This window comes from Notolabrus celidotus, chromosome 13, assembly GCF_009762535.1.
Source record: "Notolabrus celidotus isolate fNotCel1 chromosome 13, fNotCel1.pri, whole genome shotgun sequence".
Classification (NCBI taxonomy): domain Eukaryota; kingdom Metazoa; phylum Chordata; class Actinopteri; order Labriformes; family Labridae; genus Notolabrus; species Notolabrus celidotus.
This window is the reverse complement of record NC_048284.1, coordinates 11,197,321-11,463,816: the sequence shown is the minus strand read 5'-3', so window position 1 is coordinate 11,463,816 and position 266,496 is coordinate 11,197,321. Positions and strand designations below refer to the sequence as shown.

The 266,496-nt window shown below is 40.6% G+C and overlaps 8 protein-coding genes, 2 long non-coding RNA genes and 3 other non-coding genes across 16 annotated transcripts in view; 4 read left to right on the top strand and 9 right to left on the bottom strand.

Moving 5' to 3' along the window:
- The first annotated feature begins 6,024 nt into the window (after positions 1–6,024).
- Positions 6,025–59,929, top strand: fndc1 (fibronectin type III domain containing 1). Its single transcript, XM_034699476.1, has 22 exons — positions 6,025–6,445; positions 15,319–15,513; positions 16,907–16,975; positions 25,274–25,519; positions 25,715–25,813; positions 26,014–26,131; positions 26,236–26,423; positions 27,028–27,135; positions 28,687–28,875; positions 28,962–31,400; positions 31,585–31,700; positions 32,928–33,039; positions 33,159–33,524; positions 35,535–35,603; positions 36,613–36,762; positions 43,509–43,745; positions 49,124–49,232; positions 54,135–54,214; positions 54,506–54,535; positions 56,149–56,310; positions 56,416–56,538; positions 59,025–59,929. Exons 1-22 carry the CDS (start codon positions 6,373–6,375, stop codon positions 59,138–59,140), a joined length of 5,394 nt encoding a protein of 1,797 aa, XP_034555367.1. The 5' UTR covers positions 6,025–6,372; the 3' UTR covers positions 59,141–59,929.
- Positions 59,930–67,720: 7,791 nt separating this feature from the next.
- On the top strand, positions 67,721–83,128 carry LOC117824493. Its single transcript, XR_004633600.1, has 3 exons — positions 67,721–67,841; positions 70,740–70,856; positions 82,642–83,128. It is a non-coding gene; the product is annotated as an uncharacterized LOC117824493 (long non-coding RNA).
- Positions 83,129–89,636: 6,508 nt separating this feature from the next.
- On the bottom strand, positions 89,637–93,752 carry sod2 (superoxide dismutase 2, mitochondrial). Its single transcript, XM_034699821.1, has 5 exons — positions 93,623–93,752; positions 92,264–92,469; positions 91,861–91,977; positions 90,385–90,564; positions 89,637–90,294 (listed from the first exon to the last, which is right to left on the bottom strand). Exons 1-5 carry the CDS (start codon positions 93,667–93,669, stop codon positions 90,149–90,151), a joined length of 696 nt encoding a protein of 231 aa, XP_034555712.1. The 5' UTR covers positions 93,670–93,752; the 3' UTR covers positions 89,637–90,148.
- A 2,105-nt stretch (positions 93,753–95,857) lies between these two features.
- wtap (WT1 associated protein) lies at positions 95,858–105,641 on the top strand. 2 transcript variants are annotated; one of them, XM_034699319.1, is made up of 8 exons: positions 95,858–96,076; positions 97,861–97,898; positions 97,996–98,051; positions 98,130–98,188; positions 98,357–98,484; positions 100,872–101,050; positions 104,181–104,335; positions 104,442–105,641. In XM_034699319.1, exons 2-8 carry the CDS (start codon positions 97,869–97,871, stop codon positions 105,098–105,100), a joined length of 1,266 nt encoding a protein of 421 aa, XP_034555210.1. In that variant the 5' UTR covers positions 95,858–96,076; positions 97,861–97,868; the 3' UTR covers positions 105,101–105,641. The 2 variants fall into 2 exon arrangements, with proteins under 2 accessions (XP_034555210.1, XP_034555211.1); XM_034699320.1 differs by lacking the exon at positions 95,858–96,076 and adding an exon at positions 96,234–96,321.
- Positions 105,642–107,369: 1,728 nt separating this feature from the next.
- acat2 (acetyl-CoA acetyltransferase 2) lies at positions 107,370–111,693 on the top strand. Its single transcript, XM_034699056.1, has 9 exons — positions 107,370–107,521; positions 109,193–109,327; positions 109,435–109,616; positions 109,772–109,889; positions 109,992–110,135; positions 110,220–110,342; positions 110,431–110,585; positions 110,670–110,780; positions 110,869–111,693. Exons 1-9 carry the CDS (start codon positions 107,473–107,475, stop codon positions 111,037–111,039), a joined length of 1,188 nt encoding a protein of 395 aa, XP_034554947.1. The 5' UTR covers positions 107,370–107,472; the 3' UTR covers positions 111,040–111,693.
- Positions 111,694–111,749: 56 nt separating this feature from the next.
- On the bottom strand, positions 111,750–117,098 carry tcp1 (t-complex 1). Its single transcript, XM_034699055.1, has 13 exons — positions 117,039–117,098; positions 116,723–116,858; positions 116,168–116,253; positions 115,934–116,062; positions 114,656–114,753; positions 114,437–114,547; positions 114,105–114,286; positions 113,651–113,777; positions 113,213–113,388; positions 112,964–113,087; positions 112,571–112,763; positions 112,291–112,454; positions 111,750–112,164 (listed from the first exon to the last, which is right to left on the bottom strand). Exons 1-13 carry the CDS (start codon positions 117,069–117,071, stop codon positions 111,951–111,953), a joined length of 1,773 nt encoding a protein of 590 aa, XP_034554946.1. The 5' UTR covers positions 117,072–117,098; the 3' UTR covers positions 111,750–111,950.
- Positions 116,355–116,490, bottom strand: LOC117824740. The gene has a single exon (XR_004633670.1). It is a non-coding gene; the product is annotated as a small nucleolar RNA SNORA29 (small nucleolar RNA).
- Positions 117,099–119,686: 2,588 nt separating the features above from the next.
- Positions 119,687–213,985, bottom strand: LOC117824178 (pleckstrin homology domain-containing family G member 1). Its single transcript, XM_034699591.1, has 17 exons — positions 213,747–213,985; positions 151,697–152,268; positions 145,250–145,350; positions 142,765–142,834; positions 131,472–131,518; positions 128,791–128,941; positions 128,241–128,372; positions 126,918–127,100; positions 126,733–126,828; positions 126,281–126,367; positions 125,824–125,857; positions 125,558–125,650; positions 125,400–125,461; positions 125,117–125,302; positions 124,881–125,000; positions 122,986–124,783; positions 119,687–122,648 (listed from the first exon to the last, which is right to left on the bottom strand). The coding sequence occupies exons 1-17, from the start codon at positions 213,823–213,825 to the stop codon at positions 121,639–121,641; spliced, it is 4,821 nt and encodes a 1,606-aa protein (XP_034555482.1). The 5' UTR covers positions 213,826–213,985; the 3' UTR covers positions 119,687–121,638.
- A 6,199-nt stretch (positions 213,986–220,184) lies between these two features.
- LOC117824444 lies at positions 220,185–222,161 on the bottom strand. Its single transcript, XR_004633591.1, has 3 exons — positions 222,069–222,161; positions 221,719–221,873; positions 220,185–220,971 (listed from the first exon to the last, which is right to left on the bottom strand). It is a non-coding gene; the product is annotated as an uncharacterized LOC117824444 (long non-coding RNA).
- Positions 222,162–230,626: 8,465 nt separating this feature from the next.
- Positions 230,627–230,699, bottom strand: trnaa-agc. Its single transcript has one exon. It is a non-coding gene; the product is annotated as a tRNA-Ala (tRNA).
- A 403-nt stretch (positions 230,700–231,102) lies between these two features.
- Positions 231,103–231,190, bottom strand: trnay-gua. Its single transcript is given in 2 exon segments — positions 231,103–231,138; positions 231,154–231,190. It is a non-coding gene; the product is annotated as a tRNA-Tyr (tRNA).
- A 3,762-nt stretch (positions 231,191–234,952) lies between these two features.
- On the bottom strand, positions 234,953–257,414 carry tmem214 (transmembrane protein 214). Its single transcript, XM_034699819.1, has 17 exons — positions 257,158–257,414; positions 248,129–248,322; positions 247,535–247,685; positions 246,958–247,092; positions 244,442–244,524; positions 244,156–244,261; positions 243,128–243,209; positions 241,449–241,550; positions 241,181–241,322; positions 240,718–240,809; positions 240,534–240,582; positions 240,271–240,378; positions 238,189–238,306; positions 237,968–238,064; positions 237,258–237,426; positions 236,959–237,110; positions 234,953–236,354 (listed from the first exon to the last, which is right to left on the bottom strand). The coding sequence occupies exons 1-17, from the start codon at positions 257,306–257,308 to the stop codon at positions 236,228–236,230; spliced, it is 2,058 nt and encodes a 685-aa protein (XP_034555710.1). The 5' UTR covers positions 257,309–257,414; the 3' UTR covers positions 234,953–236,227.
- A 3,729-nt stretch (positions 257,415–261,143) lies between these two features.
- Positions 261,144–266,496, bottom strand: part of LOC117824488 (microtubule-associated protein RP/EB family member 3-like) — a 12,369-nt gene continuing 7,016 nt past the window's right edge. For 2 of the 3 annotated variants that reach the window (XM_034699993.1, XM_034699994.1), the window contains 5 exons: positions 265,016–265,172; positions 264,854–264,916; positions 263,762–263,895; positions 262,961–263,107; positions 261,144–262,690 (listed from right to left, as the gene is read on the bottom strand). In XM_034699993.1, the coding sequence (XP_034555884.1) occupies positions 262,622–262,690; positions 262,961–263,107; positions 263,762–263,895; positions 264,854–264,916; positions 265,016–265,172 (570 nt within the window). In that variant the 3' untranslated portion in view covers positions 261,144–262,621. The remainder of the gene's footprint in view (positions 262,691–262,960; positions 263,108–263,761; positions 263,896–264,853; positions 264,917–265,015; positions 265,173–266,496) is intronic. The other variant, XM_034699995.1, reaches the window with a different exon arrangement.

The following is a 266,496-nucleotide window of genomic DNA, read 5'->3' as shown; positions in this document are numbered from 1 at the left end:
AGTTATCTTATCTACTCTTGATTTTCATTGCCCTTCATATAAAACTAACTCCATTGAGAGATTCAATTTTAGTCTTTGGGACAGATGCTGAAAAAAACTCTGTTGCCAGGCAACCCCTTTCCCCCCCTCACTATGGGGTGAGGCTGAAAACTGCTGGATTACCCAGTTAAAGAAAATGAAAAGCCAATTATTTGGATTATGTCAAACATTTATCAGTTGAGGCCTTTTTTATAAAGATGTGTTCCTTTTAATTGATCTTAATGTTAGAAATACAGAAATTATGTTTTGGACAGCTGGTTAGACGAAGGAAGTAATCTAAAGATGTCACTGTAGAAAATGATGAGCAGCATTTCTCATTATCATTTTTAAAGCTGTTGGTAGGAATTGTGTAAAAAAAAAAAGTTCCTTTTTTTCTGCTGGGTTTGGAGAAAAGGTAATAATGCCCATCAGTACTCATCGATAAGTGAAGTAATTTGAGACTATTGGGAAATCTCTTCGTTTTCCAATCCCTATGTATCAAGAAATGTTATTATTCCCCTGGTTCCCGTTATGATGGATCAATCACAGCTAATCTCCAATCCTCTGTCCTGATTGGTTAAGGGGCGGCCCCTACTACGTCCTCCGATTGGTTAATGAGTCCGGCACTATCATTTATTTTTTATTTATTATTATTTAAAAGAACCATGCATATTAATTAACACTTCTGTAAATATGCCACAATTAGCCGAAAGGCTAGTTTACATCCGTAGTCCCTTGCCAGATGTTAAAAAGGCTCTCTAAAAGATCAAGATTAAACAAAGATAAAATAGAGTAAAATATGATCAAAATAAGAAGTAGAGGAGAAACCAATACACAAACAAACAAACAAACAAACCAACAAAAAAGAGAAGAAAAGAAAAGAAAAGTACAAATAGCACCATATGATTAAAAATGACTAAAAGCTACATAAGGACATGATATGACCGTCTTTGAGAAAGTGTCAATGGACATAAAAAACATGGAGCAAGACAATCAGGAAACAGCAATAAGGAAATGTTAAAGAAGACACATGCAGACACAACAGGACAACATTTAACAGTGCTGTCCACATTTGCATCAGGCAGTGACTATCAATCATTGAACTAGCTGCATGCAATTCAAATGATGCGCACACCGATCTATGTTGGGGGGCTAAGAGGAAATCTGGTTGGGAGGGATAGTGTTGACATTCAAAGTCCCTCTCTCTGAAGAGATGTTTACTCTATGACTAACAACAGCAGCTTTAAGTTCATGTCGTAAAGTATTAATTTGAAATGTTTGGAGATAAAATTTATATGGAAAATAATCATGATTAAAGTCATAGAGTGAGGATTACTGAGGCCAGGGGTCAAATGAGTAGGTGGTCTGGTTACAAACAACAGTAACCAATGCTTGGCCTGCTGAGTGACACACTGTAATGCATGTATCTGTTACAAAGAAAGACCAGCAGGTAGGCAGCTGTGCCAAGAGCTTTCAAAACAGAGTCCAGGGAAGTGTTGTGGCCTGAGGAGGGTTTTCCAGGACGAGAATGGAGGATAATTTGCAGGTTTGCCAGATGTTTGATGACAAAATGGTCAAAGACCAATACCTCTCTAAAGCACAGTTGAATACAATATTTTATTTGATATTTGAATCATTTGCATGAAATCTTTAAAAGCTGATTTTTTTGAGGATTTGTCTCTGAAGAAATTAAGCAGATCTGAGTGAGACACCAAGTTTCATGGTACATAACAAGAATTATAAACAATCCTCTCTAACCATAGCTGCACTGATAGCAGAATTCCTCCGACAGCAATATACAATTATAAGGTCCTCCACATCCCTGCACACACAGACATACATAAGCCATCAGCACAGCTTATTGGAACTGCCAAGATGTGGGACAGACTGTCAGGGAGGACTCAAAACATCTGCTGAAAGTGGACCCACACAAAAGTCAAATATACTGCGAGACAGTGAGGTGAAGCCTGACACTTTGGCATGTGTCGCTTTAGATTTGCTTAAATGGAATCAAATGAGAAGAAACTTGAAGATCATATAAAATGATTCAATTTAATTCTTTATTTAGATAGGGTTGACAACATAGTAGCAATGCCAATCACTTTAATATGATGCAATTTATCAGCACCATAAACTGCATATCTGTTACAGACTGTTCGACACCTTCCCAAAACAGTTTAAATAAAGAACAAACAATATATCCTTCATATTAATATAATTAGTTGCAGGACTTTGCATTGGGTATAATTAGTCCTAGTTTGTTGTATCAAAAAGACTTACAGCCAAGCATAAAGTCACAAACCAACTAGGACCCCAAATTTTCCCTTGAAGCTGGTACTTCTGTTTACTGAACCAACCTATTTTTGGTTTCTCTCTGAGGCAGCTAATTGGATTTTTTTCTTCTTTCTCTCAAATCTCCCGAAAAACTGTAGACATATAAAGAGCTGGCTGAGATAGCCCTCATCCTTGTGCATAAGATTCAAGCACCAATGAAAAACCAGTAAAAGACTGTGTTCATGTTCTGGATAAAGGTGGCTAGATGTTGATGACCTCCTCTCTTACATCCTTATGTAACACTTCAGGTACACAAAAGGCAAAAGGAATGAATACTGCTGATAGAATAGGAGCACAGCTCTCACATTGCTTTAACACCGAGCGTATAAACTAATGATGACATCCAGTCCGAGTTGATGCAGTATTACAGGAGAGATGGTCTATGTTACCACACACATCTTGTCATCTCTGCCCGGGATAAAAACAACACAAATAACCTCAGGCAAGAGTGTAACAAGGCAGGGCACCTTGTACCTGGTGGACTGAGCATGCTAACCTGGACGTCTCTTCTCTCTGAGTGTGTGTGTAAGTTTGTGAAATACTTGCTGTGTGTGTGCACAATCTTGCTGGCTTGCAGGGAGTGAAAGAAATAGACAACAATCTGCTTCAATAAGTATTTTTGAAGAAGGAGGGGCTTAGAAATGAATTACTTTATGCTGACTCATGCACTATGTTTAAAGCTGCTGCGGTAGCACACATGAGCCTGAGTTTGTGTGTGTTGTCTTAGCAAGACACAGTAAAACAAAAGAAAAAGGAAGGCCTCAGCACCAGTGTGAGTTTAATAAGTTTTAGTTTCACAGGAGGAGACCTAATAAAAAGGCAGCTTCTTGATTGCTCTTTTGAACTTAGAGGACGACACAGCTGGTGATTTTCTGAACAGTTCGGAGCAGTCTTGACCTTTTTTATTCAGACACATCACATTTCAGAGAGTGGTTTAACTGAGCAGCTATGTGTGAGGAATATCTAGTTATAATAATTAATGCCTCATTTCCCATTTCCTCAGAGCCTGGTTTTATAGTGTCTTTTTAATTCATTCATGAACAAAGGAAGATTGAAACTTTTTTTTACAGTGTAGTAAAAGGCCTTGGCCAACAGAGAGAGCTGTTGGTCTACAGTCAAAATGATGTAAACAAGTAAATAAAGCTGTCTTCACAAGTTTTTTGATGAGTTCATTTGGACAGACAGATTAGCAGATAGATTATTTATAATGAAAAGCCTGTTAGCTTATTCCGTCTAATTCAGATCTGAGTAAAAGAGATCATTTTTATTATTAATGAGAATAAAAACCACTGAGCCGAAGACACTATGTGAAAGCAGGATGGATTCATTAATTGGCCATCTGTCATATTGCTGCTGGTCTAGCAAGATGTTGGCTGTTATGGAGAAGAGGTCAAGAGGTTTTACAGCAAATCCCAGAGGAGACATGAGGAGTTCTCACACATGAAATATTGTAGACGTGTCCAGTGAGGCCGAAAATACTTAGACAGTAACCACGGAAAACGGTATTAACCCCTTATCTTAGATGTTGTGTTTAAATATGGACATTAATTAGTTGATCTGGACAATGTGTGAATTGTACTAGAGCATATGTTCACACAAAAACAAGCATAATTGAAAATATGCAATGAGTAAGTCTTACCTAAAACATTAAACTACATTCAGATAGTTTCAGATAAAGCTAAGAGCCACCTGCTTATTGTTATGGAAAGCATTAGTACCATAATAAAATCTTACCTCACTTTAACACCTGTAGGCTACACTTGACAGACAAACCTGGACATGTGCTCCCTCTAGTGGTTAAATAACATCTTTGGAAATGAAATGAAATTGTCTCCACAAATTAGATCATTTGTTTGAGTCTTGGCCAACAGACTGGTCTCTCACACCTGGTGGAGCAGTGGTATCATGGAAATGTTTAATCATGCACTGGATCAGTTCTGCAGCAGGTGGAACAGAGCTTTTATTACAGAGGTTAAGATAAGTGAAGCAATGAAACCTGCCATGAAAGTAAAGTTTAATGTACTTCTTTAAAATGACAAAATCAGGAAGAATGGATGGATGTTCGTGGATTGTGATTTTGCGAGTCAGAATTTTTCTGGCACTTTTAAGTTTGTTTCAATCAAGCCTTTTATAATGCACTAGATACCATTAATAACTTTCCTTGAGGAGGGGGGTAAAATTCCAACAAAGACATAGCGTTAAATTCTGTAATTCGAGCATATTTTATGATGGCTGAAGAGCAAAATCTCCTATCTGAAAATTCACTTTTTTGAGAAAAAACCCAACAGCATTTTTAGTTTTCTTGCAGAATTATTTTTGTTAAGGCTACCCAAAACATAATAGTCCTACACTGTTTTGTGTATCAACAATACAAACTTGGTATTAGTGATTTGCAATGTGCAGATAGGAGGTCCCCCGCCCTCTTATTCCTGGATCATTTTACAGATAGGAGCTTTTGCGCTTTGGCACTATCAGGTGTTCCATTTCTAGTAAGGAGTAGCTTTAACATACAGGACACACACCACAGTATGCTGAGGTGATCTTGTCATCTGAGCTCTGTTAGCATCAATTGTCATTGCTAACATCTGGTGCATTAGCGTATCAATGACAGTATTTGTCAATTAAAGCTGCTGTTTGACTCATAACCGATCGAAGGACGTAGTAGGGGTCGCCCCTTAACCAATCAGGACAGAACATTGGAGATTAGCTATGATTGGTCCGTCTTAACGGGAACGAGGGGAATAATAACATTGCTTGATACAAAGGCATTGGAAAATGCTGAGATTACGCAATAGTCTCAAAATACTCCACTTACCGATGAGTACAGTTGGGCATTATGACCTTTTCTCCAAACCCAGCAGAAAAAAACGTTTTATACACCATTCCTACCGACAGCAGCTTTAACTAAAAGAAACCGAATTTTCTTGAAAAAATGCCAAACTTCGCCTCACTTAGGATCAAACCACTAACAAACTTAAAATCACTGTTACCAATAAAACCCATCCAAACACGTCAAAAAAACACAAGCAATATAAGAACACCTGCATGTTTGGAACATTACCACCAAACCTATCAACTAGTGGTGGGCGTATTGATATAATAATATAATAATGATACATTTTATTTAGAGGCGCCTTTCTCGGCACTCAAGGACACTGCACATATATATACATATACAAATTAACATTAAAGAAAACAAAATCAAAATCAAAATGAAAACAATATAAACTGACAAAGTGGTAAGAAAATAGAAACAACAAAAAGTGACAGTGCAATTGGCGTCAGACAGAGTAGGCGGTTTTAAACAGATGTGTTTTGAGTTGTGATTTGAAATGGGGGAAAGAATGATGAATTCAATATATCGATTTTCACACACTACTCATTTGAGTATCGATTACTCTAATGAAATATCGATACTAATTAACAAATGCGAAATAAAAGCGTATGTGTCACTTCTGATTCTTTTAGGGTAACTTACTCCAAAGTGTTGTACTGAAGAGGCTGTTTTAAGCTTTCTCCTCAGAGAATTTAAATAAAGGATGTTATTTATCTATTTTGAGTTATCTTTCAAGCATTGCATTGTATACTTTCTTTAGGTTTGGTGGAACATTACCACCAAACCTATTAATGTACACATCCAGTCAAGCCCAAGGACCGACGGGTAATCAGAAATGACCAGTCGTCGCTGCATATACTGACGCTTTGGCACTCCGTTTTATAGTCTGAAATGTTTATGTCAGTTTTGAAAAATTCGAAGCATTTGAGTAAGCCACCTCTTTAAAATGCTCGTTATTGTGTTGTTCAGGTTTTGAAGTTGTTGCTGCCTTGCTATCAGCTTTGAACGTGTTTTTGCTGACACAGAGAAGCAGTGAGTTCACGCTGGACAGCGGCTGTCCCAGTCGGAAGAGAGAGGAGGGGGGAGAGGGAGGCAGGGACGGAGAGGGCTGGTGCGTCCCTGCCCTCTGTCTGCATCCAGCTGCCGCGTCGCTCCACAGCAGCAGTAAACGCACCACAGTCACTATGGCTCTAGCCGCAAGCAGGACGCTCTTGGCGCTTTTCGTCACGTTTTGCGCACCAGGATGCGGATGGACAGGTAAAAGATTTGTTTACTTCTTTTCGAGCAGGTTGGCGTTTGGCTGTGTAACTTTTTCATTTCTCCTGTTGTAGTTGAATGGATAGCATGAAGTTAGAGTGTTGGGACACTTGTTGTATGTGTGCATTTCAAATGCATTATTATAGTGCTCCTTTTTTCAGAATCGTTTGATTCTGCAAGGGAAACACGTGATTGTGTATTTGCCTGTTGCACGCAAGCATTCACTTTTCCAAATCTCCAGTTGCTGCAGTTTGCACTTTTCATTTAATGAGAAATAAATTGTTATTTCTAATGCATTACAAACTTAATTTAGAGTTTCTCCTTTGATTTATCATCTGCAGCTGTGGAGGGGTTAAGGTGAGAAATCACAGAAAATACAGACCCTTCACAGTTTTTTCAGCCTTTGATAATATATGGGGGGAAAGTATGATGCCATGGTCTCTGAGTCGCAGTCATGGAACAAGTCCTTACAGCAGGCGCAACCTGCACAGGCTGTGATCAGTAATTAAAAGATGATGACAAACTGCAGGCTAGATCAGAATACTAGAGAAAACAGTGTGGTGCTTTTTTTTTGGAGCCTCGTTATTCCATATTTGTGACTTCTCTGGCTGACTTTGGTGATAAATGACCTGCCTGGAAAGCTTAGTTTCATTTGGGAAAAGAAGTAGTGCTTGTGAGTTTAAGTTTTCTTTCAGTCACTTTCTTTGGACAGATTTAATTTCAGAGTCTTCTCAATCATCAGCTATTGGACAGGGATAGATGAAATACTCCTCTGAAAGTAAAACCATTTAAAGAGAATCAAAATGCTTTTACACGCAAGAAAGTCGTACTCTGTTTCCACTGCACTGTGCAAACCCCAGAACACAGATTTTAAAGTTTCTTCAGGACTATTTGTAAAATCTGACTTCAAGGAAAGGAGCCCACATCAGGACAGTAAAACTATCCAAATATTAAAAGTGCTATAAAGCTTGGGGAGTTTTGGAGGGCCATATAACCAAACTCCTTTCCTTCAGATTACTCACCCCACTTAAATTGTCACTTGATCTGTAAGTGTCTATATGCCTCCTTCTCAACTGTTAGCACTTAGTGCATGACATCATTGCTCTTTCAGAATACAGCCAGCTGCTTTTTGTTGTGGTCTTTTCCTCAGAGTCCTTTCCTTTTCCATCTCTTTAGGAAGTATTTTTAGAGCAATCTTGTCACTCTTTTCTGCAAACACCCTGCTCCTTATTCACTCACCTACATACACAAACACCTGGAAGATATTTAACACAACGACATTTCACTGCTGCTGCTCCACTGAGCAGTTTTGGAGCTAAGTGCTTTCCTCTCGGGCATCCTGACAGAAGTTGTTAAGAGAGAGGAGGGTGTTACTCATCGACTTTCTCCACTCAAATGTCATCAGCTTGTCAGTCCCAAATTTGTCAGAACAGGGGATGAAATTGGGCCTGTGGGAATATCCGGACAGGTAGGAGGGAGCAAATAGAAGAGTAAAAACATGGAATATTTGGATAGTAAAGAATCTCAGCCTCTTTCATGCAGCTACAGTCTTTCGTCTCCTGGAAAGTGTCAAGTGTAGAGAGTAATTAGGATGGAGAGTGAAGGGAGAGAGGGACCCATGACCTTGCAGGCCAGTGGATTTACATCTCTTCTCTTAACACGATAGAGCTCTGCAGGAGGACTCCATGACTGATCTCCAACAAAACATTCAGAACCAAGAAATTTATCACTTTTTTTGCAGTGGAAAAATAAAACAGATACTCAAAGGTGCCATAAAAAACTAATATTTTCCACAATGTTTGATCACCAGACCTAGCTTGACCCTGAACACCTGCAACTTGGCGGCCAGTCAAATCTGACAGCGATGGCATGTCTCATGTCATGATGTCATATCTAGGCGCCGTTCCAGTTGTTTAAACAAGAACCACCTGGGCCATGAACACCTGTGACAGCACAGTGGATGTTAGCATACTAAGAGGGTTGCAGGAAGATGTAGCATAAACCAACAGTTCAAGATGTCAATCTTCATCTGCCAGGGGATATTTGAACCTTTCAGGAAGTCTCTTGGCTCAAGAGGACGGCTTGTGAACACCATTAGTGAAGTGCAGAATGCATTTTGAGAAAGTAATTTTTACTGGCTAGCTTTACGTTGTGGACACCACTGCACGTAACATCTTGTATCTAAGTATGCAGCCCTGCCAAACAAACAAAAAGACAATCTGGGTAGTCGCTTTGAATAAAAATGCATTTTTAGCTGTTCAACCATGTGAGGGTTGACAGAAATAAATGCTTCTGCTCCGACCATTTGAAGACTGATACGCCGCTGGGACAGACTGAAGTCAAAGGGTAACAGCCGTCAATAGTCATGGTAATAATCTGGAGAGTCAGCTTTATGACAGAGTTCATTAGTGCAGGGAGTTTACTGGAGGTGAGAGGTTAGACTGACAGAGGTGCTACCAAGAATTTTGTGGCCCAAGGCAAGATTTTACTCCGACCCTTCACTAAGACAAATATGTTTAAAGAAGCAACTCAAAACTTCTATTAAGTGTTTTCAAGTCGCAAACATTTAAGTTTAAATGGTGAGGAAAAACACAGAATCTCATTGCTTAATATGTTTCCCAAATTACACACTATTACTTTAAATGTTAGGTCAGTGATAAAAAAAACAACTTTAAAGCTCCTGTGAGACATTTTTTTTCTGTTTATGGAAGAGACTGAAAAAAATACAGAAGCCTCTTTATGGTCTACCACACAGCTGGAGCAAACAAGACTATAACCACACAAGGTACACTGCTTTGATGTTGTTATTATTATGCCTGTAAACATTGCCACTAAGAAGGTGTCATACGAGCTGATTAACAGCATGCTGCTAAAACAGCCTTTGTATATATACTGAGTAATGTCAAACAAAGGATGGATGCGATCTGATACTAATGCATGTACAGGAATCAGCAGAGACATACAAGAGGCGTTTTTCCACCCCAGGAACTTTACCCCGGAACAAGGGACTTTACCCCTGAACTACATGCGTTTCGACCAGAGAAACCAGGGTCTAGATTTAGCTAAGGGGTAGATAATCTCCCCCATGAAAACCCCCTGCTTGGGGGGGTAGAACTTTTCAAAGGTCCTGGGACTTTAACTTGAATGTAACTGTGTTTGTGGAGTTTACATAGTTGTTGAAACACAAAGGGAGTTCCTGGGAATGCATACTAGTTTAGTTTTTTATTAAGATTTCAAAACAATTATTTAATATAATTTCGTTCCTCAATACGTCACTGGCCTGATTTGCAAAATCTACCTGGGACTTAAGCCCGCTGTTGAAACACAGACAACAATGGGGGCACAGGAACCTTTTAGTTCAAGGTAAAGTAGTTCTGGGGGCTAAAAGAACTCTTGGTCGAAATGCACCTAAGGGCCCACTTTGTCCACAAGGGGGTGCCAAAATTAATACAACCCCAAAGTTCTTTACAGGAGCTTTAATTCTAAGAAAAGACTCATATTCTTGTAACTAAACATGAAAAAAGCATTATCCTCCAAGTGCACTCTTACTTTGAAGTTATGTCGACCTAATCATAAACAACGTTTTTTTTCCTCCAAATTCATACAGTGGAATTTATTTGTGGGGTTTAAAACATAAAGCAACTTATCTGTGTAAAGTGATGATCCACAGACCATGCTCTGATAGAGTCCATCTGACAATAGCTTTTGTAGCAAGTATTGTCAATAAAAATCTGTTACCAGTAAGGTCTGTGAATATCAATGATTTTGGAAAAGAGAACTTAGCTGCTGGATATTTTCTTTGCTGTAAGTGTAACAAATTAGATTTGTTTCAATCTGATTTTATTTGGCTGTTAACAGATATCTCAGATAGAGATATTTGGGCAAAAGAAACAAAAACTATCAGCATGACTGAAAAGAGAGAAGTGATAATTGTTTATTCAGTAATTTGGGTAACCCAGTCCTATAATTTGTTTACATGGTTTGATGAATTTGATCCAAATTGCAAATCAGAAATACAGCTGAATCTGACCTTTGAGACTGAATTTGTTCCTCCTCTATCTAACAGTCTGTTGCACTACAAGCAGGACTGCAAAACTGTCTTAACCTGCTCATCAAAGGTCAGGTAGCCATCAAAAATACCTCCTCAGTTTTCTGGCTTCTGTTACCGCATTAGGTTAAATCAAACTGATCTTTCTCGTGTTTGGCAAAATATCCACAATTTGACTCCACTGAGAGTTTCTGAGGGAGTTAATGCACCTGGCATCATTGTGTCTCAATGGTAGATACTAAAACTGGATGTTGCCAGCAAGGTATGAAATTAACCATGATGTGAGTTATTTATGTCAGCTGTGAAAATGTCGTATTTGAAAATAGGACTGGGGCCAACTTTGAAGATACCGACCCACTCTTCTATGTGATGAGTAAATTAATATCGCCTGTAAGAAAATTCTCATGTAATCCACTTATTTCTTATATAGAAGCAAACAGAGAGGGCCTGGTGAGGAAACACCATACATATATATCTGAGGTTTCATTCATCCAGGGCAAATGCTTGTTTGGCTCAAATGATACAACAAGAACACTTAAGATTAGTATGTGGAAACTTTTACGTCACTTGCCCGGAGTGCCAGACCTAAATGACCCCAAAAGGTAGTTCAGTTTTTGTTTGCTAGCTTGTTTTATTTCCAATAGAGCAAATTGTTCAATTAGCTAAATACCCACAGATGTATGTGAGTGCCTTAGCATCACCTCATCTTTGATAAGCCTCTTCTCCTCTTTTGACCCTTTTTCACATTCCATCTTTTAAATGCACAATCCTCAGAGTCTGTGGGAGGACCATTATTAAGGGTTTAATGCTCATTTGGGGTTAGAGGCAGGTCAGATCTTTGTTGTCAGGTGAGAAGGTGCTCTAGTAAAAGTGGAGCACATCACAGGTACACGAGGGCATGTATTTTCTAGAGCAGTTTTACAGGAGTCCTCTGACCTGAAAGCTCTTACATACATGTAATTGTTGTACCAAACTGCACATGCACATGCACATATACGTGTAAATGTCCATTTGTTGCTTTGTATCCACCACAAACACTTTAAAACACTCATTCACGTATTCACACGAATATTCGTATCAATAAAAGCACAATGACCCTCAGGTCATACCTTCATTCTTCGCATACTTATACTTTCCACTGTCTAACTCAATTATAACCTGTCTGTCTGTCTTTCCATTCCACATTCACAAATTAAGCATAGATAAAGTTACATAATTGCTCAGGTTTCGCCTGGCAACGCCCTGAAAAGAGTTGCTCTCCGTAGGATTATGATGTTACAGTTACTCAGTTGTGTCTCAAACTGTTTATTCTGGGATTGCAGTCATGCATCTGCTGTGCTCTTAGAGGGAGTCTTGATTTAATCAAAAATATCTGGTTTGCCCTTGGATCATAAATTTCCAAAGGGGTCCAAATCCCAGTATGATGTCTGGACAAAAGGAACAGATCCTTTCCTACGTATTTCATAGCCTTAATGGAGGCCGCGTGGAAGTGATTGAAGTGTGTCCAGACTGTGTCAGTGGAGTCTGTCATGAGCAGCTGATAAAACTGACTCCCTTGCAACCCCTTATTAATGAGGAAATAATGAGGAGACACTGTGTTTTGTTATTTTGCTGAGTTTGGAGGAACACTTCACACTTCTTTCACACTGGGGCATGATGTGCTCCTAAGTCTCCTTAGTCTCTAGAAACAGCAACAGAACTGTCTTTCAGCACATACTTAAAAGCTGAGAATCAACACGACAGCCCTCCCAAGAGCCATGAGCATCTGCAAACTGCAGCATACAATGCCTGAGATGCAATTATTTCTAAATGTGAAAAAAGTGTGTGCAGATCCAGCTGGGTGCACACCTGTCCTACAGACAAGACTTTAAAGTAATGAAGTGATTTTGTGACCACGCTAAACTGAAAGTGCTGCTGTAAACCTTTGGGGAGCGCAGGCAGTCATAAGGACCAGCTGTTTATGACATGGACAGGCAATACTGACAATATATATGACGGCACTGGAAGATAATAAAACTTGCACTACTTTTTTGAAGCACTGCATATCCTTTCTGCTCAGCCAAAGCTCACGCGCAGTTGGATCTTGACATTTTAAACTGCCACAGTTAATATCTCTATGTTAACAATTTTTGAATGAGTTATGACCACTGTAAACAAAGATTGACATACGCCTCCACCTCCTCTTGCTGAGCAAAAGTGATGCCAAATATAACCACTGCAACAGGTACTGACATCTTACACTGGCAAGATCATTTGTAGCCACAGTCTGCACAGTAGAGATGCAGTTTTGACGTCTTGTCCTTTGCCCTAACCAAACACATATTTAGCTTACAGATTAAACAACAACAATCCATCAGGTTGGTACAGATCACAGTGTAACAGTTTCTTAAGTCTGTTTGAAGCAGGCACTCATGGTCATGAAAAGTTCAACGACTGTTATTTTAACGTTTACAACAGAGCTGTAAATCATGATGTCGTACCTCTTTCTATGGCATGAACTAAGTGATTTAAAATAAACTTTTCAGAAAAAGTGATATTTTATAAGGATGCACCGATCCTACTTTTTGGGTCCCAATACCAATACTGATATGTGGGCTTTGGTATCTGCCGATACCGATACTGAGCCGATCCAACCCGGTATTGATTTAACAATCTCTATTCCTTACTAACTTTGAAAACCACATTAAAATGAACATTTTTAAATTGACAGTATCATTATTCAAGAGATTATAAATGTGTACCAGCAGTTTAATCTTCATAACCAACAGATATTACAGTTCAAAAGTAAACCTTAGCAATGGATAAGATGAATTAAATATTCTGTATAAAAAACGGCATCAAATGAGAAAATAAAAAATACTATTATTTCAATATTTAATTATTTCAAGGATCTGGAACAGTTAAATCCAATAACCGTTTTTTCACACTTTGAATCCATTAATAGAGGGTTTCTTGCTTCTTTGCAGTAGGCTACAGCCGACGTAAACTTCCTCCTTTTGGCTTCTATTATATTTTTCAGCGCGACTGCCATTCGTCGAAACATTACCGCTGCACGTGTTGCAAGTTTCCGGTGCCGTTGTTAGCAAAAGAAGCGTGACATGCAGAGTCTCTGTAGAGTCTCCATCATGCTCTGCCAGGCAAAAATGCACAGACCGGCTGGTGCTGATGACGTAACATTGCTGTTGTAAATCACAGAAAAGCATAGGACTGAGATGAATAGATCTGCCATATGGATCGGCACTATATATCGGCCCCTTGTCACTGATATCTGATCTAGCTTTTTGAGACCTATCTAGTCGATATCCGATACCAGGATCGGATCAATGCATCCCTAATATTTGACGAGATATCAGCAAAACAAGAACTAACTAAAATACAAAAATAAACATGTTTGAAAAGAATGTAGTTTGACAGAATTCCAATCCGACTACATGGAGGAGGCAGGCTTTATGACTTATACTGGAGCCGGTAAGCGGAGGGTGCTCTAAATCATTTGACTCCACTTTTGGGGTGCTGTCATGTCAGCTATCGTCTTACACCATCTCTGATTGTGAACACAGTCTGCAGTTTACCTCAGTTGTTCTTACCATCTTAGTGTCTTTTAGTTTGTTGTTTTGGTTTTAGTCTTCACAACTTTCCACCTTTTGTCCACTCTTGTCAGCTTTATTTGATGCTGCTGCCAACAGTTGTTTTAAGCTAAGAAAGCTCCAACAGACCTGGTATAAGCTATTTGAAAACACAGATATGACAGCGTGATTTTAGCTTAAGTGCCAAGTGTTTCCCATGGTAGTTGGAGGAAACCAAAAACAGAGTTAGAAAGAGACTAAATATTGGACCTACATTCATAAGGCCGACAGAAACAGAGGTACACTTGAATGTTGATGTTAGGAAACTTTTACATACATTTTCACAACTAAGGGAACATAGCACTTAATCAAGCAGTAAACTTGTGACTGTATAAAGTGAAACAGGGATGACGTCGTTGAAGTCTAACCTTAAGTTAGTTAATATTGCCCTTCCTCTGACAGCTCAAAACAGCTAAGAATACACAATCTGGGGACTTTATGAATCATTTTTATGGAAAGTTCAGGCTTGTTAACAGGTATTAGACCAGTTCTTTCTGGGCGTCAGACTTTTTTATAAAGCCACCCTTTCCCATGTTGAGTCAGTTGGGGACCTGGCGTTAGTGTAAGCTCTCAGGCATGAAGCCATTTATGCTTGATGAATCAAGCCGGCAGTCTTTAACATCTCAAATGGTTGTTTATTATTTCCCATGTATGTACTCCTCCCTGGGGCCTTTTGCAGCTTTTTTCCCTCCATGCAAGATAATTCCACAGTGTTACAAATGATCTTAAAGTCATGTTCTGTGCTTTACTTTATTAGCTGGGTGTGATGTTGGCCTCTTCTATAAATGTGTCTCCACACCTACATTGTGGTAGGCAAACTGAAAGAAGAGCATAGAGGCAGTTGCTATCCAAAACAGTGTTGTTACTATTTTCTTGTTTTGCTTTGAGTAAATCCAGCCAAGAGGGAGACTCAAGATTGCTTATTGTCATGAGCTGTTAGCATCCAAGCAAATACTGGTTTATTTATGTAATCAAGTTTATGCTTCATCAGAAAGAGAGCAATGCTAATGGCCAAGTATAATACATTCTGAAGCAAACTTTGTGATGGCACTGTAGCAGAGTTGTGTTACAGTAGGCTTGCATACTGCAGTAATGTTAGAGGGCAACAGATGATGAAGAGATAATGAATCAAGGCAAATATGACTGTAAAAAAATACTTCACACAAACATGTTTCATCTTGATTTCATTTGTTTTGCAGCTGAGAAGCCCCTGCGGCCAAACAATGGGAAACAGACATCTGTGGACAGGGGCCTCAAGGAGAGCTGGGAGCCTTCTATCCATCTGGATGGACGACCTGTGGACCGCTTCGTGATCAGCTCCAGTAAACCGACAAGGCCTCACCGTCTTCCTAAAGTGGGGAGGGACAGTCGCTCGCATCTTCTGGAGGATGTTGGTAAGGCAGAGAGAACAGACAGTAAGTTAATATCAGTGACAGATGAGGTTGGGAGCAGTTAGGATCAAATGGTTGTGAGTCGTTGAGAATATTTGAGATTGAATGACGTAAACAGATCACGTCGGAGTTAATAAGTTTGTCTGAGGGGCCTTGGGAGCGCTCATAGCATTGCTAGACAAATAAGTAACTCGGAGGAAGATAAATGAATCAATGGAGAGCAAGAAAAAGAGATTTGGCTTAAAATATGGCGTGAGCTTTCAGATCTTGGAGTTCTGCACTTTCTCAAGGCAAGAGCCAAGAACGAGGAGGGGATGTGCAAAGCTGTGTTCGAAGCAGAGACGCCAAGAGGTGAGGTGCGTGTATAATTGTTTTTTAGCAGTCGCCGATTAGTTCATCATTGGACAGGCTGTGTCGTAAGTTTGCCAGAAAGAAAGGAAGGAAGAGCATTGAGGGAATCAGTGTGCAGGACCGGCAATGTTCATCCCAGCTCAGCAGACTGTGGTTATTTAAAGCTTTAGAGGACATTATTTTAGGATCTTACAGCTTCTTAGGTTATTCCTTATCCCGCCTTGTAAAACTTTAGACAAGTCTTTATGTTTCTATATACATAGAGTTTGCAGTGTTGATACAGTCTAGCCTGCTTTTGTCATTATTCCATTTTCCTTTGTCCTTGGCTTCTTAGAGCCATACTTCATCAGCAGCTTAAAGTCTGCAGCCAAGCCCGTCTTTTCCACATCCAAACCCAGCCCCAGCTTCTATAAACCAATCCCCTGTGTTGTGGTCACTTGTTGTGTGCATGTGTGCGCGCAAACATGTGTGTTTGGTGGTGATTGTGGTGGAGGATAGGGTGGTGCCAAGTGTTGAGGTCATACATTGTCTTGTATGGTGTGTCAGCATTTATGCTCACATTGATGTTTGTGTGTTATGCAACTGTGTCTGTGTCTGTGTCTGTGTGTGCGTGTGCTACCCAGAATATGTTGTGGTGTTCTTGTGGTCTTGCCAGCCCCGGTGCGGTTTGCCTGAACTCTTTGGCAGAGAAGCTGAGTCTCACAGATGCCCTCTCCCTCTCAAAATATTTCTTGCAGGGCATGTGCTGTTCTCTCTGCAGCTCCAGAGCAGCATCATTCATCATAAATAACGCCACGCTGTTGTACCTCACAGCTTTAATGTGTCTGGCCAGCTGCTGTAAAAGCAACAAAGAGTTATACTGACAGTAAAGAAAAAGGGAGAGATTGAAAAAAGATATCCTCTGTTCTCATCAAGAATGAGGAAACAGATCATACACATTTTAAAATTGCCCTTATCCATAAATAAAAAAGAAGAAGACCTCTAAGCTTCCTGCTTCCTCGATTCTACGATCAACATAATGAAACCAGGTATCTTTTATTTTCAGACCCTGATTGGATTAACCTGGATGGCTTTGCGGTGTTGAGCGGCGGACCTGTCACCAACTCATCAGCAGGTAAACCTGATCTCAAAGCATCATTTCCATCAACACATGGGAGTGGTGTGTCTATCCACAGCCATGCTTGTAACACTATCTGGTGAAATTCCTTTAAGTGTTTTACCCTAATGATCTCCTGTCAACATTGATATGAAAGAAACCACAGAATCTATTGTACTGATGCTTTATCCTAGGGGAAGATTTTTCATTTTCATGCATTCCTACACTCCTCTGTCCTGATAGGATTAGTGGGAAAGACACTCATTTGTCTCAGTCTTATGCATCGCTATCTGTGAAAGTATGTGTTTCTCACAGGTGATCCAAATTTAACGTCTGTTTTACAGTTTTGTTGCCTTTAATGTTGCACACTATGTTTCTTATTGCATACTTGCTGTCAATGCTTTCAAAAGACCTTAAAATGAAAGGAAATAAGCAGCAGACCAAATGGCTTATAACTAGACCTCGACAGTGAGTGATAATATAATGGCTGCACACTCAAAAAAAGCAACATGGTTGTCTGTTTTATAAGTACAACATGCATTTTCTGTTATATTATTTCATGTTTAGTGGTTAAACATTTTTAATTCATGTAGTTTTAACACGACATTCAAAATCCTTAAAACTACAAGATTGCTTTATGTCCACACAACCTAAAGGTTTAGGTAGGAATCCCATCTGCAATATCTCTCCAGAGCAGAAGTGGCAGTAACGTGCAATATCTATGGTGGAGAAATGTATTAACCAGTAAGCACTTATTTTAAAGGCTGCCAAGTCAAGATCCATATTTTCTGTTTGACATTGTTTGCCTTCTCTGGGGAATAGAGTTCTATTCCAACAAACCCAGTCTGTTTTTTGGTCTTTTTCCAAACTTGACACCAACTGGGGGTAGACTAAGTCGGCACGTTTAAACTGCGAAATGTAAACATTCTTGATATGTCAAAAATGTCTTATTTTCTCAATAATTACTATTTGAGAGTTTATTTTCACGTGATAAAAAGGTTTGTCTCACAGTTCAAATCATTTCTGATGATTGGACATACAGGCTGCACAGTGGTGCAGTGGATAGCGTTGTTGCCTCAAAGTTAGAAGGTTCTGGGTTCGAGTCAGGGGCCTTTCTGTGTGGAGTTTGCATGTTCTCCTTTGGGTTCTCTCCGGGTACTCCGGCTTCCTCCCACAGTCCAAAAACATGCTCACGAGGTTAATTGGTCTCTCTAAATTGACGGTAGGTGTGTGTGTGTGCGTGAATAGTTGTCTGCCTTCCGCCTGAAGTCAGCTCCCCATAACTATGTTCACTCAACATATTTACGCCTAGTTGGATCAACAAAATTGTGTCTCACTAAATGAAAGCATTTTAATTAGGTGGAAATTCTTTTCATAACTTTATTACGTTCACCCAACAAATCATTTCTTTGAGTGTACAGTCAAGTCAAGATCTGTCATTTTATTAAAGATTATCAGCCAATGTTTCGTTGAATGATAAGTAATGTGTTGTCTTTCGATTTTGACCTGATGGTCAGACAACTTAAAGTATTGGGTCTTTGAGCAGACTGACTTAATGATACACTGAATAAGAGAAAAGCAAACATTATTCAAGAGTGGATCATATGCAGAGTACTTTCTTTCTTATTGAAATCTTAAATCTCAAGAGAAAGATTGATCTCTCGTGTTTTCAATTGAAGGCAAGCGCACTTAGAATTACATAAGCTCAAGACTAGACTTGTAATAAGCTACATCTCTGTTGTTTGTTTATTTCTGTGCAGTGTCATGGGCATTTGGACGTGTTAGCATATTTTATAAAAACACTGTCTAGCCTCAGGGTTAACAGAAATAGACATGCACATCTCTGTGTTCCTATAGCTGCAAAAACAGTTTTGTCTCTAAACTGCTTGATTTGGCATGTCTCTGCCATGGAAAGGAAAATAAAGAAAAAACATTCAAATTCCAAAATAAAAGGATCAGGTCCAGTAGATGAACACAGGATGTTCTTGCTTTAAAGCTACAGTGCAAACCACAGAACCACCATGCCATTTTAAAGTTTTACTTGTGTTTGATTGAAACAGGGCTGCAGAGAAGACAAACTTCATAGTTTTTTGTTGAATCTAACCACAGTAAATAGAGCCAAATAACCACTGAGGACTGGCAAAGTAACGATAGAGGCAAAAGAAGAAATATTTCAGAAGAAAGAAGGAAAACGAAGACATTGCATGATATGAAGCACTGTTAGGCAGTTGCTAATAACTGTTACAAATTATGTTGGCATAACCGTGGCTAACATTATCCAGGGAGCTACCATTTCAAGTTTAAATCACTTTTATGTTCAATACTGTAACGTTTTTCTAGGACGCCAGTTAACATAATACTATTAAAACAACAACACAAATGTTTAACATTTCAGGCTTATCTTAGTTATCATTCCAATCCATTCTATGACCGACGAAAAATAACAAAAACTATATTAATAGTCATCAACATATCAAAATTCAAGATTCAAAATAGGGTGTGTCTTTCAGATATTTCTGCTAAGCTTATACAATTAATTAAAGGTGACATATCACGCTTTTTTCATCAATATGTATTGGGCTACGAGGTCCCCAAAACATGTCTTTAAAGTTTATGCTCAAAAAAACACTTTGAAATCAGATTTTGGCATGCCTGAAAAGCCCTCTTCTTCAGTCCTCCTCAGAAAACTCTGTTTTCCCTCTGACCACGCCCCCTGAGGAAGTGGATGTGCCTCGGCTGTCCAGCACGTTGATCTAATGTTTACATGTTGGCTGAATATACACGGCTGCCCAGAGATCGCGTTACTTCAACCCTCTGAATCTGACCCAGAATCTGATCCTGACGGAGAGGCGCCTGTAGCAGGACCTTTCTGAAGGATTGGTCATAGATTTAGTGTTTCTTGTTGTTTTATTTGTCAGTATGTAGACGTGTGTCTTGGTACACAGCTACGAACATGTAGCTATGTGGCTATGCTAACTAGCGCTAGCACTTATCCATGATAAATAAAAATCATCCACTAGATCTTCAAATCTGCAGACGTGGGGAGTAAAACCGACCTTTGTGTTTATTAAGACAGCCTACAACTAGCATGCCTCCCTCCTAAGCTCCTTGTTAGCACACATGTGTGCAGGTAATGAAAAACGGAGGGGGGATTCAGTATTATTTTATACAGTCTATGGTCTGAACAAGCTCCGAGCTCTGACTCCGTGTCAGACCGGATATTGTTGTGACGTAACAAAAACACGGAAGTCTGAAACGGCTCGTTTTAGACACATTTACAGAAAGGTGGAGAAATCAAAACGGGGCAGAATGGATTTTTTTCATTCTCGGGGGGTTTGTAGACATGCCAGGGACACATATTTCAGGTAGAGAACTATTAAAATGTCAATTTTGCATGATATGTCACCTTTAAAAAAAGTGTTCAGGCACAACATAGGAAATAAGATATTGACAGTATGAAGCAATACTCTACATGGCTGTTTTTCTTAATTGGTGTTTGTTTTTTGACAAATGTCAAATAAATAATTGAACTGTATTTTATTTGTGTGATTATTACTATGATTTGGTAATATTTAACTAAAACAATGGGTAATATTTACATAATTAATTTAGGTCTTATAACTTAATAGAACTCAGTAATTACAATGACCAAACAGAATAAAATTATACAATCTAATAAATTATTTCATGGCTGTAAATATTACAGATAACTAATATTTACATAATATTAATAAGTATATAAAAATGATAACATCAGAATAATTAAGTAATGCTTACTCAATGTCTTCACAAATGTTACAATAAGTATTAAGTAGATTTTATTTGATAAAGGGAGGTCAGTTTTACTTGATATTGCAGCAGTAAAATGTACTTAAAAATTGTGAGTGCGAATTGTTATGAGGATTTTTTTTAAGTTAATCTTAAGAGTTATTTTTTTCAGTGCATTTAAAGCTATATGTGAAAGTGTAGCAACTCTTGCTAGCAGAGTCAACGCTAAGTAACCAATGCTGCTTGCTTTTAGCTATAATTACCCTGGAGGAGAGTAAACCAGCTAACTCTGTCTTTGAAGCTAAACTGATTGAACACCCCCACAATACACATCTTGTTAACAGTTGTACATAAAACAGCAATTATAAATATTAGAAACTGTTTCTAACTAGTCATATTATGCAATTTTAAAATGCTAATATTAGCCCAAGTTATCCTGTTAGACAAACAGGAAAGTGAAAGTTTGAAGTAATTCACTTTTAATTTTTAGCCTTCTGTCATTAAATCAAGAAGCTAACTTGCCAAGCTTACATTTAAGGCTATTTGATTCCACTGCAAAGCTGATAGCACTGAACTTTTAATTTCTTTTAACAAACTGAGTTTTAATGAAGTTTCCTAACTAATTTTACTTTCTTTCTTTCTTGATCTTAGATTTTAAAATATTTTATGTTTTCATGCTTATGTTTGTTCAATGTCAGATTTTAAATTGGATATTTTCTGACAAGGTATGACGTTATGGAATGAACCTGATTTTGGATCTACAATTAAATGTTGGGCATACAGGCACCCTGCAGGGGTGTCAAGAGGTCTGAGCCAGCTTCGGGCTGCGACTAAACACAGAAAAGACTCAATGTGTGAGTCTCAATCCTTGGGAAGAAGTTCTGAGATGAATCGAATTATTAAAGTGTTCATTTCGGTTAAGACAAGATCAGTTGTGATTCTGTGTCTGGCGGGACAGCAAGACTCTGCAAGTTACGGACTTCAGAGCAGCGGAGGGGGCTGATTATTTATAATAATCCCTCCTAATTTAAATAAACAATGTGACCCAACACTGTTTACTATGTACGTTAAGTTACATAAGTACACAGAGAGAGAGAGAGTAGATCAAACATAACTGGCCGCATATAAAATTGTAATGTTTGATGTGTTTGCTGTGTGTTTTTGTTGATTGTTACTGTTCTGGTTTTTGTTTTTAACTCTGTAAAGCACTTTGAATTGCTCTTTGTATGAATGGTGCTTTATAAATAAACTTGCCTTGCTTGCTAATCAGTGAAACAAGGCAAAGATGTTGGCTTTTCATTTTTGCTATTTGGGGTTTGACATTTGCCTAACTCTGCCTTTAGGGGCTGAAATAATTATTTTTGTCCATTTGGAAAGCTCTGCCATTGAGGATTGTTTATAACAATGAAACTGTGGCTAAACAGAGATATGCAGATCACTGTGAGACAGGTTTACCAGTTTATGTTTCAAAGTTTAGATTTTCTGGTGATGAAATGATAAAGTAAATGGATAAGAGTCTTGTTTTTTTCTGGCTTTCGAGAGGGGAATGAGTAAGCTATAGTCACATTCTTCAACATCAGCCTGAGCACGCTGAGGTGGGTCTCGGCTGTAGCACTGGTATGTCAGTCTGTCTGGAGGCCGGCCTCATAGCACCTCAGACCATCGAGCTTCCAGGAAAAAAACTGAAAGGATCTGGCAGTGAGAGTTTTGTGTAGTCAATGGTTTAGTGGTCCGCGGCATGGTGACCTGGGCCAAACTATGCACTGTGACGCTTTTCCAGAGAGAAAAAAGAGAAGAAAGAAAATAAGTAAAAGGAGAAGTCAGCTGATTAAAACCAAATGTTTTTTTTAAGTCGTCTAGTGCTTTGAGACTGAATCAAACAGGTACACTGATATGAAACAGAAGATCAGAAAATATTTTTATAAAGTGTAACCCAAACTGAGGCAGAAAGAAAACTTAAGATACCCTGCCACAATCCTAATCAATGTGTTCTGTCAGTTTGTACTTCAGTCTAGGATTTAAAATTGTTCAGTGTTTTCATATGTTATGCCTACAACGGAGTATAAGGACTGCCTTATAGAAAAAATAATAGATTTTGAGATTAAAGTAATGCATTTAAAAGAATAAGGTTGTACATTTATGAGAATAAAGTAAACATTTTAGTCTAGGGTTAATCTGTATGTTATTATGAAGGGACAGATCATAAGAGCAGCCTGCAGCCACCTGAACTGAAATATGGTACTTGGAGCATCTTTTGAAATTACACTATAGTATAGGTTTCTCAAATAACTCAAGACCCAATGTTTCAGCCCCACAGTAACAGGATTTTAAATCAATTGTGCAAGAAACTATCCGTTTTTTGGGGTGCTGGTTGCCTAGCAGTCTAAGCGCCCCACGTTTAGAGGCTACAGTCATCGTTGCAGAGGTCGCTGGTTAGACTCCCAGCCGGTCGACCATTTACTGCATGTCTTCCCCCGCTCTCTACTCCCCACATTTCCTGTCTCTCTTCAGCTGTCCTATCCATTAAAGGCGAAAAAGCCCAAAAATAAAACTTAAAAAAAAAAAAGGAAACCATCTGTTTTGAATAGGGGCAGGCTAATAGGCAGCCTGTACACGCTTCTGCAACCGCTGTTTGTCCTCAGCTCTTGAGTCTAACTTCTAAAGATGATCCACATTCTTCATTTTAATTTTAATTTGGGAAACTGGAAACTTCTTTCTCATAAAACTTTATCTTCCTAAGATTAAAACTTTATTCTCATATTTTTTTTTATTTCAATCCTGTAAATTTTGCAACTTTTTTCTTTTATGAATTTATTCTAGTAAATTTACAACTTTATCCTCAAAATAAAAAAAGAATTGGGGCGCTGGTGACCTAGCAGTCTAAGCGTCTCACACAGAGGCTACAGTCATTGTCGCAGGGGTCGCCGGTTCGATTCCCGGCCAGTCGACCATTTCCTGCATGTCCTCCCCTGATCTCTTCTCCCCACATTTCATGTCTTTCTTCAGCTGTCCTATCTAATAAAGGTGAAAAAGGGCCAAAAATATATATAATTTTTAATTTAAAAAATTTAAATAAAAATAACTTTATGTTTGCATATTTCTTTTTTTTCTGTAATCTAGTTTTAATAATTTAGAAAAATCTCAATTTTGAGAATCTGTGGTTAAAAAGTAAGCATGAATATGTCACAAAGTGTTAGGCAGACACCATACAGTGTGCCTGTGTACTAACAAGCAAACAACTCCAACTACTTTTGACATCATGTTGTTGATATCAAGTGGGATGAAACAAGAAAAAAGCTGGTGGGTTAATGTTAGGTCTAATTGTATGTGCATGTTTATTTGTGAATCCTGTCAAAATTGATTTTGATGTTATAATTTGACTTATAAACATAAAACAGTTTCTTCCTATCGCACTTTGAATCAGACACGGACAGAATGTCATCACAATGGCACAGAGAGAAGAAGACAAAAAGAAAGATTATCCAAGAAACTTGAACAGGTGCAGAAAAATCTTGGAGAGAAGTTTGTGAAAACAAGAAAAGCTGAAAGAAAAATCAACAACTGAAAGAGCGGTTGTTGCACTTCCAAACAACTTATTCTCTAGATCCAAAGTTAAGAAATGTGCTCAGCTGTGCTGGCAGGAAGGAGGGGAGGGATAGAAACTTAAAGACAAGAATGGAGTGATTCAAGTCTCCATGTCTTGTTGACACAAACCTCCTCCTTCTCACCAGAATCGTTTCTAGTGTGTTTGACCTCTCATTCACATCGTCTTTGCTGCACATGAAGTGTCATAGTGAAGAGATATTAGCACCAAAAGCCTCTCTATCTCCCTCTCAGGTCGAGCCTAAACACAACATTTTGGATGTGGTGGCTCAAACTACCTTTTCTTTTGTTAGGGGAAGCCCTCCATAACAGTGTTTTTGTCTTTCTTATTGTTTTGATTTTTGTCAGATCCACTTTATTACATCAGTTGAAATGTCAGTCCTCAACCAGCTGTGCATGTCGCTATGCTGACGGGAAACAGGCAGATACTTTTCATCTGACAGTGATTATGAGAAAAGGATAAAGGAGGGATCTGAGGAGGAAAGGGAAAAGAAAATGAAAGAGTGGGAGGAGGTTGTTTTTTTCACTTTGTTGCTCTCACTCAGGTTGATTTTCTGGCTGTTTGAAAAAAAAAAAAAAGTCTGAGTTGTCCTCGATGGAGTCACCACCAGGGAGGGGTAACAGCAGGAAGCAGGACATTGGAACGAATGACACGAGACATGGTCCTGTTCCACGGCATCTGCATTCTGTGACAACTGGGCATGTTTCCTTTCGTTGTTGGATGAAAGTGACATGTAATTGTGTGTTTATCACTGAGCAGATGTGAGTTGAGTGAAGCAATTGTGGTCAATGATTTTCCGTGGCAGATGCTTTCAACAAAGCTCAAAAGGGAAATCAAGCTCTGAGCACAGATTATGAATGAACTCTGGTGTCATGAAGGTCAGATGAACGCCACTCACTCTTACTGCACTCTGACTGTTCCTCTCCATTCACATCCATCAACAGGTCCACCCAGGTCTCCACAAGCTGCCTCCAGAAATCAGCCCCCTGTACAGCGAGCCACCAGGGTGGACAGGAAAGTTAATCCGTTGAGCTTGTCTACTACCAGGACACACAGGAGGGCCCCACAGTCCTCCTCGGGTCCCAGGCAACCTGAGAGAGCTTTAGCAGGAGCTCCTCCACTTGAAAGAAGACGGCAACACTACACCAAGCCTCAGTCTGACCAGAGAAACCGAAACACACAGAAACTAAGTAAGAGGACACATATTCTATATTCTGAACCACAGGACAAAGGGACAATGCTTTAAATTCTTGTAAAACCTGATGCTGAAAATGACTGTCAGTTTCCAAACTACATTTTAAGATCCTGTTTTGTGATTTTCCTTTTTTCTTTTTAAAATGTAAGTGTAAACCCTGGCCGTTCCTGGTATCCCTTTCTATTCATAGCATCTGAGTCCGTTCATGTGGTGTCACTGCAGGCACACAAAGCCGTGGGCCAGAGCGCACCTGCCAACAGAGCATTCACAACCAAAACCACCACACCAGGTACCTGCAGGTTTACAAAAAATCACAGCAAAATAACCTTTATTTTTCTGTGGATTGCAAATGTTTGAAAAGAGCCAATCAAAAATCATTGAAGCAGGAAACATTTGGTGTAATGTTAGTCAAAATGAGAAAAACAAAGTCATGCTCAATGATCTTAAGAGTGATTTAGAGATGTCTTTTTGTGTGTCTGTGTTGTCCAGAGCCACCAGAGTATGAGGCCCGGGACATCAGTGTCAGGGTTATGTCCCCTCAGTCAGTCCTCATCTCCTGGATTGACCCTGCTGTTGAGATGGGAAAGGTTGAACCTGGGTTATCAAGGTGGGAACTGTTTCAGTGTGTGTACCTGTAAAGACAAAGTGAAAGCACAAGAAAAAACACAAACCCTCTCTACAATGAAACATTCTTATTTTCTCTTCACTCAGATCCTATACAGTTAGGTACAGAGAAAAGGGTGAATCTGCACGCTGGGAGTACAAAGACAGCACCCAGAGGAGAATGATGATAGACACCCTGTCTGCTGACAGTATGTATGAGTTCTCAGTCAGAATCTCCCAGGGAGAAAATCATGGGAAATGGAGTGTCTCAGTTTTTCAGAGGACCCCAGAGTCAGGTAAGCACACACTGCCTGTCGAGCACTGTTTGTAGAATATGGATTTATATGTAGCCACGCAGTTTAAGGAAAAGTGATGAATAGTGATTTCTATTTCATGTGAACAGCTATAGAAAGCCAAGCCCTAAGTTTTACTCAAGATATGAAAAGACAAGTTATTCATGAAGAGAAGATTTCAGTCTTGCATAACCATGTCTGTTGGCTATTTGCAAAATCTCCTCATACCACACTTCATCATATTCATTTCCTAATACTCCCAATTGATACGTGATTCTAGTTTTGGCTGCAGCCCTGTCATGATATCAGCTTTTATACCATGTCACAGCAGCTCCTGAGCTGGGGTTCATTGGAATGTCAGTATTTACTGCCTGGCTCACAGCTAACATTTCCATCCGCACTTTCATACATGATCTCCAGGGCAGGTTCCTGACAATGTATGGCAGCAATACTTCCCTCAGTTGAAGTGTCCTGGCACCAATGTCCTCCTTGTTTTTACAAGCTTTTAGCAGCAATTTCCTCACCCTGTTCCCTCTGTGCTGCTTCTGGTTTCTGCTGCCTCTCCTTTCACTCACTATTCATTCACTGGTGTTCGCTTTTCTTCTAGCTCCATCTGGGCCACCCGAGAATTTTGAAGTCAAGCCACTACGCGGAAAAGGAACTGCTGTAATAGCAACATGGGATCCACCTGAAGAAACCAATGGGAGGTTAAGAGGTCAGGTCAAGAGGGCTAGTTGAAAAAACATATATTAACATAAAAATCTCTTTATACTCCTGGTGTTTGGAAATTCCCCAAAAGGGGAGATGTGGGATTTATGCATGTTTTATGTATTGACAGTGCCCACCATGTCTATTTCCTAGTGGCCTTGAATTTGGGTTCAAATTTTGGTCCTCTAATGCTGATGCACATGGAATCATCCAAAACAATTACTACTTGGATAGGTAATTAAAATGTGTCTGGGTAATGTGCAGAGTTTGGTGGTCACTTTTGAATGTCAAAAGTCAGCTGGGTGAGATTTTTTATAAGAAGACACTAACTAACAGTCCCATATAGTTATATTTTAACTGTTTACAATAAGTCTTATGTGTCTTTAAAGCAAGGTTTTGAATTCAACTGCAAAAAAACATAAATCACAAATTTAGCCTCTGTGAAGGATCTGCAGGCTCTCAGTTCCAAACATCATTATCCATGCAGTGATCTGACTGATCAGGAAAGCAAAGATTACAAATGAGGCACTGTCCTGATTGGTTGCCTGAATGTTGTCTGAGAGGGAAGAATGCAGACAGGTACAGACAAATGCAGAGGCAGAAAAACACCAAGCACTCCAGATGCAGAATCACATTAGGAGTGGGGCTCTGCATGCGTGCCGATGTAAATCACTCCTGTCTTTACGTCGCCCCAGGAGCCAGTTCAAGTCACTATGTAGATGCTTAGTTTTCCCAGTAGGAGGGCTGGCTAAAAAAACAACATCCACATTCTGACACAGGACTTCCACCAGATCCGTGTCCGGTCCATCTGCAGTCCGGCGCCGTGCTCTCTCATCCGTCAACACCCACTGGTTGCGTTTTCAGAACACAGCACGGAGCAGGACTGCCGGACAGCTGGAGTCATGTGACCGAGGTTTTCCAACGGCAATCACTGAATCAAGGATTCTCCTCCTCCTCTCCTCATCCATGTTGTCTTTATCGGCCTCTGAAAACCTCTGACCTGTTGACTCCAGGCCTGCCTCCGCGCCATCTGCTCTTTGCTGAATTGATGCGTTATGCTCTGGCATCCGGCAAAAATAGAAGTCTTGTGTATCTGATCCGTTGCGTTCCGACCTGCCAGAACAGAGACGCAGCCGGAACGCAATGGAGCGGATCCAGTGGGGGTTAACACATTGACCAGAATAGAAACCTATCAGATCCGGTTCCGTGACCGATCGGAGACGGATCTGGTGGAATTTGGCCTTTAGGGTTGTAAGGCTGGAGAATGAATATGCATATGCATATGCAAGGAAAAACATGTTTTTCATTAGGGAGGACAAGAATCGCAAAGACCGCACCACAGGGGGTGCCAGACTTGACAAAAACTAAAAGTTCCTCAAAAGAGCTTAAAACTGTTACATACCCATTTTTAATAAGCTTGTAAAAAAGGTCTAAATGTTTTGTAAGACTCTTAATATTTTCTATTTTCAAAGAGCCCTAGTTATCACTTTTCTCCTATATAATAACATTGTACTTTTTTTTGACAATTGACAGTTGTTTACGCTCTATCTCCACACAGAGTACATCATGTCTTACGCTCCCGCTATGAAGCCATTCGGAATGAAAACTTTGACTTACCGTGGAAGCATCACCTCAGCCACCGTAGATGGCCTCACACCGGGAGACCGTTACATCTTCAAGATTAGAGCCACCAACAGGAGAGGACAGGGACCACAGAGCAAGGCCTTAGCTGTTGTAATGCCAGGATGTAAGAAAGTTTAATCATCTACAGTAATCGTTTACATGTGTATGCTTTAAAATTAGATTCATGGCATTCTTTTTGTCTACTTCCAGCTAGCAGTGCTGCGTCATCGCCATCAAAAACCAAGGACAGCAGCAGGACTAGCCACACTCCTTCCAGACAAGATACTGACCATGAGGAATCTGACCTCCAGTCGACTGAGGTCCCAGAGGAACCAACAACACCTTCACGGCCTCGCCCTGCTGCACCTGTCAGCAGGCGTGTGAGGCCACTTTCTCAGACACGCTCATATCACAGCATCTTCTCCTCCGTGAGGGGCTCAGTCAGAAACCCAGCAAACAGAGGGTCGTCCCGAGGAAGAGCTCAAAATAGAGAAGAAGAGGAGGAGGAGAAGGAGGAAGAGAACATACCCACAACACCGCCTCCAGAAGAAGAGACAACAACCACGGAGGTGGTCGTAGAGACAAAAGAACCTGATAACGATGTTTCTCCTGAATCTGAGGATGACGTTGGATATGATGAAGAGCTCCAAACCACTGAGACCCCTAGCCTCAAAGTTGTTACACCCTCCCCAACTAAACCAGCTTCTTCTCGTCAAAAAGCCTCACCAAGACGGCCCATTAAGATCAGGGTCCATCAAAAACCCGGATCTAAAGATACTTCATCATCTTCTTCTGATTCATCCTCCTCTTCCTCCGCTTCCTCTGCAGATTCCTCCTCAAGTTCTTCTGTCCCTACTTCCTCTTCTGGTTCATCATCCTCGTCTTCTTCCTCCTCCTCACGTATACAAGAGTCGGCAGCCAGTAGAAAGGACTTAGAGGCTTCCACATACCCAGAAGGCAAAAACACCTTCGATAAGCAAAGCACAACACATACAAAACCCTCCACTCCAGTTGTTAAAGACACCCATTCACAGCAGACAGAAGGTACATCAGTTAGTAGAGGCTCAGCTTCATCAGGGCGCGCCAATGGGTCTGGATTTGGCTCTAGATATGGGTATAGTCGAAGACATCCAGGGACTTTGCTTCGAGGGAATTCAACTAGATTGCTAAATGGTTACAAACCTGCTATCACCTCACAGTCAAATGTACCAAACAGAACTCCAAACCAAGAAACATCACAGTCCACAACACCAGAGAGGACTCAAAACCACCAGACATCACATACTGTCAATTCAGCAACATCTCGATCCCCTTCAGGAAGTGGCAACCAGAACCAGGCCACATCAGATACACAAGACAAGCAAGGTTCTTCTCATTCAGCCTCACACAACACACAGAGTTCCCACTCATTACCTGAACAAGACACAAGGATCAGGGAGGGTCATGATGACAGTACTAACAAAAACACAGATGTAGAAGTCACTAAAGTTGAGGAACCTACTTCAAGCTCTAAACCACAACCAGTGGAGGAGGAGGGAAGGGATGCAGAGGGAAGGGAGGAGAACAAACCGGTGGCTCCTCGTACCAGAATCAGCCCCTCATTTGCTGAAAGATTCCCTTGGCTAGCCACTCGTTACCCAGGCAGGTTTGGTTCAGGGACAAGAGTGTCATCTCCCAGGCAGGATGGTAGGAGCCCTGTGACTAGGACTTCTTCCTCTACGGGGGTTGGCAGATCCACTAGGGTTTCAGGGGCCACAGGTGCCGCAGGGGTGTCAACCATACAGGAGACTAGTGTGGATCTGAGGAATCCTTCCACTGGTGACTCCCTAAAGAACGGGGTCGCAGAGGGCCCTGTGAAGCCGTCTATTACAAATCAAAATACAGCATCCAGTGATGATAGATACCCAACTACCTCATCCTCTTCTTCATCTTCTTCATCAAACCCAGATTCCCATCAGTCTTCAAGAGGACACAGAGACTCAAGTGAGCCCATTCATCAAGGAACCACTTATGACAGTGATAAGGATCAGGATAAGGCGTACCTAAATGAGGGGAACAGAGAAATCAGTGGAACAGCTGATAAAACTGCTGACACTATACCAGCCCAGAAGAATCCTGCTGTAACTTCCGCAGACCCTCACAGAACTGTAGAGGACAATGAGAGTACAGGTACAAGGGAAACTTCCTCCAGAACGAGAACCAGCTCAGCATCTGGAGCAAACCCAGCTTATCGCCGTCCAGGTTTTGGGGCAAACGGGAGGGTGCGCTCTCCTCTGTTTACCAACAGGCAGTTTGGTGGATCAAGGCTTCCCATCAGACCACAGCCAGCACAGAACTCAAGGGTTGGGTCTTCAACATCTGATTCCACATCATCATCATCATCATCATCATCATCATCTGGCTCCTCTGCTTCCTCAAATGTGCCACAGCCGGTTTTGACTTCAGACCGTGACAGCGGCACTCTCGCGTCTGTGACAAGAACAGGGGGATTAACGGGGGGCAACTCTCAGTCCACGTCTTCATCTTCAGCATCGTCATCAGCATCATCAAGAGACAGCTTAAGGGGCCAGGGGGGAAGGTCACGATATCCCACCATCAGAGGGAAACCAACCAATGGTGGACAACTGAAGCCTGCTTATAATGGAAACGGTAGGGTAAACTGGTAAACTACATTTGATTGCGAGGTATTGTCACTTCAAGCTACTGTATAACTAAAAAGGAGCAAGGGTTTGCTTATAGAGAAAGCAGAGTTGTTGGTGATAAATAGATGTGTGATACTGCAATTAATAAGTTATCACATAATAAAACCATTCTTAAAACGTGTGATTGACAGGAAAAAATGGACGACCCAACCTGACAGCAACAGGTGACAAAGAGTCCACTCCCTCTCATGGAACCAGTAAAGCTGTTGGTCAAAGATTTATCACTGGACCTGATGGAAATAAATGGGTAACTACAATAAGTCAGCTGATTGTAACCACTGTTGTTATGTAGCAAGGTAAAGTTGAGCTTTGGCATGTATGCCATGAATGCATCATGAAATAAGATATAAATTATAATAATAACAATTCATTTTATTTATAGGCGCCTTTCCGGACACCCAAGGTGTCGCAATAATAAAAGCAACACTCAACAGTAAATAAATACATACAGTAGAATAAAGGATGCAGTACTAGAAAAATGAAAGGGGGGAGGGGAAGTCATTCCAGTCCCAAAGAGACAGATTAGAGTGCGTATGCTTGGTGGAAAAGGTGAGTTTTTAGGCAGGATTTGAAGGTGGTGGGAGAGGTGGGATTTTGTACGTCTAGGGGGAGAGAGTTCCAGAGGCTGGGAGCCAAGCGGCTGAAGGCTCTCGAACCCATGGTGGTCAAGCGAGCAGGTGGGAGGGTGCGTTGGATGGAAGAGGAGGACCTGAGACTACGGATGGGTATTTTTGTATGGAGGAGGGCAATGAGGTACTGAGGAGCTAAGTCGTTGATGGTCTTGTAAGTGAGGAACAGAAGCTTGAAAATGATGTGGTATTTAATGGGAAGCCAGTGGAGCTGCTGCAGGACAGGTGTGATTTCGCTGGTGGAGGGAGTTCTGGTGATGATGCGGGCAGCAGAGTTTTGAACCAGTTGAAGTTTATGGATGGATTTGTCAGGTAAACCAAAAAGAAGGGAGTTGCAGTAATCCAGGCAGGAGGTAACCAGGGTGTGAACCAGAATGGATGTACTGTTGGGGGAGAGAGAAGGACGCAGGCGAGAGATGTTACGGAGATGGAAGTATGCTGATGTGGGACTGGAAATACAGTGTGCTGTCGAGGATGACACCCAGACTCTTAACATGGGGGGAGGGGGAGACGGAGGAGTTGTCGATGAGGATGGAGAGATATATATTGTATAGCAATTTCATAGAGCAGGTTAATATTTTGTTGCAATTAGCACCGATATCAGTGGTGTGGTAGTAGCTACTTTATGATGATACAGCTAAGAGGTTAGCTTTGCCTTATGGTGCTTCAATCTCAAGGTAAAAACAAGACTCCGGGCATTTGCCGTATCTGTCCAAGAAATAGTTTAGCACATAACCGTTTCTATTAAAACTACGCATTTGACTCATTTCGAATAGCTGAATGAAATTGACCTCACTGAATGTAAGAATATGGATTGCCATATTGATCTGGCTTTCTCTCCTCAGGTTGTGGATTTGGAGCAGGGCATTCTTATGAACCAAGATGGACAAGTTCTCCAGGACTCAAACGGCAAACCTCGGAGAGTTGTGCTTGGGGAGGATGGACAAACAATATTTGGTGACATGTTTCAGCCAATCTTACATGACATAATGATATAAATGTTTTAAGATATTTTCCTGCTCAAGACAAAGTCATGTTTATTCTGTTTCCCCCTCATCTGTTTTTGGTACCATCAGACCTCATGGGCAGTCCTCTGGTAAACCAGGAAGGCATGGCTCTGTTTGGCCATGGCCGAGACAGCCGGCCAGTGGTCAACCCCAAAGACAAAGTCCTCATGGTTGGAGGGAAACCTGTTGTTGGTTTGGACCAACCCCACCACAGGACCACCACTACCACCATCGCCACCACCACCACCACCACCACCACCACCACCACCATGGCTCCAACCACCACACCCGAGCCCACCACCACAGAATGGTTCATGGAAGAATCTACATCTGTCCCACCATATCCAACCTGTCCACCTGGAACCTTCTCCAAAACAGATGAATATGGGTATCCATTATTGGACCCAGAGGGAATACTGGACTGTTATCCAGAAGGTGAGTCACTGAAAAGAAACAGCACTTGAAATTCACCATGACAGGCTGGAACAGCGTTTTGAAAGAATGATTCAAAGGCAGATTTTTGAACTAGAGATAAAACAAAATAGTGCATTGCCTCCTTTTGCTTTCCCAAAGCACTAAAGTTAAGTTCACTGAAATGTTTAGGAGCCAGAGTAATGAGCATTAAGGAGCATGACTTCATGAAATCTAATAGCTGTATTGTTTGACATATCTATCAGGCTAAGGGCCTGGCTGTTTCCTGTGTGTACCCACAGATCCTATAACTCCTAAACTGCGTGTATTTGAGCTGTGTGATCTGATTTCTATGTTGATGTGTGTTTGACTGAGAGACCACAGGAACCACATGCAAGTCTCAACATCCAGAGCCTTATGATTAAATTACGGCTGGTTCAAACTCACTGCTGGCTGTCGATTGAATACACTTAAAAACATGAGAATACATGTCAGGACATTTGAAAAGAGGTTTGGGTTTTCGCTTAAAAAATAAATATACCAACACAGTAAGGTATATTACAACGGCGTATTAGGGCCACTTAAAGGTGACATATCATGCAAAATCGACTTTTTAATGGTTCTCTACTTGAAACATGTGTCCCTGGCATGTCTACAAACCCCCTGAAAATGAAAAAAAATCCATTCTGCCCCTGTTCTGATTTCTCCACCTTTCTGTAAATGTGTGTGAAACGAGCCGTTTCAGTTTTCAGTGTTTTTCATACGTCACAACGCCATCCAGTCTGTAACGGAAGTCAGAGCTCGGAGCTTGTTCAGCCCATAGACTGTATAAAATACAACTCAACCCCTCCTCCGTATTTCATTCCCTGCACACATGTGTGCTAACAAGGAGCTTAGGAGGGAGGCATGCTAGTTGTAGGCTGTCTTAATAAACACAAAGGTCGGTTTTATTCCCCACGTCTGCAGATTTGAAGATCTAGTGGATGATTTTTATTTTTCATGGAAAAGTGCTAGCGCTAGTTAGCATAGCCACATAGCTACATGTTTGTAGCTGTGTACCAAGACACACGTCGACATACTGACAAATAAAACAACAAGAAACACTAAATCTATGACCAATCCTTCAGAAAGGTCCTGCTGCAGGCGCCTCTCCGTCAGGATCAGATTCTGGATCAAATTCAGAGGTTGAAGTAACACGGGTCTGTGAGCAGCCGTGTCTATGCAGTCAACATGTAAACATTAGATCAACGTGCTGGACAGTAGAGGCCACATCCACTTCCTGAGGGGGCATGGTCAGAGAGCTCATTCTCATTTAAAGGCACAGACACAGAAAACAGCCTGTTCTGAGCAGGGCTGAAAAAGAAGGGTTTCCAGGCATGCCAAAATCTGATTTCAAAGTGTTTTTTTGAGCATTAAAGACATTTTTTCTGGGACCTGTTAGACCAATATATTTTGATGAAAAAGAGCATAATATGTCACCTTTAAGTATTTTTTCAAAAACTACGACTTTGTAATCTCAGAAATTTTGAGTTATTTCTCGAAAAACCACGACTTTAAAAACTCGAAAATTTTGGGTTTCATTTCACATAGATTTGTGACTTTATAAACTCGCCATTGTTAAGTTTTTTTTGTTAAAAATGTACTAATTCTAATTTATTTATTTTCTTTCTTAGTGGCCCAAATAAGTCGTCGTAGTATATAACACATAATCAAGACTAAATTAAAAATAGATATATAATTTAAGTAATTATTAACACATATAAGTACCTCTGACACAAACAAATCTAGCTCTGTGGGAACAGATTTGACTTGGTCAGAGCAGAATCAAGTCCTTTATGCTGTTATTTGTGTTGTGTTATGAACTCTTTTGTATTATTGTTTCAGACTCTTATCATGTCTCATAGTGCTAAAATCTAAACTATGTGTTTATATTAGTGTTTGTCTTTATGGATGCGTGGGTGTTCAAGTCATTTTGTGTATGCAAAGCTCAGCAGTGTGAGACTGATGCTCCAGCTTGTTCTACTTCTCTGACAGAGGAATCCTCAGGAATGGAAATGGACCACATGGTTACAGTGATGCCTGATGCTTTAGCTCTTGAGAAAGGTATTGGCTGAGTTTGGCTTCGGACCGACCTACCGCCACTGGGCTGGGATAGACTAGACCGCACTGCATGCTGATGTTTGTTGTTTGTTTGGTGAACTGTTGTTTGTTTATTGTCTGTTTATGTGTTTGTGGATGTGTTTGCTTGCTCTTCCTGTCTCTTCCGGTGGTCTTTGCTTTGTTTCTCTTCTCATTAGTTTGTTTAACTTGTTTTTGGTTCACTGCTGTGTTTTTCTGGACGTTTTCTATTATGGGCTGTTTTTAATCCTTTTTCTTCCAAAATATTTTAACCATGGTGCATGTGAACTGCATTACTAAGCCGAAGAGAATGCTGTGGGTTATGATTTATTCCTCTGTGTTTGCTGTTCTTATCAATGCTTTCTAAACTAACAGATGAGCTGTGGATTCTGCCAAACACTAGCTTTGGACTAACTTTGTCCGACGTGAGACTTTGCACTTCGAAAAACTACAATTAATGGATCTCTAAAGGAATCTCTTGCATGTGAGCAGCGATTTGAATTCTCTTCTGTACTTGTTTTGTTCCAGGAAAGATATTACAATATTTTCTTAGCACTTCCCTGCCGTGGCTCAAAGCTGGTTGCATGTGTGTGAACCATGATGTAATGCTTTGGTTCACTGATGCAGCACGGGGGGAAAAAAGCTGTGTTGAAAGAGGATGGAGCTAATTGAATTTCATCCACTGAATCCCCCTCACATTTGTCAACCTAGGAGACTTGTGAAAAAGTCGCTGTCTTCAAACACCCCCCATATTGGAAAGATGGTTAGCAAAACATCAGGAAAGACCGCAGCTTTGGGTGTTCAGGGAAAACAGGGTTGAGCTCACACATCTGCCCGGAGATATTTAAATCAATTTGGCACCTTATCATGAGGCCGAACAAATGCTGCCAATTACAAAGGATTTATGAAACACTGCGGCTTGTGAATAATTTATGGATGTGAATAATAAAATCTTTGTTGATCAAAAGCTCACTGATACGTCTGTTGTTGCCAGATGAGTTATTTGTCCAGACCACCAGGCCACCAACGACTACTACAACACCAAGAACCAGCACAACAGAGGAGCCGACAGCGCTGGACACTCGACCCAGGAACAGAGGCCCCTCATCGGAGTTTGACCTCAGCGGGAAGAAGCGTTTCACAGGTACTGAAAGGCAGAAATAAGTACGTGTGCATCAACATGTGCTAATGTGGATCAACCCTGGCAAAGTGTCCTCCACTCGTCACTGTGTGAGGTGTTGCATAATATCTCACATAGCTTAGCCTTGAGTTCATTTTGCAGTTGTAAACTTGCCTGTTGGATGTGAAGAAAAAAAACTTAAGCCCACTCACAGAGATATAAACTCAAGCTGTTTTCACACATGCACACATTTATTTACCAGAATTAACTCGTAAATTAATCAGATTAGTGTCATACATTTATGAGGATAAAGTTGTAACCTTACAAGAATTAAGTGGTAGTTTTATGAGAAGAATTATAGGTTAACCCTCCTGTTGTGTGTGTTTCTCTGGAACAGCAATAATTTTCATGGTTCAATTTGACCCGATGTATATTTAATTATCCAAAAGTGTCTGAACCCCAAAAAATCCCAATACACATTTGTTTTAATCTATTTTTTACTCCATTACTAACCATTTAAATCAAGATTTGGTCCATTGGTGTTCTTTAATCCTCAAAGATCATGGTTCAATGACGATAACTCACTTGTTTTTCATTAAAATCCGTGATAAAACTTTTTTTAATGTACATTGGAAAGCCCTAAATATAAATACAATAGTTTTACATGACATCATTTTTTGTTTATTTTATTTAAAAGAATATATTTTTATAAAATGATGTTGATAAATTAACATGACACCTCTTCTGTCACATGCTGCCCAGATTTTTATGCTGCATTTAGCTGGTTTGGAAGGCATATATTGCCTAAAGTAGACTTTAAAAGGGGTCAATTTGACCCGCAACATAACAGGAGGGTTAATCCATAATGTACGTATAAATAAAAAATGGGAGAGTGATATTGGAAGGACATCCTGCACTAAAACAAGGAATGTGTAGCATCTTGTGAAGTTATTCTCAACAGCTGAGGACAAACAGTGGTTGCAGAAGCATGCACAGGGTAACTGTGGTCCTGATGTGCCAAAAGATTGAGTTATACTTAAGTATAACTTGACAAGATGCTCCATGTTGCTCATTTTAGTCCTCTTCTGATCTTCCTAGTCAAAATAACATATAAACTAACCATAGCCTAAAATTAGAGCTTTTATCATAAATTATGAGTTCATTCTCAGAAATCTGTGACTTTATTCTTGTAAATTTACAACTTTATTCTTGCAACAATTTGACTTTCATCTCGAAATCTTAAATAGTTTTTCCTTAATGTGGCCCAGGTCCTCCGTCTTACATGTGTGAATGCTAACAGCTGGAGTTTCATCCATGGTTTAATGCAGATTTGTCCTGTCAGCCCCTCATAGTACTGTAGATAGAAGAGAAAACTTTAATTTAAAAGGATGTGGAAAATTGTCTTCAGCTTTATAAGAACAGCACACAATGACATGAATTACAAACAATACAAGGTTCAAAAACAAGAGATTAAAATAGCCAAGTAGTTGGTGTAAGCCTATGTGAGGGAGCAGGGGGAAATATTCAGGGATGATTCACCATGAGGGAGCTAGCAGCCAAGATTTACAACGTTAATATTGTGCTGTGTGTAAGTGTGACACAGGATGAATCAAAACAGCCTAGGTTGAAGAGGGACAATCATTTTCAAGATGTGAACAGCGAAGATGTCTGCACATCTATTTGTTTACATGCAACGTTGATATAAATGCAAATCTCTCAGACTCAGTTGCTTCATCAGGTTGTAAATAGTCACTGTGGCTTTCTTGGCCTGCCTTTGTTGTCATGTCCTGCACCATGCCAATCACCCTCACTCGTCTGACATGGACGACTAAAGTTATACCTCCCTCTAATGTAAGAAGACCTTTTAAACACTGATGCTCCTTACAAGTAGCAAGATAATGCTCTTGTATTTAGGTGTCTTTTGCAGACATAAGCTTTTTTGTGGTATCTCAGATCTAATATCAGATTGAAAACACTAATTTGTGAATGTCACTCAAATACTGGTCTAGCTGTTGACTCCACATCAGAACAGGCAATGCATCAGAGTAAAGTAAGACTTGCAAGTCAGTTATTTCACTCCACTATTGCAGAAATTAACAAAAAAAAGAGAAGTAAAACCCAGCTAGGACAACAACATATCCTTAAAAATTGATTTTTTTAAAAAAAGATACATTTAGCTTCAAAAACTTCAAAGACTTGCATTGTTGCCGTTTTATGACATAGTCAAAAGGGGGAAATTCCACTATGGGTCGTCTGATCGCTCCGAATCATGCCAATTCAGTGTATCTAATCTCAGTGTGTATCGCAGATCTAATATCAGATTGAATGTAACATTACTATAATGCATGGATGCCTTTATTTCACACTTAACCCCTCTGATATCTGAAGTATGAAAAACTCCTTTCACTCAGCACAACCAGGTTATGTGTTTCTGTGAGCTAAGTTTGGTGTACATATATAAGATAGATAAGTACATTCTTACTCAAACACATAATAAATTCTCAGGCATCCACTGCTAAGACAGTCAAAGAGCATGAGTGATCATGCATGCTTGCAGTCATGTATTTTTGTGGCCTTGTTCTTCAGAGTGTGTGTGTGCATGTGTGTGGTGGAGGTCTCTCGGTGCAGTAAATAATGACAAGCTGAAGGGAGTTGTGTTTTGGTTCATGGAGGGGTAATAAAATTGGACCTCTATCTTGGCTGTGTCAGCAATACCTCATAAATACATGACCCCTTCAGACATTACAATAATCATTTGCCAAAAAAAGAAAAATTCTTCAATGTTTGCTGTGAATGTCATTTTTTCCACTCATCCATTTCATAATATAGGCGCTCTTGCAACTACATGCAAACTGCATGTGCTAAAGCAAAGCGCTCAAATGTGGACATATGAAATAAATCAATGCATACACTTTTTATGGCTATATAAATCACTTTGTGGAGAGTTGGAATCTTTAGTAGCTCATTCAGTTGGTGCCTTCTAATCATAATTCCATCATTACATCAAAGTTCACTGAGGACACATTGTTCATGGTCTGCAGATTTGATCCCAGTAAACATCAGCCCCCTGCTGTATTTTTACTGTTCTTGCATACTTGGGCCTCTCTCTCAAAGCGCATCACCTCATCCTGGTTGCACAAACAGGTTGCAAAATTCTCTGAGTATAAATGAAAATAGCAAATCCTCGACTTCCCCGTCTACAAAATGACATAAAATCAGAGGTCTTTTCAGGACTGCTTTGTCTAATGGCTGTACCTTATTTTTTGTAAGTGTAGGCTTTTAAAATAGGCATGGTGAAGAAGCCGTAACCAAAAACTTTAAAAATAATAATAATAATAATTCATAGGATTTATATAGCACTTTTCTGAATACTCAAAGTCGCTTTACATAGAATAAAAGTAAAAATAGAACAGGTAAATAAAACAAAACAGGGACAGAGGTGAGGCGGGGATAGAGGTCATGTGTTGTATGCTTTTTTGAACAGGTAGGTCTTGGGGTGGTTTTTGAATTGGAGTGAGTCAGAGTTGCGGATGTGTGGAGGGAGAGAGTTCCAGGGAGTTGGGGCAGCGATGGCAAAGGTTCTGCCCCCCGAAGGTGCTGTGCTTGGACTTGGTGATAGGGGACAGGAGATTGGCATCAGATGATCTGAGGCGGCGAGATGGGGAGTGACGTTTGAGGAAGTCGGTCAGGTATGAGGGGGCGAGGTTATTGAGGGCTTTGTAGGTGATGAGCAGGATCTTGAAGTGGATTCGGTGCTGAATAGGGAGCCAGTGGAGGTGCTGAAGGATGGGTGTGATGTTGGCTCTGGAGCGGGAGTGGGTGAGTAACCGGTCAGCAGAGTTCTGGACATACTGAAGTTTTTTTAGGTCGGTGGAGGGGAGGCCGTAAAGAATGATGCTGCAATAGTCAAGTCGGGAGGTTATGAAGGCGTGGATGAGGGTTTAAGAGGAGGAGAGAGAAGATCTGAGCCGTGCAATGTTGCAGAGGTGAAAAAAGGATATTTTGGTGACGTTCCTGATGTGTGGTTTGAAGGAAAGGGTGGGTCTACTGGGGAGGGTGTGACTCTGTGGTTGTCGATACTTAGTGAGAAGTTCTGGGTGGAGGGGAGGGGGGATTTGGGGCCAATGAGAATGATTTCAGATTTATTGCAGTTGAGTTTGAGGAAGACCAGTGGTAGTACTTCATTCTTTGGTATTAGAAGATTTGATAGTTCAAACAAAGTCATGCTATTGAGCAAAGGATTTCGTATGAATCACTAGGCGGTATACCTAATAGGTTAAATTAACAACTTTTTTTGTGATCAAATTTTTATTGTAATTTCTGCAGTTACATACAAACGTAGATTAACGAGGAACAAACAGAATAATAACTAAAACAAACAAAACAACACGTCCAGAAGAAGGAAGAAAATTCATATGTTGTGGTAATGTGGTGAAGTTATGTCAATGTAGGTGTGTGTATGTGGGTATGTAAGAGAAATTGTGTGAGGGGGATTGCTCAGTTCAGCAAGTTCTTAAGATCGTCCACTGTAGCACACCATAGCTGAGTTATGTCCTCTTTGGCTCCATGGATGCGAGCTGTGGACAGTTCTAAATACACAATATCAATAAACGTTATTAACCATTGTTTAAGAGTAAGCAGTAAGGGCTGTTTCCATCTAGCGGCAACTAACTTCTTAGCAGCCATCAAGCCAGTTAAAAACCCACGCTTCTGAGCTCTATGGAGCTTCAGCTGATGTAAGTCATTTAAAATCAAGGCGGAAGGAGACAATGGGATAAACACATGTAACAACAGGGACATATTTACCTTAACCATTTTCCAAAAGTGGCCACACCAGGGCATTCCCAAATCATATGGTAAAAAGTACTAGTTACACCTAATGGACACAATGTGCAATCTGGGTCGGGCTTCAGTTTCATGCTGAGGTTAAATCAACAACTATAGAAGAATATAAAAGTAGCACAAGTCAGCAGTATTTATGAAGTTCACTTCAGTGAAATAGAGGGACTTACAAGAGACATATTATTAACACAGTGATTGAAACAGAACAAACAGTAATGTGCTCTTCTGTCTTAACTATGGATCAAGTTCAAAACGCTGGATGATTCACTTCCCATAATGCAACTTGAGCCAAAACATGTGACCGGTGAACCTTGACTAATCTTCAGACTTAACAAGGCTCTATCTACAGCAACATTAAACTGATATGAAATATAAAACCGCTGCAGCGTGCTTCAAATAATGAATAGACTCTGGCCACTCAGGAAAACAAGTTATTCATTAGTTTCAGTGAGAGTCTGTTTCTAGACTCAGGATGTGGAATAAACATTAAATCAAGACTTCACTGTCATTTACAGGCAGAATACAATTTCATCACGTTGATCAGTGTGAGAAACGTTTTATAAAGCATGATTTATTGCTGTGCATTTTTCAGTGCAGTGTTAGGACTATTGATATTATCAGCTCCAGAAGCAACAGGACACCATGTTTCTTTGTAAACAATGACTACCTTGTGATCACGCGCCTCTCATCTGAAAGCTATTATTCTCTCTGAGACCAAAAACAGGCGAGAGCACGAAAGCGGTGGAAATCATAAAAAGTTTAGGGTGCTGACCTCAGCACAGAGAGAAAGCTGTGTTGGCTTGACGCGGAGACATCCTCTTTCCTATTTACTGCTTTCATATATTTTAGATCTACCTCAACTGTCTGCCAGTCAACTGACATGCTTTGCATGAACTGTCTGACAAAGACTTCCCTCCGTCTCCTTCTCTGATGATGGTTCCGTTTGAATGAATCACCCTGGAGCAGATGTGGGACATGAAGTATTAACTAATAACTTCTAGCAGTCGCTTCAATCTGCTTTACAGTATCTGCCAGATGGATGGAGTTTACCACATTGGATTAGAAAATGAGAACCAGGAAGTTTGGACTATTAGGATGCTAATTTATGCCTTACTAGACTGATGTAACAGCTGACTTTATGTGTCCCAACTAGACTTGATCCACGTCAGGCTCACACTTGCCACGTTTTGTCCATGTTTTTGATTTGTTTTCTTCTGTTTTCATGACAAGCAGAAGAAGTCTGGGTCTCTGTAGGGAGGTGCTTGCATTACTGAAAAAATCAGCACATGAAACATCTGGATCGTCTGTTTGCATGAGCCTACACAGATCCTGTACATGTGACATGCAGCCTCGGCAGACTCAATATAAATCTGATCACCTTGAGACAGATCATGTTGTTGTGTGTTCCAGTGTGGGATACATAAGCCATAAGACAGTGTTCACACGAACAGTAGGAGCTTGTAACAGCCTAAAGCCAGGCATGCCTCACAGCCTGTGTGTTGATGGGCCGATACTGACACGTGCTAGACTTCTGGCCTGCGTACAGGACCAGTCATCTGGGGAGGTGGGAGCCACTCCAGGCTCCAGTGGCTCCCTCCAAATCACAGACAGACTAGGAATTGTGGGAAATCTAAAATATTCACAGCTGTAGGTCCAGCTGGCATTTCTAGAGTCACTGAAAACAAACAAAAAGCTTTAGAGGGAAGGAAAGGAAACAAAGAAAAAAAAAGGGACGTTCAAAAGAGTGACCGGGCTTGAGTTATTATTCTACAAATTGTGTTTTACATACAATGTTTGTCCATCTAAGATCAGGGATTTTTCAATAAATAAAGCAGCTTAAACATGTAATATTGAACCCGCCTATGTTAGTAAAGAATGATGTAAGAGACATAAACTGATTCCTTCCCCTCCATTTGTCCTGTTTTCAGCTCCCTATGTGAACTACATCGTGAAAGACCCAGGCGCTCCTTGCTCCTTGACGGAGGCTCTTGAGTTTCTTCAGGTCGACGTCCTCCAAAGCCTGATGGAGAAGGACGGCCCGACAGCCAATCAGAACCAGCCTCCCAAAAACAAGCCTCATAACTTCACTATAGTTGCCATGGAGGGCTGCCATTCTTTTATCATCTTGGACTGGGCCCGGCCACTGAAGGACGACATGGTGTCAGGTAAACATCTCTCCAGATCCTCGAGTCGAACTGATATTTAGAAGATAGAAGAAGAAGAAGAATGTTGTGTATCATATTTGAGATGTTTGCTTTGACTTTCAGGGAATCAAAACTTAAACTAACAAAATACAGAAGGTTTATGTTTTGTTACATTTCTAACCTACATTGGTGCTCTCCTGAGCTGGGAATAGGGACGGGATTGATAAGATTTTATTGATACCAATGCCATTATCGATTCTGCTTATTGATCCAATTCTTAATTTATTCCCTTATAAATTCTTATGCATTTTCCACAGCCTGAATGCTTCCTGCTATTGTTAACACAGGAGAGGACATACCTACCCTCACCTCTCTGCTGAGACCTGAAAGAACCATGGACTGTATAAAATATGGACGTAGTATCCGTGACGTCACCCATCTGTTCCTGAGCACTGTTTTGAAGCCAATCAAAGGTGGCAGCCATATTGGAAATGCGGAACTCAACCAGGCGTAGTGTGACATAAAGAGGCGGAGTTTGAGCCTCCTAGCCAACAGCTATGTGTTCCCATCCGGGAGTCAAGTCAGTCATGTCCTTATTTGGGCAAAAACTCGTAATCTTAATATCTTCTGAACCGTCGCGTTAGAAAAAAATTCACCCCCTTTACAGTGTGTGCCGATAGAGAAATTAGCTACGTAGAACCAAGCCGTTTTTTTTAACCAGGCTGTAAACATGTTAATTAATGCTGCAAAGATCGTCTTTTAAGAATTGGTGTCTATGTGGTTTCCGGTGTATCTGCAGCCAGCCTCAAGTGGATTCTTGATGAATTGCAGTTTATAACACTTCCGCATGGGCTTCATAGTTTGAGACCGGAGGTTGCCGCTTGGAAAGAACTCATTGAGCGGCGGTCTGGTTCACAGAGCGACCTTGTTAACTGCCAACTTTACCAGGAATGTGTCTTTGGATGTCGTAGTTACAACAGCTATTGAAAACTCTCTCACGAATGCCTCTCAGTTTTTATTAGAGAGGTAGTCATGAGTATATTTTGTCATTATATTGAAAGAATAAACTTACATTTATCTGTTTTTCAATAGACAGCTGTTGTGAGATTCAGCTGAAAATTACTAGATAACAGGGTCACTCTTCCATCCAGCATAGAGCACCAAGCACACGACACTTCTGATGTTTAATGGTGTGCTGCGTCAACAATTGTTTCAGCATGCTGCTGATGTTTCCAACCTTGCATTAAATGACACAGCCACAGACACATGCGCTGTCAGCATCATTTTTGGCAAAATTAAGCCACACATTGAACCACTTCTGGGCCTTTCCAGAACTGCCCATTACACCCTCTCAGTACAAACATCCCTTCTGTTTGCACATTCAAGGGTGGGCCACACCAAGTGTCGTCCAAAACCTCTGATTGTGGCGTGAGAGTTGGTTGTCAGACCCTCGAGCAGCCAGTCTGTAGTGATGCTGGCTTACTGACCAGGTGTAACTCAGTTTATCGTTAGTCATGGGATACGCTCTGTAAATTAATGTTCCATTTTGTAGTCCACATGGACAGACTTACATCAGGGTTTATTTGCTGGATTCAATTTGAATCAATAGGATATGGTTGTCCTCCATAAATCATTTTTGTACATCAGCCAATGGTAAAATGTTTTTACAATATTCAGCTTTCTCCAAATGTGCTGCATTCCCACTCTGGTTTTCACCTCTCATTTAGAGACGCTTATACGGATGGATGAAGCTCACCTCGTGTTATTTATGGTATCTGGTATAAACCTTTATTTACACTAGAAGAAAAAAACACACAAAGTAAAACCACAAAAGATATATTGTGGATCTGTGTCATCAATCTATCATCCGTTAGCGGTTCAGATCATGCATTTATCCTGCTACCAGCATCCCTCCTGACTGAGACGTGAAGAACTCACTCCAGCTGTTTATTGTGAATAAATCACTTTAAAGAAACACTGTAATGAAAACATGGAGAGGTCTCCTCAGCACGCACAGAGCTCTTCAGGCAAATGCAGATTCCTGTTGCCTAGAAAGTGACACATGGGGATTGAAGCTAACGGAGGAGACTGACACTAACAGCGCACTGTATGAGACATAATAGACGTGGCTGGGTTTTCTTTGGCAGGAAGACACAAGCTCCTGGTCATGCTGAGGGCTCGTGTGTCCTCTGATGTGTAAAACAGATAGTTAGTTTCTTCCTCCCGCTTGATGTTTCCTCCCTGTTATCACTTCAGTGTGTATTGGAATTCAATACTTTTCCCCTTTTTCACCATTTTCTCCTAATTCAAGAGTTTTGTCTGACTCTGTTTGTCTTGGATGGCTTGCTGCATTCCAGAAACAACTTTATTTTACGTGTTTCATATTGAAATAGAGTTTCCATGCAGTTATGGATGACACTGAAGGTAGGCTGCCCAAAACTCTGTGAGCATTATATGTGAATTTTCCTCATAAACTGTGGATTGCAGTCTTGCGAAAGCATCCTCTGTAAATAGAACAGACATGGTGATATCCATTCGCACATGCAGGTACAGTTCACACATGCAGATACAATCATAACGCACTGTTTTAGTTATCAGTGCGTGTTTGCACAACCCCCGTCTTACGAGTTATGGGTCACGGCTTTCAAAACAAGTGGATGGAAACAGCTGCTTGCACACGGGCTCTAGAGATGAGTGACATTTGTATGAGTTTTTACTACAACCATACTTCTGGTTCTTTTTACTTTGATGCATTAAGGATCTTTCTCTTAAAGGATTTGTGCTATACAAACACATTATTCACTGAGTATAAGAAGTGGTGCATTGAGCTAAAAGGACCAACTCTGAAGGAAACATTTTGATGTACACAGAAGAAAAAATAGAGCACAGAAGCAGATGTGAAAGGCAGGAATCTAAGCACTACTGTGTCAAGATCTGTATAAAAGTTTAGAATGGAGAAGGAATGAAAAACCAGAAGAAGAAAAATAAAGTAGCTAGTATTTCCCTTCTCTTCTGTCAGCAGCCAGCTGTGTTGGTGAGGCTCCAGTCAAAATAGAAACTCAAACTCTAAAGTCCAATAGAAACAGTTTGTAGTTTGATGTGCGGCAGAGCTGGTCTCTATAGGTTTTTAGGAGAATCATGGAAAGCCGCGTGACCCGGGGATCCTTACAGGATAAGTCTTTGTGACAGGAAGAGGAAGAAACAGACTGAGAGACCGGCATGTTGGAGAATAGTCAGTGTGAGTAGCAGTGTTTTTAAATGTGACACTAACTCAAAGAAGGATTTCACAGTTGAATGTTGAAAGAAGAAAGTTTTACACGCTACTGCAGTGCTGGTAGCTGGGTTTGTTATCTTTGGACTGAGCTAAGGTAGTTGTTACCCCTTGATTCCACTGTTTGCATTGAGCGAGGTTAGAGAAGATGGTGGTAATTATAATCTTATTTTACGCCTGACAAAAAGTGTCAACGGATTCCTTTTACTTTCAGTTCAACCTCAATGCAAGGGAGTGTCCAGAGCATGGCCATGGGGTGGCTCGCCCAAATTCCTTTGTTGATATCTGATACCCCTTTTACACAAAGTTAGTTCCAGGGCTGGTTCGGAGCCAGTGCCTAATCTGGATCCAGTCCTTTGTGTTTTGGCCCCCCAGGAACTGGCCCTAAACCAGAATAAACGGTTCCAGAGTACCCACTCCTTGCTGGGCTAGAAGAAGGAACAGCTTACATCAGGAGCTGGGAGCAGGGTTATCATGATGTGGCTCTCTAATGGCCAAGGACCAGCCAAGAACTAGCACCAGGGACACTTTAAAGGCAAAAGGGGATGAGTGCCTTTATCTGGTGCTACCTCCAGATCCTTAACTGGGATTTGCTGTTTGCTAATAAGCTTTATCTAAGACAGTATGGTGGTATTTATTTTTCTCATCTGCATTTAGGTGAAAAACATTGTGGGCCTGACTGGAGAGCTGGCCAGGGGGTGGAATGCCCCCCCCCCCCCCTTGAAGTCTGAAGTTGAAGTGATTTTTTTTTCTAGAGCTCATCGGCTTTGCCATTTTATAGGTTAACCAAGAGTTTGGCTGAGTCGGCTTTTCTAATATGGTGCCCTCTATCGTTGGGCTTTAAAATAGATCTTTAGAAACCAATGGGTTACGTCACTGAACCTATGTCCATGCTTTATACAGTCAATGGTATGAATGGTTATTCAAAGCCATTTATGTGTGTGTGTGTGTGTGTGTGTGTGTGTGTGTGTGTGTGTGTGTGTGTGTGTGTGTGTGTGTGTGTGTGTGTGTGTGTGTGTGTGTGTGTGTGTGCGCACAATCTACATGCCACTCTTGCTTAAGTCATTGCCCCTGTTGGACTGCCCCAGTCAAAGGAAAGATTGGTCACACCCTTGCATCAACTTATATTCCACTTTTATTTCGTTAAGCTGTTTTCACACATGCACCAAACTCCTAAAAACTTCCTGAAATTGTCAGGGTGAGCTTCATGTGTGCTCACAAACAGCTATGATTTTCATATCAACTTTATCCAGATTTTTTCTTGCTGATAAAATGTATGCAAGAAGTCAGAATGAGTCTGGGATTAATTTATATTATATTTTAATTATCACGCACTTTACATTTGCAACAAATCTCAAAGTGCTACAGGGCATAATAAAAGGACAGTAAGAATAAGGGTTAAAAAACCAACAGTAAAATGCAGACACTTGTTAAAGACACTGTAGTTGAATAAAAACGAGTAAAAGCAGCAGGGAAGGTCAGATAAAAACTATGGATAAAACCAGGGAAATAAAAACTAAGGAAATGCCCTCTGAAACAGAAACGTTTTTAGTCCCTTTGTAAAAGAGTCGGTGGTCTGTGATGCTCTCAGGTGGTCAGGGAGAGCCTTCCACAGTTGCGGGGCAGAGGAGGAAAAGGCCCAGATTATTGAGGGATTATTTGAATAATCGTCGAATAGATGCCAATTCGATTCGATTAGTGTATAGTAGTTTGGCTTGAAATGCCCATCCCTAATTTCTATCATGCGACATGTGCAAACCTTAAATTAAGAGTGACATGTTACAGGGTGAAAAAGAATGTCAGAGGTTGAAGAAGGAGAATGACTTTCATGACAAGGACAGCAAAGATGTCTGCAGTGATATAAATGTAAAACCTGTCATCATAGAGTAGGTCTTCTGTACATTCTTATGATGCCCCCCTCTCGTTCTACTGGGAAGACTTCACTCTGTGAGGGACATAATGAAGAACCGACTCTGGAAAGTTTGGAGGGCAGAGCTTGTGAACATTTCTGGAGTGCATGTGTAAAGGAAGCCTTATTTTAAACCTTGTGTTTGTATCGTGGGTCCAATAAGAGTTTGTTTTTACCTCCTCACAGCTTCCTCCTCTTGTTTTGTGTTTTTCCCTGCAGGATACATGGTCTACAGTGCTTCATATGACGATGTCCTCAACAACAGATGGTCCTCCAGACTCTCCAGTGGGACACACCTGCCTGTTGAGAACCTCAAACCCAACTCTAGGTAACACAGAACACGTGCAGTGTGTTTATACACCGCCCTGTATGTAAGCAAACAGTACACAGATTTAGAGAGAGTTTGATGTGACCACGTGGACTTCACTTTCAGGTTCACTGATTCACAGAATCCTCTCACACATGGAAGTCTTAGAAAACAAACACTTTCAAACATTTTCATTGTGTGTGTTTATGATCAGGTTGCTGTCTTGGTTACAGGTGCTTGGCTGTGGATTGATGGTGTTTATATCATCTCTTTATCGCATAATGCACAGAATACACATCTTGTCATGATGTTTGTGTATGAGATCATATTTACATGTTGCTCTTGGTCTTATTCCATGTCTATGTGCAATTGCAACACGAACCCAGGCTGCCTGTGATCAGAGCTGATTGTGAGTTGGATGCTGATACTGCAGTGTTTGTGTAAGAGAGAGGAGGACGCTCAGAGTGAACTCAATCTGTTTGGCTGAATGGAGGCAAGTTTTAAGAAACGTGTTGGACTCGGCATCGAGATGTGACACGCTGTGAAACACGCTGTGTTGAGAGTCTGGAAAATTCAGTGGAACGAAAATACCGCACACATCCCCTCATCACACACACAGATACGGTCACCTCCGTCTGTTTCAGTTATTAGAGAGTGTTTCCACAATCCCGTCTTAATATGGGTCATGCTTTTCAAAGTGAATGCATAGAAACAGCTCTGAACATGTGGGCCCAGGAGAGGGAGACAGATGGGGTCGTTCCTAGAAAATGTACAGTGCAATCACATTTTGAGGACTCTGAACAGCCACGTGTGTTTACTTAATGATAAGTCAGTATATGAAAAAAGTTACATTGTATGAATTGTCTTCTGTCATGTGCTTGATGAAGCTCTGGCACGCTCTGGAAGAGAGATGAATAAATGGCAGACACAAAGGTGAAAGTACAGCTATGCTTTATGTCAAACAACACTGTGTCAGCCAAAGTTCTTATGTGAAACGTGTCATCCTTTCAAACACAGGCTTTTTCTTTATGTATCTTTAATGTGGGTGGACCAAGCATGGCAAAATTGGGCTGTAGTGTACAGTGACATACTCAACCTCTCTTTATTTCTTTGACACCCCATAAATCTGTAGAGAAAATAACTGAGATGAGAGATGAAAAGTACTTTAGTGCTTCTGTGACTGTCCAAAACGTCCTGGTGTGGCCGTTCCCCATCTGGTACTCCATAAAAATCATATTTATTCATCTCTTTAGCGAGTAATCTAACCGTTATTTAAGGTAAAAACAGCTCCAGATGTTTGCACACATAAGGAATCAGAGCATCTTTCCTCCTGGTGGAAATATGAAACCTGCTTGAGGTGTTTTGAGCGGTGATGGGTCGAAAGGAAAGCAAACACCTGCAGCTGGACACAAACTTCAGAGCTACGGCGTGCATGGGTAAAGTTTTCCAGGAGTCTGCAAAGAGGGTTTTCCTACCTCCCTGGCAACAAGTTTTTATCCACTGTAGTGCGTCTTCCTTGGTTACGGTTGGCATGGGGATGATTTATGGGATACTGTTGGTATTTCCCATGCTGCAGGCTCTTTCTGGTTGCCAGAAACACAGAGTTACAACAGACCTCAGCACACAAGTACATGTATGAACACTCACAGGTGGACACATTTCCTTTGATCCACAAGTTTTCCTGCTAATAAGACTGAAAAAAGGAGTACAGAACACTTTAAAACTCTGGCATGTCCTCCTTCTAGATGATACAATTCTGGATTTCTGTCACAATATTCAGAAACTCCTCTGTCTTACTTTTAATTTTGAAGCAAATATTACTAAAGATCCTGTGAGGAGATTTTTATGAAACTAGCTGAAGTTAAAACTGATGCCTTTATATGACCATCAAAAGCAAACCAGACCAGGAAGATAAAGTTTTATTATTTCTGAGCCGGTCTTTGAAATGCCTGTTGTTGCTGCTCCTGAGTCAGTGTTGGAAGAGGTGAATTACAACATGCTGCAGAGTCACACTTGATTTGCATTTCCCACAGCCAAGACTCACAGTGAGTTATTATGGATTTGACTGCTGAAAAACTGCAAGGGGAGAAACTACTTACAGGTGTACAAGACTAGATTAGTAGAGATGTTAGATGTGCCACTTTGTCCACAGGGGGCGCCAAAGTCATCACAAACCAAAAGTTTCACACAGGAGCTTAAATACGGTAAATTCAGCCCTTTGAAAATCTGATTGCCTTCCTCAGAACAAGACATTTGATATCAGGCTCCAGGATACAATACTTGCTCCTTTTTTCTTCTATATTCATATGGGCAAAATATTAAACCATTAGATAAAAAAAAAACAGTCATCATTTGTTCCAGTCCTAGTATCCCCTAGAGACCTGTTTCTTCAGTCTGTCTCATTGACTGTATAAATAATGGACGTAGTATCTGTGACGTCACCCATCTGTTCCTGAGCGCTGTTTTGAAGCCAATCAGGCAGTCATATTGGAATTGCAGAACTCAACCAGGCAGAGTGTGACATAAAGAGGCGGAGTTTGAGCCTCCTAGCCAACAGCTATGTGTTCCCATCCGGGAGTCAAGTCAGTCATGTCCTTATTTGGGCAAAAACTTGTAATCTTAATATCTTCAGAACCGTCGTATTAGAAAAAATTCAACCCCTGTACAGTGTGAGCTGATAGACAGATTAGCTACGTAGAGCCAAGCCATTTTTTGAACCAGGCTGTAAACACATTTATTAATGCTGCAAAGATCGTCTTTTTTGAATTGGTGTGTATGTGTTTTCCGGTGTTTCTACCAGCCTCAAACAGATTCTCGATGTATTGCAGTTTATAACACTTCCGCATGGGCTTCATAGTTTGAGACCGGAGGTTGCCGCTTGGTCTGTCTTGGAAGATGAATCTTGATTTGATCAAACGAACACTAAAGGTCCTTTCACACTTGCACTGCACTTCTGAACATTTCCAGACATTGTCATAGAAAGGGTTCATTTGTGAAAGCACATGACTGATTAAGTTCACCCCGACTTTATGATAACTTTTGTCCTGCCACCTACCAATAAAAAATCTGCTTAAAGTCTGGGAGAGCCCATGTGTGCAGAGTTTTCAGTGTTGAGCAATCATTCTCGTAACTGTTCACCACTGATGCCTGTATATTTTGTTTTTACATTGCATTTGTATTGAAAAGTCCTTACACAGGGTATGTTATTGAAATAAACACAAGATACTTGTGACCCAATGACATGCTCGCCTCACTGACACGCTTACATAACCTGCCAATGGCCAACCCAAACAGCATCGCCGACTTCAACAGACCCAGGCTTCATTTAAGCAAGTATTGATGATGCTGTTACTATCTACCCTACCACTTGGTTCCTTATGACTCCCACACCCCGACTTCGGAACTAGATGGGCAGCAACTGCAATTCATCAATGGGGTCATCAAGTTGGCACCTCTCTTCACTGGTGTTTCATCCAGTCAGGCCCAAAACACCTTGTGGAGGCTCAACAGTCAGCTCCACCATCCCAGAACCTCCCCCCTCCATGCTTGCTCCATCATGTGAAGCAAAAAAGAAAAAGCTCTAAGGGGAGAGGAGAAGAAATGGGGCGAGAAGCCTGTCTGGGCTAAAGCTGAGCCCTGCAAGGTTCGGCTGTACGCTCTACCTCCCCCTACTCCTCTATTATAACCAGGGAAGAGAGAAAATAGAGAAAGGAGTCTGTAGAGAGAAGTTTGAAAGGGAAGAGGGAAGGCAGATTTAGAAGCAGTCACCATTATAGAAGACTCCTCACTCCTTCCTCTCTATTTCCATATGTCCCCCGCTGTGAGCTACATGTTTAAAAGGCAATCCTGGAAAATATCAGGTCCTGCATGTCCTGAAATAATCTTAGTTGATGTGTGAGAGGGGCTCAAGAGACATTGTGCAGCTTTGTTGTGAAGTTAAAAAACCCCGTGTTTTGAATCTTAGGATAGTTTTCAGTTTATAGCGGTGTTGTCAAAGCTAACTATTTTCCTCCAGCTGAATCATTATGACTCTGAGGAGTGAGTGATAAGGCTGGGATACACTTTGTGCTGCTGGTATGCTGATTGTCATTAAAAGAGGGGACAATAAGGCAGCATTAATTTATGTGGCACCCTGTGGTTTATTCTCTATTCTGTCTCACATTCTCTTTTTCTTCCTCGTCTGATTTCTTCTCCATTTTCTTCTTGGATTACATCATCTCTCAGCGGCTGCCTCGCTGTCCCCTCTCTCCCTCTCTCCCTCTCTGTGTCTCTTTGGTGATATATATTCTGGTCACTGTTTTCACGTGGCTGTGGTGATTGGATCCAGGCCTCGTGGCTGCAAGTGGTGAAAGTTTTGGGCTTGAAACTGAGAGACCATGAACTTACTGTATGTGACCTTGCAGAACGGAGGAAAGCACACACTGATGCACGGCTAAGCACACGCCTTCTACAATGGAAATCTGAAACTTTCAGTTCTGTTGAGCTGTTGTTTTTATTTTGATAGGATTTTGTTATTCCTTAGCAATGAGCTCACTGCATGACTCCATTCTGCCATTTTTCTTTCAACAAATATCCATCTTTCTTTCCATATCCCTCGTTCCTTCACTCTTATCCCTCCTATCTTAGCTCCTATCTCCACTCGTCTAGATGTCTTTTTTCCACTCCTGCCCTTTCCTCCGCTCTCCCTTCCTCCTTCTCCCTTCAACATGAGCCAAATAGCCATTTTATTGTGCTGCGCTCACTTTGGATTCCTACCAATATAAAACAGACTACTAAATCAGCCTGACTAAAGCATGCCCAGTCATCTGCTTCCATCATTAACATTTTCCTCACCTTCCCCCAGTCAAAACAAAAAAGGCCGAATGACACGTTCACTACTTAATCTCTCCTTAAATCCTTACATTGTGGTTTGTTTTTATTCAGGTACTACTTCAAGGTGCAGGCCAAGAATGTGTTTGGTTTGGGACCAGTCAGCGAAACACTCACCTATGTCACTGAATCAGGTGTGTATCTTGGATAAACACTGAAACGCACCATTGACAACAGTTGTAACCCTCAGTGAAGTTTTTTCAAGCCTCATTGAAGTCAACAAAAATGTCATTGTTCATTAATCACAAAGCAAGCCATTACAAATTTAAACCCAGTCTTGCACACGTAGCAGACCACCAGATGTGTAGCGATATTTGTGTTGTGGGTCAGACGCTCTTAAAATGAGGCTGATACATTAGACATTTGTTGCTGTCTCTGTGCTTTTTCCTCCCTGGTGAAATGACCGCATTCTTTCTTTCTTCCAGATGATCCTCTTCTCATCGAAAGGCCACCTGGTAAGTTCCTATCCGGACTGCACACCTCTGATTTCAGGTCAACTCGTCCTTCTGAAGCTGCACTGGAGATTTAGAGAGGGGACGATCATTCGGTTGAACAACATGACAGGATATAACGCCACTTTCTGACCCCTTCACCTTTTCCCCATCTGTAGCACTCGTTTGATTGCTACTGTGTATGGACAGATACTCCAAGTGGTTATTACAGAGATGACTAAGCCTGGATGATAAGTTGGTGAATATTAGCTTATTGCAGAAAACATTTAATCTTGCATATTTTGGATGAGAAGGGTTGTGAAAATTTGAACAGAAAGCTTAAAAAACTGGTATATGTTTAGTCGTTAATGGAGGTTGTATTTGATTTTGATTTAGATTTGATGTCTTTATTTCGAACATGTAAAAGTAAAATAGAAAAAAAACCTACAAGTAAAAAAGAAGAAATAGTTATACAAAAGAAACAAAATCAATCGGTTCCATTTGCAAGCACTGAAACATTTTACTTTACATGTGCGAAAAGGAGTAGGAAGAAGTTGAACTTATCTAATCCTACCCTTTTATTCACTATTATCTGGCATTGAATTGCATTGTGTGCATTCCCACAAGTCAAATCTTCATATTTACACTGACAATCAAAAGTAAACCCCTCGTGATTATCAACACCTGTCTTCCTCCTTGTACCTCATGAAAATCATTTCTTTATACCTCTTCTTGAACTGGATTATGTTCTGACAATGCTGTAGCTCCACAGTTTTACACCACAGATTGAAATACAACAACTTCTCCTTGTGAAATACAACAGCTTCTCACCATCTTTAATCTTAACTTCCCTCTTAAGTTATAACCACACTTTTCTTTCAAAGAACAATCTTTGAATACTAGCAGGAGATTTTTCCTTGCCTTATACACAATTTGTGCAGTTTTTAAATCTACAAGGTCAAATAATTTCAATATTTTGGATTTGTGGAACACTGAATTTGTGTGTTCACGGAAATCAACATTGATCTGATGGCTCTTTTCTGTGGTACTGACAGTGGTTGTAGTGAGCTTTCATAGGTGTTTCCCCAAACCTCAGAACAGTAAATGAGATGTATAACCACATTTGTACCCAACAGCCCAGCTCAGTTTAGTTTTTTCACATTCAAGTTTCTTCTCATTTCTTATTTTATTTCTCCTCTGTTGAGACCTAAGACTCAAAGGTAGAGTTAAACCTGCTTGGCTGCCATTATTTTTGAGTGCTATCCACTGTTGAAAGGGGAAACAAATCCAGGGTTTAAATACAAAGGTAAAAGTCTGAATGTATCATAATAAATTAAAACAAGCGAGGCTTTCCCACTCTGCATATGTACATCTCACCTGCTGGATGGAGGCCTGAGTGTAATGGTCATGTTTTCAAACCCTTTGAAGCCGTTAGATGAATCTCAAGCTAGCTATTGGCTACCCTCAGAGTAACTGGTGGAAAAAACAGCCATTGAACTTTTTTAATTAACTTTTTTCAGCTATTTTGGGTTTCATAAGAAAGGACAGCTGAAGAGATACGTAAAATGTGGGAATTATTTTCATTTTACAGTCTCTAAAATGATGCATCTTCTCCCTCATTCCCTCCTTCTCCTCAGGTGGTGAACCAATCTGGGTCCCTTTTACTTTCAAGTACAACTCCGCCCACAGCAGCTGTAAGGGCAGCCAGTACGTCAAGCGAACATGGTACAGGAAGTTTGTGGGCGTGGTTTTGTGTAACTCTCTGCGATACAAGATCTTCATGGGAGAAGGTCTCAGAGGTAACACATGGCTTAACCTCTTATTTGAATCAGTAGTAACCATTGCTTTTTTATGCACTATCAGCTAACCCTTTATTCTATATCATGTCCCTTTTCCCTCCACAGAGCCTTTTTACAGTATAGGAGACACATTTGGCCAGGGAGAAGACCACTGCCAGTTCGTGGACTCCTACAGGGACGGTCGGACAGGCCCGGCCTACCTTTCAAACAATCTGCCCTCAGCACAAGGTAAACACATTGTGCACACATTTGTGGCCCTGGTTAAGGCCTAACCTCTTGTCATATTTTCCATGCAGTCCATTTCCTTGACTCTTAAGGGGACCAGCTGTATTGATCTTATCTTTAAAGACCCAGGGTTACACATAAATAAAAACATGTTGAGGACCCAATGGGGGTTTGCAGTTTTTAGACAAAATCTTAGAATCTGAATCTGTTTGTTCTTGCAGACCTTTATCTTTACTATACCTGCAGCCTGTTGCACCAGCTGTGCGTAAGTTCAAACATAGACTAGTTTGAACCTTATTTCTCATTTAGGATGGAGTTTACACTCTACTAACGTTTTGGGTGTTGCACCAGCTAAGATGGTTCCAACGTTAGCCTAAGTTACATCTTAATTCTTACACTTGGCTCCTAGCAGGTGTAAAGTCCTCCAGGACCACGCTAGGAGGGTCGTTTTGAAAGGTGGGATTATTTGGAGGATGAGGAGATACACAGGGTTCTCCCAGCTATATTATGACTGCAATGTGATATCCATGAGAGATTACATCCTTTGGGAAAATATGATGACCAGGATTTGTACTCTAGAATATTAACTTATGTTGTAGTTGATCATTTTACCACTCAATATCACTGTTATTATACACACCGTAGATTAAGGATTTAGGCTATAGTTATCACCTTACTATAACACTTTATCAAGACTTACGTACCTTCTGTTGTTTTTCCATGACAATAGCGGCAGCTGGCAGAAGTTTGTTTAAACTGTTGGTCAGTTCTGAGACGATTAGGCACGAAAGAAAATGTAACATCCCCTGCATCAAAATTGGTGCTTTCCTTTGATTGGCTGCTGGAAGTGTAAACGTCATATCTGCAACAATGTTTTGGTTAGTTTGGACGTTACGGTCTACTAGTTGAGATGAACCTTACTTCTCCGTGGTGCAACCAAACAACGACACAACTTAAGTTACAAACTAACTAGTTTCAACGTTTGGTTTAGTGAGGACTTTATACCCTAACTTAGGACACAACTTGACAACAGCTGGTGCAACAGGCTGCAGACCTTTATAGAGCAATACCATAACATCCATAAAATAACTGGTTTCAGGTCATATCCTGTACTGTGAACAATATTACTCACTGGTTGTTGGCTTTCTTGTACAATCAAAGTAACATTTGTACTATCTGTTTATGTATTAGATTAAGTAAACACATTCTGTTGTTAGTGTGTTGATATTTAAAATAATGAACACACCCATTGCATTATATAATCCAACCTTCTATTCCCTGTGCTGTTTATACATCACAAACCCGATCATTTAAAGCTCATGTGAGCAACTTTTGGTTTGGGTTGATTTTGGCGCCCCCTCTGGCCAAAACTGAACATCTTATCTCCTTGCTGATTTTGTCATGTACTTGTCCAAGCAGTGTCTCATTCCGCTTTTTAAAGAGTCAAATATATCACACATCAAAAATGTTTGCTTTGGAAAATGTAAAAAGGTCAGTGTCTGCAGTAGGCTTATCATCACTTTGTCTGACACCTACCCTGCAACAGTAGTTTCAGGCATTAATGGTATCAATAATGAAATAGTCAGTCTTGTTTAGGGGTGGGAATTGATATGATTTTATCAATGTCAATGCCAGTGTCGATTCTGCTTATCAATCCAATTCCTTATCAATTCTCCTAACGATTCCTGAGTATTTTTTTGAGGGGGAAAAAAGTAGTTCTACACAGCCTTCCATAACAAAAGGAACCATTTTATTTTTCCAAAATTATGTCTGCACAAGACTGAACATGAACATATTCAACTTAAACATACTGAACAATAGGTTGACCTCATTCTCTGCCGCGTGAGTCCGGACATGTCCCCGCAAGCCTGGATGAAAAGACTTTGAATTTGGAGAGGAAAATCGCTTTTCGCCTGGAGTTATTTTACCCGCTCTCTGTGCCTCATTTTGGGCCGCCTGAGTCCAGACGTGGCCCCTGGAGCCTGTAGGAAAATACTTTGAATTTGGAGAGGAAAAACACTATCCTCTCCATGTTTCCTCATGGTTGAAGGAGTTCTGTGTCGCAGAGTGTGTGACGTAATGCAACGTACTGTGACATGACGTGACGTCGTGGTGGGAAATGAATCGTTAAGAAGAATCGGTAACATTTGAGGTGCACAATTCAGATGGAATTGATCAATTGGAACCGGTTCTAAGTTGGATCCGGTTTTTGATTCTCACCCTTAGTCTAGTTGCTGATGGTCTTGGTTGCTTTTATAAGTCATAAAGAGATATCCATATCAATCAGTCTGTTTCATAACTAGCTAAAAATCTCTTATAGGAGCTTACAGATAAAAGAGACTCTGAAGAATCATCGTAACTCAAGCAAAGGATTTCTGACAAGGGCTAAATTATTATTATACACACCCTTGCTGCCTTTATATTGAATTTGTGAGTATTTGTTCATTTTCATACGTGGCTATTAACTTTACCATTTCTTTCTTCTGCAGGATTTTACCGTGCATACAGGCAGGAGCCAGTTACATTTGGAGTCATTGGCCGGCGCACACCCCATCCATTCGTGGGCTGGTATGAATGCGGGGTGCCGATCCCTGGGAAGTGGTAAAGCTGCAGAAGAAGGTTACAACGTTACTGAGGGCAACTCTTCTGCATACTGCTGCAGGCTCTTACCTTAACTGGTACTGCCCTTTAAAACAGACTGTTGCCTGCCTCATTGAAAGGACACCACTACGAATTTATTACTGCTTCACAGAAAGAGAATATAGTACTTTTAAATAACTCAATGTATATCATTAAGATGCACTTTTTATATAAAGCAGTCTGTATATGAGGGGATAAAAGAAGCATGTGTGCTCTTGCTTAGTTTTAATCATGTCTTAACATGTCCTTGTACTGTTACCAACTACCCCAAAGACAGGTCGTCACCCAGTGTTATTTATCTCATCAATAATGCACACACATTCAAATCAGTGACATTGGACCAAAGCACAAGCTGCAAAGCAAACTATTAGAATGAGCACTCAATGCGTGTATAGGTCTGTTAATGTTCAGTCCTGAGATTTGTATTTCTTCATGTAACAGCTTCTGACAGCTACTTTTTGTTTGTTTATTTGTGATCAGAAACTATCATACTGTTTGTTTATTTTTATACACCCTCTTGTGTATTCACCAGAATCCATTCTAAATTACTGTGTATGTTTTGAATGTATGCGGACAAAGAATAAAAGACAAAGTATTTGCTCAGGAACTGTGAGAGATTGAATAAAGGTGCTGTGGAAACCACAGCAATCCAGAATCATGAATCATATCGTAGTCTACTGCTGCCACATTCTTTTCAAGCGAAACCTTCCACATGTGACGTCTGCCTACTTAATCAACCTCATGGAAGATTTGAGCAACACAGAACATTCTGTAAGCCAGTTGGATCAGCAAATGTTAAAATATGATGAGAACTCAAAAAACACCTGATGAATCAGGTGAGGGGAGAGAGTGAAAATTGCTGTCATCATGTGAGCCAATCAAAACAAAGCCTTCTGCTACGTTCTGTATTTAATGAGGATTTTGAAGATGTAAAGACTATGAATATAAAAATGTATCCTTAATTGCAAATTCTGCATTTTTGGCTACTCCACACTCATTCCTGATCAATGTACCATCAACTCCTTTATGTTACTTTGCAAATACAGGTGTCACTTTCTGGTCACAGATTTGAGTAATCTGATTGGATAAGAGGCTATCTGTGAGTGCTGATATACAATATGACATCACCGGGGATTCTTCTTTTGTGTATCACTCCACCTCTGTTGTTCTGAATGTTCTCAATGCACATTACAGAGAACAGTCTATGGCTGTTTTCAAAACCGCCTACTATACTAGCAGTACGTACTGATTTGACCAAAATTCAGTATGTAGTAAGCAGTTTGGGAACAAGAGCAAAATCTGCAGTATGCCAAAACTCCCCGGATGTCTACTGATTAGGGAAAGTCTGCCTCACGTAGTGTTTCCCACAATGCACAGCGCTCGTTCCGCTTTTTCTTTTCTCTTCTTTTTTTGATGAGGGGAAATCCGCTTTTAGGTGCTGGGAAAATTATTAAATTCCATATAAACCACTTCCTAACTTTTTGAATCATAAGTGATGCTAAAGAAGCAGTTTCTCTATCAGCTTGGCCGTTGTTTACTTCCGCTTTCCGAAACTGGAAATCCAATGACATCTGGCCCAGCATACTGCAACACAGATCCAACAGAACAGTCATACTACATACTAAATTCAAACACAGTATGTAGTTGGCAGTACCTTCTACCTACTACATCAGTAGGTAGTATGGAGCAGGCCGTTTCGAAAACAGCCTATGTCTTGGTTAATCAAGATGGTATTAAATAGCTGTGATTAGACTCTTATTTCACTGGATGTAGGATAAATTAATATAGATATATAATACAAAGTTGGTTAACAGCAAATTATAAACCTACTCAAAGAAGTGAGTGTTGACCAGTCCAGTTCCAGTCAAGATGCAGAACTGGTAGTCTTGGTTTTTAAAATAAATGTCTTAGTTGGACAAACAGCTTCTGTTCAACATTGCAAGTATCAAAGGGCCAACCAACAACCCCTTATCTGAGGAACAGATGGATTTGCTGAAATGCAGAGGGAGTTCTGGGAGGCTCAAATATTTCCCCTTGGCAGTGACAGAGCGATAATGACAGCTTTTGCAATGTCAGCACTTTAGTTGATGGTTGACAGATTTTGAACATATTTTCCAAGTATTGTATGTGTGAATAAATGTCTCAGCTGCCATGTGTTTTCAGTAAGTAATGAGCCTCTGTTCATCCTACTGTAGATTCAGTTTGCTGCATGATGCAGAGCATTTTAACTGAGCAAGAATGAGTACATTTGAATTAATTATGGAGGACAATGACCTGCTCTGAGATGTAAGACACTGGTCCAGGGGGAAGGAAAATAATCTAAAACAAAAACTGAATCAATGAAATGATATATTGAGAGGGGCAGAAAAGTGGAGAACAACGGTGAAAAATAGACAGGAGGACGAGGACACCTCATTTACCCATGAATATTAATAAATCAATAAATTCGTCAACCAAACAATCAGTTGATCAACCAACCAACCAACCAAACAATGAACCAACCAACTCACCAACTAGTGGATAAGGCAAACAATTAATCAACCAAACAATCAGACAATCCATCAACATTTCAACCAATCAACCAACCACCTAATCAGCCAATCAGTTAATCATCCAATAAAACTAATCAACCAGCCAATAAAACAACTAACCAAGCAACCAATTTACCACTCGACCCATCAACCAGCCAACAACTAACCAAGCAACGAATCAATCAATCATTTAACCAACCAACCAACCAACCAACCAAAGACAAACTAGAATCTGTTTAAATTCCTGAAGGTCCTTCGGGAGCACACTGTTAACTCAATTGATTCAGAACTTGCCCGGTGCCTGTAAGAAAATAGTTGATAGTTATCTGAAGGATTAAAAAAGGAACAGAGACAGATTCTAACACTTTTAGTCAATTTATGGCTGACAGGGTTAAACTCTGTGAGGACATTTACAAAATGACACTTGCTCAAAAGGAGAAACTTTTCTGGCAGGGGAGGAGATTTGCAGAGTCCAGGGGAATATTGTGTATTATCAGCTGGACAACAGAACCAGATTGCGTAAACAGGAGAAAAAAAAAAAAAAAAAACACAAAGAAAATAGACTGTCCTTCTGAACCAGCTTGTCAAGCAAAATAAATCTCGTGAAAATTAAAAGATCTGGGAATTCTCAAGTGCTCAGAGACATAATATTTACTGAACTCCAAGATGACATAACAGGAAGGCTGCAGTGACAGAGACTTGGTTGTTTTGCTCCGAACCTACTGCTCTCTTAATGGGTTTGGGATGAAAGCTGGGGCTCTTTTTTTTTCTTTGTTCACTACTCTGAGCTCATTGGAGAAGTTTGTTATGAAGTCAGCATGCTGGGCTTTTGCAATTATATCATACTTTGGCACAGGGATAGGTCACGCATGAACCTGAGAATCTCTGCAGGGGGAAAAAAGAGGATTGAAACCCTCATACCCTCTCAGATTATCACTTGTTGGACTTTTGTTATTTCTATTTAAGGGCAAATGATACATAAATGACTTCCTAAGTATCCAATATTGCAAGAAATGCAGATTTTGATAAAGTGTATGTTAACAGGGAGACAAAAAACTACTGGTGTCATGAAATACTGTGGAAGTCATTAAAGCAAGCTCCTGCTGCTGAGGGTTTGTTGCCAACAAGCATTGCTCACTTTTTAAAACACTCTGTATCATACAATATCTATTGTTTTTGTTTCCACGGCTTAAAGCAGTTAAACGCGGATGTATGTTTTCAGGCAAACTGATTCCCAGGTAATCGGGTCAGGCTGACCGCACATCCCACTTTCAGCCAACAGCTAAACTCACTCAGTGACACAAATGTCTGAAATAACTTCACGTGATGGGGAAAAAATCTGGAAAAACAGAGAGGGTTTTCGACATCATTAACTTGGGCAGAGCAGGGTATTTTCTTAAGTGATGACGCTGATTGCTACTGACCGTCCTCTGTGACTGTGTGTGAGGTCTGAAGTGCGATTAACATCTCTCAAGAGTCACTGTAAGCACAGGCAATGACACTGAAGCATGCATGCTGCTTGTGTCAATACAAAGAGCACATGTACACCTTCATGACTCTTTGAGTTTACTCTGTTTTATGAGCAAATCCTTCCAAATCCAGCAGCTTGTAGACAATGTTCTCTTTTACTGGCCCATAAACCACAAAGATGGGGTTCAAGATGGGGATTGTTGGTAATTGCTCCCAGGACGTTGATATATAGACAAACTGAACCACTATCACACACTGTGAATCTGATAATGAGGGCATGTGGCATCTTTACAGTCTATGTTAAACCTCTAAATATGTCAATTTTAGACACTATGATCAACCACAGAGGACCAAGAAGTCCTGTCTACCAGTAAAAGGATGCACTTAAGATGCTGCAGTTTTGTGTCTGTCTTGAGCTCTTTGTAAACCCAGGTCGATCACAGCTACAGAGCATTATGTCCACAGGATAAGATCACTTTCTTCAAGCAGATGTTGAGCATTTAAAGATATGTAAATAAATCACGGGTGTGAGGAGCCTGCGCTTCAAAAGAAAAACAATTTGGTATTAATTAAATGAAGGAGGAACGGAATTGAAGTTGAAAGTAAGGAGAGTTCAGTGACTAATACTTTTAGTTTCTTAAAGGGACATTGAGTTCATTTTTTGCTTAATTCTTGGCTGAACAAAAGATTCAGATCACATCTGAACCAGACATTTGTACCTTCGTGGCACTAACATAAAAAGGGAGGAAAGCAGGGCAACGTTACTTTCTGACAACTCAATTTATTTTCATAATCATGCCCATCTTCTCCATGTTGACTTCGTTCAGTGAGATGTGTGTTCGTGGCACAATTATAACGATATTTTACATGGTAATAAAAATAAGAGCTAGGAACATCAGTAGACAGTTTTTAACAAACCCTCCAAAAATCAGCTAACCAGGTGTGGAGATGGAAACAGAATTCTAACCCTTAACTGACTCTTGTAAACATTTGTTATAGTTTACAGATTCCTGGTACAACCTCTCATTCCATAGAGACTAGTTGTAGGTACAGGGAGTTATCAGTATTTTTGGGGGGTGGGTAGGGTTGGGTGTTCATTTTAAGTTTCACCTCCAGCTGGGGAGTTCACACTGATGAGAAGCTTCACCTTTATGAAGTGATACCAATTCTATGACTGTTAAAAGTCAGAGAATGGGCGTATTTGAATTTGAATTTCATTTTCATTTTATTGATAATTTTTCCCTGAAGCTCCAGTGAGGAGTTATTTGCTGAGAAATTGACTGAAATTAACATTGAGGTCTCTATATGACCCGCCTATGATAAGGAAAATAGCCAATCATAATCTGGGATTATGGGGTGGCAATTTGGTTGGCCAGTCTCATTTCAAGGCAGGCCATGGCCGCTCCTGGTCACCCCTTAGTCCCAAGCGGCAACCTCTGGTCTCAAACTATGAAGCCCACTCTGTGCCTGGTTGAGTTCCGCATTTCCAATATGGCTGCCGCCGTCAATTGGCTTCAAAACAGCGCTCAGGAACAGATGGGTGACGTCACGGATACTACGTCCATTATTCATACAGTCTATGCTTAGTCCTTGATGTGAACAGCCTTGGTTTGAATCCGACCTGCGACCCCTTGCTGCACGTCATGAACGTCACTCTCTCCCAGTTTCTTGCTCTACCCACTGTCCTGTCCTCTAAATAAAGGCATAAAATCCCCCAGATAAAAACGTAATGAAAAGACAGAGCTGGATGAGATTTTTTTTGTCAAGAAACACAAATTGCACATGTACAGTATAAAATCAGCAAAGAACTCTTTGTCAACAGGGGACGCCAAAATCAACACAAACATGTTGAAGAAAGTTCTTTGCAAAAGTGGCAGAGGCAGTGGAACTGGTCAACACAGTCCAAGTGTGAAATGAATACCAAGATGTTGGATCAGGCAAAGCTTAAAAAGTCAAATTAAGGACTCAAATGCAGCATTTATTGGAACCATGCAATGTTTATTAGCAACGGTAGAGTTGCAATGACATAAAATATTCGATACCAAAACGTACCCATCCATCAAATATTTGTAAACAGCTTATTGGGGGACGTAGAGTGAAGTGATACTCCAAGGTTTAACCTTTATTCAGTATTTTGTATTTTTTGTCCTGTAACACTAAAAGCATAATATACCCATCTTACTTATACTGAACTCTTCTGACATGATGATTCCTTAGTAACAAATCATTGGATTATGAGTCATTAAATCACCTCCAATGGTCTCATGAAATTCAGATCTGTTCAGATTTCCTATTACGTCATTATTATCGTTCACTTCTGCAAAAGATACAAACACATCATCTGAAAAGTCCATGCCAGAGTAAGCTAAGGCCAGGAGCGGCTTCTCTTGATAACCAAAACACAATGTTGGCAGTGGTATCTCCCTTTGACAAGTTTATTGTTTTTCTCCATGTTAACTTTCCAAAGTGGCGGTTACTATTGTTTAGTTCAAAGACATGATTTCATCACATTATATTTATTTTAACAGAGCTCTGGTACGGCTTTATCACTTCAAAACACCTCGACATCCCGTAATGACTGTGTTCATAAAAGAGCAAAAGGGCTGAGTCGAGAATTGTGGTGAAATATTTTGTAACTGATTGTAATCTTTAACTCACTGCATGCTTCAAAACCTCTCAGCAATGGGTCACACTTGTATGAGTAAGAGTACATAAGTAGTTAAGCGTTTTTGGGAAATGTGCTGAAGAGTTTACACTCCAAAGGTTTGATGAAAAGATTGATACTACTCTAAACCATTTAAACTAGAGCCTTGAGAGAACTAGATAGCTTAGCTTAATTTGCCATAAAGTCAGGAAAAAGAGATGAACAGTAGCTTTGTCTTGAGTTGACTTTCAAAAGAAAGACCTCTTCCAACTGGTATTGGTGTTGTATTGTTAACCACTGGGCTCGACTGTAGACTGTTTAGCCTCAGGGTCTGTGTGATGGCTGGGGGGGCGGGGGGGCTTAGTTAGTATTATTTTGAATTCACTTTGATTAAGCGTCCATTTTGTTAACCCCTTGAGTTAAACTTGGTTTGGCCCAACCACTATATAAGTTCCGTGATGTCTCATAAGGTGCATTTCGAACAAGAGTTCCAGGGTCTTTTAGCCCCCAGAACTACTTTCCCCGGAACTAAAAGGTTCCTGTGTCCCCATTATTGTCTGCGTTTAGGCAACAATGGGGACACATTAGATATGCGGTAGATTGTGCAAATCAGGCCAGTGACATATGGAGAAAAAAAAATATATTAAATAATATTTTGAAATCTTAATAAAAAACTAAACTGTGTAAACTCCACAAACATTGTTACATTCAACCGAAAGTCCCAGGACCTTTGAAAAGTACCCAGGCAGGGGGCTTTTCAGGGGGGATATTATCTACCCCTGAACTAACGCACGTAGATCAGGGGTAAAGTCCCTAGTTCCGGGGTAGAGTTCCTGCGGTCGAAAAAACGGCTATTGTGTAAGGTCTGTTTTTTTTTAGATCACACCTTACATTTTGTTGTGTTAAATTGAGTTATGTTAAGTTGACCTCTTTTATAGGCCTAGTTCTTATAATTTTGTTTTTTGAATTTGGTTTGCCTAATTTGGGGTAAAATAAAAACCCACTTCTCTTTAAAACTTAAACCTGTGTCTTGTGCTTTACTGCTTGGTCCCTAACAGTCTGAAAGTAATGCTTTAAAGCTAAACTATCTCGTTTTGCCAGGAAGAAACAAGATGCTCCAACAGCAGCTTGTCAAACATGATACAGGGTTAGTAACAACTATGGTCACTTCAGGATCAAAGAAACAAAGATGTCTGATATCAAAATTGTGTACCTAAGGTCTATAAGCCAGTTTGTGATGACACAGTGACTACATCCACTTCTTCAATTTCTCTTTTTCAAGAGTGTCCTGTCCAAGACAAGTAGCAGCACAGCTAACAAGGTTTCCAAAAAAACAAAGAGCAGCCTCAGACAAAACATAACACAAGATGTGATCATAATACATTAAAACACAGAATAAAAGTGAGACAAATCGATCACAATCAAAAATGTATTAAGAAGAACATCTACAGCCAGATGTGTCAGCCTCCAAGTCATTCAAAAGCACCTTAATGTCACGAGTGGCTCTTGTTATTGTATTGTATTTTCTTTGTGTTGTAATCTGTCTTTGATTTCCTGTTTCTCTTTGTAGCTTTACTTTGTGTTTCATTTCTTGTTTCCTTGTATTATCCTCTGTATTTGTTATTAGTTATGAGTTTTCCTTATGTCTTCCTTGTGTTGTTTATTAGTGCTGTCTTGTGTTGTATTCCTTGTGTGTTTTTTAACTTGTGTTTCTAGTTTTATTTTGCAGTTCTTGTCCCCTGTGTCTCTGGTTTAGTTTTATTTCCTGCCCTTGTGTTTCCCTCCTATTTGATTGCACCGTATAAGTTTCACCTGTGTCTCGTTGTCACACCTGTGTCTGATTACCTTGTGTGCATAGTGTCTGTGTTTCCTCCCCTCTGCGTCAGACTATTACCTTGATTCTTATGGTCCCTGTGTTTTCCAGTTCCAGTGTTGACTTGTGACAGTGACAGTCACTTACTTTTCTGCTCCACGTGTTTTAGTTTGGACTGTTTTGGATTTTTTTAATGGACATATCTTCAGTAAGTTTTGTTTGACCTCTTGCATTTTGTTCTTTTGTTTAATCAATCTCTAAGTCTGCCGTCTGTGCTCCTTCCCTTGTTTTCATCACACGTGACACTTAAAAGAATCCAATGAGACCAATTCCTTAAGTTTCAGCTTCTTTTGTAATTCCTTCGGTAAAGGGGGAAGCAAACTTAAATACCTTTTTCCCATCTCAGTCCTAACCTTTGTAACGGACAATAACAAAAGATCCTGGGACTAGAGATATAAATTATCATTCTCTTCTGTCTGATGTAGGTTTGAAGGTATGACAGAAACAGATCTGCAGTAGACTTATGAATCAGTATACGCCATGTGTTTTTTAAATGAAGACAAGGAAGACCAACCAACACACTCATAAAGCAAGGAGTGATAAAAGGATACAAGGACACTTTATTTGTCATTCTGACCATGTGGACGTGAAAGAAAGAAATGCAGAACTCAGGTCTCTGCAATAAATACATTCTCATGTGGTAATAAGTAATAAATAAATGTCATGGAGTAAAAAAAATGGAAACCTATAAAAATAGAGAGAAATATAAAACCAATAAAAACCTATTAATAAAAAAGAACCCAGTGAGTCAGACAATAAATGAAATCACATAAACTAAAACTCGCAGCAAAGGACATGAGCAGCTTTAGAGAAGATACAGTACAGTGAGTGTGATAATCAATTGTCAATAGTCCCTCATTATGGCAATGTGAAACAGTTCATTAGTCTGATAGAATCCTGGATGAGAGCTTTAAAATTAGTGATGAGCCTTGATGCTCCATGGTACACAGTGTACAGGGCATGTAAGCTATGTGTTTCAGGGCCAATGAGAAGATAAATACAAACAGAAGTTCATTATGAAGACTGATCAGATACATGGGTACCCCCTCTGTCACTATCAGACTGGTGCAAAAAAAATACAAGACTCCAATGCAGACTCAAGACAAGGAGTAGTGGAAACAATACACTTCACTCGCAGCAGGGTTCAGTCCAAAAACAGGCCAAGGTATCCAAATCATGAGGCTAAGTCAGAAAAATCAGAGAGGGTTGAAATTGAACAAATGTACACTACCAGTCAAAAGTTTGGATACACCTTTTCATTCTAGGGTTTGTATTTATTTTAATCATTTGAAACTCTGTAGATTAATACTGAAGACATCAAAACTATGAAAGAATATTTATGGAATTATTTAATTCACAAAAAAGTGTTAAACAAAGCAGAATAAGTTTTATATTTTAGATTCTGTAAAGTAGCCCCCTTTTTCCTTCATGACAACTTTGCAGACTCTTGGTATTCTCTCAGTCTGCTTCATGAAGTGGTCTCCTGGAATGGTTTCTAATTAACATGAGCCTTGTCAAGAGTTCATTTGTAGAATGACTTGCCTTCTTAATGTGTTTGAGACCATCAGTTGTGTTCAGAGGCAGGGTTAGTACACAATGGATAGCCCTATTTGACTACTGCTGTAATCCATATTGTGGCAAAGCCACATTATTTCATAGTTTTGATGTCTTCAGTATTAATCTACAATGTTGAAATTAAATTAAAATAAATAAAAAACATTGAATGAGAAGGTGTTTCCAAACTTTTGACTGGTAGTGTACATGTACAGGTAATCTGGCAACAAAAGTTGACAGTACAAGAAAACAAATGAGAAATGCAAAACTCAACATTGGCGGTGGAGACAAGTAGAAAGGCAGGAAACACACGGTGGCAGGATGTGAAGGTATCTGAAATGAGTGGAGAGGTAAACTGGAAACAGAAGAAAGCATCACATCATCAACAAACAACTTTCCAGAGTCGGTTGGTATCTCCCACTGAAACTTTGACTGTTTGGCCAGACATCCTGCTGTTTAATCTTTCTGATACACTGAAGTAGTCTTAGAGGAGGTTGTCTCCTCAGTTTTAAGGACGAGTTATGAGTTATGTTGGAGCCAAAGACTATAACTCACTGGAAAATTGACTGCTAAAACTCATATGGAGCATAAAGTGAGACTGTGTGAAGTCAATACAATAGGTCAAACTGTAAACACACAATAAAATCAGGCATGGCCAGCAGTTGTTTAACATAAAGCAGGCATGCCTTTGCATGCAAGCACAGTATGGAAACTGTTTTGTTTTATTATGCCTCTTCCTGTCAGCTCATTTACTGGCATGAGAAAAATCTGACAGGTAGACTTATTCCTCTTTGTCATGTGTGAGATGAAGGTGGAATATGTGTGCTGTTCTGTTGGAATTCATCCCCACATGTTCCTGTTTTTTTTTTTTAAAAGGGCCTCTCGGCTGCTGTGATCACTCAAAGTCAATCAACCTTGGTCCATTGTCAGGAGGGATAAGCCATTTCAAATAATTATTAGCATTTGTTCAAACCTGTGAGAGCACCACAGAGGTATACCAAGACAGTTTAGATGGTTTCTGTTAATTCAACCGCCAAATGAATGCAAAACTGACTTACTGACACATTGCTTTGTCATACGTGTCACAACATATGTGGTGCTCCGCGATAGTAGAAAGAATGTTCAAGAATTTTCTGCAAGTTCTGGTTGGCCCACACTGACCCCTCTTGTCTGCAGTTTATTGAGTTTAACATTTCACGCTCCTTTTCTGTAAAACCAGCCTTCATTGCTGTGTTTATTTTTATTCTTTTTCCCACCCTGTCTGACTCTGAGGTTGTAAATGTTGCAGCCTTCTGCCAGTGGCTGTGGAAAGCACAGATGGAGAGCACAACAAAAGATAGAATCAATCTGGATTTACAAGACAGAGTTTTTAAGCAAAAACCTATGCAGAAAAATTACAGACATTGTTGGGTTTATCAATCTTGGCATCCATTGGCTAGCGTCCCACAATGATATGCGTTTGGGAATGATAGCCAACTTCTCTGTGTTTCAGGTCTAGCCAGCAGTTAGTGATAAACGTCAGCCCTCTACGTGTTCAGGTCAATGGCAATGTAAAATCTACAGATACATCTGCAAAATATCCCTGCAGTGGCCCATTCATCTGTTTCTGGTGAGTCTCAGTTTCACTGTAAATAGAATGTTTGACAGAGGCTTCACTTTGACTACCTCAAAGGTTTGAACCAGAACAAAAAAAATTAAAAAAAAATTATTTACTTCCAATTAACCATTTCATGCATATTGGTAACTACAGTGGAGAGCTATTAAAAAAATATTTTCTTGCATATAGATTGGTTTTGATGGTAAAGTTGTGCATCAGTCACTACAGTGGCAACTAGTGCATTATTCTATACAATGTCACCTAATGAGCAGCCACTCAATTTTTCCTCCAATCCAAGATGGCCAACATCCAGTCAGAAATGCCAAGTCCCGGCTGAATATCTGTTCAATCCTTCTATTTTAAGGGAGCCTTGCAGGTATAAAAATATTGTAGCATCAAGTATAATCTTAGGAGTCAAATTATTCTTAAATTTTCAAAGTATTGATTTTAGATTAGGAGGAAAGTGGACATCATGTATCACTGGCTATATTTCCGCTCCAATTTGTTCCATTACTGTGACTGATGCTCTTCAAAGTACTTCATCATCAGTCATTCTTTTTGGCTAAAGTTAATATATTTCTGTTGTTCAAACATAATTGCACCCATTTGTATATCTTTATGTTTTGTATTGCTCAATAGCAGTGTGAGAGAAAGGCGTAGAGGATACAAATAAAAACAGTAACACTGTTATTACTGTGTTATTATTGATACAGGGTATTTTCATAAACCAGAACGCATGGTGTCCACTCCAGTGGACATATGAAAGTCTCTTTGTAAAAAATGTGTAACAAAAAAAAAGTTTGAATCTTGTTTTTTTTTATGCCAAAAGAGCGAAAAAAAATACACAGAAACAATATCCTGAATGAGGTTGTCATAATTAATGCATGAAAGGGTTAATGGGTTGCAGTTGCATGTAATGAGAGCACTTTTTGGAAGTAATCAATTACAAGTAATCAGAGTACTTTTCCCGAAGTAATCCAATGAAATGTAATCTAAGTACTTTCTGAAATAACTGGACTACATGTAACCAGAGCACAAATGTAAGTAGTTGGGCAGGATAATGTTATCACAGTATTTAGAAATATATAGGGGGTAACAAAGTTACCCTCTTGGGGGAGAGGGATTTTTCCCTTAATTGATTTCCTTTCCCCATAAAAATACCACGAAGAGCAAAAAACAAGAACCCTTCCAATACTAAAATCCCAGGACCCCATTCAGATAGCAGCCTACGACGAAGAGTCGTTCCTAGTGACGAAAGTCTAAGAAATATAGACAATGTTTTCTAACAAGTTCCCAATAAAGCGAGGACTAGATACTTGTATGGGTAAAATTGATTATGAAGGCATCTCAACCCTTCAGAGAGCTCCTAAGGTGAAAAATGTCAGGAGTAGTGAGGACGATTTTTAAGAGGCTTAAGAGTGAAATGTTCAGAGCAGCAGGCAGTCTTATTCCGGGATCACCCCAACACGCCTTTACCTCACAATTTGAATGTATGCCCATGGTTCGTATTAACATCAAACATTTCAGTGAATATTTGTGTCTAAAATATGAAACAGTATATAATACCACCTCATTAAACTAAGTTAGGAGCCCTCTGAGAGGACTCTCAGAATGTGAATCCTGAGACTGATCTTACAGATTCACACAGATGGACACTCTATATGCAGAATAAACAACACTAATACTTCCTTTCTTGCCAGCACGTGATGCCTACAGGCCTGTAAACAGATGGATCACCAAGGATATAGACACAAAACCATTGCATAAGGTCATACAGACATGATGACAGTGATCTCAATAGCGATGCCTGTTTCAAATATCATTGTCATCTGAAGTCCTATTAACATGAAACTAAGCTTTGAAGATTTGCTTTCTCTCTTCTCCTCTTGGCAAATTCATCACAGCACTAAATCTGTCTATGAAAAAAAAATGAAACAGAAAAACATCACATCTTGAAAAGCCATCTCATACCAGAGGGAAGTCATACATGGAAATGTAGAATGCAGTTTCCCAAAGAGCTTCCAAGACAGTATTTCACTTGACGTATTATTAATCACTCTGCATTAAAAAACATCCTTGATGGGGGAGCCAGGAGATGTTGTGAAAGAGCAGGCCCAGCTCTTCTCAGGCTGATTGGCTCAGCCCCAGAGGTCTGGATGGAAAAGTCACATCACAACAGGAGCTGCCTGGCCTGGCTGGCTGGCTGGCTGGATGAGGACCCACAACGGCCAAAATAATGGAGGCTCATGGGAGGGACAAAAGGAGCACAACAGGATGATTATGCAGGTTATTGGTGTACGTTTACAGTGACAAGACTCATGGGGTGTGCAAAGCAGGTTTCAATGTATGAATGAACACTGCATTTGACAACCTTGACAATCACCAGACTGAGAAATTCCCCTTGAACCTACTTAGCACTGTAGTGTCTGACAGCACTGTTTTGGTTTAACAACTCACAATGTTACTATTTCTAGCTAGCTAGCAGCTATTCCTGCACTAAAAACTTGCTAAAAACAGTTTGCACAGACAAGCTAGTGAGCATGGAGTAGCATTCAGCACCTAGAAAGCACGTTTCCCCTCACAAATGGTTGAGGCCCAAAACAAAGCTAAAAGGAGAGTGAAGAATGGACTTCGATTTAGGGCTTGCCACTTTTTCAGTCCCAATTTAGGGACAACATGTTTTGATTGGAGCTGAGTGATATGTGAATATAATGGTGCATTAGTTTTACTAAAACTGTTATTGTATATTTTATTCTATTAATCCTCTTTTCTTCCCAAAAAGGACCCACAAACTTACAATTCAACAGACCTCCATCTGAGAATCCGTTTAGATATTTTTATTACAGAAAGTGAACGAAACCATGACCAATAGATATTGCTTGCACCTTTCACTAGCATGACCTCCTTGTGCATTCCTAGAAGTATGCTGTGTTAAGTCATGCACACCTCAGTGGCATATTGAAAACACCTGAGGACATGAAGTGCAGAGGATATTTTGAATCGGATGACAGGTATCACTTGATGGTCTTGATTAATGCACGATGGGCTACAGTGTGATCTGTGTCAGATCTGATGTAGGATCAGTGAAGTGTCGTCCAGTGATTATAGAGAAGTAACATCAATATATGAGTCGGTTCTATTTAGTTTGAATTACGAGATATCCTGGCTAATACAGAACAGCTGGCAACGCCATCAGCCAAAAATAGCCCCTATGTTTCCCTCATGAGATTGTGGAGACCAAAAACAAAGCTAAAAGGAGAGTGAGTAGTGGACTTGAAATCCTTGGCCAGAACTCCTGAATGATACCTGGGTCTTAGCATGTTAGCTTGATGTCAATCTTGATATCAAACATTGATTTTACCATGAACAAATTTATGATGGAGCGACATTTCAAGGTTTCATTTGCAAAGAAAAAAAGTTCAGTGCAGCTTTAATCGGGCCAATTATATCAGCTCTTGCAAAATGAAACAGTTGTGTAGTTTTTATTCTTGACTGTATGGTTGATTCAGGTTTAAACCAAGCGGCAACCTCCGGTCTAAAAATATGAGTACAATGTGGAAATGTTAAAAACTGCAGTTCATCGAGGATCTGCTTGAGGCTGGCTCCAGAAGTACCGGAAACCACATACACACCAATTCAAAAAAGACAATCTTTACAGCAGAAATAAACATGTTTACAGTCTGGTACAAAAGACAAGTGTAGTCTAGATAGCTCATTTCTTAATCGGCACACACTGTACGGGGGGGGGGGATTTTTTTCTAACGCAGCAATTTCAAAGATATTGAGATTACAAGTCTTCCAATGTGAGGCACAGCTGACTTGATTGACAGGCGAGAACACTGTAGCTGTTGGCTAGGAGGCTCAAAGCCCGCCTCTTTACGTCACAATCGCTCAACAGCAGCAATATGGCTCCCGCCGATGGTTGGCCTCAAAACAGCGCTTCAGAAACAGATGGGGGATGTCATGGATACTACGTCCATATTTTATACAGTCTATGGGTTAAACTGATTAACAGCATTAAATAATGTAATAAGTTTTACTCCTTTTTTGCCTTACATGATCCATCTCTTTGCACATGTGAATGTGCTGTGATTTGTATTGTATCAATGATATAAATAGATTCATGTAATTCAGTAATCAATAATGCATGTGTGAATACGTTGATCATAACTCCTTAAAGAGTGCTGAAGGCCTTCATGGTGCTCTTTTTGGTAAAACACTATGCCAGATGTCTAAGGATGAGGTCACTCACGTGCTGCCTCAAAAAGTTACTCTGATGCCGAACCCTCTCACATGCACACAGAGCTGCAGAGGGAGGCGGAGAAGGAGGAGGAGGAGAAGAGAGAGATAAACGCAGGCAGCGCTTTGCAAAGGCATGAAAATGAAATCTGTCCCGCCTTAATGAAACATTGTCATTAAAAGTGACAGTTTTTCTTTGCAGGGAATGAACAATCTTGCAAGATTTTTTTCCTCAAAACTGACTTTAATCAGTAAATTTGTGCTGAAACAAGTGATCACTGTGAAGAAAACAAACTTCATCCAGAGTCCTTGGAGAAAAGATAACAGAATGTGACAACACACAGGCCCAGGCTTTAAATACAATAGTGCAGTGGGAGTAAAATTAAGTAGAGGAACCAGTGTAGTAGAAAGAGTGGCAGTGAAAAAGTGGGTGAGTGTGAAATTAACTGAGACAAATGCACGGAGGGCTTATTTTTCTAAGACTTTCTACCCGACTTCTGGACTGGCTGCCAATATTGCATCTGTTTCTGAATACAGCAGTGCGTGTGGAAAATCCCCTGGCAGAGAGAATCTCCGTCACATACTGAGACACAAAAACACACAAACATGAACATTAAATATGCTTTATCTACATTTGATCTCTCAAACAAGTGGCTCTAATTTTGACCCTTTGCTGCCCAAGGCTTGCCCCTGCGTGCCACTTGATTTAATCCAGACCTCATTTCCCACCACATCCTCCCTGGCCTCAAATGCCTTTTTTCCATCCTTCCTCATGAGCGACCAACACTTCATGCCACATTCGAGGTTTTGAAATCGATGGACATTTAAGGGCTGGTTCTTGTTTCAGAGCTGCAGTCTAGACTTTGTAACTAATCTTGGACACTCTGCTCTGTCCTGTAGTCACCATTTCAAACAGGATTCAGACTTGTGAAGGCTCACGGCAGGTGAAAGAAGACGAGAAGAGGAAATGAGTTAAAAAGCCCCGTAAAGTCTCCCCTTAGACTCAAAACTCATGTCAAGGCCTTCATGGAAAACTTTTCTTTCCTTTTTTCAAACTTGGGAGGTGAAAAATCCACCACTGCAAGAGTCGAGCAGGCTTTTGACCTCGAGTCCTTCTTTTCCTTCTCTCTTCAAAATACCTTCTGTTTTGACGCAGTCACTTTTTCCATACTGCTTTCTGCTCCTAGTTTTCCATGTGGAGATCTGTTTAGACAGACAATGAAATATAACAGACCAGGATGATGAATGGATTCTGATGGACTCTTGCAAAACTACAGAAAACCTCCTCTTCTGTCCAGGATGATCTCATTACTTATGACACATGAATTCAGCTGAGAGCAGTTTTCGGATTAAAATAGCTTTCTATGATTATTGAATCTCATCGCTCATATACTGTGTTGGTATGTTTTCTATAAAGATTTTCAGTCATCCAAGTCAATCAATGTCAAAGGCAACTGGTGGCTTTCTTCAGCATACATATCTGTCATCACCAGTCTCTTCTGTTTGTTCAACTTACAAGGCCGATCTAGTACTTTGTATCACCTTCCAGGCAAACAGAGATCCAGTGTTTCAGAAGGATCTAATGCCAAATAAAAAGACAACCTTCATGAAAAGAAGTATGACAGGAGGAGTTGTACAAATAGACAAAGGGAACAAGTCTTTGTGTAAGAACTGAAAAACAGAAAAGATCAAATCTGTGTTCTCAGTCACCTCTGCACACCTGGCCAGATGCTGCATGTAACACATGTTTCAGAAAGTTAGAAATGCCCCAATCATGTGAGGACCAGGACTGTTTTGAGTGGGATGGCCCAACCCTGACATAGATGGGGGTGACCAGGATATTTATGCACGCACACACAAATTAACAGCTCTTACCCTCTGTCTTTACAGTCTACTTTAACAACTATCATTTCAGTATCATACAGCTGTTATATTCCTATGTGTACTCTTAAGAAGAGAATGATAATATTAATAATAATACATTTAATTTAAAAGTGCCTTTCCCGAGGTCACTTAACAGAGGGATTAAAAACCCAATAAATAAAATGACACAATAAAATGAACAAAAAACAACAAGCAAAAGTAGCACGAAGTTAAAATGAAGCAGTGAAATTATACAGAGAATGCAGATTGGAACAGATGGGTTTTGAGTTTTGATTTGAAGAGGGGTAGTGAGTCAATGTTTCTGATGTCTGGTGGGAGTGAGTTCCAGAGTTTACGCTGAGACGGGCAGAGGGCACAGAGAGGTGGAGGGAGGAGGAAGACCTGAGGGAGTGAGAGGGGGTGGCAACGTGGAGGAGATCAGACAGATACAGGGGGGCGAGGTTGTGGATGGCCTTAAATGTATACCGGAGCATTTTTGAAGGTGATTCTAAATTTGACCGGGAGCTAGTGAAGCTTCTTGAGGACTGGGGTGATGTGGTGAAAGGAGGGGGTTCTGGTGATGAGGCGGGCTGCAGAATTCTGGACCAGCTGAAGCTTATGGCGGGATTTGTGAGGGACACCGGAGAGGAGTGAGTTACAATGATCGATGCGGGAGGTGACGAGGCTGTGGACCAGGATAGCAGGGGTGTGAGGGGTGAGAGGGGCGGAGACGATTGATGTTGCGTAGATGGAAATATGCAGACCGGGTTATGTTATTGATGTGAGAGTTGAAAGAAAGTGAGTCTTCGAGGATGACACTCAGACTCTTTACCTGAATTGTCTGAAGTCAAAACTGAAGGCCCTAATGGAAGAAAATGTTTATACCCTAGTCTGGGGCCTTCTCTGTTGCAGTTTAGACAAGAATAGAAGATATACACTACCGTTCAAAAGTTTGGGGTCACTCAGACAATTTTGTGTTTTTCATGAAAACTCATACTTTTATTTATCAAATGAGTTACAAAATGAATAGAAAATATAGTCAAGACATTGAGAATGTTAGAAATAATGATTTTTAGTTGAAATAATGATTGTGTCCTTCAAACTTTGCTTTCATCAAAGAATGCTCCCTTTGCAGACCTTTGGCATTCTAGCTGTTAATTTGTTGAGGGAATCTGAAGAAATTTCACCCCACGCTTCCTGAAGCACCTCCCACAAGTTGGATTGGCTTGATGGGCACTTCTTGCGTACCATACGGTCAAGCTGCTCCCACAACAGCTCAATGGGGTTGAGATCTGGTGACTGCGCTGTCCACTCCATTACAGACAGAATACCAGCTGCCTGCTTCTTCCCTAAATAGTTCTTGCATAATTTTGAAGTGTGCTTTGGGTCATTGTCCTGTTGTAGGAGGAAATTGGCTCCAATCAAGCGCTGTCCACAGGGTATGGCATGGCGTTGCAAAATTGAGTAATAGCCTTTATTATTCAAAATCCCTTTTATCTTGTACAAATCTCCTACTTGACCTGCACCAAAGCAGCCCCAGACCATCACATTACCTCCATCATGCTTAACAGATGGTGTCAGGCACTCTTCCAGCATCTTTTCACTTGTTCTGCATCTCACTAATCTTCTTCTGTGTGATCCAAACACCTGAAACTTCGATTTGTCTGTCCATAACACTTTTTTCCAATCTTCCTCTGTCCAATGTCTGTGTTCTTTTGCACATATTAATCTTTTCCTTTTATTGGCCAGTCTCAGATATGGCTTTTTCTTTGCCACTCTGCCTAGAAGGCCAGCATCCCGGAGTCGCCTCTTCACTGTAGATGTTGACACTGGCGTTTTGCGGGTACCATTTAATGAAGCTGCCAGTTCAGGACCTGTGAGGCGTCTATTTCTCAAACTAGAGACTCTACTGTACTTCTCTTCTTGCTCAGTTGTGCACCGGGGCCTCTCACTTCTCTTTCTACTCTGGTTAGAGCCTGTTTGTGCTGTTCTTTGAAGGGAGTAGTTCACACTGTTGTAGGAAATGTTCAGTTTCTTGGAAATTTCTCGCATGGAATAGCCTTCATTTCTAAGAACAAGAATAGACTGTCGAGTTTCATATGAAAGTTCTCTTTTTCTGGCCATTTTGAGAGTATAATCGAACCCACAAATGTGATGCTCCAGATACTCAACTAGCTCAAAGAAAGGCCAGTTTTATAGCTTCTCTAACCAGCAAAACCATTTTCAGCTGTGCTAACGTAACTGCACAAGGGTTTTCAAGATGTTTCTAATCATCCATTAGCTTTCTAACTCGATTAGCAAACACAATGTACCATTAGAACACTGGAGTGATGGTTGCTGGAAATGAGCCTCTATACACCTATGTAGACATTCCATTAAAAACCAGACATTTACAGCTAGAATAGTCATTTACCACATTAACAATGTATAGAGTGTATTTCTGATTAATTTAATGTTATCTTCATTGAAAAAAACAGTGCTTTTCTTTCAAAAATAAGGAAATTTCTAAGTGACCCCAAACTTTTGAACGGTAGTGTAGATAGAAGTAAAAGCTCTTTTAGCTGATTGTCTTGTTTGCTCTTGTAGCTTATGGATGCACCAGTATTGGTTTGTCTGTTACAGAGTCTGCATTATAATGAACTAAAAAGTCCCCACAGGAGCTTTAACTTTGACTTAAAAAATAATGAAAAACATACTTCATAAGGCCTGCAAATTTTCAGTTGTTTATAGAATCCCCTGCCAACTTAGAAAAGCCTTGACTTGCGTTATTTTGTCATCCAATCCAACACACGGAGCAGGCTTTGTAGCAACATGTTAAAAGGAGATTCTCCTTCATCCCACTTCTCCAGGAAAAAAATATGCCTCCTGCTGCTGCTAACACGGCCAGCTTTCCACACTACATTGGTGAAGGTTAAGAAGGAAAAATTGCAGACACAGCTGAATGCGTTGGCATACACATAATAAACCTGCTAATAGAAATTTATGTCTTGTTCAACCTCATATGCACTCACATGCAACGAAGACACCATTAGGCGAGATCATGGTTGAAACTCCGATGAAGAAATATGTTAAAATGTTCATGCGTTTTCACTTGTTGAAGTGTTGCTGGAATGAAGATGTTTTTTTAGTTGTGTTTTTGTTGTGTTGTTGCCACAGGTTTTAAAAAAAAATCTCAAAGATCAGAGTAGCATGAGCATAGTTCTGCAAACAAGTGTTATGAGTTTCAAGATAAATATCAGATAAGCTCACATTTAATACTTTGGGGATTTATATAATTTTTATGAATTGGAGAACTGAGTGTTAAATGCGTTGTCATTATAAAAACTTTAGACATGAATTCAGCCAGATATTCCTAAATCTAGTGCAATGTAGTATTGATGAGTATAAGGTTATTAGGGATAAAATTGTATAGAAGTATGTTAATAACAAACGAAACCTACAGCACAGAAATATCAACATTTCCAGGTACAAACTGTGCTCATGCTTAACTTTTTTATTGTGACTGACAAGAGCAATCAACCTCTAACGACCCAATTGATTTCCAATTGGAGAAACAGGCAGCAAATTCTGAGATGATGCAAACATGAAAACCTGTGCAAAAGGCCCAAAAATAATGCAACTTCAGAAAGTACTTTAAAAAAAAGTAATTTGTTGAGACAATGCATTGCAAAAACATAGATAATGCAAAGCCTTAAACACAGCAAAAAAAGAAAAAGAAAAACACTGAAATCCAGTTGTTTCAACGAAGGTGCTCCAGGCCTGTAGGAGGCCAACTTTTTTGTTTGCAGTTGTTTTCCGGTTTTGTGTATTTTTTACTTTGCATTATTTATATAGCTGCAGTGTATTTGGTGCTAATGCAGTTTTTTCATTGTCTTAATTTTCAGTGCCTTTACATCATTGCATTCATTTTGAACTTGGCATTCAGTTGTTTAATTAACATTATTTCCAAACTGACTGACTCTTTCTCAACCATTGTAGTTTGATTGCCCTTGTTGGCCACTGTATGTTTCAATCTTACAAACTATTATGTTATCACTTCTTGGAGCTGTCCCACAACTTAACTGCAACTCTTTCAAACAGAATAAGAGGGGTTTTTTTTACCTCAAGAATTTTTTTATTGATTTTCACACATAAAAAAATATACAAAATGTACACAGAAAACTGCACGATGAGATCAGCTGATTCTAACACAAAACCCATCCCTCATAACCCAACAGTCCCAATGTCCATATAGGGGCTCCATAGTGCAAACATTTAGTTGAACAGTCCTGGAGTAAACAGTGTTCAAGTGCTGGAAGTCAAGTTGTCGGTTATTTTTGAGGATCACAGTGGTACAAGGTAAAACAATACTTGTGTGGGAATACATAGAATAAAAGAATGTAAACAAATAAAATAAAATAAAAAGATTATAGAGATGAAGATTGTAAGGTTGGAGACAAAGACAAAGAAGGAGGGTGCTTTTTAAATTCATTGAAGTTGCTGAAAGTGCTTCATAAAAGGTCCCCACATTTGAATAAACTTTTTACTGCAGCCAGTGACTGAATAGCATATCTTTTCAAGCAGAATAAGAGTTTGTTAGAATTATTAATGTGTGTACCAATCTCTTACAGTTAAGTACATTTTGCACAAGCTGTTATGTAACTGAATTCTTAATTTTATATGCTTCAGAATATCAACAGCATCATTGGCGTCAAAAAATCAGACTCAGCATTTCTTGTAGCTGAACGTGCACAGATTTCGGATTTGGCATCCAGACTCCACAGACAGCCAAGTCAACATGCCTGCACCAGCAAAGACAGAGTATAGCAGCGCATTAGAATCAGTCAGAGAACTTTTCCATATTATTTAAGTGCAAATGATATTTGACAGTGCGTATATTCTAAGTGTAACAGAGCACATTCACAAAGAAAGACTAATTTCTTTGATCGAAATGCCTCAGCATTAAAGCCCACTGAGCTGTTTACTTGAAGTGTGTGAATTTAAACCACAGTTGTAAAGTTAAGATTGACCTTTTTGCTCTTTGCTTCACTGTGTTTTGTCCTCACATTGGAAAATCTTTTGTTCTTTCACCTTGAACTTCTGTTACTGATGTAATAAGGTCTCTTTTATTTTGTGTCTTTCTTCCAAACTGGTGCTTAAAAGTCCATGAACATCAGATAACTTCTCAGCAGTCAACATGTTTATCTAAGTGATTTCCGTATGATGGGAGCCAAAACTATGTCAGGATTGCTCTATACATAGCCAATCAGAAACAGATGTACGGTGTAAAGGCACTGCTAACAGCCACAGTGGAGGTAGGTGGGAAAAGAAACTCAGCTCTGTCTTAGATTAAATGTGTTCTTTGCCTTTTATCATGGATGGATGCAAAATGTGATCTCTTCTGTCACAACAGGTACATCCCTCTCTTTCTAGCTATCCCACATTGAGTTGGGGGGATACACAGCTCCCACTTAACAGTAATTTGTAGTTTTAATTATGTTTATATTTCAGTAAATCAGCAGAAAATTCAGATTCTGGCTCTTTCCAGGTTTTTCTAGCATGACAAACCTGAAACTCTGCCTCTCTTCCACTTAGCGGTCACACTCAGGCACTTAATGGAAAATGAAGGAGTGCTTTAATGTGTCATAGCAGGATTTTTTCTTGTAAGAGACCACCTGTAAGGACAGATTCTGAATATAACCCCTTGTTTTTTTAGGTTGTCTGTGAGCACCATGAAGCAGGAGTGACTCTGTACCAGACAGGAGGGACAGTCTGCTGCACATGAAGGCACCTCGTTGCATTTCAATACTCAGTCTTTGGGTTTCCTCCAGACTTCCTTCGTTTCTTCTTAGTCTCTTCCCCTCTGATATCCTCAGCGCCTGGCCAAAAAAGTGCTGACTCTCGGCAAAGGATGCTCAAAGACAGCCAAATTTGAGCAGAAAAACTTATCCGCTCTCTTGATTAAATCCAGTGAGATTATTGAATAAGATTCCAGCAGGCTTAATTGCCACGGATGGTCATGGAAAGGGAAAATATAGGCAAAAGCCACATCCAAACAGCTTCTAAACAAGGTGTCAGAGTTATAAAGCTTCAGCAGCTGGTGTAGTATCACCGACTTGAAAGCCTATAAAGTCATCCATGAAACAATGCCGAGTTGATACGTAATGAGTGTAAATATTTGCACTCATTATAAATCTAATAAATACCAGGATATTAGCCCCACAGTTTAATCCTTGTGTGAGCTACATTTGGCTGAGGAGACAGTGCTTCATTTTTTTTAAGAAAAGCAAGTGATCTCCTCCATGTGGATTTGTCAGTCTTGGATCGATCCCACATAAACCGAACTGACCCCAGGCCTGCAATTTTTCATCACACTCTGCTGCCTCAACAAAGTCCACAAGCCTTCAAACTCTCTGGTAAAGTGACTGTTACATAACTGTGAAGAATTAACCAGACAAAGTCACACCCTCTCACCAAAACAATCCTCTCTCTCTCTCTCTCTCTCTCTCTCTCTCTCTCTCTCTCTCTCTCTCTCTCTCTCTCTCTCTCTCTCTCTCTCTCTATCTCTATTTTCTTTAAAGCTTAGATTTTCTTATAGAGTGACTTTCAGTTATAGAAATGTTAATGCTAAGATGAAACCTGAACAGAGACAGAAAATACCAAATCATGATGAGCTGATGAGAGATAATGTATACACCTATGTTCCAATTCAAGCCGTTGTGGATGCTTCTCTGTCTGTCTGGTGTTTTAAGTAGCCGTGATGAATCAATCTCCCTGTCAGGCTGAGGTACTAAAGCTTACCACAAAACCCTGCTCCCTCAGACCCACTGAAATGTCTGGTTCCTGGCTCTCAGCGCCTGGTGGAAGAGACCTCCTTCTCAGATCCACTCAGACTCGGGCCCAGACCCAAACGGGTGCCCTGAATAGAGCTCCGTCATCATTCCTGCCAGGAACAACGGACAGCTAATGCTGGAAAGTTTTACCTCCTTAATGTTGACACTTCACATTTTCTAATGGATTTCCAGTCCAAATGGGACAATGACAGCTTGTGTAGGGTAAAGCACATGCAGTTCACATCAGGGAACAATGTGGGACAGCTCTGAGGATTGTCCAGAGCCTAAAAATGTGATGACAAAGCTGCATGGGTTAGGGCCACAGAGGAGATACTGAAGATGTTGACCTCCACTCAGGGAAGAGTGTGATGAAAAGCACTGATAGTTTTGAAATCCCATATGTTGGGAGGTAAATTGGGTATAAGTCATAATGAACGTCGTATCTGTGACGTCACCCATCTGTTCCTGAGCGCTGTTTTGAAGCCAATCGGGAGCTATATTGGAAATGTGGACTCAACTAGGCACAGTGTGACGTAAAGAGGCAGAGTTTGAGCCTCCTAGCCAACAGCTATGTGTTCCTGCCCAGGAGTCAAGTCAGTCATGTCCTCATTTGGGCAAAAACTTGTAATCTTAATATCTTCTGAACCGTTGTGTTAGAAAAAAATTCACCCCCATACAGTGTGTGCCGATAGAGAAAGGAGCTATCCAGACTGCACTCGTCTTTTGTACCAGGCTGTAAACATGTTCATTTCTGCTGTAAAGATCGTCTTTTTTGAATTGGTGTGTATGTGGTTTCCGGTGTTTCTGCAGCCAGCCTCAAGCGATTCTTGATGAATTGCAGTTTATAACACTTTGCATGGGCTTCATAGTTTGAGACCGGAGGGTGCTGCTTGGTATAAGTATGCAAAGCTTGTATTTGGGATTTAAAAACAGTATGTATGTAATGAAGGCCCTGTCAGGTTAAATCAAGGGTTTTGATTGCCCCGAAATTTTTAGGGAACTGTCCCCTATGTATCTGAATTAAGGGTGTTATTTAACATAATTTAATAGGCTAAACATATTTTGAGACAGCAGCCATTTCAATAACTGATCCGTTGTGTTCTTGTGTATCCATTTCCATTTATCCATCATTTTTGTAACAGTTTTTGACATATTCTCTACTATTAGCTAATAGTTTTAACTCAACATAGGTTACTTTGAGCAATCTATCTCATTCATAAATGACATGTAGCTTGCAGCATTTAGTTTGTTTTTTTCTAACATCCCTTTATAATGTTGAACTGAACTTTCCTTTAAGCTAGCAGTTGAAAACATTGCTCCTCTGCTTTTAGACTTAATTGAAGAAGTTTTAAGTAAATACATTTTAAGCTAACTAATTTAAGCTAACATTTCTCCGCTAGTCTGCATTTTCAACATTTATACATTAATTTAGATGCTAATATAATCATTTATCCTTACTTTTGGCTAACTGTTTTGAGTTCAAATATTTTACATTTACCATTTGTTATCGTTGTTTAGGATTACCTTAGGCAAGTGGGAGCATTGAAGCTAACTTTTGAAGCTGCTGCTTTCTTGCTAACCAGCTTTCTCAGCTAAACTAAGTTGGATGGAAATGATGACTCAGCATTGTTATGTTTTTTTATTTTAGTTTTTTTTTTTCAAAATTATTTTTCAATTTCTGATTTGTTTTGTGATCCTACAATCCTGTTGTCTAGCCCCTTCTTAGGGTATTACCAGTGTTTGGCGAGTTACTTCTAAAATGTAATACACTATATATGAAAAGTTACTGTCATTTGAAAGTAATTAGTTACATTACAATATTACTGTCTCTGAATTGTAATGTGTTACACTACTTGAGTTACTTTCACCAAAATAGGTGCAGAAGTATGACTAGCAATCTAAAATGCTAAAATATAGTTTATTGCAGCTGATTATAAATCCAGTGAAGGGTGATGTGGTATAGCATGATGACTGCGTAGGCCCTAAGGCTACTAACAACTTCATATAACAGGCACAGTGAAGGCTCATGGCGCAATACAATAAGTAACAAAGACCGTTAGAATCACAAAAGCAGACAAAGTCAAAGTTTGGTAAGTTATGATAAAGATATCATAAATATTTAAACTTAACTTCAGTATATTTGCGCTTTGAACCATACTACCCATTGGTTGCTAATCTGGTGTACAGCTTCTACATCAAACCATCCATCGTTTAACACAGTTTCTGTGCTTAGAGTTACTGCAGAATATAAGATTGGCAGATTTCTTGGCCCCCTGATAGTTACTCTTAAAATTTGAGACAACAATAACAGTGTTATGCAAGAAAATGAAAACCACCGTGTGGTATGTATGTTGGCCATTTTTGAACAAGTTAAGAACCCCAAATGGGATGGGCACAGTCTCTCACCACTTTCTCTCTAGAAATGAAAATAAAGATGTGAAACCAGAGTGTCACTGCATGCCTGTGTGCAAAGCTTCACAAACATTCTGAGCTTGTTTACCACAAAGTGTCTTTCTGTGTGTGATCGAAAAAATCTAAACAAAACTGTCTTATTTGTTTCGATCGGTCCTTTCAACTTTTGTTAGAACATCATTTTGTTTATCTGCATATGTCCCAAAGGCACGAATAGATGGACATTCTTTGAGTGCCTAATGGTAACAAAGTTGAATTTGAGTTTACCAGTTTGCTTACAGAGAGAAACAGGGAAAGTTCAGAGGCAAATGGGATGGCAGCTTTATTTGTAAAGCACATTTCATACACTGAGACCGATCAAAGCGGTGTACTGACTGAGAACTAAAACAAAAGACACAGAAAAACAATTCAGAGGAGCCGGAGTAAAAGACTTCAATTAAAAGAACATTAAAAAACAAAAGCGCAGACAAGAGGTGCATGGTTGAGAATATTTATCGTAGAGTTTAAGAACAACTGAAATAGAAAGAGGACAGATTTCAGGGGAGTTAAACTCAGTGACTGAGACATTTGCTAAGTATTTTCCTCTCCTCACTTCCAGACGTTAAAGAAACTTTATCCTGAGTAAGTTCCATCTTTTTTATGAGTTAAGGAAGAGGGAAATAATTTTTGGGACGAGAACGTTTAGACAGCAAAAAGTAGGCCACATTTCGACAAACCATCATCTTATAAATGAGACGACTTCTGTTCTTAAGGCTGGAAATGTCTCTCAAATGAAACTACTTATTTGGTTGTATTTATGGCTCAGCACACGTTTCTTTTTAATCACTCAAAACCTCACTGAGTCAGGTGTCATTAGCTTTTCTTTCCCATAGGCTTCCTGCCACATCAGTGTCTCCTATCAGCTCTGAAAGACAGGTCAGTTAAGTTTTAGAATCATTATTATTGTAACAATAATCAAACTGTCTTAATAAATTACAACTACATGATGTTTTGTGACGGGTTTAAACATGTTTTCATTTATTTATTCATTCAGTAACCTAATCAAGTCAGGCAATCTCAATCAAAATAAAATAATTACAGGCAACCAAATGTTGCCAATTCCAATCCCATGATTAAAGTCTGGTCACCATGTGCTCCTTGAACTCTGTGTCCTCTGAAAACCTGTTCACTTCCTCATCATCATATCACCGACACAAGAAGGAGAGGTGTCTGGACAGAGATATTCCCACAGGCAGACTGGATGACAGGATAATAACCGGCTGGAAGTTTTCTTTCCAGTTGTCTTTGATATTGTTTTGTCCTTCATGTAAAGCAAACTCTAAAGGCACCAAGAGTGTACCACTAAAGTGTTAAAAATCTCCTTTTGAAAGTCTGCCTGAGCCAATCACTATGAATATATAACCTTCACACATTCATGGTTAAAATAAACTTCAAGTATTCATATTTTCTCAACAAAATGTTTGAATGCAACTAAATTTATCAGAGTAACTGAAGCAGAAAACCTTGAAAATGCTGCCCTCTTTTGGTGATACTGTGTAGAGGCAGAAAAGATAATGCAGCCTAACCTATTACTGCAAGGTTTAAGCCGTCTAATTCACAGTGATTAACAGTGTGTGTGCCTTGGGTAGTATGTCATGTCCTCCAAACACAAATGTGGATGGCCTTAAATGTGTACAGGAGGATTTTGAAGTTGATTCTGAATTTGACCGGGAGCCAGTGAAGCTGCTGGAGGACGGGGGTGATATGGTGGAAGGAGGGGGTTCTGGTAATGATGCGGGCTGCAGAGTTTTGGACCAGCTGAAGTTTATGGAGGGATTTGTTAGGGACACTGAAGAGGAGTGAATTACAGTAGTCAGTATGGGAGGTGACAAGACTGTGGACCAGGATAGCAGTGGTATGAGGGGTGAGAGAGGGGCGGAGATGATTGATGTTGCGTAGACAGAAATATGCAAACCGGGTTATGTTATTGATGTGAGAGTTGAAAGAAAGAGAGCTGTCGAGGATGACACCCAGACTCTTTACCTGAGGGGAGGGGGGCACTGTTGAACTGTCTATGGTGAGTGAGAAACTGTCAGCTTTGGATAGGGTGGATTTAGTACCTATAAGATTTAAGTACTTGGCTGATTTCAAGCTTTAGAAAAAAAAATCTCTAACAGAGATGTAGTAAAATGGATTAGAGCTATTGTATGATGCAAAATAAGTTAGGAAGAGAGCTCTTTTAAGTGGGGTGGTTACTATGATTCTAAAGATCTTGTAGCACTCTCTATAAATCGAAAAAATCACATTTAGCTTGACCTAAAAACAACGGGAAAAAAAGTTTTGGAAAGATTTAAAATTAGATTAAATACTTTTTTAAAAGTTGTGTTTTTGGGCATTGTTGCCTTTGTTTGATAGGAAATCTGGAGAGAGACAGAAAATGTGGGGTGTAGATAGTAGGGGAGGACATGCAGCAAATGGAAGAGGCCGGGAGTCCAACCTCCAACCGTAGCGATACGGATTGTAGCCTCTGTGTGTGGACAGGAGCGTGTCCAGAACTTTTTGACCGGGGTGGCCCAACTGAGGCTCTCACATAGACAGGGGTTGTCAGTGCATTTACAAATAAATAACATTTACCCTTTCTGTCTTCACAACCTACTTTCATTAAAGTACTAAACAGTTGTTTTATTCCTTTTGACTTTGCCACGTGACAAAGAGGCATACATCTTCTAAGCTTAATTCTTTAAGGACTTACAAAAGATGTTTTCTCAAAGTCACATTTGAGGGCACTAATAAAGAAACCTACTGTCAGCCTTTTAACTCATTCCAAATTATAGATTTTAACAGAAACCCCTGGGGTGGTCTATTGGATTTCAAGGGGTGCCAGTGCCACCCTTGAATCCCCTCTGGACACACCACTGTATATGGGGCATGCGCTTAGACAGCTAGGCTGATGGCTAATATCTTTTTGACTTGTTACTATTGTTTTATCACATTGTTCAAACTAGCAGCATTACAGCTCAATCTCTGGTTGGTCCACAAACGTTTTCCAAGTCTTTAGTGACTGAAGTTGTTGCCATGGGAGCTTAGGTCAATAGTGTGTACGTACCTCTGCCTGTTTGTGCGTCTGAAGCATAAACTTTATGAGAATATTTACAGTACATACCAAAGGTCTGAAGTTGAGTGTCTGTTCTGCGACTTGGCTAAAAGAAAGTGTGATAATAATTGAATACAGCAATAACTTTCAGAATATAACTTCCAGATAGATTCACAGACTTGTACAAGAGTTTGTACAAAGATTATGAGACCAAAAAGCTGATTTAATGTTCATGTTCTTCATAATGAAAGCATGTAGAAGTATGCACATAAATGTGTTTCATTCATTTTCAGTCATGTATCATTTGGCATATATCTCTAACAATAGCATCTTAAAAACCTCTTAGGGAGAATCCACAAAAATATAAGAATGAACCACAAACCAGCAAGCTTGTACAATTATATCCTATTATTTTATTATCATACATCAAAAACAGACTGCATAACATTGTGATTTTAGTGACATATTCTGACAAAGCTCACTGAATATGCACTCTGATTATATGACAGCAGGTTCACATGAACAGTAGCCAACATGTAGGTGTATTTAGGAAAGCCAGCCTTGTTGTGAAAGGAGGCTCGATTGTGCGCTTAAGAAGTCTGATGGTTGGGATCAGACCTGAGATAAAAAGCATTTGCAAATATGTGTTTAAGTTTGTTTCCACCTGGATGTGTCCAGGGCGTTATATTTACCTCAAAGAAAATGTAATCTGTAACAATAAAGACAACTTAAAGTTAACTTAATCAACTTTGATGCAGCTGAAAATCTGAAAATCCAAACTCTAGAAAGTCTGAATGCAAATTATATCACCACTCATTTACTCTATGTAAGAAAGAACTGTTATTTGTTCCAGGCCCAGGTCAGAGTGAGGGAGGACTTTGTGGGTTTTCGAGGAGATTAGGTTTTTATTTTTTGGCAGTCTGGAGGCGCTCGGTCACATTTTCCCAGTTAATGACATTCCAGATGGCCTTAACATAGTCCGGCCTCACATTTTTGTACTGCAGGTAGTAGGCATGCTCCCACACATCGATACCAAGCAGAGGGATCAGACCTGAGGGTCAGAGAGATAAATAATTACATCAATAGCTCTGTTTTCAATGTGGTGTTTGAAAAATGACGTTGAAAGGTGGTTTGCACTGACCTGTGGTTCCCTGTAGGGGATCCTGGTTAGCACAGGCAGCAATACGAAGTCTTCCACTCTCTTTGTCATAACCGAGCCAACCCCAGCCCGAGCCCTGCACAGCCACGGTGGCAGCAGACATCTTCTCCTTCATCTTCTGGAAGGAGCCAAAGTCCCTCTTAATGGCCTCCATGAGCTCGCCTACAAAAAGTCACAGAGGCAGGTGCTTCATCAAGGCAATACTGCACATTAGTCAAGAATAGTTAACCACTAGAGGGCAGACTGACCAAAGAAAACAACACAGTGCTAAGATAGCACCTTCCCTTGGCTTGCTGTTACATTAGATTCATGTTTGTTTCTACTAATGGAATATCAGTAGGGTTGCAAAGTTCAGGGAATTTTTAAAGTTGGAAACTTTCCATGGGAATTAACAGGAATAAACCAGGAATTTACTAAATTGAAGGTTGGCTCTTAATAGGGAACTTAAATATAGTTGGGGAAAATATATTTTAGTATAATCCTGACTAAAACAACCAGATTTCATGCAAGTACAGTTGAATATCTATGCTATTCCTCTATCACATGCACATAGCACACTGCTTACTGCAGGGCTATAGAGACAACGCCCCGTACATGTACTGTGCATTCCTCCATCAAATGCAAAGATGATTTGTAGAATCCTGCAGGGGCTAGGTTTGAGAAGCTTGAGGGAAGATGTTTTTTTATTTGCATGTTGAATGGGACTTTTTTGGAGGGAGAGGGGCTCTCTTCATTTAACATTTGAATGGGACTTTGTTGGGATTGCATTTTTGTTCATTTTTGAATGGGTTTGGTCGGGGGGATGAGTAATATTTAACTCAACATTCATGTGTTTGTTCTTCAATGAGAGATTTGATTGTTCAGTAAAATATTTAATACTTGATAAAGTTCTGCTTACAAATAAATCTGTTTTAATTGTATTATTTTGGATGGATGTCTGCTTATTACAAAACAAATATTTATGCTTGGATATGATACCTTTCCATCAAATTACCCTCAATTCCCAGTTAATTCCCATAAATTCCCATAATTTCCAATTTGGAATATTTCCAAAATTCCCCAGCTTAACTTCCCATGGAAATTTACTGGAAATTTTCCACCGCTTTGCAACCCTAAATATTAGTCCAAGATAAAATACCTTGTAACTCTGGTTTGTTATGCTGTCTTCAGTGAAAACTTGGATCACTCATGTACTGTAGTATTTGAGTTGGAATAGTTGGCAATGATTTAGTTTGGTGTGTGGAGAGGGTGGTGAGACTCAAAAATAGAGTCTGTTGTGACGGCCAAAAACAGCAAGCTAAAAGCTGCACTGATAAACAGAGACCGTCCAACTACCAGCAACCGTGGCCAGAGACGTGCTGCATATAATGAAGGTTTAAGTTATCTACAAAACAAAGCATTGTGAAGAGCATAAGAGAGGACATGCTGTTCAGAGTTATGTATGGATTTCTTCCTTACCCTGTGGCTCTCCACCTCCATTAGGAGAGAGGTTTGTCCAGAAGATAGAGTGGTTAAGGTGGCCTCCTCCGTTGAACCTCAGGGCGGGCTGCAGGGAAACCTGTGTTGTCACATCCCCTACAATACAGATCACACACAAGCAGGTGAATAGAAAGAAATCAGATCTGTTATAATATGTAAATGTTTGTATGTGTGATACAAAAATCATCTTTATATTTGTACTGACGAAATTCACAAACATGTCTGTGAAGGTTCTCAGTCATCCAGGTCATGGTGATCCAAAGCTTGATCCTTAAGGCAACTGGACTGGTAGAAATTCTTGAATAATTTCTACCAGTCCAGTTGCCTTAAGGATCAAGCTTTGAACTCACAAACATGTTTCCCAAGGATTTTGTGTCCGTACCTTTTGCCAGAGCCTCCTGGTATTTCTCCTCTGTGACGTTGAGGTTGTTGACGTACGTGGCGTGGTGCTTGCTGTGGTGCAGCTGCATTATCTCTGCGTTGATGCTGGGCTCCAGAGCTCCATAGTCATATGTCAGGTCAGGGAGTGTGTGCTTCTGCCTGGAAGCGGCTACCTGGTTAATAGCTTGGCTGAGGCCGACTGCACACCTGTAACACAACAGAGGGAGAAACGTGCTTCAAACACACTGAACCTGATGAAAACAGCTTCAAAGCAGGCTGAGTGTTCAACATGTAGGGTTGACAACTGTCCCATATTAGCTGGGACATCATGTTTCATACTGGACCTCAATTGTCCCGTATATTGACTATTAACTCTTGTGAATACAGCAGACTGCACTCCACAGATCCTAGATCAGATAAAACCACAGTGGATCATGTGCCAATCACACCTGCAGAAAAGTGTTGAGAGGATTTTCTCTCTGATGGCCATTAAATGGTCAGACTCAAGAAACAGATGCAGCACAGAGCTGATCAAAAATGAACTTCAAACATCTGTAAACTGTGACTTGTCACGTCAGGACTTCTCTCTGGCTGTGCAAAAGGACAACAGACTGCTTGAGTCAGTCAAGAGCAGCAAAAAGTATCCATGGAAAAAGTACATTTGGTGAGTCATACTCCTCTATTGCATTTATTTTTTCATCTGCCTGTTTTTGTATGTGGCTTTAAGAGCCAAATTGAGGTTACATAATGATACAGTAAGGATTAAAGGGAATATACACACTTTCTGTATTTCCAGTTGAATCAGAATATGAACATACACTGAATTCACACATCATGCTCACACCACCATGGAACTGTGCACCTGAAAGTTGGCAACCCTACCACCATTGTATATATAAAAGGCACATGTCTGTGCATAACACATGAAGGTTTTCAAATAGATTGGAAGACAACTCGAACTTAAATTGCACAGTTAGTTGAAGAAAGCATGGGGGGAGTTTCATCAGCCTTTAGCAGATGACCTGAACTTCTGGTAGTTGTTGTAGATTAAATCAACAAAGGTTTAGAGGAATGTTTAGCCCCGAGTTAGCCATGTGTGAATAAGTGAATGTGAATGAAACACAGCATACTGTCTTCAAAAGAAAGAAGTGCACGACTGCATTAAAGTTAAACTAAATGTTTGATTCGGTGCGACACAAGCTAACCTTGATAAGCAGCTGAACTAAGCTAGCTCACTGTGAGCTCTCAATAAACAACTGCCTCAAGTTCATGAGCAATCAGCGCCAGGACGAGTGTTTTTCCTCATTTCGAATGCATTTTAATGATAATGTTATTAAAGTGTAAGTCAATATCAGTTTACCTGCGAATTTGGCCAGCTCTGCTAAGCATGTTCATGATAGTGCTCATATAGTTGACGGGAGGGAGTGGAAAGTACTGACTGCCCTTGAAGTGTACACTCTCAGTGTGACAGCATGGGACCGTACCATTATCATCATCATGCGGGGGTGCTGACAAGGTTATTTAGGAATACAATTATAGACAACAGCAACATTTAAGCCACTATTTATGCTGTAAAAATCATACTCATTCTTAAATGTTATTTTCTGTTAAATTTTGATAATCTGCTATTGATTATAAGCATGTTAGAGTATGTATTTTACACCGCCTACACCCTCAAACTACATGTTGTCATGTTCCTTCTAGCTGTTTTTTCGTGGCTTTAAAGATCCAATGATCCAAATACGCGCCCCTCAGGTGTCGTTGAGTATTTAGTAAATTTGGGAAATAAAACAAGCTTATGACTGTAGTGATAGAAGTTATTACTACTTCTAGCCACTAGGTGTCAGTGCTAGGTACCATAACCTGTTAAGTACATATTGCCACGGTTCCACTGAAATATAGCAGTAGAAGAAGTCAATGCTGTGATGTTGGATATACAAGCTATGCTACGAGTGACATTAAAAGTCTGTATTCATGAAGCCCACGTCTTTATGTTTTAAACTAAACATAACAATCACCACAAATTACAGAATTTGTAATTTCTTCATGTACGGATTGAACAAAGTTTACTGAAATAAGACCTAAAAATAAGACAAAAGCACATTAAATCTACAAGTAGAATGCACAACAATCAAAATATATTTAATAATTATCATCAAAACGTACGGGAACGTAAAGAATCACGTGAACGTCTCTTTTACCACAACGGAGGCGATACCAAAGATCGTCAATACAATGGCAAATTACTCACTCTTGAAAAATCCTAACGCTACCCTAATACCTATGCCAAGTGAACATCTAATGATGCCGGCAAATAAGAGATGTTCTCCTCTTGGCCCAAAGAGATAATCGAGGGGAACATTAGAGAAAGTTTCAGAGTACTCAAGCTTTCACACACAGGGGCATCGCCAGGAATTCTGCCCACCCTGAAAAGATATCTCAGTGGGCCCCATCACCACAGCTGACCCTACAAGATATAACACTGCTGCTATAATGCTGGTGTATTTGCATTCAACAAAAAAATATGCTTAAAACTATGCTGGTTAACTGACTCAAATCTAAGCTATTTATCAATATTTTCTTTTTACAATTTCTCCAAATGTTACCACACAATATTGACCTTCACACTGTCCACCTCTGTAAACAAGATTATTTGAAGCCAAGTGACTTGTTGAATAACAACAAGGGGGCATTATTTGAGAGACTCCCCTTTTTTCCAGAAAGGAATTCTGAATGTTTGTTTATTTATTAGGACAATTTTAGTAATCTTATTGCAGTAATAACAAAAGAAAAGAAAAGCGTAGTAGAAAACACATTTTATTTCAGGACCATTAGGGGTCCCCCTCCCCACTTGGGCCCTAGGCAGTCAGTCCCACTTTTCCCTCGACTACAACGCCCCTCTGCACACATTTCATCAAAAAAAATTTCATGCTAACAAATTGGACTTATTTTTCATAGAATCAATTAACTACAGGGATGAGAAGCCTTACATTGTTTATAAAGATGCTGCCAAAATTGTATCTAGGCTTTGCAGCGTTGAAGTTGGATAACTACAATAAATCTGTTGTTGAAGCACAAAACTACAACCACTTAACTTATCTCAACTCAACTCAACTTTATTTATATAACACCTTTCGTAAATAAAAACATGCAGCCCAAAGTGCTTCACAGAAGAACAGGGAGACAGAAAACAACAGCAATGGTAAAATTATAAAAGGCATGATTATAAATAAAATACTTAAAAATAAAATAAAATCAGCACAGTAAAATTGATAAAATAAGTAGTAGTGGAAAGAAAATAAAAAAATAAAATAAGGTAGCGTTAACAAGATCAGGTGAATACAATAAATAAATAGATAAATACATAATTAAATAAGATAAATATATTTTAAAGCAATTATTCAAATAATAATGTTTAAAATAATAATAAAATAATATAAAATAATAATAAAAATAAAAATTATAGAAATAATAAAAAATAATATAAACAATATTACCACTGACACAAAGGCTGCACGGAGTAATGTCATTTGCTTGTCAAACCTGTTTTTGGATCCAAAATCCCCCGCGGAGTGAGAGGTCTGTTTGGTGTCGTGATCTCTGGTCGTGCTCTGCAGCAAGGCGAGTGCAGCAGCCGCTCGGCCAGAGCCATTCTGTTCTGCCTTCAGTGACGAAGATGATGGTGTGCACTCCGAAGCGAGTCCACTTCATATAAAAAAATACCCTTTCTTTTTTAACTGAAGGTGCATTTTTTTGCATCTTCACAAACCACCGAAGCCGAGCCTTTTCAGAAACATCGAAAGAAAGCAGTCTGGTGAGTGTTGTAATGGAGTGAGGCCTGTTCTCTGCAGCCAAGAGCCCGCTAGTTTCAGGAAAAGGAGCGAGAGGGAGGGAGTCATTTCCTTCACCGCCATTTTGTGATAACAAGGAGCTGAAAACAGATCCAAGAATTACATGCGGGGAGGATACACTTCAATCAAATACTGTTTGGTACTGTGTGTTTAACAGAACATTAAATCAAGGGTGCTAAACGGGATTTCCCCCTGAGACTTAACCTTGGTGAGCTTATTTCCAGCACTTCTATCCATCGATGCCGCCTGCCACACCAGCTAACAGAAGGCTAGACAGCTTTTGTTGCCGGTGAAACCTCCTTTTTTTTCAGCCAAACACATGAAAAATGTACCTGCAGCACATATTTAACTAAGTTATCTGGTCTGAATCTGTTTAATTTGCATCTATTTATGAAGGTTGTCAGACGTGTTGGTTTTAACTGCGTGTGGTCAGCTAGAGGAGATGCAGGAGCTTTACAGTATTTCTCAATCTCTAAAACACACTTATTGACATCCACCTGTCTTTTCTCAACACTATAAGCACAAAACATAATTTTCAAACACCTCTGACTCTTCCTGTAAAAACAAACAATGTTGTCAGATCATACCTCAGAATTAAAGCCAATACTGAGCAGTCATTACACACTACATCAAATCATTGCTCAGGACATGAAGCTGTAGAAATAATGTTTATTGTTCACAGTAGGATAAATGAATTTAGCACCTGTATACAGTCAAAATAAAGTAAACACAAATATAAATGAGAAGCACATTACAGTGTAATCCACAAAATCAAACTGAAGTGCTTACAGGATCTACAATCAGGGGGGCAAGATACATTTCACCGTTGTTTAAAAGTAATTTAATTCCCACATTTGTGAAACGCTTGTTTAAATGCTGAGCCACGACAGCAAAAGAGAGATGGATTGGAATCATAAAAGAAACATATGGTAACCCTAATTTCTGGGGAAAGACAACTAATGTTGATACAGCAGGTTCTCATAATATAGATAAACAGTATGTATGTTTCTGGAGTAAACCAGCCCCCTATAGTGAGTACCAGAAATACCAAAAATTGACATTGGAGGGGTTTTTTTTTTTAGACTTTCATATGAAATGCAATGCACAACATGTAAAATGCTGTGGAGCTGCTGTATTTTTGTTGTTAAAATATTACGTTTCAACCAAGTACTTCTCTACCTGGTTCAAAAGGACATACAGTAAAAAAAAAAAAGTAAAAATCTCTCAAATTGTAGGGCTGCTTGGATTCAATTTAGAGGGGCTTCAGCACCCCCTCAAAATGGGCTATGTCTACAATCATTCAGCCGCAGCATCAGGTCTACATGCTGGGTCAGGCCACTGGACTTCATCCACATCACAGGCCACATTCTCCCTGGACAGGCAACAGGGGAAACCCCTGGTGTGCCAGATCCAGGCCTATATTGGTTTCCTCACATCATGAGCCACAAGTGTGATCCGTTTTGAGTGGTTGTGTTTAAGCTGTGACACCTGTGCTTACCTTCATCCAACACAAGTGCATCACAGTGCAACATGTGTTTTAGTGAGTGAGAATGTGTTTGAAGTTGTGTCTAACAGGTGAAAAGTGTTCATGGTTTTGCCAAAAGAGTAACTGATTCAATACATGGGTTCATGCCGATAAGAGTTTGGTTCAGACAAAAGGGATTAGTGTTTTAGTGAGTGAGAAATACTGTAAAACATGACCCTCAGCTTTGATAAGTAATGCATTTATATTCTCTTTATCTCTTAGAGTTAACGATGACCAACGAGGAGCCGCTCCCCAAGAAGGTGAGTTCAGTGTAATGAGTCCTTACATGCCTTTGTGTTAACATTCTGAATAGTTTTTCCTCTTTATCTAAACACTGTCTGCTCCTCTGCTCGACAGGTCCGCCTCTGTGAAACAGACATGAAGTCCCTGACCCGAGAGGAGCTGTGTACAAGGTAAACAACAGCTCCAATAGTGCATATTAATCATGATGTTTGGGTTAAGCTGCTAACACACACTCTGCTCCCTCTCAGATGGAAACAGCATGAAGCATATGTCCAGGTCCTGGAGGCGAAATATGCAGAGCTATGTTGTAAGTACATCTGCTCATACATCATCGTAATCCAATCCCAACATGATGGACATGCGTTCGGCTGCCAGTGTTAATCACTACGTTTCATATCTGGCAGCTTGTGAAAAGGGATGTGTCTTCTAATACGCTCTCTCTCCTCTCTCGCTCTGTCTCTCCAAACCGTGACAGCCAACGATGTGACAGGACTGAAGGAGTCGGAGGAGAAGCTGAAGCAGCAGCAGCAGGAGTCTGCGCGCAGGGAGAACATCTTGGTCATGAGACTTGCCACCAAGGAGCAGGAAATGCAAGAGTGCACTGTAAGTGATTATTTCCATCAATTAATTTTTCACTTCATGTGCGAGTCTGGAGCCAAACACTAGATGTCCATTGATTATAAACACTGACAAAAGCTCATGATAGGCTGCCTGTTGTAACTCGCCTCAACAAACAGATTCAAGCAGTCATTAATTAAACCTTGGCTCATCCAATCCTCTCACTTTTGACTGATCATGAAACATCATGTCAGCACCATGTGTCCATTCATTATAGTGCTATGTAGGCTAAAGGTAAACAGTGCCAGGAAGGGCATCCTCTGCTCTTATCAGACTGACAGCTCAGTGGATCACACAGTGGCTTTACAGCAGCACGCGCCATTCTAGCAGGGCAGATAAGGTGAACACAGCACACGCTGCCAGGTACATGTTAAACCCTGTTGTCACTTTCATTTTAACCACTCGACTGTGAAACTGTAGGAGCTGTTTTTAAACTGACGTCTCAGGCGGCCGTTGTGTTTTCAGGCGTTTTAGTTATTACTCTGTGGCTTTTTGACTCTCATGCAAATGTAGTCAAACTAGTTTAGGAAAAATTGTGGTCAGCATGAATTTGCCTGTTGCAGGTGAGTTTCTGTACTTGAATATGAACTTGACTGATTTCTGCTCAATGTAAGAGTCAGCTGGTTGTGTTCTCATGTTTTAAACTAGGTTGAAGAAGACTTAGATGTCATTAGAGTCATTTTGATAGTTCAGACCAGGAGGCAACTTCCGGTCTAAAAATATGAGTCCAATGCGGAAGTGCTAAAAACTGCAGTTCATTGAGGATCCGCTTGAGGCTGGCTCCAGAAGTACCGGAAACCACATACACACCAATTCAAAAAAGATGATCTTTACAGCAGAAATAAACATGTTTACAGCCTGGTACAAAAGAGGAGTGTAGTCTGGATAGCTCATTTCTCAGTGCGGGAGGTGAATTTTTTTGTAACACGGCAATTTCGAAGATATTGAGATTATGAGTCTTCCAATGAGAGGCACAGCTGACTTGAACACTGTAGCTGTTGGCTAGGAGGCTCAAAGCCCGCCTCTTTACATCACAATCGCTCGATAGCAGCAATATGGCCGCCGCCGCCGCCGCCGATTGGCCTCAAGACAGCTCTTCAGAAACTGATTGGTGATGTCATGGATCCTACTTCCATATTGTATACAGTTTATGGTTCAGACTTCTCATACAGCTTATTTATATATTCGGTTCATCACTCTACATCTAAATGTTGAAACTGTCTGATTATACTTTTAAATAGAAAGCACAGAAACACTGCTCCAGTGTTTTTCTGAAGTAATCTCTGGTGGCTCGTTTTTCTCTCGAGGCTCAGGATTAAAAAGAAGCGATGACATTTAAAGTTCGATCGCTTTCAATTAAAATATCTCATCTGATGAGGAGGAAATTGCTAATGTGACTCCATCAGCCACAGTTCGATCAGAGCTTGTGAAGATTGTACTTTGTGCAGTTCAAGAATCCTATGGGGCGCCGTTTGTAAAGCGGTGCAAAATGAAAATAACAGCAACAATTCTCCACATTTAGCTCCAAAACATCATAGCAATGAAGTTAATTTTTAAGTCACTTTTTTTTATAACATTTAGAGAATTTAGAATATTTGTGATCTTCTTCACATTTAAATTTCTTGTGAAAAAATATTATGTTAAAATGATTGTTAAATCCAAATGCTAAATCTAAATGTTAAATATAAATCTAAATGTTAAATATAAATATAAATGTTAAGTATAAATATAATGTTGAGTCTAAATCTAAATGTTGAATCTAAATCTAAATGTTAAATACAAATCTAAATGTTAAATACAAATCTAAATGTTGAATATAAATCTTAATGTTCAACAATTGATCTATATGTTAAATATAAATGTTAAATATATATAAATGTTCAAAGATAAATCTAAATGTTAAATATAAATCTAAATGTTAAATAAAAATATAAATGTTAAATATAAATATAAATGTTAAATGTTGCTTTGCGATCCTAAATATTTAGCTGATAGGCGGCAGTGTGAATCTGCATATCAGCTAAATATTTAGGATTGCAGATCAACATTTATATTTAATATTTATATTTAACATTTAGATTTAGCGTTAAACATTTAGATTTAGATTTAACATTTATACTTATATTTAGCATTTGGAGTTAACAAAAATTTAACTTAATATATTTTTCACAACAAAATTAAATGTGAAGGAGATCACAAATATTCCTCTAAATGTATTAAAAAAAGGTGACTTTTAAAAATTCACTCTACATTGTCATGATGTTTTGGAGCTAAATGTGGAGAACTGTTGTTATTTCAGTGTGCACCGCTTTACAAACGGCGCTCCATAAACCCTTTCTCAGTCAGTAACACTTGTTTGTTTTATCCTGCAGACCCAGATCCAGTACCTCAAGCAAGTCCAGCAGCCGAGTGCGGCTCAACTGCGGTCATCCATGGTGGACCCAGCCATCAACTTGTTTTTCCTCAAAATGAAGGCTGAACTAGAACAGACTAAAGACAAACTGGAGCAGGCCCAAAATGAACTGAGTGCCTGGAAATTTACACCTGATAGGTAAAGACAATCAAAATAACCCCCCTCCCTCCAAAAAAAAGTCAAGACTTCCTCATGCCCCCCACCCTCACGCTCACTGCAGGCATGCAGGAACAATGGTGGGGGGGAAGGCTGACAAAATGCTGTACTCACCACGAGACTCAGACTTTACAGAAAGCTGTTTTTGTACTCATGCACTGTGCCAGCTACATATAGAGAAAAGACAGTATGGTCAGGTGACACTTGTGTTTCAGCTCTCTCCCCTCGTATCCCTTCACCGTCCACGGGCCTGAAGGAGTCCGAACTGATCCTGAAGAGGTGGTCTCTCACTGCCCACCATGGATACGCCCTCCCCGCACCCTCGGCCCAAAAGCAGACAGTTGACTTATTAAATAGGGGGGTTATGGTGGAGGGTGAGTCAGGCAGGGAGCTTCCCTAGCCTAAAACATTATAAAGACTATACCCCCTACTCGTTTTATAAAGACATTAAACTGTGGATTACACCACACACACACCCCTCTAGCCTGCCTGAGAAACGTAAAGACTTTCTGGACAGTTTAGCTACATTGCAGTAACATGAGGAAAGTTTCTAGAACTTAAAAAGTAAGACTTTTGGGGGAAGAGACTCTAGAGATGATGTTAAGACTGTGAGCGGAGCCAGATCCTCGGTCCACAGAGGGCCGAGTCACGAGGGTCCTGTCGCCTGTGTCTTTGAACACGGGCCCACTCACGGTAGAGTGTATTTACATGTTTTATTTTGTGACTTCTTTGATTTATTGGCATTTCATTTGATCTCTTGTTTCTCTAAAAACAAACACTTACTGCAGTGTGTTTGAACCAAGACGCATGATTGGCTGAGATTGTTTACACTCATGTGGTTATTTGCACTTTAATGATGGATTAAGCTGATGCATACTAAAACACACTGCTGTGGGTGAACTTAGTCTGTTTTTCAAGTTGTGAATGCAAATGTCTTTTAAAAGTCCTGTTTATGAGTTGATGAGATTGTATTGATTGTATTTCTGTGTATTTTTGTTATTGACCTCACAATCTTTCCCTCAGCCAGACTTCTCTTACTCACCTGTGTGGCTCAAGTCAAAAGCCACTGTTTTTCAAAATGAACACCATGTGACACTGGCTACATTTGTTGCTGTTTTTAAAAGTCATACTTGGGTCTCTCACACTGAGGTGAGACTGAGATATTTGAGCTGTCAGTGAATGCACACAGCTGTTTTCTGCTGCTCTACTGAGATCAAGTGCAACCAACTAAATGATATGTAATGCAGAGTTGCAATTTTTACTTATAAGTAGAATAACATGCACAGTCTTTGTTACCCCTTTAATAATTCTGCTTTGATAGGGTGAAGCTGTTGAGACAATTACTGTTAGGTTTAATTTCCTCACGCTGAAAAGCTTCTACAGACTCTAACAGACCAAATATTAAGATCGCGCTAGATGAAGGTTTTTAACTATCTGTCTGTTCCGCCCCGTTTCCACCAAGCGGTTCAGTTCGGTTCGTCTCGGTAGGGCACGCATTTTTATGGTGTTTCCATTGACTTAAACCGGAACAGGTCCCAAAATTACCGAGTCGTACCGTCCCACTTTTTCATACCCTTCTGTTGGGGTGCCAGACATACCGATCCGACCCCAGAAGGTGGAGCTAGAAACGCTGCAGTCCGTTGATTGTAGAGGTGTGAAAAAAAACCGTTACAGCTATATCTCGCGAATCTTTGACCTCCAATATATATATTTCAACTCTTAAAAAAAAAAAAATCATATTTTAGCCGAGTTGGAACTTAAATAAAAAGTGGAAAAGTTGTTTTCAGTCAAATAGTTTGACTTAATTTGTCCTTTCAATTTTGAGTAATATTGTGTGATTTACATATACTGCATCTCTATTTTTTTCTTATTATTGACCTGTGTAGAATATCGCAATATATCACAATATTGTGATATAACACGATATGTTATTATGATATCGTGACCCAAGTATCGTGATGCGTATCGTATGTGGAGGTTCTTGCCAAAACTCGCCCCTAGTTGATTGGTCGAAATAATCGTCACTTCCCGTGCGACAGCGGCAATAAAGAACAACACACAACCCCACAACCCCTCCCTGTTTAAATCTCGAGTGGACTTGAGATAGCTTTTATTTGTTTGGAAAATTGGCATCAAGAAACAGCGTTCCATGGTCGACCGTGGAGGTGCAGACTTTTCTCACGTTTTTCTTCTTCGTTGCACTTATTAGCGGAGTACACTGTGTCGCGCTGCCATGACGTCACGCTATTACGTAGCTGACACAGCTATGAGCATCCGGCTTACACGCCGCCCACCAAGTAGGGCACGGTTGGCTGTGGAAAAGCAAACAGGATCAGGCGTTACCAGTCGGCTGGTACCAAACTGTACTGATCCATACCAGACCGCTTGGTGGAAACGAGCCATTATGGCTAACAGATCAAATATTAAAACAGCGCTTGATGAAGGTGTTTAACAATCTGTCTGTTACTTTCTTGTAAATCAGGCTTTCAGACATGCTGGCTCTTGTACTGAGTAAACACAATAACTGGTAATATCAAAGGATCTGGTGTGCTGAACTGTTAAAGTGTCCTGAAGGAGCTTCTTTGCTTCTCCTCAAACACAGTGTAGGGTTACTGTTCACTCTTACAGCTCTCTTGTTGGTTGTCTTTCTAAAATTACTCTAATTTATACTTTATTCTGCTTTCCACAAACTCAGGAATGTTGCGTGTGCTGATTTGTGGTGGTGTCATGATTGCTGCTGTATTTTTGAAACATGTAAAAGAGTAAACTCTAAACTGAACTTGAGGTAGATTTTGAAGACCTTACATTACCTTTTAACTGATAAAGAAAAATAATGTAAGTTTGTTACAGCTGATAGTTTGTACTTGAATCTAACAAATGTATTGATTTGTGCAGAAAAGGTTTGTGTCGGTGGCTCCTTGATATTGTATATTACATTGGGATCGAAGGGAGGTAATGAAAATCCCTCAGGTAATTTAGAGATGGCCAGCTTCAGGAGTTGCTTGGACCCCGAGCCTGTGGATCAGCTAGTTAGAACGGATCAGTGGCAATGTATATTTGCTGTGTATGTCCCCTGGTTCACTGTGTGATGTGAGACTTGTTTCCCTTACAGCCAAACGGGGAAGAAACTGATGGCCAAGTGTCGAATGCTGATTCAGGAAAACCAGGAGTTGGGTCGGCAACTCTCCCAGGGACGCATCGCCCAGCTGGAGGCGGAGCTGGCTCTGCAGAAGAAGTACAGCGAGGAGCTCAAGAGCAGCCAAGACGGTGAGAGAACCTGGATTTTGCTTCTCTTCTCTCGTGTTTTTCCAACATGTTGAAGTTAACGATTGACTTGGGTCCCTTTTCTGTTTCTGACGGCTCTCTCTCCCAGAGCTGAATGACTTTATCATCCAGCTAGACGAGGAGGTTGAGGGGATGCAGAGCACCATCCTTGTCCTGCAGCAGCAGTTGAAAGACTCTCGCCAGCAGCTGACTCAGAATCAAGGGGCCTTGTCTGGAGCAGGACCCAGCAGGACTTCCCCCTCAGCTTCCTGTTCTTCTGCAGAACCATCCATCCAGCCCGAGCAGGCCAGCATCACCCCTGAACCAATGGGCAAAGACTTCGGGAGGGTCTCCAATGGACCAAGCAATGGCAACTCATCCCAGAGGAGTGAGACCACTACACCCAGCCTGTACCGGGAGGTCAGCAGCACCGAGGAAGACTTTCCCATGTCCCCCATGGTTTCCAGCCCCGGTGAAGCTGAGACCAAACTGTCCAACCACTCAGAGGAGGCGTCAGGAAGTCAGACTGCTGCAGGGAGAGTTGGAGGACCCGTGGGTTTCGGGAGTCAGCTGAGTGCAGGGTACGAGAGCGTGGACTCTCCCACTGGCAGCGAGACATCATTGACTCAGCACTCGAATGACACAGACTCCACCACCGACCCCCACGAGGACAAGGCTGCCCTGGTGACCAAGGGCACCAGGACTGCAGGGTCACGGCACACTCAGAACGGCCTGGACTCCAGCACGAGCGACAGCGCAGTTTTGTAATGTACTTTGACATGTACTGTCTTTTTCTTTTTATACAATATTCAAACAAGGCAACAAAAGTCTGTGACGCAGCACTGCTGTCCAGGATGTTTTGTTTTCACCCGCCTCCCCTCGCTTATCGTGGCACCTCAGTCACATTTGTGTTGCTAAACAGGGATATAACAGGAAAGGGTTAATGTTAGATTTGAATTGAGTGGATGTATGATTTAAAACTAGTACGTTTCATTCTGCTGTTAATTTGAGCACGTTCATTGCTGTTCTTGTTTGAGCTCTTGACACTGAAATCAGGCATCTGGTGTTGTAACTCATCGTCAAGTCAGTAAAATCACTGAATTACAGTAGCTTCGCTAAATTCAAAAGGTCATTTTTAGATGTTGGCCTGTGTTTTTTATTTTAATGCAATTTTAATTTTTCATTGACAAAACATTTTGTTCAAAAGATTCAGTTGAATTGTGAGTAGTTTCTATGCCGATGTTCATATTATTCTGACTTCAGTCCTTTTCATGTACTGACCAAATACCAATAAAGATTTTTAATACTACAGAGTGAAACTCCTCCTTACCGCCCGACGAAACAACAGCAGAAAAACATGACACTTTAACCCATCGGCTCAACTGAGGAATAAATATTAAAAAAAACACCTTTTAATATTAAGTTATGAGTATATTTTAATGATATGAAATAATAAACATAACTTATTTCAAAGTTAGTGGAATAATAAGAGTTGCTTCCTACTGAACTACTAAAACCTCTAAAGGTGTATAATTATATTAACTGTCACCAAAGAATAGAATGTTCTTCATTCATCCCCAAAGGGAAATTCATGTGTGGCAGGTAAAATTATAAAAATCACATAAAACAAGTAATTCATGTGTCTGTCAGCTCATCTCCCATTGGCTAGAGTTATGAAGCCTAATGTCTGCACGGATGAATGATTTTCTGTATCTCTAAGTCCTGCAGCGCAGAGAGATGAGCCATCCATTGCCGCTGTTTCTCTGGTCCACAAAGATCCCTCTACCACAGCCCCCAGCCAGGCCAACCTGGTACCAATCACACTGCCAGCTTTTTTCACTAGTTTGTCCACTCGCCTTGCATCCTTGTGTTTTATAGTGCTTCCCCAGCAGACTGCAGCATAGAATAACACACTGTCCACCACAGTGTGATAAAACATCTGCAGCATCTTACTGCAGATGTCTAAGGATTTGAGCCTCCTTATGAAAAAGAGGCAGCTCTGCCCCTTCCTGTAGAGTGCTTCTGTGTTAAGGGACCAGTCCAACTTCTTGTCCAGGTGTAAGGATAACTACGGTGGCCCTGAAGGACAAAACAAATTTACAAAAGATGAAATACTTTTACAAAGTTGGGGACAATTTTACAAACGACGGAACACTTTTACCGTTAAGTCTGACTCCTTTTAGCCAGACTCTGTTTAGCCTGAAGCTAAATGGTCTGAGGCCGTTTCATCTGAATTCTGACATGATGAAGGTTCTGTGGAGATATGACAGAGCTTTTTTGGAGACATGATGCTTTTTCATCTGAGGTCTGACACCTCTCTCTGAGACCCAAGGATGTCCTAGTATGTAAACCATGTCCATCTTCGTTCGGTTTCTCTCCATCAAAACAAACTAATTGACCCCTCACTCGATCACTTCCGGTATCTGGTACATTCCCTTTCCGTAAAAATGAAATGTTAATTTGTTTCAGAAATGATAAAAGTGTTTGTAAAAATGTCTCTAACCTTGTAAAAGTGTTTCATCTTTTGTACATTTGTTTTCTTAAATGTAAATTTGGTTTGGCCTTGGTAAGAGTGTTTTGCTGATGTCATTTTGTTTTATAAAATTTAAAAATGTTTTCCGAAATGTAAATTTGTCTCCAACTTTGTATTTCATCTTTCAGAAATTTGTTATGTCCTTCAGGGCCACCGTAGATTACAGATAAAAAATCACTATCATTATACCACAGAAAAAACATATTATACAATAAATATATACATTCAGTCAACAGTCATCACTCTGTAGTCACTCCATGAACACTAACATGATTTATTTATTTTTACATTTTTTAATATGTACAGGACACCATGATTTAAACATATTTTAACCCTTAGATAACTTTTATATATAATTTTATATATACAATACTTTTAAAAAAAAGTATATATCTTCTATGATAGAAAGTGGTTCCACAGTGAATTGACACTCCCCCTCCACACCACACGGTGGCACTGTGGTGCAGATTCCCTTCAGTTAACTCGAACACCTACTTCATTCAGCGCAGCTCTGACAGGCAGCCAGAATCAACAGAGCACTGTGCAGACAACAGGAACAACAACTGAATCAAGCACTGCAACTTCAGCCGGACTTTCATCTTTAAACATGAACAACGAGCCTGTTGTCATCGTCTCTGCTGCTCGGACGCCAATTGGTAAGATGAGACATACAAACATGATTTTAAACAGTGTGCAGCCCTTGGTGCTAATTCAGCGTGGCTCCTTGTCGTTGTGGTCACATTCTTAAAATTAATATGTATTAAAGCTGTCGTGTTTCAGTGTATGTTCGTGTGGCATGTTAAAGCTTTTTACATGTGTTTTTTAATTTTGCTAAGTGGTTGATGTAAAATAATCAAATAAGGGAAGTCTTGCGTGGCTCTGATTGGTTCACCCCAGCCTCCCCTGTGTTCTGAGAGCTGTGATTGGCTGGCTGTCATAGTTCCACGTAGCACGAGCTCGCCACCATTGGCTACCTACACTGGTCTAAACTGTGTCACAGCAAGTAGTGCGTGTTTCCTCTCCATGACATGATACATTTAATTTGACAGCAGGACGACTGTGTTTTAAAGGTTTAACACATAGACAGTCTATGTGTTAAACATGGTTTAACAGCAGGACTAACTAACAAACAGCAGCTTTAAAGCAAGAAACACACATGCTAGTCTAATTATGGGGGGTCTCTAAGTTTTAAGAGCTAGTTTTAGTTTAGTCCTGCAGTGAAGGACAACCTGTGCCTCGTATTAATTCATCTCAGAGATGTATTGCTTATATAAGACTGTAGAAAAAGGCTGGTGCCATGATTTATTGAAGGTGGTCATAAGGTCAGGATGAGATTTAAGTTATATGTTTCCAAATAACTTTTCGAGGACAGAGTCGAGATCTTTGCAGCTTTATGAATCAAGAGGACGTCTCGGTAGATCAGAGGAATTCTGACTATAGTAATTAATTACTTGGCACTATGCACCATGTTTTGGGAGATCCCAAAACATAGTGCAGGACTCATCGCACCCTGGTCACCCTGGTTTTTTGAACTGCTGCGTTCAGGCAGGAGGTACAGGTGCATGAAAAGTAGGACAAATAGACTGAAAAACGGTTTCTACCCCACAGCCATCACTGCACTGAACACTGCTAAAACATACATTCAGTACTGTGATATCTGTGTCTTGCCTAAGGGAATTGTGCAATGTCCAATGTAGATGTATGTGTGGGTTTGTCTGGGTTCTTAGCACTTATTTTTTATATTATCTATTTGCACTGAAAGAAGATTGTACTTACTTTCGTTGTACTCGTGACAATGACAATAAAGATATTCTATTATATTCTATTCATTTGAAGACAGGGTTATGAAACTGACACTGATTTTTTTCATTTGCCCGAAAGACATGAGTCGTGAGGTCAGTCGTGAAAAGTTATGAAGTAGATGTTTCATTAGATTTTTTGTGACTTTGCATCACCAATCTACAGTATCCATGTGGTATTGCAATGATACTTTGTAGTTTCTGCAAAATGTAGACTCTGACCTCTGCACCATTAATTGTGGGCATGTTAAAAATGAATATGTCTAAGATGACATCCCCTAATGAACCAGTGCTTAGCAATGAAAAAAATGAAGACACATCATTGGCTAAGGTAAATCTCAGCTAAAATATCATGGTGTAGCAATCATGCGTATCTTGTTATTCCTGTTTCAATCAGCCAATTTAACTGTCGAAAGAAGCACATTCTCTTGAGAGTATGCTTTCTCAACATTAAGGCTGAATGAATCCTCTTAGTTAATGGTGACCTTCCACTGCACCTCTGACAATGATCTTCTATCTCTCTCAAAGGGTCCTTTAATGGTGCTCTGTCCATGGTTCCTCTGCCTGACCTTGGCTCAGCTGCAATCAAGGAAGCCCTAAAGCGAGCCGGGGTGAAGCCAGAAGAGGTCTCTGAGGTTATCTTGGGACATGTCCTAACAGCAGGTGAAAGCTTGGTCCCTCATTCATGTGGCTTGTGTCACAGTATCATCCTAAGTTGAGCTTTGAAACTAATTCTGCTCATTTTTGTGTTACTGCCGTTGATTTATAAGGTCAGGGGCAGAACCCAGCACGTCAGGCCAGTGTTAAGGCAGGGATCCCCTACCCTGTCCCGTCCTGGAGCTGTCAGATGGTGTGTGGCTCTGGGCTGAAGGCTGTGTGTCTGGGAGCTCAGTCCATCCAGACTGGAGATTCTGCTGTGGTGGTGGCTGGAGGCATGGAGAGTATGAGCAGGGTGAGTTATCACACGAGGAGTGCCTGAGAGGAGTATGAATGTACAATCAGATCAGGTGTGCAGATCTTTTTAATTTTTAATATGAGAAAACCTTAGAGATGAGTAGTTTATACTTCCTTAATGAAGACATCTGAACTGCTTTGTCTCATTTTAAGGCTCCTCACACTCTGCAAATGAGGACCGGTGTGAAGATGGGTGATGCCTCCCTGCAGGACTCCATGGTGGCTGACGGCCTGACAGACGCCTTCCATGGCTACCACATGGGCATCACAGGTATGCACGGCAGAGAATATGTAGACACTGACTGGCCTTATCATCACCCACCTAAATGAGTGTAAATGACTGTGATGAATCATCTGCATATTTCCCAATCAGCTGAGAACGTGGCAAAGCAGTGGACAGTGAGTCGAGAGGAGCAGGACCTGTTTGCTGTCCAGTCCCAGAACAAAGCAGAGGCTGCACAGAAAGCAGGACACTTTGACCAAGAGATCGTCCCGGTCATGGTGCCGTCCAGAAAAGGCAAGGAGCTGTGCAGAGAAATGTTTAAAGATTCATCCCTCAATTGTAGAGAAGTTGTCTCACAAATCCGTTTGACTTCTTCAGGTCCAGTGGAGGTGAAGGTGGATGAGTTTCCTCGTCATGGCAGCAACATAGACAGCATGTCCAAACTGAGGCCCTGCTTCATCAAGGACAGCAGCGGCACAGTCACGCCTGGAAATGCCTCAGGTTTGAGCTTTAAAAAGCTTTGACATAGGGATGATATTACAGGCGATTACCTTTACTAACATCATACCTATCATTTATTTGTCTGTAGGTATTAATGATGGAGCAGCAGCAACTGTCCTAATGAGCCAATCAGAGGCTGCAAGGCGGGGCATCAAACCTATGGCTCGGATCGTATCTTGGGCTCAAGCTGGCATTGACCCGTCAATCATGGGGACTGGACCAATACCAGCAATCAGGAAGGCGGTACGCGATCAGAGACATCTTGATGCTACAGTAACTTCTGAAACATTTCTTTGTCTGAACACTTCTGTCTTTCATATTTGATAGGTGGAGAAAGCAGGCTGGAAGCTAGACCAAGTGGACCTGTTTGAGATCAATGAGGCGTTCGCTGCCCAGTCCATCGCTGTGGTTAAAGAGCTTGGATTGAATGCAGACAAGGTAAGTAGTTTACATTATGGCTAGCAGTCATGTCCATGTTATAACTAAAGATGTATTTAAAAATCAAACCCTGCTCTTCTTTCCTTAGGTGAATGTGAGTGGTGGTGCCATTTCTCTGGGTCACCCCATCGGCATGTCAGGCTGCAGAGTGCTCGTGACTCTGCTGCACGCCCTGCAGAGGACAGGAGGCCACAAGGGGGTGGTGTCACTCTGCATCGGAGGAGGGATGGGCATCGCCATGTGCGTGGAGAGGAACTGAGATGGAAAGCTGACAAATGCACTCAATGGACAAGGGAAACTGAAACACTGTGGGATGTGGTATACAATGGTTTACCAGGGGGTCTTCCAATCACTGTACTCAAGCTTAAGTAATACAAGTAGATATATATATATTGCGATTGTTGGGACTTGTCTGATGAAAGCTTTCACTGTGAAGTTATCTTAAATTCATCCTTCCTCAGGTTGTAGCCGAGCATGTGATCTACTCTTAGAAGGGTTGGGACTTGTAGAAGATGTATAACTTGTGTATGTATCAGATTTAGCATAACGAAGTATTGATTCAAAAATGAGGATAAACCTGCTTTTAGTTAGTAGCACAACTGAAAAGCATTAATACTAAATATGCAAAGGCAAGGCTTCAGTAGTGCTCTGTATGGTTGTACCCTGTACATGCTTCTTTCTCTGTTGGACATATTTTGTAACTATTTGATGATTGTTTGAAGCCCATAGATTTAGGGTTTGTAAAATGACACACATTCCTCTTTCTCTGATTAACCGCGTTGACGTCAACCTTCAACACAGCTAAGTGCCATAGGGTTAAATGTGCTAGCCTACTCTAACTTTGCCAAATGTTTGAAATGTATTGTAGCTGTTCTACATATCGGTAAAGAATTAAAAGCCATTATGTTTAAAATGTCCTCTAAACTTATTTATGAAAACATAATAAAAAAAACCCACAGGTAGTCAGTCTGAATTAACAAATCAACGGCCATTTACAACCATTGGAGCTTTATTACGAGTCCAAAAAGAAAAACAGACCTACAGTTCCTTCGTGAGGAGGGAGTGGGAGAACAGTAAACAGGCAAAGTGCACGGCCTACACTAGAGCGACAGCCATGAAGAGCTCCTAATGCATAAATACAGACAATGAATCTGGACCAGTTGCAGCCTTTTAACCATTCAGAGATCCGGACTGCACGGCGTCTTGGTACGACTGTCCGCCCTCCTTCGGCTCGGGGAACAGTTTGATGAGGTCGTCGATACGGAGGATGGTGATGGCTGCTTCTGTGGCGAACTTGAGGCTCTTTGTTTTGACCATGGTGGGCTCGTACACACCAGCCTGGCGGTTGTCTCTTGGCTTTCCGTTCACAAGGTCAAGACCGATCCTATGAGAGCAAAACAGAATTTTAACACTGTGATGCACTTAACTCTACACATCACACAAGAAGAGGGTGAAGGCAGGGCTTCAGCCCCACATTATCTTAGTGAACAGCAAGTAAGGACAGACTCACCACTTAAGATTCTTGCGTTCAGGGTTGACCTGAGCCTCGTTGTGGAAGGCCCGGAGCTTGGCCACCAGGTCGGTGGAGTCCTGTGCCGCGTTGACGGACAGCGTCTTAGGGATGACTAGGAGAGACCGGGCAAACTCTGCAATAGCCAGCTGCTCCCGGGAACCCTGCAGGAGTAAAAAAAAAAAAAGAGCGACATTATTGGGGGAAATTTTGTTGCAGTTGACAGCAAAAGGTTTTCTCTTCAAAAGGAATAACCACAAAGCTTCATGTTCTGGCTCACCATGCTGGTAGCATAATTCTCAAGGTAGATGGACAGAGCTGCCTCCACAGCGCCTCCTCCTGGCACAACAGACTTTGACTCCAGCACTCTCTTGACCACGCAGAGGGCATCGTGCAGTGAACGTTCCATCTCGTCACACATGAAGTCGTTGGCCCCACGCAGAATGATGGATGCGGATGTGCGTGCTTTGGTACTGTGGATTCAGAAAAGGTTGGTTGTCAGACTAACAGATTTAGAAGAATTATACTTTTCTTTTGTCCCAGTTAATCAAAATTCCCACCAGAACCACATGAGGTATAATAACATGCAATGAGAGGGTTTAACCCACAGCTGGATTTAGGTAACACTAACATGCAGCATTTTGTTCAAAGTACAAAACATCACAGTTCTTACTTCTTGACCATGATGAGCTCGTCATCACAGATGCGTTCCTGCACAACCTCCTCAGCCATACCGAGCATAGTGGGCTCAAAAGTCTCCTCTCCCTCCAGATTGGTCAGAGAGGGGCAGAGGGTGGCTGAGAAGTATCAAACACAACTAATGTCAATGATACTTTCAGTTTCTATCACTAATGAGGAAAGTGTGACAGAGTCATTAAAACATGAACTCAGATGTTAATACAGTCTAGTTCTTTCACCCTACCTCCTGTTGCCTTTGCGATGCGTTTGAGGTCCCTCTTGAGAACCCTCCTCACTGCCATTGCTCCTACATCCACAAAGTACTTAAGACACATGTCGTCAATGCCACCAGTTGTCAGGATAACATTGGCTCCAGCGGCCAAGATTTTCTGGATCCTCTCCTTGGTGATGTCAGATTCTCTGAAAGAACAAAGTCCAGTTTTGATTCAGTTTCACAAAAATACTGACAAACAATACAACATGTAGAAATACTATTCAAAACTGTCCAGCCCAAAGTACAAATACAGCAGCTCAGAGAGAAGCTGCTGTCTTGACTTAGGCTGAGTATGTTTTCTCCCACGCGTATCACTGTGTAAACTACTGAATCAGCATCACAGCAAATTAAAATGGGAAAGCACAAGATGGTACGTTTATGGTAGTGAGAGAAGGCAAATGTATCAACCTCTGTCTGATCTGGTCAAGCTTCTCTGGGTCGTTGATGATGACTTGGACTCCCATCTTCATCTTGGTCTTCTGCAGGCTGAAGTCCAGGCACGCGATCTTAGCGTTGAGAATTCGCTTCACCATGCCTTTATCATGAGACAAAACAGAATGTTCAACAGGGGAAATATCCAAAGAGTGAGTGGTTGACTACACCTCAACAGTGTGAGGATTAAATACCATAATAAACAGATCATTGTCCTCAGGGCTTTTATACTGTCTGGCTAGAAAAGTGGTGCCGCAGTTCAAACTACTGCGCCTGTGTTCTTTAAAGCCAGTATGCTGTTTCCCACGCGTATCGCTGCTTACGCCACCAAGTGAGACATAGCAGCAAATGAAATGGGAGTTATAGAGTACTGCACTGTGTTATTGAATGGTTACATTTTTGTACACATTATTTTGCTCTTGCTTTCTACCTTGTGAGCCAACTATGCAGTTCACTGCATATCCATTGACGAGGAAGCTTTCTTTCTGGCTGCGGCCGTGGGCTTTCAGCACATTGACTGAGTTGATGGGATATTTGGCCACCCCCCTGCCATCCACAAACTTCACAGCCATGGCAGCATCCACCACCATGTTAGCAAAGAACTCTGAATCACTAAGGGACCAGGGTTAAGGCAGATAAAGGATTTATCACATACAGAAGATGTAATCAATAACAGATTGTTCTAAATGGCTGCTTAAGGCACAAAAAAGGCAGCGAGTTGTTCAAATAAAATGAATGCAATGCACATCAAAGAAAGGATACACTCCAATGATTTTTGAGGACATGGAGGTTTTGGCTGCATTTATCAAGCACTCTCTGCCCAGGTCATCTGTCCCGATAGTGAGATTCTCGTTAATGTAGCGAACAGCTTCCCTGGAGGGTTGAAAAAGCTTCATGTTAAAAAATATGAACACATCTGATGCATCTAGATATCATTAACTTCTACTCAAAGAGTGCAGCAGTTCAAGGCTTGCATCTTACTTGCAAGCCAGACGATATCCACTGATAACTGATGTTGGATGGATCTTCTGCTTCACCAGCTCATCTGCACTCTTGAGCAACTCTGCGGCGAGGATTACCTGAAAACATTAGATTGTATACATTAGATCCCAACAGGGCAGCAATCATGTTACAAATTCAAACAACATGAATGTTACACTGTGCCATCGTTTCATTAGAGGTGGCAGGAGTATGGCTGCGCAACCCCTTCAGACACTAATGGGCAGTTCCTCTTTCCTGTTAGCATAGCCACACACCCGTTATAAAGGCAGATGCATGGTACTATAACAGGATATCACTTTAACAGAAAACACAGATTTTTAAGGCTTTAAATCAGTGGTGTCCAAACTTTTTTCAGAGGGCCACATTTGATGTTGTCAGAATACCTCAGGGCCATTCTCTCCTACTGAGACTTAGTGAACATGAAAGTTATATATGAAATCTCTATTTAATAACAATTCTTTTACATTTTTTCTCAATAAAACAGTAACTAGGAAGTCCTCAGTTCTCCACAAGCCACATAAACATTAGCAAACTTTATCTTCTTCTGGAGGAAAATGGTCGGGCAATGTGGGAAAAATATTGAATCATTATTTTTCTATGGCAGGATCACGATATGGATTTCATCACACTTCTTTTTCATAATATTTTTAAGACTTTTCTGACCAGCTGACAACATTTTATAACAAAATATTTAATTTCCAAACATATTTTATGTGCCAAATTTTGCCTTTTCTGCACAATTTAATAATTTTGATCTCGTCTTGTGTCCTCTTTTGTGTCTTCTGAACTTTTAGTGTTCATCAAGAACATTTTCACATCGTGATAAAAACATGAATGTGAAAACCTGTCCACTTTAAGAGTTCTTGTGTTTCTTCTTTATTGCCGTCTTGCAGAATTCCCAAAACTTTGGCTTTAGACAGGTAGTCCATATGAAGCTTTTGAGACGTTTCTGGATTGACTTTAGTTTTGTTTGTGCGCTTGAAAGAAACTGCAAACGTACAGATGATTCAGAAGGTGATTAATATCTGTGCTATAAATAACACAATTTAAGATAGGTTTTGGGGCCATAAATAAATGGACCGTGGGCTGCGATTGGCCACCGGGCAGTACTTTGGACATGCCTGCTTTAAATCATCAACTGTTGGTTAATTCCCCAACACTGTTCATTCCTCTTGTGAGATTGTATGAATCTACCACAGCAGCTGCCTACACCAAAGCCATGACACCACCATAGGTGCAGCTGTTGACCCCACTCACCACAGACGTGGTCCCATCTCCGACCTCCTTGTCCTGCAGGTCAGCCAGCTCACACAGGACCTTGGCTGCTGGGTGCTCCACTTCCAGCAGCCTCAGGATGGTTGCTCCATCGTTGGTGATGGTCACATCCTACCAACAGATCCATGAGACAGATGAGCAACTCAGGCCAAAACTTTGTTTACAAGGGATAAATATCAGCTGATTAAGAAAATAAATGTTGAATATGACACATACCCCAATGTCATCCACCAGCATCTTGTCGAGACCGACTGGTCCGAGGGAGCTTTTGACAATGTTCGCGATGGATGATGCGGCCATGACTGCAAAGAGACAAAGGAGGCTGCTGCTCACATTTCTAACCGTGTAGGGAGGTTGTTTATTATACAACATGCATGGCATAGCTTCCAACAATATAACTGCATATAAAATGTCCTGTCATTTTATTTAGTGGGGTACACAGTGAGTTAGCCACACCCTCAGACCATGACAGTGTTATTCTATCCCGTTAGCATAGCCTCCCATTCAAAGAGAAGAGTGGAAGGTACATAAACAGGATGCAAGTCACATTTCTGTAACATTGCTTGTGTATTGTTAGATGTACTATGATGTACTTCGAAGGATACAAAATAAAGGAGGCTTAACTTCGCATTAAACGTTAGCTAGCTTTAGCATTAGCCACACGTGTGTTGCAGGCAGTAATTGAAATCCGTCCTACCGTCCATCTTACGTGACGCAGACAAAATACACGAGGCGTAAATTGAATATAAATATATCAACATTATAACTCACCATTCTGAGTACGAACAGACTCGCCAGTTGTTCTCTGGCCGAGCACATTTAACGGACCCTCTAGCAGCGACATTTTTGGACCACCACACAACCAAGAAGAAAGGATGTGGCGCGGTGCATTATGGGTAAACCGGCACTGAGCAGAAAGTTCGAGAAGAACATTTATTTTAAAAAAAAAAGCCCCGGATGTATCTTTAAGGGCTTCTTCAGCTATAGAAAGGGTTATAACTTTACATTTTATTGTTTCACACGTTATAATGCGTCCTATCGTAATAGAAAGGAACGTATTGTGATAATTCCTTGTAAACTTCATTACCCAGCATGCCTCAAACTCTTCTTCGTGTATCATGAGGCTGGTCTCATGGTGGTATTTTTGACACTGAGGGCGGTCATTGCGCCACCCTCTGTTGGATAGATGTACGGAAGAGGATTAGGGCCACTGAAAAAAAAACTTTTTTTTTCATTATTCAGAATTCTGATCGTTTCTCAGAATTCTGATTTTATTCCACTGGGGGAAAAAAATTAAGATCAACTAATTTTTTAAAATTATTATTCTGAGAAAAAAGTCAGAATTCTGACTTTAATTTCAGAGTTCTGACTTTTTTTCTCAGAACATTAATAATAAAAAATATATTGGACCTCAATTTTTTTTTTTTCAGTGGTCCTATCCTCAATCGATAGATGGAAGGGCAGCCTGGTTCATCATCTTTATTTTTTTTTACCCATTTCCCTTCTTTGATTTATGTTCTTGTGTGATCTATTTTTAGTTTTGTATTTAGTTTCTTATTTTGTTTACAAATAATAAGCAGTATTAGTTGTTTGATTTTTCTAAACTTCTATTTTTATAATTGATTAAAGCTGCTGTTGGTAGTCACAACAGTCATCACAGTTTCAACAACTGTGTAAACTCCACAAACACCGTTACATTCAGCTGAAGGTCTCCAGGTTACAGAGTCACTTTTAAAACCTAACACCGGGAGAGACTCATTCGCAATGGGCTGAGAGAAGACTACTGTTACAAGCTGCTAAATCAAGGGAATCACAGATTCTTTTGAAATGTACACACACATACGAAACAGATAGAACTAATTAAAGAAAGAGAAATCATGTGAATCACACGTGTGTGATGTTATTGTGGACGACGGGCGGAATAAACACACTGCAGGTAATCTATCAATCAGACATGTTCAGCATTGCAGGCCCTGCCCCCCAAACGCCCTGGGACCTTTGAAAAATACTGCCCCCTAGCAGGGGCTTTTTAGGGGGGAGATTATCTACCCCTGAACTACTTTTTCACCCTGGGTCTGTTGGTTGAAACACACATAGTTCAGGGGTAAAGTCCCTAGTTCCAGGGTAAAGTTCCTCCGGTCGAAAAACGCCAAGAGTAAACATATGTTCAAAGAGAGGGACTTCGAATGTCAACACTATCCCTCCCAACTAGGTTTCCTCTCAGCCCCCCAACACAGATCTACGTGTGCAGTCATGATAGTGCCGGACTCATAAGCAATCAGAGGACGTAGTAGGGGCCGCTTCTTAACCAATCAGGACAGAGGACTGGTGATTAACTATGATTGGTCCGTCATAACGGGGACGAGGGGAATAATAACATTGCTCGATACAAAGGCATCGGAAAACGCAGAGATTTCGCAATAGTCTCAAATTACTCCACTTACCGATGAGTACTGATGGACATTATGACCTTTTCTCCAAACCCAGCAGAAAAAAAGAAACTTTTTTTTACACAATTCCTACCAACAGCAGCTTTAAGTAAGATTTTGGAGCTTTATTTTAGCTAGTCATTTGTTTAGTATATTTAGATTTTTGTTTGGTGATTAGGTAGTACTGTGGGCACCTGAGTTTATTTAGGTAGGTAGGTGGCTGAAGGCCAGCATGCACCTGTGTGGGCCTATGGTTTTTTAGCAGCCCAAGAGAGGCAGCAGGAGCCGTGATTTTTCTTTGTTCATTGTTTGCTTGCTTGCTGTCAAAAATAAACCATAAGAGACGTTGACATTTTGCATGGACATTGGACTTTCTTTTGCCTGCGTACATCACATCCCCACGGTGCATCAGTGACCCTTTGATTATGTTTAGTTAAAGTTTGAGTTTGATATTTTGTTTATTCTTTGAGTATTTTATGACAAATGGTTACTACAGTACTTACCCCCCTACCTTTCACCTTATTTTAATAATTCGTGGTTGTAACAGGGACACGGTTTTTAATATTAACTCCCAATCCACCTGTTTTGAGTTTTTTGAGTTTTAATTTACTGAGGTCCTCCCAATTGGATCCCCTATATGGAAGCCTTAAACAGACATGCATCCAATCATGTTGTTTCTTTGTTTTCTTGCAAAAAAAATAAGAAATTTCAGTGGTTAACCCAATATCTTGACTTATTTTTTTCATTCTTTCTGGGTAACTTAGCTGTTTTCCCCACGACATTGGATTCCTTTATTTCACCATCTTGAGGTAACCACACTTGTTTTCTCTTGATAGTGGGATATTTATTTGTGATCCAGAAAACAAAACAATAGGCTCGTCACTGTCATGGGGCAGACCATGGCATGCCATGCTGCCATTGCTGCCAATTACGAGGTAAGTTAAGCCTATCTCTGTTTGTTTTGTGCTTTTACAACTCTAGGGATACCTGAGCATCCGACGTTTACCTTCAGAAAACTGTTAATTCTCCCTTTCATATGAAAATGGATTACATAAAATGTAGTGATATGTGCCTGCTTAGGGCTCTTGTGCCTCCCAAACTTCACAGTGCACATACTGTATGATCAGAGCCCATTTTCCTTTAACTATTCTTCAGTGGTACTTCTCCATACATTTCTTCCCCCCCTATCCTCTTCACACTGGGAGAGATGAGTAGCTTTTAAGTCAGACAGTTTGTATTCCTAAGCCTTCCCCCTTATTTTTAGAATTCTATTGTTTATATTTCCATTTCAACAAAAACAGAGACATGAGTTTAATCTGAATTTATTACCTCCAGTACATTGTTTTGTTGAGCAATGACAACTAGGCAGTTAAAAAAATACAGTACACTTAACTTAAACATTAAAGCATTATAAAGCATACCTAAGGCATACAAGTATAACTTTCCTAAAATGTACATCTTTACAAAGTGTTTACAAATAAAAAATTAAAATAAAAAAAGACAGAAAAGTGCAAACAGGGTCCAAACTGACGATCCCCACCAGTGAAACAGAGGACAAACTGAACAATGAAAATAGAACATACTTCATATTCCTTACTTTTCTTAAGTTTGATGCACATTTCCTGGTACGAGCAGTAGGCCGTGGTTTTGTGCTTTTTTTTTCCAACTTTTGTTTGTTATGGTGACCTGAAACTTGTGATAAGCAGTGCGTGAAAAAAAAACCCATCCACTTCTGAAAATATTCACAGTATTTGATTCTAATTTTTCTTTTTGCCCCTTAAACTGAACAAACCCTTCTTTTAATAAATACATTTTACTTTATTTTACATTGTTTGTGGCTTTGAGCAAAAGCAAATATGGCCAAAATAATGAGATGTTCAAATAAATAACAACCGTAGTGACTTTTGAAACAAGTTTAAGAAGTGTGTGCTCGATTCTTGGTATGCATCAATAAAAGAGAGAACGTTTGTGCAGTGTGAACCATACTGAAATGACTGAAAACAATCATACCCTTTTAGTGACTGTGGATGCAGAATCAGTAGTGTGACAGTGTCCGATAATGTAAACAAAAAAAAAAAAACTGTTGACAATCCACTTGAAGAAAAATCATATACAACAAATACAGTACTGTAGGCTATAAACCAACCATCCTTGTTCCTGTCCTTCGTGGTCCCTCTTAAAAACACATGTTAAAATGAGCAGGATTTAAAAACAAACACTGTTGAGATGCATATTTCACTCTGGATGAAGGATGCCCCCTGACAGTATGACATAAAAACATAACCAGTTCACTCAGATGCTAAAGAAAAGGGAAGTCCTACTGTTGCTTATAGATTATCTACATATAAGCATCTTCTCCTGATTTTTAAAGCTTGATAACCTACAGAGATGTCAGGTCGAGTGAAATACAACAACTTTAAACAGACTTAAAAGTCAAAGTCTAGTTACAACTTAACCTATGGAATCTTGTGTATATTGTTTACAGTTGTATCCTTTGTTACATTTAATGCTATCAAAAGCTGAGTAAAGTGACAATCTAGCCTGTGTGGAGGAATCGCAGACTTTAAATGCTTCTTGTTCACAGCTGCTTGATTATGTAAGCACATTTAAAACTGTAGCCGCTAACAGCCGGGTTAGAGGTTAGGATTAGCTAGTGCTGAAAATGCCGTTTAAATAATCTTGACAGCGAGTTAAAAGACGGAGCTTGAGGAGGTGCTCCTTGCAAGGTAAGTAAAAGTTCCACAAAGTATGAACAGATCCCCTGAACTACTGTCTGTGCAGTCCCCCTACAGAATCAATCCCTAAGGCTCCAATTTTCTGCTCGAGGCTCACACAAAAAGCGTAAAAGAATTGAATTCCGTTAAAAATTAAAACCCCTTCAGCCACTGTGATGCCTTTACAAACCACTGAGACCACTTTGAATTTGCCTCGTCTTGCTAACTTTTCCCTCTTTGAAACATACACAAGAAGACGACTTGAACCTGGAAGTGCTAAGGCAGCTCACATGCAGACTGATGTGGCAATTTGTTTATTAAAACAACTATCATGTTTTTAAGCCCTGTAACAGAGTGCTCAGGTGTTAGAGGAGGTTGATGTCTGCATTCAAGGACATCACTTCTGATCTACATTGTGTGATATTATTTATTGTCTGTGGACTATGATGTTGAAAGATGGGCATTCAAGGCAAAGCAGAAGTGTCCCTTGTGTTTCTATATGCTGTGTGTTTATACAGATTTGGCTTGAAGTTATCATACAGACTCAGGCAAAGCTGCTAGAGCTCAGACACTGAAACTTCTCCCTCAGGGACTGGACAATTTTGGGTTGGCTCTGCTGCGGCTCGCTCCACAGGTACTTCTCCAGCTGCTCTCGGTTTAGAGAACGCAGCGGGTCGCAGGAGCGCACCGGTGTGCTCGGCAGACTCTGGGAGTGGGCGAGACTCCGGTTTTGATTGGAAAGGACTGCCGAGCTGATGCTTTGCCTCGCCAACCTCCCCTGCTCTTGCTCGCTCTCATCCTCAGAGCGGATCTCTACATAGTCATCATCGTCTTCCTCGTTGTCCCTAAAATTTACCAAGTAGTTCTGGGTGGCGTTGAGTATGCTCAGTGCAGAAGCCCGGTTCAGGACCACCACCTGTTGACCGTCGTGTAACGTGATGTCTGAAAGTCCTTGAGTGGAGCGCTCTGGGAGGCTACTCTGCCGACCAACACGACCAAGACTCGGACCATGGAGTCTGTCTGTGGATCGGTCCACGGTGGGTCCATTACATTTGAGTCCAGACTGGTTCTTCTCTTGCTGCAGGTTGCCCTGAGAGCCGACTGACTGACAGTGACCAGACGGTGAAGACTTGGAGGAGGGCGAAGACGGAGCATTAAAAGAAGGATGTCTCTTAATGGTGCTGTACACATGCTCCTCTTTTTCGCTTGGCGCCGATATGCACGAACTCCATCTCTGGGACGGCGGGGTGGTTGGAGAGGGAGGCAATGTCATGAGAGAGGGGATGGAGCAGGAGGAGGTGAGTCTGCGTTGGGGGGTAGAAGACACACGAGCATCTTCACCCTCGCTGGACGAGGAGACGAAGCTGACCAGCTCCCCGTTGCTGTAAGTAGAGTGGAGCCAGTCCTCATCCAGAGAGGTCTCAGGCATGGATGGAGAGTACGGCAGCCCTGGGTGGGAGTGATGTGGAGTAACAGAGGACGGACCAGCTATGCCAGAAGGATCTCTGAACATGACCTGGTCGTAGAGCGTTGAGTACTCTGCTATCCTCGCACCTGAAGAGGGAGAGGAAGAATGTCAGGAAGAGGAACATTGATGCACTATCACCTTAATAAATAGGCAGGGTTAATATTCATACTCTTCTTTCAAGTTTAAGGTCTTCCTCTCAGCTATCTTCTGCAGCTACTTCTCGACCTTTTCTGTCTTTTGTTCAGGTTTAAAGTAGATTAAAGGAGCATTTTGCTTAAATTAGTAACCCCTGGGGCTAAAACAAATGCTTGCAGTAACAGCACACAGCTGAAAATTTGCCCTGAGCATGAGTCTCAGAATTCCTAGTCATGACATCGACCTTACAAAAATAAATCAGTGAGAGAGCTTCGTGTCCTGTCTTACCTATGGCAGCGCCCCCTTGTTTCTTTTCCTCTAAAATAGCTGCAAGGTCTTTCTGCTTCTTCTCATGTCTGGCTCGGGTAGATGAGTCCCCCGGGTCCATACTCCTCATGCGCAGCAGCTGGTTGGCTTTCTTAATCTTCTGGCTGTACTGCCGCGCCATCAGGAACACCCGGCTCTTTGATTTGTCCATCAGGTCCAAGTCCACGGACTCACCCAACAGGAGGGATGAGGACGCTAGGGGCGAGTCTAGACCTGCCAGCTCCCCTGGAAATAAGCTATGAATGTCCTTACGAGTAGGAAGCTCCACCAGGTCGTCGTCCTCAAGGCGGAAGCTACCGCTGCTTAGGCGGGCCAGTCTTTTCCGAATGTTCTTCCCCGTGCCTGGGAGGGGCTCAGGGGTGGCAGGGAGGGGGCGTGAGGTGGGAGGTGGGTTGTGGTTTTCTTCCGCTGCAGGGGTTTCAGTTAGTTGTTCAGGGAGGTTGATGACTGGGATGGTGAAAGATGGTGTGGAGGTGACAGCAGCGGGTTTAGGGGGTTGGTGTGCTGGAGGGCTCTTGGTTGGAGGACTTTGGGTCTTTGTAGGACTGGTTTTGACTGAGGAAGCCTTCTTAGGGGACTCACTGGCACCAACAGGGAAGGCGGCAGGGAGTCTATCAGCCTTCTTCTCATTGATCTTGATGTAGTTTTCAAGGTCGTTCCAGATCTCATCGACCTGCTCCGACATCTTGTCCCCTTTCTGGGGGTGTTGGGAGAAGGTCTCAGAGGCGGAGGAGGAGGAGTAATCTGGCTCAGAGGAACATGTGACAGGCCGGGAGATGTCGTGTTTGTGATCCTCTCTAAAGTGGATGCTCTCCTCGGACACAGAAGCTTTAAGGCTTCCAGTGAGGTCGTGTTCAGATGCCTGCAGACTCTCCCTCTCTTCTTTTACTTTGTTTTCTTCACTCTTTCCTTTGACCTCTGTCGTTGGAGGCTCCCTGAAACAGATGGTGTCATAGATATTCTCCTCTACTATTTTCAGCTCAAACCGCCTCCCCTCCTGCGCTGAAGACCGGTTGCTATCTGAGGAACTGTCAGGCTCAATCTTAGGCTCTGCGACCCCTGGAACCTCTGGTTCATTTAGTACCCTTGCTGCCTTCCCCTGGGATCCCTGTGCATCTGTGGAAGTCTCTTTCCCTGACTGGCTCTCCTCAGGGTCCCTTCTGACAAGGCCCATGCTCTTCAGGTCCTCATAGCTGATATTATCATACACATTTTCAATATCGTCTATTGTCAGTTGCTCAGCTGAGGAGGACCCTGACAAGTCATTGCTTGAAGATTCAGTGTGGATCACTTCCAGGTTGCTGTGCCCTGATTGGTCATCATCCGGACTCTGTGCAGCCTCTGTAGTCTTCTCCCCTGCGCTGCTCGCCCTCCGCAGGACTCTGCCCCCATTGGGTGGAGGGTCAATTTGCACAGTTGGAACCTGTTCAACGTGCCAGCTGCAGGGTCGAGCTGTCTTGGGTGAGGACGTGGCCTCTGACCTCTCTGTGGTCACCTCTGGTTCTGGTGCACCTGGCTCTGTGGGGACGAACATCTGGTAGATGTCTTCGTCCTCGTCATCAGGCTGCATGGTTCGTTGGCGGGTGGGAAACATGGCCCTGCGAGCGCGGTGGTCGGCCCAGATGTTCCTCACTGAGTTATCACTTTCGGTGACTACTACAGCGGGAACAGGGGAGTCTGGAGGCTCCTCTGTCACGTTAGGGGATCGGAGAAGAGGCGGGTGGTGGCTTCCTTCTCGTACGAGGCATTCTCTGGCTCTCTGCTCAAAAGGAAAGCACAAGTTGTTGTTTTACTCAAAGTTGAGTTAGCCCAAAATCATCACAGAAAGTTTTACAGTATATCTATATGTAATATACCTGTAAGTCTGACGGGCTCATGTTGAAGGATTTCCACTGCTCTATGCTATCAACAGATGCCTGAGGGTTGAGCCTCTTCCTGCTGCTTTTGCCAGGAACCCGCAGCCTCTTCCCACCTCCCTGAAAGCACAGTTTTTAACATTATTAGAATGTTTAAGCACAAAATAAATAAAGTTTGAATTGTACTTTTTAATATTTCTGCAAACCTATCACTCATTGGGCAGCTTTAAACTCACCAAGCCACTATCATCTTCATCATCTGCATCTCGCTGATGTTGCTCCTCCTCCCTGTCGCTGTGGTCGTAGTGATCCCCAGGGTCCAGGGACTCCTGTGATTGGTTAATGAGGCTACGGCTGCGGCCTATAGTGCCCAAAGCCAGCTGGGACACTGGTGACAGCAGGGTGGCACCAAGACTTGTTCGCTGGAGAGGAGAAAGGTTTTGAGAGGTCAGTTAAAGGAGTTCTGTGAGAGGGGGCTCCTCTACAAAACATGCGACTCATTAGGAGGTAATTGCTCACCTTATCGCCGTCTGTGTTTGCGGCATTTTGCTTGGCATTTTTCAACAGCTTGGACAGAGGTTCTGGAAAAACAAACAAAAAATGACTCACAAATTCATAACGTTTAGCCTTTCAAGGTGTCATCTTTAAAATAAAGTACATCGTCTATGATGTGTTACCTTTTCTGCGTCCTCTGCGAGGGGTAGGACCCTCTTTGGTCTGAGGGGAATCCTTCTTGTCCCCGTCAGGACTGAAATGAAACCCGGGATGATCTGTTGATGCGACAAGAAAAGATGCACCATGAAACATAAATAAAACTTAGAATAAAATCATCAAACACTTGATGAAGACCCTTCTTTGTGTTTCAAGAAAATACAAAAAATACAAAAGATTTTAATAAATCTATGTATTTATTCAACAATATGTTATGTAAGTTGGTACTTACGCATTGCATCCATCTCTAGAATTGCTTGTTTTGCCTGGAGTAAAAGAGATTAAGAGTGTAAGTTCAACAGGTTGAATCATGGGTGAACATACTTCAACACTAGATGGCGCCACATTACAGTCAGATCCACAGCACCGCTCAGAATCAACTCCTGACAAGTCGCCTCTTGATGTAATGACACTGAACTTTCTAAGTGACCTTCATCTCTGGAGACAAGCTTTGACTCGCACAGACAGGAGCGAGAAGAAACAGAAAACTGACCGACAGAAAATGAGAGAGTAGACAGAGCATATGAAAGAAAAGTGAGCGAGGAGAGTGAGTGTATAACTCAAAGGGAAGAAAGATGGAGCAAAAACAAAAGAGGGCAACAGGGAGTGAGATTTCTTAGACATCCAACTCAGAGTGTGTTAATGCCATCAGTGAGCTGTGAGTCTGCCTGGTGACGTGTTGATCTCACCTTGGCTGGGATTTTAGCAGGATGGTTTTCAAGTATGAGTCTCTTGAGGTGTAAGATCCACATGCGCTTGTCTTGCTGGGATTTAGCCTGAGGACAGAGCACAGATAGAAACATCAAAGACGTGCACTTTCAAAGTCAAATTAGAGGGTCGGGGATAAACCTTCAGAAATGTGGGACACAGTTTTCTTACATCACAACAATTATCTTTTATATTTCAGCAGTTAGGTAACAATGGTAGACATCAGTCTCCCAGCAATGAACGAGTCTCAACGAGTCCCTGAGGTGGGCCCGGACCCTCCAGAAAACAATCAGACACCTGCAAATAATCATCACACTTCTGTTTGCCGTCTTGCTTGACGCTGCAGGTAGCTGAGAAGTTCAGGCAAAACATGTAACAACAGACACAAAGACTGTGGTGAGGATGAGGGCTCTCTTATGTAATGTTTCTGTACCTGGACTGTGTGCTGAAGTTTGGGGTTTTTGTAGTGAAACACACTGAAACTGAGTGGTTCTTTGGGAATAACCTCCACCAGCATCAGGTTACAGCACTGCAGAACACAGGGAGGAAGTGTGTTAAGCCACTGAGATGAAGTTTGTATATTTAGTCTTTTCTCATCATGCCAGTAGCATCACTGACCAGTATGTGAGCCTTGTACGTGTAAGTTTCTTCTCGTTTCTTGGTGATGAGCAGGAGCTTGTCAAACAGGAAAAGAGTTCTCTCGTTTTTGGCTCGCTGTAAACGAAACGTTCCTTCGAGGACCAGCTCTCCGTAGCCAATCAGATCAGGGCCCTTCCAGTTGGTCAACAAGCTCTGGATCTCCTATAGAAAGACCCAAAAATACAGAGAATGGGAATGAAGAAACTAGAGAAACAAGTGCAGAAATGCAAAATTAAAAGAACAGAAGAATAAACATTTCATTTACTTAATAAACAAAGCTAGACTGATCTAATGTAGCAATCTAACGTAAAATATTAGAAAGGTGACTGAGAAAAACTGTGAAAAAAGGACATAACAGTGTTTGTTTACATCTAAACAAGTCCAAGTGTTCAATGTTAATGATAATGTGCTTCATTTAAAGGACAAAAATGTTAATTTAAAGACGTAATAGGGATAAAGAGTGGTTAAAACTGCATATAAACGGACTAAGTATGTAAAACCTCTACAGATAGATTTTGTAGATGATACCATTCAAGGACCCGGTGATGCTGTCTTGTCTTAGCTAATTTCATGTTTATTTATTTTTTTGAGTGTGACTTTCTGTCACTTATCTCTCCCGGAAATGTTTCTGGCTCACTCTAGTGTTTACATATTGTCACCCCCAGATTGTATTTAGTTCTAATAATCTCTAAAAATTGAGGACTGCAGAGGAAATGAACATTATTCTCTCTTTTTTATAAAAAAAAGTTCTATGAAAGATGAACAGGAGGTTAGATAATATTGTTTTTGTTCTACTCTGGTAAAGAAACAGTGAGCCAAGATGGTGGGGAAAAAATGTAGGAAAGTAACATTAACGTAAGAGAGATGTTTCACTTTTTTTTTTTAATCGAGCCCATCCTTTCTCCAGACTCTGACAGTAAACGTTTCCACACACATTCCTGAATTCACTTGACCCCTTCTGGCTCCCAGCTGATACAAGAAACAAGCCTGCCTTTTATGTGTCTTCCTTACGCAAGGCCATCATTAGCCCAGTGGAAAACACAGCGACTTGCGTAAGACGTGGGAAGGATCAGAGCGTTGGCTGATTTGAACCTAGACTTCACATAATGCAGAATAATAAAAGAAACCTGCTCCCTGGAAGCCTGGAACGTTCTGTGTCTGTTTTTGCTATCACAGAGAGAGAGGGTTGCTGTGGAGGACTGATACATCATAGTGGAAAGTATGGTGGAGTCCAAATACAATGACTGGTTTTTGCACAATTTGGCATCTATGTTTCTAACACTTTTTTCATGCCTTGCGTACCTGCAGCCGAACAGCATGCTCGTGTTTCCTCTTCATGTCGTTGATGTGCCAGGCCACTCTCTGCATGGTTTCGATGGCTTCCTGCACAACCTCGTACGTCTCTGTGTCCTTCTCCATGTGGTTGGCTATCTCCTGCACAAACACACACAAACAAACCCGAGGAGTAAGTAAGTGCACAAACTGCATGCACGTGCACTGACACACATTGCACATGCATGTTCACAGTAACAAATGCAAAAGGCTTCACTCATACAGGCATGCCATGTGTGTGTTTCTGCATATATGCATGTACTGTAATGCAAGCAGTGTACATATACAGGAAGCTTCATACTGAGGGCCATATGTCTAAACATTTGGCCTCTCCAGTGGAGACTGTCATTGGGAGCTGATCCAGAAATCCCGTTATTAAACCAGAGCACACAATCAGATAAAACATCATTGTGTGTGCTTTGCTAACATGTTTGTGCCTGTTTCTTTATATCTGTGGGCAAAGAGTAACTGTGCGTGTGAGTGTGTGCTTTAACGAGACAGACAACACACAGACACATACGTGCAGCAGTAGGTGGTACTTGAGGATCCTCTGCACTGGCTTGAGCAGGTAGGAGCCCAGGGGCAAGGAGTGCCGCAGAGATTCCTGGCGCTCGCGGAAAAACTTGGCCAACACCTTGTTCCTCATGCATTCTGTCAGCACAGCCACCGACCTGTGGAGGCAAAACATGGAGAATAAGATATCAGGGATGTGGAGTAAACTATAATTTGACAGTTATGACAAGAGAGAGCTGTAATAAGTGTACTGACAGACTATGCAATACTGAAAAAGAAAAAAAAATCACTACATTTTACAGGATCAGTGACAGTTTTTGTTCAAATGTATGCATACTGCCAGGATCTTAAACCATCTATTTGCCTTTTGCTGAAATTAATATAATAATTGAAATATGTGCAAAAAGTACACTCCATAATATTACACCAACAAGCCACAACGTTTAGACTTTTGAGCTGTGCTCCAGTTTATTCTATTGCTGCATTCACATATGTACATTACAAGGGCTCTTTGTTGCTATAATAACTCCTCCTGTTTATTCTGTTCATCAAACGATAATTCTTTTAGAATTAGAAGTTAATTTCATGGTCTTCTGTACAGACATTTCAAACAACAGTGGTCTCACTTTTTCCAAAAAAAGTTGTCATATTTTAAATCTTATCACTGTTGAGGCCTCATGTAAGCTTTACATTATTTTTTTTAACACATCATAATCAAGCGGCAACCTCCAATCTAAAAATATGAGTCCAATGCGGAAGTGCTAAAAACTGCAGTTCATCGAGGATCCGCTTGAGGCTGGCTCCGGAAGTACCGGAAACCACATACACATGAATGGGAAAAAGCTGATCTTTACAGCAGAAATAAACATGTTTACAGTCTGGTACAAAAGACGAGTGTAGTCTGGATAGCTCATTTCTTGATCGGCACACACTGTGAGGGGGGGTGAATTTTTTTCTAACGCAGCAATTTCTAAGATATTGAGATTATGAGTCTTCCAATGAGAGGCACAGCTGACTGTGGGAACACTGTAGCTGTTGGCTAGGAGGCTCAAAGCCCGCCTCTTTACGTCACAATTGCTCGACAGCAGTAATATGGCTGCTGCCGCCGACTGGCTTCAAAACAGCGCTTCAGAAACAGATGGGTGACGTTACGGATACTACGTCCATATTTTATACAGTCTATGGTCATAATACGCTAATATCAACAGCAAGAATCACATCCATCAAAACCAATTTTTCACAGACTGTTGGTTTAAGACGGACGTGAATAATGGCGAACCTTCATGGGAACTGGGCTTCAGTGTTTGGTGGTTTACATCAGGTATCTTGGTGTGCTTTAAAGTGCAATTGATTGATTGATTAATACTGACATTATAGGACTACATTATTTGTCAGTCTACTTCAGTGTCACCCAGCTGAAGGTCTATAAATTGTTTACAGAAAACCGTGATCAATCCCAGATCGGCATGTTTAAAACCATGTAAAGCCAATAATGCTAATTACTGGAGCTGCTGTACTTTCTTGACCTACAAGGGAAGAAAGAGCCTTTTTGATCAACAAATGTAGGCTGTGTGTGTGTGTGTGTGTGTGTGTGTGTGTGTGTGTGTGTGTGTGTGTGTGTGTGTGTGTGTGTGTGTGCATACAGATGCAGAGGAAAAAATGACAGAAAATGATCATTGCCTAAAGCTTGCCTTTAGTCTATTCGTGTGTGTGTGTGTGTGTGTGTGTGTGTGTGTGTGTGTGTGTGTGAGTGAGAGAGAGAGAGAGAGAGTGAGTGTGTGTGAGCGCATGCATGTGCATGTCTGCATGTCTGAATTCCAGTGAAGCTCCACACAGGCCTCACATTGTTCTGGAGGAAACCCGACCTCAGAGCTCAGCATGACCATGATACATCTGCAGCCTCTATGTGTGTGTATTTGTGTCTCCTATGTGTGTGTTGGTGTGCGTCTGTCGTGTGTGACCTTGGAAGGGGGTCACCAGCTGTGGTGTGGATGTGGGAGATGGTCTATCTGAAAGCGCTGACAATAGCCCCTTTACACACACACACATAAACACACACACACACACACAATCAGAATTCAATTAGTGAAGACTTTGTTTCGTTCCCCACGTGTCTTTCTTATCACACACTCTCAATGAAAAAAAGTAGCTGCAGGAGAAGGTGTGTGTTCTTGGTGAAGTTTGTCTTGGCATAAAGAAGAGCCTCCTGTTACAGCTCATTAAATCACACACAATATACACACTGACAAACTCCTCCCTGGTGATCCACATAGCCGTCCCATGGGACCACACTCACACAGCTTAATAAAACATTAACAGTGTTAGCTGTGATAAGGTGACATCTATAATACCTCATCTGTCAGTGTGTGAGCTGTAACTCTGTCAATAGGCAGCAAATAAAGAATGGGAAGAAAAAAAAATGGGGCACCAACAGAGGGAGGGAGGGAGGGAGTTAGACCCTGAGGCACAACTGGAGGTAGACACTTTGACTCCTGCTGAAGTGGTGTCTGTGGAGCGCGTCAGTTTATCAGGGAGAGAGAAAGAAAAAAGGTACGGCATTGATCGACACACACAATGGAGCTATGTGAGACGCTGGGAAGACGGTGTGTGGAGGTGAGATCAAGATAAGATGACAATGACAACGGGGTGATGCTTTTTGTACAGTGAGCTGAATAAGAGCTGTCTTACCGTGGGTAGTTGGTGCAGTACTGAGTGTAGATGTGGAATTCTTCACTCTGAAAGACACAAAAGGATTCATGAGTTGATGTAATAAATGGACATAAAACAGAAGAAATCTAGCCATGTCACATAATTTAAGTCAAGTCCAACTTTATTTATATAGCACATTTTAAAACAACCACAGTTGACCAAAGTGCTGTAAAAGCTTAAAAACATAATCAATAAAAACAAATAGTTAAAAGTGGATATTTAAAAAACACAATAGATAGTACAAGAAAAAGCCACAATAAATAAAAGCAAAATAAAAAGTTGGATGTCTCGCTCAACAGGTATTAAAAGCCAATGCAAAGATTTGCGCTTTAAGTAACGATTTAAGACTCTCAGTAGTCTGAGCGGTCCTGATATTCAGAGGCAGGCTGTTCACCTGTGTGGGAGCAGCCACCGCGAAAGCTCTGTCACCTCAAGTTTTTAGCCTTGCTCTTGGGACATCAAGAAGCACCTGGTGCGTTGACCTGAGTGCTCTGACTGGAGCATGCAGGTTCAAACACTCGCTCAGGTATGGTGGTGCCAACCCATGTAGACTTTTAAAAACCAACAACACAGTTTTAAACTGGATCCTGAAGCTGACAGGAAGCCGGTGAAGAGAAGCCAGAACAGGCGTGATGTGATCCCGTTGTCTCTTCCCAGTCAGCAGGCGTGCAGCCACATTCTGAACCTGCTGTGGCGCCGAAGGGATGGCTGATCAACACCAATGTACAAAGAATTACAATAATCAAGGCGAGAAGTGATAAACATGTGTATCACTCTCTCAACCTCATGAGAAGGAAGATAGACCTTTATTTTGCCTAAAAGTCTCAGCTGGAAGAAGCTTGTCTTCACAACAGCTGATCTGTTTATCAAATCTAAAAGCACCATCAAAGATGACACCAAGGGTTCTGACTGAAGGACGACAGTGAGACACCAAATTACAGAAGACACTGTCTACACCATCCAGCAGATTAAAATCAAAATAATGATTTCAGTTTTCTTTTCATTCACACTGAAGGTTCAAACGGGTATTCTCATGTGTGCTGGCACATACATGTGTGTAGTGAGAGATCAACACCTTCAATCCATTTAACCCTTCTTTAAAGTTGGAATAAGCTACTTGAGCCTGCATTCAGTGTGCTAATAAGCTCAAAGTGACAATACTAACATGGGATAACAAATCTAAGTTCACAAAAGCCCCTTTCCTGAGAGTGATATCTGTTCACCCAGACGTTATCCTGACTTTTTCTCCCCAGCCTCCAGCAAATAGTCTGCACCAAGTCCAGAAAAGGGCACTAGAAAAAATGTGTCCAACATTGCGTCCGCCAGGGCCTGCTGGTCACTTGTGGGTGTGAATTGAGGAGACATTCAATACAAACATCTTCCCACAAGGGCGTTTCACTCGACAGTACACCACTATTTTCTTTAAATGGATGATTATGACATAGTGAGGGAGAGAGGCTGTAATATACAGTGGTGCTGTCAGTGTGGTCTACAGCATTAGGTATCCGAGCATGCTGGAGCAGCATACGAGCCGCTTGGGGCTCACAACCTGAGCTGAAGCGTGAAGACGGCAGGTTCAATTCTGTAACATTCACAAATAGCAAGTGGGCGGAGTCAGGATGATGATGTTTTACTGCTAATACTCTTCACTGCTTGCCTCAGTTTTCTTTATTGTGTTTTTGTACTCTCAAGTTTGCCTTGAAGAAAAGTTCTTATAAGCGTTGAAGAGAAACACAACCATCACCGTTATCAATCAGTCAATCAATCTTTATTTGTATAGCGCCAAATCACAACAAACGTTATCTCAAGATGCTTTTACAAACATAGGAGGTCTAGACCCCTCTATGTCAAATTATGAACAGAGACCCATCACCAGGACAGGGTAAGACTCAGCCTTACCCCAACTTAATCCATCATGAGCATTACACATCGCAATATTTAGCTAGTTACAGTAGCGAGTAAACTTCCTTTTTAACAGGCAGAAACCTCGGGCAGAACCAGACTCATGCTAGACAGACATCATGCCTCGACTGATTTGGGTCTTAAAAGAGGGATAGAGGAGAATAAGAGACAGAGGGGGCAGTGATAGTGATGAGACAAGTAGTAGGAGCTGTTGCCGCTGGAGTCCAGCACGTCTGTATCAGCTGGAGTCTGGAACATGCGAAGCAGGAGGATGCCTACGGAAGCTCAGAGGAACCTACGAGACAATGGAGCTCAGGGACTCCAGAAAGGTCTATGGTTATCACTTCCTACATGCCCTATCCAGCCGTCCCTCCTCTCCTAAACCTAACGGAGTATACTGAGTTGTGAAATTACCCCAGAACTAGATGATTTCCTGAGGAAGCGCAAATGTGAAAGGCAAATTCCTGGAAATATTAGGGCCTGAAATTATCTTGAAAATGTCTTATGTGTGTGAAGGTATTTTGGAAAAATTGTTTCCCACATGGAAAAAATTTTTTAACATCTGACAAAGGAAAAAAATATTACTGCAAACATAAAAACCCTAGTATGTTGTTGTAGAAGGACACTGAATGCTGGGAAATAAAGCACAATGGGGATGTGGGATAACTAGTCATTGGTTCCCAATAATAATACATCCCATTGAACATCAGGTCTGCATTAATCTGAGACGTGACACCATTGTTTACCACTTTGAGGATTCATTTGAGCAGTCTTCTGTTTCACCATACAAATATTGTTCCTTTGACAAAACTAAAAGCAGGATTGATGTTCACTAAACTGGATCACACATCTGAACCAAGTTTTAAGAGCCTTCACATCATGAGAAAATGGTCTGAACACAATGGACGCCTGGAACAGAAAAGATAAGCATACGGAACTACTTGGACTGTGTCTTCTGAGCTCATAATGTATCCTCTTAGTTCTTCTGTATCATCAGTGGCTCTGTGCAGTTCTGATGCCTTGCTGGTTATTTCATGTTTATGGCTCTGCACACTCGGAGCCCACAGACAAGGCACCCACTCTCCTATGTTCATTGCTTCTAATTGAAAGTCCGCCCTGTAGCTTATGATTAGTCTGTGTCCTGGCCTTTAAGTCTCTGTTGGATTAAATATCCCCATCATGCTTCATCACCGCCCCTTTAATTGAGACTTTTCCCACCTTGCATGCTTCTCTGAACATCAAAGACATCAGATGAAGTATGACTTATCACAGGTACAGTGAATCTTTCTCTCTTCATCCCCATCCTGTCTTAACTTTTAATATCATCTTTATTTTTTGCATCTCTGCTCTTTTCTTGAAGCTTTTCGGTCCATCGCTCCTTCTCTTTGAGGCCGGGAGATGAACCCTTCAGTGTTGCGTAATGTGAGAGTCTAATTAAACTATTTGTGTCCATAAACACTTTGGGGTCACAGGATGTGGACAACTATCAGGAAGCAGCTTCGTAAACACACGAGGCAGATGGCAGAAGTCTGTCCTGGTTCATAATGTACACACACACACACACACGCACACACGCACACATGCACACACACACGCACATGCAGAGAGAAGTGTACATTTGCGCACAATATGCAGCATGTTATTCAGACCAAACTAACAGTATGCAGCAACAAGTATGTGTGTTGATGAGATGTTTCCCGCTGTGGGTTAGCTATTAAAGCTACTGCAAACAATTAAGCCTAACTACAGAATTACAAACAATGCATCACACCAGGATATACTGAACATAAGAACACACACATACACTTGAAATGCATGCAGACAGACTCTCGTGATTTGTTAGCCTGAGGTGCTCCGTGGGAACCGTCCTAAATTGAAGAGCAGAGCTCTCCTCCTCCTCCTCGTCTCCGGCAGTCTGCCGCCACAGACCAGGACTAAGCACAACCAGATGTGCCATCATCGATTTCCAGTGACACTCACTCACACACACTCCTAATACACACTCCTAATAAGCCTCTGGACTTTGAAAGCAAGACCACAAAATACATAAATGCTTCTATGGAATAAAGAATTGTGCAGAGCATGCATGTCTGCAGACAGTCCTTGAACCTTGCAAATATAGCTCAGATCTATAACATATACTTACCTTGTAGAAACATATACAAACTACATTTTGTCTTGTAATCATCAGATTTAAATGCTACATGTGAGTTTTGAAGTCTGAGCTGGCGCCTTTACATGATGAAAATCAAAAATATCCTATTTTAGAGTATCAGGATACAAATTACAGAGAAGGTTGATACTTTTTTGATGTGTGACTTCCACTCCAATCCAATTCAATCCAATCCAATCCAATCCAGTCAAGTCCAAACCACTCCAGTCCAATCAAATCCAGTCAAATCCAATCCAATCCACTCCAGTCCAATTCAATCCAATCCTATCCAATCCAATCCAATCCAATCCAATCCAGTCAAGTCCAATTCAATCCAATTTAATCCAATCCAATCCAGTCAAATCCAAACCAGTCAAATCCAAACCACTCCAGTCCAATTTAATTCAATTCAATTCAATCCAATCCAATCAGGTCAAGTCCAATTCAATTCAATCCAATCCAAACCAGTTCAGTCCAGTCCAGTCCAGTCCAGTTCAGTCCAGTCCAGTCCAGTTCAGTCCAGTCCAATTCAATCAAATCCAATCTAGCTGTATTTCTAAAGCACCTTTCATGCAAACAAGCATGCAGCCCAAAGTGATTAACATATACTAAACAGGCTGAAAAAAGCAATATATCAAATTATAAAGACTAAAATAAGAAGAATGATGAATAAATACTTGAAAACAAAACTAAATATATACTGTAAAAATAACAAGAAATATATGAATCCAAAGTAAAAAATTAGTAACAGCTTAAATAAGCGCAACTAAACACCAGAGGAGATAAAAAAGAAGGGGAGAAAAAGTTAAAAGCAATAACTAAAACTTGGACCAGTTACTCCAAACTAAAAGACAGATAAAAAAAATAAATGTCTTTAATCTTATTTTGAAAACACCCAGAGAGCTTGTAGTCTGAGGTCAAGAGGCAGAGAGTACCACAGTATTGGTGCATAAAAACAGAAAGCTTTAGCTGGAACTTACTTGCCACTGCTTTCCTATCTGAGCTTTTTTTTTAACTCGCTTTAAATGCAAATTTAATTTTTAATACATTCCTAATTTTCCTTTTTTTTTCTGTTTTATTAAATTTGTCATTTTAATTGTGTTCTTTTATTCTTGTCTGAATGTTACCAATGCTTTTAATATTTTCATGTAAACCACATTGAGTTGCCCTCGTGTATGAAATGTGCTATACAAATAAAGTTGCCTTGCCTTGCCTTGAGGGACACATGAGGAACATTAAAAAGGACCTCAGTGATTGAGCTGGAACATAAATGGAAGAAAGTCTGTGATGTATGGAGAGGTAAGGCTGTGTAAAGCTTCGAAAACAAGTGAAAACTTTAAAATAGATTTTGAAATAAACAGGCAGCCAGTGCAGAGTTTTATGGGGTCATGTGACCGGTTTTCTTTTGGGAAGTCAAATACAAAAAAAAGTAATGACTGCACAGTGAAACTAAAAGAGATCCCTTGTGTCACCACCCACAGATCACTTTGGTGAAAAAGTGATAAACGAGGCGGCTCTGGTTGCTACTGTGATCTGTCGAGACTGGACCGCTCACGATGAGTCATCAGCTAATCTCTGAACACGTCAGATCACTCGGGGTGAAGACAGAAACTAAAGATCTTGTTGTAATTGTGCTCTGTGTGCTTCAGTCAGCATGTAGCAGCACATAAAACACTTTAAAGGCTTACTCAACACATCGCACAGTTTGGATTGAGGGGAACAGAGAGGAACATGAGGAGGGATGGCCAATTATCTCAGATAGAGAAAGGAGGAGATTTACAACTAGATCCGTCTCCTCTTCAAACACTGCGCCGGGTTGTGATTCTTGGCTGCTCCGACTGCAGAAGAATTAGTGTGTGTGGGAGTGTGTGTCAGAGATAGTGAAAATGCAGGCTTTGTGGTTTTCTTAGTAACTATGACTAACCTTCAGCAGCACATGGGACCTCTTGGTTACTGTTCTGGTTGCAACCCATTTACCAGAAGTCAGTCTGTGAAGGATGAGGACACACATACACACACTTCCACAGAGACACATATGGATGCCAGTCCTTGGAGGTCTCAATTTAAAGGGGGGGGGGGGGGGGGGGGGGGGGGGTCATGTTCAGAGGTGACTAACTGTTTCCAGGCTTTTGCTTTGGCTGTATTAAAACCACTCGTCGACAATCCTATAGACACAGAAAAACATCTCAACAGATTACTTACTGGAAGCAAAGCAGACGAGAAAAGGAAAAAAATGACTTTCCTCTAAATGATGATGATGTACTAATCTGATTCTTCTGTTGAAAAACAAACTTATGTGTCACTTGTTGAAAAAAGTGCGAGCGCTTGCTCTATTTCTGCAGATTTGGGGCAGACCAAAAAAGGTCTCCCCTTGTCCTCTGGGTGCTTACAGACCTGCAGCTCATGTGCTTCGTTCAGATTCAGATGATAGGATGATACGTTGTTCTAGTTTGGGGTATTTTTGTGTTTACGCCGCAGTATTATAAAACAGGCCAAAGCAAACACCATCACAGGCCTGGCCTTGCATCATTATGTCACAGCCTTCTTTTCCCACTGCGTAGTGGTCGCACTTTGCACTGTGGGAAGCCAGCTCCAAGATGCTAACTAGGGATGCACGATATTGTTTTTTTTGCCGATATCTGATATGCCGATATTTTACAACTCATTTAGCTGATTACTGATACCGATATTTTTTGTCCGCACACCTCATTGCAGAGATCATCAATTCTCTTCTGTATTGGAATTAGTGTACAGTATTATGGGGATACTCTTATCACATTTGTTATGTAATATTCATTTCTTGTGCAAAATAAGAAAAATACTTAATACTTAAAACTGCATATTTATTTATGACGATTGCTTTCAAACAAAATTCCTACAAAAAGATACATCCTACTTAAAACTTGAATGATGCTCTCCCTGAGACAATCATAACAAACCCACAAACAGGGCAAATTTTGCCAATTTCACATTTGACATAGTAAGTAAACCTAACCTCTGTTCACAGGGAACATGTGAAAAGTGCAACTGTACAGCAATTAAACCCAAATTAAATAAAATGGTTTACTCTTTGATAGTAAATGTGCCTACATTAGTCAGCTACATGTTCCTTACAGACGGCTGCTTAAATTCAAATTTAACTGAAAACATCAGCCCAACATGTTGGCAGCAAACAATTATTTTACCGGTTAATTAAATCGGCGGATAACGGCATGTTGGCCAATATCCGATAGTTCATTTTTAAACCAATATCGTCCAATACCGATAATGTGCCGATAATATCGTGCATTCCTAATGCTAATGAGTTAGCCAGTTAACCTTCCAAATAAATGAGTTGTGGTTGACTTGGAGCAGCGAGGAGTTTAATGCCACACCGACATTTTGGTAGATGTGAAATGTTGGTCACCACTCACAAAAATACAGTAGTTTAGTCGGTGCAGTATGCAAAGGGACCAGCCTGACAACAGGTTCCAGTGATAAGATGGACAAATTCTCTTCGTTTAACAAGCTGGACAAAACTTATTGAACTCAACTGTTGCTGAACAAGTGTAATGTTGTTAAGTCCTATGATGCTGCTACGTCTAAAAACAGCTCTTCTGCTGATGTTGAACTGGATAAAAACGTTGAGCAATGCTGACGTGTCACTACTTTTATACTAACCACCAACTACTGGAGTGTGATGAGTCAAACAGCTATTTGTTCAGGGCGCTGGGTTGATTGCGCAAATGAACTACTTCACTGTTCAGAGCCAAGATCACCTCTGCTAGATAGTCTTGCTCATTTTGCTCAGGATCAGAACTCCATCGATGTGTTCAAATGCGTCCAAACGAACCAGACCAAGGACGGAAATGCACTTTGTTTTGGAGCAACTTCCCCAAACGATCCAGGAGTGAAAGCACCCTTAGTTTACCTCTTTCACTGTATTAAGTATGAATATGTTTATGGCTGCACATACATGTGTGTGGATATTTGCGAATGGAAGCATGTTTGGTGAAGAAAAAAACTGCACTGCTTCTCTTGAGCTTCAGATTGCATCAGACCATCTCCCTTGGCAGATGTTGTTTGCCAAGCTATATATGCAGGAACGCTTTTTACTTTTAAGCCAACCGAGATAAGGAGTTATAAAACTGCACTAAAAGAAACAACTACAAAAAACCCCAATGATAAACTTCATCTACTGAGGAAAATAAGGGCTTAGTGATTGAAGCCTCCAAAGTTGGGTTTTTTCCATTTTCTTTTTTACAAGCTACTATTTCCAAAGTAAAGAATGGACTTTCAGTTTGACGAGAGGGTTGTGTTTTTGTAGTGAGTTAACCTCAGGTTGTGTAACACTGGTTTACTTCAATCTGATTGGACAAAAGATGCCTGTTTTGGGATAAAATGGACTGAGCAAACTAACCCAAGTCAGATTTAGCAGAATTTTATGTTAAAACATGACCACGATGTACACACCTGAATAAAGCTGTTAAATATAAAAATTTGTGTCCATGCAAATTAACTTATTTGGTTTAACTTATTTTCCCAAAACCGACATTTTGATTTTAACTGTGTCACGATTATGCGAAAGAAAGTGATTGGAGCAGGACAGAGTTAGAGGCGCTTTGCAGTTGTGTGTCTGAGTGTTTGTGAGAGTGGGCGTGTGTGTTTGGAGTAGCAACACGGGAGCTTTTTACAGCTCCACCAGTAAAAAATAAAGGATGTATGAAATGGTTGTGTTGGACAGCTGTAGTATGATATCTGTCTCATTAGAGGAATGTAACAGCATGGTGGATCCGTACTGTAAACTAGATTTGACCCGTTCTAACCCCGGGCTAAACCACACAGTAAATACCACAAGAGTGTCACAATGTTTCATCACACATGTTGTAAAAGCACAAAGACTGAAAATAAACAAGCGGCTGGTGTTTTCAGATTGGGAAATTATCTGAAATAATCCCAAAACAGTGACAAGTGTAACATTAATCAGTCAGTAACAACAGTGTCATCATGCTGGTTTGTTTATGGACCCCAGTTAATTATGCAGAGTGCTGCTGTGGGATGCTATAAAACTGTTGTGTCTCAACAGCTGCTGTATTTAGGGTGTCTGTGACGCTGACATGACTTGTGTTTTTTTATAAACATGGTCAGACAGTTGCTCTGTGGTATTGGGTGTAATTGCAGTCGGGTAGGGAGGGAATGTGAGGGGTTTTAGAGGAAGTGCTGGAATGCGGCACATTACCATGGGACATAATCATGCTATTTTTTTTCCTGTAGGGGATGGACAGACAAGGAGCAGGAGTGGAATTAACCCAGAAACACACGCAGGACAAACAGTGATACCCTGAGCAGAGTTGCTGAGTCCAGTTTTCCTCGACGGAGCTCTGCTATTATCCCCCCCCAGTAAAAAAAAAAAGGTGATTATATATCTGCAAGGCCCTTAAAATTCCTCTAAAGTTGTCACTCCTCCCTGCCCTCCTGTTGCTCTCTAAATAGACATTCCTCCCTCTGAAATCATGCTACTAACTTCAATAAACTGAAGTGGCTTCAAAGCAGCTTCTTCATCTGATCTTTGTTTACTTATATTTTAAGATGGAGCATTGCCTGTTTCTCATTTTCACTTCTGTGCATGTGAACCAGCTGTTTGGACAAGTTTAAACAAGGGAAGGAGGAGTGTGCATGTGGGCAGAGAGACAGACAGTGGTGGAAGAAGTACTTGAGACCTTTAGACCAAAGTCCTGAGTAAAAGTATGAAAGAATTAGGAGTCAGTAGGAAGAAATATGTCTTCAAAAGATGTGAATACAATTTAAATATGCGGCAATGTATTAAGAATAAAGGACAAAATTCTGTTTTACAACTTTCTACTCATTTTTAGGCTGTAATTTTTGCTTTATCAAGCAGATGTGGATTATTTAACTCTATTTATCAACACGTAACCATTCCCACTAAGTTTAGAGGCTTGGTGAGGCCTGATTATAAATGTTGCCTCTTTTGTTATCAGATAAAGCAGGGTTCCCACTCTTTTCCAGAGATCATTTTCCAGGACATTTTCAGTGATGATCAAGCTGGTATGGCAGTCTAAATTTAGTTCCTAAATAGTCTAATATGTTCCTCTCAGTGGAAGTCTACATTGATAGACGTGCAGTATATGGCTATCTATGAAATCATCTCTTACATGCTTAAAAATTATGGCAAATTGATTATAGAATAATACAATCACAGATGTACATCACTTCACTTCTATAGTGCAACCAAGTAACAATGATAGGCAACTCTCACCTCAGCTTTCTCTTTTCTCAAAAAATATTAAATTAGATACGTAAAGAACAAAAGAGCCATCAAAGGAATCTGGAAGCTGCCTTACTGAAATAAATAAATAAATAATAATAATATTATTAATAATGATCAGATGATCAGTGCAAACATTGACCTAAATAGAACTGAATGACAAAACTGGCCACAAATGTTTCCCAACTCCTAACTCAACTCAAACTCAAAATAGATCTGCTTTATCATGATATTCATCCAGCATAAATAAAAATGTTTATTTGAGTTACCCGTATCCGGAAAAAATCGCACCGTTATACAAGACACACTCTGTATTTGAAGATCTCTCAGGGATTTAAAAAAGTTTAAACTGTCTTCCTGCGTGGCGATGTCTATTGTGATCAGCCATGTCTACAACGTGCAGTTTCCTGAGCAGCTGTGTCGCTCTTTTTGCTCTGTTTGTTTTCACTATCGGGAGTTTGCACTCCTATTAGCTACAGTACGGTAATTGAGCTCTCAGCCTGCACAGAAAGTTGTGAGGCACAGACCCCCCAAGCTCTCTGCCACAACTTTTTAAATTGTGTAAGGTCGCACGCAGTCATGTTGGAATAATTTTCCAGGACAATTTATTTTTTCTCCCATTTTTCAGGTGTTTTCCAGTGTTGGAAAACTGGTCAGCTGTTTTCCAGGTTTTTCATGACGCGTGCGAACCCTGTAAAGTTGTGGAACACCTGGGAACTTGTACCTGCTACCTGTAAACTATACAATACCAAGAGGGGAAGAATTAACACTGCACCACTCCTCTGTCAGTAAACAGTCACTAAAATCCTCACTTGTACAGATTCTAGTGTATTAGGACCAGACTTTTGATTCTAGTTTAAAACACTTCTTCCCTGAATGAACCTGGTTACTTTCCTCCACCAGACGTAGAGGTATGCTCGTGGGAAGGAGGCAGAGGGCATCATCAGTCTTACCTTTGATACAAAGCACTCAGCAATGGCCACAGGGTCAGCGTTGCACTTCTCAAGATCATGAAGAAGGTCCCTGAAACAAAGACAGAGCCAATAGAAGTCAGTATTTAATGCTAAAGTGTGCGCACTCTCATTCCTTTATGTCTTCATCACACATGAATGTTCTCATTCTTTTATTTGAAATTATTCACAACATGCATTGTTCTGATAAACACATTCAATTTCAGCCTTAAGAGTCACCATGGGTGCAGAAATGAGGTCTCAAGGCATTGGGCTGTGAACACATCAGACACTTCCATGAATTCAAACAGGCAGCTCCCGTGTGTGTGTGTGTGTGTGTGTGTGTGTGTGTGTGTGTGTGTGTGTGTGTGTGTGTGTGTGTGTGTGTGTGTGTGTGTGTGTGTGTGTGTGTGTGTGTGTGTGTGTGTGTGTGTGTGTAAAAAATTTGAAAAAAAAAAAGGCCACTGTTGGAGTCATTGTTTCATGGTTGAAGCATGAGGTCACTGTGACTGCTTTTAACTGCTTTTATGCTTCCTTTAACTGGCCAGTGTGTGAGGGCGTGACAACTGAGAAATGAAGACATGGGAGAAAAAGGAGTGCGTGTGTGTGTGTCCATCTCCAGACCACCGTGGCTGATGCTCAACCAACCATTTAGTCTGAATACACACAAACAGCCACGTACAAACACACTCGCAGAGTTATGAGCGGTGCCGGAGGACACAAATATGCAGACAGGGGCTTATTACACTACACACACCTGACTGCAACAACAACAACGCCCTTTCCACAGATCAACAGGTGGCCTGGCCCAGTTTTACTAATCATGGGACATTTTTTCTTTTGGTTGTACTTGACAAAGAAAAGAGACTGAGTAAGATATGTTTAAATACTTTTTGGTGCAAGTCCAAGTTTAATGAGTGGTCTTCAAGCTGGATGTGACAGTCAGTGATTGATTTTTACATGCAACATAAGGGGACGAAATCAGTGAATCTAAGATATTGTTATTTTGCAAATTTCGTTCTTAAAGCGAGGGTTGGTAATCACGGAAAACTAGCATGAATTTGAATGTAGCATTTCCTCAGGACTCCGTCTAACCCCTCCCCCCTCCCCATGGAGCTCCTCCAAAACGACGCCCCCGCTCACATGCACGGCGCCGCTGATTCACGACCATATGATCGTGACTGATTCAAAACCGGTCCTCAGCACATCGTTTGTGTTTTGCACTACGTCAACTCATGTCTCACTCAGCGGTAAAAAAACACCATAACATTATCATAGTGAGAGTTAAAAACACAAACAAAGATGAAATGTACGCGCAGGAGGCGGCAAGAACGGCAGGACAGGATTTGATTGGTTTCATATATTTGCTCCTGATGGCAGGGATTGGTTGGTGTTTTCCCAGGTTTACTCCGGCTGTAGATAGCAGCTTTTTCTCACTCTTTTTAAAGACACATTATGTATTGATTGCCATCGGGACAGAAAGATCATTTTAACCAGTATAACAAAAAGTGTATCTAAATCTGACTACCAACCCCAGCTTTAAGCACTAATAAAAAAACACCTACACCTTCGCACTTCAATTTCAGTAACTGGTGTGTGCAAATCTAGCTGAAGCCTTGTCTGAATCTTATCTGCTGTCGACACTCACAAAGGCAGGAATATAACCACATCAACACTTCTATTATGTTTAAGTTTCAGTTTCCAAGGGAGTATTTGTGCACTGTTCTACACTTTGTCGTACTTTGTGCTTCAGTTTTTCATCTTCTAAGTCTCAATTCTGCAGCCCTGTGTTCTGAATATGATGTACCTGTGGAAGTGGTAGATGTCTTGGATGTTATCTAACAAAGAAAGAGAGTGAGTGTCTCAGTGAGCAAGATATATTTGAAGACTTTTTGGTGGAAGTCCAAGTTTAATGAGTGGCCTTCAAGCAGGAAGTGAAATTCAGTGATGATTTTTACATGCAACAGAAGGGGAGGAAATTAGTAAATCTAAGATATTGTTTTTTGGTAAATTTCGTTCTTAAGCACTAATAAAAATGCCCACACCTTCACACTTCAATTTCAATAACTGGTTTGTGCAAATCTACAGATCTAGCTGAAGCCTTGTCTGAATCTTATCTGCTGTCAAATCTCACAAAGGCAGGAATATAACCACATCAACACTTCTATTATGTTTAAGTTTCTGTTCCCAAGGGAGTATTTGTGCACTGTTCGACACTTTGTCGTACTTTTTGTTTCAGTTTTCTTTATAAATACGAGACCTAACTCTTCAGAATACTGAGCTGCCCTAAAAATAAAGGAATGTACACACCATGTCAGCGAAAGTCTGTGCTTAAAAGTTGTTAAATTAAATATAAATTACAGAAAGAGTATTGTTTATTTTGTTAACCATGAAACCAGGCACCTTTCCAGTCTGCCGTTGATTCTGTATGACTTAAACGCAGCATTAAGTCTCAATTCTGCAGCCCCGTGTTTACAGTATGATGTACCTGTTGAAGTGGTAGATGTCCTGGATGTTGCCGAACAGAGAGCCTTTATCCTCAGAGCTCAAAGCCAGACGGGACTGGTTACTGATAGACTCCATGTAGTCCTGCGCAGAGAAACAGAAAGAGAGAAAGAGAGGGAGATCTTGTTAGAGCTATAGTAATGACATTTTGATTGACACAAGCTTTGACACTCAAACACACACACATGCTTGACTTTGACACACTGTGACTCCTACAGACTTTGAAACAGTAGTTTTAAAACCCCACAGTCCTCTTGAGTGACATGATGATTCATTTGAACGTTAATGTAGAAATAATAGTCATAATTTCAGGGCTGCTTGAGTGACATTTCTTTTCTGTGTGACTCATGGCGATAAAGTATTAGAAGTAGAAATCATAACAGTCAGACTTCTTGCTTTTAAAAAAGAGTTCTTGAAAGACAGCATAAATATTATTATGCAAAGCTAGTAAAAGTGTATCTCTGTATTGCACATATTATTGTAAGTCCTTATAACAAAATAATGTGAATTTCAATTACGCTAAATTGGGAGAATTACTTATTAACTGATCCTCAACACTATGATGAATCTAAAATCTCCCACTGTCAGTACAGTAATTTCAAGATGCATAGCTGCTAAAGAAGATAACACTATGTTGCACTTTAGCTATCTTAACTTTCATTGCACATAGAGAAAAACAACAACAATGGTTATACGAATAAAATTAAAACCCTATCCTTATCTATTACCTTAGGTAAATCAAATTTAATCTTGGAGAGACAGAACAAACCAAAACACGGGTTTTAGTGCCCTGGCCAGGTAAAGTTTAGATACGACGGCCCATTCGTCTTCTCATTGTATTGTTGTTTTGTGTAAACAGTCTGATAAGGAAATGAGGTCATCGGGTTTAGTGTAAATTAATCCCAGAGTCAGAGGAATGCTGGGGAACGCAGGTTTTAACACGTCTCTCTATTGAAAAACAGCTATAAGTCTATTTAAGGCCACTTTGCCCTCTAGTTCTTTTATCACTGCCTCCATCACTGTCGTTAGTAGGGAGCACTGATAAAGCAGTGGCCTCAGGTCCCAGTCTAGCCTGCAGAGAGAAAGTGACAGCAGAAGAGAGGACGACAGATAGAGGTACTGGCTGTTTTTAACTGAAGTATCTTTGTTGCAGGTCCCATCTGCAGAAGAAGCATGCTGATTATCCATGTCTAATATTCTGCACCTTACTCATATTGAGATGGGGAATGAAGTTAGCTGGACTATTACATCTCTACTGCATGTATTTTTGTTCCAGTTGGTCTAAAACATGGACTGTATAAAATATGGACGTAGGATCCGTGACGTCACCCATCTGTTTCTGAAGAGCTGTTTAGAGGCCGATCGGCGGCGGCAGCCATATTGCTGCTGTCGAGCGATTGTGACGTAAAGAGGCGGGCTTTGAGCCTCCTAGCCAACAGCTACCGCCTGTCAATCAAGTCAGCTGTGCCTCTCATTGGAAGACTCATAATCTAAATATCTTCGAAACTGCCGCGTTAGAAAAAAAATCCCCCCCCCTGCAGTGTGTGCCGATCGAGAAATGAGCTATCCAGACTGCACTTGTCTTTTATACCAGGCTGTAAACATGTTTATTTCTGCTGTAAAGATCGGCTTTTTTTAATTGGTGTGTATGTGGTTTTGGGTACTTCCAGAGCCAGCCTCAAGTGGATCCTCGACGAACTGCAGTTTTTAGCACTTCCGCATTGGACTCAAATTTTTAGACCGGAGGTTGCCTCTTGGTCACGACATCTCTAATTAGTCTTTTTTCATAATTATGCTGTAGTTCTTTGGTTTTTTTTTCTTCCCTTTTATTTAATCACAGCCTCCAGTCAGCTGATATGAATCTGACTCAGGCAGCAGACAGTTAACAGTAACGGCTCCTGCTCACAAAACATTTTCTAAGATCTAAAATACAGTTACAGTACAGGAGCATTTCAAACACCTGTGCATACAATAACTCACATTTCCACTAAAGCATCAACACAGCTGTATTTAAGTTTCAAACATGAGCAGGTAGATAGGGGTTCAGAGGGTTAAAGCATCCAGCAGCACAGTAACGGTTATAGAAACTGAGCAGGACCAGATGCCACAGCTCAGAAAAAAAATCCCTGAATATGCACAAACACACTCAGCAAACACACAACACTGTGTGTTTTCAAGCTACCAAAGAGCAGAAAAAAGGAGAGACTGTTTGCTTTATTTCCATTGCAGCTCTGTGGTTTCTGTTCAGGTAATGTTTTATGTATTTATCCATCATTATCATGATAAAAGCCGAGCCTCAGCGGTCCACTGTGTTGTGTTTGATGATGGGAGGAAAGCGATGTCAAAAGAGACTATGATCTCATCTTAAACAAAGAATGAAGAGAATGTCAGCCATCTTGGACGTTAAGGGTTTTAGAGCTTCAGGCCTGGATTTTGTTTTTCTGTAATTTGAGTTACACAATAACACCAGCAGGCCAGTCGCATGTCAAGGGTCACGTCAAGGGGTCTCGTTTAGATTTTGTCAACTATCAGCGGTAATGCGTAATGTGATGCTTGATTAGCTGTAGGGTCACAGATCTGACCCCGGCCTGAAACATTCACTCATCACATCCAGCCAAGAAGGATCCACACACACCCCTTCAGACTCACTCCCTGCTAAGCATCAGTCATAACACGCCTTGACATGATACTATCTCGTGTTAACCATTAACCTCAGTGATTCCCTCACTCTGCACCGCAGTAGGAAGTCAATTCTTCACACAAAACCAAATACAAACATCCAAAACGTTTAAGTGATGCTCTGAGTTTATCTCCACACTCATGGTCAACTCCAATTTGCAGTGGCCTGCATGTGGTCCAGGTCACAGGGCAGGGACATGGGAGAAGGGAGGAAGAGGTGGAGGGAAAGAAAGATCAGAGCTTTGTGTTTGAGATTGTTTGTGGCTAAACGATAGGCCTCATTACACACACTGGTCGAGCCAAGAGTGGGGTGATCACACCCAAGTTACAAATCACAAACAAAGCTAAATTTAAACACAGAGATGTACAGGTGTCCCGAAGGTGTCCTCAAAATGAAAAGAGGAACGCAGAAGCAGATGAAACAGAGGCTGATTAAGAAAACTGTTAAAGCAATATGGGAAAATCCCTGCAAAGTTAAATAGCAGTGAATGGTTCAAATGGGGCAGAACATAAACATAATGTTGGAAAACATCAGGTGTTTCCATGGAGAGGCCAGGTCACTCTCACTCTGCAGTTGGTTTTCTTTTCAAGTTGTGCATCAATTTTCAAACTGATTAAGATTCATTTTCTGCTTCTCTAATTAGTCTTTTCTCAAATTGCAGAAGGTTGACCTGTAAGGGCCATTGTAGAGATGTATTGCATCCTCTTTCCAACCTTGTGGCATGCACATATCTACTGTAAGCACACAAAAAACACACACAGGCGGGCACAGTGTGAGTTTAACTATGTGTGAACCACAACACCCCGCTGACAGATGAAACACAGGTGAGCCCAGGGGAGTCTGGGTAAATATTTGTGTTAAGGCTGTCACACCCTATTTCATTGCAGGAAGCAGCATGGGCTAAAGGATTATTGAAACAGGGGTTGCAGGAGCAGCTTAAACAGGACAGTGCTGATAATAGCCAGGTCGGAGCTGGACTTAACTGTCATGTTAAAAGCTCTATTCATACAGATACAATCAGTGCAATCCATCCTCTGTGCACTCACTGGAACTGTTATTTAAAAGGTGAAGAAAGCTTAAATGCGTGTGTCTTTTACCCCGGTGAAGAATTAGCTGTCCTGCCCTGTAAGTGGGGTCTTCCAGGACTGGGTGGTCTGGAGAAGTCTAGAGGCAGCAGAGGGTTATTAAATGTAGCTCCTATAAGCTCTGTTCAGTGTTTCTCTAACCTACTTTAGACGTTGTTATCTCTGAGATAAATCCCTCAAACTATTTTCCTCTCTCTTTTCCTTTTTTCCTCACCTATAGAGGGGAGGACAGGAAAGAGGAACAGGAGGGGATGGGACATCAATCAGGGGTGACAGGCCAAAACCACAGAACCTTAAACTTAATCCCAGCACGTCTTCAGGGAATACAAGTTTCCTGCCCTTTATTTGACAACAGAATGAACCTCTTTAACCCTAAATAACACACAGTGTCCGTATGTGTGTATTTGTATGTGACTGACCCATGAACCGACAACCTAGAGGGAGGGAGAAAGCACTGCAAAGAGGGAGGATATGGAAAAAGTGGGCAAAGCTCCAACACATGCATGCAAAATAAAACAATTTCTAGAGCCCAAATGCAAAACATGCCTCACATGTGTGCTGCACATTTCAGCACGCATGATGTGCATTTACAGTTTCATAGAGAACCAAAGCCAGCTGAATAGAGACACAAAGAGAAAGGAGGGTTACCTTTGATGCAAACCACTACACCCAATCCTGAACAAAGCAGCTAAAGCTCTGACCAGGGGCTATGTGTATACTCGCAGTTCAAAGAAAACCTCAGAAAAAGGTGTATTTATCTGAGTTTGTGCACACAGTATTGTGTGTGTGCATAAGAAAAAAAGTTTTGAATTTGTGCCTGTGCCTGCAGCACAATGGCACGGTGTCGTATATCTCGGCCAAACCCCGCCTGTAAGCGCAGGTGACCTTATTGTGTCGGAGGGTTTCCCAGCAGGCAACGAGGGGTGTGTGTCACGTGTGGGAGGAAAACCACAAAGTCCTGACGGATGTGTTATCTGGTGATTTAAAGCCCCCCTGTACTCCTGCAAAGACCAAGGTCAAACAGGCACTGGAATGAACGCATTTATGACGTTCCTCTGCTCAGGCCTCAACTTGGTCCTACATCGGTTCAAACAGAGGAGAACTGCCAAAAGGTCCAAAGTAACATGCTCCTGTTTCAATAACTGTCTCTTTTCATCGGACCATTGTTTCCCATCCTGCAGGTTGTACTACTTTGAACATAGAACTTTATTTTATAACAGTAACATTGAGTATTACCCATAGACTGTATAAAATATGGACGTAGTCTCCGTGTCGTCACCCATCTGTTCCTTAGAGCTGTTTTGAAGCCAATCCATGGCCAAATGCAGAACTCAACCAGGCAGAGTGTGGCGTAAAGAGGTGGAGTTTGAGCCTCCTAGCCAACAGCTATGTGTTCCCGTCCGGGAGTCAAGTTAGTCATGTCCTGATTTGGGCAAAAACTCATAATCTTAATATCGTCTGAACCGTTTCGTTAGAAAACAATTCACCCCCCGAACAGTGTGTGCTGCTAGAGAAATTAGCTACGTAGAGCCAAGCCATTTTTTGAACCAGACTGTAAACATGTTTATTAATGCTGCAAAAATCGTCTTTTTTGAATTGGTGTCTATGTGGTTTCCGTTGTTTCTGCAGCCAGCCTCAAGCGGATTCTCGATGAATTGCAGTTTATAACACTTCTGCATGGGCATCATAGTTTGAGACCGGAGGCTGCCGCTTGGTATTACCCTGCTTTCTTACTTATTACCCAGCTGTGTTAAACATTTGGATCTGATTGGTCAAACCCCCAGATGTACAGTGATTAACCCTCAACAACTGAAGCAACACTAGGGAGCACACACACACAATATGAAATTAATCCATGTAAAGGATTACAGCACAGTTCACCTCTGCCTGTTGACACTGTGGCAAAAACATTAGTTTCCATCTCAGGCTGGTCTTGAGAGTCTGGAAATATTGACAGTGACCGGGCACTGTCTGTGGAGCTACTGAGAAACATCCTGTCCTGCAATCCACGCAACAGCAGCAGAGCTGGTGAGGGCATCTCTAAGCCGACTAATACAAAGCAACTTAAACCATAAGGGGAAGTGATGATATCAACAATGTTAGCTGAACAAGGACAGTGTTATAAACTGTGATATCAGTGAAACGATTTTCTTGGCTGTATAAATACATATTTTAAATCCATAATATCATCTTATTTAACATTTTACTGATTCAACTTTTAGATAAGGCAATTGTTATTTTTATTCTAATATTTAATTGTGCAAAATGTTCACTCTACCTGTCATTTCCTCTCTTTTTCCGTCTGTTTGTTCCAATATGAGGTGTTGTGGGCTGCAAGTATTGTCTCATTACTTGTGTCTCTTTCAGTCCTTTTTAAAGTGAACTAAATCCAGATGAGCTGATTCTTTAGCCAAACAGATTAATCCTTGTTCATCATTTTAAATTGCACACACACTTCCTGGGTGAAAGCTGAGACTCCACATTTGGAGTTGATACAATCTTTAAAAGCAGAAATTGGTTCAAGGCCTCCCTCCTCACTTGATGTCCTGCCAAATGTGCTAACATAAGTTTATAGTCCTGCCAGTGTTTGATAAGATACTTCTGCTTTTAATTCTTTTAAAGGTTGTGTTTAGTTAAGTTATGATTGTGGATGACAGGTCCTTACCTCGACGATGCTGCACAGGTCCTGGACGTAGGTTCTCTCGGTGTCCAGTATCTCCTGCACCACCCTGTCTACATACGTCCTAGGTCCCTGCCCTTGCCCTGTCCGCTCTCCTCCATCCGGGCCGAGTTCAGGCTCTGAATGTTCTGTTGGAGTCTGTGCACTGCTCTGTCTCCCTTGTCCCTTCCCTTTGTCCACCCCTGTATCATTTCTGTCATCTTCCTCCTGGCATCCCAGCTGCCGGGCTGGGACCAGTTCCAACCGAATCGCCCCAGAGTCCTGGTCTGAGGTCACTGGGTTACAGTGAGGGGCCTGCACCAGGGTGGAGCGGCTACCCAGTGAGCAGTGACTGTCCCTGGAGGAAGCGGAGGAAGACGTGGAGCTGTAGCTGACGGGTCTCTCTGCGCTGTCCGGAGACGAGTCCATGCTGAGGGCGGAGCAGTAGCGGGAGGAGGCGTGGAGGAAGGCCGGATTGCGGAGGCAGCGAGCCGGTAAATCAACGGAGCTCAGGACAGAGCCGGAGTCCGGGACTTCAGGAAGAGGAGGCAATGCATCCGGCAGGTAGTTAAAATCGTCTGAATAACAAAATGAGAAAAAGAAAGAGATCTTTAATGACTTCTATTCAAGGTATTTAAAATACTAGCCATCTTCTTCTACATTTTAGTATCTGGTGCATTCATGATTTAGAGGGTCGTTTCGCAGCACCAACAGCAGGATCACATGCACACTCCAGCTTTCTGATTCATTTCAGTGAGAGGATTTCAGCAATACAACATCTACCTTGAAGAATGATTAACATGTTCCACCTTTATTATCATAACGACAAAGATGATATAGCTAGTTGCCAAAAGAACCCTCCAAAGTTGCACTATCTTGGCTAAAAGTTGCACACACACCCACAACAGAGAAGCCCCCTTGTGTAGTAGTCATGTCAAGCTATTGCTGGTTTACATGGTCCTGGAACAATCGCTAATCCTTTTGTTACATATGGTTCATCAAATCAATCATGACACCTGGGTATAAAGTTAACAAACAATGAATCCAAGGTTAACCAAAGACATTCTGTATTTCTATTATTGCAAATACATTTGCTGCCCTTCAGTTTCCCAGTATCAAACGCATGTGTTTGATATTTAAGGCCAGTTTTTGTAATAGTTTAAGCACAATGTCAAAAAGCATCTTGTCTTTCTTTGTGGATGAATAAAGTGCAAGAAACCTGATGCACATCGGAGTAAAACTTGCTCAAATTCTTGATATACTTGGACCGAAAGACACAACTTTCCTTGTGTTGGATAAAAAACATCAAGCATAGACAGACAGTCAAAAGGTGCCTTTAATCACAGTTAGGGAAACATTAGGGACAAATTACTCAAGCATAAATTAAATTAAATTTGATAAGTTGACATGTTTTAGGCATGTGAGTTTTTAAAGTGTCAAATCATGTTAGTTTGAAGTAATTAAATAGCTCCAAAGATTAAGGTCATTAACTTTTAATGCCTGAAAGTCCACACAGAGTCGTTAAAATTCTAATGAAATTTGGACGTTTGGCAGACCCTCAATTTTCCTCTTTCAAGCTGGGTGCTAAAAAGAGCCACTGTGCCTTACATCTGAAACTATCAATGCCACTTTCATATCCTTACAGTCTCTGTTTAGAGCCTTGATTCCTGACATTCCCGCTGACCACAGTCTGACCGACCAACCGGACTATTAGCCCTCACAGGTTGCCCTCACAGGTTGTCCTCAGTTCCACCCAAAGAAACATTTCTAGTATTAGGACGGTGAGAGAAGGCATGCACATTTGTGTAAGTTTGTATGTGTTGGAGGATTTTTGCTGCGGACTGAAAGAGAGATTCAGTGTAATGACAGGATTAACAGTGTAATGCTGAGAACTCTCCCCTTTGTGGCCATGAATGAAAGCTCTATTTACACGCAGAGACAAGAGAGACGAGTGTGCGTGTTTGTCTGTGTGTGTGTGTGTGTGTATGTGACTACAGGAGTCTATTTGGCGTGAACCTGGTGCCAAACTGGCTCTCAACCTAGTATCTGTGGAGATCCGTTAAGATATGATTACCTACCCTCCCAAGGCCCCACAGTTCGGCCAACTTAAGTGAAACCACACATGCAGCGTATCGTAGGGAGACCTTCCAAGTTTCCCTCAACGTTTTCCAAGGTTGCTTCTTAATAAGACTTTAAAAGCGGGAGCACAAAACACAATACGGACCAGCGAAAGGAAGTACACATGAGAGAGCCTCATACCGGCCCAGTGGGAGTTTGACACCAGGCTTTATCATCAAAGCTTGATACACCAGTGACCCAGGCAGCTCCAGTGTTGTGGCAACATAGAGCAGTGCCCTATAGGACAGAGCCGCGCTCTCGCTGCCAGCAGCGTCGACTCAGCCTGAGCCCGTCTCACTTCAAAGCTCTGAAGATCACAGACTCAAGTTCAAATACATGAAACGTGAACCTGAGAACAAGCACAGAGAATACACGGTGCATACCCACTCGCTCACCTTTCAAATAGGTACCTTGGAGGTCTTTCTGCTAGGGGTGACACCTTTTTTCAGAGCTAAGCAGAAGGCATGCTTGTTAGAACGGTGTCTAATGGAAACATCACAGATGATTCTGGAAATCACTGAATTGAGACACTGCTTTTTTGTTTTGTTTATTTAATCCTTACACTATGGGAGTTCTGAAAAAAGAATCATTAACATTTCACTTTTTCAGGTATTTGGCTCCTGTTATTTGAACATTTACAGAGCTCTATAGGTGAAGCAGGCTTACCTTTGGACTTGAGCCCGACTAGCTCTTTTCCTTATCTGTCATATGCTAGCTAAGTTTATCATCTAGCAACTGACCCAATCACAGATCTTTCATCTGTTATGATAAAAGAGAAAGCGACCCGGAATGTAAAATGAGTCTTAAAAGCATTTCATTCACTCTTATTTCAAGCCCTCTTTAAGTCTTTGTAAAATCTTGGTCAATATTAGCATCAGGTCATTCATCAGAGTGCTGTTTGATGTCGGAAATGAGTATTCAAGTAGGTAAGTAAGCAAATTTTATATATATAGCACCTTTAAAGAGTAGTATGATAGAGTTGGTTATTTGTAGCTTTTAATTAAAAACAATTGGCATGACACTGCTGTCAGACTGAAACCTCATATCTCCAGAACTACAGCTTTTCAGGAAATTAAAGAACCCATTGTTTTTTGAATAACAGAACACTGAACTGGATTCAGTCACAAGCTCTGTTTAATGCTTTTCATTGGTTGAAATGTTTTCTATGTGAGACAGCAGCAGTACCATGGAGGCGACCTGTCCTAGTACGAGGGGAGCTATGAGCATGGCAACTCTGAATGTGAAACCCTTGGCCAAGGTTACCAGTCCCAGTCTCTTGATATCCAAAGGTGCATTTCGACCAAGAGTTCTGGGGTCTTTTAGCCCCTAGAACCACTTTCCCCGGAACTAAAAGGTTCCTGTGCCCCCATTGTTGTCTGCGTTTCGACCGCAAGCTGAAGTCCCGGGTGGATTGTGCAAATTAGGCCAGTGACGTAAGGAGATAAAAAATTATATTAAATAATATTTTGAAATCTTAATAAAAAACTAAACTAGTATGCATTCCCAGGAACTCCCTCTGTGTTTCATCAACTGTGTAAACTCCACAAACACCGTTACTATCAACCAAAAGTCCCAGGACCTTTGAAAACTTCTACCCCCCCAAGCATGAGCTTTTCAGGGGGGAGATTATCTACCCCTGAAGTAAATTTAGACCCTGGTTCCTCCAGTCAAAACGCATGTAGTTCAGGGGTAAAGTCCCTAGTTCCGGGGTAAAAGTCCTGTGGTGGAAAAACACCTTAAGTGTCCCACTGACAGGCATTAAGGGTGACCAAATACATTTTTTTTTTTTAAAAAGAAGAAATATAAAGATACTATAAGTTTCTGACTGACAGCTGCAAAGCTAAAACAGGCCATCTGAAGGGACTGCAGTGTAAGACATGTTGTATTTTTTCTTTTTAACTATAACTAACACACTCCAATATCAAAGACATTTTTAATTGAATCTATTGATGGACGGTAGGACGGTTTGAGGGATGCAGCCTCTCATGTCTGTTCTGCTTTACAGCAACAAAGACAAAATAAGACAAAGTTAATTCCTTGTTTTGATGTTTCTCAGAAGGAAAATTACTTTTTTTTAATCCACAGTTCAAAAACAGCAACAAAGGGAGAGTCTAATGTGCTGAATCACAGCCTTCTAGTTTTAATCTTGATCTGCTGCTGTGCCAAGGAAAACAAAGACGAACCAGAGCGTCCAAAAGCTAAAATGGCATGAAAACAGTGCTTTCCTCAAGACAAGTTTGGAACGGATTCACTGTTTGTGCGTGCTTGCACGCCAGTGTGTGTGTGTGCTTGTGTGTCCATCCGAACGTTTGCAGTCACAAGCCTGACCCACTTTTTAATAATTACAGATCAGACAGCAGAAGAATCTAATGAATGAAAACCAACCATTCACACATAACCTGCCAGACAAACATCACACTGCTTTTAAGTTACTGTACACAACACACACACGGTTACTTCACATTACACTCCATTACATTAATACCTAACTGACCATTTTAGTAGCTCTTTGACAAATCTATGATTTATTCTTCCTTATCACTTTAGATAATGTGAGCTTATCTTTGTTCTGTGTGTAAGTTTCACACTAAATGCATTAGGCTTATCACTCCAGAGATAACACCAACAGTGCTAATAAACTAATGGTCCTCACACCAGCTATAGAGGCAAGATACGGTCAAGCAGCAATGTGCACACGTGCAACATGCGTTTTACACACAAGCAGACACACACACAAACATACAAGTCGAGCAAATAGACAGAAGCCATGTGTTTCCGCTCGCAGTGAAACCCAAACATCACAGACAGAGATTGCTCCATCTTGTATTTGCCCAGGCCCTCCTTCCCACCTTCTGAGCTTCATGTTTGGGGCACACCCTGGCCGTTTCCTGGGTGAGTTGGCTCTTATACACACACATACACACACAGACACCCACACACACAGGCAGAGAGCAAAGATGGCCTAGCTTTAGTTACCTCTTGTCCAGATTATGTTCAACCTGATCCTTGTAAATGATCTCTAATTATGGTCCTTAGCATGCAGGTTGGGACTGTTTCTCCTCTGTGTGTGTGTGTGTGTGTGTGTGTGTGTGTGTGTGTGTGTGTGTGTGTGTGTGTGTGTGTGTGTGTGTGTGTGTGTGTGTGTGTGTGTGTGTGTGTGTGCGTGTGTATGTGTGTGTCACAGGTTCATGCATGCAAGGATTAGGATAGTGTGAGGGCTGTGTTTCCTGCCAAACTGGAGAGCAAGAATAGCAGCGAGTGCCCGAACAACCTGGCTTCAATCTCTGGCTTTCATTTAACTTGAAAAAGACAAAAGAGCCAGGGCGCTTTGTGGCCAAGTTTAATAATGTTGAACATCAGGCCTGTCTGGAAGGCAAACAGCGAGAACCAGACGGAGGACTGGACTGACAATGTACACAAAGAGAGGGTACAAAACACTGGCAAAACACTGTGAGTCACGTGTGGTGTTTTGAACTTAGGAAGACACAAAAACTAGGTTCAAATGAGAAAACGCAAAAGCATTGGTCGAAATTAGACTTTTTGAAGTTAATCAAAAAAAATGTAAACAGCCCTTAAATATTGAAACTTTGAAAAATTCAGTCTGTATCTAGGGATGTTCATGTTTAAACAATCAAATGTCGTCACCTAAACTAGTTGGAATCCAAATTCTGAGTCTGTTAAACAAATAATCAATATTTTTGATTATTTTTTTATTTAATGCTCTGATATTCTACTACCCGGATGTAAACAAGCACAGATGACAGACTGCATCTTGCAGTGCAGTGTTTGCGGTTTGTCAGTATCTTGATCAAGAACATGAAGATTAAAGTTGTATGTAAGGCTGGGACTGGTTAAACTGGTGTACAACCACTCAACCAGTGCAATGAGTAACAAGCACAGACATGTGGATGTTAACCTGCAAGGAGAACAAAAGACTGGATCTGCCATTGTTAGCCACCAGTTTGACATTATTTGCCTGCAGGCTCCGTGTTTGGCAATTTGCTTCATTTTGACTGGGTTTTCTTACCTTCAGAGTATATCTACATTATTTTCTCCACTTTTGATCATGTGACGCATTTCAACAGCTCAAGACAGCCTAACTTACAGCAAATTTGAGTGATATTCTCACAACAGGAAAGCAAAGGAGGATAAAATACTGGGATTCAAAGTTTACCCAAAAAGCACCCGCACATGGTTAAAGTTTCTGAAGACACCTCTCTTCTGAAAGGCTTCCTCTGTTCTTGCCTCTGCCTTTCAGATTAAACTTTGAATTATCATAACCTGGGTAACTGAGAACCTTTGTGTTAAAAAAAATGTTGGGATTGATTGTTCAAAATCAGAATCAGAATCAGCTTTATTGGCCAGGTATGCTTGAACACACAAGGAATTTGTCTTGGTAAAATGTGCTCTCTCTGTGCAAGGGCATAAGAATAAGGCATACAAATAAAAATATAAATATAAATATAATAATAATAACATCAACTATAAACACAAAAGAACAACAAGTAGGCATGACGCATATATACAAGCAAAAAAAAACTTGTTTACCTTGGTTAGTGGTTCTAGAGCCTGAAAAGAGCCTTAAACCATACTACACAGTATTTCTCAGATGATTTTAAATGGATGTAGTTGTGATTTTGTTTTTCAGAATAAGAGGAAAACTTGTGAAAAAGTTTGGCTTATTTCCTTTTCAATAAATCTCCCAATCAATTCAGACTGATGGTTGATGAAAATAAGATCATGTCTATTCAGAGCCTTAAAAGATGCACACTCATTCACACTCGTGTAAGTATGAGACAAAAAGCCACGAGTAAGAACTAATAACTCTTCCCCCCATCCATGCAGTCAGTCTGAAGCCTCACTACCTGTCCAGCCAGGTTTAACGACTCATGCTACACTTAACCCGTACACTTCAGTCGCACACTTTATGGTCACCTGAAGAGCTCTTCATCCTGGAGTGGTCAGCAAACAGCTGTGAGCACCCTTGACTCTTTACGGCCCTCACAGGGAGCTCAGACAGCCCTGTGAGAGTTTTATAACGAGCATGCGAACATCCTATTTGGGTATATAAACCATTAAGTCCCGTCAAAACACGTAAGTACTCTGTCATGTGCAGAAGTTGAATACAGGACGGCTAAAATCAAATCGTATGCATTCAGACTTAAGTGGTATCCCTAATTATTGGGTTTAAAACAAATGTAATAAACTAACAATGTGAGGTATGCTGGTTCAAGCAACAAAGCCTGTACAGAACTACCAGGGAGTATCCCTCGGCACTAAAACACAATGAAGTCAAGGAGGGGATTTCGTGGTGAAAGAAATCTATCTTTGGAAAGTACACACTCGGTTTGGCTGGCTCTGAAGGCTTACATTACATTTGGCTGACTGCGTCCAGCGAGTTCAGGATCAGTTTGGCGTAAACGCGTGATTACAGTAACCAGCGGAGAGGCAGATATGCTGTGGGTAACACCATGCTGACCTCATAGGCCTAGATGCAGCTCTACTTATGCTACACTGGGTGTCTGTGTTTGGGTTCATGATTCATACGATGTCGTAAATTTTGCTTTGGGACACTGTCAGACACATATGTAACAAAATTTATATCATGCATGTGGAGACTAATGGGGCCTTTTATTTAGAGGGGATGAATCTTAAAATCTTTGGGACTTTCTTCCGTCATGAAATCAAAAGAAAAAACAAAATTCCTGAAACTGCACTACAAGTGGCCCTTTTCCACCGGCCCATCTTAGTCCTACTCTTCTTGACTTGACTCAACTCTACTCGGTTTGTGTTGTGTTTCCACGGGCGCAGTACCTCGTGTCAGATACCAGTTTTTCGTACCTGCTCTGCTCTGGTTCCAAGCGAGCTGAGCCGATACTAAAAGGTGACGTCGACGGACTGCCGGCCACTGATTGGTCAGAGAATGTCGTCACAGAAGAGTCATGAATCAAACCCGGCATTTAAAAAAAATGACATCAGTACTGTACAATGTCTGCACGCAAAGTTTCTCCATGGCCTGCGACAAAAAGCCACAGAACGAGCAGCACCATGTCCTCCATTGTTTGCGATTGTTGTGTTGGTGTCACGTTCAAAATGACGTGAATGCAGTTTCGTGCGGCTGTGTTATGACGACCCCGCCCACCGTGAGTCGGTACTCGGGCTGGTGGAAAAGGTACCCAAACCGAGTAGAGCCGAGTCGAGTCGGGCTGGAACTGTGTAGTGGAAAAGGGCCATTAATGAACTAAATCAACTCCATTGAAGGATGGAACTGGCCCCACACAGTGAGTAGATTTGGGTTTAGAGTCGAAGCAGATTTTTGCATATGACTTCAATGTCCATCTCTGATCTGTGACATGCAAATTCCCCTCCTTTGATCGATTGCCAATTGTCTCACCACTTCTGAATTACACGAACACAAAGAACTGCAGTGTCCACCATGAAGCAAGCTCACATAGCTGGTGTACACCTGACAATTTGAAAACTCAGGTAAATAAGGAAAAATGACAGTGAAGGGAAAGGGGGGCGACCATAGACTGTAAAATAATGGACGTAGTATCCGTGGCATCACCCATCTGTTCCTGAACGCTGTTTTGAAGCCAATCGGCGGCGGCAGCAATATTGGAAATGCGGAACTCAACCAGGCAGAGTGTGACGTAAAGAGGCAGAGTTTGAGCCTCCTAGCCAACAGCTATGTGTTCCCGTCCGGGACTCCAGTCAGTCATGTCCTTCTTTGGGCAAAAACTTGTAATTTAAATATCTTCTGAACCGTCATGTTAGAAAAAAATTCACTCCCCCTACAGTGTGTGCCGATAGAGAAATTAGCTACGTAGGGCCAAGCCGTTTTTTGAACCAGGCTGTAAACATGTTTATTAATGCTGCAAAGATCGTCTTTTTTGAATTGGTGTGTATGCGGTTTCCGTTGTTTCTGAAGCCAGCCTCAAGTGGATTCTTGATGAATTGCAGTTTATAACACTTCCACATGGGCTTCATAGTTTGAGACCGGAGGTTGCCGCTTGGGGGCGACGCATACAGAAGAAGTCATCATCATTTGCAACCTGACATCACTGTCTTCTAGTTTTCTCTTTCCCTTCCATTTGTTCTCTCAATCCTTTATCATTGATGTCATTACACAAAATTTTCTCAACATTCCAGCCACTGTCTTATTTCCTACCATTTTTCTTCTCCCTTCCTGCCATTCATCTCCTCCCTCGTCCTATTATACATTCAGCCTCTGTATATGTTTGGCCGGTCATGAAGTAACCGTTAGCTATGTGTATATGAGCTCCACAGGACATTCCTCTAGGCTCGGACCATCCCTCTCCAAGCGTATACTTTACTTTATAAAAATACACACTGACCAGCCTGTGTGTGCGGTGCAGACCTCCAGGGCTTAGATTTGCATTTGGTGCACATGTGTTCATAACACTCCCTATTCAAATGACTGAGTCTCACCCAAGAGGAAATCACAGTGGGCGTTGTTCCTTTGTACTTTTTGAATATATAAATGGCATAGTTAGGAGGGCTTTAAACATGTCAAAAGTAGGGCTGCCAAACAAGATTAATCGCAGCATTTCAATAGTTGATTGCAATTAATCAAATTTTTATGAAATTAAAAATTCCATTATTTCACCTATTCATAAAAAATGCCTTGTATTGAGAAGCAAATGAATGCAATGAAACACTTTATAACCTTGCCTTTTAGAATTATTATTCAAATAAATGCTGCACAGCTACACCAGGGTGGTCTGAAACCATGACCTCGAGGTAGGAGCTTCAAAGAGGTTATTCTGTGAAACAAGTACAACTCTGTTTCACTTTGAGAAAAATGTAGGAGTGCATGTACAAAAAATGTCCTGTCCGTGTTAACATGGTGTGCAGTTATTACACGATCATTTTAATTATTCACTGACATCCAGGGATCCCCGGTTAAAAGAATAGCACTTTTCAGGAGTTCCAGTTATTTGCTTTCGCTCTTTCATACAGGTCCTATGTGAAACTATTGTTCTCAGCCACAGAAAGGCATATCAAGTCATGCAGACCTGAAGTTGTCCCTTAAATATGAGATTTCCACCATGCTGTCTTGCCTGCAGTCGGTTGCCACCAGTGCTGTAGTTAACTTCTTAAAATCTAGTTTCATTCACAGGTCTGTGATGATTCACACACCCCAAAAATGTTCTCTGATGGCTTTTGTGATTTGGTTTCCTACTAACATCAGTCTGATTAGCTGCACCTGCATGCTTTGCTCGTAAGTGGTAGCTCAAACTCCATGTATTTTGGTTATAATTTAAATATACATCACTTTTGACTTGATGACTGAGCAGTCTGGGAGTAAAACATGTCATTCAGAAGTGCAGTGGTGTGGTTATTTCCCATCAAGGCACTAACGGAGTCAGGGCTCAACTAAGGTGTGTCCAAAGCGTCAAAAAAGGCAAACGATTACAAAAAACTGACAAGTAAATTTCAGAGCTTAATCCCATCACAATTAATGCATTAATGTTGACAGCCCTACTTAAAGGCCTTATTTGTTACCGAAAGAGCTTTTGTGCAAAAATGTCAAACATAGCGGCCTCTGTTGCTTTGTTTTAAACATCAAACTGAGGCTACGCACTATTTGCGGTGTGCTTCCAACGACATGTTCTCTCTCCTGAGATTCACATCCCCCTTGTCTGACATGGAGGAACGAGTGTCAACAAGAAACTTTGGAAAAATTTGGAGGCTGAGCATCCTCAATTTTTTTTTAGAAAATTTCAGGTATTTGTGTGCTTGAGTGAAAGAGGGTTCAAAGTGGTATGATTTCCATTTGGCATGCATGTATTAGAGGAACAATGTAAAGTGGAAAATTTTCCCTGAAAAGCACAATTAGGCACCTAAGAGTGACCTATATGGTCCCAAGCAGGAGAGCCAGAGATGTTTAAAGCAACATGAACAGGTGCCAAGTTCTTCTACATAGAAGGGCACAAAAAAAGACGGTTCCAGTGATTATCTAGAATGACCAAAACTCAAGAAAAAAGACTGGGTAACTACCTGCACACTGGGACAAAACTTCAGACAGGACATGACCACACATTCTGCTCATGGATCCTTTAATCAACTTGTTTGTCCGTGTGTGTTCTTGTTTATGCCAAAACAGGCCCACCAGATGGCAAAGCATCTCAATGCCGTGCACACTTTGCTGACTCTACAGCTCTGAGGCCCCTGAGTGCATTGAAACTTTAACCAAAGAATTGGGAAACATTGTGTTTACCCAAACACGAGTTGGAAGTTAAGGCCCGACTGTTTTTGTCTTCACTCTTGCAGCATCTCGTGAAACCTCAAGCTGCAGTTTCTAAAAGGTAGCAGAACAGAGAAATATGACGATACGGGGGACATAAGTGTCGGAGGGAGAGTGAGAAATGAGGAGGAGAGGATCCAAAGGAATGAAAGTAGGAAGGAGAGATGAGATGAAGGGCCAAAGGTCAAACACCACCCACTCCCTTCCTTTTTTTTCTCTTTTCCATTTCCCACTCGCTCTGTCTCACGCTGAATCCTGCCTTTTGTGGTCCTTTAACCCTTAAAATCTGATCTCTCTATCGAAGTTCTATAAGTACCCAACCTTCTTTTTTTATATAACCTCAAACTGAAACCTCAGACAGTTTTAATCCTGTTTCTGCCCGTTTCGTTACGGCCTCGCATCTTATGGCCGGTCTCTTGTTTCTGATAGAGACGCAGGCTTGATCACAACTGACGCTGAGGACCTTAAAGTGTCACTCAGGATTTCACACCACAACCAAACAACCGCAGAGGAGCAGGGGCAGATGAAGGGATAGGGCAGAGGTGGGAGAGACAGAGACAGGCGAAGGATGGGATTGGAGACAGGGGGGCAGGGTTTCAAATAAGCAACTTATCACTTGAGCAACAAAGAGCTGTGCAGGACGGGGACTGACATTATAATGCAGATGTTTGTGAGGATGGACGGAGAAGGAAGAGGAGAATTTGGAGAGAATGACAACAAGCACAAGACAGCTTCAAACATCTGACCACGTGTCACACCTGGTAAAGACAGAAGTAGATGTGCAACTTTATGGACTGCTGTGGCTTTCATTGCCTCGCAAAACAGGATGAAAGTAAACACACACACAGCTGTGAGGCTAATAAGCAACAAATGGTTTTTGGCTTTAGTTAAACCATCAAAAACTTATAAAATCCCACCACATTCAAACAACATTAACACCCCCTTATCTTCAAATCATGTGAATTAAAGCCTGGAGTCTCTTGTAGCGCACCTCTGTTACTGACATCAGAGAGGAATGTGTGCTGACGGCAACCAGGGTTCAGCGTCAGTGGGAAAGACATCTCCAACAGCAAACTTACACCTCCCTATTTTCAGACACACACATACATACTCTAACTCCCACCCATGGGACACCCATGCGACCCCTTACTGCACACACCCTTGGCCCTCCCTCTGAGTGTGACACACTAGCCTCATTCTCTGGATTTCAGCACTGAGAGAAAAATCACCTCTGGACCCTCCTGCATTTCCCCCTTTAAGATGCAAGATTAGAGAGGTATTGATTTCTTTTCTATATTAGACAGATTGCCCCATAGGGACCTGCTCAACCCCCCACTCTGCGCCCTTCTTTCTCCTCCACAGAGCTGCAGATTTTTGCACGTGAGCGCTCAGGATGGGGGGCAGATGTCCTCCCAGAGGACTGAACCAGCTAGCATGGTGGGAGGAGGAGGAGGAGGAGTAGGACGGAGGGGTCCATTGTCTCCGGCACCTCTAAACCAAAGAGTTTGCTCTAAACAGTAATTATTCCCCCCCCTCCTCCTGCTCTGCTCTGCTCTATCCCATTTGTGGCCACCCCCCAAACTGCTGCCCCTAAGGCTCTAATTTGGGTCACAGGCTGCAGAATGGCATCCCAACACTCGGTCACAACTACAGCCAGCAAGAGGAGACTGGCACATGTGCTGGCCCCGAGAGATATGAGGTCGGGAACAGAAGGAGGAGAGAGTTAGAAGTCTCTTTGTTGATGTTTGTCTCATTCTCCTCTTCATGGTTTAGATAAATTGAAATAGATGGACAAATATACCATTTGATTTTTAAACTTTCTTGAAGTGCTTACTTTAGCATTACATCTAGAGATACTTTCAATTTAAAATGTATAACCTGCAAATTCATGTTTTGCACATAATCATTATAGCATCATTAGAGACTATAACCCCCCCACCAACGTCTGCGAGAAAGCAAACACGCTCCATTCAACACCAGGGGTGAGAAAACAACCAGAGGACGCTGTTCATACAACCGTGCTGCCTGGAGACAAACGCTGTGAAGACACTTCACACAGCGATGTCAGCTGACACAAAATATCACACACACCGCACAAAAGAGCCGCCAAGACAAACAGCTGAAACCATCAATGACTCATGAAAAATGTTTGTATCTGAAAGTTGCTGACAGAAGTTTGACCACTTGAGAAAAAGCTTCATCTGAAATGATTGTTTGAACAAAAAATCCATCGTATGTAGACAACATGAACAGGATCTTGTTCTACATAAATCAGATTAAAGTCTCTTTGATGAGGTTTGTTGACATAAAACATCTTTGATGGAGAAAAATGGTCCCACCACATCAAGGAGTCACCTTTCTGTGAGGCTGCAATTCAAAGAATCTGGGTGGTATATTTCAAATAAAGATTATTTAAACATAAGCTTACCAGTGGGCATTGTGGCTTGGCTCCTCTTCCATAAAATTAGGACTGTGAAGTTTTTTAAAAAGTGAGGCACAGGTTTTCAGGAAAACTGGATTTCCTGAGCAGGTCACATCTCCAAAGTATTCCAAACTGTATTCCCTGCAAAGCCTGAAAAGATTCCTTTAGTTTTCCCAGTTTCTTCACGTCATTTTGAATCCTTCCTGCATGCCGTCCACTCCTCCAAAACATACACAGGAGCGCACACTCCAAGGCGGTGTTTTCCTCTGTAAACACACAAACACACACACCCTCCTCTGCCTGATGTGTATAGTCCTTCTCTTCCTCTCACTTTACTTTGCTGAGGATCTCCTCTTCTCCTCCTTCTGAGTGCCTCTCTCCCTCCCTCTCTCCTACTGCAACACATCCACAGCCTGCATGTGTGTGTCTAAAAGTGTTCATGTGTGTGTTTCCATTTGTGTGTGTGTGTGTCAGACTGAATGGCCTCTGCTCCCTCCCTGCTGGGTTTTCCCCTCCCCCTGACTCCTCCTCCCTCTCTCCCGCAGCAAATTACAAGGAGCCGGGAGTTCCACATTAAGAGCCTCCTCTGATTTTTCCTCTCCTTCTCTCCTTTCTTTTATCTTTTCCCCACTTTTTCATTTTGTCCTCCTCTCCTTCTCATTCCCCAAATCAAACTTTTAGCTCAGTTCCTGTAACGTTCCTCAGGCCGGCGCCACCTTTTGTGAGTGTGTGCGTCTGCTGCATGCTCAGCAGGCAGCTGAACCGCTGCTGTTGGCGCACAGAGTCCAGAGATCACACACACACTTTACAGGAGGAGAGGGGGGGTTCACGGCTGATCAATAGGCCGGGAGCCAGCTCAAACAAAAGCTCCTCGTCCACTGCGAGACACTGCAGCGCTCATTGTGTCCCAGATCAGAGAGAAAAAGGGCCGGGCAGAGTGAGCATGCAGAATGTCAGAAGTGGGATTGAAGATGTAAATGAGCATGAGGGGGAATGGACACAGGCAGCACTGTCTCAGAGTGCAGTTCATGCAGACTCTATGGCCTGTGATCCATCAAACTACTTCAAAGCACAGCTATCATATTCAGTTTAACTGATTTTGTATCCGTATCAACATTGGACTCCCCCTTTCTCTTAGTTTGAGACATCACCTGTTGCAAATTTACATCTTTCATTCAACAAAACTTTTCTGTGTACAAGACCGTTTCTAATTAAGCTCAGTTTACTCGTCTCAGAGACACAACTACGGTTATTTCAGAGTAGGCTTGAGACATCAACAATTTAACTAAAGGCCTGCGTTGTAAAACTAAGTTGTGTGGCAATTGGAGTATAATTAAAGGCCTTAATTAAAGGTTTTTTAGAACTCGACAAACTTAAAAAGTTTAAGTCAGGACAGTCTTGTAATTGTCTTTTAAGTCCCCCAACTTAATACAAGTGCAATTTACTCCACAGACTTACCCTGCGAGTTCAGTGAACAATGACTGCGTTACCTTTATAGAGCTTGTTGTCCTTGTTTTCAGCATTTGTCTATTTCTTTGTATGTAAATTAAGAGCAACATACCGTATTTTTCCAAATAAAAGACACATTTAAACAGAGTAAAATATAATCATGTGTGTAAATGAAGCGCTTATAGAATCAGTATTTTAGTACCATAAGAAACTGAATGAACATGCAGCCTATTACATAAATGCAATTACATCTATCCATTTATCAGAAACATTCTTAAACAAGCATTTTTCAAGCCTGCCATCTTTGGACAATCCACTCTGTGCCTCCATGTTTAAAAGTTGTTTAATGCCTCTGCTGCACTGATAAACATTTTCTTGAAATAGCATCGTAACTAGGCCTCAGTTGTTGGTTAACTTGTCCTATTTTTGTGCAACTTTGTCCCTCCATCTTTCATCCCCCTGGCACCGTAATAGAAAGTCTAAGCTGGCCTCATCTGTAAAGTAAGTGTACCTTTAATGACTGAGAGTCATTGAATGTTGTAGCTTATATTGACATTCAATGACTAAACCAAGAATATATTGACGCGTCGACCCCACTTTTTTTGAATGAGTTTCAAGGAAAAAATAACTTGTCTTATATTTGGGTCAATACCATAGACTGTATAAATGATGGACGTAGCATCCATGACGTCACCCATCTGTTTCTGAAGCACAGGGGCAGCCATATTGCTGCTGTCGAGTGATTGTGACGTAAAGAGGCGGGCTTTGAGCCTCCTAGCCAACAGCTACAGTGTTCTTGCAGTCAGCTGTGCCTCTCATTGGAAGACTCGTAATCTAAATATCTTTGAAATTGACGCGTTAGAAAAAAATTCACCCACGTACAGTGTGTGCCGATCGAGAAATGAGCTATCCAGATAAACTCGTCTTTTGGCTTTGTTGAATTGGTGTGTATGTGGTTTCCGGCATTTCCGGAGCCAGCCTCAGGCAGATCCTCGATGAACTGCAGTTTTTAGCACTTCCCCATTGGACTCATATTTTAGACAGGAGGTTGCTGCTTGGTCAGTTCACTAAAAATCGTGGACAAATGTCAAAATCCCTGGTCAAATCAGCTGATTCTGATATCTTGTTGCTTCAACACGGGCACATGATTTTCTCCTAACAGCCACCAAAACTGAGTAAACCCATGAATAATGACTGGGAGCAATATAAGAGATGTGTATGGATGAATTTTAAGCGAACATTTCAACACTTAAAGCTCCTGTTTGGAACTTTTAGGTTTTAGGTATTGATTTTGGCTCCCCCTGTAGACAAAGCAACACTAATTATTTAGTTGCTGCCCTGTACTTATTTTCCTACTTGCTAAGAATCTTTGGCATGAAGAAATAGTTAAACCTCTTTTTCATCAGCATGCAATTAATCCCATATCACCTACATGCATTAAAAATAATGATTTGGAAATAATCATTTTTCTATCTGATGGTCTTGGTTGCTTTTGTAGATCATAAGGAGGCATCAGCAGTAATTTCAGTCTGATTCAAAAACAGCTGAAAACTCCTCACAGGAGCTTTAAAGATACATTCTGAAATTTTAGGGAGTAAGCTCTCTGTGAAAGAAAAGATTTCTGTTTGACTCCCCATTATCAACAGCAAGTTATTTCTGTTCATGTTTCAGAGGAACTAAAATTTCGGGTTAACTTCCAAGAAAAAGACCCCACCCCCCCGTCCTCCTCTTGAGACCCCTTAGATTCATCTTGTTGCCTCTCATTGGTGTCACAACCCACAGGTCAGGAACCACTCAGCTCTGACGTGCACTGTGTATGTTGTCAGGCGGCAGTTGCAGCTCGGGACGTGCCGGGCCATGTGTCCCATACGGACGACACACGAGAGACAATAGACCCTCAGTCTCACGCACTAAAGCCAATGTGTTGACTATTTGTCGTCCCTCTTTAAAAGACAGGGACTGGTCCCAGCAGCATGGGGTCCTGCAAGCACCGCCCCCTTCTACTCACCAATACAATAACAGAGACCCCCTGGACTATCCCCAGATACACACACACACACACACTAGACCCCAAGAAGCAGGACTCCTCTCTCTAATGGTTTGAGGATCCGTTGACCCACGAAGCCCTTAAACCTCTACACCAGACCCCAGAACTGTCCCCCTGCCGTCTTCACCCCTCACACAAACACACATGGACCGTCCATAATGAGCACCTCTAGCTCGACAAACACACAGAGAGCGTCTCGGCTCCTCAGTTCAGCCAAGCACGACCTGTTGATGACAGAAAGCCACAGCAGCAGTCCCTCTTATCTGATGGCCTCTGTCTGCTCCACAACACTCTCTGCAGGATGTCCACCACAGGAACAATATTGTTCTTCCTTTGTTCTCAATTTAACAATCATTACATGAGCATTACATAATAATTGTAGAAAAATGGGGATGAAAGGGGAGACAGTGAGGCTGAGGATATTGATAAAATCTAAAAAAAGAAAGCCAGCTCTGGCTGCAGATTCAATCAGCCAAAGAAAACTTCCTTCAGCAGCCGTCTAAAATGTGTTTGACAGAGCTGAGTGATGATTGTTTTTTACTATTTATAAACTGTTTAGTCTGTGAAATATCAGAGAATCTTGAAAAATTACCCAAAAAAAAGCCCTGGGCCCCAGGTGATGTCTTCTTTGGTTTTGGCAAGAAGTTTCGAAATTGAGAAATTTGCTGTTTCACTTTCTAGCCAAGAGTTAGACGATAAGTTTGACACCTCCCCTCATGTCCTCATGTCCACATAACAGGAAGTCAAATTCAGGGTTTTTTTTTTAGCTTAGCTATGCATGAACTACCACTTTAAATATTCTAGTCATTCAAACAGAAATTTAGATTCAGACTCACTAACTGGTCTAATGGCAAGAAAAATCTCAGAAAAAAATCAAAATGAAGCACAATTTGTGAAACATTGCTAAACACAGGATCACAGAGGCTGTTTTCGAAACCGCCAACTATACTAGCATTACCCGGATGTCTACTGATTCGGGAAAATTTCACAGTATGCATCGGACCAGTCTGAATTGGAACTGTTTCCAACAATGCACAGCGCTCGTCCCGCTTTTTCTTTTCTCTTCTTTTTTTGACAGGGGGAACTCTATTTTTAGGTGCTGTGAAAATTATTAAATTACATATAAACCACTTCCTAACTTTTTAAATCATAAGTGATGCTAAAGAAGCAGTTTCTCTATCGGCTTGGCCGTTGTTTACTTTCCGCTTTCCGAAACTGGAAATTTAGTGACGTCTGGCCCAGCATACCGCAACACAGATCGAACAGAACAGTCATACTACATACTTAATTCAAACACAGTATGTAGTAGGCAGTACCACATAACGACCACATGCCTTTGCTGGTTACTCATTGCTCTAGTGGAGTGGTTATATAGCGGTTTAACCACACACAGTTCCATTTTCTAGATCAAAATACTGCCAAAACTGCGCCTGACACCAGATGTCATCTGTGCTTGTTTACATCTGGTGAGCAGAACATCATAGCATTATGGCAGTTGCCCTAAACTGGAGCTACAGCCCCAGCTAGCAGTGGGTAGCTTCACTGAACTTAGCATGCACACAACATTAAACCAAGGCCTACAATATTAATACAAGTATTAGTAATAAGTTTAATCAACTGGTACTTCTGGTGCCAGTTAGCGAGGTTGATGACATTAAACTGTCCAGCGACTAAACATCCACGTTCGTATTTTTAACCCTAAAGTTTGGCTCATGTCTCATCTGTCATCATGGCCCCAGGAATGTGAGCTCCAAATATTTTGGATTCACTTTTAGAGAGAAGTTATGTCATCTGTCTTTTTATACAGCCTTTGATTTCAGCAAAACAGTCAACCCTCCACATTTCTTTTCTTTCTTTATGCTTCATGAAAGCAAATTTAATCAAACCTGCATCAATGCAAATATGACGGGGTATAGTGAGACTTGCAATATCTCTTTTTATTAACTTCTATAAAAGTCAATAATCTGTGGTTCAAGTCTGTCACTTTTGCAGAATTTGGGTAACATACTTAACCCTCTACTTAAGTTTAATTGACATAGCAGGACAGGCAAGGAAATATCACAAGGAAGAATTAAAAGGTATTGGGAATGGAAACAATTTTCTTAGAAATATGAAAAAAATAGAAAAAGAATACATTAATTTAACAACAAAGCATCATAGAAATGCACTTTAGTGAATTCTGCCATTTCTTGAAAGGTCATCAAACATGTCACAACTCCTGAGCTCTTGAGCTTTTTGACAATTTACAAATCGGGCTTTTCTAATGAACACACTAAACACAAAGGGACTTAATACTTTAAATTTAGGATTGAACTTTGTTGATTTGATCAATAGTAGTGACTCAAAACTTAAGATATCTCAACAACTACTGCACTGAATTTATCATGTCTGTTTTGAATCTCTCCTATGACGTTTGTGCACTCAGCTCCACACCTAGCATCTTCTGGACACCCCCGCCCTTGTTCGACCCTGCTCCAATGACACTTCCCCTCCTCGTGTCCACCCCTCTCTCCAACCCGGAGCACAGAGATTTCCCAACAGACTTCCCCTCCTTCTTCACTGCTGACAACAAGCCATAACAAGGCAGTAACACTTTAGGACCCTACACGGAGACAAACACCCCCTTTATGCACCCAGAGTCAGAAGTGATGGTTTGAGGAGTTAGCGGTGTTGCCAAGATGATCAGGGGGTCGTAACGCTGTGGTGGTTGCTATGACAACTGCGAAGCATTCATCTCCGAGGCAGAGAGGCATGTGGAAAGACAGAGAGAGAGAGAGAGGAGGAAATGCTTATTGTCAATACAGCACTCCATTCCTCATAACACTTGGGCAGTGCAAACAAGGAAGCGGGGCACAGGGTTCATACACACTCTATTCAACTTTTACTGGGGCACACACACTCACACACACTCACATTCAAAGTCACTTGTTTCCCTGCAGCATTGTAAACTTCAACTTAAAAGACCAAAGCTTCTTGAAGATGTTTAAGTGTGTGTGTAATCAGAAATAAAGACTGTCCCCTAACACTTAAGCATGTCCTGCAGGCGGAGGGGGGCGGAGAGCTTAACTAATGGTTGTTATTGCGGCAGGCAGCATGTGTGTGTGTGTTTGCACGCATGTGTGTGTGAATTTGTGTCCGATCTATTGCTCTGACAGCTTCTTCATTTTTTCAGCTGTCCACATTTCAGAGTGAAGACAGCAAAAAAAACTCTGAAATACAGCAGAAAACTGACTCAGACTGAGAGCGACTGTGACTAATGACGAGGGGTTTGTGGGTGGTGGTGGTGGTGGGTCATTCATATACAGTTTCCCCCTCCCTCTGTGACCCTGTCTGTCTCTGTCCCCCGAGAGATGGATCATCTGCAGACACACTCTCTTTCTTTCTCTCTCTCACAGATTCTTTAAGTGTCACAGCTCTTTAAGCTTTTTGTTCTTGCCGCCTGAGCTCTTCATTAACCCCTCAGCACACAGCTCTCTCCCTCTTTCTCCTTTAGGTTCCTTCAAGACTGGAAAAAAAACTTTTCTCACCGTCTTCAATCCTCAATGGAGCCTATATCTGAAAGGTCCCACAAATTAAACTATTAGATCTCAGAATGGCACACAGAGGAGTTCTGTGATGGTTGCCAGGACGTCATTAGTCAGTGTCCTCAGTTACAGAAGTTAGTGTTTATGACGGAAAATGAAATACATGAGAGTGTCGTATCGATGAGGACTGGATTCCACTTAGTGCAAGCTCAATGGGACTCATGGTTTCATGTCTTACTTAGAAATAGGAACAGAAAATACTTTTTATGGGCAGTGCTTGGTGTTTTGCGCAACACCAAGCACTGGTGTGGGTTGCTATCCCAAATCCTACGCCCTCTCAGAGACATTTGCTGTTCAAAATGTTTTTATCCAACCCTACTTTTTATAATCACATCCATCTTTTGAAAGGAGGGCCTGCGAGACATTAAAACTCTAAGTAAAGAGTAGGGAGAGAGTGAGGTGAATCAAGGGGTTCAGATGCATGGGATGCTAACCTGCTAGCTTGCCCTTTAAGTACTGTACTTCAGTCCCTGGTGCATTATATCAATTGAAGAAAGTCTTTCCATTTGACGCACAAAAGATGCAGCATTTCATTAGAAATGACCCATGCCAATATATAGGTGCATCTCAAAGATCTGGAAATCTAGTATCTCATGGCATTAGAATATTTCCTATGATCAATCAAAAAAAAAGGAATTAAAAAAAAAGATATCCTAAACTTCTGAAAAGTTTTTTCATTTATACTCTCAAAACTTGGTTAGGGCTCTTTTACCACCAATTACTGCGTCAATGCGGCGTGAAATGGAGGTGATCAGTCTGTGGCACTGCTGAGGTGTTATTGAAGCCCAGGTTGCTTTAATAGCGGCCTTCAGCTTGTCTGTATTTTTGGGTTAGGTGTTTCTAATCTTCTTCTTGATAAATAACCCACAAAAAATGGGTTCAGGTCAGGTGAGTTTGCAGGCGAATCAAGCATAGTAATATCATGGTCTGCAAACCACTTGGTAGTAGTTTTGGCACTGTGGCATTGATATTAAAAATGTCACCATTGTAGTCCCATTCTTGAAGACGTCCGTACTGGTGGCTCTTGATGCACTGACACCAGCCACCTTAGTGAAGCTCTCCCAAGGTCTTGAATCAACATCACTAGACAATTCTCTCAAGAACGCAGTCATCTCAACTTTCCATTCATATGCTTTTTATACAGCACTCCATGAACAGCTGGCCGTTTCAGCCATGACCCCATGAGGCCGACCCTCCTTGTGTAGGATGTTGATGATCATCCTCTGGACAACTGTGGAGTCAGCAGTCTGTCCCATGAATGTGTTATGGATGGAACTAGACTGAGATATTCATACTATGTATTACGGACACAGATACAAGCATGTGTCAGAGTAAATGCCAGATGAATGTCATATAAAAACTGATCCTCTATGGTTTCATAGGAATTTTGAGATTATTAGTTACATGTGTGTTTTTTTATGAGTCAAAATGCCTTAAATCAAAAACATTTAGTTGGATGATTTTGAACAAATTAATGACTTTTAGAAAGTTTCAAGGGTCTGTTTCTCTATTCTTACTGGTACAACCCTTAAAGGAAAGTTTTCCATGATTATCTCAGCTAATTTTATCCAAATCCATAAATCTGCTATCCTAGTTAATTCTGTAAAGCTACTTAACGATTTTCCCTTTTCCAGATTTATGAGTTTCCCAGGTTTGCTAACAGTTTTCTCGTGGGCCGCAGCAGTCTGCTCGCAGTGCCAGGACAAGTCCAGGAATTTCTTCGTTCTGCCGGCCAGGAATCCTGGCTGAAGCACCAGTTTGAGCTTATATAAGAGCAGGATTCCCTTAAAATCATCTGGAGGAAGCAGAGGGGGAGCATCCAGGAAAACAAGGAGCGTCTTCGCCATTTCAGCAGACTAAACAACAGCCACACAGAAATAACTACAGCTGCTACATCAAGAACAACAAGGTCAACAGTGGCAGCTAATGATAGAGCAGGGTGGCACCAGGGCCAGAGAAGAAGAATTTATGATTGAGGATAATGTTAGTATTCAACTATGCAGCAAGTTGGCATTCATATGAACACATGCAGACGAGAAGTTAATGATCAGGCGGAGAGAGGGGGCGAAAGAGCTGAAGAACAGGTGTTTAACAGAAACAATCACTTTCATTTTCTCTGGAACATCAGCTCTGAAATCAGTCTGAAACTAAAAACAAAGCATTTTTCTTGGTCATTGATGTGCATGTTTGTGTGTATATTCAGAAATATTGTATGTTCGGTGAGTATGAGAGCATGTGTGGCGGATATACGGAGGAAGCTGTGTTTGGCCTCAGATTAAATTGCAGGACGAGGGTCTTGCTCCAGGAAAGGAGTCCAGCAGAGCGGGGACCAAGGGACTTTTCTCCCATTAGGGAAACACGTGACACATGCATATTCATCTACAGTGCTCAAACTTCAATTACAATGCTAGTACACAAATACAAAATGATGTATTTCTACTGATGTAGTTCATATGCACAATTATGCCACCATTTTTCAAATGAGCCATATAATATTGGGAAGTTCGAATAATTTTGATAGGTTTACATATGTATCTTATAATATGATCCATCTAGGATTCAATTTGTCCAAATGTGTTTTTTTAAAAAGACCAAAATACTACAAAATGCTTTAAGCAACTGTTAACATATGTGCAACCATCTGATACACACCACACAGGAGACTTTAGACGAGACGGATGTAAGGTCTCACTTCGTACACGACCAAAACATGAGAAAAAAATGACCACAATAAAATAAAACAGAGTAATAAAAAGTCTCCTTCATGATTAAAGTCACATGTCTACAAATGAGTCCATGACAGTTTGTCCGCAAGTCTGCGTCCCCTGGAAGCTGGGTGCTCCACTTAGAGCTCCCAGAATGAGGACACACCACAAAGGAGAGCACACGTGTATGTGAACACACACACACACACACACACACACACACACACACACACACACACACACACACACACACACACACACACACACACACACACACACACACACACACACACACACACACACACACACACCCCAAACACGTCACTAAGATTTTCATGGGTTAATTACTGACATTTGACTTTAACAAAACAGACTTTCTGTTTCTGTATCTTTCAAGTCAAAACACAGCATCAGAGTCATGATATGTCATTTGCTTTCTCTTGTAACCACTGAGCTTTAATATTGACAACTCCTTCAGGTTGACCTGGTCCCTTTAAAATTGGGACGATAACACAACAAACACCCACAAACACTGGGCTGATCCTCTATTCAGACACACAAAAGTGAAAGCTTCATCCTTATTGTGTCCAGTAATGACTCCCGAGCTTATTCCCAAACCGGTCGTCATAGTTACTAATTAGACATGTGGGCAAAGGTGCCATTCGAGTCAACTGACACCGTGGGCAGAGTAATTAGAGGTGGCACTGAGTTTTGAGAAGTCGACACCTGCAATTATGATTCAATAAAAAGCTTTTAAGAGGGAAATAAACTCTGGACAGTGACGTCTGAGCAGATCCAGTTACAGCAAATTAAACCAGTACAAACATCAAACTGAGGCCACGCAAAGACAACAACCTGCCACTTACCTCACAGAGACCATTCCCACTATTAGCCTTTCCTCAGCCGCTGGTATCCCAGTATCTTATCACAGGTTAGATCCATGTCCCGGCATTCAAAAGGTTTCATGTAGAAATGCTGAGTGACTTAAAAAGGTATGTTTGGCTCGTGTCAAGGCGGCCCGGTCTGCGGTCCACCCTTCTATGAGGTCAGCTGAGAGAGAAAGAGAGAGAGAAAGAGGGAGAGAGAGAGAGAGAGAGGGGACCAGATGGAAGCAACTGAACTGACTGCCCACTGGGAGGGGAGGGGGAGAGAGGAGCTCGCACATCCACTTCCTGACCAATTACTGCTGCAAGACTAGCCTCTCTCCCTCTTTCCAAACTGGGCCCTCTCGCTTTCTCTCTCCTCTCTCTCTCTCCTCCCTCTCCCTCTCTCGTTTTCTCTCTCTCTCTGCGGTGCGGGATAGCCGCAAGATCTGGAGGGTGGCCAGCACTGCCGGCGTCACAAGTGTCAGAAATCACACGGGTAGGAAGTGAGGAGAGCTGTCACTTAAACTGTGAAGAGGGGCTGAGGAGAAGACAGTGATGAAGAGTTACTGTGAGGTTACAGCGATAAACAGAAGGCTGGTGTGGGTGGGTGAGACAGAGAGAGATGAGATGATGCAGATGAGGAGAGGAAAAGAGGGCAGCAGAAGGACGAGATGTCTCTTCTAACCCCAAAAAACACGACAAGTGGGTCAACATTATATACAGCCTAACTTCATCTACAAAGCATCATTCATGCAAACATGCAGCCCACAGTGCTGCATGAAGGATGAGACCGACATAAAGGAAAGAGGAAACATGGAAACAGAAACCAGGTGGTGGTACCAACATGGTATGGTAAAAACTCTAACTTGAGTCAAAACATAACTCTGAAATGTAAGTCCCACATGCAAACTATTACACCTATTATACCAAAATAAGAAAATACAAGGTAAATATTTGGTCTCCCAATAATAATTAAAAATAGATGCATAAATTATAAATAATAAAAAGTTATGTACATTTTCTATTAGTCCACTGTCATTACGATCTAGTATGCATTGTTATCTTAGCCAGTCGTGTTTCAGGTGGATTTTTTAAATTAATCCATGAAACATAAAATTCGCAGGGTGATGCTATAGATTTCAGAACATGGCTGATATGTCAGAAGTGGTGTTGTTGCCAAGACCAGAGTACACCGAGACCAAGACAAAACCAAGATATTTAGGGGTCGAGACAGAGTCTAGACCAAGACAAAGGCAGGGCGAGACCGAGACAAGACCAAGACCATATATATCAATGAAAAACCATTATGAGAGTTAACAAAATAAAAGACTTCTGTTTATTTTATTTAAGTTTGCTTTAAATACAATTGAAAGCAACAAACAAGGTTTGGTTTTGTCTTTGTTGCCTTTCTTTTGACGCGCTGTGAGAGACTTGGTTAAGATCAGTGGTGGTCTTGACCGGTCTAGATATAAATATGGAGTCCTCCCAGTCCAAGACCGAGACTAGGCCGAGTAAAAATGCTTTTGATTCTGAGACGAGACCGAGACCTTAAATAAGCGGTCTCAAGATCAGTCTGGAGACCAAGACCGGTCTTGAGTACTACAACACTAGTCAGAAGCAATGTTAAACTGCTTTACTCTATATATCACAACAGAATTTATATTAAACACCAACCTGTAACTGTTTTAGATTTGATCTGCTGTCATTTAGGGTGGGAAGAACTTGTTATCATTTAGAAAAGACAATGCTAACATCGTCCGATACTGATTATTTAAAAATACCATAACTCAGCCAACTTACTAATCAGTCTATCTCTAGTCCTTATAGAATCGCTTTTGTTGTTGGAAATGCATCAAGATTGTCATTGTGTTTTAACCAATCAGAATCAAGTATTTAACACAGCCCAATAATAATACAAGTTGTAGATTGTCATTTTCAGATCTTCTCAAATATGACAGGTCAAGTCAGGGTAGAGGGTTTCACTACCTCGAACCAGTCATCAGCCAACAGCCTCAGACCTGCTGTGAGCACACACACAAAGTATTCAAAGCTAGCATTGATGTGTGTGTGAGTCATTTGGTCATTGTTCTGCATCCTAACACAGCAGGATGAAGGAAAGTCCCCACTCTCGGAGCCAGTGGTGGCTGTTCCTGCCTCCTTGTTGCAAGGCTTCCTGGGATTGATAAAGTAGCTCCTGGCCCTGTCAGCACACACACTTTCTCACTTCCATGTTTTCGGCAGAGTTAAGATTGTTCCAGGGAAAATAAATCTGTGTGTGGTAGCAAAACATTGACCTTCGATAAAAAACAAACTATGATACACTTAAGTAAAAATAAATGACCCAGATCTTCTTAAGAACAGGCGTTACAATGGAGCCAGCCGCGACTTTTATCAAACGTCAATCAACTTAAAGGACTTTTTAAGGCCTCGGAGTCTGTAACCTACTGTCGAAATGACCAGTGACCACACAAACAGCTCTGATGTGGGTCAGCGACTCCCTGCTATTATCCTAACCTGGATAAAGCCACAGACACAGGACCCAGCCTTTGTAACCCAACACCACACCTTGCACTTTAAACTACGCAGAGACAATGGTCAAAGATAGCACCGTGTCTGAGGGAAAACAAGCTGCCAACTTATCTTTGCTCTGCGTCTACTCCGGGGACAAGATGGGTGGAGGTTTCTTCAAGTGTCAGGTTGCTTGTCCAACACAGAGAAGTAGACCAAATGGACTTTTTAATCTTTTCCTGTTATTGTTTGATTATATGTGGTAAAAAAAAACCAACACTTTATGGGTGAGGCGTGTATTCTGCGACAGGGTAATCTAGGTTTGACCCAACAGATTGACATGTGGACACTTTCAGCAGAACTCTGGACAACATTGAAAACTTCCAGAGGTGGTCTGAACTGTATTTAAGACCAATTTGAGGTCAGTTTGTTTTTTTAATTTGTCCCACAAAGATCTATTTTAATTCAACAGAATAATCATCAATAGTTGAATGTAAATGGTAGGGACTATACAATACATTTTCAATTACTTGATTGACAGAGAGTTCATTTTTAGCTATTCTGATGGTTGATGGATTGATTAATGTTGGGGCCCAATGTGGCATTTTTCATGGGACCCAAACTCCTGGTGGGACCCCTTATATTAGACATTGCTTTTTCTTCTGAAATATCAATAAGTGCATTCAGGAACAGTGGTGAGACAAGCAATACATCATCATCCTGAGTTGTGTGATGCTCTTATCAATACAGCGGGGCTGAATATTGATTTGTTAATTGACAACACGGCACTCTAAACAGATTTCCCTGCCAATTCGACTCACCGTGTCAATACTTCATGACTCTTCACAGGGAAGGTAATGATATGAATGAGGGAGTGAATGGAAGCTGACAACGATGAAATATCAGAAGAAGACAGCAGGATGTCTGAGAAAGAAGCTAAAATGTGTGATAGCTACTTTTAGAAGTACAAGGAAGAGAAATATCTGCTCCAGCTCTTCATGGAGACAAAAGAAAAAGGTGGAGGATGCAAGTCTTCAGAGTCCTTTGTGACAATTTCAACCCATTTTATAGACAACAAGGAGGATTTAGCATTTCTACATGCTAAAGACTAGAGCTCAGAGGCTTACAGGGGTTCTCATATGGTAGAGGTTTTACTTAAAAGTACTTTTAAGAGTAGGCTTAAAACATTCCTTTTTGATAAAGCTTATAGTTAGAGCTGGCTCAGGCTTGGACCAGCTCTTTGTTATGCTGCTATAGGCTTAGACTGCCGGGGGAACTGGCACACTGACACACTGGGATCCTATCTCACCCCCTTCCCCGAACCCTCTCATCACTTACTTTAACTCTGCCTGTCCCATTAAAGTTATTAACCATAGACCTTTCTAGAGTCCCTGAGCTCCAGTGTCTCGTAGGTTCCTCTGATCTGCAGTAGGCATCCTCCTGCTGCGGACGTTCCGGACTCCAGCTGATACGAATGTGCTGGACTCCAGCGGCAACAGCTTCTACTACTCGTCTCATCACTATCACCTCTCCCTCTCTCACTTATTCTCCTCTCTCCCTCTTTCCAGACCCAACTCGGTCGAGGCAGATGGCTGTCCAACATGAGTCCGTTTCTGCTTGAGGTTTCTGCCTGTTAAAAGGAAGTTTTTCCTCGCCACTGTAACTAGCTAAATACTGCGAGGTGCAATGCTCATGATTGATTAAGGTGGGGTCAGACTGAGTCTTACCCTGTCTTGGTGTTGGGTCTCTGTTCATAATTTGGCATAGAGTGGTCTAGACCAGTTGTTCTCAAAGTGGGGTCCTGGGACCCCTGGGGATACGCGAACCATAGCGTTGGGGTCTGTGAAATAATTTGAATACATTTCTAATAAATTATAAATTGTGCTGTCATTACAAAACAGCATATACACCATTGTTATGATACCATTAGGTGGCTTGAAGGGATATGTGAGTCTTGCTACTGTTAATTTTCTGAAAGCGTTTGAGATCAATTACTTGAAAAGTATAAGTGCTGTCATGTTGAGTCCACAAGGAATGAAATGACCCTCTGTTTTAAAGTATACAAGTGATATTTACTTGATTCAAATTGAAGTGTTATCTGTTTATCCCTATGGCACAGGTCTGAAGTATTTACATTGATACGTTTTACAATACAAACAGTTCCAAGGGCAACTAAGAGTGCAAATGGTAGTAAGCATGTGCTTTAGTGATGGGAAGTTCGGCTCTTTTCAGAGAGCCGGCTCTTTTGACTCGGCTCCCAAAGAAGAGCTGGCTCTTTCGACTCGAGAACGGCTCTTCATTTAGGATCTTTTGTAGCCGTATGTTTTACCTCACCTTTGCAAACAAATAAAGGTTTGTGTTCAAAACCCTTTTACCTACGGTGTTTTTATGAGAAGCATTATAATTGCCCAATTTTGTGCATTTATTCTGTTACAAAACCATTCTTACCCTAACCCTAGGGTTATGATAAGGGTTTAGGGTTAGGGTTAAGGTAAAGATTAGGGTTAGAGTTATGATTAGGATTAGGGTTATGATTAGGGTTAGGGTTGTGATTAGGGTTAGGGTTAGGATTAGGGTTATAATTAGGATTGGGGTTAGGATTAGGGTTAGGGTTGTGATTAGGGTTAGGGTTAGGATTAGGGTGAGGGTTAAGGTTAGGGTTGTGATTAGGGTTAGGGTTATGATTAGGGTTAGGTTTATGATTAGGATTAGGGTTAGGGTTAGGATTCTGGTTAGGGTTAGGATTAGGGTTAGGATTAGGGTTAGGATTAGGGTTAGGGTAATGATTTGGGTTAAGGTTAGGATTAGGGTTTAGGGTTAGGGTTAGGATTCTGATTAGGGTTAGGGTTAGGATTAGGGTTAGGATTAGGGTTAAGGTAATGATTTGGGTTAGGGTTATGATTAGGATTAGGGTTAGGGTTAGGATTCTGATTAGGGTTAGGGTTAGGATTAGGGTTAGGATTAGGGTTAAGATAATGATTTGGGTTAGGGTTAGGATTAGGGTTTAGGGTTTAGGGTTAGGATTAGAGTTATGATTAGGATTAGGGTTAGGGTTAGGGTTATGATTAGGATTGGGGTTAGGATTAGGGTTAGGGTTGTGATTAGGGTTAGGATTAGGGTTAGGGTTAAGGTTAGGGTTGTGATTAGGGTTAGGGTTGGGATTAGGGTTAGGGTTATGATTAGGGTTAGGGTTAGGGTTGGGATTAGGGTTAGGGTTGTGATTAGGGTTAGGGTTATGATTAGGGTTAGGGTTATGATTAGGGTTAGGGTTATGATTAGGGTTAGGGTTAGGGTTAGGATTAGGGTTAGGGTTAGGATTAGGATTAGGGATAGGGTTGGGGTTAGGGTTAGGGTTAGGGTTGGGATTAGGGTTAGGGTTAGGGATAGGGTTGGGGTTAGGGTTAGGGTTATGATTAGGGTTAGGGTTAGGGTTATGATTAGGATTGGGGTTAGGATTAGGGTTAGGGTTGTGATTAGGGTTAGGATTAGGGTTAGGGTTAAGGTTAGGGTTGTGATTAGGGTTAGGGTTGGGATTAGGGTTAGGGTTATGATTAGGGTTAGGGTTAGGGTTGGGATTAGGGTTAGGGTTGTGATTAGGGTTAGGGTTATGATTAGGGTTAGGGTTATGATTAGGGTTAGGGTTATGATTAGGGTTAGGGTTAGGGTTAGGATTAGGGTTAGGGTTAGGATTAGGATTAGGGATAGGGTTGGGGTTAGGGTTAGGGTTGGGATTAGGGTTAGGGTTAGGGATAGGGTTGGGGTTAGGGTTAGGGTTATGATTAGGGTTAGGGTTAGGATTAGGGTTAGGGTTAGGGTTGTGATTAGGGTTAGGGTTGTGATTAGGGTTAGGGTTAGGGTTAGGGTTGGGATTAGGGTTAGGGTTGTGATTAGGGTTAGGATTCTGATTAGGGTTAGGGTTAGGATTAGGGTTAGGGTTAGGGTTGGGGTTAGGGTTAGGGTTAGGGTTGGGATTAGGGTTAGTGTTAGGATTAGGGTTAGGGTTAGGATTCTGATTAGGGTGAGGATTAGGATTAGGATTAGGGTTAGGGTTACGGTTGGGATTAGGGTTAGGGTTAGTACTAGAACTAAACTTAAGCATACAGAACCAGAACCAAACTCATGCAAACAGAACCAGAATCAAACTCAAGCAAAGCGAACCAGAACCAAACCAGAACCAAACCAGAACCAAACCAGAACCGATCCAGAAACGGCCCAGAACCAACCCAGAACTGAACAAGAACCTTTCCAGAGCCCACCCAGAACCGAACCAGAACCAAACTCAAGCAAACAGAACCAGAACCAAACTCAAACAAACAGAACCAGAATCAAACTCAAGCAAACCGAACCAGAACCAAACCAGAACCGAACAAGAATCGAACCAGAACCGAACCAGAACCGAACCAGAACCGATCCAGAACCGGCCCAGAACCGATCCAGAACCGGCCCAGAACCGACCCAGAACTGACCCAGAACCGAACAAGAACCTTTCCAGAGCTCACCCAGAACCGAACCAGAACCAAACTCAAGCAAACAGAACCAGAACCAAACTCAAACAAACAGAACCAGAATCAAACTCAAGCAAACCGAACCAGAACCAAACCAGAACCGAACAAGAACCGAACCAGAACCAGCCCAGAACCGACCCAGAAATTGCCAAGAACCGAACCAGAACTGAACCGCAACCGAACCGGAACCGATCCAGAACCGGCCCAGAACCGACCCAGAACTGACCAAGAACAGAACCAGAACCGTTCCAGAGCCGACACAGAACCAGCCCAGAACCGAATCAGAACTGAACCAGAACCAAACTCAAGCAAACAGAACCAGAACCAAACTCAAGCAAACAGAACCAGAACCAACTCAAGCAAACAGAACCAGAACCAACTCAAGCAAACAGAACCAGAACCAACTCAAGCAACCAGAACCAGAACCAACTCAAGCAAACAGAACCAGAGCCAAACTGGAGCAAACATTATTCATTTACTCAGTGTGGGTTGGCATTGAGAAAAATCAGATGCCTCAGCTTGGATGGGCTCATCCGATTTCTCCTCAGTGAGAATTTGCCCTGTCTTTGAGAAGAACCCGAACCCTAACCCTCTCAGAAGGAACAGATGAAGCCACGATACACAGCCTCCCCTCCATCACCTGTATCCTATATCCTCACATGTGATTGGCCACATGGCCGCCATGCTGACCAATCAACACAAAGTTCTGCTGTGAGCAGAGCTGGGGCTGAGCACTGTGAGAGCTAAGCAGCGAAAGGAAAAAAAAAGGTAGAAAAACTTCTGATTCACTATAAAGCATCTGCTCTCAGAGCCGCAGCTTTTGATCATGACACATCACTAATGTGCTTAATCTGTGTTACAATTATGATGGGGTCCTTGGACAATTTTCTCACCTGTAACGAGTCCCTGGCACCAAAAGTTTGAGAACCCCTGGGCTAGAACTCCTATGTTTGTAAAAGTGTCTTGAGATAATGTTTGCTGGGATTTGGCGCTGTACAAATAATGATTGATTGATTGATTGATTGATTGATTGATTGATTGATTGATTGAATGATGCTACAGATAGAGCTGATTTACTACAATGTATCAGCTCTTACAGTATTGCTGTATCGTGATTTTAGTGTTATCACGAGGAAACAAAATGCAAAGTACATGCATTGCGTGCAAGAGTTAAGTTATCCAATTACAGTACAGTGCACATAGTCCTGTGGCATCCAGCCACTCAGATTGTGTTGTGGGCAGGACATTAGGGGAGACAGAGAAGTGAGTGATAACAGACTCAGAGGTAATGACACACATTGGAAGCGGAGCCCAAGTGGCGCACTTTTAATCGTTTGATTTTAATCGGCCACCAGTAAAATAACACAAAGATACAGATAGTCGGCCAGAAGCAGACTATCTGCCGACCCTTAATTCTAACCCAAGTTCAGGAAGTAATCAGACAGGGATTCCAAATGGTTTCATTAACTCCAGGTTCTCAAAATGCACAGTGACAGTAACAGAAGTCCAGCCTCAGTAAGCCAGCTGTATCCCTTACTGTCTGTCAACAAAAGTCTAATCTTTAGAAACAAACAGCTAAAAACAGTGTGGAAAAAAAGAACAAGGTCAATTTATTTTAGTCTGGTGGATAAAATGGGATCACGTACGTGTTGATGGATAGAAGTTTCCAACAGGAAATACTGGGCTAAAGTGGAAATTTTAACTGAATAATAGTGTGGGGCCGCCCATACAAACATCAGGAACAACATCCCTCCAACTCCTCCTCCCTCACTACCATTTCCTGCCCGGCTTGAGTCGACCATTATATTGAGGCAGAACTAAACAAGATGTGACATCATTGAGCAGGTGAATCATACTCATGTGATTGCTTCGTCACTCCAGTGTCACCAAACATCCAACCTGTTATCTCCTCCACCCAGGGGTTTCCTGGTGACCTCAATTTGAAATCACAGGATACGTTAATGAGTGTTTCTTGTTTGTTTAGTGGATTGAGGTCATTTTCATTTCCCTGATGAGTTATGATTCAACACAGTTGACAAACTCAGAGCATTTCCATGTTATAGATGATACCACCCTCACTTGAATCACATACATGTTGGGATCACAACAGCTCTGCAGTGGCCCCACAGTTGTTGGAGGTGAAAGACTTTTCTTCACGGACATCCTGACACATAGTGAATGTGTGACTCAAGAAACCTTCAAGTTCAAGAATGAACCAACTTTGAATGGGTCATCACCCCTTTCAACCAAAGTGTACACACTGCTACATTAAAATAGTGTTTCTTGGTGTGGTTTGAGGAGAGAAAACTGATATTACCTCCGCTGCTATAAATGTGAACGGGTCATCAGAGTGGGTTTTTGTGTTTGGCATTAAGATTAAAAGCTTTAAATTAAAGTTAGAAACAGAGACGAGGCCACAACGAACCACTGGACTTCCCTCCGCAGAAGCAGAGCCAGCGTACATTATTACTCAGATAAAGCACACAATCACACACACACAAATGGAAAATGCATGTGTGTGTGTGTATATGCTTATGTGGCTTTGAGCGGGATAAAGAGCCAGGAGTGCGTGTTGGCAGGTTCCCTTTGACCTGCGGAGGCTTTATTTTCTCTCATATTCATATCGAGCTAATACTCAGCCTTTCCCATGCCAGTGAAAACCCTGGAAGCCGAGCCCTCACCTCTCTTTAGGGAACCTAAGATGTCACTGCACACAAAAGGAGCCGTGAAAGCCTTCCAACTCAAGCAGGGGCTATTATTTACTGTACCAAAAGAAAAAGAAAAATCGCTTTTCTCCCAAACTGTAACCCCCCCCAAATCTGTCTCCTTGTAATGCTTCCCATTTTGCCTTTTTCCAATCCCTTCCTTTCATTTTTTCTTTTCTCTTGCTGCTTCACTTTTCTTTAATCACGTCTCTCTCTCACTCTCTCCTCCCCCTCCATAATAAAGTAAATAGTGGGTTTTGTAACCAGTAAGCCTAAAATTAGAAGTAAGCCCTGCACCGAGGCTTTGCTGATCTTCACTGAGCCGTTCATAACAGGCAGAGAAATCCACGTTGATCATGTAAGACTCTGAGAGGAGAAGCTGTACTTTGTGAACTTTGAGGTAAATACATTAAAGCTTTGCAAAACACTTTTTAATATTTGCACACGAGAACATGCGCAAATTAGACGCAGACGAGTAACATCATGAATCTATAAAAACTACTTACGTTAAAACTGGATACAGGCACAGTTTGGGCTCATTGCTCAACTTTAAAGTTGCCCTTTTTTCTGCAGTTGAAGCCTAATCCAGTAAAAACTAAAGCAAATATTTCCTGTGTTGCTTTCTCTGGCACTCTTTGTAATTTTGATTCCCTATTTAACTGTTTTCATCACAAGAGTTTAAAAGAAAAACCCTGCTAAAGACGATGATTGACAACTTAAGTTTTAGCTCTGGTATTAGAGAATCACACAGTTCCATAATTATGAAAATGTTCAAAAGATGAAGCATTAGTCATACAAGGAGAGATTAAATCTTCATTACAGGTATTAGCATAACAGGTTTTTAATAGTTGCCAAGCAACAACTCTGCCAATGTTTTCATAAGAATCTGTTGTTTGGTGGATACATAGGTGAAGTCCTGCTGCTACCTCTCTGTTGGTAGCTTCTGTACAAACAGATGTCCACACTGTTGCTCTGCTGATGGCTTTAAGTCACTGTCACATGTCTGTGTAATAACAGCGAGACATCAAGACAAGAAATATGTCTCAAGTCCATTTGAAAAAAAAAAAAAAGTTCAAAGGCTTAGGAAGTAGGAAAAAAAGTTCCTGGTCTGGTGTTTACAGTAAATACAGATGTTAGTGACAGGTCCTAACTCGACCCAGATGTTACCAAGAGGAAGATGAGCCCTGTAAATACTTCGGCTCCCACCAACACATAGACGCAGCACTTTCTAAAACCTCAGAGAAACCATAGGATAAACAATTCAACAACTTCCAGGGTGTCCAGCTCAGAAAACTGGAAATATAGTGGTTAATAAAAATAACACAAACATATTAGAATATGAATTATAGCAAATTGGATATCTTAAACAATATGATTATTGGATTTCTGTGTTCTTACCAAGTGGCAACCTCCTGTCTCAAAATATGAAGCCCATGCAGAAGTGTTATGAACTGCAATTCATCTAGAATCTGCTTGAGGCTGGCTGCAGAAACACCGGAAACCACATAGACACCAATTCAAAAAAGACGATCTTTGCAGCATTAATAAACATGTTTACAGCCTGGTTCAAAAAACGGCTTGGCTCTACGTAGCTCATTTCTCTCTCAGCACACACTGTACGGGGGGGGGGGGGAGTTTTTTTCTAACACATTGGTTCAGAAGATATTAAGATTACGAGTTTTTGCCCAAATAAGGACATGACTGACTTGACTCCCAGACGGGAACACATAGCTGTTGGCTAGGAGGCTCAAACTCCGCCTCTTTACATCACACTCTGCCTGGTTAAGTTCCGCATTTCCAATATGGCTGCCGCTGTTGATTGGCTTCAAAACAGCGTTCAGGAACAGATGGGTGACATCACGGATACTACGTCCATTATTTTTACAGTCTAGGGTTCTTACATTAGGTAGACCAAGAGGAAACCTCTTGTGCTGAAAAATGAAGCCAAGAAACTGCAGTTCCTCTAGTGCCCACTTGAAGCTGGCCCCAACAGCTAAGGAATCCCCATTAGGTCCCATGTTATAAACGCCAATTTTACAGCAAAATGAATCATGTTTACAGCTTAGTTAAATTTTTACTTTTGTGATATGTAGCTCATGTATTTGTTCACGCACACTCTGGGTGGGGCAAATATTTTATATTGTATCCTTAAAGATATTATAAAAGGCGAAGAGTCACACATACATTTGCATTATCAGGGGTATGATGACTAGGCGTACGGACAGGTGGGCACATTGTAGCTGTTTGCCAGGAGGCTAAAAGCCCTTCTCAGTTCAACTCTCTGCCTGTCTAGGTTGGATAAAAGTTGGGTTGGGTCAGCACTTCCAACATGGTGTAATAATTTCTTCAGAGGACAGTGGGTGACATCACAGAGACTGCGTGTATGCTGATTTTAACCTGTTATCTGTTATTCATTTCTTGAGTCCATTTACACTTCGCAAGAAAATTTCAGGTTTGAGGACCAAAACATTGAAAGTCAAATGAGTGAAATATCCAAAACTTCAGTTCACATGCTTTCATGCTTTCACAGTGCTTCAGTGTTACGGGGTGTTAAGTACTGTCCCTGCCTGACATTGCCAGACTAATTCAGAGATGCAGATCAGTCTGGGATGTTAGATAAACACTAATGATTGGCCGACCTGAATCACATCTAATGGAAATCTGTTTGAGCAGGAGAGGGACCAGACGCATCTGCCAGAGCAAATAAAACATGAAGCCACAGATTAATCTGGTCCCCAAACTTCCATTACCCAGAGTATCCTTAAATATGTACATGAGCAATGATGCTGCAAAGCTGGAATCTGAGACACTTTCAACAGCACAACTTACATGAAGAGAATGGAGAAAATCTGCAATCTCTTGTTACTTAAACTGAGTTTAGGATGTAATTCTAAGTTTCACAGTGAGAGAAGCATCCTAAAGAGGTTCCATGAGGTTCAAATCAGCAGCTGAAAAAGGACTTAAAGAGTTAGTAACATGCTGAATCAGCAGAAACTGGCACGTCTGAGCTGCATCCAAAACTTCCGCTGAATCTGCAAAATGATTTCACAAATGTAAAATATTAAACAGGCCCCCAATCATAAATCAGGCTTGAGATACTGACATCTCCTACATACTTCGTCTCCTCTCTAACTCTACCTCCCTCTATCTTCCCCCTCCTCTCTGATTTTGTTTTACCTGACCTCATGTTCACTGCGGTGTTAAACACTGTTTTCTGTTCCACATGAGATGTGCTGCTGCCAATATAGGCCACCACTGACAACAGCATCAGCTCAAGAACAGCAGAATCGGACACATGCACAAGGCCCTACGGAGCTGTGACAGTACTGAGGATACATGACAGAGGCTGCTTATATATTGCTAATTGAAGGTGGGAAATTCACGCATTGGGTACGCTTTGTCTGCAAAGACTAATGCACATAGAAAGGAGGAATGGTGGAGCAAGGTTGTTCTGCCTCTTACCCGCCATTGGAGGTAGTAACAGAGATGTTTCGGGGCATCAGTGGCAATGTATGGTGTCGCAGTTGACTTAGTGGAACAGTGCTCTGTGTATGTATGTGGAACTCCTGCTGGTCGGGCCGAGCATGCTCCAATAATGCTGATATGGGCACCAGTATTATGACGCTGTGCATGCAATGTTGAAAAGCAGCTTGACAGTGTTAACAGCTAAACTTTGAGCATTATCATCAAGTTAAATGCAGAAAAACAACAGCTCAGCAATAAAGTAGTACAGATTTCCAATACATTTTAAAAATTGCTGGACTTTATAAAAGTTTTATGTTAATCAACAAATTTTTAGTGTTTCATATCGTCACCTGATAGTAAAAAAACCTAAATCTTAAAGCTCCTGTGAGGAACTTTTTGGATTGTATGATTTTGGTGCCCTCCGTGGACAAAGTGGTCCATCTTCTCTCTTAGCATACTTTGTCCTACATATCTAAGTGGTCAAAAAATATCCTCCAGCTGTCTTTTAACAATAAAATGTATCACTCTTTGCAAATATTTGCTCCTGAAAAATGTAAACAAGGCTGTTTCTTGAGATTGCTGTAAAGCTCCGTTTCCATCAAGCGGTTTAGTTTGGTTCGTCTCGGTACAGCACGCATTTTGTGGTGTTTCCATTGACTAAAACCGGGACACGTCCCCAATTTACCGAGCTGTACCATCCCGCTTTTTGGTACCCTTCTGTTGGGGTGCCAGACATACCGATCCGACCCCAGAAGGTGGAGCTAGAAACACTGCAGTCCGTTGATTGGTCGAAAGAATCGTCACTTCCCGTGCGACAGCGGTAATAAAGAACAACACATAACCCCGCCATGTTTAAATCTCCAGTGGACTTCGGGAAGATAACTTTTTTTGTTTGGAAAATGACAACAAGAAACAGCGTTCCATGGTCGACGGCAGAGGTGCAGACTTTCCTTGTGTTTTTCTTCTTCGTTGCATTTATTAGCGGGGTACACTGTGTCGCGCTGCCATGAAGTCACGCTACTACGTAGCTGACGCGGCTATAGGCATCCGGCTTACACGCCACCCACCAAGTAGGGCACGGTTGGCTGTGGAAACGCAAACAGGATCAGGCGTTACCGATCCGACCCGTACCAAACTGTACTGATCCATACCAGACTGCTTGGTGGAAACCAGCCATAAGTCGCCTTATCCGACACCTACCCCCTGGCAGTGAATACAGGCGCTAAAATAATCACCCAGAAAGATGAAATCTTGTCGCTTACGTACTTGTTTGTTTAGTGAGGTCATAAAGAAGCATCAGCGTTAGTTTCACTCTGTTTCATAACCATTAAAAAACTCCTCACAGTAGCTTTAAGTTTCATCTAAATCAATGTAAATTCAACGTATTGAGAAATGATTTTAGCACTCAGATAAATGACTCCTTCCTTATCTTCTCTTGAATTATATTTCAACATTCCTAAAGAGTGATAATTTACTAAAAACTTTAAAGATGTGATCAGCAATGAAAACACTTTGTGACCAAAAGCCAGTGGATAATAAGCCAGTGTGAAAGGTGGCTGATGCAGACTCATTGAAGGCCACAGTGACTGAACAAGGGTAATATGAACATGTGTGGGACATGGGATGATGTACATCTGTGATCCAGTGAGTACACACAGTTCTCCTCTATATGTGGCCTGGATACACAGAGCCGAGCAGAGAGAGCTGGGTGAAAGCAGGAAAGAGGCTCCTTTATTTTTAGCTTTGTTCCCCTGCGCAGTTTTCACCAAGATGTGATTCAAAGACCTGTTTCTCACTGAAATGTAGCGCACATGAAGACCTGCTGCGGTGCTTAAACAGGTGAGTTAAGTTACTAACATGGCATTTACACATGGGGTTAAACGTGTTAGAGTAAAGCTGTGGACGACAGATGTTCTAAACTAAAAAAATATCAGGTCAAGAAGAAATATGTCACACTTAAGCTCCAAAAATCTCATGGAAAATGTGCTGTGCTGGGAGTTTGCAACTGTTGGACACTTCAGCAAAGTGCAACAGTGGCGTATTCAACACAGTGCAACTTCCTAAAGTACAATATATTCACACCAAACAGGATCTCACACACTTATACACACACACTCACACACACACAGCACAAGAACTCCACTCATGCAGACGTAAGAGGCTATTTATACACCACTTCCTTTTATTTACCCTGCTCATTGTTCAGACCACATCTGCTGAGGGCCACAGGCACAATGGCCAGTCCATATAGCTGACCACACACACACACACACACACACATATACAATGCAGCAACCAGACACAAGGCAGCATTCAGGAATATCCAAGGCTTTTGTTCTGGGTCCGAGTGACAAACTCCAAAGCTGATACCACCTGTTACACAGACTGACATTCTTGCACTTCCACTGGCATATGCACACACACACACACACACACACACACACACACACACACACACACACACACACACACACACACACACACACACACACACACACACACACACACACACACACACACACACACACACACACACACACACACACACACACACACACACACACAAATAAGCCCTCACAAAGTCAAAAGCGAGCACTTTTAAACTTGCATTACTTCAGTATCAGGAAGCCCTGCACAGATGCTGCATGTTAGTTCTATTAGCACAGTTGGACATTTGGCTGAGTGCTACTGATGACAGCTCATTACAGCCTGTCTGCTTCATGTCAGCTCTAATAAAACAGGAAGTCAGTTTGAGGCTTTAAAAAGCCACTGGACAGCTCTCAACCCTTATGGTCGAGAGGCTGTCCCCTCTGAGACAAACACAACAGACCTCAGACCAACAGATAAGTTAGCTCCGTGAATGTCGTAGAATCAACTCTGCTCCAAATCGTAAAAAACCTGCACAAACAAACAAACATGCAATGACTTCTAATTCCCGTAAGTTCCCAGAAAACCTTTCCCCTTTTAGCCATGCACTCTAAAATATCTATTTCCTGCAGTTCAGGAACAGCCCCCATGGGCTAAATAGCTCAGATCATTATCTTCTCTATTCTCCACCAGTGAGCCTCAGGGGTACAGTGGTGAGTCAGACCTGGGGTGCAGGAAACCAGTGTGGTTTTGTTTCCAAACCACAAACCCAATCATCCGACCACAGACATCCCTAAATCAGCTCCAGGTACACTCTAACACGCTGTGAAACCCTGCAGTTTGAGGAACTGTACACCTTCTGCAAGTGAAGTACTTAAAGCTCCTGTAAGGAGGTTTTAGCGGTTTATAAAGCAGATTCAAATTTCTGGTGATGCCTCTTAAATCAGCAAAAAGGTTCCTATCCATTTACTTCTGATGCCTGAAAACACTGCATCAGGGTGGGTGTCAGACAAAGTAAATAACGGCAAGCTTTCACATCAGCCTTTTTAAAAATGTTCCAAGGCAGAGATTATTGAAAAGTGATAGCATAGTAGTAGCATAGACTGTATAAATAGTAGTAGCATAGAATGTATAAATAATGGACGTAGTATCCAACCCATCTGTTCTAGAGAGCTGTTTTGAAGCCAATCGACTGCGGCGGCCATATTGGTAATGTTGAACTCAACCAGGCATTGTGTCCCGTCTGGGAGTCAAGACAGTCATATCCTTATTTGGGCAAAAACTCATAATCTTAATATCTTCTGAACTGTCCCGTTAGAAAAAAATTCATCCCCCGTACAGTGTGTGCCAACAGAGAAATGAGCTACGTAGAGCCAAGCCGTTTTTTGTACCAGGCTGTAAACATGTTTATTAATGCTGTAAAGATTGTCTTTTTTGAATGGGTGGTTTCCGGTGTTTCTGCAGTCAGCCTCAAGCGGATTCTCAATGAATTGCAGTTTATAACACTTCTACATGGGCTTCATCGTTTGAGACCGGAGGTTGCCGCTTGGTTAGAAGAAGTAGGGACAAGGATGTATAGCTAAAAAAACAACAAAAAGTGCCAAAATCAGCAAAGACATAAGAGGTACTGATTTGATCACAGGGATCACAAAAATTGACAAAAAAACACAGGCCACTTCCTCACAGGAGTTTTAAAACACGACACAATTTTACTTTCTGGTTATATTTCTTGAATTGTGGAAGCAAAAGTTCATATAAGAGGTATAAAAAATTCAACAAAGTCAGGGAAAACTAAAAAACGCTTCAAATTCTGTAACTTTTTGAAAAATGATCTGTATGTCAGCTCCAGGAACATGTCTAACATCCTTTAAATTCAGTTACTTTACACTTCTATTATGTTTCATTACTAATACTGCATAAATATGACTTAACTGAGGTTTTTTTTTATTGTTAATACTTAAGTTAATCATAGAGTTATAAGAAATCCAATAAGGTCATGAAAATAGACAGAAACATTTAAAATCTTGTAATATCTAAAAAAAAATGTCAGCAAACGATCTTTTGAAAATGTAGCTTCAGCACTTAAAGCTTCTGTGGAGAATTATCGGTCTATATTGAATTTAGCGCCCCCTGTGGACAAAATGATACCTCTTACCTCTGATGATCTTTCCATGTACCTTACTAATTATAATTCCTTATACAAAATCTCATCTTGCTATCATTGAATAAAAGTTATCACATGCTGTGATTGCTTTCCATGGAAGATGATGTAAACCACATGTGCTACCCTCTGGTAGCAGTTACAGGCATTTAAAATAATTACATAGAAATCATTCATCTTACTGCTGATGGTGTTGTTTGCTTTTGCATGTCAAATAGTCATCACTATTAATTCTAGTCTATTTCAGAAGCAGTGAAAAACTCCTTACAGTAGCTTTAAGTACAACAACAAACACAGAAATAAGCAGGTATCTTCAGTTAATCCCTGAAATGTACAGAACATTCTCTCAGTAAACACTAAAACACACCCTGGGGCTCTTCCTTTCTGCGTTAGCCCCAGATTCCTGCTGATTGGTGGTTATGGGATAAACACACATGGCTTCATGTTTTCATAAGCATGCTGGCACTGTAAGAATAGAGGCTGCCTCTGATACTTTCGCTCCGTCTACATATTTTCTCCTCAGCACAGGAAACAGTCGTTTGTCAACACCGCAAATAAATGTTGTTTGTTTCCCGTCTTCACTCGGGGATTTTTCGGCTCATTTGGAAGGGACATCATAGATCCTTGGACTGGAGTGTGGAGCTGACATGTGAGACGTGTTTTTGTTTAAGCAGAGGAAATCATAAAAACATGCATCGGAGGTGATATTTATTTCAGAGAGCTGGCATTAACTCCGTTTATACAGGAACAAACTTAGCTGGATGACAAATAACTGTGAAAAACAAACTTTATATTCAGCATTGATAGTTTTCAACAGTTTTGACTACATTAATAAAAGCTGAAATCTGTGTTTCCAAATTGTTTCCTCGTCTGCAACAGGTGTTAAAATGAGTTCCAGCAGGAAGAGCCCAAACTAACAGCTTTAAAAACATTACAAAGCTCATTAAGAAACCAAATGTCCAACCGCCTCTCTTAATCCTCCGCTTATCCTCACATCCACACCCCAGCATTTGGAGGGAGTCAGACCCCCTTCCCCATACGCTCCAGACGGGGGTTTCCCTGCCTAATACTGCACAACAATAAAACAAAGCCATCATACTGGGGCTGCTGGGGGGGAGGTGGGGAAGCATGCAGGGGTGCAGGGAGGGCGGAAAGTGAGAGGAACAGCTGCTGAGTGGGAGAGTTGGATGGAGGAGGGGGAAGAAAGCTTGAGGATGGAGGGGGGAGCTCTCTCTTTTCTCTGTCAGTGAAATAAATTACTTTAATGTTTGCGGCCTGTTCAGACGATGCCATCGTTAGGGTGAGCCCCCCCTCTCACCGGACCACCACCTCAAACTCCCCCCATGGTCTCTTTAGGCGTACACAAGTGTACAATGAAACAGCTTATAGCTATACTGTTCTCTTGAGAATTAAGGTTCTGTATAGAGAGTTTGGGAAAATGGCTCTAAAAGCTTCACCACACGAAACCGCTCTCCTGCTAACATTTAGCTGACACTCACACACAAACAGAGTCTGAATCTTTGCCTCACAGATTCTCTTGTCCCTACATCCCTGAGGAATTCTCCTCATTAGAATCAATGTTTCCCCCCATGGTCTAACACGCAGAGTGCTAACAGATCAGCTCAACACAAGGATGGAGATGACAACTTGGAGCTGCTGTGAAGCTAAGAGCTGAAGGCTGACCAGGTGTGTGAGCACGTGCGTGTGTGTATGACAAGGCTCTCTAGGTCAGACTCTGGTTAAAACCCCTGTTTCTTTTTTTTGTTAAAGCAGTTTATTCCTAAAGGTGGCCTGAAGGTTTTCGACCACTAGTGGAGCCTTGTGGAGCCTTGTTTTAAGAAGTAGCTCTCTTATTCATGCAAAAGTGACATAAGACTACTTTTCTCAATTGATTTCTGGCTTGCCTAATGAAGAACTAATGTCAAGACTTGTGCACAAAGAAACAGTGCAATGCATCAACAGAAAGAACAGAGTCACCTAGCAAAAAATGTCCTCAAAATTTGTTATTAAATAGTTTCCGAAAATGGGTTTGGAACTGTTTTAATGAAGGAAACAAAACCAACATGTCCTTTAGACCTTAAAAAAACCCCACAACAAATCCTTGTCTCTACAGTAGCAATGTTGCTCATGTTATGCCTAAACTTGAGCTTTTAGTTTAGTTTTCTTCAGTGAAAAAACAGCTGCAAACTGTGGCTCAAAAGAACAACACAAGAATGTTGAGTGAATTAAACACTCAAGTTTCATGCCAGACTGATAAACAGAGTGCTGAAACTCAATACTAACACATAAAAATAAAGAACAGTACTCCATTCAATCCAACATTTATCACATATGAAATATACCTGCCAACTCTACTCAAGCACCGCTGCATGGACTCTGAATCATTGACTGTTAATGAATATGGACAACATGCCTCAGTCTCCTCCCATTGTAAAAAAAGAAGCCAAAATAACAACACATTGAACGCTGACATATTGTGCTGGTGATGTAATGGATGTTGTATCAAGTTATTTTCTTTTATGCTAATGCGGTAAAGGATGCCACAGACGCTGCATTAAATCAACAGAGCTGTTAACCACATCACAGCCTCTGTTTTTAACATGAAATAACTAATCAAAACTAAACTTCTAAGAAAAAAAAAAATTCTTATGTGTCCATAAGAACTACCTGATATGACAAAAAACAGAGAAATGTATTTGACATGCATTTTATAGTTTATAACTAGTCCATTTGTTATAATGAAGGAAGAGGACATAATGACCTATACTGCAGCCAGTCATCAGGGGGAGCTCTCAATGTTTTCGGCTTCACTTCAGAAGAGCTGTTGTGCTGTTCATTTTGACACAGTCTATGCCAGAGGCTCCCAAAGTAGCAAGATATCTTCAAGATTGTTTTTTTTTAAGTTATCTTTTGTGTATTTAAGTTATCTTTTGTGTATTTACCTTGTTTTCTTAAGTTTATCTTCCTTTTTTTGTACTGTTTATTATTATTGTTTCTTTATTTGTTGTATTTTTTTGTATTTATTTATTGTTTCTTCTCTTTGTTGGTTTTGTATTACTAATATATAATTTGTTAACTTGCGGTGAACAAAGAAATACAGAAAAAATGCAATTAAAAAGTTGAATGACAACAGTTAAAAAAACAATACATTTGACCCATTATAGTAAAAAATATTGACAAAAATGGTTGCTAATCTTGACATAAAACCTTGAAAATAGAAAACGTAATGAGTTTTCTGCCTTTCTTTGTTGCCAGATGACTCCTAAGTTTAGGGTTAGTGAACAGTAAATCATCAAAGCATCAGTAGCAGTAGATTAATTCATAACAGCACAGGAAACACAGCCACATGCTCATATAGGTAGGATAATTTTCTGCAGACCAGCTAAATGAAGCCACATTAAATCACTTTGAGGGACAGTAGGGTCACAAGTCTTTTGCACCTATATTTTGGGGGTCGCAGGCTGAAAGGTTTGGGAACCACTGTTCTATGCGGTGAATCTTGTTGATGTTGAAGTTAACATCGCAACACACTTCCTTGCCAGACTGAGCTTTGTGCTTTCCGTAGGAGGACTTCAATCTATGATGTGCATACTTTATAATAACCCATAAATGAGCTGCTCCAGACATGATAATAAACATGTTTTGGATTGCGATACCAGTAGTGACACAAGAAAGGGGATTTTACAATTAGCTGAAAGTATTCCAAAAATGTAACTGCATTTCAAATCAGTCCATAAAAATAAATGACTGTAGCAGTTATTACATGCTATGCAAGTCATAAACACGCTTCAACAATGTTTTTTTGTCTGGCATCAGAGCCACAAGACTTTGTCTTTAACTTCAGCGGACACACTTCGGTGCAGGGTAATTCTCAGGAATGGATACCTCATAAATTCACAGCATCATTATCGTTTACGCTAACAAGTAATAAAAAATATATATCCTCATTCCACTAATCCAAGAAACTTTATGATGCCTGTGACAGCCTATTGTTGGTTACAAGACTGTTTCTAAGAAACACATTAGATAAAGTCTAATTCTATGAGCTTATCAGATGATGAGCCAAGCACACTTTGAACACCCCTCTTCTCCTGGACAGTTTGTCCAACATGCAGGTCACACCCTCCATGTTTGAGCTGGTACGACCAAATACAGCTGTTCACTCCACTCAGCCTCCTGCTATAAAACACCACTGAGCAAATAACAGATTTTTTGCCACTTGAGGCTCAAAATAAAATCTGTTTTGGATTTTGTTTGGTCACACAAGAGAAGCTGGTTAGTCTCTATTTTAATACAGAGCCCAAAAAAAAGTTTGTCAGCAGCAACTTCCTCACCACTGCTTTTTATTTCTGTCACCATTTACCATGCTGCCCGCCTCTCATCCACTCTGTCCCTCTGTCACTCTTCGCCCTGTGCCTCCCTCACTTGGCAGCACCTTTCACATGTACACTGAAATAAATGGATGCCAGAAATAGTGCAGAACGAACTTGGGGGGGAGAAACGTAGACATAACAAAATGAAGGGAGGAAAGAAGCCAGCCTCGTATACAGGACCTTGGGGAGAACACTGAGGAGGGAGGGAGGCACCGGGGCCAACAATGGCACACATTCACATTCTGGTTCAACCTACAAGTTTCTGCTGGCCTCATTACTTGGTACATCTATAAGTGGAACACCACTAGAAGGAAGTATTCAACTCTGGTATTCAAATAGATGAAAGGATGCAGGGATTATAGAAGAGTCTCCTGCATATTAACTGTATCGGGTAGATCTATGAAGAAAGAATGAGCGACTGATCTTTTTTATTTATAGTAAACTTAATGTAAGTGAAGTGCAATGTACAGGTCAGTGTGGCAGTTTTGATTAAATAAATGATCACTAAAGTAGTCCCAGAACTTCTAGTGTAACATTAGAAAACTAATTTCAATGAAACTAGCACATTTTATTAGCAAAAATGTTTTTGTCAGGGCGCTGGTGTCCTAGTGGTCTAAGCGGCCCACGTATAGAGGCCATAGTCCTCATCACAGAGGTCGTCGGTTCGACTCCCGGCCAGTCGACCATTTACTGAATTGTTGCCCCACTCTCTTTCCCCCAAATTTCCTGTCTCTCTTCAGCTGTCCGATCTAATAAAGGCGAAAAAGCCCCAAAATATAACTTAAGAAATTTGTTTTTTTTTAAATGTTTTTGTCACAGGCCGGTTTTGAGAGTCAGGAATTAATTAGTTAGCAGGCACAACTGGGAGATCAGCCTGAGAAGCTACTGTACAAACGTCTCTAACTCTGCTTTAAAGTGGAGAAACATCCTGTCCTGCAATCCAGGTAACGGCAGCAGAGCTGGTGGGTGCAACTCTAAGTTACACATGGCAACAGAGCAACTTAGACCATCAATTGTAATGATAACAGCAAAGTTAAATGTTGTGACATTTGCCTCATTTATGTTTGAAGGTGTTTCAATTGCAAAGCCCAGAGATGGAGAGCTGTAAATCACCTTTTCTTTACTTTACCTTCAATGGAAGTGTTCAGTTTAATGTGAATTATAATGAATAAGGAGGCTAATGTGTTACCTTCAGGATCCCTCTGCTTCACTGAGCATTGCATGCCACCCATTCACTATACATGATCCCTTGTTTGTTATCAATTGTTGTATGTTCTTTAGGTCAAACTTTTTTATGCTGGACTCACTTGTAAAATAGGACAGAGTAAAAAAGGGGAGATAAAATAAACACAATTTAAACTCAGAAAGATTGACACCCAATGCAGCCAATTAATTCAAAATTAGTGAGAGGGTTCCTCCTGGAAGGGCCAGTACACTTCCTAGAAAAGGGGTAAATTTAAATAATGTGAAGGTCTCAGGAGTCAGGAGCAGTTTGAATTCCTTCTGTCTAATCTGAAAAAAAATTAATAGCAATCTGTAAACAATGCACCTCTATATTTCAATAGATAAGTAGGCTGCTGCTAAAATATAAGCAAAAGTTGCATTATCATCCGTTTTATTTAATTTGGCTATCCTAAATTCCATCTGCTCCAACAATCTGTCAAGTTTAAGCTTTTTAATCTAAAGAAATTACAACAAATAATCTACGATAAATGATAAAGGGTCAGACTAAGCTTGTTTAAGGGATTAGCGATCAAGTTAAATTGATCTGCTTTAAGCTATAAAGTGATAAAAGCAAACCAGATGACAATGCATTACTGATGTGCCAATGCTGGTGGTGTCTTTTGTTGGGTAAAATTCAGTGCAACAGAAAAGATAATCTCACAAAATCCCCCTCATCACTCCCTTACTTTCATCTTCAGTCATCAGAGTTTAATCTCTCTTATTTATACCTGATGACATCTCAGGTTTGAGGTTAACCAGTGACTAATCTGCTCTAGATGACAGCAGGAAAACAAGGGGATTTTGGAAGTTAATTCATTATCCAGAAGAGAAACAAACAAAGAGAAAGAGCTTGTACCAAACTGTACGAGTTAAATACTGAAGAGAAACCACCCTGAATCTCTGGAGGTTTCTTTAACTCTCACTTTATCATTTACCCACAGATTCCTGCTGCTGGTCCTGAGCTGAGGGAATATTTAAATAAAACTCAAGGAATGTTTTCACCACAACAACATTCAGCTCCACATACTTTCCCACTCTGACGGCTCACCAACCTGATAAACTTAGCAAAGAATCCACCGCTGGCATAAAAGTGTCACTGGTTGTCAAGGGACGTCCTCTGGCTATGGTGAGCTGGTGACCCCTGACCCATCCTGGCATTCTCCCTGTTGCTTCTCCCCCAGCAGGAAACATGTGATGGATCATGACATGACTATTTTACAGATCGACATGATGAAGTGAGTGAGGAAAGCCCTGTGAGGCTCAGAGCTTGGGAACTTAGTCTTGTGTGATGGAGCGGGTTAAGGCCAACACATATTCCGCAAAAACAACTTTTTTTAAAAAGTTAAAATGTTAAATTTTGAGGCACCGTTGGCCGAGCAGTGTACGGTTTAAATGCCTTAATAATAAAACATAACACCATACTTTAAGGGGACAGCAATGAGGAAACACTTAGCAAACACACAGGCACTTCCCAGTGTTTACAGACTGGTACAGTGACACTGATACGGTCACTGTACAAAACGTGAGCATGCAAACTGACCTGCACTCCCTTATATAGCCGCTACAGTTAGGATTCCTTTCACACTATCTGCTGCATTCAGAGCATGAGTATTTCAGTCTCACCCTACCCCTGACCTCTGACCTGTTAGCCTTTAGTTTACACGGCCACATCGTGCAGAGAGGGGAGAGCTGGGAGAGGCAAGTGCATGGGCAAATACTTCCTAGAGCTGGTGTGGTAAATAAACCAAGGAACCTTCAGACATTAGAAAAAAAAAAACACTTGAAGATTAATGTGTTTTAAAGAAATGGTCCACAAATTCAATATTACCAACCTTTGATAGGTTTACTTTTTTTTAAGGCTCGCTTTTTAGAAACTTTTTTAAAAGTAAGATTGAACTTGTGAAGCAGAAAAGAAGTCTTTTTATTCTACACATACATTATCTTTAAAACAACCCATCAGGATTACCCATAATGCAACAGGACTGCCAACAGTTCTATCAGAGACATAGGCTATGTTCACACTGCAGGCAAAGGTGGTCCAAATCCGATTTTTAGGGGGTCAAGTGACCAGGTCAGATTTTTTAGAGGCAGTGTGAACACTCAAATCTGGCACAAATCTGATTTTTTTCAAATCAGATTTAGACGACTTCCATATGTGTTCCTGATTCAGATACAGATTTGATTTTTTTCAATGCGACCTCAGTGTGAACAGCCCAGGCGGATTTGATGCTCATTTGATACTTTCACGTCACTTAATAGCGACACACGTCACAATTCTGTGCGGCAGTAGCCTTGCAAAAATGGAGAATATCAACAATGGAGCAAGTCAATTGAGTGTCCTGCTGAAGCTGTCTTGGAGAGAGCCGCTGCTGACAGATGTAATTGAAAGTTGCCCTCGATATCCAGAAGTTTTGAATAAACTCTGTCTCTATGAAACTATTAATGTGGCAGACCCACCATTCCTGACTCCGTGTCCGCATCCACATAGACCTTTCAATCATATCTGCGGCCACAGCTCCGCAAAAAGCCAAAACAAGCAATTTGGCTCTCTTTTTCTTTATACTTGACCTCCTCCACACCTGGTCATTCATTCTCCGGCTCTCACTCCACAAAAACTCTAACAAAGGCGAAAATGCTGACTTCCTCCATGTTCACGTTTGTGAAACAGCTGCATGTGACGTCATTGTTACTGTTCTTTTGCGCATGCGGGGCAGTTCGGAGCCGCAAACAGTTCACACTGGAATTGGATACAGGTCACATTATAGATGGTAATGTGAACAGGCAAACAAAAAAATCTGATCTGAGCATTAAGCCTTGCAGTGTGAACGTAGCCTTACATGTTTCATGCGAGTCATGGCTGATAAAGCTAATGAGTTTACTTTCACTTTGGAGCTTGATAAATGTTCAGCCCCAAACTATCGCCAACTTCAGTGACATCCTGAGAGCCAATCTATCAGACTAAGCACTGCTCCAATTATACATTATATGTTTTACTCCACCTTATCACAATAACACAGTAGTTCATTTCCCTTTATGTGCTGAATACTGAGTCACTGGGATGTTTTGAGATGTTAAAACATTAAAAATTGGCAGAATTCGATGAATATATTAGAAGTCACATTTAAAAACAGTCAAACTTCTTAGGCATGACATTTAAAGCTTTGCTCACTCTGTCACTGTGTAATACATGTTTAAGTGCTTAACAGTATCAGCCCTCTGAGCATTATAATTTATACAAATATAAATCCTAGCAAAGCAGCACTTAAGCTAATTTAATTCTACTCCTGTCTCGGCAATCCTTCGTTTAAGAGCAAGCTCTCATCGAACCAGGTGGGTATTAAAGCTATTCTGAAAGTATGCATTAAAATACTTCCAAAGGTTACCATTTCAAGTGTTAAAGCAGGCCAAACTTTCCCTCTCCTTGTCTCAAACCTTGTAATTAGGTGAAACATGTTTTCACAACCGATCCCTGAAGCACTTTAAGTGGTGGTTAGTGATGTAGAAAAAGGCACGTGCACTTAAATCACAGATTGAAGGTATGTCTGCTGGAATGCTTCTCTCTGCTGTGCAAATACAGCCACCGGTGTGTTATCAGATGCACAGAATAGGTTGTGACTTACAGTACATATGCTCTAATGAGCCCACACACGCTCCATTTCACATCCAAACAGGTATGTGTCAAATCAGTGGGTTTCATACATGCTTTTTGACAGTTCAGGTCAAAACCAGTTGTGCCCTGCGGGAATCCAAACGTCTCAGCTCATCAGGAGCAATTTCAACAGATTCAAACCAGAAACACACACACACACACACTTCACAAACACACACAGACCTAAAAACCTGAGATGACCCGAGTCATTTTCTCACTGAGCCAGAAAATGACATCAAGTTTAAGTGCTTCCATCTTTAAGTACCATGAGCTGCACGAAGCTGCTATTTTAGAGGTGACTTATAAGATTCCTTCCTGTATTCAAATTTTTCAAGAGATGACGATTTTTAAAAAGGAGGACATTTTATGTTAAAATTGAGCAACAAGTGTAGCTGGGAAAGAAAACAAAGAAAGCAAAGGAAAATTTGTGACCGTAGTAAAAAGTAAAAACATCCCTCAGTCAACACGTTTTCATTGGATTGGATAAAAGGTATAAAAACAAGGTACAGGATGAAAAAACAGAAGCAAACAGCATAACGCCCACAGCTAATGCTTACAGACACTCCTAAAACTGCCCTGAAGATATTTGCTGTGTCGTCACGTCTGTTTGTTGGAATTACAGCTGTACTACCAAACAAACAACATTCATTCAAATCTATGAGGCATCTCAGAGTATAATGGATGACTGACAACTTAGAAGTGACAAGTGGTAACACCCAGTTTTGAATTTGAACACAACCAGCAGTTGATGAAACCAAGTTCACTAAAATGCTCAAAAGACATGTGAGCTAAATGCACACTGAGCCTCTGCGTCTAAGTTTAATTCATGCTGCTGGTTTGATGGTCACCTCTGGATCAATGTCAGGACCCACCAGTTGTAGCAAGACAACAATATATCTTCTTGGATTGGCGGCAAACCTTTTGGGATTTCCACTGTAGACAACAATTATTTAGATAGCAGATTTCAGGTCTAGGCTTCTTTTCTGTGTGATGACGTTCTTTAAGTACTACTAAATCCCAAACTCTGAGCTCACGGACTCACGGGCTTTGAGGTGCATTCCCAGTATGTGTTCCCATTTCCTGACGGACTTACAATGGATGGGCATTTCAAGCCAAAATACTATTTGATAATCATTAGCATGTATTCGTCAATTATTTGAATAACGTGACGAAAGTGTGTCCCATTCCTCATTTTTATATCCGCTTAAGCCCTCATGGACTTGAGCACTGCACGTCTGACGCCATCAAAGTCCACGAGGATTCAGTGCTTAGGCTTTAGAACAGGGTTTGAGATTGAGCCGGTCTGACTGCAACTCATGGCTTGAGTATTTAAGCTGATGTCTACGACGGGCTGTTCGCTGTATTTATGTTGTTCTGTTATTAAAACAGATTTATAAAAAGACAATAGTCGTCAGTGGGTAACCAAAGGGAGCCAGGACTGCATTCTGGCTCTCCACAGAGACTGTTTTCCTGCATACAACTGACGCCTCCAGAAACGCTGATGGATAATGCTGAGGGAATATAAATTGAAAGCAGATCACTTCAAACCCCAAAAGTTTTGTCCCTCAACACACATCATACACGCAGAAACCCTGGGAAGTGCTAGACAAGTCCAACTGAAGATTCTGTGTGTGTAAGTGTGTGTGTGTGTGTATACATGTCAGTACTATGTATAGATCTGATAAATGGAGTTGGGCTTTCTGTATTAAGCCCAAAGGAAAGGTGGTCAGGTCAGTTGTAGGCTACATCTGGATCAGATGAGGACATTAACCACTGACCTCAAGACTGCAGTCAACTTTGTGCTTATACAGTCAGCATAAACTGCTTTAATACTTTATATGTGGTAATACAACATAAAAAAAAAAGCTGTTGGACTGTTAAAAATACAGAACCCGCTCCCTAAGACCTGAAAAAAATAAATCATTTGGTTTCGAGGAGGAAGTTCCTCAAACAGCCGGTCTCACAACCAGTCCAAAAATATCCCAGAGCAGCACGGAGCAGGTCTCTGCATGTCAGTCTGCTGCTCCAGTCAGAGCCACGGGACTATGGGCTGGACCTGAGGACAAACGAGCAGCCACAAACATACACACACACACACCCACACACCCACACACGCACACACGCACACACGCACACACACACACACACACCTGAATATAACAGGAAACATATGGCAATATCCATCAAACTTGTGTCCTCTTGACTCACACACACACACACACATAGATACACACAGATATACACACAGGTGACGATAAACCGTGACTTTCAGCGATTACAACAGGAAGCAGCGGTCCCAGCAGCCCAAACTCATCCATCAAGCTAACAGGCTGACATTACTTACACAAATAAACATGACCGTGTTGTTAGAACCAAAGTTAAACACACAGCCTGCTGAAGAAAGATTGTTTTGACTCAACATCCTCACATTTAAGGTTATTTGCAGCTTGAGATACAATGGTGCTGAACACTGTGTGAGCCCATCTTCACCATCTATAATGCCAGGCTGCACTTAATGTTGCTGCCACACAGCTTTGCATGTGAGGGCATGATTTGCATGTTAGCTCAGATTTGAGGTATTGTTTGCATCTTCCCTCACGGCAGGTACCGAGAAAATGACAGGCGTTTCATGCCCTGATAGAGATGTCAGTACATGTCACATTAATAAAAGGCTTCATTCTAGGTGCGTGGTGCTAAAGCTCTTGACACACTTTTCAATAAAAGGTTAGCAACCGTTGCCACAAAGCAAACTTTAATGCCACACACAATGCAGGGATTCTGTGAAGGAGTGTGCACTCTGGTTGCATCCGCGAGGAAGCTAAATTTAAGTCTGGATGCCCTGCTTGTTAGCACAGTGAGCTTCCTTTTCCTGTATGAGCAGCAGGAAAACTCGTTCAGCTGCAACTAGTGCTGTCTGATTGAGACAATACTGCGTGATGATAGGACTTCATGACTACAGACACATCTGATTTCTCATGTGGCTCGTGACATGAGTCCCACACACACATAGTTGCTACTTTATTAAGTTCACCTGTCCAATCTGGTGCAAGCCAGCACAGCCACTCAGGTTTATACTTTTACTTTTACCAAGCGTATAAATCGCTTCAAAGTAGCACAAACAAAGAGAGTTACATCCTGATAAACAACCAGCAAAGATAACAATAAAGTTTACAACTCTGACACAATGGAGGTTGAGATATACATCATGAAACACACTGGTCAAGCTTACTCTCTATGTTTGTTGCTGTGTATCATGCTGTTATTTACTCATGAATGGCATCACTCCACCAGTTGGACCAGCAGTAACTCATTCAGCCCGTTAGCTTTGGCAACTTGAAGTAGTCCAGCTGACCTTCAGCAACACTTGAAATCACTTAATTGTTGATAGGGTTGCAAAATTCCGGGACTTTTCAAAGTTGGAAACTTTCCATGGGAATTAACCAGGGATTTACTAAATTGAAGGTTGGCTCTTAATAGGGAACTTAAATATAGTTGGGGAAAATATATTTTAGCATAATCCTGACTAAAACAACCAGATTTCATGCAAGTACAGTTGAATATCTATGCTATGCCTCAATCACATGCACATAGCACACTGCTTATTGCAGGGCTATTGAGACCACGCCCCCTACATGCACTGTGCATTCCTCCATCACATGCACACATGATTTCTAGAATCCTGCAGATGTCTGCTTATAACAAAACATATTCATGCTTGGATATGATATCTTTCCATTAATTGGAATATTTCCAAAATTCCCCAGCTTAACTTCCCATGGAAATTTACTGGAAATTTTCCACCCCTTTGTTACCCTAATTGTTGAAAACAATGTCTGTTTCAGCTAACATCAACATTAATTTGAATACAGAGGGGTTGGTTCACTAGAAAGGGATGATGTATAGTGAGCTCCAACAGGGTAAGAAAAGGCGCCAAGACGAAGCAGATGGGTTTGTCTCACCCTGAAGGTAAGAATGCTATTTTTGTAACTTTTTTTGCCACAGTGTCAACAGGCAGAGGTGAAACGTAATGGAATCCTTACTAACATTTGTGATCATGTTGTCCCTGGCAAAAAATAACAAACTGTCACTATTGACCAATCCAAATCAAGTATTGAACACTGCAAGGTAACAAGCCTACAAACTCACATAGTCACACATTAGCCAAGCTAACTCTACCCTCTTCTGACACTGAATCAAGGGCTCGATTTGAGCATGTTTGTTTTTGGCAGATTCCCTTTCTTTTGTTATCTGGCTACCCTAATTCATAACTTCCAGTTTGTCACTCACACCAGACTTTCTACCAGTAAGATTATAAACAAACATTGGGATGTTGATTATTACCCAGGAAGCCATGGTTTGGATGATGTGAGTCGATCACAGTGAGAGTGGTCTTTCATAGTTAGCTCTTTTATGTATGCAAAAAGGATAGACAACATATTAGGATTACTTTTAAATCTATTGGAGTAGGGATTGTTCAATAAAGAATTATACCAAGGTTGGCAACAAAAGTTCAGATTAGCTGATCAGTCTTTTTTTAATATTATCCCACAAATGTTGACTTAAAGCTTTCAAGCTTGCCAACTTATAGCCTTAAATCGATTTCTTTTAAATGTTTCTAATCTTTTATTCCAAAGCAAGGGGATGTCATAATTAAGATACGCTTTTTTTCCACTAAAAGTATGTTCTCTTCAAAAAGATATGTGATTCTACATACTATACATCTTATGTTGTTATTTTCTTTGCAAAAAGTTTTTGTTTTTTTTTAAATAGTGACAGTGATTGAGTTGAATTCACATTTGGGTGACTGTTAGATTTATTTTGGACGTGTACCATTCCTTTAGTGCCGCTCAGGTTAACTATTAAAACTGAAATTTTGTCCCCTAGAAGAAAAAGAATAGTTTCTGTCAAGTGACCAGAGTTTAAGGTAAAACAGCAGAAAAATAACTTCAGTTTTTGTTGTTTCTATCAACTCCTCCCTCTGTGACTTCTCTTCGCTCCCTCTTCCCGTCCTCCTTTGCTCCTCCTCTCTTGTCAACTCCTTCACGCCTCAGCTCCTACATGTGACCTCTCAGCAGGGAGGACTGCCGGCAGCAGGTGAAAGATCGTGACCTCCCATACAAAGACTCAGTGCCCTCCTCCTGCAGGCAGCGAGAGCTCAGCTCCAGCCTCAAGCAGAGATTAGGAAAACAGAGGGTTATCACATCACTCAGCACCTACGGTTAATCAGGGAGGGTTTCAGGACACTAACAAAAGATGGCCCACGGTAGAAAATGGAGATTAAGCAAATGACTATGATACTCTATCTACAGGCTATTACTATAGACTGAAACAGAAGTTCTGATAAAGGGAAAAAAGGGAAACAAGATTGATCTTGTATCTTAGAATAAATCTAAACATGTATTATGTTTTATAAACTCCCTCTCCAGTGAGCTGTCTGCCAAAAATACTGATATTGCTCTACTACACTCCAGATATGAGACATGCCTCCTATGGAAGCCCAGTTGGGTCTCTTCCGCCTGCAGTGTGTTTGAACTCAGCATGCTCTTTGGATGGGCTTTAAAGCAGAGCAGAGATAAAAGTGCTGGATCACACTGGACATAAACACTTCACTGTTTCCCAATAAACCACCTTCATCAAACACACTCATGCTTTACATATACAGTATGTGCACACACCATCCAGACCTCAGTACAAACAGGTTGAGGTTGTGGAGTGATTTAAGGTTATCTTTAAGGGAGAGAAACATGATACAGCGCAGGACCAAAGACATCCTGTGGAGCCATCCGGCAGAAAGAGCGCCAGTAAAAACATCAATCAGGAGGAACAGAGAGAGAGAGACAGAGAAAGCTACCTGACAGCTGCACAGCATCATAAACTTGACCAGCCTTCGCTACTATGTGTTTGAACATGACGGAGGTGCGTACAGTGGGACTTCCAAGATGTTTGAGGCAGTGATAAACAAGGGAGTGGGGCCTCTCACTCACAGAAAGACATAGGAACAATCTTGTTGCTCCAACCATGTCATTTTGGAAAACACTCACCTGTTTCATAACAGTCACATTTTGGTTATACAGCCTGGTTTTGAAGGCTACAAAGAGATTTCACAACGCTCAGAGACAATACTGACCCAGTCTAAGGTACAGACAAGCTAAGATGCTATTGCTAAGTCTGTATCACTCTATGCAGCTTTTAGTTTGGTATTTCCGCTAGGCCGCAGTGTGAATTTGCATATCAGCTAAATATTTAGGATCCAGGAGCAACATTAAACATTTAGATTTAACATTTAAATTTATATTTAATGTTTATATTTATATTAAACATTTATATTTATATTTAAATGTAACATATATTTAATATTTATATTTTTATTAAACATTTATATTTATATTTAACTTTTCTATTTGTATTTAATATTTATTATTTATATTTAACATTTAGATTTATATTTAACATTTAGATTTAATATTTAGATTTAGATTTAACATTTAGATTTAGATTAAACATTTAGATTTAATATTTAGATTTAGCATTTAGATTTATATTTAATATTTATATTTAGATTTAGATTGAACATTTAGATTTAAATTAAGCACTTGGATTTAACATTGATTTTAACTCAACAAAAAAATGTATTTTTCACAACAAAATTAAATGTGAAGAAGATCACAAATATTCCTCTAAATTTGATTAAAGAAAAAGTGCCTTTTAAAAATTCTCTACATTTTTATGAGGTTTTGGAGCTAAATGTGGAGAAATGTTGCTGTTATTTTAAGTGTGCACAACATACTGTGTTCTGAAACATCTAAGTCTCCAGAATAAAACACAGCTAGGTTGTTAGTGAATGTTGGACCTAGACAGTGGTATGAGCATGCTAACATCAGCTAATTAGCACCTAAAAAGAAGGTACAGCTAAAACTGATGATTGTAAGTTTTGCCACCATATGATTATATGTTGTGCAAATCAAAACATGGCGTCCTGATGGTGCCAGATGGAAAATTGAGGAATCCTAGTCATCACAATACATGCTGACTTGCATGTAAATGGTTGTACCAAATTTCATGATACATCTAATATTAACACCAGAAATTTGAAGCTTCAGTTAGCATTAGAGAAAAGGTCAGCATATCACCAAAGACATTAGGATAAAGCGACCATAAATGCCTGCACAACATAGCAGCGCCAAACCATCCTCTACCTACCGAGGTATTTAGTCTGGACCAAATAGACAGACCATCATTCCCATCCCCTGGGCCACGGTGCTAAAAGTGGCCCCTACATCCACCTGCTATTAAACCTGAGGTCACAAGGTCAACAGAGGACACTAAATCAACAAACTACTGACAGGACATGGAGAAGAGAGAGTCTGGTCTGTCCCGGGTGTAATGTTACAGGGTGGCACACCAGGAGGTGAAGGTGCTAAGGTCGACCAATCTCAGATTACATTCTCACAAGATTTAGAGGTGAAAAGAACACCTGCCATCCTCTTCCAACTGTGAGAGGGGAAATTAACAACCAGCAAACTTTTACTTTCTGATCAGGAATGAAACAGTGAACATGCATAGCTTAGCACAATAGCTAAGGATATCTTGATCACACTCTGAAGTTATAAATACTGTTTCTCTTTAGTTACTGAAATGTTTATTTTCAACCATCTGGAGTGTTAAAGAACAAAATTGCACCAACAGCTGTCCCTTCATTGAACTGCCCCTATCAAGTGTGTAGAAAAAGTTGAGATGTCTGCAAAACTTGCAAAAATGTCCCACTCCACAGACAGTTTGATTTATCCAGGCGGTGCTACTGTAGAAACACCCTTGGAACATAGCGGCATTTGGTGAAAGAGGAAAAGCTCTGTCAATATTAAGAACTCATTCACTGGCAATAAAAACAATTCTTATTATCAGGTTTCACCATTATTGCCAATTTATCCTATAAAGTGTCACTTGAAATGGTGGGAAACATAATGTATGCTTAATGGAGGACTTCAGGAAAAAGCCAAAGTAAGTTAGCTTGGTGACCAGAAACGTGAAATCTCACAGGCTACTAGTACCTCAAAAGTAACCTTTAATAGACAGACTTTTTTAAATCATGTTCTGCCAATAGAGCCTCCTAAACCTTAGGCAATGGTTATTCAAATGAGGAGACTGAAATAAATGAATGCAGCCAATAGAAAGCTATAGCCAACAGCTAGACATCAGAGATGTGACGTTCGCGAACGAGTCCATCTCTTTTAAGTGAACGATCAGAACCGATTCGCAGTTGAGAGCCGTTCATTTGGGAGCCGTTTTTATATACAGATTGCCCACGCTGCCTTCACATGTCACCTGCGTGCCCAATGAGTCTGAGTCGTCACGCTGCCTTCACGTGAACGATGCTTACAATGCCAATTGAAATTATAATCAATATTTCAGAATAATTCCCACCAATAGAGTATATTTATTGGTGGGATGTGTAAGTTTGAATTATTCTGATCCAGATCTTATCTTATAACTGCTAACAGTGATTGTTTCATTGATAAAAAAAGATTTACCCCTGGTTGACTTCTAAAAAATAGATAAATATAACAATGAGGAAAGAGCCAGTCTTTTGAATGGCTCTTTGAAAGGAACGGCTCTTCAAGATCCGGTTCCCTTCAAAGAGCCATAAATCCCATCTCTACTAGACATGTTAACTGAAAGTGGAGAGCTAACTCTGAAGGTTGCAAACAAATTCCATTGACTACTAAGAACATTTAAAGGAAACAATCAACCTGTACTAAAATAATCATTCTTACTCTTATTTGATTTTATTTTTACCTAAACAGCCCCTAAAATTGAACCTTTTAAAAGCACTACCGATGTCTCCTGCCTGTATCTTGCTATTTAGCAAGTTACAGGAGATAGTCAGTTAGTTTGGCCTAGCAAAGACTGAAAATTGAAGAACATGATTAGTTGGTTCTGCCCAATGGCACCAAAATATATTAAACCTTTTTAAGTTAATTGGTTGTATATTGTAGTCTTATCCATACATAAACTAGTGTTACAACATAAAGGCGGGTACACACTACAGGATAATCGGGCTGATTTCTGTCCCGATCTCTCCCTTACGATCAAAGCCAGCAAAGGCGGGCTTGTCTGATGTTTGCAAACAACATGGTGTCTGATTTTCCTGTGGTGTGTGGTGTGTTAAGAGTGATTTTGTCCAGTCGGAGCCGCTCAGAAGGCCTCAGAAGGAGAGATCGTAAATAATGAACATGTTTAATATTTGCTAATAGAAACCCTGTCGTGCGTGGGATGCTCTGAGAGGAGCCGAGCACGCACAGTGTGTAATGTCACGTGTACCAGAGCAAAAGCCAATCAAGACGTAAGCTGACTCAGCTGACTGACGGAAGAAGACGTAAAAACAAACAAAAACATGGCGCCGGTGAAAACAAAAGTCTCTTGGAACAACGACATGGAAGACCAACTGGTTGATTTGTGGCAACAGCATGAATGTTTATAGAATGTTTCGTCCAAAACCTACCACAACAGGACGGACGAAGAGAAGAGTTGGACCGAAATTCTGTCCACTGTATTTGTTTACACCGAAGTCACGTTTTACTACACGAGATTTGGAATATTGAGCGTGAAGAACCTGATACTCTGCTGAAGAATCAGAAGAGAGAGATCTTGTGCAATCTGTCATTTGTTATCATCAAGTGTGTGGTATCTAAATGTGTGAAGGTTTGAAGAATCCTGTAATATGTGTCAGCCTTAAGTGTGCATTTTAAAGGGGTCAAGAGGTCGTTAGCTACTCATTTAGCATTACTTCCTGATGCCTGATTTGCTCAGCTGGCAAATAGCTAGTTCCCCTATTCCCATATGCTGGAATAATCTAACTACTTCTGGCAGCAGCTTTTGTATTGAAATACATCTGACCAACCTTCTCATCCATCACTTGAGCAAGCACATGAATATGCATTTTTCATAAAATGTCAAAGTATTGCTCAAATCCAGCATGAAACAGCAGGGGTTGTTTGAGTGGTGAGAAAGGGTCTTGTCAATCTTAGACGAAATGGCAGAATGCTATTTGTAGTTCATAATATTAAGAATTAATCATCACTTAAGAAGACAGGAGTGATGCAGTGTGATAGCCACCTGTGAATGCCAAAAGCTGCACTGTTCCACCCCCTCCTCCATCTGCTGCTGTTGCACAAGAGCCTGAAGTCTGACCAAGCAAAAAAAAACACTTGAAGATTTGGAACTGTCAGTTCAGTCTGGAGAGCATAATGCATGGCTTTCGGTCGTCTTGTTTTGTAAAATCACTCTCCAGTTATGCAAGCTCTTGTTTTAAAAAGGTCAGAGTCAGAGTTCACCTTAATGAAAGAAGGACTTCATGTTCTTTCTGTCCATCACACATCCCTACACACATGCCATCTCATAATCAACAGTGCATTTCGCTGCCCCACGCTCTTCTTTATTTCTCCCTCTTATGCAACCTGTTCCCCACAAATCTCTCTATTATCTTCTATCTGTATTCAGCTGTCAGCATTTCTCTCTCTGTCTGGCCTGCAGACTGCTTGCTCGCGCCGTGAAACTACCTGCGCAGCACAATAAGCAACACTTGCCCAGTCTGTGGGCCATATGCAGCGCGTGCTCAACCTGAGACAATATTCACTCACTGTGTTTCTTTGAAGGTGTCTTTGCAGAGACTCCCCGTGCGGGTCTTCGCCTCCCGATTGGAGACAAGTCGAACTTCATTAAAACACTTAAAAGCCCTCCTTTACACTGAAACAAACCGCTTTCACTTTGACCAAGTTGGCAACTTTAATAGTTCAATCACTGAGCTACGTCCGCGTTTGTCAGCTGATCCAACCAGGATGACTTTAATGGTTTAATTGCACCACTCCATGAAGCGTTACGTCATCACCGATGGACGTCTCACCTGTCTTGATGCTTTTTGACTTCTGGGTGTTCAAAGTTGCACCCTCGGTTGCAGTAACAGGAAAAACTTTACATTTTTACTTACTCATTACTAAATTACCTTTAAACGATACACCATATTACGGAAGAGGATTAGGGCCACTGAAAAAATAATTAAGGTCAAAAAAAAAATTATTATTATTATTATGAGAAAAAGTCAGAATTCTGAGATTAAAGTCAGAATTCTGACTGTTTTCTCATACTGATAATAATTTAAAAATTAATTGACCATCATTTTTTTTTTTTGTCAGTGGCCCTAATCCTCTTCCTGGAAGTTAATCTGTAATCATTAAAAATTAACAACTTGATTTGCATTGATTAACAACTTGATTTTCATTGCCTCAAACTGTAGCATTCAAAAGCAATTGGGAATGTGCTAATAACAAGACACAAAAATTTAAATAAATATTTTCCTGTATAAACCAAGAGAAAAAAAAATCTTCAATTTAATACTTAGCCTTTCAAATGTCATTTTTTTCTTTAGGGTTTTGATTATTATTATTATTATTATTATTATTATTATTATTATTGTTATTATTATTATTATTATCATTATTATTATTATTATTATTATTATTATACTTTTATTTGTATAGCACTTTTCAATACAAGTAACGAAGTGCTTCACAAAAACAATAAAAACAGGTAATAAAAGCAGACTCTGCATTTTCTCTGTTAGGCTGTTCTGCAGTCTGGGGGCTCTGACAGCAAAGGCCCTGCCGCCTTTAGTTTTCAGTTTGGACCATGGAAGAGCAAGCAGAGCACTGCCAGAGGATCTCAGACCTGGCAGTGGATCTGGTTCATGGGGGGGTAAAACCAAGAAATATATTAAGGGGCAGATCCATGTTATGCTTTGAACATGATTAAAAGTATATTAAAATCAATCCTAAAAACAACAGGGAGCCAATGTAGGGATGCCAGATGTACTGTTTGAAGGCAGTGGATTGATTTCTGGTTAAGACAGGTGTATAGTGAGTTGCAGTAGTCAAGACGGGAGGAAATAAAAGCATGAATGAGATGACACTTTTGATGACACACATACATTTAACACATACATTTTAAAATATGATATGGAAATTCATCACAGAAGTAGCTGATACATTATTATTCACACAGCAATGGTGGGATGGTGATCTTACACAAAGGAAGTGAAATAAGTGGTACCTCTGGACTTGGATGTTAACTGAAAAAGAGGCTTCCAAGAATCTGAGAAAAAATAATCAGCAATCACATCAACAATCATCAATATATCAGAAAAGAGAGTGGAAAAGGGTAAGGTTGCTAGAGGAAAAAACATTAAAAAGCATGCATTTCTGTGACTTACCCTTTTTCTATATTACTAGACTTTGTTGATACAAGACAAAGAGTTATTTTTGCATCAAATGTACAATAAAAACAATAACTCTGCATTTTTTCATCTGAAATTAAGTGAGTACCATCCAAGAGTTTATTACTTCAAATAAAACAATATTTCCATAAATACAAGAGCTTGTTTCACGATGGAAAAAACAAGTCCAAACACAAAGCTGACATAGCAAAGCCTAAAAGGTACAGGTATGAGGGGAATTCCCCTTTGAGAATAACATCAGATCAGAAGTTTCTCCAGCCCACAAACAACAAATATCATCCACTATTTTCTGACTACTACCTCAAATATATGAGCTGGATCATTTAGTTAAACACAACCTAAGAATTATGTGCATGTTTTAGTTTAATTGTGGGCTTTAAACATGTTTTATATGGTCAACTTCATGGTCGGCTGTTGGGTCAAGCAGAGCTCGAGGTGATCTCTGTAATCTGAGTGGAAATGAAAGGTCCCTGAAGGTGCTTGTGTTTAAGACAGAAGCTGAGGTCACATAGTTTTACTTTGTTAGGCTCCAGGTTTAGGAAACATTCCTTTCTGCTTATGTAGTATTTCCATATGAGCCCAAAAAATAAAGGAAAGACTGATTAAGTTCCCCAAAGTTCATCATAGATGTGATGTTTTATTTAGACTATTATCATGTTTCTTCTATTATTCTGCTGTCTCGATTATTAAATGATCTTTCATCTTCCAGGTATTTATATCTAGACCTGTGGGGAACTTCTGTGAACTATCATTCTTGCTGTACAAACAGTTGTTTTTTCTTTGTATCAGACAAAGATGTGACTCTGTGGAGATCATGTTGCTTTCAACGTTACACTTTGGACAGCAGTGTTTTTGTGACACCCCACCTGACATTTACAGATTCAGTAACTGATTCCAGGTACCTCCCCACCCGTATAAAGAATGTAAAGGAAATTCAAAACCAAATGTTGTCCTCTCTTCTGTGTTAATAGCCTTCATTAGGGCTCAAATACAGAGAGCAGGGGCTGAATAGAAACTGGGTCATTGTGAGGAACCCATGGGGAATGAACAGCACAGTCCTGTACCTAATTCTCATATCCATGCCCCTAACTTTAATCCCACATTTCACTGTAGTTTTCTATACAAATATTGAAATACGTTTGTGCCATTCACAGATTGCAGCTTGTATTTTCATCTAAGAGATGATGTGCATTTGTCCAGACATATAAAAACACCCTTTTGCACATAATAATTAAGTGTTTTCTTCTATCTGGTGAGTAATACCTTTGGCACTGATGTGTTTGCAGCCTAAGTGATTATCCCACAGAGAGGGCTTGGCCTTGGAGCTTTTTCATACGATATCATCTTTCTCACAGCAGGATGACTTCAGTGTCAACTGAAACCGCTGAAATCCCGAGAGCAAGGAGGATTTCCCCTCAGGTAGCAGCAGAGCAGACTAACAATACCAGAGCTGTCTGTTAACACTGAAGTCCTCTCGACATGTTGGTGTCCTCCAGAGAAAGATATTTTAGCTGGCTAATAACAGTTTTTCCCTGCATGCATGTACAGCCATGCCTGGACGTTTTTCAGTAAAGTGGGAGTCCCATAGTCCAAATAGTTTTGAGTTCAAGGAAGAAGGTGGTGGTCATGAACCTAAAGTAGACTGAAAACAATTTATGGCTTTCCACAATGTAAGAACTTGTATTTTTGTGTCACCTCACAAGGTCTAAGTGCCTTCTGTAGTGTCATGTGACGCTCTGAGGAAATGTTGTGCTGTTCAAAACAAGCATTTATCTCAGATGACTTGGACCATGGGACAAACAAAATGACTTCCTGATTTCAAGATAAATATTTCCTGTGTTTAACGATGTTTATGCACGTCTCATTATGTTAGTTTTTACTTTAACATCATTTCCAGCCAAAGTCACCCATTGTGCACTGACTTGAAAAATAATCTTTGCCCATTTATCCAAAACGAGGTCAATGTGTATTTCCTGCCACTTACCATTGAACATTTAGTTTCACTTTGTAGCCTACAACATTTTGTTCAGTTATGTGACTAAACATATCTTAATACATGATCTCTAATGCAACAACAACATTATCTGTGGTTTTTGTTCAGTTATTTTGCAAATGTTAATGTTTATTATTCATATTATTTATTATTTATTATTTATTATTAACTTTTGACCAAACTGTTACTCATTTCTTATGTGAACTCTGTTTGGGGTCATTTTATGAAAAACGTACTACTTGTCACAGTGAGCGCTAACCAGGATTTCAACATTGAAATTTGGTTGATGCTAGGATTAAGAAAGGCCCTTAAAAGCTAATTTAGTTGATTGATATCTTACAGGATTGAACAAGCTCAATAGAGGTTGGCAGCAAGGCTAAATAGAAAAGTTTGTGTCCTTGTTTTGAATCCATGTACATGTTGGTCTGTGTAGCCCTTTGGATCTATTGGTATTGAAAGGTACAATCAATCAATCAATCAATCAATCAATCAATCAATCAATCAATCAATCAATCAATCAATCAATCAATCAATCAATCAATCAATCAATCAAGCTTTATTTATATAGCACCTTTCATACAAATCAAATGCAACCCAAAGTGCTTTTACAGTGATTGAAAAACAAGAAAGAAACAGAAATAAAACAATGGCAAGACATATTAGGGAAGATAATAATAATAATAATAATAATAATAATAATAATAATAATAATAATAATAATAATAATAATAAACTAAATACAATAAATAAATGAATGAATAAATAAATAAATATAGAATAAGATAACAGTTAAAATGACTAAAATAATAAAGCAACATTTAAATAAAAAATGTTTAAAAATATATTAAAGTTATTATAGCTTAAATAAAGTTATTATCATTTTGTAAGGAATATTATGAATATTGGAAATGTATTGGTGAAACAGAAGTAACATCTTCTTCAGTGTTGCAGGACCATCATCTGTATCGTTCTTACAGATGATCAATGACTGTTTTAATTCAATTTAAAAAGATGTATGGTTTTATAGTTTCTGATAATCGTATCAGAGTGTGCCCGAGCTGCCATGTAATACTTTAAGGCGATATGGTTAAGGGTGACCTTATCTCTGGCAGACTGATGGAGACATGGTAGGACTTCTGTTGAACTGAGTCACGCTGTAGACAATGTTTTTGGTGTCAAAGGGCAGTAAGTGAGATAAGAAGCCAAAAATAGACTCAATCATTTTCCTCTCCAACAAACAAAAGATGTGTCTGAAAAAAAAGATGAGGGCAGCCACAACAGAAATCACTCCAGACCTGACTGAGACCATGCAGGCTTGTTATGAAGATGACACTCATTGTTGTGTTTCAAAAACTCTTCATTAAGTTTTAGAGACACAACAATGCATAGCAAGTTCAAACACTGTTATTATACCTCATGACCTCATGTCTTTAAGCTCAGTGTATGTTTAGCTTAGTTTTTCGACACATATTTTTGCACACCTCAGCATCATTTTTACGACTTCCCAGACAGTTTTTTTTCCCTCAAACTGAGCTGTGCCCTCTGCAGATCTCTGCTATTCCTCCCAGGCACAGGCATGTGTGCGTGTGCACTTACAAGCATTAGGAAAGCTTATCTCCACCATCGGCTGTCTAAAACTGAGAGCTCCGGTCTGCTGCTTTTAGTTCAGAGCGACAACTGTGTGAGAAAGAGAGAGAGAGCCTTTGTGATATCAGAGCCTGAGACAGAAAAAGAGCTGTCGAGAGTTTGACAGGATTAATGCACATTAGCACATGAAGTCGTGAAAAAAGCAGGAAACGCCACAGGAAATGCCTCAGAGGGTGTGTAATGCTATCTCTGATCACTGCCCATGTAGCACCCGCATTATGGATGCTGATGCGGTGGGAAAGTAGTCGGGGTTTTTGTTCATTCAGTACACAAATGAGATGCTTAATATGCAATGAAATCTGGAAAACTTTAGAAAACAGTTGTGCTGAAGCTATTCCCTTTTTATACCCATTTTTAAACTTGAAGAAAAATACTATTTTTTTTTACATTTTCCGTTGCATCAGGATGAAATTTTTCATCAGGCATCACTTTTTCTACATGGGTGCCAGAATTGACACAAACAGAAATGTCCTCATAGTAGCTTTGAGTTAATACCAAGCGGCAACCTCCGGTCTCAAACTATGAAGCCCATGCGGAAGTGTTATAAACTGCAATTCATCAAGAATCCCCTTGAGGCTGGCTGCAGAAACACCGGAAACCACATACACATCAATTCAAAAAAGACGATCTTTGCAGCATTAATAAACATGTTTACAGCCTGGTTCAAAAAACGGCTTGGCTCTACGTAGCTAATCTCTCTATCGGCACACACTGAACGGGGTTGAATTTTTTTCTAACGTGACGGTTCAGAAGATATTAAGATTACGAGTTTTTGCCCAAATAAGGACATGACTGACTTGACTCCTGGTCAGGAACACATAGCTGTTTGCTAGGAGACTCAAACTCCATGTCTTTACGTCACACTCTGCCTGGTTGAGTTCAACATTTCCAATATGGCTGCCGCCGTCGATTGGCTTCAAAACAGCACTCAGGAACAGATGGGTGACGTCACGGATACTACGTCCATTATTTACCCAGGCTATGGTTAATATGTAAATCATTACAGATTAAGTAGTAGCATTTGTTCAGAATATATTGCAAAAAAAATCTAACTTTTAATGTGTCAGGCCTAACTTTCATAACTTGAGTCAGCAAAAAACAGCTTTGTAATACTCATTGGCTTCAAATTTTATTTCAGTCCATTGAGTAAATAGCTAAAAATTCTTACAGGAGCTTTAAAGACCTTTTTTGGCCAATTATATAATTTCTGTGTTCATTACTACATATGAAATCTAAGTCACAAGAGACTGATACTCACAGGAATCAAATAGCCGGGGAGTCTCTATCTTATCAGTACAGGAAGAAACTTTCATTGGTCTGTCATCACTGTCTCTGAGCTCGTTTAAAACCCTCCGGACAAATACAGCTCTCGCTTTGTCATTTTATTTAGTTCACTGATTATCAATGAACACGTTTTCGGTTTGGCTCAGCAGCTGTGAAAGGACCGAAACCAGTGAGCTGAACAGACAACAGCTTGTTGGCAGGTGAGTTCTACAGTTCCAGCGGGCTAATCAGATAAGATGAGCATGAGTTAATTCTTCCTTACAGGCCACAAACTTCCATTACACATCAAATTAGAAACAGTAACCATGCTGCCCGTACGTCTGTTGAAGTTTCCTGCTGACACTAGCAAAGATTGGCTGATTAGTTTAAGATTCCTGTGAAGAAATATGACCTGTCGTGTTATGTAAAAGACACAAAACAGGAGAACAGACACATGGAGCCACAAAACCCATTAGTATTCGACCTCAGAGAACATTCCCTTGAACCACGTCTGGTGTCCTGGGTCCCTTGTGTCTATTTTTAACATCTTATGGTTACGTCACTTCCTGGTGTCAAGTTGTCCAGGGGGATGATGATGATGTCAACCAGGTAACTGGTTGCCCTGTAGGGTTGATCTCAGGATCTGTTATGCTCTACATGGAATGAGCCCCACCTAGAATGATGATTAACAACGAGAACATCAAGGGAACACACGCACAAATCTGAATACTGGATATTGCTCTTCATATGTCCTATTTCTTGATTTTTGTGTGCATTAGTTTTTCAAACATTGTGCAAATGCTTGAATAAATTGTATTTCTATACTGCTCATTTTTCAATGAAATGTTTCAGTTGTTTTTCAATGTATGTTCAAATAATCATCAACTTGTGCTTGGATATTTGGGCTGAAATTCCCCTGCCACAAAAGCTACAGAATTAAAAAATAAAGTTGAATCTGCAGATATATTACAAAAAAATGCCCAGAATAAATGTGTAGTACAGGAGCAAGATGCTTGTCTTTTAGAGTTGATCCTGCAAAACAATATTTAGAGACGAGAAGTTCTCAGCAGCAACCCACAGCCTGACCTCTGACCCCTCTAATTCATCTCAAGAGTATTTCACTTTGCACCTGGTCCAGACATTTCTAAACCAGGTGCTGCTCTACCACCACCTCTTGTGACTGATACTTTTACAAGTTCTTTACAACAAGCAAGTTCAACACCAACTCCTACTGTGTTCCATCTTCTCTGTAGCCGACCATGTGCAACCCTCGGCTCAGTTTCCCAGAAACATGATCCACTGCTACCTCCAAACTCTGACTGTAAATCCATTCCTCATAATCCTGTTTCATCTTATACTCTCCTGTCACCTGTTGCATGTTGGTTGCATTACGTATCATATTTGTGTCTCGTGGGAGTACCTCGATCCACCCACTCAAGCTCAACAACAGGAGGTAGATGAGTGGCAGGTGGGGGGGTCTGATTGAAATGGGCGTCTGTTTTCTCCATCAGGAGAAAGTCTAGGTCATCAAACCACAAGAGCCTGTGGCTCACCTCAAACACACTTTGGTTTCATCTGCAACAAAGGCAGCAGTGTTTATAGCTTTAAACAAGGGCCATTATCAAGCTGTGAAAGTGAGAACATGTGTGAAATCTCTCGATCTAAAGATCTGGTGACGGAGCAATGTTTTCTTTTTTGTCTAGAGTGGTTTGCAACCTATGATTGGCAATGCAGTGAATCTCAGAAGAACAACAAGTGAGGTCAACATACCAGGGCTGTCTTTGAGTAAGCTGATGGGGCATGGTGTAGGCTCAGCTGCAGGGGAGAGACGTGTGGGTGGGGTTTGTGGGAGCAGTGTTTGAGCTAATTAACACAGGTGTAAACTGTTGATTGATTGCTCTGCTTGCTCTGCAGTAGCACGCTGGACCTGGGAGTCACACAGGAGAGCCGGAGGAGCAAGACAAAGCTCCTGCCAAAGATTTAAGTTGGAGCTTCTGTTAATAGAAGTACACTACTCACAATAAGTTAGGGATATTGTTATTTACATGAGTGCTTTTCTTATTTGGTCTGAATTTTAATAAAATAAGTAAAAGTTCCCTTTGATATTACTAATAATGAATGAGAAGAAACACCATTTTCATTATTTTAATATTTATTACCCCCAAAATTTTGACAATAACAAGGATAGCCCCAAATAACCAAAAAATTGACAATGTCAGTAGCGGGTGTTTCCACCATTTGCCGCAATGACAGCTTGACAGCGACGTCTCATGCTCCTCACTAGCCTCCTGATGTTGTTCTGAGGCAATGCGTTCCACTCTTCCACAAGTGCTACACGCAGTTCTGCCAGGTCACGTGGGGGTGGGGTACGATCGTCCAGTCTCTGCTTCAGCTGGTCCCAGACGTGCTCTATGGGGTTCAGGTCGGGGACATTGCTGGCCATACCATATGAGGCACTCCGACTTCCTGAAGTCGAGCTGTGACAATTCTGGCACGATGTGGTGGAGCATTATCATCCATGAACAGAAAGTTGGGGGTGTGCTGGCGGAATTGGGGGATGATGATGGGTTCTATGATGTCTCTGAGGTAAGAACGTGCAGTGACTGAGCCATCTACAATAACCAAATCTGTTTTGCGCTGACTGGTGATGCCTGCCCAGACTGTTGCACCTCCTCCACCAAAGCGAACCCTGGAGACCATGTCGACCTTGGCGTATCGCTCACCTCGCTTTCTCCAGCAACGCTGACGACCATCATTTCTGTGCAAGGTGACCCGACACTCATCAGTGAACAGGACGGTAGACCCCTGCTGCATTGTCCAGGTCACATGGTCTTGTGCCCACTGCAAACGTTCACGGCGGTGTCTTGGTGTCAGTGGAGTCACCTGCAACGGTCGTCTGGCATTCAAGCCAAAGCGGTGGAGTCGGTTGCGAATGGTTTGTCTGGAAACCCTAGTACCCCTCACATCTCGTAAACAGGCCTGCAGCTGTGTGGCAGTTGCATAATGATGTCTGAGTGCATAGGTCCTTAGGTACTGGTCATCGTTGCGGTCTGTCACTCGTGGGGCTCCACTCCAGGGTCTGTCACGAACTCTGCCAGTAGTTCTGTGTCTTGATGCAAGTCTGCTGATGACACTTTGAGACACACCAAGTTCACGAGCAACATCTGACCGCCTGCCACCGACCCGAAGGCACGCTATGGCCAGATGGCTCTGCTCGTCCGTTAAGTGACGTCGTGTGTTCATGGCTGTTTGAATGATGAGCTTGGAATGTCTTACTGACAATACCAGCTTTTTATACCCACAGAATGTTGAAATTGATGCCACATTGAAAAGGGTTGTCTTTTGGTATTGGACCCAATATGTATGGCACACTGTACACAGTGAGACCATTACGTGGAAAACACAAAATGAGGTGTGTCTATCACCCCAATACAATTGCCTCCCTATCCCAAAAATCTCTGAAGTGAAACAAACACCGTATGTATGAAATCCACTGAGTCTCTCACAATATCCCTAACTTATTGTGAGTAGTGTATATTTGTGTTGAGTTGATAATGTAAAGTAGAACTAATGTGGAAGCTGTGTGATCATTGCTGATGTGACCCATCAGTCTCATGTTACAATAACAATAAACTATAAATGACAATGTTGCTGCAAATAAGGAAAGAGAGGGATGCTGCAGAAAATGATTGTGTTTATTAATATTTTAATATAATGATTGTACCACATGATGTAGTGTCAGTGCCTCCTGTTTCTTTTTATGTAACAACTATACATAGTGCAACTCTTAAACTTATTCTAATAATAATAATAATAATAGTAAACTTTATTTATATAGCACTTTTCTTAACAAGGTTACAAAGTGCTTCACAACAAAAAAGCAGATATTACAAAGCATAAAAAATGGCGCAAACGGGGAAGAAAAAAGACAGAAGCAAAATAAGACATCTGAATGCAGAACAAATTCAAGAATTAAGGGTGGAGAAATGCCTTCTTATATAAAAATATTTTTAGAGAGGATGTCAAAGCAGTTAAGGTTGTGGACTGTCTAATTGTCAGTGGCAGGGAGTTTCACAGTCTTGGAGCTCTGATTGTTTTAAGGCGGGATCTTGGCACAACCAGCAGAGATGCATCCACAGATCTGAGGGGCCGCCCAGGCACATAGGGGGTTAAAAGGTTGCTTAAATAGTTTGGGGCCTGTCCATTTAAAATTTTAAAAGTAATTAATAAAATCTTAAAATTGACACGATAAAAAACTGGCAGCCACTTTAGGCTGGCGAGGACAGGAGTGATGTGTTGATATTTTGATGTGCCTGTTAAAATCCAAGCGGCTGCATTTTGAACTAAATGGAGTCTATGGAGGGAGTTCTGACTGATACCTGTTAAAAGTGCATTACAATAACCAAGATGAGAAAAATAAAAGCATGGATGACTTTGGACAGATCGCAGGGGGAAAGGAATGATCTTATTTTGGAGATTTGTTTGAGGTAATATACACTTAATTTCAGCAGTACGGTCAGGAGCTGTCATACAAACAGCCATATATGGAGTCCGATACTTTCACTTGATGAACAATACAAAGAGATAATTTAATTATACGGTCAAAAATACAAAAAAGTAATTGATTTATTTGAATTAATAGGTTATATGATATGATGGGAACCTAAAAGAACAGTATATTTTATTAGGCCTGCATGCCGTACAATGAGGATGATCTGAACTGGTGGTTACAGAAGTAAAATTGACAATCATCAGCAAAGGCACATTTTGTCTTTGTATCTGTTGTATAAACTATTGTTAGCTTAACCTACTAAGGGTTCCAGATGTTGATATAAAGAACATTTCCTGTTTATACTTCTGTACAAAAATCTGAGTGTAAAAAGAGGTAGAGCAGAATGACCTCCTGGTTTTGTTTTGACTGGGAGGTTGACAAAGTAGAGCTAGTTGTTTCCTCCTCATTAAGTGTTCATACAAAGCTGAGCAAATTGGCTGCTGGTCTGCCGTATACTTAGCAACCAGTCATAAGATAAGTGTTAACACTGCTATGCAACTCTAAGTGATACATGGCATTGGTGTATTAACCAAAACCTGAAGGTGGCTCAGAGAAGTGGGAGCATTTTGTTTACACATATTTAAAGGTACCCTCACAAGGTTTTGGAACTAAAATTAATGTTGTGTGATGTTGAAAAAGAGGCATGATCGTGGTCACTCGCAAAAGGTAAACTGTGACTTATTTAATGTATTGTCAAACTGACAAAATATCTGTTTAGGCTGCGCAGTTTACAGGCTCCAGAGGTAAAAGTTCTTGCTAGAATATTCTAAAAGGAACTGGAAGTCACCAGACGGCTCTGCTCTATCTCCCTCCCTTCTATATAGATAGCGGACAGAAGGAACTAGGCTGTCGCTTTGCTAAAGTTAGCTATGCAATTAGTTCACACACTAATTAGCTGTGAGAGGAGCAGAGGCACACCAGATTTCCCCAGTGTCCAAAGCCCGCTTCCCAGCCCGAAATAAGAGTAAATGAGGTCCTGGCAGCAGCAGCATGAAATACCCACACAGAGAAAAAAGGAATACATAGCTGTTATGAAACTAAAAGGTCCAACTAACAGCTGATGTAAGTTGGTTAAGCTATGGGAAATGGAAACAAAAATATAGTTTCTCCTTTGGGTAAGACAAGGATAAATGTTTCACATTGTGAAATCCACAAAACCAGAACAACTTTATCCTTTTATAGAGCAGTGGATTAAACCTGTGAGTCAGACTCAAGTTGGATTACATGAGTTATTCATTGAAACAGTAATAAACATATTCAGACAAAACAGACAAAACTATAATCCTTCATTTGACCTGCATTCATACAACTCACTCAGGCTACGCATAGTGAACTAACAACAAGCACTAGCATGTCAGCATCGCTGTGTTTCTTATTCCAGTGTTAGAGGTTAGCATTAGTGTCAATGGAAAGATCTACACTATATGTGTCCCTACTAGCTACTGCTAAAGTTAGCCGTGGATAGATGCTTGAGTTCAGTGTAGTGGTGTAGTAATGCGGCTGGTAGTCTCAAGCATGGATTTGAAGTACCTATAACCAGTGGTGGACAAAGTACACAGCTTCATTACTTAAGTCAAAGTATAGATCCTCCAGGTCCAATATTACTACAATACAAGTGAAAGTTGTTCTGTCAGATTATTACTTGAGTTAAAGTACTGAAGTACTTGCTTTTAAAAATACTTAAGTATTCAAAGTACTTCTTAAAAAATATCAAAACTTTGTATTTTCAAAATACATAAGTGCAGTAAAGAATACATAGGAGTACATTATGTTACATCATGTTTATCTAGAAACCATCACTTGAAATCTCTAAAAACTTTACCATGAAATAAAAACAGAAACTAAGTTACTCCAAGCACAGGCAACTTGGTTTGAAATGTTCATCTGGAATGAAACAAATGTTACGTAGCTCAACACGCTTTCTCAGATTGGACAGTGAATGTTTGTATGTTTGGGCAGAGTGGGAAACAGGGAGAACATTTCAAACGGTACGTAACATTCTTCATTTCAAGAACCTCTAACACGGGCTGAAGATATGACCATGGGAGCTCAGGTGGAGAATTATAGCCATCATTGCCACCTCTACATGAACTGCCTGATCTGAGGCAAATCTGCTCTGTGTTCCACGTTCAACCGTGGAGACGCACGATATACAGGTACGACTAAACCACTGAGTGAGTAACTAGAGCATTGATAGGAATATAGTGGAGTAAAAGTAATACGTTTCCCCAAAAAAATAATACTCAAGGATAGTACAGACACTCAAAAATGTACTTAAGTGCAGTACTCAAGTAAATTTACTTTGCTACTGTCCATCACTGCCTATAAAGGTCTAATAAGATCACTTCTGTATATTACATATGCCTTGATTTTGTTATTGTCAAATTTGTAGTCCTCAGCAAGTTAAGTGACACGGACTTCATAAACATTTTTTTCCTGTGTATGCAGTGGTTACTACTCAAGACTTCTGAACAAACTGAATACTGAATAATGAAACTCAACCAGTTTGTTAAAAAAATCTATTGAAGTTTCTTGAGTTTCCTTTGTACAAAAAAACAAATACATTCACGGTTAACTTCATATGGCCTTGTGGTGGTCATACTGAGGTGACTCTGAATGTTATTTCTACCTAGGGTTCATGTCTCTCATACTTCCCTCTTTGCTCAACTTTACTTGGATAAAATGTGGTTTCACTTTTGGGCCAGGGGAAAACCACATTCCCTCATGCTTGTATTTGTTAGTACTGCTAGCCAAGCATAGCACTTCATTGGGAAGAAATAATAATGTCTGATGAGTGCTGCTTCAATTGGTATAGATTTGTGTGTGTGTGTGTGTGTGTGTGAACATGTGTGGGTACATACTGAGGTGAGACTGCAAGCTCAAGAATGTGGAGGGGATATAAAACAATTAAAGCTCTGTTAAAGGAGAGCAGCACTGGCAGTCATCTTACATCAGGTGCTACAGTGATGAAACAATGGAGTGCATTGGGACTGTGGGAAGATCGATGTCATACGTGTCGTGAACTAGGCCAAATGCTTTATGCTTGACTGACACTGTGGCAGATTACACACTCATAATGGACACAAGTCATGAGAAGGTCAATCTGGTGCATTCCACCTGAGATAATATCCATTTAATTTAAAAAAGATAGCCCTGTTATCTGTTAAAACCTTCCATCACGATCACCTCTCTTGTCACTGACTGGTCTCATCTACTGGTCTGAGACATTTTTATAGGCCTAACTTGTGCTCAAGTATCCAGCCAATATTACAGTTGCATACAAGTGACATGAGTCATTTTTATTTGCTTTCAACAGGTGCCAAAAGGGACATAAATCAACCATTTTTCCACGATCTGTTCTTGTTCCTCCAGACGAATCTGAGGGGAAATATTCAAACTTCCCGTCTGACTCAGTCAACTACAATTTCAAAAGAATTGGGTTTCAGACAAAAAGCACAGAGTAGACCTCTCATTGATGTTTCTCTGACAGTGGAGAAGAAATTTTCTGGCATGAAATGAAAGCCAGGGTCTTCTCGTTGGATCATTAGCTATTCATGCACTTGCACTCCCCTGGAGGGATGGGATCAGGAATCCCACCCATTTACCAGAAAAAGGCAACGTCTCAAGGAAACTGAGGCACATCTGAGAGCTCGGGCGGAGCGAAGCTTAGCTGTTTTTCTTACACGTTTTTCTTGACTAAATCTTGCCGAACTAGAATGCTTTACAAAGAGTTAATCCTTTTCTTTGAAAGAGACTTCACTGTCACTGCTATTCAGAGGAACTGACAGTGTAAAGAAACTGAAAATGATGCTTTGAAAATGTACAGCACTCAGATCTGAAAGGAAACCCCCGTTTGAATGACACGTTATTTTTGTTACATCACTTTTATGTACAAAACATAGAGTATAGTCTGGACCTGCTCTTTTTGATTTAACATTTGATGTTAATTGGTGCTATATAAATAAAGATTGATCGATTGATGAGACATCCTATGAATGCCTACACACAGGTACAGCATGTTGTCTTACATGTAAGTTTAATTTGGCTGTAGTCAATTCCTTTAACCTTACTGGTATGTTGCAGGTCAAATTGACCCTTTTTAAAGTGTATTTTAGGCAATATATGCCTCCCAAACAAGCTAAATACAGCATCAAAATCTAGGCAGCATGTGCCAGAAGAGGAGTCGTGTTAATTTATCAAAATCACTTCATAAAAATAAAAATAATTCAAAATGTAAAGTAAAATAAACAAAAATCTATGCCATGTAAAACTATTGTATTTATATTTTGGGCTTTCCAATGTACATTAAAAAAGTTTTAACATTAATTTTAATAAAAGACAAGTGAGTTATCCTCATTGAACCATGATCTGTGAGAATTAAAGAACACCAATTAACTAAATCTTGATTTAAATGGTGCTAAAAATTCAATTTAAAAAAATGTGTATTGGGATTTTTTGGGGTTTTGACACTTTTGGATAATTGAATATGCCCCAGGTCAAATTTACCCAGGAACATTATTGCTGCTCCAGAGAAACGAACATAACTGGAGGGTTAAGTAGTCCGGTTCACTAATAGAGGTGAACTTTTTCCACTTACTGTTTAACAGATATAAAAATGATAATGAGAGATGTTGATTGGAGAAAGCTAGAACATTTAAACTAAATTAAAAACTTAAATTCTCTAAAACTCTGTCACCTCTTAGCCGCCTGCTGAAATGACTCACACCTTGATGAAAAGAAGGGATTGGTCCTGATACATTTTTTTTTTCTTCATTGCTATCACTGAGCCTTTTAAAAACACTGTTAAAACCACACTTCAGTAATCTAAACTGTTGATTATCAGTATCAGCTGACATGGATGATAACATTCCTTGCATGAGTGTGTTTGGTCAGAGGAGCCAGGATTTGTTGAACAAAGTCCATTATCGTGGAGTCCAAGACTCTTGAATCACCAGCTATTTACAAACATGAAACCTGGTTCATTCCCTGCAGAGATTGTTCCCAGATTTACCTTATTCAATAGGTTCAACTCCTCAGTGCTTGCTTCATAATTTGATTTATGAATATGATGGGTAGGACGTGCCGGTTACTGCTGCATCCTCAAAGCCTCCAAGACAAGGGCTTCTGTTTGGGGCTCTTCTGCCCCCTTGTGGCCTTGTTTGTTATCCTCCACCCTGTAAGAGAAGGAAGTAACATTGAGTGAAACCACTTCATTACATGGAATAAAATACAATCATTTGTTCAAAGGTTAGATTATTCAAGCAAGGACTTTTAATTGTGACAGACCCATGGTTTGTCCAGGAATGAGAGTCATTGTATAAAGATATATGCAATCCTAACTGTTATATGCATACGATTAAAATATTTTATGAATACCTTTTTTTAATACTATACTAGACTATAGCTCGAATAAAAAGTGAATCTCTGGACCAATTCATTATTATTTTAGAAAAGGAAAGCACAACAATTTCAAGCATATTTGGATTGAGAGGAAACCATAAATACAGCAATACAACACAGGAATAATGCCATCAAGACAGAGAGAGTTTGATGAATTTAATGACTATTGGGTACCCTGTCTAATTATGTTTCTGATAACTTGTCAAGCATTTCACCTTTGATATGTTAAGCAATCACTATAAAAGTATCTTGATACTCATGCACCCAAAATTGAGAGGAGGTATAGTTATAAAGCTGAAAACTCATCACCAAGAAATCAAGGATTTAAGGTAAACGAAAATAATATTGTGATAATAACTCCAAAAAAAGGAATGCTTGGAGGATGCGGGCATCGATCCCGCTACCTCTCGCATGCTAAGCGAGCGCTCTACCATTTGAGCTAATCCCCCGACATGCATCGCTTCGACATGACGTCACTATATAAATCCACGAATGATTAAGGTAGCCAGTCTGATCTGAACAGCGTCATGGCAAAGTACAACAAGCGGTGAGAGAAATGCCTCAAAATGCGTCCTTTACCGTAAAAACTGACACACACAGCACCTGTAAGGTAGCAGTATCGTGTTTTGCCAGTTTTGGACAGTTGAAAAATGTATTTACAATCATAAGACACACTTTACACTCTCAACTGACCCGACTTTGAAGAATCACCGAAAAGAGAGGAGGGGTCCGGTGTAACGCCAAATTATGTTACCTGTCAAAAGTAAGTCGAGATGAGTAGTTCTAGCCTTTTAGCTAGCTGCCAGCTGCTAGCCCCGGCTTTATGTCGAAGTAAAATCATGAAAATGTTCCTCCTTCGAGCCGGATTTGAACCAGCGACCTAAGGATGTCTTATGATTCACTCTACAGTCCTCCGCTCTACCAACTGAGCTATCGAAGGGGCTGGCGTGTGTAGAGAAACATTTTTACCACATAACTGACCCCAGAACCCTTTGGGCAAAAAGCACCTGTTCCTCTGCAGCAAGGCCAAATAAACCTGAAAGGGTGCCACTGTGAAGAAATGTCATAAGCCTGTATTGAACCTGACTTGGACCTTCATTGGACATTACTAACTATTCAATGCTCAAACAGAAAAACAAAAGGCACTCTAACATTTTCTATTAGAGCCCCTAGACAAGGCAAGGCAAGGCAAGGCAGCTTTATTTGTATAGCGCATTTCATACACGAGGGCAACTCAATGTGCTTTACATTAAAACATTAAAAGCATTGGAAACATTCAGACAAGCATAAAAAAAACACAATTAAAATGAAAAATATAATAAAACAGAAAAGAAAAGGAAAACTAGAAATATATTAAAAATTACATTAAAATTTTAATTTAAAGTGAGTTAAAATGAGCCAAGATAGGAAGACAGTGGCAAATAAAAAGTCTTAGTCTTTGATTTAAAAGAGGTGAGAGTTGGAGCGGACCTGCAGCTTTCAGGGAGTTCCAGATATGTGGTGCATAATGACTGAACCAAGCGGCAACCTCCGGTCTAAAAATATGAGTCAATGCGGAAGTGTTAAAAGCTGCAGTTCATCGAGGATCCGCTTGAGGCTGGCTCCGGAAGTACCGGAAGTCACATACACATGAATGGGGAAAAGACGATCTTTGCAGCAGAAATAAACATGTTTACAGCCTGGTACAAAAGATGACGTCCTCTCACTGTGAGGGGGGTGAATTTTTTTCTAATTCGGCAATTTCAAAGATATTGAGATTACCAGTCTTCCAATGAGAGGCACAGCTGCCTGTGGGAACACTGCAGCTGTTGGCTAGGAGGCTCAAAGCCCGCCTCTTTACGTCACACTGGCTCGACAGAAGCAATATGGCTGCCGCAGCCGATTGGTCTCAAAACAGCTCTTCAGAAACAGATGGGTGACGTCACGGATACTACGTCCATATTTTTTACAGTCTATGGACTGAACACTGCTTCACCATGTTTCCTTCTGACTCTCGGGACTGAAAGCAGACCAGTACCTGATGACCTCAGAGGTCGAGGTGGTTCATAAAGTAGCAGCAGATCAGTATTTTGGGCCTAAACCATTCAGTGCTTTATAAACCATCAGCAGGATTTTAAAGTCTATTCTCTGACAGACAGGAAGCCAGTGTAGAGATATTAGAACTGGACTGATGTGGTCTACTTTTTTGGTCCTTGTTAGGACTCGAGCAGCAGCATTCTGTATGAGCTGCAGGCGTCTGATGGACTTTTTAGGGAGTCCTGTAAAGACCCCGTTACAGTAGTCTAGTCTGCTAAAGATAAATTCATGGACGAGTCTTTCTGCATCCTGCTGGGACATAAGTCCTTTAATCCTTGATATATGCTTAAAGCTGCTGTGAGGAACTTTTGATTTATATCAATTTTGGCGCCCCATTGTGGACAAAGTGATACCTCTTATCTCTTGTTCTGTACATGCAAAAGTAATGTTTTCAACAAAAACCTCACCCTGCTGTCTTTTAACAGCCAGATGTATCACTCAATGTGATTATTTGCCATGAAAACAGCCGAAAAAGGTCAAATGTCAATCATGTAGTCTGACACCTACCCCCTCTGAGTGGTTTAAGGCATTAAAAATGACAACAGAGAAGGTATCGGTGTTGTTGTTCATGGTTTTGTTTGCTTTTGAGGGTCATAAAGAGGCATCAGTGTTGGTTTCAGTCTGTTTCTCAGCTGGTGAAAAACTCCTCACAGTGCCTTTAAGGTGATAGTAGGCTGACTTTGTAATTGTCTTAATGTGGCTGCTGAAATTAAGGTCTGAGTCTATGATTACACCAAGGTTTCTGGCTTGGTTTGAACATTTCACCTGTGCAGATTGGAGCTGAGCAGTAACCTTTAACCTTTCTTCCTTGGCTCCAAAAACAATCATTTCAGTTTTTTCTTTGTTTAACTGAAGAAAGGCTGTAGAATGACCTACTGGAGGAGATCTGTGATGCGAATACATTGTAGACTTGCTTTTTTATTTAATTTATGGTTTATTGCTTTGATGATTGTTTTAATACTTCTATTGGATATTAATTTGTTCTTAATTGCTGCCTACTGTTTTTTAAAAATAGTTTGTAAATTGCTGTGTAATTTGTTTTGAAAGGCGCTATATGAATAAAGTTATTATTATTACATATTCCCCCTATCGACCAACCTTGTAAGCTGTGATGAAGTTTGTGTGGTAATTAGATTGGAGATTTACAACAAGAAGAATCATGAACATGAATAACTGTGTTTAATAAACCTCAAACATTGTCTTAAAATATGCTCAGGTAGAGAATCATCATCCTTTTGCTCTGCATTTGCTCTACTGAGGTATGTCTACACCATTGAGACAAAGCAAACACAAGTACACAAACAGTTTACAGTCTTTGGGATCTGATTTCAGAAAAGAAAATTAATCAGCTGACTTCAAAGCAAAAGTAGTGAGTAATTAAAACACTGGTAGATATGTAGTGGAGTCAAAAGAATGATATTTATCTTTCAAATATAGTGGAGTAAAAGTAATAAGTTCCGCTCAAAAAATGTACTTAAGTACAGTACTCAAGTAAATTTGATTTTACTGTCCACCACTGTGTAGGGGTTGCATGAAGTATATACCCACAATATAAATGATTTGCATTTATCTAGCCTTTCTTTCTCCAAGAACCATATCAACTTTTAACTACAAAAATTTAGAGAGACTTTGCCCAAAGTTATGACTTAAAATACTTTTAAATTCCCTTGCTAGCATATTCCCCCACATTGTATTACTGGCCAAAAAAGCAGTAAATGGCAATTTTCTAGTACAGAAACATTACCAATACATTCACTTTTGGCAGTGAGACAGTATGCAGGATTTTGTTTGATTTTTGAAGGACTGGCTCCTCTCTTATGTACCTGGATAATGAACTAGGTGTCAGAGGTATTTTTCTGTGATAGAAAGTGATACATTTAAATGCAAAGAAAGCTACAAGTAGCCTTTTGCAACACAGCCCAAACACTTGATTCCAACCAAGCAGCAACCTCTGATCTAAAAATACGAGTCCAATGCGGAAGTGCTAAAGACTGCAGTTCATCGAGGATCCGCTTGAGGCTGGATCCAGAAGTACCGGAAACCACATACACACCAATTCCAAAAAGCTGATCTTTACAGCAGAAATAAACATGTTTACAGCCTGGTGCAAAAGACGAGTGTAGTCTGGATAGCTCATTTCTCGATCGGCACACACTGTTGGGGTGGTGAATTTTTTTCTAACGTGGCAATTTCAAACATATTGAGATTACGGGTCCTCCAATGAGAGGCACAGCTGACTTGATTGACAGGCGGGAACTAGGAGGCTCAAAGCCCGTCTCCTTACGTCACAATCGCTCAACAGCAGCAATATGGCTGCCGCCGCCGACTGGCCTCAAAACAGCTCTTCAGAAACGGGGTGACGTCACAGGTACTACATCCATATTTTATACGGTCTATGGTTTCAACACAAGTGCTGCCTCTGATAAGGCAAATAGCATATTACAGTGTAGTATTTTTGGGTGGCCAATCAAATTTCAAGGAGGGACCATGTCATACCTGGATGCCCCTCTGAACACCACCCAGGTTGATGTGCTTTATATCAGAGAAAAGGCATCAATGTCAAAAAGAAGCATCTGCTTTCCTTACAATAGAGAAACAAATGAACCATTCATACTAAAACAGAGACTTGGGTTGAAGTCTTTATTATAAATCATTTACATTACAAAGTAAGACATGAGTCATTGCCAAATGCATCCATCCATATATCTTTCTTTAAAGCAGGGTTTCATGAATCATCTGGTCTGAAATGCTTGCTTTGACCAGTGGAGGGGTTCATTCTAATTTATTCTTCATATTGGAGGATGTTGGCATGGGGTTAATCACGATCCCATCATTGGGAATCTATGTGTTGAGCCACAGAAGCACGCACGCACACAAACACACAGAGAATATCAGCCTTCAAGTATGAGTACATGACTGCAGTGCTGCTTTTAGCTCTGGATTAGAGCTACTGATGGCAAAAGAAAAAGCACAAGAGACAGCAGACAGATCATGAAGCAGCGAAGAGTAGACGAGAAAATGTGCACATTAGACGAGACAAAAGATAGATTTCTTCTTTATCTTCAAGTTCTTGAACTTTTTTGATTCATGTGTGACTTCTTGTATCCTGTATTCGGTAACACTGTCCACTCCATTCTTCCGGGAGTGAAATGACCATCAGATGTGACCTGTTTTCCAACATGTCTTGTTAAAGGTCTTGCATTGTGAGGTTTAATGAACGCGTTAATGGGCCTGACGCACACAACAACACCGCAGATGAATCCACAGTGTTGGATAAATATCGGGAGATGAAGCTGAATTTATGTGATGAGGTTTGTGGCTTTGAGAAGTCTGGAATATGTTTTTTTGGTCTTTTCCCTGCCCTTTTACTAAGTTTTCACATAATACTTTTTATATCTTTAAATAAAAATGGTTTATAAATCATCTACAAACCTACATTTTCTATAAATTAGTTTGTTTAACCCAAAAGGTTAAAGCAACAGCGGACATCTGCAGTAGAAAACTCAGGGATAGAGAGAGAAAAAACACCTCTGCATCCAGCAGTGACAAAAGGATTGGTAGAAAAAAAACATCTATGCAACAGCAAACTGATTTAAAAAATTTAGCCAAAACAAGAGATAGAAGGGTCCTGTTTGAGAGACAGTTCATTTGTCTGACCCCACAGCATCCAATCGCGGCTTCAGAGGAGAGCTGACGCTCGGAAAGGCCGTCTCAGATTGGGTCAGTGAGTGTGTGTCTGTGTGTGTGACTGGAACTGTGTGTGTGTGTGTGTGTGTGTGTGTGTGTGTGTGTGTGTGTGTGTGTGTGTGTGTGTGTGTGTGTGTGTGTGTGTGTGTGTGTGTGTGTGTGTGTGTGTGTGTGTGTGCGCGTGTGCGTGTGTAAATGAGTGTCACTGATGTTATCATGCTCGTGTCAGAAGCTCCTGAGCCCACGTCTTGATGGCAGAGGTCGTGTGTTGGAGCAGCTGCCACGTTGAGTTGGTGAAGGACACGGCGTGCTCCTGCAGACAGGATACTGACACCTCACCGCTGTAGGAAAAACATAGAAAGTATGTTTAGTGAGTTTTATTTTAAATTCAGTGATTTGAAAATGAATACTATGTGCAGTTCTTTCTTGAACTGAGATGCAGCGGCTATTTGTTGATCCATTGGTGACAGGAATCTTTCTATTTGGAGTAAAATTAAAGCACTTTGATAGTACTTTAAATTACCTTAACAAAAATATAACTTCAAATAAATGAGGTGACAAAGAATTTCATTTTCATGACTGTCTGATTTGGTTACCCTCTTGATGCCTGGTTCAACAACATATGCAAAGTTACTGTAAATCAAAAAATGCTGCCTTTCTGATCCAGCTCCTGTCAGTCACACTATAACACCGCGTTAGCCCCTGCTGTGTAGGGGCTGACGCAGAAGTATAAATCAGCCTTAAATGTCCCAACAATAAAGGTAGGCTAGATTTTCTTATTGAAAAATATATTTTTTTACTCTCCAAAATTAATGGAATCACAAACAAGAATTGATAAGAACCAGAATTGATAAGCCGGGCCAGACTAACATTAGAATGGTACCAAACACTAGTTACACTGTGCTAATATCCCCCTGTTGGAAACAGATGCCTCAGAGTACTGACTTGCAGGAGTCCTGTAGGTTGGTCCATGCTCTTTGTAGCAGCTCAGAGATGTATGACAGTGCTGGTAGGATGTAGTTCTGATGGAGGAGGAGGAGGAGCTCCTTTATATAAGCCAACAGCTGGAACACACTGTCTGGGGTGTTTGTGTTTATCTGGACAGAGACACAGAAGGAGACAAACAACATATAATAACTGATTTACCTGAATCTCTGTAAAGATTAAACACTCAGTCTCATGAAAAGTGAAGAGAGGGTTACTGAACAGCATGAGGTGAAAGTTGTATTCACAGAAAGTCTTACCCATTCTATTGTGAGCGGTGCCTTTTCTTTGACCCAGAGAATAAACTGTGATGTGTTTTCAGAGATGACGACGGCTGCTGTTTTTGCCTTTTCTAAACCCTGTTCCATGAGTGGACCCATTACCCGCACACACTGAGAGTAATAATGAGGGGTATTTGTCTCCAACCAGCTACACAGGAAACACAAAAACAGATACACAATTAAAAGTGTTAGATTAAATAAACAACACTTAAATTGAACAAAAAGGTAAAACATTTGTCATAGCTCCTGCTTAGAGGAGAGCACGGCAGTGTCAAACTCATCTTGCAAAGCCCCCTTTACGAGTACCACAAAGACTTCTTATCTCAGGCCCCCAACAACAGAAGAGTGGACAGGACTTTAGGCATGAGGGTTTTTATGAATAACTTCATTTTGGCCAGTAAGATACTTTTCTGGGTTAATAACAGATTAATCAGGCGATGCCATCTTCCTACGTGTTGACAGTTTTTTCATGGGCAGCTGCAGAGATAATCTGTTGATGTGTGAGTGCCTTGTTATTAAGGCAGTCACCTCTTCAGGGAGATTTCTGTAAACTAATGCAGAATATCTGGCACAAAGGGATCAGTAAGTAATTTAGTTTTTTGAACAAATGTGCTCCTAATACATAGTGTATTGATAAAGAGCTTCACTTTCTCATGTTAGAAGGTAAGCGTAAAAGTTTGAGCTCGTACCTGAAGCCCTGTTTGGAGTACACTGTTATTTTCCCCCAGGCCTGCTGGGATACCGCTGTGACCCCTGAGTTACGCAGATGCCTGGCTGTGGTGGAATCTGAAAACATTCCACACAAAATGTCAGATCTCAAAAACAAAAAAGGTGCATAGAAACAGCTGTACAAGTTATAAAGGGACAGGCTGGTGAATGAGAAGAGAAAAAAAACAAGACTACTACAGACCTGCAAAGGAGCCCTGGGATCTGATGTCATGAGCGATGAAACCAGCAGCAAACACGAGCAGGACCATGAGCAGTTTGGACCAGGGTAAGCCATGACCACGCATCTTTACCTGCAGATTCTGAAGACAGAGACACAAATACTGAGTCAAATCTTCATTGAAGATCAAAGTGGTAGATTCTTCCTGTATACTGGAAAGGTATCTTTTAGAGAAAGTCTGAAAAAAGTCTTGTGTGGTTCCTGATGTTACAAAATCCACTGACTTTACAATGCTAGGAAAATAAAAAGGTGATGAATACATCTGTGTGATTATATGGATATTTAGTTGGGATGCACCAAAATGAAAATTATCTGCCAAAACTGAAAACCGAAAAATGAGGAAACCAAGGCCGAAAACTGAAACACTGAAAGAAATTATTAGTAGGGAGACTGGAGACAGTTGTAACATTTCACTCCATGGATTTGAGATTAAGCCATGCATTTTCTGTTTGTGCTGCACAGGCATTTTCTAGGCCATTTATTAGCAGACACTTGACGCTAGTTTGTATAGCAGTTTGAACACGCTGGGTTAAAAGAGCTCAGAGTTATAGACAGAATGACTTACAAAGCAGTAACCAAAACTGCTCCAGTTTACCTGGAACCCCTCATCCAGGTCTACTGCCCTTCTCGCCCGCTACGCTCAGCCTCTGAAAAGCGCCTAGTGCTTCCAGCACACAAGGCCTCAAAATCACTAGCTCAACTCTTCTCTTCTGTTGCCCCTAAATGGTGGAATGAATTGGCCAACTCCATTCGATCTGCAGAGTCCCTCTCTACTTTCAAAAGACAGCTAAAGACCCAGCTCTTTAGGAAACACTATGCACTTAGCAAGACTATTCTCCATTGTTGTCCCCAGTGGCAGATCATGCCTTCCAGCTACGATTGACTCGCACTGTCCTGCTCTACTCTGGGAATCTGTGTTCAGCTCTTGAGTGACCCAGCACTTGGTACTTTGGTCATTATTGTGGTGATGTTAATTGTTGATGATGATAATGGAAGGTCTTAAATTGGTTGGTTGCTTCATTGTAGATGTTCCTTATTTCGAAAAAAAAAAAAAAAAAAATGTCCTTACTTATTTTTCTGCATTGCCTTTGCACTGCTTGGCAGTACCTGCACCCAAATTGACTTGAAGCACTTTGTTACTCTTACTGATCTTGTTTCCTCTTGTCTAGATCTTTGCTTGTGTTGTTCTTGTTCTCGTATGTACGTCGCTTTGGATAAAAGCGTCTGCTAAATGACATTGTAACATTGTAACATTGTAAGAAATGTAAAAAATGTTACAACTGTCCCCGGTCTCCCCTACCATTGCATTTTATGGCTCCGACTGTGTGCTAACCTCACTAACATCGAGGATCTCATTGAACATATCAGACAATGAGGGTGCATGCCCCTCATCTGGTTCAGAGAGACGAGTCCTTTTTTCTGCGCTCTGTTCTCCTTCCTGCGCTGTGCGCTTCTCTGTCTCCAAGCATGTTCTCCACATCCATCTCGGCCCGGATCATTTCTCGTGCGCGCTGCTTTATTCCCGTATCCAAGTAATGATCTTTATAACGCGGATCAAGTACAGTCGCGATGAAGTGCAGAGGATCAGAATAGATCTCAGTGAAACGTGTGCTGACGGACTCTAAGAGTGTACTTTTCATTGTTTTCACTCCGTGGTCCGTCTCAACCTCTTTGCTTAGAAGACGCTTTAGTGCTGCAGTTAAAGGAATAATGGATGCGGACATGTTGGCCCTTATCCAGATAAGCGTACTGGCGGCGGTTTTTGCTTGTGCCATCACAACATTCTGTTTCGGCCGTGTTGTTTCGGTGATAAAAGTCTGTCAGCCGAAAACCGAAAATGCACTTTTGGGCGATTTTCGAGCCAACATTTTCGGTGGCCGAATTTTCGGTGCATCCCTAATATTTAGACAGTGCAACTCTTTGTTTTTAACGTAGCCTCAAAACCACAAGCAATCTCAAACAAACCTTTAGTGTTAAGTTCAAGAGTTCCCAACACCTCACTGCTCTGCGGCTACGTTCATTGTTTACAGTGTTGCTCTGTCTCACCTGGCACAGGCTATTGCACTCCTGAAGTTCCTGAGTTTCGATGGTGTCCTTCATCTCCTCGTTAGTCACTCTGAAAGACTGGATTGTTTCTTCTAGATTCTTCCGGAGCTGAACATGGAAACAAAAAAATATACTTGTTAAAGAGAAGAAGATTGAAAAACACCATAAAGGATCATAGTTTAACTCAACTGTCAGACCACAATGTGCTTCTGTCCTTAGATAATTTTTGATAATGAATATCAGACGTAAAGGAGGAGTCTTACCTTTGGTGGCAGGATATTCCAGGATTTTAATAAATGGTTCAACAGCAGGCTGGAGAAGAAAAGACAGAGGAATAGACCGTCTTCTATTAGTAAACATGACTGCTGAAACCTAGAAACATACCTTTGAACAGACTCATTTGTCCAATTTTGACAGTTTAAGAGAAAGGAGAAATGTATCACTCACCTGGACTGTGGTAAGTGTTTGGTATAGAGCTGCCTCCACACTCCGAGACTCTGCACATCCACGCACAAACACTCCGTCATACTGCTGAGCAACTAAAAAACACAAAGGGAGGAGTGAGAGAGAGAGAGAGAAAAGACTTGTTACTGTCAACATTTGAAAATATATTTAATTAATTTGCGTTTAGCCACAACACCAAGAGCGTGAAATTACTGGCTAGTGGATATATTGGACAGTTATTGATGATAGATATTGAAAAACGTGCTATTTAACTGTCATTATAATGAGGCAATAAAATATACTAAACAATGGGTTGCCTTTCAGTAATCTCTTTGCTGCTGCAATTTCCTAAACTACATGAAGACCTCTGTTGCTGCTGCATTAAAGTGGAAAAGTGTATAAATTCTACTACAAATAAACTGAAGTATGTGTGGGTGGGTGTGTGGGTGTGTGTGTGTGTACGTACCTCTCTCTTCATGTCATCCGGACAGTGTGGCGTGGCTCTGGACAGGAACGATGGCAGGTATGTGTGTAATGTGCTCTCAGGTTTGGCTCCAAACGCGAGGGCCTTCAGTCGAGGGTACAGACGCCTCAGCTGTTCCTGCAGACTGAAAACAAACAAACACAGCTTCATTATTTTAAAACAGAGAGAAGATCAATCTGATGGCATTTAGTGTTTTTTAGTTAAGACACATGTGTGGCAATTATCCAAATGTAGGACACGCTTTATTTACCTTGATGAAAGGGCATTCTTGGGCATGAAGGCAAAATCTAGTAAAGGGAAGAACTCTTTAGGGCCCATGATGCCGAACCCCTTCGTCAGGTTTGCATGAAGCCTGGAAGAACATGAAGATGAAGAGTTTAATTAGTCCAACATATGATAGAGCAGTGGTGTCAATTTTTTTTTTTTTTTTTTCAAAAAGGAGGGCCACAATTACAATTGTTTTAATTTTTTTCTCAGTAAAACAATGTTTTTTCATTAGGGTCGGACAATGTGGGAAAAACATTGTATCATTATTTTCCTATGGCAGGATCCCGATCTGGATTCCATCACACTTCTTGTTCATGTTGTTTTTAAGACTTTTCTGACCAGCAAACAACATTTTAAGAACAAAATAATTATTTTCCTACATTCTGAACATTTTTATGCATCAAATTTTGCCTTATCTCTACAATTTCCTAATTTTGATCTTGTCTTGTGTCTTCTTTTGTGTCTTCTGAACTTTAAGTGTTCATCAAGAACATTTTCACATCATGATACAAACATTAATTTGAAAACCTGTCAGCTTTAAGAGTTCTTTTGTTTCTTCTTTATCGCCGTCTTGCAGAACCACCATTGCTTTGGCTTTTATACAAGTACTTTGGACATGCCTGTGATATGGTCACTCTGTCAAGAGTCACAACAATTAGGTGATGAATTAATGTGCAGATTAAAGAAATGAAATGAAAACAGTTTTGATTGTTAAATAGTTTCAGTCATTTTTCAAGCTGAACAGTCAAACATTAGCTGCTTCAAACTTCTTCAGTTTGAGGATTTGCTGCTTCCCTCTTTCATCTGAGGTGGCTAATGAAAAGTTATTTGGACATTGTGTTGGAAAAAAGAGCAATTTGAAGTTATTTTATCTATAGATTGAAACATTAATCAAGAAAATAACTAGCTGAATACTCAGTGGTGAAATTAACTTTATTTTGCAAGTCAATAAATGTTAATTTGGTCTCTATTCTTTATTTAGTCTTAAGCTATTACTCTTTGGTCTGAAGACTAAGACACACTTTGGTCTTTAGGCTCTCTATAGTTTTAGTCAACGAAAACGTTTTAAGCTAGTTTTTGTTATTAAAAAGTCATTACATTTGAGTCAAAACTTTTGTTGTCTTTAAACTCGTCCATTCAGCCAATCACAAATTGGTATCGAGGTTGTGCAAAGTGTTTGAATCTGCAACATGATGGTCCCTAACTGTGTCTGTGATGACATACACGCTGGACAGATGTTCAGTTCACGGCAATCTGAGCTACGTCTTCATCTTTAATAATTAAGAGTTGATAAAGACCATGAAGCATCTCACTAAATATGCTGCATCGCCAAACTAGGGTAACTACTTGTTGTGGGTAAGTGACGACTGGACTCCACTACTAACTTTGCATTGCTTGAGTTTTGACAGACTAAACCGTGAAAGTCTGACAGCCCACCACTAACATTATAGTCTCGTTATCATCACATTCACGAAAGTTTCTCCAGAGTTTTTCTTATCAGTGATGTATTTTTAGCTTATCGTTGACTCGTCTTTGTCATTGAAAAGAAAAGGGTGTTTACAAACATTTACTGTGTTACCAGTAGTCAAAGTTTTCAAAATACTGCAAAATATTTAATCTTATACAACAGAGATTAGACACAGATTTCTCAGAGACACTTACAGAAGAAGTCTCTCCAGATATGCAATGGCGTATGAAGACAAGGACTTCACTCCCAGCACAGGAAGCATGATACCCAGCCACACTGAAACAAACAAATAAAGAAGTTTATTCACATCATTGTTACTTTTAGTTCTGGCAGTAATCGTGGCCTTTTCAGGGTTCTGTTTTTAAAAAGCCCAGAGCTACTGCAGCAGGAAAACATGAACTGTTCTTGCACGCTTTAATTATTGAAGAGATACAGTGAAACAAAATTAGAAAAAAGGGCTGGAAGAACTGAAAGAGCATTAAGTATGGATGAGCTGTGCAGGCCTGATGTTGAAGAAAGAAAAATCATCTGTGATGTCACACGTATGTGAGTCTAATTTGGTTCTTCACACAATCACCTTTTTCAGGTCAAGTCTACTAACATCTGCCAAGTCTGATTAAATCAGAGTTTGAGAGTTGAACAGGAAACTCTTGATTGCTTTTTAATTTCTTCATAACAAATACCTAATCCGGGTTTCCCCTCACATTGAACAGAGGCTTTATTCAGATTAAACATCAACATTACAAGCAGGACATTCTTACCTACCATATTCAAACTCTTCTGAAAACTGTCATAAAATTAGTAGAAAAATATATTTCCTTGCTTGGGGCGCTGATGCTCAAAAGTCTTGTTTTGCAGATGAAGGTTTTTACGTAATCCTCCAAGAATATTTATTCTGCCCACATACTGACACCCACCTCTCTCCCACCTCAAAGCCTCACCAAATACCAGAGTCCTGCAGCAGCAGCAGCAGCAGACTTTTTGAAGGTGGCATGTGTTTAAGCTCACAGATGGCTGGCAGTGAATGTGTTACTGCTCTAATGTGAACTGTTGCTTTAACCAAGGATATTTGTCTGTGCATAATGTAGGAAAAGCAGGAGACACAGACATAGACTAGGACTAACACAAAGCAAATAGTGTTGGTATATCCTAAGGAGGGAATTGCTTGCTAGTTGTGTAAGAATGTTAGTAAAGTATTTGTGCAATTATTAGAGTCTTTTACCTTTTAGTCCCTGACTGAGGTCATAAAATCCCGCCTGGCCCAGTGCCCACATGATGGTCAAACACTTCACTGGTCGATTCTGAACTGACCGCAGCAACTCCAAATACTAGAGGAGAAGAAAAACAGAGGGCAGGGTTGTTTCAACACATCATCTCAAGGGTTATTGCAACAGACTAATCACCGGTTCATTGGAAAAAAGAACTGAATCTGCAAGAAGGACGCAAACAGAAGCAGGGAGGTAGTCAACTGCCTCTTATCGGCATGACTCAAGGGCACATTCGCTCACCTCTGGCAGGTTTTGGGTTGCTATTCTGGGTTTGTCCTGTAGGATGGCCTGAATGCAAACTCTGTAGCCATGCAGAGGTTCTCCTAGAAACACACAGAGGAGAAGCTGTTTGATTAAGTTAAGTTACAAAAGCTAACAGAGATCAACATGTTAACAATGAAAGATTTTTTTTAGCATGGACAAATGTATTAAAATTACATGCTTACATCTGTATAGTGCTGTATATATCAGAACACCAAGTTAGATACGAGGATAGATCATTTATTGATCCTAAGGGAAATTCAAGCGTTGCTTACAAGAGACATGACATTGGACATCAGTCACATCTAACAACATCCACTGCCCCACCTCATATACATGTATATTAATGTTAAACCCATAAATGTCATCATTAAGCCAATACATATATTAAATATAAAAAGATCAATGCTTTGAAGACACAACACTTGTGCTCTAAAGATATCTCTGCAACACTGATTTGGCAAATTGTGTGCATAGTATTTCAGTTGTATGCATGTACACTTGTATACTTTAGACCAGGGGTTCCCAAAGTGTGGGTCGGGACCCCCTGGGGGGTCGCGAGACACAAATGAGGGGTCGTGAGATGTCTTCCAGAATTATTATTTTTTTGAAGTTATCTAAAAAAATATATTATTATTATTTATTTTTGTTTATTTACCTTTTTCTCTTATGTTTATCTTCCCTTTTTTTGTACTTTTAATTATGATTATTCCTTTATCATTATTATGTTTGTATTTTTTTTTCTTCTTCTTCTTCTCTTTGTTGGTTTTGTATTACTTATATATAATTTGTTAACTTGTGGTGAACAAAGAAATACTGAAAAAAATGCAATAAAAAAGTTTAAGCTATCTAAAAGTAGTACATTTTACCCATTAATAGTAAAAAAAATATCGACAAAAAAGTTGCTAAACTTGAAATAAAACCTTGAAAATATAAAATGTAATACGTTTTCTGCCTTTCTTTTTGCCAGATAACTCCCTAAGTTTAGATTTAGTTAACAGTTAATTATCAAAAGAATCAGTAGCAGTAGGTTAATTCATAAAAGGAGCAGGAAACACAGCTACATGCTCATTTAGGTAGTGTCATTTTCTGCATACAAGCTAAATGAAGCCACATTAAATCACTTTGAGGGACAGTGGGGGTCGCGAGTCTTTGGCACCTTTGTTTTGGGGGCCATGGGCTAAAAAGTTTGGGAACCCCCTGCTTTAGACACCTATATATTTAAGCTTACAAATATGCATGCTGTATGTATGGACAGCCGTGGACTGATACAATAGAATTAAGGCTTGTGTAACCTCACTTGACCCCCTTTTTTTATGCATCAAATCTTAAAAACTTAAAATTCTTGTTGTTCTGTCATACAACTTTTCCCAAAGCATGAAATCACTTTTGAGACAACAGTTTGATGTCTCTCAAGTTTCCTGTTTGGTATTCTTTAGCTTTAACCTTGTGGTGTCCACACACTCTGACCATGAGCAAATACTGATGGATGGTGTCCCAGCGGCCTTGTGGTCTAAAATGCTGATCTTGTAACCACAGTCCTTGTTCAAGTCCAGCTGGATTCTTGTTTCGTATCAACCACTATCTTCCTCCTCTCTACTCTCATTTTGAGCAACAGCTCATGCTCTTGTTTCTCCACAGCTCAGATGGATTTTGTAATGAAGCATCAGCAAAATTACTTCAGAGGCGATGACCCTTTTTGATGACACAACATGTAATTGCAAATTTCCCCTATAACCTAGACTGAAAAAAAAAAAAGGTTGCACGAAATGTACAAAGTTTTTAACTGACATTATGACTGCAATATAAACAATCAATATTAGTGGAAATGATCATTGTGCACATTTTGTTTTACTTGAGATTCATTCAGAACTTATACTGTAAAATGGTTAGGGCTGCTCCTAAAGTATGGAATGAGCTTCCCCTCCACATTAGACAAGCCTCCTCACTGTCCATTTTTAAAACTTGTCTTAAAACCCATTTTTATTCCTTGGCTTTCAACCCCACATGAGACTCTGCTCGTGTTTAAGTGTTTTATGGTTTGTTTCTATTGTTTTTATTGTTTTAATTGTTTTATGCCGTTGTTGCATGTCTATTTATGTACAGCACTCTGTTTCGGCTGTGGTCGTTTTTAAAGTGCTTTATAAATAAAGTTGAGTTGAGTATTGTAAAAATTGCCAATGTCATGATGATACTAGGAAAAAAGACAACACTCTTATGTCTGGAGAAAAAGATTTATCGCCCGAGACATCTCTGCAGCTCTACAACATTTTATTGCAGTAATGTTTTGTCACCGATTTTCTTATAATAATATGTTGATTAATTATTACACTGTTGAAATAACAGTTGAGTGATTATGGGAATGCTTGCGAGAGCAGTAAGCAGAGATGGTAACATGTGAGTTAGAGCTGAAATGATTCCTTAAATAACTTGCCCAGCTCTAAGGTAAATAACTTCATACTTCACTGCATACAGCAGGAAGAGTCCACACCTACCTGATGGTTTGTCCATCTCCCTGAGCATAGTATAAACACAGTGGTCGAAGAAATCTGGCAGGATGTCACCGCAACGTCCAATCAGGCCTTTGATTACGGTCTTCAGCTCTTTCCCCGTAAGGCAGTATGGGTAATCTGAGGACAAAACGACAGAGACAAAAGAAGCTATGTACTTAGCGCCACTTTTTGGTGATCGGTTTTAAAAGGTAACTGTTTTATTTTTTCAAATGAGTCCCCCTTCAGGTTTGCTGTAAGTGTTTAATATCAAATTTAAGACTTTTTATGACCTTTCTTCGATCCACAGAGAGACGTGAAATGTTGTTTGACAAGCAAATCAACCAAAAAATATAACAAACATCCAGAAATGTCTTAGTCCATATGTCATCTATATTTAAGATCTCTCACAAGTAAAAATAAGACTGAAAAAAAAAATGTTATGACCTTAGATCTTAGAGATCTAGTTTGAGACTTTTTCAGACTTTTTAAGGATCTGTGGAAGGAAGTAAATGTAAAGCAGAAGTAAGTCCTGAAAGGGTTGTCGTGCTTTAAAACAAAGTTAAGTCTGAATGAGACCCACCGTGTGTGTAGCTGCTGAGTGTGGGCTCAGTTTCTGGTGCAGTCAGATTGAGGTTGAGATACCCTGCCAGGTCTTTGACCCACACTGATGGGTTTTCTGGGAAAAGGGTCTGACTTCGAGCCAACTGCTGCTTCAGGTCTGCAACATCCAGCTAATAAAAAAAGAACAAGATGGAGAAAAACATTAAGTCTGTACATTCGGAAACAATAGGTCTATTATGAAGAGATGAGACCGCGCTGCAGCATGTGATCGTTGGTTTTACAGATGCCACAGTGCAGTGTTGTTTGGGTGATGATATTGATGGCTTTGAGAGGTATTGCAGAGGCTGTTAGATTTATTTTTACATCAAGGATCCCCGACGAAGATCAGCAGAATTCTTACACTACTATTCATGAGGATTAGTTTCCATCTTCAGTGTTAGCAACAAGCACACATAACATCTTCAAGAGAGTCCCATTAATGTTTCTCTTCTCCTTAAACAGCAGCAGATAAAAAGTCCGGCTTGGCTAAGCTGTAGAGGAGAGCCTCTAGAGTATTTAAACATTTCAGCGTGTTTCAAAAGGGCCTGATATGAGAGTTAGAAACATGACTTACAGCTTTGAAGGATTCCTCCAGAGTCCTGTGTGTTGGTGGGGTGGCTGTATTGCTGGGGCTTGATTTCTTGGCGGATTTGTTTGATGATGGCTTCTTGCTCTCCGGCTCAGCTGGTGGTGGTACCTGCTCCTTGTTCTGTTTCTTTGCCATCTTCTCGAAGCCGTCATACAGAGTCTCTGACATCTTCAGGGGTGCTGCAGGGAACAAGATTAGATTTGGTTAATCCAGCTGCTCTGCTCAGATATGAGTCTGAACTTTGGTTGCCACTTTTCAAACTTCTCTGGTCTTCTCCAACACTCCCCCCCCCCCCCCCCCCCCCCTCAAAATCATGTTAATCCGTGAAATCTTGTCATTCCCCTCCCCTGGCTGCTCCCTCCCCTCACACTCAGAGCTTACTCCCTCCCTCTATGACTTGCGTAATGGGGTTTTTATTTTCCCAGGCATATTTATGCAAAACTTTTTACAAATCACAAAGGAGCAGAGTTAAGCACCAGCAGAATTTAAAGTATTCTCCTGTGTGTTTCTTGTTAAGACCTTATCTGTAAACAAACTGCGTCCACTGCAACTCAGTTTGTATTAAAGCTTGACCTCTTTGAAGGCCAGCACATCATAATAGGGTTTCTGAGCGGGGTGGGAAATAAGCAACAGCCTTGAACCAAAGAGAAATATGAAAGTTGCTGGTAGATTTCAAACATAGAGTAAGGATTGAATGCTGCAGGGTTTGAGAATTTGAACATATACTGTAGACCAGGGGTTCACAAAGTGTGGGTCACAACCCCCAGGGGGGTCGCGAGACACAAATGGGGGGTTGTGAGATGTCTTCAAGAATGGTTTTTTTTTGGTAAGTAATCTAAAAATAGTAAGATACATTTATCATAAAACCTTGGAAATAGAAAATCTAATGAGTTTTCTGCCTTTCTTTGTTGCCAGATGACTCCTAAGTTTAGAGTTTAGAGTGAACAGTGAATTATCAAAAGCATCAGTAGCAGTAGGTTATTTCATGACGGCACAGGAAACACAGCCACATGCTCATGTAGTAGGCTAATTTTCTCCAGACCAGCTAAATGAAGCCACATTAAATCACTTTGAGGGACAGTGGGGGTCGTGAGTCTTTGGCACTTATGTTTTGGGGGTCGCAGGCTGAAAAGCTGTAGATCATTATGTTTCAGAGGTTTAAGTCCACACTCTGGTATCAGCAAGACGCGTGATCAAATACATATAAAATTCAGGTTGCAATTTGAAAAGTTTGGATTTACCAAGCAGAAACCTCTGGCCATGAGAATTGAAGCCAATGCGGGAGTGTTAAAAGCTGCAGGTTCTCGGGTGTGCGCTTGAGGCTGGCTCCGGAAGTACCGGAAAACCACATACACACCAATTCAAAAAAGCCGATCTTTGCAGCAGAAATAAACATGTTTACAGCCTGGTACAAAAGACGAATGTAGTATGGATAGCTCATTTCTCAATCTGCACACACTGTAGGGGGGATGAATCTTTCATAACGCTGCAACTATGAAGATATTAAGATTACAAGTTTTCCATAATGAGAGGCACAGCTGACTTGACTTGACTTGACTTGGCAGGCGGGAGCACAGTGGCTTTTGGCGAGGAGGCTCAGACCCCGCCTCTTTACCTCACACTAGCTCCACAGGCGTTAGGTTGACTTCAGCATTTCCAATATGGCTCCCACCGACAATTGGCTTCAAAACAGTGCTTCGGAAACAGATGAGTGACGTCACATATACTATGTCCATTATCTATACAGTCTATGGGTTTTACAGAGAACTTCAATGTTTCTATTCTAGAATCTAAACTGTATCAGTATCAGGCTGATGTCACTGTGTTTCATGTATTGTGTACAAATCTCATGACAAAGCAAAAAGCTTGTTAGCGCCTCCATATCTTCTGACTTCCCGCCTGCATCTGTGGCTCTCTGTTTGAAGCCAACTTCCTGCTACAGAATCTAAAACCAGACCAAAAATATACTTCCTCTTTTAGTCCAGTAACTTCCATGCACAGCTGGTCACAGATGATCATTCTAACAATACTGAAGGATATAGTATATTTCTTGTGTACTTCAAAAAATACTGTGGCCCCAGTCACTGCAATGAAGAAACATAAACCAGTGAAAAGTTTTGGTGTTATAAACTTCTTAGACAACAATGCAGCTCTGTGACACAGACTAATAGCTTTGTTTAAACTGTTTTCAAATCAAGAGACTGCCTTCAGCTGTATAGAACAACCCTTGTTGTAACCCATACCACTATTGCTTAAATGATTTCAGAGTAAGCTGCTGTGTGTGGGTCTGATCTATAATCCGGCAGCACAGATATTTACTGTATTTACTGTAGCTCCAAGTCCACTCAAGAGTCCCAGCCAGACCCGCCCTCAAACCTGAGTCTGTGTTGACAGAGGTCACCAGTTGTTCACTGATCATTCAGCTGTACAAGTTGCTGACAGACCTAAATCTATATCTGGTCTGTGTTTCTGTGTGTGTCAGTGTGTGTGTCGGCACAACGCAAGGCGGTAGCACAAAGAAGGGATGCGTTTCATCACAGCACTAAACTGACTGTAAGGAAGTAACTTCCTTGTAGACAGATTCTGTCTCTTTAATCACGCTGAAGCTAACTCATCTCTGTGGATGTCTCCTCTTAAATCAGCATAAGAACTGATCTGGGAATTAAGTATTGATAGATGGATTAGTTAACCTGAACAAGTGTTTGGGCCGGTTACTACCACACAAATATTATATTTTAAGTGTCAGGAAGCTGCTACTTTCTAACAGGAGCTTCTGATATGACGAGACATTTGGTGGAAAAGTTGAAAACAGTAACAGGAAAATAGCAAGAAGCTGTGACCACAGGTTGTTAAGAAATGTAAACAATAAGACTTTTTCTATGATACAAGCAAGTTGCAACCTCCGGTCTCAAACTATGAAGTCCATGCGGAAGTGTTATAAACTGCAATTCATCAAGAATCCGCTTGAGGCTCTTTAAGTCACACTATGCCTGGTTGATTTCAGCTTTTCCAATATGGCTGCCGCTATCGATTGGTTTCAAAACAGCGCTCAGGAACATATGGGTGATGTCACGGATACCACGTCCATTATTTATACAGTCTATGGATACAAGTGACAATAATGTATCAACATTTGTTTATCGACAGATATAAACAAAGATATTCAACTACTTTGACTCTAATTTAAATCTGTCACATGTATCAAGGACTTCAAGCTGTATCCCAATATCAGTCTATCAGTCACTCTTCCAACTGTTCTGGTCCAGATTAAAATATTTGAACAACTATTTGATGGATTGCCACGTCAGTCACTTCTGCCAGATGGATGAATCCTCATGACTATAACGAACTCCCAACTGTTCTTCCAGAGTCGCCATGAAGATGACAGATACTTTTGAAATACCTCTACAGTTAAACTAACTGTAGTATAAATAGTACAGGTAATTATGGTCACCAAAGAATGAATCCTAAAAGTAAAAATCACCTGACCTGTCTGGTTGGTTAGCTTTCTATAAACAAAGTGTTGAGAGGTTGTCATTTCTTTTTCATCAAATAAGCAGGCACATTAAAGCCGAAATATGACGCCTACATTGTTTTACAGTTCTACAGTTTGTAACAACAAAGGCAGGTAATCAAAAACCACAGGACCTGTTTCAATGAAGAAACTGTGCAGTCAGAAACACAACCACAGCAGTAATTAACAGGAGAAATATAATCATGAAAACGACTGCTTGAGCACAGTTTCCAAGAATGCAAGAGGAACTACTTCACACAGACGAACCAGGGGAAGATTTGCCACCCGTCCACTCAAATGTCAAACATCACAAGACAACGAGAGGAGTGTCTCCAACGGGGCAGCGTGTTAGAGAAAGTTCAAGAAGGGAAGCATGAAGAGGAGGAGGAGAGAAATACAAACCTAAAGAGTTCTTGTACAGAGTTTATCACGATTACTTCCGAGCTACAGCCACAGTGAGAAACAGAAAGCGATTAAACACACAGCACCTTTTACAACACAACAACCTAAGTGTTATGTAATCACACGTTGGAGTTAGAAGCAACACAGTCTTGGCATTGCATATGTTATTATATTATATAATAGGTGTTGGCCTACGACCCTGTGTTTAGAGTGTTTGGATCCAGCACTGTTATTAAACACCTGCTGAAATAAAATGTTACTACTGCTTTTGTATTACTATGACAATGAATGTAGAGATCATTATTGGATCAGGTGTTTAACCCTCCTGTTATGTTGTGGGTCAAATTGACCCTTTTAAAGTCTATTTTTATGCTGCATATGCCTTCCAAGCCAGCTAAATGCAGTATAAAAATCTAGGCAGCATGTGGCAGAAGAGTTGTCGTGTTAATTTATTGACATCAAATCAAAATGTAAAAATAAAATAAACATAAATCTGTCATGTAAAACTATTGTATTTATATTTAGGGCCTTCCAATGTACTTTAAAAAAAGTTTTAACATTTATTTCCATGAAAAACCAGTGAGTTATCCTCATTGAACCATGATCTGTGAGAATTAAAGAACACCAATGGACTAAATCTTGATTTAAATGGTTAGTAATGGAGTTAAAAAATTGGATTTAAAAAAATGTTTATTGGGATTTTTTGGGGTTCTGACACTTTTGGATAATTGAATATGCCCGGGTCAAATTGACCCAGGAACATTATTGCTGTTCCAGAGAAACGGTTAAGGGTTAAGAACACAGACAGGAGGTCCCTCAGACTGAAGAAACAAAGATAATTCACTGTAGTTATGAAATGTAAAATACCAAACCTAGCAAGATAAGAATATTGCAAGTTTGTTGCCCTATAGGTTTATCCGTTTTTGCTTTTTTAAGGATTTAATTTTGTGATTTCTTTTCCATCAAAAAGTTGAAATCTTCCTTTAAAGTGTTGGAAAGATGGGAGACTTATTTCTATTACTAACAAGTTTCAGCGCTTCCTCTATCTCTTGCACCAAGCAAACACTCACCTCAAACTGATGGATAAAAATGCACTTAGGGGTGAAATAAAATGCCAATGATCCACCAGTCTCCAAACTCTCCCTTCACCGCCCTGCTCACTGTGTCTATTGTACAGAGACTTGTGAATGAGCAAATGAAGGCGACACTTTGGAAGCAGCAGTCTGCTTATGGAGGGACTTGGGGTAGTGAGGTGTAATCTGAGTACATGCTCAGTACTCAGTGTGGCCCTCATACAGAGTTGGTTGGTCTTGACTGGATTCTCACACCAGCAGAAGAATAGCCGACAGGATTCTTCACATATAGGTACAGAGAGAAGCACTTTAAGACACAAACAGGGTGAAGCCTTCTTGATGGATCATATATCTGTCAATGTTTATACCGCGATGATAATCAGAATTCAAATTTTTGACTGTCAGTCTGGCATTAAGGAGAAATACTAACCAAGGTCACAGATACTTGACTTAAATGTCAGCAAGGAAATGCTGCTAATGGGGCTGAATTAGCTTCATTTTTCTGAGAGGTAAAGTGTAATGCAGGAGATAAATGCATACATTTAAAGTTACCCTATTTGAGTACAATGATGTTAATAAGCGTCCCTAAAATAGGAGTACAATACACAGCTCTGTAGGATAGTTTTAATCTTAATCCATCTATCATAACACGTCAAACAACTTTAATTTAATGAGTATCTATCAAGGGGGACGTCAATAGTAAATCAAGATTTGTTTTAATGGTGATATAATTACAATAATTAATACCGACTGTAACATAACTAAAGTCAGGGTGATATTTGACATTATTTTACCCTTTAAAACTAAGGCTTCCTCAAAGTTTGCAGCATTCAAATAAGTTCTTGGACTTAAAAAAAGTAATCTCTGTTGAAAGAGGAGCCCCTGTCAGATATACCATAACATGTCCAGACATGTAATGTGACACATGTCCAGTGGATACAGTATTATTCCAGCTATCTTAAAAATGTATCCTCCTCAAAGTAAGGGTATGTAAGTAAGCTGCAACCAGTAAAAGAAAGCTATAATAAAGTTTACTCTCTGTGTCTGATAGGGGGATTTAGGAAGAAGGATCTCAGCATGCAAGAAGTCTAGTCTCAACTGTTAAAAGCTATTCCATTCAAAATCAGGCATGATATGAGTCGTGGTTTTCTTGCTGTTGTCCACGTAACACCAGCTGTAGGGATTTTAAAGCCAGCTCAAGTACATACAAATGTCATAGGCTGAACTTGTGGCTGGTGGATTATTCTAAACATGAGAAAAACCACAAACTCAACAGTTAGAGTCTCATGATTCAAATGTTTGAAGTCCTTTAGGGGGTGGACTAAGATCTGATGAAGAGGCTCAAGGATGAGTTTAATACAAATCATATCTGACTTCAGTATTTATTTAAGACTAAACCTTTACACCAGATTACACAGTTATGGTCAGTGTGATCTGGCAGGGAGACTTTGGACGGGCTGATCCTCTGATAAAACGGGAGCATAAACAAACAGCAGTGGCAGAGTGAGATCTAATCTGGTCTGTCACCCATGATTTAGGTCTTAGCTACACCTGAGGAGAGAGCGTAATACTTGAGGGTGCTTTGTGCCTAGTTCACTCAGTGTCACGTATTCTGAGTATAAAATCAAACAGTCCATCACAAATCTGTAATTACGTTGGGACAAACAATATTACACAGTACACTGCCAGAGTTATTGTGGTTACTGACAGTTCTTCAGCCAAAAATGAGTTAAACGGCTCCTATGAAGACAAGTTTTACACCAGCTCAACCTGTCCCCCGGTTATTCAGCATCTAAGACGAGATCATTCAGTGTTTGCAACATGCAAAAGACATTCAAACTTTGAAGCACATGACCAACTCTTCATGACAGAGCTTTGACATCATGTAATAAACTCCAACACACCTTTAGGCCCTTTCCTTGTGAGGCAATATTGGACTATGCTGTTGGTGACAACTGATGGTATTATACTGACTGACACACATTAGGCCCTGGCATTCAAGGGGCATGTGGAGTGCAAGGACCGCGGGAAGGTTGCACATTTAACCCAGCTGGTAAAGCAGCCTTGATGTCTTCCAATCCCTGCTAGACCTGTGACAGGAGTGGGCAGATTTTTGGTGTTCAAACTACTGTATGAAAAAGAAAGAAGTCCAAGTGTATTGTGTATACAATGTACTCAATGCTTTGAAACTACAGACCTTAAACAGGGTACAGATAATGTTACTGTCCACATTCTGTATTTTAATTCTCATTCGTGTTTTTTCTCTGCTACAACCATACACTCTGGCTGTTTTTGAAACCGCCTACTATACTAGCAGTACATACAGATTTCACCACAATCTGCAGTATGCCAAAACTCCCAGGATGTCTACTGATTCGGGTAGTATGCATCGGACCAGTATGCCTAGCGTACTGTTTCCCACAATGCACAGCGCTCATTACGTTTTTCTTTTCTCTTCTCATTTTGACAGGGGGAACTCAGTTTTTAGGTGCTGTGAAAATTATTAAATTCAATATAAACTAACTTTTTAAAATCATAAGTGATGCTAAAGAAGCAGTTTAGCTATCAGCTTGGCCGTTGTTTACTTCCGCTTTCGGAAACCGGAAATTCAGTGACGTCTGGCCCAGTGTACTGCAGAACAGATCAAGGTAGTATGTAGCAGGCCGTTTCGAAAACAGCCTTAGTCTCAAGTCCATTAATATCAATCTTGTGAAAAGTGACTTCAATATGAGGCCATAAAACTACCTTGATCTATAAGAGCTGTAAAGTTTTAAGCTATTTATACACAAACTGGAGGAGTAAGTGCATTATGAAAGGAGTAGTTTCAGGGGCAAAATAATGCACATTTGCTCTTATCTTTATGGGAGCATGAAATGTCATATGCTTATCATAATGGGTCACACAACTTAGTTTTTATTAGCAGTATAGCGTTTCACCATTAATAGTGTTTGCTAATCACTATGTATTATGATAATAGGGGAAATATAGAATTATGCCAGCATTTCCTCGGGCAAAGAGCTACTTTCGGTCCCAAAATCTAGGGGGGACAAGTCGATTTTAGTCCGGGCCCCACAGCTGTGGAATGAACTGCCGGAGATAATTAGGTTGGCGGACTCTGTGCCAAGTTATTGCTCAAAAAGTTCTTCTGTCGGCAAGCATTTCCTGATTTTATTTGATCAAGGTGTCTTGCACAGGGTCCTGCTTTTATTTTGCTTTTATGATTTCATGTCTTTCAATGGTTATGACATTTGCACTAGTGCAAATGTCATTGGAGGCATTATTAAACACTTAGTAACATAGTTTTTGAAAAGTGCTCTATAAATAGAGTATTATTATTATTTGTGAGTATAGCATGCAAATAGGAAACTTAGGAGGTAAATAATCAGATATTTCAGAACAAACAGCTGTCTCTCTTTGCTGACTAGACATCCTCGTTTGCCTAAATAATCTACTTTAGTTATATAGTCAGTTTCATAGTAACAACACCCTGATGATAAATGAAAGAGTGTAAAAGAACGAGAAAGATAATAACTAGGTCACAAAGTTGTTTACTCCTCATGCTGCACAGTTCCTCAGTGATGACGTTGCTTGTGTTGACACTGCTAGCAAGCTACAACTGCACATTTTAGCCGACTGGCAATTTCATCCAAGCTTAAACAAGCCCAGAAATTATGGTAACCAATTATTTTAAAATAGATGTTTCAACACGGGTCATATGGAAAAGAGACGCAAATAAAATGGAAAAACGTGAAACATAAAAAAGCTGTCGGAGGAAGTAGGAAGGGTTCGTGCGATGCTATGCTACGACAGCTAGCTTGTCAAATCAGGTGTCAGTAATGAGCAGCCTTCACTTCCATTATTATATGAAGACACTAAAAGGAAAACGTTACAGTGGGGCATTTCATAGTGGGACAACAGCAGCAAAGGTAGTCATCTCCCTCTCTGACAGTCTGAACCTTTGCAGTGAGGTAAATAGGTCAGAAAGTATCGAGCAGCGGTCCACACACCGGGCCGTGTTCACTTACGTCTGGATGGCTGGTTGGATTCGCCCAGGGCTTTCCTCCCCCCGTTGACAGTTTTCTTGTCATTCGGATTCTTGCCTCCTCCCGAGTTGCTATTCTTCTTCCCTTTCTTCACTACTTCCCACTTGCCGACGGAGCCATTATTTGAAGCCATGTCTCTGGTCCAGAATAGGTGTAATAAGCTCGGGGTTCCGTGACTTCCTGGCTACTTCCTCCCTGCTGCTGCTGAATGAATCGGTGCAACGGCTCTGATGTTTTAACCGTCCGCGTGCCACGTCTCTTTGCCGGCATGACGTCAGAGTGATGCGTTCAGGACCGTTATTCATACCTTTGGTTTTTGAAATCTCGACCTGAACTGAGGAACAAGCTCATACAGGTCTGAACTTTCAAGGAAATACTTCACCTTAAGAAACCCCGTGTATGTAAAAAAAAAAAAAAAAAAATCAGATCAACTTTGGGTTTTCTCTGTGAAATGTGAACGGAAAAGGATTAGGGTCACTTGATTTGAATTCAGTCAAGAGTTTCCTGAGATAAAAGCCATAATTTAAAAGTATGTTCGTGGATATAGTCACACATCAAGTAAACTTTTGATTTTATACAGTCTATGCTTTTAACACATAAATCACACTTTCTGATCGTGACCATAATAGATTCTATAAACACTTCAAATCAAAATCAAATCAAATCAACTTTATTTATATAGCACTTTACACACAACACAGTTGATCCAAAGTGCTTTACAACAGAAAATGAAGAAAACAAAGAGTAAATGAAAAATAAAAAACACACAAACAGAGGAAGAGAGAGAGGGAAAGAAGAGTGGTAAGAGAGCAATATAATTAAAAATGAAATTAACAGTAATATTAACAACAGTAATGACAAGAAATACAATTAACAGTGCAGTGAGGAAATAGGGGTACCCCTCACTCAGGAGATATGGGAAACATGTCTTAAAAATATTCACCGGTGCTCTGTAAATACCAGATTGAACCTGATACAATTCAAAATAATTCACAGGTTGCACTACTCAAAAGTAAAAGTAAACAAGATGTATCCCAGTGTATCGGCAGTGTGTAACAAATGCAAGCATCAAGCTGGCACCCTTACACACCAGCTATGGACCTGTCCTAACCTTCACTCATTTTGGACTTCAGTGTTTGATTTTTATTCCAAAGTATTCAACAAGAAATGGCTGCCCGACCCTCTGGTGGCCATTCTGGGAGCTACTAGTGACACCACTCTGAACTCTGGCAGTGACAAGTGGGCTGTGTATCTTGGTACTACTCTGGCTAAAAAACTTATTTTAAGATTGTGGAAGTCCGATGCTGTTCCTTCATTCGAGATGTGGCTGAGGGAGCTGGGCGAGACCCTGCATATGGAAAAGCTTAGATTCAAGAATGCAGGAAGGATGAGAGTATTTGATAGGGCATGGGGACCAGTGCTGAGACACTTGAGGGGTCTGGGGGAGAATGTGGGTGGGATGAGAGAGTAGGAATAACCTTGTGGCACTGATGGCTATGTGTTATACCTGTATTGATCTGTCATTTAATGACTTGAATTTTGTTTCTATTTGTTCTTGCCCCCTAACGTGAGTTTCGATTTTACAATTTCTTTTATTTATTTTTTCTCTTTTTCTCCTGCCCATCACTTTGTACAAAATCCGCTAAATAATATTCATCACTATTTACTATGACTGTATGTTCTTTGAGGCCGCTGTTGTGTTGTTATAAGAAAATGGAAGAATACGATTGCTTCTATTTGTCACCTATGAACTACATACAATGATAATGCGCAATAAAAAAAAGATTTAAAAAAAAGTGAGTGCAGTGAGTATCTGAGTCAGTGTGGTTAGGGGCAGTTAGAAGCTAATGAATAAAAGTGCATTTTGAGACAACTTTTAAAAGTCTCGACAGAGGGGTAGAGATGGATGGTGGGGGGAAGAGAATTCCACAGTTTTGGGGCACAGATGGAGAAGGCCCTGTCCCCATATCTATTTGTCCTTGCTGTTCAGACAGACAGGAAGTTTTGGTGTGATGATCTGAGTGCTCTGACAGAGTGATACGGAGACAGGATTTCTGAGATGTAAGAGGAGGCCAAACCATGAAGTGCTTTATAAACGAACAGAAGGATTTTAAAATGAATTCTGTAAATGACCGAAAGCCTGTGTAGGGAGGCAAGAATTGGGGTTATGTGGTCTCTCTTTTTTGACCTTGTCAGGATCCTGGCTGCTGCATTCTGAACTATTTGAAGGCGGGATAATCAGGATTGAGTGATGCCAAAGTACAAGGAGTTACAGTAATTGATGCGTGATGATATGAATGCATGGATGACTTTTTCCAGGTCTGAGGTGCTTAATATTGAGCACACTTGAATCATGAGACTGTAACTGCTGAGTTTGTGGTTTTTTCTCATGTTTAGAATAATCCACCAGCCACAAGTTCAGCCTATGCTTTTTGTATGTGCTAGATCTATCTTCATATTAAAATCCCTACAGCTGGTGTTATGTGGACAACAGGAAGAAAGCCATGACTCATATCATGCCTGATTTTGAATGGAATAGCTTTTAACAGATAAGACCAGACTTGCCTGCTGAGATCCTTCTTCCTAAATCCCCTTATCAGACACAGAAGGAAAACTTTATTATAGCTTTCTTTGCTGGTTGCATCTTACTTACATGCCCTTACTTTGAGGAGGATGTATCTTTAAGACAGCTGGAATGATACTGTACCCACTGGACATGCTTCACATTACATGTCTGGACCATAGACTGTATAATAAATGGACGTAGTATCTGTGACCTGTGGAAGCCCTAAGCAGACATGTTAATTCGACTGACACTCTTAATTTAAGATAAGATAAGATAAGATAGTCCTTTACTCGTCACACAACAGGGAAATTCAAGTGTCACAGTAGCAAAGTAGACAGTGCAAAAAGAAAAATATAAAGCAACAAGAGCCTATAAAGAACAATTATTAAAAAGTTATTAAGAGGTAAAAAATAAGCAGATCTACAACATATATATTATATATGTATATATATGAATATAATATGTAATGAATATGGTGTGTGATTAATGTATATGTGGTAAGTGTAGTGTGTTGTGGATATATATATGTAATGTATGTGTATGAATTTATGTGCTTTGGCAATAACGTGTCTTTGTTCATGCCAATAAAGCAAATTGAATCGAATTGAATTGAATTGAATTATTATTTACATAGCCTGACCACTGCAGGAAGAAAAGACCTGCGATATAGACCCCAAGAGGTACTAATCCTCCTATTGACACATGTGAATTTAAAGCGAGTGATAGGTAAAATATCTACAAAGGCCCCTCCAGTGACATTTGTTTAAAAAACCGACCATGTGTGGCCAAAAGATAAAAGTGTGTGACCACGAGATAATCATTGTTACTTGTCTCCACCTGTATTTTACAGTCTATGGTCTCACTGTTCCAAAAAGTGTAAACTTAGGTGTAGGCTACCCCTTTCTTTGAGATATGCAGATGTAGAACACTAAAATAAGAATAAAAAAGGCCTACTAACACTTGGACTTAAAAGTGTATTCAGAATTGCACTTTGTTAGTACTCTGTATTATGTTCCATTTCTGATGAGCAGCAGGTCTAGTTAAACTCTGGTTTTGCTGCGGTTCTTGTCTGGCTGCAGTCGTTGGAGCAGACTGTGAGTTTTGTCTGCAGTGTCTCTTAAATGAGGCATTTAGTGTTGCTCTGATGAGTCGATAAATGTTTGGCCCGAACCTCCTGGATCTCTCTCAATACCCACTCCATTCCAACTAAGGGGGCATTTTACTAATGACCACAGTGAAAGACTTAGAGGGTCAACACATTCATCTTTACAAGTCCATTGCAGTCTTGGTTTCCTTAGAAGTAAGCCTTCGACATTATCTGGAGAAAAAGGTGCAAAAATGTGTTTGTGATGTGAAGTTTGCTGGACTCTTCTTTAAAAGGAGAAATCACACAATGATAAGGTTTTCTTTTACCTCAGAGCTTTATTTCTTTGCAGCAGTAAATCCAAATGATGCAAGTTAATTCAATGGCTGCCATGGCAACAAACAGTGCGAGAGGGTTTATTGTTTTGTTCTATTAGGCTGATCCGACTACTGTCAATAACACTCAACCTGTAAGTCACAATAAATCACAGCCGTGGTTCCTCAGCAGCCATGTGGCATTTTAACACCTTGAAACAAAACTCAATTAAATAGCAACAGAAAAATAATGATAGCAGCTACAATGTTTAACTCAATTAACACAGTCAAACATTAGTATTAAGTATTGTCCATTAAGTATTAAGTGTCTGTCTGGAATCTTACTTTTTTTGTTTATTTATAGAATTCAAAGCCCGACACTTTGCTAATAAATTACTTCACACTGACCCTACCCGACTTAGCCATTGAGGAATTCAATGCAAATAAAAAACAAACCTCTTTAAAAGAAATCTACAAAATATAAAATAGCATCTTCATGTTTCTTTCTGGCTGCAGCCAGTCACTGCATGTTGGCATTTTAGATCATTTCAGTCCATTTGTGTATGCTACATTTAGTGCAAGAACTCCACTTTCCCCAAATCCACAGCCCCATTTTCTCAGAAAGTAAAGAAAGACGATTAAAAAAGGTAAATAAATAAAATCATAAATACATCATGCCTTCTCATAAACAAGCTGTTGACAGTTTCATGAGCAAACCCTCTCCTCTGGAACAACTTGGCGTGTAATAATCAGCTTTTGTTATGAATTTTAACTTAGGAATGACGACATCTTTATGCAAATGAGCAGTTCAAAAATGTTGTGATATGTAAACAGGCTAAATGTATTTTCATGTGCGTCATCATAAGCAACTTGTTCAAAATGTATGTGCAGGCCTTTCTCTGAAGGGGCTGAACACAATTTAAATATCACTTTCTGAAAATTTACAGCCAAAATATCAAAGAAAAATAAAGATCGCACTGTGCGGAAAATATTGTGATTTCATATATAAACTCTGCATAAACCCTGTGTGCGTTTTTTGTGTGGTCACCAATGAAAGTGCTTGGTGAGAGAAAGTGACCCACCTCTTAATAAAACAGACAGATTTTTAGCTCTGTTAGCTTCAGGCTGTCAGTGCTGGGTTCCTGTAATCTCATATTAATTTAGCTTACACAGTTCAGGAGCAGGTTAAACAAGCCCTGCAGTTCACTTTTCCTCTCAGGTAACATGTTAGAGTTAAGTCGAGTAAGCCAAGTCAAGCTGCTGAGCCTTAGTCCAGACAGGTAATGGTTCAGCCTCCTTTACTAGTAGACTTTGGGAGGCTGGGCTGTGCAACAAAGTTGTCGTGGGCTAAGGAAACGCAGACGAGATGGAAGGAGTAAGGGGAGGTTGTAAAAAATAAAATAACAGGGGGAAAGAGAGGGATTATGATAGAAATCTTCAGGTAGTTTAAAGGGTGAGAGGTGAAAAAAAGAGGAAGGTGAGTTAGAACTCCTCCTGGTCTCCCTGTGCCCCTTCTTCAATTTCCTCGTCTTCTGGTGGTGCAAATCCATCCTGCAGAAGAAAGCAGGAAGAGCAGTGACAAATGATGTTATGTTGATCAAGTACGGCTGGCTCTTTTTCTGATTGAAATCAATTTTTTCTTTAATGGTAAGATATTGAACAGATGTGTAACAGATAGATTTTGATTTGCCCAGAGGTAAGGGAAATGTACCCTATTTAATGTTGGTCAAGGATTAACATTTGCCTCCATGATCCTGCATTGTAAAGGTGTAAAGGGTTAACAGAACAGGTGCTCTGTGGGTGTAATCTGACTGTAGTTACCTCTGTAGCATACAGTGTCTCCATGATTTTATTCATGGAAGGGTGGTTTTCGTTGTCCTGGCAGATGATCTCGATGTCTCTCAGCTTTCCAAAGTAGAAGTCTCTCTCCTTCTCCAGTCCCTCGACAGTCAACTTCAGATCCAGCAGCTGTGTGCAAAGATAATGATGATAAACATGAGTGTACCTTCATTAGAATGATTAACTATAGGCACTCTTCAAAACAGGGACGAGCAACAGGGAGAAAATAATGAGAAGAGAAAAGCTATTCAAAGCAGTACCTCATACCCATAAATCAGAAACCTGTGGACTTATGTGATGTCTTGTACAGGGCAGATTCCCTCTGCATTACGCTCATTAATATGAAGTACTGCAATAAATGCAGCTTTAAAGCTTGTTACTTGTTGATTATCAGTTTATTTACCTTATGGCATCCTCTAAAATGCTCAACAGACTGTGCCAATGTAGGAATAGCTGAGTAAGTGCAAAAGTCTCCACACTCCATTTTTCATCCAGGGCGCAGTGACCTTGCGTTTTGATTGCATTATGAGCCAACAGGGACCTGTTTAGTATTCTTATCTCGTTTTTGCTTGTGCCAAAATGACTCTGAGAGTGTCACTGTATAATTTTGGACACTTTCAAACCACCCACCCTCAGTGAACCTCAATGATCACTGAAGGGCATTATCAAACATGACATTTCATTTGAGTACTGCAGCTGGTACCTTTGTGGATTATGAAGTTCAGTAACAAAAGTTATTTTTATTATATAGATGTGTGAACAGATCACTTCAGTCAGTGTTACCTGCTGGTTCAGCTCAACAAGCTCAGCGTCGCCACCATTGCGGGATATGGGAGCACTCCTGCGGGCTGCTACGCTGATCTGCCTCTGAGAGGTGGGAACAATCTTCGGTGCGGTGGGAGACGTTCTTACAGGAGCTGGAAGACAGAAAAGCATACACACAGGTTTATCTTTCATCACTGGTTAGGATGGATGTGATAAGTCTGTTTCGATTTCTTTTGTCGATTAGTTGTTTGTCTGTTTCTACAGATTTGCTTCATTTCAAACATACGAGCAGTTTACTCATGCTTACCTGTCATAATATTTGTATTAATGTTATTCAAATTTGTCTTTTTTCACTTATGTGAGTAATATTATGACTTCAGATTGGGTTGAGAGCTCTGTCAAACTCTGCAGAGTGCATTAAAGTGATCAAAATAAGAGAAGTGAATCAAAAATGATCAAAATCACAATGTGGCATGTACAATATCTACATTGTAGAAGCTGAGATGAGCAAACTGTGTAAAAAAATCAGCATTATAGTGAAATACAAATATCACACCATGATTTTTGTCAGTGAAAATTGAACTTCTTGTGCAAAATCATTCATGTAAATCAAATCTTAATTGTAAAGCCTGTAACAAAATTTCGCATGCTTTGTCGCCTTTGTACACACTGATACAATCCTTACAGCTAATGTTGCTGTGCTGGTCATCTGATACTTTTACTTATTAGACAGTTTTGACAGAAAACTAACTTAACTTTTCTCAAGGTTACTCTAACTTTAGCTTCAGAGTGCACACAAACACTCTTTGTCCAATTACATAAAGCCTTAAGGGTGCACCTCTGGTCACAACTTGATCTGCATCCCATTAGCTGACTTTAAAAATTTACAGCAGGATGTTTTGAGGTGGCAGTGCAGTTCATGTTCAGGACACACTTCGAGTTTGTGAATTTTATTATTCTTGTTAAAAAGATTACGGCTGATTATCAGACACCTTTATAAAACCCACAACAGACCAGAGTTAAACAAATCTATGGGATGTTGGTGAGACACAATCAAAGCGTTGATAAGCACACACACGCACACACACATGTTCCATGCGGGGATGTTACCTGAGCGAGGGGGTCTTTTAGGTTTGTGGAGAATGGGATCACCTGGGTTAAAAGCTGGGGATGCTGTTGCATGAAGGGGTAAGTGTAATGAAATGAACACTTTCAAATTCACACACAGCTGACTGTTTCAAACACACAATTGACTGTTTGGTGTCTCTGTACCTTGGTTAGGCGGCGGTGTTCCCTCCTGGCCCTGTCGTATCATCAGCGGGTCATATTCTTTCCCGTCATAGTTGGCGTCAAAAAACTTCTTAAACCACTGAAGGAACTCAAAGTTGTCCTGGAACTTACCCTTCACCAGTCGCTCCACGGGGATGATCTGAGAGAGACGCAGACAGTGACAAAGAGTGAGGGGGAGAAGGAGAAGAGAGTCAAAGAGACAGAGAGAGTGAGAGACGGGTTAGGGGGAGGAGAGGGAGATAAGAGTTGATGAAGGATTTTACAAAGCTGCTGTCGACTAAGTGACAAACCTGGGTCCAAAAGAAACACTTACACCCGGCAGTAGATTAAAAATGGCATAAAGGTGTAGAATTGCTTGAAAAAAAACACGAAGCTACTTTTTACACTGAAGAATTATAACTATAATACATGCTGTGAGAGGTTCATTAACCCCAGTGCTTCAGTGTGAGTAAAGATCAATTTAAGCAACATGTGACATGTTGCATTTATACACATTAATGTTCAGGTATTACAGTAATAGGGTTTTCTTTGGATTAGTCTCACAAAGCTAGACCTATTTCACATTTTTTTGTCTTCTCAATGTTTCTTTGACGGAAAAAGGTCAGACTGAGCTCTACATGATTGCTCATTGAAGAGAAAAAAACTCTAGGTTGGTTGTATATAATTAAACTAGTAAAGTTTTTGTGTGGTTAATTCATTAGGCAAGGTCCTATCCTTAAAGCAGGGGTTGGTAGGGTTGGATACACTTTTTGTTATATTGGTTAAAATGATCTTTATGTCCCGATGGCAATCAATACATAATGTGTTCTTAAAAAAGAGCGAAAAAAAATCTGCTGTCTACAGCCAGAGTAAACCTGGGAAATCACCATCAATCCCTGCCATCAGGAGCCAAAATATGAAACCAATCAAATCCCGTCCTGCCGTTCTGCCCACCTCCTGCGCGTACATTTCATGTTTGTTTGTGTTTTTAACTTTCACTATGATAATATGACTATGACATGAGTTGACGCAGTGCAAAATACAAACAATGTGCTTAGGACCAGTTTTGAATCAGTAAAATTCATATGGTAGCGAATCAGCGGCGTTCATGCATGTGAGCGGGGGCGTCGTTTTGGAGGAGCTTGTTAGAGCTAGGGGAGGCGTTAGACGGAGTCCTGAGGAAATGCTACATTCAAATTCATGCTTGTTTTCTGTGACTACCAACCCTAGCTTTAAAAATGTGTAAAATTCTGGCAAGAAAAAAAACCCATAACAGAACATAAAACGCGTATTTCCATTATTTGCTCATCATGGACTATGGGTCAGAGTTTGATCTTTACTGAATAAATCTTTGTCGAAGCTTGCGTATCTCAGGGCTTTCAAATTGATTAGAAGAAGATGGCAGAAACAGAACCTAGGGGGAATGTGTCTTTAATTCAATCTGTCAGAATGAGCCTGAGTGTGCTGTGTGTGCTGTGTGTACT

Coding starts and splice junctions, on each gene's coding strand:
- LOC117824178 (XM_034699591.1), bottom strand. CDS start 213,825: ATGAAGTTCGACTTGTCTCCAATCGGGAGGCGAAGACCCGCACGGGGA. Junction 131,519..142,764: donor CTGAGTGCTTTGTATCAAAG/GTAAGACTGATG, acceptor TGTGTCTTTCAG/AGTGAAGAATTCCACATCTA. Junction 127,101..128,240: donor AGCATGCTGTTCGGCTGCAG/GTACGCAAGGCA, acceptor GTCTTTCTATAG/GAGATCCAGAGCTTGTTGAC.
- sod2 (XM_034699821.1), bottom strand. CDS start 93,669: ATGAGCACTATCATGAACATGCTTAGCAGAGCTGGCCAAATTCGCAG. Junction 92,470..93,622: donor AGAGCTGGCCAAATTCGCAG/GTAAACTGATAT, acceptor GTTGTGTTACAG/GTGTGCAGTCGGCCTCAGCC. Junction 91,978..92,263: donor CCAGGAGGCTCTGGCAAAAG/GTACGGACACAA, acceptor TCTGTATTGTAG/GGGATGTGACAACACAGGTT.
- tcp1 (XM_034699055.1), bottom strand. CDS start 117,071: ATGATACACGAAGAAGAGTTTGAGGCATGCTGG. Junction 114,754..115,933: donor GAGATGGGACCACGTCTGTG/GTGAGTGGGGTC, acceptor TAATGTTTTCAG/GTAATCCTCGCCGCAGAGTT. Junction 112,165..112,290: donor GAACGCAAGAATCTTAAGTG/GTGAGTCTGTCC, acceptor TTGCTCTCATAG/GATCGGTCTTGACCTTGTGA.
- tmem214 (XM_034699819.1), bottom strand. CDS start 257,308: ATGGCTTCAAATAATGGCTCCGTCGGCAAGTGGGAAGTAGTGAAGAAA. Junction 243,210..244,155: donor CCTCAGTCAGGGACTAAAAG/GTAAAAGACTCT, acceptor TGTTTGTTTCAG/TGTGGCTGGGTATCATGCTT. Junction 241,323..241,448: donor AAGAATGCCCTTTCATCAAG/GTAAATAAAGCG, acceptor GTTTGTTTTCAG/TCTGCAGGAACAGCTGAGGC.
- acat2 (XM_034699056.1), top strand. CDS start 107,473: ATGAACAACGAGCCTGTTGTCATCGTCTCTGCTGCTCGGACGCCAATT. Junction 109,617..109,771: donor GCATGGAGAGTATGAGCAGG/GTGAGTTATCAC, acceptor TCTCATTTTAAG/GCTCCTCACACTCTGCAAAT. Junction 110,781..110,868: donor TTGGATTGAATGCAGACAAG/GTAAGTAGTTTA, acceptor TTCTTTCCTTAG/GTGAATGTGAGTGGTGGTGC.
- fndc1 (XM_034699476.1), top strand. CDS start 6,373: ATGGCTCTAGCCGCAAGCAGGACGCTCTTGGCGCTTTTCGTCACGTTT. Junction 25,814..26,013: donor AACCAAAACCACCACACCAG/GTACCTGCAGGT, acceptor TGTGTTGTCCAG/AGCCACCAGAGTATGAGGCC. Junction 26,132..26,235: donor GTTGAACCTGGGTTATCAAG/GTGGGAACTGTT, acceptor CTCTTCACTCAG/ATCCTATACAGTTAGGTACA.
- wtap (XM_034699319.1), top strand. CDS start 97,869: ATGACCAACGAGGAGCCGCTCCCCAAGAAG. Junction 98,052..98,129: donor CGAGAGGAGCTGTGTACAAG/GTAAACAACAGC, acceptor GCTCCCTCTCAG/ATGGAAACAGCATGAAGCAT. Junction 104,336..104,441: donor GCTCAAGAGCAGCCAAGACG/GTGAGAGAACCT, acceptor TCTCTCTCCCAG/AGCTGAATGACTTTATCATC.